The sequence below is a fragment of the Pithys albifrons genome, chromosome 13 (genome assembly GCF_047495875.1).
Source record: "Pithys albifrons albifrons isolate INPA30051 chromosome 13, PitAlb_v1, whole genome shotgun sequence".
Lineage (NCBI taxonomy): Eukaryota > Metazoa > Chordata > Aves > Passeriformes > Thamnophilidae > Pithys > Pithys albifrons.
This window is the reverse complement of record NC_092470.1, coordinates 7,308,444-7,520,560: the sequence shown is the minus strand read 5'-3', so window position 1 is coordinate 7,520,560 and position 212,117 is coordinate 7,308,444. Positions and strand designations below refer to the sequence as shown.

The 212,117-nt window shown below is 41.7% G+C and overlaps 5 protein-coding genes across 11 annotated transcripts; 4 read left to right on the top strand and 1 right to left on the bottom strand.

Annotated features, from left to right (window-relative positions):
- The first annotated feature begins 8,583 nt into the window (after positions 1 to 8,583).
- RNF111 (ring finger protein 111) lies at positions 8,584 to 50,481 on the top strand. Of its 6 annotated transcripts, none has more exons than XM_071568107.1 (14): positions 8,584 to 8,817; positions 18,607 to 19,502; positions 27,964 to 28,090; positions 29,708 to 29,865; positions 32,462 to 32,659; positions 33,494 to 33,813; positions 34,710 to 34,965; positions 36,158 to 36,509; positions 38,646 to 38,771; positions 39,423 to 39,549; positions 46,573 to 46,665; positions 47,594 to 47,689; positions 48,560 to 48,687; positions 49,199 to 50,481. In XM_071568107.1, exons 2-14 carry the CDS (start codon positions 18,626 to 18,628, stop codon positions 49,314 to 49,316), a joined length of 2,976 nt encoding a protein of 991 aa, XP_071424208.1. In that variant the 5' UTR covers positions 8,584 to 8,817; positions 18,607 to 18,625; the 3' UTR covers positions 49,317 to 50,481. The 6 variants fall into 6 exon arrangements, with proteins under 6 accessions (XP_071424208.1, XP_071424206.1, XP_071424204.1 ...); XM_071568105.1 differs by lacking the exon at positions 8,584 to 8,817 and adding an exon at positions 9,012 to 9,226 and having other exon boundaries at positions 34,713 to 34,965; positions 48,584 to 48,687; XM_071568103.1 differs by lacking the exon at positions 8,584 to 8,817 and adding an exon at positions 9,012 to 9,226 and having other exon boundaries at positions 34,713 to 34,965.
- Positions 50,482 to 52,738: 2,257 nt separating this feature from the next.
- CCNB2 (cyclin B2) lies at positions 52,739 to 57,545 on the top strand. Its single transcript, XM_071568045.1, has 9 exons — positions 52,739 to 52,869; positions 53,682 to 53,810; positions 53,887 to 54,012; positions 54,402 to 54,572; positions 54,687 to 54,845; positions 55,162 to 55,398; positions 56,237 to 56,377; positions 56,871 to 56,981; positions 57,277 to 57,545. The coding sequence occupies exons 1-9, from the start codon at positions 52,840 to 52,842 to the stop codon at positions 57,376 to 57,378; spliced, it is 1,206 nt and encodes a 401-aa protein (XP_071424146.1). The 5' UTR covers positions 52,739 to 52,839; the 3' UTR covers positions 57,379 to 57,545.
- Positions 57,546 to 58,970: 1,425 nt separating this feature from the next.
- MYO1E (myosin IE) lies at positions 58,971 to 136,855 on the bottom strand. Its single transcript, XM_071568044.1, has 28 exons — positions 136,774 to 136,855; positions 106,605 to 106,748; positions 103,845 to 103,934; positions 102,856 to 102,950; positions 96,547 to 96,634; positions 94,854 to 94,943; positions 93,938 to 94,069; positions 92,537 to 92,671; positions 91,269 to 91,401; positions 87,659 to 87,855; positions 86,613 to 86,693; positions 86,140 to 86,226; positions 84,812 to 84,898; positions 83,563 to 83,730; positions 82,738 to 82,823; positions 82,065 to 82,146; positions 81,173 to 81,279; positions 77,321 to 77,419; positions 73,488 to 73,632; positions 70,728 to 70,842; positions 69,928 to 70,097; positions 69,367 to 69,512; positions 68,215 to 68,361; positions 66,790 to 66,947; positions 65,914 to 66,006; positions 63,768 to 63,972; positions 60,549 to 60,718; positions 58,971 to 60,055 (listed from the first exon to the last, which is right to left on the bottom strand). The coding sequence occupies exons 1-28, from the start codon at positions 136,774 to 136,776 to the stop codon at positions 59,979 to 59,981; spliced, it is 3,330 nt and encodes a 1,109-aa protein (XP_071424145.1). The 5' UTR covers positions 136,777 to 136,855; the 3' UTR covers positions 58,971 to 59,978.
- A 6,593-nt stretch (positions 136,856 to 143,448) lies between these two features.
- On the top strand, positions 143,449 to 164,696 carry FAM81A (family with sequence similarity 81 member A). Of its 2 annotated transcripts, XM_071568657.1 has the most exons (10): positions 143,449 to 143,537; positions 145,413 to 145,800; positions 147,119 to 147,186; positions 148,388 to 148,661; positions 149,441 to 149,559; positions 155,520 to 155,649; positions 156,845 to 156,951; positions 158,086 to 158,221; positions 158,596 to 158,791; positions 159,152 to 164,696. In XM_071568657.1, exons 3-10 carry the CDS (start codon positions 147,140 to 147,142, stop codon positions 159,289 to 159,291), a joined length of 1,149 nt encoding a protein of 382 aa, XP_071424758.1. In that variant the 5' UTR covers positions 143,449 to 143,537; positions 145,413 to 145,800; positions 147,119 to 147,139; the 3' UTR covers positions 159,292 to 164,696. The 2 variants fall into 2 exon arrangements, with proteins under 2 accessions (XP_071424758.1, XP_071424759.1); XM_071568658.1 differs by lacking the exon at positions 145,413 to 145,800 and having other exon boundaries at positions 143,454 to 143,537.
- An 8,263-nt stretch (positions 164,697 to 172,959) lies between these two features.
- Positions 172,960 to 211,356, top strand: CHRNA7 (cholinergic receptor nicotinic alpha 7 subunit). The gene is made up of 10 exons (XM_071568707.1): positions 172,960 to 173,350; positions 174,493 to 174,632; positions 191,662 to 191,706; positions 195,996 to 196,105; positions 201,239 to 201,318; positions 202,512 to 202,679; positions 203,073 to 203,267; positions 204,498 to 204,584; positions 205,177 to 205,286; positions 207,307 to 211,356. Exons 1-10 carry the CDS (start codon positions 173,296 to 173,298, stop codon positions 207,823 to 207,825), a joined length of 1,509 nt encoding a protein of 502 aa, XP_071424808.1. The 5' UTR covers positions 172,960 to 173,295; the 3' UTR covers positions 207,826 to 211,356.
- The last annotated feature ends 761 nt before the right edge of the window (positions 211,357 to 212,117 follow it).

The window sequence follows — 212,117 nt, the reverse complement described above, 5'->3', positions numbered from 1 at the left end:
TTAAATTTAAAAATGCACTTGAAGTATTTAATACTTTGACTAGCTAGGTATCAGTTACCAAAGAGTAAAATCTGTGTATTTAGAAGTTAAACAAGCACAGAAGCCTTAAAACATACTTAGGTCTGATAATTGCATGTATGTTTTAGCTATACAATGCTGCTGTTGCACTTGGTACCAAGTTGTATATTTTATAAAAATAGAAATCTTACATAAGAATATATATTCTTGCTTATGCCATTGTCTGTGATAAAACATCAAATACAATAGGATTGACTTTGAGGTTAATAAATGAACTTTTGACTACAGAAACATTTTTGTGAGTATATAACATCTAAATAGTGCATGAAAAAGACCTAAATGTTTTTTATTTGCATATTGAGTTCAGCAGTGCAGCAAAGTTTAACTGTGGCTGTCCAAATGCACACAAACCCATCTGGTTGGGCTCCTGTATTGGTGAAGGCAAGTTTACTGTGTCCAGTTTCTGGAAAGGAGATGAGAGGGACACACACACAGCACTTGCACTGGTTTTTAGGGGCTGCTTGGCTTACCTAAACCTCAGTCAGTGCATGTTGGTTGATGACAGATGGGTATCAAATCAAAGCTTTGCACCTGACACTTCTCCCCAAACAAAAAGCAACCAGCAGAGCCAAAAGTGACCTTACTGTGGATTCTCAGTCATCCTCCTGCCTCAAGGCACAATAAACTATTATGAAAACGACCTCGATGTGTTTGCATAACCTGTTCTTAAAGCTTGAACAGATTCCACTCATTCCTCAGGCAGTCTGGTCTAGTCCTTAAATATCCTTTTCCAATGTCTGGATTAAATACCTTTTGCTGCAATTTAGCCCATTTATTCCAAGTGAATATGGACAGCGTTCCTTATATTTTTGCAGCACCCTTTTGCATAAACTAGCACCATTACCATTTTTTTGTTCAGTCTTTCTGTTTTGTGTTGTTGGGGTTATTTTATTAAAAACATGGATTATTTTTTTAACTAGTTCTGAAACACCTGCCCTTTTGTTGTTGCCCCCCTCCAGTTCCCATCCAATCTTTTCACAGCGCCCCAGAGTTCTCTGGTGCCAACTCTTCTGATCCCAGTAGGAGGGATTCCTTTTTCAGCCTCATGAACTTGTTGACATGTCCTGCCTCTGGTCTGCTCTGCCTGTTGATTTCTCTTCGGTGAGTTTGTTACAATTACTCTTTTCTGTGCAGTTGATTTCTTGCTAAGTGAAGAACTTTGTAGATGTTTATAGAATCATTATCCCCTCACAGTGATTCCAAACTCTACTCTTGACCTCCACCCTTCACAGTCCCTCCCAACCTGCTGTCACCTGCAGGGGTATGAGCACAGTCTATGAGCACCCAAAAATATTGCAATATAGAAGTGCATGAGGCGTTTTGTTTGATGTAAACATTCAGTTTGATAGGAAACCACCAATAGTGATCCTCTAAATACAACTGATAAGCAGCAGATTTATGGAGTTTCTGTCCAAAAAACATTTCCATGTCTTACAAAAATGTCAGTGAAACAGAGAAGCCTCTCTGAAGATCTGCAGTTTGTTTATGTCTGTGGAGCCATAAATGGAAATTGGGTTGGTTTGACAGACTGTCATGAACAAATCATGTCAGTTGTTGTCTATCACTTTGTTATTCCACAGGTATCTACAATTATTTAGAATTTGCCCAGGAATTTGAAACAGGTTGACTGGTTTCTCATTTAGTGTTTGTTTCATTGCTGTGTTTTAGCTTTTTTTAAGGAAAAACACTCCAGTAGTCTCTTGAAACATCTACTAGTTTTCAAAATAAACATTTTTGAATGGTCTGAAATTTGTGGAAGAGTTTGATTAGGAAAAGGTAATAGATTTTTAAAGAGAAGAAATGTTTTGCCCAGATATTAATATTTAAACAAGTCCAAACCTGGGCTCCTGTAAATTCTTTTTTGTCTGTCTTGTATGTGAAACACCTGCAAGTTGTGATGAATGTCCTTAAATTTTCCTGGTTTTCTCTGGCCTCTGTATGTTTGTGGGTTTGGGTTTTATCCCAGTTTCAACTTTGCTGGCCATTCTATTCCCAGCTTCACTCTGAAGCACAATGGAGGACCACACCCTTAACTTTTTCATCTTTTCAATGGTTTGTTGTATTCGGTGCCTGCATTTTTAAATTGGTTAAACCTGCAGTTTTAACGTGTTTGGGCTCTGTAGAAATGCAGGGATGCTCCGCAGCAGAATAAATGGGCCTTGCCTGTTGTTTTGTAAGGAAGCTGGGCTGGACCATTCAACTGGAATACACAGGCTGTCCCAGTTTTCTTTTCTTCACACAGCCACCCATTTATCCATATCCCCTTCTAAAAAGGAGAGATGTTGGTTTAAGGACAGGGGAGGACTTGAGGTGCTGCAAGGTCACCTCTGAATAAAGGTCCTGCAATTAAACAGGATCCTGTCTCGTGTGAGACATGTTGCTCTTCTGTGTCTTTTTGCCAGCAAAGCTCCATGTGAGTCTCTTCTCCCCGTACTGCTTGTTTAAAAACTGACTTTTGCTGTCTCTGCTTTCACTCTTTACTTAACAACTCCAACAAACTTTTGTTTGCTTCAGAAATGCAAGTCTCTACTACAGTATTTTGGATTATACTTTGAGCACTGACTCCATCAAAGGTTGTTATTGCAGCAATACATGATCCAATGACTCAGTTCCTTATTGAGTCTCCCTTTTTTAAACAGAGTGAGGTTGGACTGATGCTGGATTAAGTGAAATAGCAGGAAAAGTCCCTTTTTCTTTGAAAGACATGGACCCTTGTCCCAGTTCTCATGTTACACTGCCTGCTTAGTAGAACTTCAAACTTTGCTTTTATTAATTCCTGATATCAATTTGACTGTATTCGAGCCTCTGGCCATGTTTACATTTAAAAAATAGTAGCTGGTGTGTTATAGAATTTTAGCTGCACTATTTCTCTCTGCAGTCAAAGCAACAGTAAAAAACATTGCAGATGTTTTCAGTGAATAACTGATGATACACTTTGAGATTAAGTCAGTGATAATCTAATACACATCACTGCTACATGAAAAAGCTGCTTCTAGTCTGAATGTGTCGTTTTCTTTTTGATGTATTATTGATACACTGCATGATGAGCAGTCGCAAGAAGGTTGTAGAAATGAATTTCGCATCTCTAAATATCTCTCATAATTCTTCTACAGACCAGCAAGGAGACAAATATGAATCTAATTGTTAATCAAACACGAATATTTTCCTTTATTTTTCCACTGGAAGTGTATATGCATTCTAGGAAATGGCTGTTGAATTTCTTAGTGTAAAATCAGATCATTAAATGCAGGATGTTTTGTTTGTTTTAAACCTAATTGCTCTGAAAACAGGTGCTGATTCATCATTAAAACTCAAAAATATATTTGACCTTTTTATTGTACAAGCACTGAAAGAATAGAAAGGAATATCTCGTGATCTTTCTAGTATGAGGCTGGTGACGTATTTGTTTTTTTGGGAGAAAAGGACCCATTAAAAATAATGTCAACAAAGTAGCTATTTCCAAGTAATTATATATACCACACCTTCTTAATTATATGGCAATTTAAATACTTAAGCAGTCAGATTATCTCAGAAAGATATTTTGAGACCTTAGTAGGGATTTGCATAATTTCTGAAGCAATGTGTTGTGAAAGCAGTTTCCAACCTTACAGAGCCTTATCGGGCTGCACAGCTTAAAATCAAGGGAGTGCCTAGTGGGTCACTTCTGTATCTACATTCTACTCTAATGCAGGGTATTTTGTCCTTCCATATATCTTAAAAATATAAGTTACCTGAGTGGTATTTTGTTATTTTCCAGAGCTTTTGAAAGCTCTTAGTTCAATTACATTAGAAAATTTCCTGTATTTATCATCATAAAATGTGTAGCACTGACAACTGTCCAGTTTTATTTTTGACTCCACAAATGCATCAGTCTTTTCTTGTTTCCCACTATCAAATTTTTCATAATACAAATCTTTCAGCATTTTTTCTCTCTTCCCTTTTCTCTTTCTGCCATTTTCACTGGTAAGATCTTCATCTTAGTCTGACTGGAGCTGTGACTGTTTATCATCTGAGTATCAAGCCCACAATTTTTGTGATGTTCTTTTCTCTGTTATCCTCACAACACACCACCATGAGAGGCTTCACAGTTTATTAATATTACCAGTAATTGAAAATTGACTTAACACTTGCAAACATTTAGATCTATGCTGAAGGATGGTCCATTTGAAGTCTGCACAGCTCCCTGTGATGTCACGGATGGCCTGGTGAATATAAATGTGGCTGCAGCGACAGCTCCTCCAGCAGCAGTGGGTGTGACAGGAGATCCGCACTGCCCTGCATAGCCGGGAGTTTGGGAGGGGGCTGCTTTCCGTACTGTCCTGGACGTGCCAGGCCCGCGGTTCACAGAGCTCAGAGCAGACACCTCTTTGTGCCAGTGTGCAGTTTGCATCTTGGTCACATTCCCAGTGGGACTGTGCTCCACAGCCTGGTGTTTGCCTCTGGAAAAAGCTGTGCCTCACCTTCCTTGGTGACAAACAAACAGATGCAGCCCCCTGGCACAGAGCTGTGCCCCTGAGGGTGCCTGGGGATGAGGGGCTTGCCTGGAGTTTTGTCTTTTTGCCAAAAATGTAAAGTGCAATATCCTGCCAGCTGTTGTATTTTGATCTTAGATAAGAGAGTTTCCTCTTGATGTCTTCAGTTCTGCCAGGCCCTGGCGTGCACATAGAAATGGTTTTGTTCAGCTCTAGTGAGAAGAAGTTGAAGAGTTCAGTGTGAATTGATGGTGCCATGGCCTGAAAACCATCCTGAAATTTGCATTAGTGATTTAGAAGGGTTCGATTTTACCTTTGTGATTTTCTGTAGCTAAGAAGTGTGAGAAGGAGGATCTTTTTTGTCCAAGGAATCAATAAAATAGTCTCAAAACAACTGTCACTGCAAGATACTAAAATAATGGCAGAAATAACTGTATCAAAGGGCATAGATAGAAGTTGTGGTTTTTTCCAATTGTGAATAATTCTGGTATTGAATTGTTTTCTACATCACTTCTCTTTAAAACTTATGTTATAACCTATCAATGGACAAATTAATGTTTATCAAATGTTAATTTAAGGGTGAGCTTAGGGGTGAGCTGACCCCCAGGTTACTAGTTCACTGTCAGAAATAGGTATTTGGAAATCTTAACTAATAAAGATTCTAGGAATTCTGCCTGTATTTTATTTTACCCAAGTAGGAAAGGTCTACAGAATCATGTACAGTTAGAACACTTACAGATCATCTGGCCACTCTGGGAGAAGATCAAGACCATCTCTACTTACCCTGCACTGCTTTTTAATTTGTGAACTGAAAATTCTAGCCAGTCTAAAGCCTCTTGTTTTTTGTTTTTGAAATGGTCTTCTGTATGTTTTTCAGTTGGTGAGCAGAGAGTGACTCTGTACATTTTCTCTGCCAAGAACTACCTTTCTGTCATCTTTGGCATGAGTGTTCAAACCAATTATTACGTCAGCAGGTAAATACACGACTGGTTGGTGTGGGGTTTTATTGCTGTTTGTCTCTGATCAGCTTATACAGAATGCTCTTCTGTCTCATTTCTTAAAGTAATCCAGCCAAATTTCATGAGCTTGCTCTCATGTTATCCATGCTGTTTTCTTGAATGTTCTGTTGAGTTCATCTTCCCCAAATACACACTAAAAAAAAAGCTGCATAAAGTAGTTTTAAGACTTCAAGAATGTTTTTTTACAATAGCATTGGAACCTCTCTCTCTCTCTGTGAAAGTTTTTTAGACTAAAATATTTGTACAGACCTGTTCGCTTTTTAATGTCCACATCATGTTGGTCATTTACTTAATTACACACCTTATTGAAGTTCTCGTCCTACTGCCTTTTACTGGACAAATACCCAAAACTTTTAGTCGTTAATATTCAAGTCCACATTCCTTATATTTTATTTCATGTTTTTTTCACTTTGCTCCTATTAGTCCTCAGGGTCGAGTTCTTCCCATGTATCACCTTGATTATTTTTTTCCTAGCTGATTTTTATTACAGTATTTCAACTTTGGTCCCAGTGCTTAATAGAAAATATTAAAATTGCTTAAATCAAGCCACAGGTGACCTCCATTGAATATGGTGTGGCCTTCTTCCCTCTGCCTGTTGCTGTCTCCTCATTCTCCTCAGAAACCACCAGTTTCATTGGTTATTTCCTCTGTGCCCAGTGTCATTGTTTACTCAAACTGGCTGGATGTGACATGATTCGAAAATAAAAAAATTAAACCCCTCCCCAAACCTACCAAACACACACACAGAGTAGAAAAAAGTTGCAGGTTAATGCTGGATAACCTGTGGTTTTGTCTTTATTGCAAACTGAAAGGAAACCACATGAAGTCACCTGTGATCCTTTTCCCCCCTTTGCTCTATGTGGGTCTCACTTTTTCCTGTGTTCTCACTTCACACATAAAGCTGAATGTGTCTTTATTTTCATATCATTTATGTGGTGTAGCACCTCTTGTGCTTTGTGCTCTTTTGTACATATTTGGATATGCCTTTGCTTAGTAATGTTTTCCTGCCCCTAGATAGATGTCTTCTTTTGAGGCTGGCATGTACTGGAGTCTTTCCTTAAAGCCTTTTTTTCTCGTTTGAGAAATAATTTCCACATTGTTTCGTCCACTTTTGCTTTAAGGAAATTCCATTCAGAAACTCATGCAATTAATAGCATCAACATGCATTTTTTCCCAGTGACCACTTCTTTTGTAATGATGCATGAAGGTTGTTGAGCTCCTCCAAAACACGTAGGAACTCCTGTGCACTGATGACTCCACAGTGGCAGTGTATGCTCAGGAAGATCTTTAACTACTGTTCTGATCAGACTGTATTTTTCTGCTCCAAAGTCTTGTGTCTTTGTAGCTGTTGATCACTGGGAGCGCACACATCCCTTGTCTGTGCAGTGTTTTAAGCTGGACGTGTTCTGAATGTCTTCACCAACACTGGTGGAAGGTCATCTCTGGCACGGAGCTGTCATGGCCTTTCGGCAGCTGCAAAGTCAGCAAACACTCAGGGTTTCTGCTAAATGAGAGCCCTCTCAAAGCAGTGATGCTTCCAGTGGTGCCAGGCACGTGTGACACAGGTCCCTGTGCGGAGCAGTTCTTGCAGCGTGTGCGGGACATCGGCGGGGACACCAGAGGGGCAAAGGGTGCCCTGCGCGGGCTCCTGAGCGCATTGCTGCGGAAAAGGCAGATTCGGAGATGCCGTTTGTCGGCATTCCCCGCAGCTTCACCTCCCGCTGGCTCCGGGACAGGCGGTGAGACACCGTGAGAGCCCGCGGGCCGAGAAACCCCCAGGCTTTCGGACAGGGGGAGCGCAGGGAGCGGGAGCGGGGCGGCCTGGCCGGTTCAGGTGCTGCCTCCCTGCACGGGCAGGGCCACCTCGAGCCCCCGGCACAGGGCTGGGATATCGCCACTGAGGGAGACTCCACAGCCTTTGGGCAGCCTGTGCCAGGCTCGGCACTGCACAGGGAAGTTCTTCCCCACGTCCAGGTGGAACCTCCTGTGCGTGGTTCGTGCGCTGCTCCCGTCCCGCTGCGGGCCAGCAGAGCCCGGGCCGACCCGGTACGCGTTTATACCCGGCAGCGCCGGGGCGGCAGCAGCGGAGCCTCTGTCCTGAGCCCATCCCAGCCCAGCCCTGAGCCCATCCCATCCCAGCCCTGAGCCCATCCCAGCCCTGAGCCCATCCCGGCCCTGAGCCCATCCCATCCCGGCCCTGAGCCCATCCCGGCCCTGAGCCCATCCCAGCCCTGAGCCCATCCCATCCCGGCCCTGAGCCCATCCCATCCCAGCCCTGAGCCCATCCCGGCCCTCAGCCTAGCCCATCCCGGCCCTGAGCCCATCCCGGCCCTGAGGCTATCCCGGCCCTGAGCCCAGCCCAGCCCTGAGCCCATCCCAGCCCTGAGCCCAGCCCATCCCAGCCCTGAGCCCAGCCCAGCCCAGCCCTGAGCCCAGCCCAGCCCAGCCCTGAGCCCAGCCCAGCCCAGCCCAGCCCGGCCCTGAGCCCATCCCAGCCCTGAGCCCAGCCCAGCCCAGCCCTGAGCCCATCCCATCCCAGCCCTGAGCCCAGCCCAGCCCAGCCCTGAGCCCATCCCATCCCAGCCCTGAGCCCATCCCATCCCAGCCCTGAGCCCATCCCGGCCCTGAGCCCATCCCGCCTTGTTCGAGTCCCGGCCCGATTTCATCCCGGACCCATCTCATGTCGCTGTGATCCCAATCCCGTCCCGATCCGATCCCGTCCCCCTCTCATCCCGTCCCTGATCCTGTTCTGTCCTGATCCGATCCTATTCCGTGCCTATCCCATCCCGTCCTCATCCCATCCCGATCCCTGATCCCAGCCTGTCACTCATCCCATCCCATCCCGATCCCTGATCCCATCGTGATCCCATCCCATCCCCAATCCTGATCCCATCCCATCCCGATCCCTTATCCCATCTCATCCCATGACATTTTCTGCGTTGTCCCCTCCGCCCGGCAGGGGGCGCGGCGGGGGGCGGGGCTCGCGCGGGCGCGGCTGCGCTTTGCGGGCGGCTGTAAAGCAGCGCCGAGTGTCGCGCGGGGCTGCGCTGCGCTGGGAGCGGCGGGGGCTGCGCCAGCAGCGCGCGGGGCCCGCCCGGGGCAGCGCCGGCACCGGGGGCAGAGCGGGCACGGCGGGCACAGCTCCGGCACCGCCACCGCCGCCACCGCCGGGGCACCGCCACCGCCGCTCGGCCCTGCGCACCCCGCCGCCGCCGCCCGCCCCTTCCCCCGCGGCCTCGCTGTCTCAGGTACGGGGGGCGCAGGGCCCGCGGCCGGGCCGGGCCGGGCGGGGCTGCCCCTCAGCGGCGGCGGGGCCGGCGGGGCTCGGCGGGATGGGGCGGTTGGCGCAGGACGTGGGTTTGCCCTTTTTTGCAGCGCCTGCTGACGCACAAAGCGGAGCCTCCGTTGCGGCCGCCGCGGCGCTCGGGGGGTTTGTCGCGGCTCTGTCACGACTGTGCCCCTCGCGGAAATGAGGTTTGAGTTCAGTGCGTGGCAGGGCTTGTTATGACGTCATTTGTTTTGTTTGCGAAGTTGGTGTTCTCTTAAACCGTGTTTAAAAAAAAAAGCCCGTCCTTGTCAGGTGTTCGTGCCCGGCAGACAAGGGAGCCGCGCTCCCCCGGGAATGCGGGCCGGGAGCGCCGGGGCTGGAACGCTGCGGTGGGACGGGAAGGGGCCGGGGCCGCTGGGGCGGGCAGGGAAGGGGCTGGGGCGGGCAGGGAAGGGGATGGGCTGGGGTGGGCAGGGAAAGGGCTGGGGCCGCTGGGGCAGGCAGGGAAGGGGATGGGATGGGCGGGGAAGGGGATGGAACGGTGGGGTGGGCAGGGAAGGGGCCGGGGCCGCTGGGGCAGGCAGGGAAGGGGATGGGATGGGCAGGGAAGGGGATGGGCCGGGGCGGGCAGGGAAGGAGCTGGCGCTGCTTTAGGTGTCACTGTGGCGGTGGCGGGGGCTGAGCGGCGCATTCACGGCATTTTCGTGCTGTTTGAGTAAGCTCTTCCGCGGCTGGAAATGGTTTAGTTAAGTCATAAGCAAGGCCTGGTTGCTTTAGTAGATTAAATGAAATCTTTCATTCCTGATAGCCAAGTGCTATTCCAAAAGAGGACATGAGGTAAATATTTGCTGTAATAATCCCACTTCATTTGATTCTAATGACTTTGGAAACCAATATTTGACCAGAAATACAAGAATTGACTGCTCGTGGTGGAGACCAGGGTAGCAAATGACGTTTGTTGTTTTGGAATATCTGTATCATAAACTATTAAAGGAAAGCTGGGTTTTGAGGTGCAAAAGAAGGCCTTACATTTTCTTTGTTGTAACCAATAGAAATTCCCAAAGATAGATTAAATCTGGATACTTAGTAGCAGCATATTTGAGGAAACATTTATATTTAAATAGTGAGAATGCTTTGTCACTCTTAAAAAACAAAAATCAAAGCTCCTTATAGCTGACAGGTCTATAGTCCTTGCTGTCAAAGTTGTTTTCCAGCAATTTAAATGTTTTTGCTCCCACTTTTGTTAGATAAAGGGACTACCTTGGGGCAGGGAGGGGAACACAGAAAAACCCTGTTAGCCGAGGTGATTCTTGCCGATGTGCTTGGATTGATAAGGGAAGATGTGATCTTGGTCCATTTGATAGAGTGAACATCTGGTCACTCCTCTTGAGCAGAGTTCATTCACAGCATGAAATGACCTATGGAATGCATCAGATGGGAAAGGCTGGGAGTGGACATCTTGCATTTAATTTTAGTTGGGTAAAAGTGTTTAAGACTCCTGTTTCAGAACTCTTGAAGTCTTGTATATATAAAAATCTCTTTATTGGTGGTTGAAACCCTGGCAGCTACAGCTGTGGTTGTGTCTAATACTGGGAGCCCGGGGGTGAACAACAGCTCACAGTATTCATGCATATTTTGCATGTCCTTTCAGAATCTGGATGGGAACATTCTGACCTTTCAGAAATGTGTTTTTTGTGAAGCAGTGAATTTTGTGAAAGTGTATTAAGAATGTATCTTTACATGTCTGTGACTCGCACTTTATCTTTAAATTAATAACTTTGCTGACCTACATAACCAGACAGTTAGAGCAGTTGACTTTCAGTGGAGGTGGCTGTGCTGCAGTAATATTTAGGTGGCAGCAGTTGCTGCCTTTTTTCCCCAAGATGAAGAGTCTTTCATTTCAGTTACTTATATTTCCTCTAATGGTGAGAACATTCTGTTGAGAGGATAAAGGTAATAGTGTCCTTCTCCTTAGCTGGTGAACTGAGGCTTGGATGTCAAACAGTTGATGGGAAAAAAATTGAGGTGGGAGTGAGGATAGTCTGGGGAAGATTTAATTCACATATAAACAATGGGGATGGTACAGAGAGATGGGTTTGCCATAGGCAGAGGTTCTGTAAGGATTTCCCCACAGCTTTACTTATGTGCACTGTCCTTTCAGTGAGTTTTATCACCAGATAAAACCAGTGGTTTGGCTGTTTGCATGTCAGTGAGGTTGAGAGCAGATTTATGAATGTGTGTATTGAGTAATGTTGTGTGGGATACATGGACAGCACAGGGGTAGGAGAGTTACTCCCAGTCAGTCCCCCAAGGTTTGTCAGTGCGATCATGATCAGCGGCTTCCAAAGCTTAGAGTGCTCTTACAAGCACCACCAAATGTACCTGCAGCTGAAGTCTTTAACTTGTGAACTTCCTTCAGGCTTGGGTGTAATTAGTGTTTTTCTTGATAGGCTCCTGTCAGGCCTAACAGAAGACCCTGATGGAGTGGAGGGGAAGAAGAAAGGAAAATGTTTCTTTCACTAAAACAAAATTTTGCCAACAAGGTTATTTTGCTGTTTTATATAGCTCATGCTATTTGGAAAAGTAATTTCTATAAGTTAAAATTGTCTTCCTTAGTAAGTGTTTGCCAAATGAAATCTGAGGGCTGGTTCCTGGGTTTCCTAGCAAGAGGCCAGTAAAGGCTATTTGCTTCTGTAATTTTTTTTTTACCAATAAAGTGCAGTCCTAATAGTTGACTGCTGTTAGGTGAAATGTTCACTTATACCCACTGCCCCTTGGCTCTGCTGCACTGTCCTTCCCTCTGAAACTGGTAGATCTACTCAGTTTAGTATCTAAAAAAATCCCCTACTTGTCACTGGTTTCCTGAAGAACATAAAACTGTCCTAATGGTTCATTTCATAATTGTCACTTGCAAGGCTCTTATTAGCAGTTGTGGCAAAGGTCATGTCTTACTTTGCTGCTCAAAGCTCTATCAAGAAGTGTTTGCAAGATGATACTGCAGCAAAAACAGTTACACACACCTCAAAGGTCAGGGGAAATAAGAAATATTTCTTTTTAAGATTTTTTGGTGGCCATGTAACTTCCGTAGATGTTTCTGGAAGTAGAATTCCTAGTTAAGATCTTAACCTCCAATAAAAAATTGCATTTTGCCATTCTTTTATAAAGTTACAACTTTTTATTCCCAAGTTCATTGCTGTTATGTTTGTTTTGGAGTTGATTGAAGCCAAAACATTCCTGATTGCCAAATCATAATGCTCATGTCTTAAACCCATGATTTACGTAGTGTTAATGTGGCTGACTGAGTTTAAGCCTAGGATGGAGCAGAGAAATGTCTAGACTGAAGAATGTGCTTATGATCACTGTGTTTGTCAAATCCACCTGCTTGTGTCCATGTGCAAAGTCAGAGAGATGCCTTGCCCAGGTGGGATGTGCAGGCTGATGCTGGAGCGGTGCTGGGACTTCTGGGCGAGCTTTATGGCCTTGCAGGGGCTCAGTGTGCTGGGGGACAGTCCCTGCTGCTCGTGGGACTTTGTGCACAGGAACTCACCTGCTGCTCTGGGACTCTGTGCACAGGAACTCACCTGCTGCTCTGGGACTCTGTGCACAGGAACTCACCTGCTGCTCTGGGACTCTGTGCACAGGAACTCACCTGCTGCTCTGGGACTCTGTGCACAGGAACTCGCCTGCTGCTCGTGGGACTCTGTGCACAGGAACTCACCTGCTGCTCTGGGACTCTGTGCACAGGAACTCGCCTGCTGCTCTGGGACTCTGTGCACAGGAACTCACCTGCTGCTCGTGGGACTCTGCAGAGTTGCTCCTGGCCCCGCAGCTGATGGACCTGAGGTGCTTCCAGCTGCACACTCTCTGTGTGTTCCAGCTGGAGCCAGGCCTTAGATCTGTCCCATGGAAGAGCTCTTCTGTTTGTAGCTGTCCTGTGCTGGATTCTGTTAGAAAAAATGCGCAGACACTTTCAGGAGTCTCTCCCTAAGAGTAGAGGGGTGTTTACTCTTAGAGGCAAGAGGCAGTGTGGTGTGATGGAGCCTTTGTGTCCTGTAGGTGGCCTGACGTTTCTGTTGCAAGATAAGAATTGACTTATGTGTGAGGAAACAAACCTAGAAGGTCTCAGGAATTTCTTTTCAGGGATAAAATTAGGGGACTTTGCTGGTCCAGAGGGTGGATACTGTTCATTGCAATACTTGACAGTGCAGCCACTGTGATCTGACTTTGATGAGATGGCTTTGCAAAGGTTAGTGAGAGTAGCACTGTACTTAAAATAACGTAGTTTCACTTCAAGAGTAGACTTTCCAAGCCAGTGATGGTTCCCAGAATTGCCTGCAAGGAGTGGAAAAGCCTCCCAGCACTGCTGTGGCTCGTGAAGTGGCAGCACCTCTCTGCAAAGCACAAACCCTTCTGTCTGGGTGGATGTAATGGACTGTCTTTGGGAGTCTGGAAGCAAGACCTTGTTTGCAGAGCATGATCATGCAGTTAGTAATGAATACTGGGCATGTTGTTCTGCAATACTGTAGCTTCCTGTGGGGCAAAAGAGGAATATTCTGCTTAGGGAATTCTCAAATAATTTTGCCATTCAAAAGTTGGAGTCATCACTGTGGCCTTATTTAAACACAGAAAGGAAATGGAGCGTGGTTTGCAATGGTATTTCATATTGTCCTGTGAATAAAGATGTGTTTGCTACATAATGGAGTTTCTGATTGTTTTATGTGTTTCCTAAAATGCATAGATTTTAACTTTGCAGTTGCTTTATTTGCTGGCAAAGTTTAGAAGACCAATATATAGTATGCTAAAATTTAATGCTACAGACTTTTTGGTTGCTCGTAAAGGAATTAATTATTAATGATAAAATACTTTGCTCCATGTTGTAACTCAGATGTATTTTGATTTGATATATGGTCATAAACTTGCCTGCTGTAAAGATCTCAAACTTTGAGCTTGCCTTTTGACTGAGCAATTTCAATGGACTTCCCCACTTTGCATGAATTTTCTTGCACTGCCGTGTCTTGGCATGATTAATAACAATGGATTTAATTTGTGACATGAATGGATAAAAAAGTCAGGTGCACTTCATAGTTCTTAATAGTCATACATCTTAGAGGGGAACTAGAATAACTATTTATAGCTTTCAGGTACCTGTCTTAGCAGCCCTTCATTGAGTTGTAGTGGCTTAAAGAAGATACTTCCCCATTTTCCCTCTCACAGTCAATAGGCAGATGTTTTCATTAGGAAGGAGGAACACTAATGCTGATTGATCTTACTGCATCTTGCTGCTTTTTGGAAAAGCTTCTGAGGACTACTTTTGATTAGAGGTAGATTTTGTAGGATCTCCTGGATGTTTAACAGCAGATGATCTCATTCTTGTGACTATTTGCATAATATTTTTGTAGACCCCCTTTATACTTTGTCTTCTGTGTAAAAGAACATATTATGGGTATTTCTTATGTGTAACCACTGAAGATACTTAAAATGCATTGAAATCTAGTTAAATGGTAAGCTCTTCTTCCAGCTTGTGTCTCTTTTGGTGAAATTTTTTGTTTGAAGGTTTGCTATAGCATTTTTAAGTAGTGAAGGAATGGATTGTTTGTTATTGTTGATGGCTGTCATTCACTTCCAAACCATATTCCTGTCCAAGCTGTTGTGTAATGCTGTAGTTGGGAGTCAGCAGCTCTCCCTGAGCAAGCAATTCTTCAGGCTCTGTGCTGGTCAGGAAAAATGCAGAGTTCTGATTGCTAGGTCAAGTTACTGCAGACTTTTCCTGGTTGTAAGAATGAAAATACACAAAATGCTGGAATCTGTTAACTGGTTCTGGTGTGTCAAGGCTGCCTGTTGAAATAAAACTAAGCCAGTGACAGTGTTTCAGATGCACTGGTTTTTGCTGTGTGGTAATTTCAGTGTTGGCTTCTTGCAGTAGTTTGAGGTCTCTCAAAGTATAAATGTTGTTGCTCTAATTTTTTTGCTGTAACTTACATAATTATATCTGTATTCCAGCACAGTGCCCTCTGTGCTAAACTAAACAGAGCTTATACAAAGATAATCACAGCCAGAATGCAGAATTTTCATACTGACTGAGATTTCTCCACTAGAGCTTGACAATAGACTGGGGGCAGCACTCCAGTGAGTGGAACAGAGTCCGTTATAAAGCAGCCCCTGACTGAGGGAAAATGTTTCAGATTTTTGTTTTTTGAAAAAACTTCAGAATCAAATAGAATTGCCCCCTCAGTTTATCATGTTAAAAGGATGGGAAACTGTATAAGCTGGACATGTAATAATACACGATGGCAAGTTATGACTGTGTTCAAAGACAATAATCTTTCTGAATAAAGTATTTTTCCCCCCAAATTGAAATATATGGTGAATTTTCTAAAAACACTTGTGATGACATTCAGGATTATTGTGGGAGGGTCTGACTTGCTTTTGGACTGTGTGAAGATTGACTAGACTAAATGCTACATTTCTCTAAACAGTGGTGCATAAATAACAGCAAAAATACTGCCTTAAAGGTGACCTTGTGAGGATGAGAAAAAGGACCGTGTGCTGGTTGTTCTCTGTGTGCTTGCAAGAGGTTTGAATGCAGAATTCCTGTCCTTGTTAAAAATTTTATAAAATGGAAGTATCTTAATTTTTTTCAAAGAAAGATGGTCCCTGTGTGTGAGGGTTTGGACAAGCATGGGGAGCAGTGTGTGAGAGCTGGTGTTTCCCTCAGCAGCTGGCAGGGAGCAGAATCCCACAGCTCTGATAGTCTTTTTTGTTTGCTATGGAGACTCTTAAACTCTTCAGGTTTACTCCGAGTTTTTTTCCAATTTTGCACCTTCTTTTCTTCAGCCCTAAGGAGGAGGATACCCTTATATAGTGCATTCCACTACAGCATACTGATACAAAAACAGTTGTGCTTTGATGAAATGAAAGTAGGAACCTGTCCTGTTGTCTGTACTGACAGGAGAAGTTGAGTCCAGCTTACACACAGATGGCTTTTGACTGTGATGGAACACACACCTCTCTGCTGTAATGTCAACAGAGAACAGCAACACTTGCCTACTTTTCAGAGGATATGGGCCTTTAACAGTGACTGTTACAAGTGTTTGTAGGATTTCCACTGAGAACATTCAAATGGGTCTTTTCAGCTGTGGTTCTGGGATCCAAAAGATTTTTGATCTCCATGAAGATCCAGTGATCTTACAGCTTCTTCAGATGTTAATACTGCAGCATATGTACCTTTACAAAGTTTTTCAGATTACATCCCATGAAGCTGTAGATCAGTTGCTTATGGCTGTGAAGAGAGCACAGGCTGCCTGGCATGGTACATCAGTTTATACCCCCTTGCAAATCAGAATAAGTAATTCTGCAGGGTCTGTTAGGAACAGCTGGCTCACTCTGTTCCTTGAAGCGTGTTTGTGCAACAGTCTAAAAGACTGATATGAATCTCTTCTGTAGCCTCAATCTTGTATTAATTCATTCTATAGCGAAACAAACCAAAGCATTAAATATTAGCACTGGATGTAAGACTGCATTAACATTTTGAAGAATTTGGAGACTGGGGCAGAAGGTTATGGAGCTGAATTAGGCAGTCCTACTTAACCTGGCATAGATCATGGAATCACCATAGAATGGTTTGGGTTGGAAGAAGCCTTAAAAGTCATGTCATTCCAAGCCCCCTGCCGTGGGCAGGGACACCTCCCACTAGACCACGTGTCAAAGCCCCATCCAACTTGTCCTTAAACACTTCCAGGGATGGGGCATCCACAGCTTCTCTGGGCAACCCATGCCAGGGCCTCACCAGGAAAGAATTTCTTCCCTTTAACTAATCTAAGTCTACCCTCTTTTGGTGTGAAGCTGTTCCCCCTTGTCCTGTCACTCCATTGCTCTTGTCCAAAGTCCTTCTCCTGCTGTCTTGCCCCTTTACAGTCTCTGGGAGGTGCTGTAAGGTCTCCCTGGAGCCTTTTCTTCTCCAGACTGAACAGCCCCAACTCCCAGCCTGTCTCCATATCAGAGGGGCTCCAGCCCTCAGAGCGTCCTCAGGGCCCTCCTCTGGACTCGTTCCAGCAGCTCCACATCCTTGTGCTACCGGCCCCAGAGCTGGACACAGCGGTCCAGGGAGGGTAGAGAGGAAGAAGCCCCTCCCTCGACCTGCTGGCCGTGCTTTTTTAGGTGCAGCTCAGGATACAGTTGACTTTCTGGGCTAAGGACACACATTGCCAAGTCATGTTGTGCTTTTCACCCACCAACACCCCCCACGTCCTTCCCCTCAGGGCTGCTCTCACTCCGTGCTCTGCCCAGCCTGGATTTGTGCTTGGGATTGCCCTGGCCCAGGTGCAGGACCTTGCACTTGGCCTTGTTGAACTGTGTAAGGTTTGCACAGACACACCTGTCAGGGTCCTTCTGGGTGGCTGTTCTTGCTGATACCTCAGAGGTTTTTTATGACTCCATACAGATTCCAGCAGTGCTGCTTAAGGAGCCCCATTCCCCTTAAGGTTCTGTTGCACATGTTTTCTTAAGCAGCCTTTTGGTAGTTCAGCACCACTTGCTGTGAGCCAGGTGTAGCTGTTGGTGTGCTTATGTGATGAATTGAAGCCGATCTGGGTAGGAAATCTGTTTTTTTCACATCGATGAGCTCTTCATTCTGGTTCCAGTGAATACACATTCATTCTAGAAGAGCATGGAAGGTGTTTCTTAAAACAAGTGGTGAGGGGAAGGAGAAAAGAAGGGAACACTTAACTGCTTAAATACTACAGCTGTCAAACACCTACTACGGCCTTATTCAATTGAGGCATAAGAAGCTGATCTTAGTTACAGTAACAATGTTTCAGTCGTTATCACAGTGGGAACCAAATGCTTTCATCACTGTCTTTTGGGAATTTAAGCTGAAGGCAGAGGTGCCAGACAAAGCAGGATATATTACTGACGTTGCTGTTGTCTGTCTCTCAGTAGCCTTCCAATACAAAAGTTGTTCTAGTCTTTGAGGCTAATGTTGTATTGTTGTACATGGGCAGGTTTATGTTTTGGCAGAGGGGGAACCTGCCTGGTACTGACTGTTAAGGGAACATGACATGATGTGCTCAGTTTCTGTCACAGGATGGAGTCAAAAGTACATGGACTGAAAATACCTTTGTACACAATACTTTGTACACTGCACTGCTAATGTGTGGTGTTTTCTAAAGACACTCCAGGTAATAAATGGGTTTGTATTACTTTGCCCCAAAATAATAAAGGTTAAAAATCTCTCCTGTTTCATTCCTTTTCATGTCATGAAAGAACCATGAATTCTAATTAACTGATTTTTATAGCTCAGTTGTTACCATACACCACCATGTATTGTGTTGGAGTGCTGCAGGGCAAGATGTAGGCCTTCTTTAAACATGCTGGTTTGCATGTTTTTGCATAGCTATTGGAGCTATTTAACCACAACCTTCTTATAAGCAGTGGCCTGTGAAGCTCCCATGCTTAGGCATTGGCAAAGCAAATATCAAATGTTTTGTGGGTGACATATGTCAGTATTTGCTCTGTGAAAGTGATAATGTTTTCCTTATAATAACTATAACAACTTCCCTTCAATGCAAGTTAAGGAGTTCTGTCTTAATGAAAAATTACCTTGTCAAGCAGTATTCTTAATATTTTGAAACAGTTGTATTTCAGTTTCTGCTGTTCTGCTACTCCCACTGGGGGATCAGTTGTAGCAGTAAATGGGTTTTCTCTGATTTCAGTTTTGCTTTTGAAAAATCTAATGCTGCTTTTCTTGATGCTTATTTGTTTTATTTTCTAGGCCTTCCTTAAATCTTTCCATGTATAAATGGACTCCTGAATGTAATATAGTTTATACTCTAAAAGCGGATATGAAGAGTGAAGTTCCTTCTGATGCACCAAAGAGACAGGAGAGTCTGAAGGGGATCCTCTTGAACCCTGAGCCTATTGGGGAAGCCAAAAGCTTCACTGCAGAAGTTGAGATGATTGCCAGTAAAGTAGGGAATGAGTTCTCTCACTTATGTGGTGACTCCCAAAAGCAAAAGGACATGAATGGCAACCATACAGACCAAGAAAAAAGTATTGTGGTGCGAAAGAAGCGCAAGAGCCAGCAGGCTGGTCCTTCCTACACTCAAAACTGTCCTGAGAAAGAAAATAAAGGAATCTTAGGATTGAGGCAGCATCTAGAAACACAGAGTGAGGACAATGACTCGTCTTTTAGTGACTGTATCTCTTCGCCCTCATCTAGCTTACATTTCGGAGACTCTGACACAGTAACATCTGATGAAGAAAAAGAGGCTCCCGTAAGACACCCCCAGGCAGTGCTGAATCCTGCGAGCAGAACTCACAGCGCCAGGTCACAGAAGTGGCCTCGGACTGAGGCAGACTCTGTACCCGGGCTGTTAATGAAAAGGCCCTGTTTTCACAACAGCTCTTTAAGAAGGCTCCCATATAGGAAAAGAGTTGTGAAAACGGGTTCATCCCAGCGGACGCAGAACCAAAAGGAGCGCATTTTGCTGCAGAGGAAGAAGCGGGAGGTGCTGGCTCGCAGGAAGTACGCTCTGCTGCCCAGCTCCAGCAGCTCCAGCGAGAACGACCTCAGCACGGAGTCCTCCTCCAGCTCTTCCACTGAAGGGGAGGAAGACCTGTTTGTGTCACCTGGTGAAAACCATCAGAACAGCACAGCTGTTCCTTCAGGTAAAGCTAAATCCTGAGGTGGTTTTTATCAATTATCTTTAGTCATGTACAATAGTCTTTTTAATAAGTTCTTTGGAGCTGTTTTTGTAGAAGTTAATACTATAAATAAACTTCCTGGAAGTAACGTGAACATTACAGCATAAAGTCCTGATGGGAAAAGTACATTCAGAGCTTACAGTAGAATTACAGCAAATCTAAAATCTTTTATGTAAAAGTTAATGGTCTGAACAATGTACTGGAAGCTTGCTCAGTCTGATCAGTCACATGCTGCTGAGTTGATCCATTTGTTTTTAGCTGCTGAATTGTATTACAGATTTTAGCTATTACAGCTTTTGTAAATGATTCTGGTAATAACAATTCTGTCTGTTTTCAGAATATAGAAGTATCTGCTAGTACTTAACTGCATTTGACAATTTAGAAAAATATGAAGAAAAAAAAGTTCATTGTGGTAAGACCCTGAAACAGGGGGCAGTTGAAAGTAGCTTTAGTATTGGGATAATAAAAGTATTTTATACATACCAAATGTGCTTTACCAAAATAAACTCAATGTAATGATCTTGCAGTTGGTTTACACAGTTGTTTCTCTAGACTTGAACACGGTATCTGAATGCTTGAAGGAGCATTTTTGGGGGATGTTTTTGTTTTGGTTGTGTTTGTTGGTTTTCTTGTTCATTGACTTATTTTCTTGGGCTTGCTTTCATCTTCAATTTGCCAAGTGAAAGTAGTTGTGCATTCTGTTTATTTGTTTAGCTTTTCAGGGAGCATGGGGAAGCAGAAAGAACACAGCATGGTGTTAATCTGTGCAACCATGTGTTTTATATAGTAACAAATATGTTTTAAAAAGTGAAAGCATATCTCAGACTGTGCTGATCATTCCTTTCATGACTGAAAGTACAAGGACAGGTTTAAAACAAAAAAAGCTGTGAATGTTGATATTGGGGCAGGATTTATGCTTGAACAGAACCAGAGTACTGAGGTCTAGATTATTACTTGTGTTGGTCTTTAATGTGCTGTTTAAATAAAAGAAGCAAACTCTGTAGTGCAAAATTCTTACTTACGCAGTGCTAGGGCTGCATTTATAACTCTGAAGCAGAAGAATTATTGCACAGCCTTAATTATCTTCAGCATATTTGTGGAGATAGAAATTAATTTTTGAAGCCTAAAAAAGTTACATTTGACCTGCATGTTTAAGCACATTGAAGAATATGATTTGTAAATAAATGTGTGGGCATGTGCATACATTTCTATTAAAATACAATTTGGGAAACTCATGTTAACACCTCTGTTTCTAAGTTAATAGGTTCTTCTCATTTCCAGAGAGGGTGGAGTCTCATGTAACTGTAAAACAGTGTAGGCAAAATTAACAACTTTTTCCACACAGAGGTAGAGAAGTCCAATGGCTTAATTTTTATAGTACTTAAAAAGTACACTTTATATATGGAATTCTTTCTTTTCATGTCATGGATGAAAATCCATACAGTTAATTTTAGATTAAAATACTGACAGCAGTTGTGAGTGGAAGAAGAGCTGCCTTACAGAATGTGTGCTGTGGTGACTGTGCTTCAGCACTAACACTTGCAGTGAGCTGAAAAGCAGCTCTGGCTTGGAGTGTGTGAATCCTGTGGGTTTTTTCCTAGCAGAAATATGTATTGATGGAAAGTTTTGAGCATTTTATTTACATTGCAGTTATAATGGGAAGTTGAGCAGACATCCTGTGTGAAAGTGTCCTATTTTTAGCAAGATAAAAATGTGATTAACATTTTCTGTAGCTTTCAGCTGTTATATAAGGCATTTCTAGTTATTGAGTTAATTAGGACAGAAATGGGGCCGGCTGGAAAAATAGCTGTGCAGCTTCTCTGTGTAGTGAGCAAGGATGGGGGTGGTTCTGTAAGGGGAAGGAGTTGTATTGATAGTAGTGCTGCACTGGCTTGTTAATGTGGGGGAAAATATCCCTGCTCTGCACTGGCATCTGTGCATCTGCAGAAATTACAGAGTATCCTGAAGGACAAATAACATCTGCTAAGACTATGAGGCCTGTGGCATATATGTGAAAGTACTACAGACCAGACTTAGGAAAGGAAGAGAATAATAATCCAAAAAGAAAACACAATTTAAAAAGATATGGTAATCGAATTTTTTATGAGCAGGCTTCAAAGTGATGTGACTTGTAGCAACTGAATAGCAATTTTTATTCAGAATATTTCAGAAAATATGTCTTTGAATGTTGATGTTTATCTGAAGAGACAGTTCATTTACAGAACTAGTAAATTAATTAGTGTATACTGTTTTGGAAGATGTTTCTTCCTGATTGTAGGATTAAAGGAACAGATCTTTTTAATCACGGAAGTGTTTAGCAGTTTGGTTCTTGTAGTTAATAGAAGTAACTTGACTAATTTTGGAAAATCACATGAATGGAGCTGTGGAGAGGGGGATTGCTTTTTGTTTAACTAAACCTTTACCAGAAGGAAAACCCAAACAGCAATATATAGGATTTTTCCTCCTTTTCCATCAAAGCTTTAGCTGTTCTTTTGGTGAGACTTTGTGCTTTGGGAGTGTGAGAGTATTGAACCAGTATGTCCTGTCATCTGGGAGTGGATTATATTGTTCTACCAACTGTTTGCCATAAAAGGCAGTTGCCCTCATTAAACCCGGGCTGAGCAGCTGAAGCTCATTCAGGAGGCAGAGGAGACAGAAGGGCAGTGTAAAACCCACTGTGTAATGTAATGATACAGGTAGAGCTGAAGGTGCAGGTGCTGTCAGGTGTGTATGTTCTAATTGGAATGTTGGTCAGTGTTGAGCTTCAGCTACAAGGACAGCAAGAAGCAGCATTTTTACTGTGAAACAAATTTTGGTTCTGTGTTTTGTTATATAGTGCAGAAGCTTTTCTCTAACCCTGTACACACACTACAGAGAAAATTCTCTTTTGACTTTGCTTATAAAAGGTGGCAAAATTTCAACTTTTGCAGTAGTTGGATCTCTGTAATGTTGTAATGCTTCTACACGTGTATGATTTTCATCTCAGGGTCAGTGCTATTTGGAGCCAGTCTCTGGAGGGAAATGTAGCAAAAGCTAAAACTGGAACAAGTTTTTAGCCTTACATACTCTGATTTGGCAATAAAGCAGAACTCTGGAAAATGAGGAAGTGTTGTTTAAAAATCTGGGTAGAGTTTTGCGTTGTCATAAATTGTTCACCTAATAATGCCTAAAATTCCTTCAGGGTCTGACATGTTTTATATTTTTGAGCAAATAGTGCTAAACAGGCTTTCCTCTTCCCTTGAAATGTAATGCTGATGAGAAGCTGCTCCAGATTTTGTTCAAAGCTGCTTAGAATGATAAGACTGAGTTTATTCACAACTGTCCTCTTGATCCTCTGGTGTATTTGTTGTCTCTCTTATAAAAAATGTTGAATATAGACATTTGATATTTGACAAGCCAGAGGCTTGTGAAAATGTTAAGCATATACCACTTTATGTTCAGATTATTTTAACAGGTTTAAGATGAACAGGTATTAAGTGGAAATGAGCAGACTGTTGTTAAAGTTGATTATTTTTCAGTTCCTTAATCCCTCCTGAAAACTACAGCATGCAGTCCTTTCTCACAGTAACTGATGCAGCTCATAATTCCAAGCTGTTACCTCAATAGCATTAGTGGATAAGGAAGGGAATAAGTATCCTGTTTACTGTGCCACTTACTGGAGAGGGGTCTGGGAAGAGCTGAGCAGCAGTGAGGGAAGAAGCACCTGGCTCTGTGAGCAGTCAACATTAATCAGTGCTGCTCTTTCCATCTGCTGTGAGTCTGAGCTTTAAATAGCTCCAGGAATAAAAGTTAGTGTGGAAGGCACTTCAGCCCTTCCCCGTTGCTGCTGCAGCCTTCTGTGCCGAGCAGACACTGCTCCCAGAGCTGCCTTGCTGAGGCATTGCCCACAGGACCAGATTGATGTGCCTGGTTAAGAACAGGTGGTAGAGGTTGGAATCAGCATGTCTCGGGGTTGGCCAGAACCCCCTGGATTCTGGTTGTTCCCTGCCTTTTCCACCAGGGTGCAGCCTCCCAAGCAATTTGTGTGCTTGGAAAATTTCTCCCATCATGCCCAGCTATTGGAAAGTATATTCCAAGTAAGTCTCAGGTACAGAAAAATTGCCATCATCCAACCCTAACAGAACAGGCAGGTTCTTTTAGGAATCCTGGGCAGAATGTTGACAGCACTAAATCATAGTTACAATTAAACCTTTATTTTCTTAGCAGGATATTATGATTTTGAGTAGAATGGCACAGGATTTCTACAGGCAGATTTCAATTGTGCAATCTATAAATAGCATAACACAAAATTTCAACTACCACTTAAATTAGAATTTTGAATCACCTTCACCCTCTGCAGATCAGGTCAAATGTTACTGTGCTGTTTGCTTTATCAATATACTAACCATAATCTAGACTCAAAAACCATATAAAAGAACACAAGTCACTCACTCAGTCATCAGAGGAAGCAGATGAAGATGGAGGTGTCCCTTGCCCCCAGTGAGGGCTGGGGGGGTCGCAGTTCTGTTCCAGGTTCCCACTGGCATTTGCAGCTGCTGATTTTCCAGGCAGGGCTGTGTGTGCTCTGAGCCTTCCCTGTGCTGGGGCATCAACAGCACCTGCTTGGCCGAGTGCCTGGGCCCTCCAAGGCCAGTCAGGAAGGGAGGCATCGTCCTGGCACCCACGAATCTCCAGGCTCAGAGGGAGGGGAGGTGCCAATCTGTTTGGGTTGTCTGCTTGGTGCACAGGACCTTCAGAGCCTGAGAACGAGGGGATGTGACCAGAAACGTGACCAGCTCAGGCACAGGGTGGCTGCTCAGAAAGTGGTGTTAGTTATGCTGAGTGTGTTATCAGGTCATACCCAGTTCAAGAAGATTGAGAGTTAAAGATGGACACACTCATTTTATCCATTTCAAGCTGAAGTACTACCCAGTTAATTATCTTTAATTCACAGGCATGTAGAGGCACACAAGTACCAACAAGCTCAAAAAGGGATGTAACAAACTTAGTGACAGCTGTCCATGAGCAGTGACTGGGCAAGAAAGAGCAGTCTGGCATCTGTGGCATTGTGGTGGATGCTGTGTGCTTTGAGAGGTTTTAGGTAGAATTTGTAGCCTGAATTTTCTGCTCTGACTCCATAGTTTTACAGCTGGCAGAGAGAACTGGGCCTGAGCAGGCTCTTGGTCTGATCCAGTGAAAGCTTGGAACTCAAAATGTCATCCCTGTCAGTGCAACTTGGCCGCTTATTTTAAAGCTCTTCTGGTTTCACTTATGGCTTGATGACACTGTCTCATCTGGAATTGTGTATTCTAATGCTCTCATTACCTTACATGTGATATTCAAACTGGTGAAACTCCATGTTAATGGCAAAACAGATGTAACAATACCCTCCAGGAGTGACAACAATCAGTCAGACATAAATTTGGATACTACACCAGTGTTATTTATCTTCTTGGTGGGGTACCTGTGTTGATGATGAGTGATTAATCAATCTTGGGGTTATGCCATGATCTTTCAGAGTTAAGTAATAGTATAATTTTATATATCATATGTGTTACACTGCACAAAGTGTAGTCTCTTCCTTACAACTTCTGCATTAATAAGGTATTCGATTCTAACCTTGCTGGTCTGTCAGTGGCACCTGGCAGTTGCTGTTCTGAAGTCATCTTACAACTTTCTGGGGGAAAATACACTCATTTACTGATCTAAATGTTGGACTACAGAGTATTATATTATTATAGAAGTTACACTCTGCTTAATAAAGTAATCTGTCAGATTTACTGTCTTTGTGATGGCAGGCCTGGAGAAGGCTGTGTTTTTATTTTAATTTTGCACGTGTTCAGATTTGGATTCAAGCATGTGTAGTTTGTCCCCTCCCTGAGGGTGGCTGAGCAGGAGGTTTCCATCATAACACAGGCTTTTAAAAGAGAGGGAAAAAGCTTCTGTAAAGAAGTTACTGATTATTTCTGATTAATAGTTGCTTAATAACTGCTGCTGAAATGTCCAAATTGTTGGGATATGCAAAACTTGCAAACTGAAATTTGGTGTTTTGCATGCACTATAAAATACTATTTGTGCATGTGAGCAGAGGAAAAACACCCCAAATTTTGTGGAAACTGAAAAGTCCTCGCTGTAATTTTCAAGAAGTTTTTGTTTTTAACTAGTTCATTTATAAAATGTAGAGTCTTTCAGTGGTAGCCCAAGGGCTAATTTAGTCACAGCCAACTAGATTATAATTTGCTTGCTGTGTTCTGTGACTCAGAAGATGACAGAGAGGAACAGGGCATACCTGCAGGAGGATAGTTTTCTGCTTGTTTTGTAGCCATAGGTATTATTCTGAAAGCAGTACAAGGTACCTCTCTTACATCTCCATAACTGTTGTGCTGCCAACAATCCAGTGACTCTTCTCCTTGAAGGGAGATTACCTTCAAGGACTTTAGGATTAGGATAGTTAGCACTCATTATACAGATTTAGCTGGTCTCTTACAGGTTCAATCATTTAGATGATACATTGATGAGTAAGGTATTCATACTGTAAGATCAGTTTTGCTTTAAGTTCTTTACAGACAGAAGATGGCTGGTCAGTGACTAGTGAGTGCCAAAAGCAAAGAAGTAAATTGTACCTTCTTGTGGTGGACTGTAGAAAACAATTGAACAAATATTTGCATAGTTGAGAGGGTTTTTCTGTTTAATTGTGAAGAAAATTCCGTGGGATGAAAACCTCATCAGTTTGTGCTTTTTACTTGGGAAGGTGTTATTGAGAAGCATGAACTGTAGGAAACAGCATATAGTTGAATTATTTCTATGCTATCCTTGAAATGACTTACTGTTTTCCCAAAGATTTTCTTTGTTATTTTGGAAATCATAAAACCTGTTCATTCAGTAACAGTCCTGATAGTTTGTACAGTCTGACTCATGTAGTCTCTAAAATCACATCTTGACTAAAGATTTGCTTAAAAAAAATTAAGTAATTGAACTTTCAAACCTTGACAAAGGGGAGTATCTGAATAGTGTAGACACTCAGTTTAGATTTCCGTTTGGTTTTTGTGAGCTAAGATTGTGTCAGAATTTTGGTAGAGATGCACACTGGGTGAATTCAGTATAGATGCACATGGCATATGATTTTGTCCTCAAGGAGGACCTGTTTATTTTCTGAAGCACCAAAATCATATTTAAACCTAAATCTTCCCACTTTCGCCCCTGTCATAAGTTTCAATAAATACTGAGCCTGAGGAGATGTGGGCTCTGAGGAGTGCTGTGAAACTTGACTGTGGTTCAGAGAAGTGTGTGTTTGGAAGGTGGGAGAAGGACAGTTGTGTGTTTTCCTAACTGACTCCCCAGCTCTTGGCCAACTGGTTTTGTCTGGGAGCAGCCAAGATAGTTTTGTGTAAGGGAGCTGTTGCTTATTTGCCTGTGATAACCAGGATATTTACATTCTTCTGAACGTGTTGATGACTTTTAGCTGCTGCCTTTCACTTTGAGTGACCAGCCTTTCAGTATTTTCAATTTTTGAATGTGACTTTGTTTTTTAGACATTGCTGTATTTTACGTTTTCCCCAAAATTTTTGTGCAAGTTCTGATAATTTTGTTGCACACTACTGCACAAGTCTGGTGAGTACCAATGTTTGGAAGCATGGCCTTTCCATCTTCAGCCACCAGTCTTCCTGGGATAACATGACCAGAAACAAAGGCCATTGGAAAATAAGTAATGCAGTTTGGTTTTCTTCAAAATATAAAAATGTTGATACTGAGGGGGATGGATAATCTGCCCCACCTTGTCAAGGGGGAGAGCAGCTGGAAACAGTCAGTCCATACAGGTTCTAAGTATTGACTTGAATGAGACCAAAGTCTTCAAGCACTTTTCTGGAAGCAATTTACAAATAATAAAATGGTAGTTTGTGATTTCTAAGCTATACAGCTCATTTCTTTAGGAGTTCTTTTGGCTCAGTGAATCATCCATAGCTCAATTTAACTATTCCAGATTGCTCAGACTTGTCACTGTCACTGTTACAACAGTAGATAAGTGTTTCATGTGTCTGCCTGTTAGGCTGGAACTTTGAAAACTGAAAATGTTAAAAAGAGCTATTAGTGATAACAAACCACTCCTACTTTGCTAGTTTGAAAGTTTATTCTGTTTTTATATTAAATTACTGAATTTTGTTGGAGTTACAGGTAATAAAATTCACTGTAATTTCTTTCTGTACAATGTAATGCAATTTTGCATACCTGCCCCATACCCAGTCCTGTCTCCTTCCTTTTTTACTTCAGTATTTACAGCAGAATTGCTGCCTTTAATAATTAGGTCATGTATTTGACAGTTGCACCTAAAGCTTTGGCATGGAATTCTCTGCCTACATGTATATTTAGTCTAGGAAGAATAGTCTCTTAATACAACAGCTCCCGAGGGAGATGTATACAAACTTTCTGCTTCCTTTTTCCTCATCAGGAAGTATTGATGAAGATGTTGTGGTGATTGAAGCATCCTCCACTCCCCAGGTCACTGCTAATGAAGAAATAAATGTTACCTCAACAGATAGTGAAGTGGAGATTGTCACAGTTGGTGAGAACTACAGGTGAGATTTGCATCTCTCTGTATTAATACACTTCTGTTTGTCTCCAGCTTTGTCACAGTGCTCTGTCATGAAAAGCCCATGAGGAAATGTCACTGACATTCTAACCAGGAGGCACAGTAAAATCAGCAAAACAAAAGCCAAGTAACCACAAAAACCCCACAAGCAAAAAACCCCAGAGCACAGCTTTGCCAAAGCTTGACAATTGCATCTGATCTGGAGTTGCTGGGGTAGTTCAGTCAGTGTGACTGATGGGCAGAACTTGGGGAAGCAGAACTGCACAGTGAGATCCCAGAGATGGCAGGGGTAGCTCAGTTGACGGTTCAAGGATTGCCTGAGCAGTTCTCAGAGCATCCCACTCTTCTGAAGCTGCTGCTGTGCATGCTCTCCTGTCCTTCCATGCCTCTCTGGAAGTTTTGTTCCCTGTTTGTCAAATGTTACAGAATCTGTTAAAGTGGAATTCCTTGAAGAAGAAAACTTCAAACCTGTCTAAAGCCAGATAAGGTGCATTTAAAAAAAAACATCTTTGTGTCTTCCAGCATCAGTAAGAAGTGCTTTCTGCAGTGGCCTTAAAAGACTTGAAAAAATTAGTTCTTTCTTCCCCTACCTTCTGCAATGCTACAGCCAAAACAGTGGTAGCTCCATGGTGATTTGTGCCATGGGCTTTGTTTGTTTTTAGTTAAGTCATTCCCTTTTCTTCACATTTTCCTCTCCTAAATTTCTGAAGTCTGAGTACATTGTTTTTCCAAAGTGGAAAATAAGAGCCACTTAATTTGTGTAAATACTGGAGAGTCAAAAGTTTTTGAGAATGAAATAGTAAATATGAAAAAAAAATATTGTTCCCTTAACTAAAGACTGTATCCTACAAAGGGGATACATTTCCAAAGATCATTGTTTTGAGTGTTTGGGTTTATATGGCTAAATTGAAAAGACTGGGTGCTAAGTGTTACTATACAGAGATAAAACCATTCCTTTCCTTAGATATGGTTGCAGGGTTATGATTTCCTCTTCTCAAGCTGCATTTCATTTTAGTTTAAGTATCACATAAAGCTGTATTTGCTCTTCAAGGAGGGGGAGCAAAATAATATTAGCAAGAGAAGTCCAGAGATTTTGCACTTTTAGGATGTTCTGGAAATTTGAAAATATTATTCTGAAAATAATCTGTCACAAGTTAACATACAAAAGTACTTCCTCCTTACAAATTTTTGTTGTCTGTAGTTCTGTTGTTGTTTATAGAGCTTCTGTTTCAGACTGCTTAGGAATAGTGTGGGATTTGGAGATTCTTCATCTACTGTTAACAAAGTTAAAACAACATTGGATGTAATTGAGTCCTGACCATGGTTGTAGTGTTTCACAGTGAAATTTTTGCAAGTTACGTGTATGTGGAGCATGGTTTAAAGACCTTTAAACTCTGTGTTGGGTATTTTCTGTTACCTGCTAAAGCAAAGCAGTTGTACGTACATACCCAGTGAATATGGAGTCACGGGCTATTTCAGCGTGACAAAACACTTTTATAGTGATAAAACCCCCCCAACTTCAAACAGCTTCTTAAACGTGAGGAGAAAAGAATGAATAATGGCAGCCTGTAGGTCAATACTTATGGTGTCCCCCTTCCTTAAGGTCCCGTTCCGCCCTGGGACACTCGAGATCGCACTGGGGGCAGAGCTCGGGCTCAGCGCGGGCTCCGGAGCAGCGCGGCCGCAGCCGCGTCTCCACCGTCATCCAGCCCCTGCGGCAGAGCGCGGCCGAGGTCGTGGACCTCACCGTGGATGAGGATGGTGAGTCAGAAATCTCTTCCTTTGCCAGGGGCAGGGTGATCACTGTAAGGGCAGTGGAGCTAATTCCATCAGTTATAAGGCAGCATTCTATGAGAAGGTCTAATTCCCAAGCCTGAAAATCTTCCTGTGGCCTTCCTTTTAGAATGAGAAGTTTAGCCATTTCCAGTGGGTCTATTAGATCTAATTTTTCTTCCAAAGCTGCCTTGGGTGTGTGTCTGAGGGCTGACTCACCAGGCAGAAATTACAGAGCAGGTTGGAACTACTTCTTGAAAAATACGCACTTACTTCAATAGAGCACTATAAAAGGAAACTCTATCGTTGCCTATGCTTTGAAATAGTCACTATTCTTTCAGGCCTTGGAGTAAAAATAATTTAAAAAAGAAAAAGCCCAACCCTAAACTAGTAAAGTGTGTTATGTTTCTGAAGCTTTCCTAACATTAAAACCTGCTGGCACTTACTAAGTTTGATCCTGCTGAAAATCTTAAGAGCAACTTCCAGGTACATTCAAAAAGTTGAGAGAAGGGAAAACTGTAGCTCATGTACGTTTTTGCACGTTTATTTTTTTGTTGATGGTGATGGTTTGGGGGATTTCTTGGGTGCGTGTTACTGGTGATGTTTTAACAGAAGTCTTGTCCTGTTGAGGTTCTGTCCCTGAGTGCATTTCAGGCTCTGGTATTTTGCAATAACTTACTCTTCATGTTGTCTTGATTTGTGGAGTGGGTTGGAGAGCTGGAAAGGCCTGGGAACAGTTTTGATTGGTGGATGATTTTTAAGGGAGAGGATGGGTTGATTTACAGATTCTTTATGGATTTACTGTGAAACATCCCAACAGCTCTGTTGTTGAAGGAGTGTAGGCTACTATTGCTTTACTCTTAAAACTCAAAGAATTTGGTCTTAAATTATTTTCAAAAATATCATTCCTGGATGAACTTTTATTTCTTTAATGAGTGTATTTAAGACTGGTTGTTTCTACGGCCTCCTGGGGGAAATGCCTTTCTAAGGTGAGTCTTCCAGAATTTCAGGAATACAATTTTTGAGTTTAAGCATCAAATTTTACACGTGAATTAATGTAAAATAATAAAACTTCTCAATTAACACTGTTACAAGGAAGCTGTGCAGTTTATCACAACTTTACGGATTTCTTCAAAGGTACTTCGCTGGCTGCTTCCATGAGCATGAGGATCATATGTCCATCTGTCTTCCTGGATTAATGTCTGTGATGTGTGTTGAGAAATCGAGTTTCTCTTAGCTAGTAGTTTGAGATTGATTGATTGGTTTTGGTGGGGAGGAGCAGAACTGTCCATGTGGGTGATGGTGAACAGGCCCAGGCTGGCAGGGCAGCTGGGACTGGTGGAGCTGAGAATTTTGACTGCAGGAGTGTGCTCGGAAGCTGTTGACACTCAGACTTGAGCACTGTTGATCATTGTAGGCTATGCATGTCCTATATAGTTCCCGTTTTTCCTGAATTTAAACATTAATATAGTTATCCCAAAGTGTTTGCCTTTAAATAAAATTTGTATGTTGGAATGCCACATCGAAAACCAAAGGAATATAAATGTAGGTATAAGGTCATGTTTTTTTAATGTGATGAGTTGGAAGACTTGCAAGAGGGAAGATATATTTATTCCTTTGCTCGCTGAATTGCTTATACTCCTACTAGATATATAAAATCTTGAAAACTAGTCATATTTTATTTTGAGATTTTTGTATAAGAGAAGTATTTGAAGTTTTTTGATGCTTTTTTTTCTCTGATAACCATGCAGACGTTTTGACTAAAAAAACCTGAACTGCTTCTGATAATCTTCCCTTTTATGGTATCCTGTGTTCCTAGTCATGTCATTGCCTTGTCATTAATTAGAGAGAAATTTCAAACTTGCAGTCAAAGACTTTTTCAAAACTAAATTTGAGTTATGCCACCAAGTATAGTGTTAAATTTTAACCTCTTTACAATTACCCAGTAAAGGACAAGATTTATCAAGAGTTTTTATTTCCTAGAATAATACATAAAATGAACATGTTTGTACTTTAAAAGAAGTCACAATTACTGATAATCTGCTTATAAAGGTGTGTTGAGACTAGAAACCAAGTTTATCTTGCTAAAGGCTTTAGTATTATGCATCTAGAATGACTAAAGTTTGTGGAGTTGTACTGCTAATTTAGATGTTATGCTGGTTTTGGTGAGTGATATAAAAGATTCTCTGTTCTTTGTCAGCATTAAAAAGTTTCAAGGGGAATACTTAATCATAGAGTGGTTTGTCTGTGGATTTATGAAAGATTTCAGCAAGTGTTTTCATCATAAAGTAATTAAACCTTTCTAGTAGTTTTTCTATTCAGTAAATAAAATATGACTGTCAGATTTGGCTGAGAATAAAAATGAGAGAGAAAATAAGATAATTTTAATTTTCTTTGTGTACCCAAGTGAAACAGAATTATCTTTTGTGGTTCGTGCCTGTCAGGCTTTTGTGTTATGACTTTCTTAGCTTCTGGCAAGGCCAGAATTGAGAATATCTTGTAAAATAATTCAAAAGCAACAACAACAAAAAAACCCCAGTAACTTTTAAAGCATAAAAACATGAAAGCTTTTTTGTTTCTCTAGAACCAACAGTTGTGCCAACCACGTCAGCCCGAGTGGAGCCGCAGGTCGTGAGTTCCGCGTCCAGTCACAGTTCCAGCACCTCTACCTCAGAGCAGGCCTCTGATGCAGCTCCCACCGTCTCCACCAGCCAGCCCTCTGCAGCCCCAGAGACGACTCCCAGTCTGCCCAGTGGCAGCACTGCTGGTACTTTAGCTGGAGGTACAGAATAAGAACTTCCTGAGCTGTTGTGTTGCCTCCAAGTACAAGGAAGGTAGAGGAAGTTAATCAGCATTCTCTAGATTAAATGGCAGGACTGCAGCATCACAGTAGTAAGTTGAGAGGGCAGGAATCTCAGAAAGACCATTGAGTTCTCCGCAAAGGTAAAGGAAATTGTGCTGGAGCTTTCTGCTTTTGCCTGTTGGAATGATTTGGTTATATGTAATGAGTCACATCCTTGCTTTTTGAGGAGATGGAATGTAGTTCACTGGGAAGTAAATCTCCCATTGCTGTGTGTTAGAGATGCCTTTTTTAATGTGTTGTAAGGAAGTGAAGGCTTTATACAGATTCCTTGAACCTCCTGTAGATCCCTCCCGTGGGAGCACATTTATACAGACCTGTATGGATACAGACATATAACAGCTGTATATGCAGGTAGCACCCATAACATCAGACAAAAGGCTGCCCTGTGTGCAAGTGAGGTGAGGGACAAAAACCCTGAGTGCAGCAGAGGTGCACAGGACTTTGAGTTCTCTGAGGCTCACTAACCACAGGGGGAATCTGTCCTCCTTTCCTGCTGATAACATGCCTTAAGTTAGTGGGATAAAGCAAGTGTCAGTTCACATTCTCCAGTGAACAATTCAGTTTTGGTTCATTTGTCAGGCATAGCTAAGTGTTATTTTTTTGTATTTAGTGTGTTTTGGTTTAGTCTAGATCTGGTTTTCCGTTGGTTACGTATTTAATCATGAAATACTGACGGTTTTTTTATATTAAGGCACTGCTTTACAGTGATCAGCTTTACTAATTTCTTTCACTTCAATATTAATTTTCTTCAAGATGATGTAAGAAGAACTGCATCCAATACAACACTGGAAACTGGCCCTCCGGCCATGCCAAGGTTACCATCCTGCTGCCCTCAGCATTCTCCTTGTGGAGGACCCTCACAGACTCATCATGCACTGGGGCACCCCCATACCAGCTGCTTTCAGCAGCATGGCCACCACTTCCAGCACCACCACCATCACCACCACACCCCTCACCCGGCTGTGCCGCTGTCTCCGTCGTTCAGTGACTCCAGCTGTCCTGTGGAGAGGCCTCCCCCAGTGCCTGCCCCGTGCGGGGCAAGCAGCAGTTCTGGCACCACTTACCATGACCAGGCACGTGCAATTCTTGTGACTCTGTCACACCTGGGGACTTGGTCTTTCCAGCTGTTACAGATAGGAGAGGATAGAATAGGATGCTGAATTAGAAATAAATATCTTCCTCTGCATTGGGCAAGGGAGCTAAAGGGAGAAGTTAAGTCATAATATATGAATGCAAAAATGTGAAATTTTATAGAAAGATACAATTCTACAAGTAATCTTTGACAGCTGACCTCTTGAGGACTATAAAATGATAGTGACTGTTTAATCACACGTAAGTACCTTGATATAACTCTACCCATCGTAGCAGTTTTGCAAAGCAGATAATTGAGCTGCTATGAGAGAAGAAAAACACCATCCCGTGTTCTGTATATAAAAGGTATAAAAGAGTTGTGCCTCTAAAAGCATTGAGTTTTTAAAGGCTTTTTCAGTAATGAAAATTGAAGCTTTAAAACAGTACAGTGATAAAAAAGAACTGTGCAAACATAATTTACAATATGCAGAACTATCAATCTGATCCCTGTTTGAAGTGTAATACATCAGGCACAACTAAAATGCTAAAAGCAGGTTTTACATCCAAGTATTTCAGTGCACGTAGCTCCTGTGTACTTACTGATTTATCCATCAGTGTTTGTGGTGGGGTTTTTTTGTTTAATTGGGGGTTTTTGGTTGGTTGGTTTGGGGTTTTTTAACAGAATCGAGTGTAATGAATTTAGTCTCTTACCAGATGCAAGAACTTAGGCATAAAAAATGTTAACCATATTTAAAGAATGTTCCAGAGTCAAACCTTAAAACTGAAAAATTTGGATCCCAGTAACAGTAATTTTTATTTATTATAACATGATATTTGAGTGTGACTTTGTTTTCAATGTGTGAAGAATTGCTTGAACAAAGATGGTTTCTTTACGCAGCAGGCTTTGCCAGTAGACTTAAGCAGCAGCGGTATAAGAAGTCATGGAAGTGGTGCTTTCCATGGAACATCTGCTTTTGATCCCTGCTGTCCTGGTTCCTCATCCCGAACCACGATCTACGGGCACCAGGCTGGGGCTGGCCCGAGCCAGTCGATGGCCATAGACGGGTACGGATCGAGCATCGTGGCGCAGCCGCAGCCCCAACCTCCTCCTCAGGCATCGCTCTCCTCCTGCCGGCATTACATGCATTCTCCCTGTAAGTACTGACAGAAGAGCCTCCCTGACAACATGGGAAAACCCTTACTGTCTGCTTGCACTGATCTCAGAACTGGCCTAGCAACTAAGTGTATTGAAACAGTTAACCTTGTGCAGGGGATTTGAACAGGATCAAGGTAAAGTTAAAATATTTTCTTCTGAGTGACCATTACGACATTGAGACTTTGACTGTATTTATTATGTAAATATTTTTCATCTCCTTTGTATTCTAGCACTGGCTTTTATTGTCCTTGTTTGTTACCCTGTCCCATACCTCAGTGAGTTCAGCTTTAGCAAGCTCAGAAAGTCAATGCATTTGTTTGATTGTGATTTCTTCTTTTGGTTTTGTTTATGCAGAATAGTGAACTTGGAAAGGGGTGAGGATTGAACTTGTAAAAGTTAAACAACAAACAAGGAATAAAGTTGGGAGGGGATTCTCCCCCTCTACCTCTGCTCTTATGAGACTCCACCTGGAGTACCGTATCCAGGTTTGGGCTCCTCAGCACAAGGACATAGACTTGTAGCAAGTCTGGAGGAGAGCCATGAAGACTGTCAGAGGGCTGGAGCAGCTCTGCTATGAGGACAGGCTGAGAGAGTTGGAATTGTTCAGGCTAGGGAAGAAAAGGCGATGGGGTGACCTTAATGCAGCCTTTCAGTGTCTTAAGGGGCTCCAAGAGAGCTGGAGATGGACTTCTGACAAGGGCTTGTAGTGACAGGACAAAGGTGAATGGCTTCAAACTGAAAGAGAGTAGGGTTAGGTTGGATATATGAAAGAAATTCTTTCCTGTGAGAGTGGTGAGGGATTGGCACAGATTGCCCAGGGAAGCAGTTGATGTCCCATCCCTGGAAGTGTTCAAGGCCAGGCTGGACAGCCACGGCAGGAGTGTTGGAACTAGTTGATAAATTTAAGGTCCCTTCCAACACAAACCAAACCATTCTATGTATCTTTCTCAGTGTATGTCACACAGACTTTTATTTTTTGATTTATTTTCGCCAGTGCTGGCAAATGGCTGCAGAAAATGCAGGTTTTTTCTAGGGTATATCCTTATGTTTAAGAATTGTGTAACCATGTGTTCCCATGTTCAAACTGGTGCAATAATTCTGAAGCACCTGTGTGAAGATACTTCTTGAAATAAGTTTAAATCAAAACCTGCTACTGACCAAATTAAAAGCACATGATGTTTTCATTGCAGATGCTTCCTTGACCAGACCTCTTCACCATCAAGCTTCTGCATGTCCTCATTCTCATGGAAATCCTCCTCCACAGCCTCAACCTCCACCTCAAGTAGATTATGTTATCCCTCATCCAGTGCATCCCTTCCATCCTTCAATTTCCTCTCATGCATCTTCTCATCCTGTTCCACCTCCACCACCAACTCATCCTTTAGCCAGTGCAGCTGCTCCAATACCACAGCATCTTCCTGCAACACACCAGCCTATATCCCATCACATCCCTGCAACAGCCCCTACGGCACAGAGGCTACACCCTCATGAAGTGATCCAGAGGATGGAGGTCCAGAGAAGAAGGATGATGCAACACCCAACGTATGTCACAAATGTACTCAGAACAATATCTAAACATATAATTCGTTCCCCTCAGGTTTGTAAAATGATGTGAATCTCAAACTGTTAATTGCGTGGTTAGGAACTGTTAGTGTTAAACCATGGTAAGAAGGGTCTTTACCTGTCGTCACAGCCGCATGAGTGTTAAGAGTGAACCTGCTGCGTTACGTCTCCCAGTAGTGTCTCCAGGTAAGGCAGGGAAGACAAGGGGAGCTTCTGTGTCTCTTGCCCATTATGCATCCTGTAGGTAACAAGCAGGAATTCCTTTTCAAGCTTGACAGCCTAGAAAGTACATCATAAGCTCCATTCAAATGTGTTCTTGACAACATGTTTTGCCTTGTTGATGCTGTTGAAATTCTTTTTACCTAACTAATGCTGTAAAATAAAATGAACAGTTTATCATAAGAGACTTTACCAGGTTTAATTCTGATTAGATATCTGCATATCTTTACTATGCCTTTATGTCTTTAGAAGAGGAGTAGGACATCGATCACATTCTCATACAGATATGCAATGTTGGGATGTAGCTTTGGTGATATTAAGATATGCTACTGTTGTTGCTTAACTAGAGTCCTTACACAAGTATCAACAGATAGCAGATCAGTAGTAGCTTAGTGTTTAATCACAGAGTAACTGAAGTTACTTTAATTCTGGATATAACACATTTGAATATCCAAGAGAATTTCAAGAATGAGCTCTCTAGTTTTTGCTTCTAACTTTGTTATACAAATTTTGCTTGTAAGTAATCTAAAACTCATTTAGAAGTTAATGCTTGAAGAGAATTTTGCTTTAGCTGCAACTTTTGAGGCAGTTTCCAGGTTATTTATAAAAATGTCTATAGGCAGTAACTGCTCACAAATGGCACATGACAGACCAGGCAGTGACTGTGAAGGCAGCAAGATATTTAAGGAAAAATAATAGTGGCAACTATCTTACCAGATCTGGAAATCTTCCAGTCATTTGGGGCTTGGAACTGTGAAAATTGGCATTTCTTAGTGTAGTGAATTTCCTTTCTATGTATAGAAATTGTAGTCAGATGTTGATAGTAGGTTTTTTGTTAGTGACTTCAGGGAGAATGTCAGTCTTGGATCAGACAGTGCTCAGTGACATATGTCCTCTATAGTTCTGGTTTGGAATCGTATGGAATTGTTCTGCCCTTGGTCCTCCTTTTCCCCTCTAATCTTCATACAAATTACATGCAAAATCAATCTTGTAGGTGTCTTGGCCCAACCTCGTATAAATCAGGTTATACTCTGACAGCCAGAAACTTGTGTATATTTGCTGTTATTGAGCACAGACTTGAGACTGCCAACAGGCTTGTGGCTCCTTCAGTTCTGTGACCCAGAATCTCCACATGTTCCTAACACATTGTTTCCCTCTTCATTTCGACAAATAACCCAAGGGATGGTCAAGCTTGTTTCCCTTCTGTCTGACAGTGTAGGACTTTTCAGGATTGGAAATAGAGAACAGTTAGAGTCCTCTTCTCACTGTCATGGATCAGCTGTGCATGCAACAGCTGTAACTTCTTGGGGTCTTGGAATCAGCCATAAAATGTGCAGAAGGCAGCAGTGTGTGAGGATGCCCTGCATCTGTACAATGTATGGGCTTTCTGTTTGCTTTAAATCTGAGTACCCACTTTATATAGAAACTATGGGGTGGACAGTCTGGTAATGTTACATTTATAAATTATTTCTGTAATTTAAATATGTTTCTTTTAGATTAAGACTTTTTTAGGGAAAATGAGCCTAATGACATTGAAGTTTCATATAGCTGTGGAAGTTGTTTTGCTATGGGATTGGGATTTGGGGTTTTTTTAAATTGTGGCTTTTGTCCCTGCTGTGTGAGGTTTGGGTTAAACTTTGTCAGCCTTTCTGGAGTCATGTCTGCTGAGTGGAGAACAGATCCTTGCAGCTGAAGCTGCCTTTGGTTTTGCATATGAAATCTGTGCTACAGTTAGTTTCTAAGTTATATTTAAAGCTGAAATTAAAACACTGCATAGGGAGTTTCTTATTTTAAAGGCATTGCAGTAAATCAGTCTGTAACATTTTGGTTATGAGTGTTGCTGTCTTGGTAGTAACAAGAACGTGACAATAACTGTTGCTGGTTTATGTTGTTTAGACGTGCTCATGAGCGGCCTCCTCCGCATCCTCACAGAATGCATCCCAATTATGGGCATGGGCATCACATTCATGTGCCTCAGACTATGTCTTCCCATCCTCGCCAAGCTCCAGAGAGATCTGCCTGGTTAGTAATCAGACACTATTTTAGCTCTTTGGGACTGGGGACAGAAGACCATAATGTGCTGATAATGCTGGCTGTGATTTTAAAAAGTGCTGCATGCACCTATAGCTTAAAATTTGTAGATGTTGATGTGGCTTTGAAATAGTGCTTTGAGTACTCAATGTCTTAAATATATTTCTAGCATTTTCTAGAGGCTTGGATTTCAGTTATGAACTAGTATTATTCTTTCCCCTTTGTCTGAACTTATTCAAAATTGCATCAGGCCCACTTAGAAAGCATGCACTTGAGTTCAACAATATATTTATTATTTAAAAAAATATACTTTGGGCTATTAGGGAAGAGGTGCATGCTTAGCAGCTGCTGTTCCCACTGCACATGCTGCAGACAAGTCTCCACATAGATAGTATTCCTGGGCACTACAAATGTGGAGTCATCTCAACTGATTTTTCATAATAAATCTTCACATCTGATTTTAAAAGAACTGTTATTTAGGGTAGAATGTCTTTAGCAAAGTTTAAATAAGGTTAAAAAGAAAAATCCTTGCATAAACCTGTTGCTGTAGCTGTGCTGGGCTGTAGGCTGTCCAAAGCAATGGAATTGTATTTGGGGGCAAGATGTACCTTTCCTGTAATGCCTCTTTCCTTTGCGTGACAGGGAACTGGGAATTGAAGCTGGTGTGACTGCAGCTACCTACCCTCCAGGGCCTTTGCATCCCCACCTGGCCCACTACCACGCCCCTCCTCGACTTCATCACCTGCAAATAGGGGCTCTGCCTCTAATGGTAAGGACACAGCTTATAAAAAGTTAAAGTCAGTGCTCATTGTAATTGTTTGTCAGGAAAACTGGACATGTGTACACTGCTGCAAAGTGCTTCAGCTGAAGGAGAGAATACCTCGCTGTGTCTGTCTGTGTGTTTCAGCCAGCCTGGGAAGCTTGAACAGACTCACTGTGTGCTAAAACAGGATAGGACATCAGCATTTCTAACTTCAGCTCTTGTAAAACGAAACATACTGCAACTAAATTGTCACTTGCATTGCAATGCATTGACCCTCTGCATCTGATGTTTAAAGTTCAGGTTCTTCTTTATGTAGTTTTGGATTGTTAAAGGTACCAACTTTCCAACCAGTGCATGAGAATTAGTACTGATGGTTTTGTTTTAAGGTGTATATTTAGCACAACTAGAATTCCATCTAGAGATTTGATTGTTTTCAAATACTATTTGTTATTCATCAACATGAATTCATGTGATAAAGTATATGATTTTGTAGTATGAAGTGTTATAAGCAACAGGAAGTGTGAGGGTAAGCTAATCTCTTGTTATATGTAACACTTTAATGTAACACTTTAATCTACAGTAGAAGACCAAAACAAGCCAGCATATATTTTGTGTTGTTACAGAGTTAGTTTTGAGGGAAAGTTTGTAGGTTTATTTCAAGTTTTTCTAAGTTTTGTTTCCTGAAAATTCATAGAGACAAACTTTAGTTTAACAGAGTAAGTTTAGTGTTTCTGTGTGGTATTGTGTGGTGAACCAATAATATTTAATCCTCCTAAAGCTAGATAATCTAATCAAAATTGTGAGTTCATCTGTAAACAAACACTAAAATTATAATAAAAATACCCCTGCAAGTCTCATGTTTCCAAAATTCCTCAGTTAGTTGCCTGAATAGACATCTGGGGATTGACCTGTACATTTTCAACCAAACTGTAGTGTTTTCAATGTGGTCTTACATTGGTCATTCCTCACTCTGACTGACAAACATGATAATCCTTGAGTACTTCCCTGTTATGAGGGTTGGTAATTCACTGATGCCCATCTTGCATAGTTGCCACAGATTTTTCTAAAGCAGTCTGTAGAATTTGGTATTTTAATGCAGCCAACAAAGTTCTTACTGCATAACCTTATCTCCTGTGCATCATCAATCAAGTGAAGATTTTCTGCATTCTTCAGTTTGGTGTCTGGTTTTTCAGGTGGATGAAAACTGGTTTATCTCCTTGCATTTATTTCATGTGTTGTGCTAGAACAGGTAACATCAGTTGCTTTAGATTCCCAAAGACAAAGGGCCCTCCTAATACTTTAGGGAACTGCAACTGCATTAGGAGGCAGCAAGATAAATATGCCTGGTTTAGCTCATTTTCTGTCAAGGCTAATGAGTCAGCTTCAGGATTTACTTCCATTATTCCTGTGAAGTTTCTAGAAACTTCAGATGATCCTTTTATTACACTGTGATGAGAAACTTTTAATTGCATTTTAACTTCAATTGGGGTATTCCTAGAGCTAAAATGTTACATAAGCAAGTAGTTGGGATCCCACTGTTGTCTTTTTAGCAGTAGAACAGAAAAAAGCTGTGATAGGAAGTACTTCTGAAGGTTCTCTGATAAAATATTTTAGGGACCATTGCCCTTGAGCTCAGTAACTGCTGTTTCTAATTGGTAAAAGTGGCAGGTGAAATAAGATTCTTCAACTTGTACACACTGTACTGACTGTTTTATTGTGAACAGACTGCTGGAAGCAGCACTTCCTCCAGTGTTTGGGTCTGGCTTGAACCTTGCTGTGATCAGATGGAGTGTTATGACTTTGAAGTGTTGAGTCTCTGACTAGTTTTAAGTGTATTCAGACTACACACAGTAGAAGAGCACAGGCAGGTTACAGCACCCTAGAAGTTATATATACAAGTTCAAAGCATTACAAATGCCTTTTGATGATTCCACCCCTTCTATGGCAATAATGAAAGTCAAAATTTTCATTTGCATGTATGTGAGAGACAGTGGATATGTCAGCAGAATTGATTTTGAATAGAGAGCAGGTAATCAGTGGAGGTTTTCATCTAACAAAGTTAAACCAAAGTGCTATAAAAGGCATCAGATGAAGTGCAGCTGCCACCTCTTTGGTTTTTTCATTGTAACTGTAGGAACAGGGGCTGGAGGGCACAGGCTGCCCTGTGGGTGGAGTCCCTCTGCTCAGTGGCTGATGTTCTGAGGAGTGTGTTCTTCTTCCTCTAAGTGCAGAGAGTACTGAGTAGAAATTTCTTTGGCCCATTAGTAATGTCTGATGCAGATGTCATAAACTGCTGCTGTTCTTTTTTTGGGTTTTGGGGTTTTTTTTAAGTGAGGGTTGTCTTTTTCTAAGTAATGGCTGCAGTTGCTCACCTAGAAATTTGCTTAGTGTTGAGTCCACTTTCTAAAATGTCATCAAGCCCTGGTGGCACTGTGGATTTCTTCTGTGGAGTCTAAAAACCTTTGAACTATCACCAGACTGTAAAGGACATAATGATTAATTGGCCTTTAATGACATTACGACTCTGATATATCGGTCTCTGATTTTAATTGGGTGCAGATAACCTAATCCTCATCTAGTCAGTGCTGGAATGCAGATTGCAGTTTAATCCTCAGGGAGACAAAATGATAAAGGTATGTGGGGGAAGATAACCAGTGTTCAGCAGCTCTGACAGTCCAAATAGAGGGTTGGGGAAACAAATTTCCTTTTCTACTGGCTTGGGTGAAGGAACTTCTACCTGTTTAAATGTTGCTTCTGGAGGAGTCCTAGATTAAAAGCAGTTAGGAAGAGCTTGCTGCCCTCCTTGATTTAACACAATTACTTTGAGTGTGACTGTGGCTTAGAGTAGGTTGTGTTTCCACTGTTACTGTTTTAATGTTGTGTTTGTGCTGAGGAAAGATCTGTCAGATGAAGACCATTCTGGGCAAATATCCATTCTGCTACCTTGATCATTTCTAGGAAGACTCAAGTGAGGATCAATGCATGGCAAAACTAATGAACCATCAGACAAGAAGGACACAGGAGACAAAGGCTTTTTATCTCTCCCTCTGTTCCTCCCTGACGGCAGTATTTGTTGTTAGAGGCCACTTCAATTTCTGTTTACTGTGACTGCCTGTGGCTGCATTTTTGGCACTGTTGATGAAAGGCTTTTTGACTCTGAGTGCCCTGCACCAGTTACCACATCTGGGGGGACAGGATGGCAATTTCTCTAATTTAATAAGCTGACACGGATGTTGGTAGGAACATGACATTTTCATAATGAACTACATACGAGCCACAGTTCTGACTACCATAGGTACAGTTTTCAGATCATATTGTGGTTAGCAGTGGGATTTGCTGATGAGTGTTTTTTGTGGTGTTTTGTTGGAGGGGGTTTTGTGTTGTTTTTTTTTAGTTCTGTTTCTGTTTTATTAAATATCTCTTAAATAATGCGGACTATCCACATGCTTCTTAAATTGTTTCAGCTACCTGTAGTTAAGCAGAGAATTAGCATATGGGGTGTGCTGTTCCATTCTATTGACTCCAGCTTCTTCTGTTCTTTGAACAGTGTCCTGTTAAATGGGAATTTTAGGGGCATGGAGTGTTTTCCTCTGTAGGAGAGCCTTAGTGTTCTGTTCTTTACCTGCTGAATGATTCAGAGTGGGTGAGGTCATCTCTACACTTAGTTGTAAAAATCAGGAGGGGTTTGGCCATCCAGGCCAGTGGGGTCTCAGCTCAGTATGGTGGGTGTGTGCTGGTCAGATACTGGTGCTCAGAGGGCAAACATGCAGGTATTGCAGGTCTAAGAGATGCAGCTGTTCTGCACCAAAAAAGCAAAGAAACTTTCTGTAACAGATCTGAACACTTCAGGCTGTAATTTAATGTAGTAATAGTAGTTCAAGATGAAGTTTAGGTTACCCTTGATTAGCTGCATCAAATACAATTGCATTTTTCAAGAAAATGGACTTTTGTTGGACAGCTTCTACTTTTTTTTCTTACTATAAAGATGAATTACTGTTTTTTGTAGAATAAGGCTTTTGAAGAGCACTCAGTTTGTGTTCCCCTCAGACACAGGTACAGCTGGATTTTATCTGTGCAGCAGGGGTTGCTTGTTGCCTCACACAGTGTCTCTCTATGAAAATAGCAGTTTTTCCTTGTTTGAATTTGGCTTATTAAGACATTAATTGATTTGCTTTACTACTTTTTCAGATTTGATAGTAGTTGAGCACAAGCTTACTGTTGGAATTTGTTTTAATGTGAGTGAAGATCATACTTAATGTGATGAAATGTGGCATAGCAGGTTGGGATGGACAAGATAAATAGAACCAGCCAGTGGAAGAATCTCTGCCCTGACTGTTGCAGCTGAAAAGCAGAAAGATCCTGCAAAGGCAGAGGGTGTTTAAAGGAGGGTAGCAAGGAAGGAAACTTTCCCTGCAGTTTAGCTGTTCGAAACTGTCTCAGAACGTTTGTGTTGTAAACAGTTCAGACTTGGCCTTGAATTCTTTTAGTTGCTGCAAATTTTTGTGGTTAGGGAAGTGTCAATAGAAAGTGCAAAACCAGAAACAGATGATAATTGCTCTACAGGAAAAAGAGTTCTTGGCAAACTTGTACTGGAATTTGTAGGTGCAGAGTACATTGCTTTAAAGTATATATTTTAATTTGACTGTATCCAAAAGAACACATACAATCATACAGGCACTTCGTGCAGACTGGCATGACCTTCAACTGCTTGCATTCTTCATCAACTTTAAACCTTTCCTGTTTTTTTTTTATGTTCAATATGAGAACCTACTAAAAACAAACTTCCATTTGTGTGTGAAGCTGTTTTGAGAGAGCTGAAATCTTTTTGCATTTGAAGCTTGATAGTAATTTTCAAAGGGATTTTATTTTAGTAAGACTGTAGTTGGGCATTAGTGATAGTTCTCTCTTGCCCATCTTTTCTCCATCTTGTATCACAAATGTACTTGGTTAAAATCTTGCTGTATTAGCAGACTGCTTATTCCTCAGGTGTAAAAGAACTGGGTTTTTTTCTTAGAGATGTTTTTTCAACGTAGTGTTTTATTTGGCCAGGAATATAAACTGTGCTCACATGGTATTTTATAAAAGAGCCTGTGCAGAATGTGTGTTCAGGTACCTTTGCAGAGTCACATCTGTGACTTTGCAGCTCCTGTAAGGATGCAGGATCTGCACTAGCAGATGCCTTGTTTTCCAAAAGACTGTTTTCAAATCATGGTCAACACAAAAAACTCCAAGTGAAAATTACTTCTGAGAGTTGGGTTAGTTTTTGTCAGGAGTTTCCTTTCCTCTGAGTGGTAGGAACTGGTTCACAGTGTAATAACAGGCAATAGAAACTGCCAAATGATGCCAGAGAGGTCTGTGCCCAGTGAAAACCTGGGACAGTAAACATGTTCAGTGTGAAGGAGTGACCTAGTTCTTGAAATATGTTTTCTGTAATTGGAATTCCATGCTTAAATGCAGCATGAATCAGAAATCCCTGATTATCTGAGACAGATTCCCACAATGTAGTTTTTACCAATTAGCATATTTTAATCCACTCTCCCAAATTTCCTTTGTTACAGCCACAGTTTATACTGTCAAATAGTAAAACCCATGACACCAACAGATACTACTTATGTGAAATGTTTAGATATGCACATGAATATCATCTTCAGCTTTTATTACTCTGATTTGTTGTAACTTACAACTACTGTTGTGGCTGCATCTGTGGCTCCTGCTGGCACTATGTTATGGTCATTTAACAAGCACCATGTAAACTGCTTTAAAATAATCAGATTCTGCATTTCTTTTCTGGAAAAAAAATTATTTAGAGCAGAAAAATCTTTTCTATCCCTGTCAGCTTGTAGTTACGACACTGGATTTGAAAACTATGGAAAGGCAGCTTATTGGTCTGTTCTGTGATGTGAGTAGGTCTGTCTAGGCCTGTGCATTCATTCATTATATATGTTATATATATGTTGAGCTTCAAAGGGTCTGCTGGAAAGAAAAGCCACACGTGAATACCAGACTTCATTAATAATATCTGAGGTATCTGACTTGTTGACAGGCTCACAAGATGAATTTTGAGCTGTCGGGTGCAGCAGCAGAGACATTATCAGCTGATAGCACAGAAAGGAAGATAGAACTCAAGTCTTAATGTTATTTCCACATGCAGTGCACTCTCTGTGGGGTTAAGTAAACTGAGTCTTCTGATCATCTGCGTTTGGGGCTTTCTTCACCTGTTATTAGAGATTGCTGCTGGTGTGTTTCTGACAAAAACTTGATGCCATTATTCACCCATCTTGCTGGGGTACAAATGGAATGCAAAGTCCTGCTGTGAAGGTGGTCCCTGGGATGGTAACTGCCTTTCAGCCTTTCAGTATGGAAAGTGCTGGTGCTTGAGGGGCCTGTGGGATACAGCACTGGACACCAGTATTGTGTTCTCTGCTTATATCCCTTAATATGCAAAGAGGTCAGTGAATGCAGTGGATGCTTGAATATGGAGTGTGTGTAGAGTTACCTGTGACTTTAGATGTAAGTTTTGAGTGGTAATTTTTACCTGTCTCTCATTATGAAGTGTGTCTGAGGATGTTCTGTTGTTCTGGGTAAGATAAGAATGTTGGCTGTTTTTTCCAGACTGAGTATTAGCCTTGTTTCTTCTGTAGTACCAAAAATGTACATTTGAAAATCTATAGCAAGTCCTTTTCATAACTTCATTTGTAGCTGTTGGGTGTTCTGTTTACAAAAATAGCTAGATATTTAGGGTGGTTTATACAATATAGTTTGAGATTTTGAGAATTGAGTCCAAGCAGTATGTAATGCAGATGTGGAGAGATAATGGAAGATCTGGTCTCACTCCTGTTTTGATCCTGCTTAAGTGTAGAGGGCTCAGAGTGGTGTGTTGTGCTGTGGTTGGACCTGTATGCTCAGGCTGAGGAGTATAAATAATAAGTGATTCAATGAAAGCAAAAGGAACTTAAATCTTGTGAAGTGAACAGGAAAATACTGACACTGTTGTGAATAGGTTTAACTGAACGTCTGCTGTTTGAATAGGTACCAGACATGGCGGGCTACCCTCACATCCGTTACATTTCATCGGGATTGGATGGAACATCATTCAGAGGCCCTTTCAGGGGCAATTTTGAGGTTTGTAATAGAAAAAAACTAGATATATGTCAAAATATGTCATGAGGGAATATGGGGAGGGTTATATGGTAGAGCTAGTTTGATATATAGTTATAAAAGAATCATAAAGCAAATACCCTTTATTTGTGGAATGCCCTCACCATGATGAACTGGAACAAAAGCACATTGAGCAGGCAGAATCAGAGGTGCCCTGGACAGTGCAGGCTTAGGGGCTTATTAACTGACAGTACATCTTGCTCTGCCCACCACCCACTAGTAGGGCAGAGTATTCACATGATACGCTGGTAGAGGGTAGTGGTGTCTCAGTAACTGTGCCAGAATCCTCCTGGTGGGGTTGAAGCTTGGCAGCTTTAACAGTGCTGTCCTACTATGGAGTGCAGGAATTGAAATGGAGTGAAGAAAGCAAAACAGGAGAAAATAAAAGGTATCAGATGCAGAGAGTTAATGACCTAGTCCACTGAAAACCTCTTCAGTGACATCTCATGGTTCTAACAAACTCATTGCTGGAGAAAAATAAATCAGTCATTGGATTTCAATTTAAGCCACTTTTTTATTCTTCTAGCCTTAATGACTGTTAGAAAGCAAATATTTACATAGCGTATTTTAATTGCTTTTTCCTCATTAAACACAAAAATACATGTGAACATACTGATAACCATTCCTAGCTGACAAAAAAGTTCTAATTTTTTAGTAGTAAAATAATGTTTCCCTATAACTTAAAATACCAGGCAGTGTTGTGTGGGTTTTGCCTCAGAAGCCCTTCAGTTTTCCCACACAACATACTCTTTTTGTCTTTGCCTGTATTTGAGTAAGGTGGGAAATAAGAGCTTGTCATTCTAAAACTGGAAATGGGTTAGAATAAAATTAATATTTACTCAAGGCAGTTAAGTAACAGTTTTTACACTGTTTATTCCTTCATGATTTTTAGGAGCTGATTCACTTGGAAGAGCGATTAGGCAACGTTAATCGTGGAGCAACACAGGGAACTATAGAAAGATGCACATATCCACATAAGTACAAAAAGGTGAGGATTTCTCAAGCTGTGGCCTGTCTATAATAGTTCTTTCAACATGTAATAATGTTTATGGTTAGCTTAAATCTGCAGAAGTGTCAGCTTCAAGGAGTGCATGTTTTGTCTATGAGGTTTCAAGGACTGTAAGCAAAGCTTACAATGCCACTTCTTTCCCAAGGAAAACTTAAAATTTGTTCCTTAGATAAAGAGCTCCTGTAATGTGATAAACAAAAGTGGTTTGATATGATGAATTAACTTGTCCAGCTGTTACGAGTAGCCTTGTGAGCACTGAAATAACTACTGGTAATAGCAAAATTGTCAACAGACTTCAGTGGGAACTCATGAAGTAATTAAGTCTTTATTTTTTGCAGTAAATTGTTCCTGATGCTTACTTGCTTGGTATATATCAAATTAACCTTTACTCTGATCACATTACTGGGACACTGGAAGTTTTGAATATGACACATAATTTTGACAACTGAGATTCTTTCAATTGGAATGTAGTGTATGATAATATAGAATCCCATCCACATGGATATATAGTTTTTTTACACTTAATAGTTAGTGGCATAAGCTACTAGGTTTGAAAGGATTTTTTTTCCTTCTACATGAATGAAATCAAGAGATTGATACATAGACAATAAGTAAAAGGACTGATTGCAGCACATGAAATTAATACATTCACAGTCCTGCAGACCTTCACAGTTAGCACTAGTTAAGTCTGAAATGTCTAGGTTTTGTTCCAAGTGCTGATTCTTGATTCATTTTGGTTCACATACATTTGAATAAATATTACAAAATGTTTTCAAAGAATTACTTGTTGAATATGTATCAAAAACAGATTTTACTCAGTTTGTCAATAATGTCATCTCTACTAATAAGGTAACAACTGATTGGTTCTCACAGAGGAAACTGCACTGCAAACAAGATGGGGAGGAAGGAACAGAGGAAGACACAGAGGAAAAGTGTACCATCTGTTTGTCTATATTGGAGGAAGGTGAAGATGTAAGGTAAATAACACTGAGTATCAATCAGAATGTGATGTTAACTGTTCTGGCACAGTGCACTCAACCACTGTCTGTCACTGAACTGGTGAAATGGAACAAGTTGCAGTTGCAAACACACATTGTTCAGTCTGTATTGTCTTTAGGTGAAATGTAGGTTATTTTATTACAGTCTCTTAAAGTTGATTGCCTGTGTTACAACATGAGCCTAAGCTGATACCCTGAATTAATCAGGACTGTCACTTTTAGTTTTTCTGAACTAGTGCTACTTAAGCTATAACAGATTTAAATCAGTCTAATACAGCAGAAGCCAGTTGGTCCTTGACTTCATTGCCCATACCCATTTCTTCTTGAAACTACACAGAATGGAGGTTCAACTGGACAGGCTGTAAAACCTGGGGGAAAACAGGCACCTGCAGAAAGAACAGCCCTCAGCAGGAACCCCCTGTTGGGCTCTGTCCAGTGTGTGTTGATCTGGAAATGCTGCACTAACACTGGTGTTTCTCTGTTCTGACAGGCGCCTTCCTTGTATGCACCTTTTCCACCAAGTCTGTGTAGATCAGTGGTTGATCACCAACAAGAAGTGCCCCATTTGCAGAGTGGACATTGAGGCTCAGCTGCCTAGTGAAAGTTGACACTGCTTTCCAGAACTCTTGTCCTCCACTCGCTCCCTCTCATCCTTCCTGGTACTGCAGTCAACCAAAGATGGCATGACTTACCTGCGCAGATTTGGAAGCATTGAACCTTAGAGTGCTGGCTCTGCTACATGGTACAACTAATGCTAGACCTACAGTTTATGTAGAAGACAGTTGAGTTTCAGTGTATTTATAAATTTTTTTAATTTTTTTTTTTAGGTTTTACATTTTTTTCCTTTAAATTCATTACTGTATTTTTGCATGGTTCCTTGTATTGCATTTGTTTGCACATATTATGGGCTTTGTGACCCCAAACTTGCAGGCAAGATTAGCTGCTTTAGTAAGTAGAATTGTGTGGTCTCTTTTTTTGGTTTGTTTTATGTAGTATCAAGCTTTGAAAAAATGATTTTACTCATTACTAACCTCGAACTCCTTAATTTAATCGATCATATATTTTAGTTTAAATGTATAAAGATCATCTAGAAAAGGATAATATTATGTATTGAGACATTCCTTAATTAGGAAAAAATGGCTGCTGTATATTTACAATATCAGTTCTGAGTCAAATAACATCCTTAATACTGGGAACAGAATATGACCTATATTCAGTTTGACTGATACATATAGCATACTCATCACCAGAGTTTGTCTGATCAGATTTTTGTGTTTGTTTTTAAAATTTCAGCACAATGCAGATATATTTGAATGTCAATATTAAACATTTAGACTGCTGTTCAGATTGTATTTATCATTTTCTTCTATGTCTAGAAATTTGAATCCCTAACTTAAATATATGCTGCTGTGAAACAGCTCTAGTGAACACTAAATGTTGATTTCAGTTAGCTGGATTGTAGATACTTGCAGACTGAAAGAATTATTAGGGAAATGGAAAAAGAACTTAGAATCTCTTTGGTCTTCTGCTAACTTAAGTTGAAGTATCTGCGCACATTGAGGATTGTTTTTTGTTTTTTTCTTTTTGTTGTTGTTGCTGTTTGGGTTTTGTTGTTGGTTTGTGGTTTTTTTAATATAAAACCATTCAGTAAGGACTTAAAGCTGCAGGGTTTCTGTTTGGGTTTATATACATGCATTCATAGAATTTCTAAGGATTCCAGGCTTGTCTTGGGATTTTTATTAGATTTAAAGTTAATAAAGTTAGCTAAATCCACTTGTCTCTTGTTTTTATTTTTCATTAGTAAATTGAAAGCCTGTAAATTTCTGTAGAAACTGAGACATAAATTATGTGGTTACCTAGTTTTTGCCTTGATCATAGATTCCCTCTTTATAAATTCCCAACAGTCCATCACTGATTGAAATATTTTCTATAGTTAAGATTTGCTGCATAATATAGTATATAGAATTAAGTTATAATGTACTAACATTTTGCCTTTGGAGAAGGTTTTAATCCACATCAGGATTCAAGTTGCTCCTCAACATTCTTTGACAAATAATAGATTATAGTTTATTTAAATGTGCTCAACATTGCAAAATGCAAATGTGCAAAAACATTGAGACAATATTTCTGTCACTTTGGGAAAGGTGTTCCTTGGGGATCAGAGATAAACATGGCAATGAGCTTGCATTAAGCCACCTGCTTTGTAAGTGGATTGAATAATAAATACCTTCAGTTTCTCTTGTCTTTGTCTTTCATAATCAGATTGTGTACAATGGTTTACAGTAAATCTAGAAGATGAACTGTTATGTTTACACTAAAAAATGATCCATTTATAAATATTACCTTATCTAATTTGATGCCTGTTTCTGTCTGGTTAAAGCGGCTTCCTTTTTTTTTTCTTTTTTTTTTTTCTGGCAACAAACTTCACACCTCTGGCACTGAGGCTTTAAGTGGAAAGGAATTTTATTCCAGCATATGTGATAGGTGGACCTTTTCAAGCTGAACTGCGTTGCCAGAACTGACCTTAGAACCACTTTGCGCTTGGGGATAAGGGAGAGGCAGCCCAGGACTGGAGTGCTGCAAAACCTGCCCTGGTTTCTGCTAAAGCTGCTGGAACGGGGTGGCTGGAGGAGACTGAGGGACTCTGGAGCTGGAGCTGCATTGCTGAAAACGAGTACAAGGAACTGGAAGGACTGAACAGCCACTTTGTTTTCCAGTGACTGTTGGAAAGAAGGAAAGTTAATTGACCACTAATGCTTGAAGACTGATGACACTTCTAAAAGTTTCCAAGGAGGTACTTGAAAAACATGGGACAAAAAACACGGGGCCTCTGAAACAGTAGAGCCCCTGGGTATCTGATAGAATCTATTTTGGCTTTGTTACAGGATAAAGAAGCACAGGTTTGAGGAATTTTTTTATTTTATTTTTTAGGAAATATTTTATGGGTCTGATTTGAGTGCCTGGTACTAGAGGTATTTTAGTGTCCATGGTTTGGTTTGTTTTATAACAGCTACTGATACTGTCTTGCTTTTAAATGTGTGCATAACATTGTAATGTGATGTTGAACACTTTGTCAGGAATCACAGTGTTCTGATCTTAATGCTGTTGCAGGGGCTAAAAAAGCTGCAGCTTCTGTTCCAGAAGGTTGTGACTTAACTGTAATTTAAGAGGAGAAAGAGTAGGCTTTTCATTTTGAAAATTTCCACCACTTACTGTGCTTTATATGCTTAGATGCATTGCCTTAAGTTTTCTGCAGCATCTTTGAAGATAAGATTCTCAACAGTATGCATCAAATTACTTTTCATATAAAATTCCATTGTCAAAAGAACTCCTTTTGTATGCAATAAATAAAATGTTAGACTGGTATCATTCAAAATCTGTTTCCTATGCAAGTTATTTTTTTCCTTTGCCTTCTTTTGCTCTGAAACCTTGATGTGTAAACATTCCTTTGGGTGGGTACATGTATTAAGAATTTCAGGTACTGCCTCAGGAAACCCCAGCGAAGGGTCGACATTAAGCCACAGTTAATGATGCAGAAAAACAGCATCCTGTGGAGATTTGGAATTCGGTTCCAGTTTGGGGGCACTGCAGAATTGTAATCCGACTTTTAGGTCAGTTTGGGGAACTACTGTAGCGTTCCAAGTCTCTGAATCTCAGGAGTCGTTATTAAACTACCTATTGTGTATGCAATTTAAAGCTGTAACAGGTGTTTGGGTATTGTCTCTGCCGCTCCTGCGAGCCTTCCCTGTGCTGCCGCAGCGCCGGGTCCGGCCTGGCCGCCCGTACCCTCGGTGCGAAGCGCAGCTGCCCGCGGTACTTCCCGGCCCGTTCCCGGCCCGTTCTCGCTCCGGCGCTGCCGCTGCTTTGGGGGTGCCCCCCCTGTCCGGGCCCGGCTGGGGCCGCCCCCCCTGCAGCGCCGGAGCCGGAAGCGGCCTGGGCCGTTTCCTGCTTGGGCGGGGCCTGCGCGTGCGGCCAATCGCTCGCTTGCATCCTACGAAGTTGGCCAATGGGCGTGCGCGCGGGGGTTTAAAGGGAGCCGCGGGAGCGCGAGGCGGTGGTCGCCGGTTCGGCTGCGGAGGGAGCGGGTCGTGTCGGTGCGAGCGGTGACGGCTCCCACACGTTGTCTGTGCCATGGCGCTGCCGGCGGCGCGACGCGCCCCTGTGAGTGCTGCGGCGGGCAGGGGGCGAGGAAGGGGCCGGGCGGCGGCCGGCAAGGGGGTGAGAGGGGCCTCTGCTCTCAGGCCGCGGCCCCAGCGGGCTGGGAGAGCAGGGCCTGTGCCCTGAGTGAGGGGCTGTAGCCTAAGGGGAGGGAGTGGCGGCCCTTGGCGCTCTGTCCGGCCGGTCCCCGGGGCCGCGGCGGGGCCGTGAGGGGCACGCGGGGTGCGAGGCCCCCGCACTGGGCAGGCCCTGCCGCGGCCTTGGCCCCCGCGCCTCCCCAGCGGAGCGGGACGGGGACGCCAAAGCTGCGGAGCGGGGAACGCGTAGGGAGGGCCCACAGGCACCTTTTTTCCGCGGTGATTGTCGAAGGGTTTAAACTGAACTCCACGAGAAACCGGAACCCTGGTGGGTTTTTTTGCTGGGCACAGCAAAGGATATGTGTAGGGTCGCTTTTCAATTTATATGGCGTTTATTTAACAAAGAACTTGCATTATGCATCTTCTTGGGAGTACTGCTATAGAGACGAAGTAAGTACAAGAAAGGGTTAAGTAGCAGGTGAGCACTCTAACCTTAAAAACTTATTCGAAAGTATGAGATTGGGTGCGTTGCTCAAGTTTTACAACGCAGTTCAGAGAGTACAGTGCTGTGAAACAGAGAAGACTTGTTCGTCGGAACGTACGTAGGGAGTAAAAGCTGGTTGAGCAGTGGTGGCAGGCACGGAGGCAGACGCGTACAGCGGGTAAGTGTATAATGGAGTTAGCTATCGGGAGTTCGTGGCTTCTGACTCTTAAGCTTTTGCAATTTTGCCTTTTCAGGTCACTAGAAGGATGGAGAATGCCGTGTCTGACCTTAAAAGCAAAGCAAAAACTCAAGTTCCTGGCAAAAGGGCTGCTTTGGAGGAAATCGGAAATAAAGTTGCAACAAGAACAACACACATAACTAAGGTAAAGGAACATTTGAAATTTCTCTCTAGGGAAAAGTTGGCCCCCACTGTTGTAATAACAGCTGTTTTCAATACAGAGAACAGAATGCCCCAAAGCATCCATAAAACCTGTGAAAGGACCTAGCAAGATGACAAATGGAAGTGTCCTGCCTAAAGCTCCAGCTGCTGTGACTCAAGCAATCAAAGAAACTGATGTTCCAAAGGTAGGAAATGATGATTTCTGTTTTGATTTTTAATTTCATTTGCAACTTGAAGCTCTGACTTCAGAGTAGTTTGTCTGTAGCAGTATCTCGTTTCCCTGAGGTTTTGGTTTAATGCATGTTGTATTTAAAGGCTGATATTCTGAGTGGCAGAACAAGCTGTTGAAGTACTGGATGAAGTTTCTGCTTTAGCTGGCACTTACTAGAAGGTCTTTGGCTCTGCCTGTGTGGCATTTCGGTGAAAACTTGCTGTACTAACTACAGTACAAGCTTGGTTTCAATTCTGTTTAAAGGAATTGTATTAGTATTTGGAGAAATGTGGAAACAAAGAAACATTGAAACTTAAGCCATAGATACATAAGGTGTGTTCACAGCTGTGATCTGTTCCTTAGGCGCTGTCTCCTGTCCCTATGGATGTATCCATGCAAGAGGAGGATTTGTGCCAAGCCTTCTCTGACGTGTTACTCCACAATGTTGAAGACATTGATGCTGAGGACACGGACAATCCCCAGCTGTGTAGTGACTATGTCAAAGACATCTACCTGTATCTGAGAGAGCTTGAGGTACGATGTGCTGTGTCTGCACTGCTGCCTGCAGCATGTGTGTGTGGGGGGGGAATGGCTCCTGTAGCGTGGGGGGGCTCCCTGCTCACACAGCTCCCTCTGTCCCCCCCACAGCTCCAGCAGTCCATCCGCCCCCATTACATGGACGGGAAGACCATCAACGGGCGCATGAGAGCGATTCTGGTGGATTGGCTAATCCAGGTCCACTCGAGGTTCCAGCTCCTGCAGGAGACACTGTACATGTGTGTTGCGGTTATGGATCGCTTCTTACAAGTAAGATACATTTCTGTTCATGTTCGGATCAGAAGACCTAATCAATTACTGTGTTTTTAAATGAGTTTGGGATTTATCCTTCCTTTATAAACCTGACTCTACAAAATCTGCTCTTTGTGTAAGAGCTGTTACAGTGTAGCACCTTAGAGGCTGCTGCCCTCTGAGTCTGTCAATACAGACACTTTTGACTCATACTGGAAAATCTTATCTATGTTGTGAGAATGAGCACTGCCATACTGGTAAACTGATAAATTCAAATCTATTTATCTAGAGTTTGACATTTTGGGTCCTTATTTTTTAAATTCCTATGTTGCAGAATTATCCAGTACCTCGCAAGAAGCTTCAGCTGGTGGGTGTAACAGCAATGCTTGTAGCTTCAAAATATGAAGAGATAGTGTGTCCTGATGTAGCAGACTTTGTTTACATTACTGACAATGCCTACACCAGCCATGAAATAAGAGAAATGGAGATTATTATTCTTAAAGAATTAAACTTCGATTTGGGGCGGCCTCTTCCAGTTCACTTCTTAAGAAGAGCATCAAAAGCTGGGGAGGTGGGTACTTGTCCTCATTATCTAGCACTTTTCCTTACTTGTAAAGTCTGTCAGGATTGCTTCTGGCATTTTTATCATGTGATCTTACTTGCCTTCTGCTTAAATGCTGGATCAGGAAATACTCAGCTCTGAAACGCCACCGTGTGGAGTAACACGGCAATGTCGCCGTGGCAGCCACAGCAGCAGTTCATGCTCTTGTTTACTGGGGCCTGTGTTCACTCTTAGTGGCAGTAACTTCTAATGTTAAATTAAACATGCCTAGAGCAGGACCCTTGTTTTTAATCTTCTTAATCCTGGTGATCAGAGTACTTACTAGTGAAACACTGGCAATGTTGCAGTTCTTTGTAATCTGTTTGCAAATACCATGTTAAGAATCAAAAGATAAGCTTTCTCTTTGATTCAGCCCTTTTTTCCCCACCTCAGTAGTTACTCAGGTGAACTGTCCACACTTTGAAGTGGGCTTCAATTACCTCAACAGACCATGGGTAACTCGATTTAATAAGCTTCTCCTTAAGTCATTTTACACTTTTCCTCCCTTGGTGTGTGTTACAGAGGGAGCACTTGTATCCCTGCCTGAGCACTGCACTACTTGATACTGCAGTTCTCTGTTAAAACCCCTCACTTGACTGTGTCTAAATTCCAAATGGCTGTTAGTCTGGACTGATTGGGACTCCAGTCTCAATTTGGAGATGAATGCCTGTTAGGGAGAATAGTCCCTGAACTGTGTAAAGATTTTGCTGACCATTTTTGTTTTGTTACTGAATACAATAAACAATTCTGAATGATTAGGATAAAGTGAAGTGAAACTTTGTGGATTAACGAGCTCTTAATCTGGTAGGCCAATGCTAAGCAACATACTCTGGCAAAATACCTGATGGAGCTGACACTGGTAGACTATGACATGGTGCACCATCGTCCTTCAGAGATTGCAGCTGCTGCATTATGCTTGTCCCAAAAGATCCTGGGACATGACAAGTGGGTAAGTATTGTAATGAAACTTGTTGGTAGTTCTTTCTTCAGTCAATGGAATTGAACCATTAAATAATTCAGAAAATCGTGCTGAAGTTGGTAATAATGCTGATGCTCAAATGACAGTTGGACAGCCTGATGCCCAGTTGCAGTTTAAAGGTCACACTGTAAATAAAGGTAGATGTTCATAATTCTTGCAATATATGTAGCATAATGAAATCCTGGATCATGAATAGTGAATTGTAATTCAGCTTGTGGTTACTCCTAAAAAGCTGCTTCTTCTATTGTCTGTGCAGTGTAGAAATATGATTATTGAAATTGATGTGTCCAGACTTCTTCTGCACATCAGAAGTTACTCTGGATCTGTCATTTAAACTGACAGCTGCAGTTTCCAGCACTTGAGGCTTAGCCTGAAGCTAAGGGTGTTTGCTGCCTGAAGTGGCTGTGCCTTGAGCAGCAGTTCCTGCTTCACAAGTGTCAAGTTTCTCCCTGTTCTGCTGCAGGGCACAAAGCAGCAATATTACACTGGGTATACAGAAGACAGTCTTCTGATGACTATGAAACATATGGCCAAGAACGTGGTCAAAGTAAACGAGAAGTTAACAAAATACACTGTAAGTATCATGACTTAAATTCTGACTTTAATGTTTTAAAAATATCTTGGATGCATATTGTGGCTTCTTAGTTAAATATTTGGTATGTTATCTTAAAGCATATGCTATTCTGACAGGCCTGTGAGAGACTGTTACATTTTAGACAAACTGTGGTCTTGCTGCTTGGGAGCTGGTTCACTTCCAGCCCTGTTGGCTTGTTTTCCAGCCACTCAGGCTACTGGATCCAAAATTATCTGCCTGAACGTAGCTATGGTATGTATAAATCCTTTGTTACTCTGTTCCTCTACCTCTGCAGGCTGTAAAGAACAAGTATGCAAGCAGCAAACTACTGATGATCAGCACAATCCCTCAGCTGAGCAGTCAGATAATCAAAGACCTGGCTGCATCACTCCTCTGAAAACCCTGAGGGGTCTGCACTTTGTCTCATGTCCTGAGGTCAAACCACTGCTCTTTGTACATAGCATTCTCCAGCCGCACCCCACACTGCAGACTCGCCCGGAACGTGAAGTTTTAAACATATTTTGTAATGCAACTTTCTATAAAATAAAGCTCCTCTCTTTTAAATGCTGAGTGTGCCTCTCTAAGGTACTGCCTAGAGGTGTCTGCAATCTATTGTACAAGCAGGACATTTGACTGAGTAGGTGATTGATATAACTTGCAGTTGAATGGGAATTGTCCTCTGTGGTTGTTTCCAATGTGAATCTCCAGGCTTTATAACAGTGCATTGTATTTATTACCTTATTTCACTCTTCAGGTAAGAAATAGCAGACAATCTTTTTTTTATGTGCCGTAAAGAATACTGAATATGTACTTTCAGTGCCTTGTCCCAGAAAGTATAAATTCCCAAGGAATGTCTTTTTTCTTATTTTCTATTGTTTATTGCCTTCAAGTTAGGAGAAAGAAGTAGCCTAGCTTTAACATGTCTTAACCTTGTAAATCTTTGTGTTTAGGTCAACATCAGGCAGTAGTGTGTTATCTGTGTGCCTAACAAAGGGAGCTAAGGTAGGAAAATTCTCAGTCTCCTGTGATGCCAACCATGGTGCAGAGGTGCAGGTGTGGAACTGTAAGGATATGAGACCTTTTGAAACCAGCTTAGCTCTTAAAACTTACTTGCTCTACTTCTTGAAAAGAACTCCCCTAGCTTTTCATTGCCTGTTCACTTGTCCACATCTTCCCTCCCCCTGCTTCTCCAATTAACCTCTGTACCTGGGATGGGAGTCAAACCCACTGTAAATTGCTTATTCCTTCTCTGTGAACATTATAGTTTCTTTCTTTTTCTAATATAAATGTCAGTATCAAGCATTTAAGTAATGCAACTTTTTTGCCTCAATACCTTATTTGTCTATTTTTTGAACTAGTAATGTTAAATTACAGACCTTTTGATAGTCTCAAAGTTATACTGAACTCTGTGCCTCCCTTCCACCCCTAACCCTTCTATGATTCTTCAGCTTCTCCTCTTATGTGTGTCCTGGCTCTGAGGTGGGAGGCAGGAACCCAGTGCTACAGAAATGACCTAACCCTCAGTGCTTCCCTGTCACAAGGGTGTTGTAGCTCCTGCATTTTATCTTCTCTCCGATGGGATGCATTTACTGCACCTGGTCTTTGGAAAGCTTGATCCCTTGTGTGTATAGAATTCCAAGGTTCCTAGTTTCTAGCTCTCAGAAACAGCCTCTACAGTCTCTTGAAGGAGTTTGTGCCTAGGTCAGACTTAGGCAATGGTTTGGCAAGGAGGGAATTCAAGACTTTTAGCTCTATCTCAAAGCTCACACAGCTCATTAATACCAGCAGACACAGGGATTTTTTTAACTGCTGTTAACAAGTACAAACTGCAATGCACAGGACTTGAGGTGGGCACAGGGAAAAGGATCGGGTTTGGAGTGAATGAAGAGTGCTTTTGCTTTAGAAGTCAGTGCAGTAAAATCCAAAAGATGCTGTTGTGGAGGGATCAGGTTGTGGACCTGAGAACAAACTGCACAGTGAACAGACCTGTTGAGCAAACTGCTTCCTGTGTTTTATTTCATGGAGGTTCAGAAGGCAAAGCTTGAATTCTGCTAACTGCATGGTAAGCAACAGTCACTCTGGTGTGGGAGGCAATCAGACTTAAGCAGTAACACTTGTGCTTTTGCCATTTAAAAGGAGTAGTGCAGATCTGTAAGTACCTGGCATAAAAATTCTAGCAATATTCCTAAGAACAGTGGACTACTACATAATACATTCATACATATTTCTGTTATAGTCAGTTTTTATATACAGAATACAATTTCTTTCTATGCAGAACTGTACATTTATAGACACACTTCTTTGAACAGGTAAAACAATAAACATAAAACCAACATGGGCCAGCCATATTATAATATAAATCTTGAAGAAGGCAACATTGTTTAGCCTACAGTACTATGTGGTTTTCTGTTTTAACTTCTTACAGTGCCTGTTGGAGTCCCTAAACATATCAGCAAACACAAACTAGTTCCATTACATCTCTGTACAGAATTAAATAGACCATCACAGTAGTTTTTTTAGATGGTGGTAATAACCCAAATGAGCCTAAATCTTTTTGACATGTAGCAGCATACTTAACATGTTCCCCAGAATGATCTGCATTAGAGGAAATGTGCATTTAACATTATCTTCAGTAGATAATTAAAAAGGTTACTGATATTCAGCTGAAGGCACTTATTAAATACAGCCCTTTCAAAGTCCCTGGTCCCAGACTGAAAAGCACCTGTTTCAGGAAGATGGTAGGTTTGAGCATTCTTCACTTACCAGGTGTTTAAACCAGGTTTTAAATATAATAAATAATTGGTCAGTATGTCCATTGCTGTATGCTTTGAGACAAGATCACAGTCTGTGCTGTGGGTAACTCTTCCTGCTCATACACAACTTTACTGGGGAAAACACTGCTGAGAACAGCAAATCTTGGAAGAACAACGTCCCTGAAGGAAGGGAAAAGGTTTTCAACCACTGGTAACTTCATGCCATTTTTTCTGTGACAGTCTTTCATATCTTGGTGACATAATTGTTGGGAAACAGACCTTGTTTCCCTCGTAGTCTTCCCGTCCACCAGCCAGAAGGATCTGTAACAAAGGCAGCAAGGTAAGTACTCAGGCTCTGTAAGGCGTGTTATTACACTTCTTGGTGCAGCTTTGCAAAGCTGTGCCACAGAGTGGGAGCCTTCTTGGAATGAAGGGCATGTGTGATTTGGAGACCCTGAGCTTGCTAATCTCCTGGGCACAGCTCTTTGCTTGAGGTTGCTTTGGAGACACAGAGGTGGAATTGCTTAATTATTTGTGCTACAGCTGTGGTTTGGGCTGATTTCATCTAGATGAACTTTATCTGGTGTAATTACTCTCTGACTAAACTGACAGCTCTGCAATACCCAGTGGTTCGTATGTCATTGCTCTGTCTCTGACATGCCAGTTTGATTGGAGTGGAGGCTTCTCTGCTCCCTGAGAAATCTTTAAGCCTAACAAGAGAAGGTGACTGTGGGGTGGCTTGGAAAGACCTTGTCCTTATTTCTGGCATCTTCAAGATCAGTGCAACTGTAACAAAACCTTTACCCCCTTGTACCTTCTTTGATGATCTCGATCACGTCGTTGGCGTTGAAGCTGAGCTCGTCCGTGTCCTGAGCATCGTAGGCGTAGAGTGCCCTGCACTGAGGGACCTGGGGCTTGGGCTTGGGCTGTGGCTTGGGCCTCCCCCCGGCCGGGGGTGGGCGGCTCGTGGTCTGCCTGCGGACACTGCAGGGAAACAGTGCCTGTCAAAGCCTTGAGCCTCAGCTTTATCAACCCCCTGTCTGACTGAATTCACTTCAAATAATATCACATAACAAGAGAAAAAGGGTTTTCTTAAGTGTCACACAATTAAAAACAGCAATGAGAATTCCCTGGGAAAGGGACAGAGTTGCCATTTCTTTCCTACAGAAATAGACAGTAAGTACTTCCAAACAGCAGTTCAAGTGCAAAGCAGACATTTTAGTGCTCAGGCTGAAGTGTGAGCAAAGGTGCACATGCAGTTCATGCAGATCTTGGTATCTACACAGCTTAGGCTGTCTCTCCCCTTGCCCCAGCGTCACCAGGGATTTAGTGTTCAGTACCAAAAAACAAAGTTCTAGCTCACAGGCTTGCTACTTTACCATTCTTGTGACTAAGCTGTAACAGAGACTGCATCTCTTTTAAGTTGCCTCAGACTCCAGGGCCGTGTACAGACTGGTCCTATTACAGCCAACTCTGAAGCAGCAGGGGAGATGCTGCACAGTTACAGCTGTGACCACTCCAAAGATTAGGAAGGGGAAAGAGGGAAGGAATGCATTTTGCCAGCTCATCAGCTAATAAAAGGCTGGAAGAGAGAACAGGTATTAGACTCAGTATGTCAGTTTAATAGTAAATGTGCTGAATGACTAAAAATGTTGTAATGAGGTGGAGGAGAATGAACTGTGATCATGTCATGTGATGCCACGAGAACACAGTTACTTACCTGAAGGCTGAGGCTTAATTTTTGTCAACACACCTCTGTCTAGTTCTACCTTTGTGTGGTGAACTGCACCAGAAAATAACCTTTGAAGTGCAGGTTATAAACTGAGAACTGAAATGCTCTTATATCTACAAGGGGAGAGATCTTCTGTTCTTTAGCATGTATTGACTTTTCCTGGAATAGGATATGTTGTGAAACCTGGACCTATGTATGGAAATTAAGGAATTCAGCACAAGTCTTGGAAACGCAGCTCAGCTTTTGTGCAACCATAGTAGAACAAGACCAGGTTAAGAGATGTGTTGGAATGTGAAGGTCTAAGGCATTACTTGGCCAGGCCCTTTTTAGATGTTCCTTTCCCTTACCCAGGAAAACCCATGTGGATACTTCACTTGCCTAGGGCTGTGGCTCACTGGGAAAGAAAAGACCCACAACCAAAAGAGCAAAATAAACAACACTTGCTCCTCAATTTCCTCCTCCCTCCTCCCCTCAGAACTGTAAACTAAGTGCTCTTTTATCTTAGGGCTTCCTCTAGACAAGCTTGACTTCCATGAAATCCATCCAGAGGGGAGTGATGGATGCCTCTTCCCTACTAGTTCTGGTTGCAGTTACTGTGGCTGTTTGCTGGGGGCTTTTCTACGCTCTGAGTATACACAGTCATTGGTGAAAACTAGGGCAGTCACGATCTTGTTCTATCACTGTGTTTTATTGTTTGCTCTTTTCCTTCCCCTGGACTACACTGACCATAGTTCTGAGTAACAGAAGCTTTAATACATCCTAATCATCCTTGTAAACTTCTGGGACTGAAACAGGAACAGCATCAGGAACTGAGGGATGGGATGCAAGTGATCTTTTTAATCCAAGCTGACAGTTGCTATCATCATGTACTTGGTGGTGCTCCATTTTACAGTAACACCTGTGTTGTCAAGCACAGTTGCTGACAGAAATCAGCAGAAATCAGTATGGTTTATGAGCTTTGGTTGTTGTATGAACTGTAGTCTCGAGACAAAATAGAAGTCTAATATTAAGTAAAACTGCTTTAACAAAAGAAGGTGACATGCAATGAGAAAACTTCACCAGTTAAAGGTGTGGAAGTTATTGCAAGATAGAGATGTGTGTCAAAGTGTTAGCATGTGTTGACAGTTTTGAAATTACTAAAATAACTAGCAATGGCCACTTGTTTCTCAGTTCTTTCTTATTTGAAGATTAATCTTAAACAGCAAAATACTCTAAATGTGCTTGAAATACCTTATGGCTTAACACTTGGTGCCCCGTGGGGAAAAATTACTGCTCTTAGTACAACTGAAAAGGCCTCTGTATATCTAATTCTGCTCAAGGGCTCTTTGTGTTTAGGAACCAGAAAGCCTCTACTTAGGAACCCTGTGCACTTTTGGTACTCAAAATCTATCCATTGTGCACACTTAGGTATTATTTGATTTCTGTGAGGTCTCTAATGCTCACTAGAAGCAACACTGTAATATTCTACATCAGCCAGTTGGATCACACAGGAGAAAGAATGCTTAGGCCAACAGGAGAATTCATTGCAGGAAAAATCCAAATTTCCTTTTTTTTTCCCCTCAGTGTTATTTGGACAAAGATGTAAGAATGACGGCTTGGTCAACATACATAGGGCTTTTCTACCCAACAAGGAGATATTTATCATGTGTTTACTTGAAGAGCTGTGGAGTACAGACTTGTGTCTGCACTAACCATTACTCTGCAAAGTTGTCACATTACACCTTATCACAGTGGAGTTTTATTCTATCTGCCAATGTAACTTCCCTTGTTGATTTAATCTGCACTGGGACAACCTGCTGTTACTAATTGTAATTTAGCTGAGACTAGGTTGTATCAGAATTAAATCACACAAGAGGAGGTCATCAGCAAACTGCTTCTTCTAAACCAGATCATTTCTTTTTTTCTATTTTTTTGTGGAACTGCTGAATTGGCAGCAGTCTTGGACAATTAAGTGACACTCAGATTCCCACTGTAGTAAAGCTCCACTAATGTTCTACAAGAAAGAGGAATAAGGGCTGAGTTAAAGTAGAAACTGGCAGGTCACTGGAAAATTTAAAGGCCTTAAGAATTTTAACACTGAAATTTAAGATATTAAACTAGGCCTGCTTCATCTTTATTGCTAAAGGTCCATGATGGAACATGAGTTTTGGAATCCTAAGGAAGATGATGATACCTTTGAGTACAGCTCAATAGCACAACCTGGTCATCTCTGTACACAGTGTATCAATCACCAACAGCTTGTATGTGAAGCTATTTCCTAAAAATGGACATCTTTTTATCAGATTCAATGGAAAATCTTACCCAGCTGCTCCTTGGTCAGGTACTTTCAGGAAATCCAGGCTCTCTGGTTGCTGTGAGATCCTGCCTGCCCCTCCTGACGTTTGCCGCGGTAGCGCCGGTCGGGTCATACTGGTGTACAGGTTTTTCTGACTGGGCCACTGATTTCCTGGGACATGAGGGTGGGCTGTGGACTGGGGGGGATTTATTACTCCATTTTGCTGCTGACCTAGAATAAAATAAAGTGTGAGGCACATCCAGTCAGACTGCAGTTCAGGTAACGCTCTCCTCATGTGGATGGCTCAGCTCTCACCTTCAGCTGTCAGAGCCTCACCTACCAAGGAACCTGAAAAAAGATCATGTTGAAATGTTGATTTATACCCAGTTCCTGGTCTGCTGACCATCTGTTTTGGGTTCACAACTTCATGGACTTGTGCTCAAGTTCAAGTCCTGTGCCTTGAATGTTACAAGCAACTAAGGATTTGCTCTGAGCCAAATCCAAATGCCAGTGAACGTGGTACCACCAACACCTCTCTAAACACTGCATAACCTTTTATCCACATAAGGGTTAATCCCAAAATTGCCAGAATTGCTGGGAGTGCTTTTTCTTGTGAAGTTCAAACTCAGTTGGCCCCACATTTGGGGAATTTGACTGTTTTTATTAAATTGCTATAAATAATTGTCTATTTTAATAAACAAGAGGGGGGGTTGTTTGCGTTTTTTAGCTCATTTTGTTTAAAAAAACCCCCCACCTCGGTGCTTCTTTGATAGTTGAAAAGGAGTTCAAATTTTCTAGGTGGTGACATGGGTAAATGCCTTTAAATAAATAATTATACTTTTAACTTCAATTTAGAGCAAACCCACTCATGTCTAAGCTACTTGCAGGATCAGGGCCTAAGGAGCTCAGGTCTGCATGTTTCACATTCCTGAAGCTCCTACTGAATAAAATGGGAGCAAGGCTTATATTCTAAATCTCTTTAGTTCTGTGGGTGACCCTGTCCTTTTCCCACGTGATTATGCCTGTTAAAAATTAGCAGAATGAAAAGCTGTGCAGGGAGGAGAATTCACAATCACGACACTGGGACAAACCTTACTGCATTTAACACTGGTCTTTGCTTCTGATACTCTCTTGATACCGTGGCAGAGCTCAAGCAGCCATAAACAAACTTCACTTAGCAATCCAAGCCAGTATGGCACATACACTATGGTTACATAAATGAAGGATTGGGTTATTCTGAACACAGATATAAGTGTGTTCAGTTACTGCACCACTGATTTCAAAGCTGGTGTGAAAACAGCAGAATGTATTTCAGATGCTCAGGGATGGTGTCCCCCAGTGTTACTACTCACTAGCTCTGCTGCCAGGTCAGCTCCCTACAGTAACAGCCCACTTCACTACAAGCGGTTCTTGCAGATTACACAGTCCTGAGTTTGACTTATCCAGCTGTGAGGACCTGGAATTGTCTAAGTTAACCTGGTGACTGATAACTAGTCACACCCCCAACTTCCACCATTGGCATTGTGCTTCTCAACAAACAGCAGCTGAATCAGAGAGAACCCTTTGTTAAAAAAAAGTACTCTGGGAGTGCAAGTGAAAAAAAAAACCTTGGGAAATGTTGGGTCAATGGAATATTGTTCTCTCCTCTGAGTTCACAGGCAAAATTAATCATATCTGCCGAGGGCAGAAGTGAAACACCCTGATGACATCAACCCCACGCTGTGTGCTGGCACAGCTGATCTGCCTCAGCACACATCAGAGCTGGTTACATGTTTAACAGGGCAGGACAATGAGACAGAAATTGCATTCTGTGGTTTATTGGCACTGAGAGCAGTTTCACTGCAAAGCATTGCCTGTGGCTTGGGAAGCACACAGCTCCCACCCTTGGAAGTGAAAAAGGCTACAAGGTTAGTTATAGATTAGGTGTCTTATACTGTGATTGAACAAGTCAGCATCAACAACAACCAGGACACCTCTGGGGGAATACCAGTGTGATTGTCTGCAGACTCCAACAATACATTTCATAAAACACCTACAAATTTTTCCAGTCAAGATCTTTAAAAGAGTAATTTTCCTGTGATTTTTTTGAAAAGGTAAAAATTACCAAATAACAAGAGTAAAGCAAAAGTCCCATTGTGGAATTTTGTTTTGCCCCAGGCTAAGAGGACTTACCAGGGGGAGGAGGTGCAGCTCTCATAGGATAAGTCTGATTCTGAGACCTGTTGGAATACCCTCTGCTTTGGGTAAGGCTCCGTCTCGTAGGACCTAAAAGAAACCAGCAACATTCTGTTACCCTTTTCCAATTACATTAATGAAGTAAGTCCTTGTGGCTGCCAGACCCTTACTCTGGGATCAGAAAGAACTGATCTTCAGAATAAGGAATCTGAGTCTTACAGCGTTGGCCAGGCTGTTCTAAGGCCTGAGGTGCAACAGGGATGACTTTGGCATATTCTCCCTTCCGTGATCCAGTTCAACCACAGGATATGAAGCAAAGCTGTCTCACAACTCCAGTAAACAAGGCTTTATGAACTTGTTCACAAACCATGGGGAAGTGGCACAGCAGTACTTTTGACTATGCTGTTTCTGAACAGCAACTGGTATGAGAGAAATGGGGGGCACAAAACCAAGAGGCTGCTGTATTTGCAGCTCAGCTTTTGAGATGTACAGATATTGCCTTTCTTCACATCACCGCCTGTCCTGATGCAGACCTTCCATCAGCAAGTGTGCAGGAACTGCAGGAGTTCAGAGCAGAGAGAAACTGCCCCAGAATGCCTGGCTAACTGTGCCCATTGTCCTGTGTCACATGGTTAAATGCCCTCATTTCTTCTGTTGCAGGGAAAGGAATTTCAGCCATTTCAGAAACCACTGGTATACAGTGAATGTAACAAAATTCCAGCACAACCACAGAGCACAAAGGAATTTTGCTCTATCATCAGGATCTTCTTTTAAGTGTTACAGAGAAATAATAAAGAACATGATGAGGCTAGAGCCAAGCAAGGGTAGAAAGAGTCCACCATTCTCTAATTTCTGGAGGCAATTGCTACTCACGGGAGTTCTTTGGCAGCCCTGGTCCAATGCTGATCTGCAGCACTTTATTGCTTGGCTTGAGAAGGGCCACATCTCCCTGGCCCTGCAGAAACTGCACCTGTCGAGAGCCAGCACTGCTCCAGGGCCCCCAGCTCTCCTTCTTCAGCTTCACTTCAAGTCTAACAGAAGCAAGGGAACACACAATGAAGAACAAGCATGTCTGTGTCAAATCAAGACAGTATCACTTGGCAGCAGGTAACTTAGAAATACAAAAATGCAAAGCTTAAGACTGAGAATCTGTTCCCCAAATAACTTAGTTGACAGAAACCACCTAACTAAAATCTTTTTATTCATGTTTGTTTTTTTTTTTTAAATATTCTTCTTAATTGATGTCTTAACTTTCCTGGTAGAGCTACTCAGAGGAGGTTTCAGATGCCCAAGAGAGGACAGAGAGCTTTGAAGAGAAATGTGCCCACAAACATCACTGCCCCTGCAGCAGACTCTGCTGGAGCAGCTGGAGTGCTCCATTCCTAAACATCCTCCTGCATATACTGTGAGATGTACATATACATTAGACATATACATGTGTACACTGGCATGTGTGCTTTGGGACAGGCCTTGTGCATACTCCCCAGAGTGAATGTTTCTGCATAAATACACTTCAAACTTTTCAATTTACATTTCTTCCACATAGACACAGACACACACATATATATATTCTTTCCCAGCATGTCCATACTATCCATGTGCCGTGAACTGTACTCAGATATGAGATTGAAAAGATTATGGTTTGGTTTTGGGCAAGACCCCAGAAGTATGATATATGACATCTCACAAGAACAAAAACACTACTGCTGGTCCTGCTTTGGATTCCCAGTGTACAGCAAGATATGCTACAATAACATTCCACACTTCAATTGTCCCTCTGCACCATTTCCAAATGAGAATAATGACCTCCAGCCGCCTTTTATAATTCTTCCACTTTTTTGAAGACAATAAAATAAACATACAAATCCAAGCCCTGTTGTTGCTGATGTATTTAATGGGTAGAAGTATCAACAAAAGCACGTGGTTGCTGGGATAATTTCCAGGATGTCCTTACAGCTAAAATGTACATTAGACACTCGGTAGGTTCTCAGGCTTGTTTCTACAAAAATGTTCCAATATAATTTACTTAGTGAGCGTTTTTTAGAATTATTCTTTCATCCTGCAGTGCTCTGCACCCATAACCAACTTCAGAATTTCAGACTGTTATAACCCTAACCTCTTCTGACAAGGCAGCCACAAAGTGTGGTGTCCCTGCAGATACAGATTTTTACACTGTGCCTCGTATTTTAGAATAAAGCACAGTGTCAGGAGCTCCACCAGCAGCACTCCCTCCTTTGCTCTGGCAGCAAGAACAAGGATTTACCCCTCAAAGCCCATTGAAAAAAGCCATTAACTCACGTATTGCTAAATTTCAGAGGTAGTTTTCTTTGTGTTTTCTCTTCGTATCGTTTAGACAAGAGGCTTAAAAACTCAGTTTTGAAGACTGATTCGAGCAAACTGTCATATTCCTGCTCATGCAGAATGAAAATGTCATCCTGCATGGTGCTGCAAAGAGAGCAGAGCACACACCAGTCAGTTCCAAATGTCATCAGCAGATACAGCCAAGCATTATAAAGACATTTGAGTACTCATGGTTAAGTTTTAAAAACATAATGAAGTCCAAGCAGCATTAATTACACAGCCTTGCCTTCTGAGAACAGGTGTTTTTTTTTCCAGGACTTGATAAAGGAATACTTGAAATAATCCCTTTTGAGAGACAGGAATACTACTTAGTCATTTTACAATAATTGCTATTAGCAGAAAACCATGTGCTATTACAGTTGTAATTGCTTCAGTACTGGCAAATCTCGTGATTAGTGATAAACTGGAAACTTCAAGGCTACCAAAGTAAGACTGAAACCCAAAGCAAGCAAATCCAGAATAAAAGCTTTCAACTCTCAGCTGGCTTTAGCCTGGATTGATTTCACACACGTTGGGTTCCACTGTCACCTTTGGACCTTTCAAATCCTGTTGAATTTAGAATTAACATTCATTACAAGTTTTCAGCACTTTTTCTAACTGTGACAGTTATTGAGATCATAATTATAAAGCTCAGTTATTTATCGTTCCCAAGAACATTTCCATGAGTGTGGGTTGTCATTGTCATTACCCTGAACCAATTCCAAGTTGAACATTTGCTTTTGAAATTGTTATGTAGTGTTAATTGCATTTAATACATGTCAATAGTGTTGATTCTGCCTTTGTTGTGTGTAGGTGTATTGATACAAGCTTACATTAGTAGATTGTGCTTGGTTTCTTGAGAGATATTGTTTAGATATCAGTTCAACAATCCAGTTATCCTCTCTCACCTTCCATTTAAAATATATTTTGTATTGATGGAGTTTAAATTTATTACTACATTAAAAATAGTACAAACAGGAATTGAACCTTATAAAACTTTGAAGGCTGCAATACAGAATAGAGCTAAATGTTATTGCAATTATTTCCTTCCAGTGCAGACATTTGAGAGTCACTTCTCTGTCCATGGGAAGACACGGTGAAGGTGCTGACCTTAAAGAAACAGAAAGGATCCTCTCCATTTCCATCCTTCTCTTCAAGACCTCCTTCACTTGGCCTTTCTCCGGGCCCTGCTTCACCTTCTCCCGCCCGATCAGGTAAATGCACTTGGGGGTGAGCACAAGGTCTCTCTTCACACTCTGAAACACAACGTGGTTTGAAAATGCAGCTGTGCAGAGACCCCTGCACTGACATCGTGGTGCTGTTCCAAAGGTACATCAGTTCTATGATTTGGGGCAACACTTAGTCATTTGAGGGGAAAAAAGTACTGCTGGGGTTAATCCTACCAGAGTGCACAGGACAGGGAAGCAGCTTTGCTGCCCATTTCCTAACTAAAGCAGCTTCTTTTCTGCCCAGGAAGTCCCCTGCAGCCTTCACCCTGTGACAACAGCAATGTTCTGAGCTTCCCGATGAGTCTTTAACCAAAGACACTTCTTTCAGCCTGGTGTCCTGCTGGTGTGACCCTAACCTGGTGGAGTATCTGTTTCAGGATGGTGCAGACAACTCCAGCTCCCAGCAGAACTCAGCCTTAGTGGATGCTTCTCTCAAACCCACCTTAAACCTCCTGTCGTACTTAGTCACAGTGTCTGCAAAGTCGATTTTCTCCCGTTTGCCCACGAACTGGCGCAGCTCCGGGTGCTCCTCCATGCCTATGTAATCTCCCACAAAATTCCTGTTGAGGCTGTTCCGTCTTCTCTCCTTCTTGTTCAGCAACAGATCTGATGCTTAAATACCAAAAATAAACATCAATTAATAGTGTTTACTAAATTTCCTAAACTCACGATCCAAAGAGCTGCTTCATGCAGAACTTTTGTCTATGATATGGAAAAACCAGTGAAGCACTGCTACTAATCCATTATATAGGGTGATCATTAAATCCATTCCCAATGAAATACACTGATGGCAAGCTCAGCACTTCTGGAACTAAGGAATTCCTCACTCACTGCTGGAAATTTAAGATTAACTCTTCCAAACCCAGAATGTTCCTTCACACAACTCAGGTCACACACACAACTAAGCAATACAGTCCCTGGACTGAACTGTATCATCTACAGACCATCCCCGTCCTGCATAACTGTGGGAAGCATTTTCTTTCTCGCTTCCCCTGGAGCATCTCTGATCTGTCCTACTCACTCTGGCTTTGACAGCAGAACACTGGGGAGTCCCTGAAATCCATGTGTGCAGAGGAGTCAACCTCATCAGTGGTTGGCATCCAACAACTTACAGAGGTTCCTAAACAGTTGCTTGCACTGCAATTTTTTGCCTACAGAGAGGGAGAGATTTCCCTCCTCCTTTGTGGCCCTCCCTCTGTTCCTGGCCCCACCATGCAATGCCCACCAACAGTTGTGACCTACCTTCTTCTCTCATCTGCACGTATCTCTTCCTGGCCGCGTATTTCCTCCAGGCCTTCTGGATGGCCCTGGCATACCCATCATACTTCCTCTCCCGCATCTCCTCCAAGAGAAACAGCTGTACAGAGAGACAGGAGGGTGGGTCAAACATTTTACAGGCAAAGTTCAAGGAAAAGCTACATTTTACTCTCCACAACTCCCCAGTGTATTTCACTTTGGATCCAAGCTGGTGCCTCCAGCAGAAGTGTGGGAGCTGAGACTGGAATGTTAAGGTAATGTTTTCTGAAGAAATCTCTGATGCTTCAGTGCTTGTGGCTCTTACCAGTCTACCCATTAAGCTCCATACCCCACGAGGAAGGAAGAGGAGTATTGATTCTCCCTGAAATGTTCTATTGGGGCACCTCAAGTTTCTCCACTGGCCACTCATCCAGCCTCCATCTACACGTTGTCCAAAATTCCTGTTTCTCTAGTCAGAATGTCACCATGTCTGTGAGGATTGTGCAATGTGTAACAGAACACTTTGTGTTCACAGGCAACTTTCTTCCCTGACTGAATTTCACACTCTCGTGTCCACTGGCTCCATTCTCTCTCACCAGTGAAGTTTGTCAGCTGGCTGCAGGAATTACAACTGTGACCTTGTATTTGAGAAGCATGAATAATAAGATTTTTGGGTCTAAAATATCAGAAATCAAGATACAATACTGTTTTATCAAAACAGAAATGGAAGGTGCATCCCCTTTGAGAATTTCCCAGGTCCCACAAAAACATAAATTTAATGTAATAAATGTAAATTTAATAGATAAAAATAACTTCATAATTATTGTATGAAACAGAATATTTCACTATAGCCTTTTCCATACTTTGGTTAAATGTTTTTTGTGTCATCAGAAGCATTTGGCTAAATTACAGCACTCAATCAGTCCACATGACTGTTGCTTATGACCTCCCTCTACTGTGGGGTAAATATTCGTAAGAACTTTTCTTCCAGCTTTCAAAAGAGACTAAATTAGTAACAACAGGTATTAGAAGCAGCAAACCCGGGCTTTAAGATTCTTTTTTTCTTTGCTGCTCTAAACCATGCAAATCTAGCAAGATACTGTTGTTCATATTGATGTTACAAAGGAAACTCAATCTGGTGCAAACCATTTCCGCACAACTCGCTCGCTCTTGTACAGAGTTATTTATTCAGGTGTGTGATGAAAATGTAAATAATGAAGCCTCCTTTCTGCCACCCACAAAACCTTATTTCACAGCTGGCAATTCTCCATCTACAGCAAACTTATTTAAAAAAAAAAATCTCTTCAGGAACACAGGCACTGGGTAGGGTTTCAGACCCAGCCACGAGTGCTCCTGATGCAGTAACAGCCTCAGCTCCAGCAGGGCCATGGCCAAGCCCTCATGAAATTCAGGTTACAATAACAATATTGATGTTGTCTCCCATGAACACTCACCATTTATTTCCCTAACAATAATGCTAATTGCAAAATCTCAATGCAAAATAATCTATCACCTGCAGCTGAGGGTCACCATTAAGGAAGTTCAACTCAATCACTGAGCTAAAATATGGTTCTTAAGCTATAAAAATACTGCATAAACTCTTTCCTAAAATATGTATTGTAAAGCCTTCCCTTGCACTCCCAAGCAAATCAAATATTTTTCATCTGATTAACCACAACAGGTGCTCTTATTGGTGGTAGAAAGAAAAGGTTTGATTTATCATCTAAAAGATTATTTTTCTCAAAAGCAATATAACCCTAGCCAACACTTGAGTAATATAAGGTGAAAGATGATTGTCTTTCTTAATAAAAGATATAAATCAAGTTTTAGAATATTCAGCTCATAAAAAAAATTTTCAATTTAAAATAAAAAAGGCCCAGACTCTTTATAGTACTTGTTTTAAAACAGATTTTATGGCATTTTAAAAAATTTAAGAAAACATGCAGTAATTGAAGGGATTAATTTAAATTAAAATCAAACACAACCCAAAAAATTATCCTATTTCCAGTCTCTACCTCATGTTGTCATGTTAACCTGCAGAACTGCCCTCCAGTAAAACTCACAGACACACCATTAAATGGCACAGACCTGCAACCAGGGCTCAGTATTACAAAAATGCATTGGGATGGGAGCAGGCATCCACTGGAAAACAATTCCTTCCTCTTGAAAACAGCCTATAGGATTTGATGTTGGGGTACAGAGTATTAACCTTGGGGACACTTCAGAGTGAAGGGGAATTGGATCCATCAATCCCATGGGAGCACCTGCCACTACTAAACAGAAGAGAGACACCAGGAAACTATTTCATTTTCTTTGAAAAAAAACTGGATTAAGACCCACTCCTTTTGTGAAGATGAAGCTGCTGAAAAACTGTGCTCTTACAAAGGGCATTTCAGGAAAGAAAGATAGTTCCTTGCATGATTTATTACATAAAACTGAAACCAAAAATACTTAAAAATTTTGGATTTGTTTATCCATAAGCAGTGTAATTCCAGAATGCAGCCATCACACCAAAACTATTTTGGTTTCTTGTTGTTAGAGTTTGTCTTCCAAACTGAGATTGTGTCAAAATGGTGCAGTGGCCCCATGTGGTGCTGTAGAAGTGTCTCAAATCCCTGTACAGTGTCACTGGCAGACCTGCCCAGCTTCTCCTACAACTCTCATGGCTTCTCCCACCTCAGCAGAAACCACACTCAGTTTCTGGGTGGGCAGGACTTTAATTTCAGCAAAACAGTTACTCAAAGAACCATGTTGTGCCACACTTACAGACTCGGGAGCTTTGATGAAGACTTTGGATTTCCCAAGCTGGTATTGGTCAGGATCCATGTTGACTGACTGAAGCAGGTGGAGGACTCCTTGTTTCTCCTCTCCTTTCCAGGAAGGCCAGGTTGCTTTGGTCAGAATGGCATACCTTAACCATCAAGGAGAAGAGATTAAAGCCTGGCACCACACAGGAGCAGAACAGCACTGACTCTTGGTCAGCATCACCCAAGGACTCAGAGCATGGTGTGTGCCAAATGCAGAGTGTTAGGATGTTTCCTGTTTAGTGAGGCCAAACAACTGCAGTGAGAAGGACAACAGTGCCCTGGGGCCTCCCATTTCCAGATGTTAAGTTACTATTTGGTAAGTGCAGCAGTTCACTGCAAGAAAGTTCTGCTGAGATCTGATGAAGTGCAGGGTGAGGTCATTCACCAGCAATCATGTATGGTCCTGATCTGAGTACCTACATCCTTAGTATTCCAGAGCCATTCCCAAGCACATGGCTGATTTCTCACTCAAGCCCTCTCTCTCTGTCTTATTCTTGCAAAGGTCTTTTCTGTTTCTAAGCAAGTGACCATCTCCTGTGCTCCCAACCCACCAGTTCAACAGCTGGTCTGCACTTAGCAAGGAGCCACTCTTGGCTCTACCCCAGAAAGCCTCTGGCTTGGCCTCTGAGGCAGGAGGGAGGCAACAGGGATGTTGGTGCCACTCAAGGGAATGCTGGGAACTGACCACACAAAGGGCTAGGGAAGAAGTAAGGAAGTGCTAAAATAATATGGATTTGAGAGAAAGCAGCAGTCGCCTTCTCTCTCATGGTATTCTCTATAAGCAGGTGCCAGGCTGCAGCCCCTTTTAAACTGGCCACTTTTTCAGGCTTAACTTGGGGTTTTGGAACTGCCAGGCTGGAGTTACAAAGCTGTCTTGTCCCACTGCCCCCCAAGGGAGCACTGATGGGCTTTGGCTGCCTCAGTGTGTCTGTGCATAAGGAACTTCTTTAGCAGAGGCTATTTACACTCCTTTGACAGCAAGACTGGAAAACAGCTAAACATGTGACCAATTTCTCCCCGAAATCTTTTATGCTCTTTGCTCTTGACAGTTTCTTTTTAATGCTTTAAGTGTACTTAAGTTATAGAAAGTAAGTCATGCTTATTAGTAAAACTATTGAACAAAGAAAAAAGTGATAAAGGATGGAGTTTAGTTTGTTGTGATTTCCAAGTTCTTAAGGTGATTTAGGCAGCTCATAATAAAATGTTCTCAAAAAGCACACAGGAATTATTGGAAAATAGATTAAAGGAATGTTGATTGCTCATTCTTATAATATCTAAAATGGTATCCAGCCAGGAAGCAGAAACAGTGCCATGCAACTTTAGTAACAATAGCATGAAAAGAAAGATAGCAAACAGTTTAAAAGAAATGTATTACAAACCCCAAACACCTTTGAATAGAGGGCACATGAAAACAGAATGATAACTTATGAATAATTCAGTAGGATTTGAAACACTGATGTCCTCATGTTTAAATCTATCAGTTAACAAATGCTCAGGTACTATGCTTGATGGTGTAATGAATTATCTCTTACACATCCTGTATTTACAGCAGTTTATTATACACAATCTATGTTTACATGTGTATGTGCACTTACATATTTATGTAACTTATCAGTATTACGGGGTAAGAGATGCAACCCAGGACAAGCTGCAAGTAGAAGTCAGTCCCAGCTCATTCATTTAACAGCCTATTTTGCAGGTTCATCACGTACCACCCACAGTATCGCTCTATAGGTGGGTCTAAGCAAGTCTGAAGGTAAAGAGCTGGGGTTAATGAAGGTGTTTGAAACTGCCACCTTCCACACAAGAGAATGTGATGTGACAGTTCAGCATGTTACAAATTCTCTCCGACATCTCCTGAGCTCAAAAGGAAGGCAGAGGGAAAAACATGACTTTAGACCTTTTAATATAAGTAAAGGTCTTTGGTCCAAACCAACAGATTTGAAATTCTCTTTATTCATCAAATTAACTGCATACATTTTACTGCTGCAGCAAGTCTACAGGGCAGAAGACATGGATTATTCTATAAGAGGCACCAGTTAAACATTTCACAATTTGATAACCTGACCATTCCATCACTGTTCACTGCAGGTTAGTGATGGCCCTTCAGTATCCCTGTGCACTCCTCTCATGAAACCCACCACGTATCTCGCTTTTTCAAGCTTATGTAATTTATCTTACAGTTTATTTCAGCACAAGTACTAAATGGATTCTTAAAATGCTCCTGAAAGAATTTCAAACCCTGACTGCCCCCCAAAAACTATCTATTACAAACTGACAGTAAGCAGTTAGGTGTTATGTCTAAACAGGGGAGCAAGGAGCTCAGCTTGCAGATGGGTTATGCTTTGGAACACACAGGCCTTTTCAGAGACTGTGGCTTTTTGCATGCAAATGTAAATTTGGTACATAAAAGTCTATTCAGCCCAGAATCTCCACTTCTCTGGAGCTGCCAAGGAACGCCCAGTGAAAACAAGTGCCCAAGTGTGCATTTCCTGGCCATCCCCAGCCCCTGCCCTGGGACTCCCACTGACTCAGGGGGTCACAGCAGAGCTTGTTCTGGTGCTGGGGATGGAAACGGAGCAGGGAGGGTTCTACTCATAACACAACATTAAATTGAACACAGCTAATTAATTTGAAACAAATGCATTAATTCCGTGAAGAATGGTTTCAGTTGGCTGTGGATTCAGGAGCACTTTGTAACTAGACCTGCACAGCCCTCCCAATCAGTGTTCAGCAACTGTGGGGGCTGGATTTTAATACACATTGTAAATCTGCTAGTCTGTCTCAGCAACAGCCTGTGTTAAGTAACACTGCCTGAAGCATAATCATGTTTATACATCTGGGCTTGAAGATCGTGAAGAAAAAGGAATTTAAAATTGTTCCATAATGAAAAATTGAGTCCATACCTGAAGAGATTTTAGGTCTGGCTATTACTACAGCATTTGAATATTCTTTGTATTATCATGAAGTATTATTAATGCCTTTGTTCTGTGCTGTCTGATTATACTCCGCTCCTTGCAATAATTGTTTGGGTTTTTGTTTTCAATTCTCAAATGCAAAGCAAAGACTTCCAACAAGAGCTGATTTGTCACATAATGCCTCTTTGGGCATTTATTAGCTGTATGTCTCAAGTTTCTAAAAACCAGAAGCTGAATGTTGTATAAATCTTGAAACTGCTCCTGTTTAAGAGGATTTCATGAGCTAGTGGAGGTTGTTAATCATCTTAACAGCTGGTCCTAAGGCACTGACTAAAGGCTTGGTCTTACAGAGCTCTGACTTCTTTCATTCCCTCAGTGAGCAGCTGCAGTGGTTTGAGTTGTACCCATTCCTGGCTGCTGGAACACCAGCAGAAGGATAATGAGCAATTTAAGATGAAGTTACTCTTTACACTGCAATGGCTGAATGGCAGGCATGGATTTCCTTACCCATCTTCTGTCTGTTGTTGGGAAAGCTAGAGCAGGAACATTTTAAACACAGGACACAGCAGCTTGGCACTCAGATTTCAGGCACTGCAGCAGTTCCCTGAACCCTTTCTAACTCTGAGGAACTCCCTCATAGGGCTACAAAAAGAACTGAGGCCTTGGGCAAGTTTATGGAAAAAATGAACGTACTTTCAAAAACACAAAGCCAGACTTCAAAACACTTTCAAATCTCTGTGTAATCCAGATCAGAGAGCAAAAGGGAGAAAAGGGTAAGTGGGAAATGAGAAGCTTTCAAAACTTGCAGCCTCTTGGTTCCCTCCTCATCATAAAAATAAGTGTACTGTAGTACTTGTGCATGAGTATGACCCACCTCTGCAGAAACTTCTTGAAAACCCTCCTGTAGGCATAGCCAGCTCTTCTTACTCGAATGTTTTCTTTCAGACCCAAGTATTCCACTTGATGTTTTACTCTGTGGACAAAAAACAGTGCAGGGTTTACAATCCATTTCATATCAGCCTGTTTGTGGACTGAGGCACTCTTAGAAGTCTAAATCATCTTTCAAGACTACTGATTGCTGAAATCCCTGCACAAGTCCATGAATCTATTCTTGCACATTCCCATGCACACTGCATGCTTGGAAACACACTCAAGGCAGGCAGACTGCAGGGCTGAAATGTATGCAGCAGGTTTACCTCAGCATTTTTTCCTAGTTTAACTTCCCATCTCCAAAGTAATTCATGTCTAAATTTCTAAGCTAATATTATTACCCATAAAAGGGCAAGTAACTATTACACAGGTGGTATCCAAGGGACTGGGAAATTGGTTTATGTTCTTTTATCGTAGGTTTGACCTGTGCTTTATAGAGCTCAAACAACAAGTAGCACACAGCAGCATTTTTTTGGCTGTTCTGGACAAAGGACCAAATCCAATGACAAGGAAAAAGCCCCAAAAACTTTCACTACACAAAGAATCAGAAGAAAGGTAGGTCAGTCTGTTGATGAAAACCTACAATTCCTCCTAATTCTACCAGGCTGAACAGGAAAGATTTGAGGGGAGGCACAGAACTGGCTGAAGCTTGTCCATGGCACACTTTAATTACAAACAATGAGCTGGTTCCAGTCCCACAGAAAGTGTTGATGGCTGTGAAGGGACTCTGCTGCTCATGTGGGCTGAAAAATCATCATCCCACACCATCAGAGCTCCCTCTCATGCAACACTTTCAATGAGGTTCTAAAAGGGAACAAATATGTCCCCATGAATCTCAACACAGAAAAGCAGCAAAGAGAAAAGCTTCCTTTTGTCATTTTTCATCTTTCTAGACCTGTGGTACATTATTTTTTATGTTCCTTCTTACATATCCTGCCAGTCTACTACTAAATGCTTGGAAATTCGATTTGAAGAATTCCAGTTGCTGCTTCCCTTTGCACTTCCTTGATCTTCCCATCTAAGTCACGTGGCTGAAAGAAGCAAGGTCAGTTTTTAACTCTGTTGCTGTTCTTTTATAGGGTAAAGTATAGAAGTTTTAGCTTTCAGCATAAAACAGAACAGTTGTTAAGATTTTAGTCCTGTAAGTTTAACAAACAGTATATAAAAGAGCATTTCCTTACATATAATTGAAAAAAAAAGTGATTCTGTAAGAAGCCAGTAATTTTGTTTTCTTACTATTTCTCTGGCTTTACAAAAGATTTTGCAAATGCTGAAACACTCTCAGTTCATTCAGAGTTATTTCTCTAGCTATTTTGAAATATTAAATTTCAATATGAAAGGTACTGCCCATTGAATTCTTTTGTTGGGACATTTTTTTCACATGACTCACAGCATGAAGGGAAAAATCTTCTGAAATGACTCGCTACAAATGACAAAATCCCTTCAGTTATTTCTTTTTTTTAAAGAACACTTCTGAGAGGTGTTTTACTAAATGATAAGTGATGCTGCTCCTTTAGCTTACAATAAAGAACACTAAACATTTTAATCTTGGTGTGTCCAAGGAATAAAGTGTATTTTGTACCCACTCCAAGAATTCTGGTACAGTAGAAAGTTGGTGGACAAAATACATTTTCCTGTTTATAGCTTTCCCTCCTGTTCACATCTGGAATAATGCACTGGAGCAACAGTGCTACTCCCATTTTCTTACTGTCCTGCCAGTTCCAGTGTCCAGCACCAGAGAATTTGAGACATTTTTCTGTTTTTTCCTTTCCTTTCTGAGAAAAGACACACTGAAAATCTCCCTCCAGGCAGCAACCTCAGGCAGGTCAGGGTCTGGGAATTCAGCTAATGCAGCAGTTTTGAATGCAAGTTCAAGTGGCTGTGCCAGGACCTGAACAAAAACACATTTCAAGAACACCCCAATTTCTGGAATAACTAAAGTATTATACAAGGTTTAGATATTACACAAGGCCTATGTTTCAGTGCTAAATATTTTAAAGTTATTCAACAGCAGCAGAAAGCTGGAGTTCCATGGCTTCTGTGAGCATGAAGTGAGACAGGCTTTGTGAAAGGCTTTTTCCTTTCTCAGTAACATTTTCACGGTCTGGTAACCTGCTACTAATAAGCAAATTGCCACTCCCATCACATTGGCTATGGCAGCATGTTATGAAGCAGCATTACATGGTCACAGCAGAAAACAAAAAGAAAACAACCCCAAACTTAAACCAATCGTTCAGCAAAATAATACATAAACTCAGTTATGTTTTGTATTTCCCTCAACACAAAACTTTTTCACAGTAAAATAGAGAAAAAAACAATTGAAGCTTAAGTTTGAAATGTCATATGCATATAAAAGTCTTTTGCCCAGACCTGTCCCTCTTTGCCACAGTGAAGGGCCAGGACAGAAGATGGGCAGTGTGAGGATTTTGAAACAGGGAGGAAGAATTACCATTAGAAGCAGCACTTCCACTTGTGTCCGAGTCTGACAGTACACAATCCTTTGCATTTCCCTTGGCAAATACAGCAGCTACTGACAACATACCATCCTCACTATGGGAAAACAAGAAGAAACCTTGCCCATTTTTGCTCCAAAAGGGGTTTCCTGGAAGCTGCCCTTTTCTCAGGACTAGGATTTTATTTGTTTGTTTCATGGTTTCCCAGCAACACCTTCCACAATAACAGGCCTGTCTCCAGATACCTAAATGATTGATTTTAAAAGCCCCTCAACTTGCAGTTAGAAGTTTTATAAACACTTTTCCCAGGATCACTTACTTTAGTCCCCAGTGTCAGTGGAAAATTATGTGTTGCACAGGAGGATTTTCAGGGGTGGAAAAGCTGGAGAAAGAGGGTCTACATTTACTGCCAAGCCCTCAGTGACACTTTGAAGTGCAGACCCAATGGGTTCTGTAAGTGCTCTCCATGTACATGTGACTGTGCCAGTCTGCATGCCAAAGGGCAGGGAGGGAGCTCTGCTGTGGGGGTCTCCAGAATGCTTTTAATCAGGCCTTGCAAGATGTTTCACTGTGATGGAAATAACCACTTGCTTTATCAGCAATTTTACCAACACCAAAAGTATTTGGGTACAGAGCAATAAATGTTATCTACATTAGGCCCTCATGTAGAAAACACACCCTACTGAGCAGCCACCTCAGTGCAGAACAGAGCAGCATCTTTTTACAGATAGGAGGAAGATGTTCTAGGCACCAAAAAGATGCCTTAAAACAGACGTGATAAACCAAACTGACAATTTAGACATCTGCTTAATATCTACATAAACACCTGATCCAATATTCCAGTGAATTCTTGTAAAGAGTTGGCTAATCAAACGTCAAAAAGTAAAACAGGAACCTTCTACATTTTTGGTTATAGGCACTTTCTGGTAAATCTGATACATAAAAGCAAATACAGAAGTCCTACTGGATTTTTAGCTTCTCAGCAGAGGCTGTTTTTAAATTTAAAAAGTTGGCAAAAGTTAGAAGTGATGCATAATGCATTTGGTGTGCAAATTCTAGATGGCAAACCGAGTCCTTAATATACTGATTTTGTTACTCATGCAAATGTTGACTACTCATTACTGACAGGAGAAAAGCTAAGAACTGCACACACTAACTGCTGATTAAGGCCAAGTAACCACCCCTTATCTTCAAAGTTTAGGAGGGCTCATGCCTGATTTAATTTCTGATGGTTTTAGAGAACCTAGTTGTGTTTGTAGGCTGTGTGATTAGAAATTCTGAAGTTTTGTGGCTCCTTTTGCCCCTCAGTGCTGGCTCTCCTCCCACACTCTGCTCACCCATACCTGCTCTCCTCCCAGTCCCGAGACTTCTTGGTCTCATTGGGTTTGATGCAGCGGATGTAATGGGGGGTGCACTTCATCAGGGTGCCCACGAGGTCGTTGGCTTGTTTCTGTGAAGCAGAAGGAAAACAACAGGATCTGAGCTGACCAGGCTAAATCCTGAGAGAATTCTAAAATTATAACCATCTGCTGATGATTCCATTGACTAGATCCAGCTCACTCAGGTCTTTCTCCAGAACAACCAAAGTGGGATAAAATGCACCTCATGAAAAGCTTATCAGTAAATAGAAGGCACCACTGTCTCCAGCTATGGGATACATATTTAAACTACTATATAAAAATACGGACTGACAAGGAATGCATCAAGCAAACCTGACTGTCAGGGTGAAATATGAGCAAAGAGGTTGATAAATTATTGATTTCCAAAGGACTGTGTAATCTAACTGTGTACTTAAACAATCAGTCTCCAAAGAGACACTGTGCCTTCTAACACTTGCTGCCTTATTCCAGGCACACTGTGGTCAGCAGAAAGGCTTCTGTTACTTCAGTGGGCGTTGGGCTGCATTTCTGCACTGCAAAGAGACCAGTTATCTGTAGTTAATTGTGGGAAGAGTGGCTGAGTGAAGGGCTCATTCATTATGCACATGCAAGTGCCATCAAAAATGTTTGGAAAACTCCCTGCTGTGGAAGGCAGCTGAGCACAACATTTACTGCCCAGCAATGCTGGGCTGCCCACAGTGCCAACAGCTCAACCAGGGCACCACTCTGCCATCAAGGTACCCTCCTCATGCCCGTCTCGACAGCAAAAACCAGAAAATACTTTTATTTATGTATTTAGGTATTCATTCACAAACACACAACCATACACACACACACACTGCAAAACTAGACATACTTTGATTTTGCTGCCTGCCGTGGTGGGACGGCCTTTCTTGTCCACTTGAAGATTTTCAGGAAACAGAGCCTTTATAAAAGGCCTAGGAAAGAATTTATAAAATAAGGTTGGCATAGAAAGACAAGTCAATGCAGGCATGTCAAGGAATATGCTGTAAAGTTGAGCAGAATATAATGAGCTATTTCTATTAATCTGGAGTTATATCAAATCTGTTTTAAGATTAGCATTTTCTATGAGCTTCCACTCCCCAGAGAGATCCCTTACTATTTTAGTGAGCATTGGAAGACATGATACCAGACTTGTAGAAAACTTGAAGAAATACACACTTCTTTAAAAGTAATCATCAATTAATTAATATACATAACAAAAAACTTGTTACTTTTTTGTCAAACAGTGCCTGCTCTGAGAGAATGCCAAAGCACTGAAGACCTTGTCTGAGGCCAAATCAAATGGCTGCCATTACACCATCTGATTCTGACACTGCAGTGCCTCACGGTGGAGAATTTGCAGAAAAGGAAGGTCATCATAATGCAAGTTATGCTGTTCTACTGCAGCGACTTATTTCCACTTTTATACAAATGAGCTCACAAGTTGCAAAGTAGAGAAGTCAGGCCCTCTGCATCCATGTGGACTAAGAGTCCATCCCAGCTTGAAGCAAGTTTTGCTTACGTACAAATCACTGCTCTGCATGAGTTCAATCAAGTCCATGAAAAGAACATCCCGATTTCTCTCGCAGAATCCATCCATATCATAAGATACCTGGGCCAAGGTGGAAATTGATTGATTGTGGTAAGTTGAGAACCCAATAATTAAAGAAAATTTAAATTCTGTCCTCATCAGTAGCTATTCTGAACTTTTTGGTTAGCCTGGTGAAACCTAAATACTACAATGAGCACAATTACTAAACTCTTTCACAACAAACATAAAGGAGTTTCATGTTTATATTTAAATTCAGTTTCAATTCAAATTTAGAAAGACTTATGGAGCCAGTGAATGGAATATGACACAAGTGAATTTAATATGAATTTTACTGAAGAAGACTTTTTGCATAGGAAGGGTTTAGTGTTATTAACTATAACTGCAGGAAAACATGACTAGGCTGAGAAATAAACCCCAAGAAGACAGAACTGTACATTATATTCTCAGTTTTATTGGCATATAATCCCCTAAGTGTAACTGTTATATCTGGATTCTTTAAATTTACTGCTACTATAATAAAGATTACAATTAATAAAAGTCACAAGGAACTTATTTATTACATTTAATATTAAGTTGTGGTTAATAAGTTTGACAGCAGCAAGGCCCAGACTCCTTTCTCCTCAGCAAGGGACACACCTTGGGGTGTGTTTGTCCTGAGCTCCCCACACTATGAAAGGACAGTTTCCTGAGATAATCTGCCTATTTTAAACCCTCTGTGGGGCTCCTCTTTTCCTTTCATTACTGTTCTTTTTCTTTACAGACACGCAACAGAGAATTCAGTGATGATTTTCCATATTACCTTTCCAGCATAATGATGAATGATGAATCCCTGGTTCCAGCTGTTGAAATGTTCATGAGTCCCAATCTGCATCTGGAGCTTCTGGAGCAGCGTTTGGTCAGCGCCCTCTCCCACCGCGTGCATCGTGGCACACACGTCATCCAGAATGCTCATAATGCCTGGGGGGTTCTGAGACGTTGGACAACAGTGGCAACAACAGCAGCAAAAGTGAGGGGAAAAAAATACGATGCAAATTTTTCCCCCTCCAAACAGAAAACTATCTTTGCTACAAAAACACCAGAGCAGAGTCAGGAGAATTTCCCTCTCATCAGCAGAGATTGATTTTTACACAAACACGCAAATTGTTTAGGAAGAGATGCCACTTCCTGTAATGACAGTGACACTGGGATATGATGGGGAAAACAATGATTACTGCTGGAAAAAACCAAAACAAAAACATCAAAATGCTCAACACTAAAGGGTTTTTTTCTCATTCCACCAAAAAATAAAAAAAGGTCTGAGGAAAGTATTTGAACTCACATGCTGCAGTCTGATAAACTTAGAGATAAATATCTGACATTGTAATAGAAATCTTATCTTCTTCCTAGTTATCCTGATACAGACGGAAAATGGGCAAAATCTGATGTGCATTTAGGCACAACTCACTACATAAATATATTTGAATGACTGGTCTGGTCTACATGAGCATAATGAACTGGATGAAAAACAACCTACTTCTGTCCTAAAGGACAACTCAACACTTGTTGTCACCCCAAACCAGAACAAGACTTGAAACTGCAGAATATTCTGCAGAGCAAGGACACAAAATTTGTTTTATCTACAATGCCTTTCCTTCACCTGTTTCTGTTTGATGTGCAACAGTACCTCAAAGGAAGGTGGTGTTGCAGCTTCCCCAAATTGAAATACAGCTCCCAGGGACAGAAAAAGCACCATCTGATGTACAGTATATCAGTAAGTTCATGATAAATTTAGGTGGATAAAATCTTATTTTCCATCATTGTATTTTTTAGTCACACATCAATCATGCTATGGTGTAGTTCTCTTTTTGGAAGGTATCTCAGATGACATAAATCTTACAGATCTTATAAGACATCTTATGTAAGATTTATATATAGACATAGTATGATTCAGTAACTGAACAACAGCATTTGCATTTTTCCTATGAACCTTCTTGACAGCAAAGCAGTTGCCTAAATACTTTAGAGAAAAAAAATCTTGTTTTTTTCACCTGTTTGTTCTAAATACTTACCACTTTGTTCTCTATAAGGTCACACACTATTTTGTTGTTAAAGTATTCTATTGGTGTCCATCTAATTCCTTCTTGCACATATTCTTCCTGTTAAAGTAGAAAGAAAGATGCAAACATTCCTTTGCACTGCAGATGTAGCACTAGATTTACAACACACTCCACAGACACAAACTCTGCACTACTCATGTTCAGGGAAACTTGCCAAACGTGTGACTGGGTGGAGGTGGGAGGAATGACCCTAATGATGGTTAAATCCAGCTCTCTGCTGCCTAAAAGATGAATCGGAATCCTACTCTTCTCCCCACACATTCCTTTGTCATTCACAGCCCTTCAGCGGTTACTGACAAGAGCAGGAATATTTCAACAGTGCATTTATTGTCAAAGCACTCTGCAAATAGTAACCAAGAGACTTTTACAGTATCTTGACAGTGCACCTAAGCCTCCACATCCTGATCTATTTTCAACATTGAGGCTGTGACAGGCACGCTGAGGATCAGACCCCCAAAACAACACATTTAGAAACGCACGTGGAACGGAGACACATCTCCACTTCTTTCTGTGTGCAATCCCTGTCACTACAGAGACATCTAGAGAAGTGTGGGGCAAGAACTCCTACTAAAATGTGATTAAACTGAGCCAGTCAGCTGCACAGACATGAGTTCAGCTGCACACTGTGCAGGTCAGTCTGCTGCAATGACTGGGAACTTCCATACAAAGGCAGTTGTACACTTGCATTCCTGAAAACCCTGTCCAAGAGCTGGTGCCAGTCCTGAGCTCACCACAGTGCCCCTGTCTCAGCTGCATTCTGTCTGCCCTCCCAGGCAGAAGCTCATCCTCATGTAAAGATTTTGCAGTAGGGCTGTGAGCAGAGAACTGCAAATACTTTCCTAAGTATTTTTGCATTTGTCTCTAATCTGTTTCATTCATACGTATATTTAAAAAAATAAAAAAAGGTGTGGAGGAAATGAAGAAAAGCATTCCCAGTTAAGTGTGTGTCATGTTCAAGGAAAGCACAGGGATGGAGCCAAGCTGCAGTTTTCCATCTCTGTCAGTGAGTCAGACTCTGCAGCAAGCCTGGGCAGTCATATGACTGCATCAGCACCCCATGTGGTGGACTCACTTTGTACCACTCTGCCACAGAACAAATGTCTGCAGCTGATGTGGTTCATAGTTTTATAGTCAGCCAACAACAAAGGTTGGGATTTTTTCCTTTGTCTTGCTTAACAAGGCAGATTTTACTGTTAACAGATGATGAAACCTCAATTTTTCCACCAGTTGCAAAAGTAATAGCTCATTTATGAATTCAAAGACAGTAAATGTCTGGTTACCTGCTCTGCCTTCAGTGTAAGTTCAATAAAAATCTGCTGCAGTTTTTCGTTAACAAAGTTGATGCAGAACTGTTCAAAACCATTTTTCTGTAGAAAAGGAAACAATTTTAAAATTAGTCTCCTGCCTTATACACAATAACTTTTAGTTCTTACATTGGCAATAAGCTTCAAAGAAACACTGTCACTGATAGATGGGTTGCTGACTTTATAGACATTTTGTGGAATCTCAGATCTTTCTTTTAAGATCAATGACCTACTTTCTTTGAAGTTTCTTCAATACTTCATGTTTATTAAGTGAGACATTACCAGTGAGATCGCAATGTCCAGGAAGCTGAGTTGGGATTTTTTTGCCTTTATTTTGGCCACAGAATCTGGTTTTACTTTTATTCTGGTTTGGACTTTTTCCTCTCTAACTTATAAAAAAACTCTCCTAGGTCAGATACACTCAAACACCACATATTGCATTGCCTTACCTGGAATATTTCAAAGCCATAAATATCAAGGACACCAATGTTATATTCTTCATGGTCCTTCTCCATAGCCTTATTAATAGACTGATAAAACAGAAAGAAAATGTAAAAGAAGTGTATTTATATATTTAAAAGATATTTATCTTCTTGAATACATATATGAAAACACTGGGTTTCTTTAAAAATAACATAGTTGAATTGAATACAAATATATATAATAAATCATTTTGCTTTCACTTTTTAATAAAGTGTTACTAACAGCTAGGAAATGAACAGTAAACTGTCCTCTTTTCCAGGTCAGTGAGCCTTTGGATCTACTAATTGTAAAAGTCTTTCCCCTTCAGTGTAACCAGCTCAGCTGAAGAAAAGGAGCCAAGAAAAAAAAGAACAGCCTTCAGTCTGATACTTGACGCATTTTGCAGATGGTACTTCTGACTCTTTGCACCTTATTCTGAGTTCCCGTTTGCGGTGTCAGTGCTGGTACAGGCACAGAGCGGGAGCCCACAGGGCTGCCATGGGGAAGGAAAGCTCTGAGACCTTGGCAGAGCCACCACAGAGGACATCTCTGCTTCATCCAGCCAGATGTGGCCAGAGGCACAGCCCTGCCCCTTCAGCCCAGCCCAGGGGCTCATTCCAAGCAGGAGAGCACTTCAGCATGGAGAAGAGAATTTGGCCATTGGCTCAACTGCCACATCTGGATGCTGAAGGGGCTCTTTGCAGGAGAGTGGGATAAGAGAGCAGGGCGCCATAATCCACTAATTCTGCTCAGCTACATGGGAGAAAGCAAGATTCCAAGAAGTCTGGATGCTGCCAGGGAGGAGATGCCAGAGCATGCTGTGGCACAGCCATGGCGGGAGGCTGAAGGTACAGCTCACTGTCAGTGCCCTGGGTCTGGTCCTGCAGCTGTGCTCCCACTGCAGTGAGCAGGTTTGGCCAAAGAAACACACTGGGCCAAAGAAATGCCAGACCAGAAAAGCTCTGCAAGGGACATTCCTGCCCTACTTGTACTTGTTTTGGTACTTCAGTAGAACGAAGCAAAGCCAACTTACATCCACCAGGTAATCAAACAGCCGGGAGTGGAGGGCCTTGGCCAAGGCATCCCTGGTGTAACAGGCTTGTTCCACGTTGAGGGTCACATTGATGGACTCAGACTTGCCCCCCCACCTGCTGTCCATCTGTCTGCTGGTCAGTTTGTCCTTTAGGCGGTCCTGGTTAATTCCCAGCAGAAAAGCAGGGAAAGCCAAAACTGCAAGAAAGATCAGGGTTGCAGGATTATGGTTTACAGACTAAACACAAAACAAAGGGAAAAAAAATAGCTGTATCTTTAGTGAAAATAAAACCCATGGGAAATGCAGCTTAAAAAGAAAAGGAGGAGGGATTTTAGGTCTTCAGAATTTCCCCTGTGCTCCTCAAGGACATTTTCAGCTCTTTACTTACATGGATTTCAATTAAGATAAAGCACCTTGAAGTAAAATACTCAGCTATTTCTGTACCTTCAGTCCTTCAAACATGTAAGCTGCCTTAGGTCATAGTTTTGAACTATGTGGTTCAAATAAATCACTCTGGGAGGAGATGGAAATAAAATATAGAGTTCACACATTAAATAAAATTGACAACATTGAAAGTTCTTTGTAAAAACATGAAATATTTAAAATAAAAGAAAAAAGAGACTATCTGCTTCCTAATATTCCCTTTCTTCTTACAAGTTAGGGCATTGCAAAAGCTTTTCAACTGCCTTGCCATTTACTTGGTTTTATTTTTTTATTCCCTTATTCTGGAAGTACTTTGCAAATTCTGTTTTTCCTTGTTTAAAAGTAAAGCAGAGAAATCCCTCTGTGCAATAAAAGCAGCCATAAGCCCAGTATTCTCTGCACTCACAGCACATGTGCAGATGTGAGCTGCAGGTGCCACACACCTGAAGGCGTGGAAAAAGAGAAACACCTTGAGAGCATCTGGAAATGGCCCCCAAGGGCAGCTCCTGGAGCTGGTGTTGCACCTCCACTAAGCCACATAATCCTCTAACAGTGTTTCCTCCATGTTCCACTGGTTTCAGATCTACTTTACTGGGGTGAGGAGGGTGTAAAATAATCACTAAGGCAGTGCTTTACACATCTGTATGTCACAGCATGAATGCACTAAACCCTTGAGCACACTAATCCAAAGTTATTTTTAAAATTGAAAACAACCACCAGTTCTCTGAAATCTGATTTATTACCATGAGCAAACTGATTAATTTACTCTGGGGTACTAGGAACCACACAAATAACCAAAGTTGTGTCACTGGCAACACCTCTGGTAATTCACTGGGAACTCAGATGGAAGAGCACATGAAAAGGTCAATCATCATATGCTTTAAAATGGAAAAGAATGTAGGTAATTACAGACCAAATATGCTCACATATACTGTAAAGATGCCAGGAAAAGTGCTTAGCCAACACTACTGGTAAGAATTTCTGCAGACAGTCTAATGGTAAGAACCACCATGCATAGCTCAGAAACTTCCTCCAGAGTGCTAATGATTTACTGTACGGGAAGAGTAGGTGGCCAGGACTTGATATAACTTCACATTCCTAAAATGCCCGATTACTTTTCCTAGTTAGGGACCATTAAGTTACAGTCTGGAAATTATTATAAAGCAAGATATGCATGTAATTTCAAAAATGATCCTCCCAGAGTAATCAGCAGTATTCAGTGGAATAATTTTAAGTACATGCTGTGAAGAAAAGCTGAAAAGACTTCATGGGTTTTCAGACAGTGTAAAACAACACTTTCTATTCAATGCAAATGGAAAGAGGGATGGTTTAAATTCTTTTCTGCATCCAGGAGAGAAGTGGTAGTATTTGCCAGGATTTGTAACACTGAACATCTAGATAAATATTCAACTATTAATAAAATCAAGAACTGTAACAGCAATCGTTGGTAGTTTTAAAGACTGATTTGCCTAAATGTATGTCAGGAATGGTCTGCATAGATCTGATTCTGACTCAGGGTAAAGGACTAGAGCTTTTCGTGTCCTGAAGAATGGTCTTTGCATGTTTTTATGCAATTGGCTGTATAACAACAAGAACACTATTAACCAAATGAAAATTTGTATTGTTTCAGACTTATACAAAGCATGCCTGACCAGTCGTCTTCCACTGTGTTTTCTCTTCTCTGGCTATCCAGGCTATAAGTGCTGTACTATTGAGCTGGCTAGGACAAACAGTAAGCTGGGAGGATTAATGGAGAAATGAGCCCAACTTTCATTTTCCTTATACAGAAACTTTACTAGACATTGCTATTTCTCCTCTGGCTTCTTTATGTTTATGTATAAATTCTATATTCATTCTACTTCTAATTTTTTTCTATGTATTAATTATACACAACTTCTGTATTTATATCCCAGTGAGCAGTAGAAACATGGTGGACATGGCTCATCACAGAAATACATTCACCTTTAATGATTTATTTTCAACCCACATCTTTGCCATTTATTATTTTCATGCAACATACTCTATCTTGTCTGGCTATTAAATGCCTTTATTTCATTGAAACATTTAATATTGTGATTTAAATGGAAACACAGTACCTCAATTGGAATCATAAAACATATTTAAAACTCCTGTACTTTTCTTTGGATGTATACAATGCTACAAAATGTTCTTCTTTAGGTTTACTAAATTGCTCAGTTTGAGAGAATAGTAAAATTAAAACCGTAATATTTATTTCCAAATTTCTTAAAACAAATAGCTGGAGAGTACTAATACAGTTACTTGAGTGTGAAGTTGACTGCACAAGATACTTTATTCCTAACTAACCTACCTAAACCCAAACAAATGCAATTTTCCTAGACATAAGACCCATTCTGAACTAAGAGTTAAGAGAACAGAGAGGTATGTATAGGCTACTGTATATGTTGTACTTATCCATTCTGTCCTAAAACTATCAAGGCAGCACAAATCAACATTAGATAGTAGGTATAAATCATGACAAAAGTGTTTAAAATGCTTAAAACCATTACTCTTCCAACACCTTGCTGCTGTTGGCTGTGCTGACACAGAACAGCACCACGTGGTGAGGGATGCAAGGACAGTGCACTGTGGAAAAGGAAGTTGTAAAGAAATAGCAGCTGTAGCTACTAATAAGGTCTTGGTTGAGAAGTCTGAGACAGGAAACAGAACTACAGTATGTAAATTCTGCAGTTCAGTCCAGTTCTGGATTTCTGTGCTCAAGGCACACGTCTTTGTGTGTTTGTAGGCCTGGCACCAACTACATCCTGAGGCCAGGGATACCCAAAAGCAGCTGGTACCAGCCTGCACAGGGCAGTGAGGCCACACCAGAAACCAGGGCTTTTAGAATGTGTCCTGATGCACTGGAAGAACCCGAGTTCAGGTCTGACTGGAAGTGTTTCTTACAATGTCTATTATTTCATACTTGAAGGTCTGAGGAGGATTTCTTAAATTCAGAATGCAAAGTCTCACTCCTCTTAAGTCAGTGGCATTTTACAAGACACAAGAGGGGCCTCAGCACCGTTGGCTTTGGAGGAGACTCTGACCTGGCAGGTTGTACTGGGAGAGGGGCCTCACTGTGTCTGGACCAGCAGCTGTGGTTGCAGCTCCCCCTGTGCCATCTGGGCCTCAGCCCATTGCTGCTCCTGGAGCAGCTCCCAGGGGTACTTACACTCCTCACTCTCCACCGCTGCATAGTTGCCAACTTCCTTGAAGCTGATGTTTCCCAAATGCAGAATTCCTGCCACTATCTGCAGTACCAAATTCTGTTCCTCTCCAAAGATCCCAATCACACTCATTGCATGCTGGGAAGGAAAACAAACAAACAAAAAAATGGAATAAAAGACTCCCATCTTAGAAATAATTTTAAAATTCTGATGCTAAAAGTTGGAGTTGTCCAAAGCAGCCCAAATTCCTAAGGCAATCAAATTTCATTACAGCCAGCACTGAAGCTTCAAAAGATACCAGATGTGCTACTTAAGCATTTTTTGTTTGGTTTTTTTTTTTAATTAAATACAGAAGCACCTACACCGTTTAGAAGATGTACTAATAAAATCAATTCTGGAAAAAATAAAGGTACTAAGAAATAATCATGTGCTCTTAATTGTCACACTTAAAACAGCTTCATTGCAAAATGGAAACAATGATCCTAAGAGATAATGATTTTATTCCTTCTACACAGACAGTTTATCCACTGAGACTAAGAACTGAGAAGCTGTGCTGAATGACCCTAAAAAGCAGCCCAGTGTCTGGCTGAGGCTCTGAATCTCAGCCACAACACTGGGTTTGGAGCTCAGAGTACATGGTAACCTCCAGAATGTCTCCTCAACTGAGTCTTTTTCTAAAATACCAGATGAACTAGAGTACAACAGTAACAATTTTTTGGGGGGCCTTCAAATCTGTTACATATATAAATGTGTTACTATACTTATTTTAAATAGTAAACTACTAATAACAGGAGACAAGTAAGTTGACAGGTCACACAATGAATTGGAACAGCACTGAATAAAGATCCCTGACCTGTTTTCACAGTCCCTTTCTCCAGCCTTTCAGCCACACTTGTAAATAAGCATGGAAGGTCAGTCAGCACCAAGAATTCAGCTAAAACAGGGCACTCTTTCATCATTTTCTTCTAATAGAAGCCCCTCACTGTGTTTGCATTTCCACATTCTTCATACTGCAGATTATCTGCACCAAATTAGATTCCATGAAATTTGCACCCTTCTGAAAAAGAACAAACTGAAAACCAAACTGCCTTTCTAGAAAAACTGTCTGTCTTCAGGGTAACACACCTCCTCCTCAGGGCAGAATGCAATTAGAATAAGTTAGATCTGCATTAATTTCTCATTCCCACACTAATACATCAATGTCTTTGCTGCAGATGGACAGAGAAATGAACACACACTCCTCCCTATACAAATCATACAGTACGGAACTCACCAGTGTTTCCTGGAAATCTGATTTGTCATTGATGTCATCGACTTTGTAGGACCCAGAGAGATTCAGATAGTAATAGTAGTCCATGCTGGTAATGCCAAGAAAGCTCTTCTGTTCTGAGGAGGCTCCTTCAATCAGCTGCAGAATAAAAACCCCCAAATTAGGGATCATACAATGATTTCAGCAGAGGTGAGGCAGGTCAGAAACAGGTGACTGAGCCTGAAACCACTGGGAGAGGCATGGCTTGTGCTGTGCCAGGGATGGATCCTTCCTATGCTTTGGTCATCGTTTAATCCAAAAGCCCAGATTCTCAATCCCATGCCCATAAGTGGTTTAGTTCTAACTTCCACATCTAGTAAAAAGCAAAAATATGACTGACTTGAATGCCTTCCATTATCTTTACCTCAAAAAGAAACAGCAAAGTGGGTTTTCCAATCTACAGTGCATTATCTAAGTCCATAATGTGCTTTCCACTCCCACTGCAAGGCAGGCAGAGTTGAAAGCATTCTAAGGCAGCATTACCTGTGACTCCCACTGTGAGGACACACCCTTTGTGCTCCTCAGAACTATGGAAAGGCCACACAGTTGTGCACAGACAGGGCTGCAACAGGAAGGAATGAACTAACCTCAAAACAGAACTGTTAAAACCCTGTGGTCTTTTACCTCCTGTGTCATAAAGCCTGTCCAAGCCACAGAAAAATCAGCAGGACAGAGCAAATTGTTCATATACCTCAGAAGAGGAGAACAGAGCTCCTGGAGCAATTCCAGTTCCAACTCAGCTTTCCATCCTGGCAATGGCACTTCAGCTCATGTGAATCTGCTCACAGACTCTCAGAGTGCCCTGTCCTTACCCCAGACCCATGAAGTTTCACCAACAGCACTGCAGCAGGTAAGGACTGTGCATGTCAAGACCCAGTGAAGGCCAGCAAAGCCCGAGGATGCTTGGAGGGTTCAACAAACAGTACTGTCCTAAATATCCCAAAAACTTAACTGAGAATCAAATCTCTCTCACACAGGAAGTATAGGCCAGGACACACATACATTATACATACACACACATATATAAACTGGCCTCTCCCTATATATAGAGGCCAGTTTAAAAAGAAATCTGCCACAAAGTTCTCATTTTCTATTATATTCTACTAGACTTTTCCATATGGAAGTGCACAATGAATTCTCAAGCAAGGCCTGTGAAGTGCTGAAGTGCTTTTGTTCTGGAGCTGAAAGGCAGCCAGGAAGGTCTATGGGAAGGGGTGTCCCAACATGCCAGGAGCTTCCCAGCAGTGCCAGATTCCCTTTGGGAGTGTGCACTCAGGCCTATCACTGATGGAGAATGAATTGTCAATCAAAAGGAAAAACAGGTCCTACTTTAAATAATTCAGAAAGGATCTATACACTTCTGACCTGGTAAAAGATGTGAAAACTCCTCTCTCCAGGATTCCTCATTACGACTCGAGATTTTTCCAGCAGGAAGTTGGAGATTTTCCCTCCGTCTGGCTCTCCACCTGGGCTAAACTGTATTTCAAAGTATTTCCCCTGCAATAAATAATTACAGCTGTTAAATTATTAGTCAGAGTAAATTTGCAATCATGCATCTCTACTATATCCCAAGCAAGGCTACTGGGATATTTCATCTTTATGGATGCAGTGGCACAGCTGCCTCAAGGTACAACTTCAGCTTAGACTCATAAACCACCACAGATCTTTCTTCCTGCATTTGCACAGCTCCAGACTGGGGACAATTTATCACTTGCTAATGCAAATATAGAGAGGAGGTCAGTGGCCTCTTTTCACTGCTGAGACTGTTGCTTAGTGGAAAGGAAACCACAAGGCTCACCTGTACAGCAGGTCAATTTAACAGATTTACAACCAACAGCAAAGTGTGCTCAGCTTGGCAGAAAGGTGAAGCCACGATCTCTTGCTCTCAGGGAGACATTAATTGCATCAACACTCATGTAAACTCAGGAACACATCTCAGATTCTTAAAGACTCTGTGTAACTTCTTGAAATGGAACCCACAATATGTCATCTATTGAGCAGTCATTTCACAGTATTATCTGGACTATTTCACAATGACAGACTGAGGTAACCCCTGCCCACTGCCCACATGGATCAGGAAAGCAGACTTGGTATTTTATAAATAGTGGCCAGGATGTACTGAAAAAAACAGAGGAAAAAGATGAAACAGAATCCTCTTGACATATACTTTGTATTTTACTTGGATTTACCTCCCTTGTAGCCAAATTATATTATACTACTGAATACTGTAACAGCACAGAAGTTGGAAGAACAAAGTAACCTCTGAGGTTGAGGGACTTACAAATCTGCTGGAGTTGTTGTTCCGAACCGTCTTGGCATTCCCAAAGGCCTCCAGTAAAGGGTTGGACTGTAGAATAATATCTTTAACATGCTAAGGTTTTAGGAAACAAGAGAAATACAAATTCAGAAATAGACATTTTTAAAGTTCTCACAGATTTTCTAAAAAAAACCCCATGACATCTAAATTATATATTAAAAAGGCAAGAAATTCTGCATCTGTAAAAATTCTCTTGATCAGACAAGGAGTAGAACTTAATCCATTTTTTTTCTTTTTTTCCAGAGCTGGTTTCTATTTTCTGAGGAAAGTCCTACAAAATTGAACATAATGCCTGAGACTAAAGAGTGGTTCTTCTGTTTGTTGTTCTGCCAAGCAACACAGCAAATAAATTGATCTGTTTCTTCCATCATCTTCATTTGAACCACTTCCTTCTTACACAAGATTTTAAATCTTTTTTGGGGGGGGGGGTGTCTAGAACTACAGCCAGTGAAGTCAGAGCAGCAAGAAATTTAGGAATCTGCAAGGGCTTCTGCAATCTGTTTTGATAGCAACGATGCTGCTATCCAGCTGCTTTAGAAAGCAATATCATGTGTTACTAGTGTGTCTTTATCTGATCCTGGGAGCTGAGACTATGGAGAAGATATCAGCTTTGGAGAAACACCCAGTGCATGCTGGGTTGTAAAAGAAGATGGAATTTTATTTCAAAAGAAATGCTCGAGGCAACTTCATCAACTCTTACTCTGTCAATTACTAAGAAGTATTTTTTAGTTTTATGCAAAAAGCTGGAATCCTTTAAATAAAACAAAATATTTACTTATAAAGAATGATTTTATTTATTCCAAAAATAACATAATGTATACTTTATCTGGATCATTCTCTTGGTTATTGAATTTTTCTTTGCAATGTTCCCAGTATTGCTGTTGTACAAAACTAAGCAGAAAGAACACACTCAACATCAGAGACTGCAAATCAAAAATCACAGTAAGCACTCAAGAAGAGTGGACTGGTTAAAGCTGCCACTCCCTACCACTGCCTGTCAGTCAAGGGATGGCATTGTAATGTCATTAAGGGTATTTTTAGGGTTAATTCACTCCATTAGGTTTAGCCCATAGGTGTTGATAGGCAGAGCAGACACCAATAGCATGGTTATTAACCAAAGCACTATTGTTTGTTTCAGCTCTAATTTTGCCTAGATAACCTCATAAAAAAGATGTTCTTGCTGTGGCTCTTTGATGTACACACACCAATGAGAGACCCAAAGGAAGTAATAAAGCCCCCAAAAGCCGGTTCAGTTTTCCATACAATGCTGACACAGGAGGAAAAAAGCCACACATCTATTAAATGGGGATTGATTGTTCTTCTTGATCTGGTTAAGAGCAATAATTAAAGTACTTTTTATCTCAACTAAAAAAAAAAAAAGAGTTTGCAGGTGTAATTCAGTATGAGAGCTCCAGCACACTCAGCAGGGCTGCCTCTGGGTCTGTGGCTCTCCCAGCCCAGCCCAGCAGGGCACAGCACTGGTCACTGCAGGGTCTCTGCTTTGGGGGCTGGGATGTAATACCTGCTGCTCACCCACAAGTTCCCAAGCTCATGTGCCTCTTATCTGCCAGTGTCTGCCCAAACAGCCTTTGTCATTCCCCCTCTGAAGCCAATCTTCAGGCTGTGCTTATGCTTCAGTATTACTGTCTGAACTCACCTGTACTTTAGGGCCACCTCCTGAAATTTTGGAGATATAACTCATGATATATTTAGCTGCTACAGTCTTCCCAGCACCACTTTCCCCACTACAGAAAAAGAAACACGAAAATACTCATGTTAGTTTCTAAGTAACTCTAGAATGGAGTAATTTGAGGTTCATTTTGCCCACTCAAGGCTACAGACACCATATTTACACTGGGGAAACTGGTAATATAGAGACTGTGATACAGTGTTGGATCATGGTACTTGTGTTTGTGTTTGTACATCATCCTCATGGACACCACAATCTCTGTGGGACTCCAAAGTCAGAAAACCACATAAAGTACGAAACATCTACTTAAACCAAGAGAATGTGTATGTTAAGAACCCAATTCCCATGCAAATTCAGTGGGATTTCAGACCTTAACACAGAAACTAATTTGAAACCCCAAGCTGTGAGTGCCATGCCAGATACCCACTTCATTGTAGGAGTCTTTTGTTTTCGGTGTTCCTGAATGAAATAATGAGGTATTATTAATCACATCCTGAATGACGGAAGAACTACCTTCCTGTTCCTATGCCTCTTGACACAGGGTACAAGAAGTCTTAATATTCCACAGTAGGTTTCACAATTCCTTCCTTCCTTTATAATATTTCACTTCAATGGTGAATAATGTTTACAACATCAGTAGCTTTCCCTTCTTGCCATCAGAAAGCGTCTCAGGAGGGAAGGAGGACTGGCCTGCCAGACAACCCAACCTCACACTTTACTTCATCCCTTAAAGCTGCTTTCATGTCAACAGAACTCCTCCAGACTCACAGAAATCCTGGTTCAAGTCAGCTTTGACCTTAATGGATGTACCATGACCTGCATAATTATACCAATACAAAAACACCCCAACACACGGATGTTGGTTCAATGTCATAAAAACAGCTGAAAATAGTTTTCCCTTGTGTGAAAATCTGTGCTGTCTTTAAGTCCCTGAATAATTTCAGTGAATGTTGTTGACTCTTCCATCCTGCGCCTACTTGTTCCTGGATGTGGATCAAATGCACATCTTTTCCTGCATGAATTTTAGCAATGTCTGCCAGGGAAACATCAGCATGTCCTGCACAGGAAAAGGACTTGTCGAGAATGAACAGCTCAGAGCTCCTTATCAACATGAATAATAGAGACATTTCCAAAGGTTTAATTCTGAAAAAACTCCCCAAACTGCCAAGCTGAAAGTATCATTTCACATCTTTAAAGCTTCCAAATAGTCCAGAAATACTGAGAGGCTTTTTTAAATTCTTTTCCCAGAAATGTTTTCATGCTTTTGTCTTCTCCTGACAGCAGTTTTACAGAGCAAACAGAAAACTTGAAAAAGTTGAAAAAGTACCTCTTGATCATCCACCTGTGAATATTATTATTCTTCAAGTCACCTTTTCCCCACACCACCAAGAACAAAGTCTGTATTATTCATATCTATTACATTTACAGGGACAGAGATTGCTGAATGGCAAACTGTTTTTAGAAGTTCAAATCAGCAATGCTTCAATAATTAAAACAACATTTCTCCAAAATTTGTTCATTCTGCTGTAAAACCAGACAAACCAACCGAAACCGAATCACACTCTGAGCTTACAAATGCAGTTTCCAACAGAAAGCAGAAGGAGATCTGGTGCCAAACACTGCATGAATTTGATCAGGTGTTATTTAACACACAGTAAAAACATTATGCTTTTCTGTAAGATTTTCTTTGATGCATCAATTATCCTCCTATTTCGAACAACTTTGAACAACTGTCCTTGTTGAAATTATGTGTGGCTTAAATTTCTCACCCCACAGTGTCTGCCACAGAATGTAACTCCATTTTATTGTCTCTGCTTTTGAGATAAGTGGGCTCTTCTATTACATTAATTTGGCTGAAAGTTCTGTCTTCCAGAGTTTGTATTAGATTTATGCCTGCATACACTGTTTTTCAGTTTTATGCTTTATTGATCAAAGACCAGCAAATTGCTCCAATTAAACTGGAATAAAACAAGATGATACATTATTTATGAACCAAAGTAGCTTTATCTGATGGGATGGTATCCTGCCCCCAGTAAAGCTCAGGTACTCATTTTTCATACATATCTTACTGCTCTGCTGCAACTAAAACTATTTTAAGAAAATGTTAAGAATCATTTTCTAGCTTGGCAGTTTTAAGTATGTTGGAAGGACAAAGGTTTTGAAAGGCTGAAAAGATTCTCACAATGGCTTGAAGTGCATTGTGGTATTGACAGTTTTCTCACAGACTTTTCTTGCTAAAAGTAAATGCATCATCTAGTCTAGATCTTTAACAAAAAAGAGGTTTTGAAAGACACATTGATTCTTTCACCATTATTTGCCACTTCAGAAAAATGACAATTTGTTCCACAAAGTCAAGTAATGTGTAGCGAAAATCAGAGTAAGACTACAAATGCAGAGGGAAATTTTTTGCTCCTTGTTTCCTTCCCAGAGCAAATTCAATCAGTGATCAGAGAAGTAGGATCCAATCCATAGCAGAATTCTTCTCCCTAAAATTGATTTTCTGGGTGACATTTCATACAGTATCTCTGGCTGCAGAACAACACAAGGGATGCTTATCTACATCACCAAGACAATGTAGAAATTTCAGACCAAATATTTATAAAGACCTCTTGGTCTTGGCCAGTAAAGAACATGAGATGTAAAATACTCTGATGTGTTTGGATAAGCTTTTTAGTTTGTTTACATAGAAAATTCACTTTCTCTATGTTCAGAGAAGCCTCAGCAGCATTAACTACAGTGAAATATTTTTTACTTCGGAATCAGAGCTTTTACCTGACTTTCCTCACTGTGTTAGGACTTCTGTTTCTACCACCTCCTCATTAAAATTCAACCATATTTCCAGTTAGATTTAGAACAATCAGTCATTTGAGTCTTCTGGAAAGCTCAGATACAGAAGCTGGCTAGAAATGTCATTAGATTTTGAACTCAACAGACTTAAGCCAGACATGAGCTGTCCACTACAAACAGCTGGGGTGGTAAATGGCCTTTTCATTAATGTATATTTGTATTATTTCAGATGTATTGCCTTTCCAGGTGTGCAGTCATCATGCATTGCTTTCCTGTCCTCAAAGGCTGCCACACAAATGGAAAATGTAAACCAGAATTACAAACAAGAGAAAGTGTTTTAAAGCAATGGCAACATGTCCTGGCAGAGGTCACAGAGTCCCAGTGAAAATAAAGTTCTCAGCTTTACAGAAAGGTAAAACCTTAAGAACACTCTGAAGAAACACATGAATTACTACAGAATAGAAAAATACTAATCAGAACCTCCACTCTCTTAATTAAAGGACAGTGATAGTCCAGAAGGAATTAAAAGCCACAATAGACAGTCCTTTGTAATTAAAATCTTGCCTGGACAACTCCTTGTTGACAGTCTGGAAGGGCTGCCATGTCACATGGAGAAGGAATGCCAACAGTCTGTTGGACAAGACACCCATCAGCTTAGTCCAAGAAGGGCTTACATCAAATACCACGTCTCAGTGACACACAAACTGAATGAGAAATCCAAGTCCACTGTAACTGCTATGAGAGAACTTCCTCTGGAACTGTGCCCAGTGCAAACCAAAGCAGGGAAGGCTGGTGGGCACCACTCCATCCTTCCCCCTGGGCTCAGCCTGCACCTGCCCCGAGCCAGGAGCACCCCCAGAACCACCTCCCTGCTGGCTGAACAGCCACCAGAGCAGCCCCAGCCCCTCAGCCCTGATCTCAGGTGTGCATGGGATTTTCTCAACACACACATGCTGAAATTATCCTCAGCCAATGAAAAACACTTTCCTGGTCCTAGAAAGGCTGTTTGGTAACAGTTTTTCTTTTAAAATTAGTATTATCGTATGAAAAGAGATTATTTTTGGTTGCTACCTACTCAGCCTTTCAGAAAACTGTATTTGGATCTGTTTTGCCAGTTCATTCACTGACTTTTTGAAGAGGATGAGTTTTTCCTATCAGTGTCTAAATGCACTATTTAGATTTAACATCCTGGCAAAAGGTGTTCTGACCACAGCAGGGACCTTCCTTCCCTGGCCTGGAAACACAAGTCTGGTCTGAGGAATGCAGGTCTGCTCCTAGGCCCAGGGGTGGGTGCCACAACAGCCCAACCACAGGGCAGGAAGGCCCAGGATTGCACCAAGCCCTTCCCACCATCCTGCTGTCCCCATTCCTGGGGCTCCTCATGCACCATAAGCCAGATGTCCCTTCTCATCTGACTGCAGATAGGGCCAGTCTACACTTTATTTCTTCTCTCTTTGCAAGCCTTTTTTTAGTGGAGAAATCTGCCATCTTGAGGGGCAAAAAGGAGGAAAAACCTGGGCACTCGATTGTGTTTCTCCTTCTGTCCCACCAGGGATTTGCAGTGAAATCACTCCAAATTCAGATTAGTTATGAAGCAGAGAAGAAAACAGCACCTCCTAATACCCATATTGTTACCATCACTCATCCTCCCCAGGACCAATTCTTACAGCAAAAGCTGTATTTCACTGAAAGTTCATTTGGAACTGCTCAGGCTCAGCAGGTTTCTGTGGACTGACTGTATCTCCATTTTTTGAGAATCACCAGTGTAGGGGAAGAAATGGTACTCAAGAGCTGCAGGATTTTGGGAGCTTCCAGTCTGCCAGCAACTTCAGTGCCACTGGTTTGTGCAATAAACTAATAAAGCAAACCAATTCCAAACTTCAAGAAACCTCATCCTTAAGGCAGCCTTAGTACGTAGAAATAGTGATACATTAAATCATAAAATGCAGGATGTATCTAAACAGTTTAAATCGAATGCAGTCCAAAGTATTAAAATATGAACTAAGCAAAATCAATTTTGTGAACAGCTGAGTTAATTGATTTCATAAAAATTATTTCCAAGTGTCCTAAAAGATCAAATACCATCATGAAAACTACCTATATGTCTAGTCTGAAGTTTTTAGTGTCTGTAATAAGAATAATCAAAGGAAAAATAAATGTGTATAAAGGAAAAAAACCCTCTCTCAGATGTCCCTGGCAAATATGACTTTTCTTGTTTCAGATTTGCAGTAGATTTCAATAAACTCCTGCAGATCTTTAATAGGCTGTGCCCACACTGAGAGAAATTACCCTCTGCACATACAAAATGCACATTCCAAAGAGCACATCACACATCATTCAAGCACAACAATATTCACATGAAATTAAAACTGAAGTCTGTACCTCAGATCTGCATCTTGGCTCTCTGAAAATGTGACTCTCTGCACTCATGGCACTTTGGGGCACCAGATCAAAAAATTGGATTTTTAATCACAATTCACTTCAGTTCAAAGGCTTTCACTAAAAATTTAGCTTTCTGTGAAACACAGCAGGCTCTGGGATGTAGCTTTGTAGAAAAAGCAAAATAAATTCCAATTTTACCCATTGATTCCACGTGACCAGTAAAGTTCAGCACAGCAACAGTCTTCCAAAGACAAGGACTGAGCTCAGGGAACAATTCAGGCACAGGAGTGACAGGAAGAAGAGCTCTTTCTGTCTCACAAGGCACTGTGCTGTCTCCAGGGGCCCTGGTGGGAACACAGCTCAGTGCAGCAAACTGTTCCCACCTGGTCTACACCACGTGTAAAATCCCTGCACAGCCCCTGAGATGCATCTCCTGCTTTGGAAACCAACCCTGTGGGCCAAGTGCAGCCCCAGGGGCAGCCCAGGGAACTCTGCCCCTCCGGTGGCAGAGGGAACTCAGAAGAGCACACTGCACCAGCTCAGGCATCCTGCAGTTCTTGCTCTCCACACATTTTACCTGTAAAATCCACAGATGAGAACAAAGCACAACCCTGGTCCCAAAATTCACTTTGATTGTCACTTAAATAATGCCTGTCATCAAAAAAGTTGAGTAATAATTCTACAGCGAATTCTCTCAGCTTAATAATTAAAATAGATTAATAGTGAAGACAAAACTAATTTTCCAGTATCTCCCTTCTCCTTTGTTCTCTGACTGAAGGCAAGCAAAATTCCAAAAGGAACAAAAGCCCACGGTAAATGCAGTCCATGTGGGATTGTTGGACTGAACAGTATCTGTGGCTGCTGCAGTTGTTAATCCATTTGGCATTGGACAGGAATGGAAGTAAGAGATTTCTTGTGGTTAAGCTATCATCAGGATTTTACTGGAAAACAAAATGAAAGGTCAGAAAGCACTTGGCTACCCTAGAAAATCCCAAAACATGAACATGGATATGGAAGACTTTTAGTGAGATAATAAACTTTTCTGCTCTTTGAAATTAAAACACCAAAAGAAGATGATAAAATGTTTCTTACACATCATCTTCTTACCTAATGATGACACACTGATTTTCTCTGTCAATAATCATGTTTCTGTACATGCTGTCTGCAAGAGCATAAATATGTGGTGGGTTTTCATACTGTGCCTAGAAGGAAAAAGAGAACGATTTTTCAACAAAGCATTAAAACAATGCAGAAAGAGGAAAACAAATTTCTATTTAAATTGGAAGAATTATTTTCCTGAAAAAACAATTCTGAATCCCACTTTGTACTGAATTTTTTTGTTCATTAAATAAAAACAAACCAGAATCTCTGGGCTTTGTTAGTGATCCTTCTCTCATCCATAATTTTCTTCTAAACTTTTTTGTAAACACGCTCTTCTAAAAATGGTCTGTGCTGGAAACATATTACTTGTCCAAGAGAAATTCCCATCATTTAAGCCTATTCCCCCAGTAATCCCATGGTGACAATACTCTGCCTAAACCAGCACTCAGAGCCTGGTCTGGGTGTCCTGTTTGCAGCCCATTCAAACCAGTTTCCCCCATCCATGGACAAGCCCAATTCAAGCAGAGCAGGAAACTGAATCTGAAGTCTTTAATGTTCTTGTGCTGCCTCACTCTTCAAGCTGTAGTTTCAAAAGTGGCATCTAATTTTGGCATCTCCAGTTTTTTATTCTTCTTGTCCAGTTTGAGAGTTGCCATGTCACAGTCTCCAAATCCACTAATGTATGTTTTATACCCTGCACCACTTTAGGCTTATGGCAGCTTAAAAACTGCCTTTGCAGGAGCAGGGACATGTCAAGGAGATACCTGATATAGATTAGAGCTAATCAATACAAGTATTTTCTTGAAATACTAATGTTATGATCCAGGGAGCTCAATTTGGAGACCCAGTATATGGCCATGGATACCTGCCAAGCCCTCCCAGGCCAGTACAATGCTATCAAAGCACACAAACAAATGCTTCTAAGTGTTAAATCACGTACAGTAATATTTCCAAGCCCCAGAATGTTGCACTACATTTTAAGCTGCTTTACTTACTGCTCCTTGGTACATTTCAATTTCCTTTTCCCCAAAATATGGCATTTGCTTGAAAGGATTCACGGAGATTAAAACAGAGCCAATATATGTCTGCAGTCAGAAGTTAAGGTAACTTACTTTCATAAAGTATTATCTTATTACTAGTGACAAATACCTTTTCCACCTATTACAGAATACAGCACAGCTTCAAATAATAGTAAAAAAACCCACAGTTTATAACAATTGCTAATAAAAATTAAATTAGCAGGCTTGCAAGAATATAAACCTATAATTCAATGGCATATTTTCATATTATCAAAATATTTATTTTAGGACAACCTAAGTAGAGAAACATGTATTGAAGGCCCAAACACAACACATCTTGAACAAAAAGACAGAAAGGAAATGGCATATTTAAACTGTTCTACTCCTTTGTAACTGAGGAGGTTGCCTCGTCAGGATTAGAAAATATTAGTTTGACCTTTGCAGAATTCAGTGCAGTGACACATTGTGATCTCACAGAGACAGTGCTGAGCAAGCAGAGTCGATGGAAATGGTCACTGCTGAGCTAACTCAGACAATTACTCACTGCCTGTACTGGTGGGGGAGCTCAGGGAATTTGGGAATTCAGTGTGTGCTGTTATTTTATGAGCATAACTCCTGGAAGCCCCCAGGAGTCCTCCCCTGCAGGCTGCCCCATTCAAGGACACTCAGACTCAAACCACTGTTAGCATTTTTGCAACCTTCTGCCTACAGTATTTCCCCACCCTGCACTCAGCTGCAGGTCCCTGCATTTACAAAACACCTGAGACATTTTTGAGAGGCAACTGATGGTGCTGCACAGGCACATAAAGCAGTGCCAGGATCATTTTCCCTGAGCTGGGAGTTAGCAGTGCACCCACCCCAAAATGCACTGTAGCTTTCATTTAACATTCTGGAACTGTTCACAGACAACCTTGCTATCCAAGCTTTCTGTACAAAAGTAGGAAAATGAACACATTTCTGCTGCTGAATTGTCCTGTGTAAGAGTCTATTATTGTGGTGCCACAGCACAAAAGGTAACGTGCTAGAGAAGAAGCATAACTCAATGAACATCATTTCTGTAATATTAATTTGCAATGTTTTCCTCACGCACTTTAAATTTAATTCAAAAAAGCCTGACAACATCTGGGTCTCGAATGTAGTAAATCAATTCCTCATTGTGCCAGCACAAACACCCAAAGTGACGGTTTTCTGTTGGTAAACAATACCAGCATTTTCTGGGGGGATTCGGTCATCTCTGTGTAATGCAGCACTGAGAAATGTTCATTCATGGGTGGACACAAACAACTGAAATATTCAAGAGATGATAATCCTTTTAGAATGAAAAGCCTTTGCAGAACTGCAAAAGGAGTCTTTCTCCGTATATGAGGGACAACTCTGATCCCTCAATGTGAACAGATGTCTTCTTGGAAAATATTCCTGCTTCAGTGGGAGATCACCTCCATGTTAATCTCACTATTTTCTCAAGGAAAAAAGCATAAAAGCATTTCTTCAGCACAGAGAACTGGCACCTTTGTGACTGTGCTGCATGGAAGAGGCAGCATTCCATGGGGACCAAAGCACTCGTGTTACCAATAGGAAGAATTCTGCAGCTTGTCCCAGTACTACAGTTTGGCACGTACTGTGCAACTTCATCATGTTCCTGCAAGGCAAATCTAACAATAGTGTGGTACTTTATTGAAGAGAGGATCCAAACCCATGTCCACACACATGGAAACCTCTGCAGTTTGGGATGGAAATGCCACCACAACTGCCACATTCATTTTCTCTACCAGTCCTTGCTAAATTGAGCTGCTATGTAGCTCTTGATCATTTGAATATATAGAAACAGTCAAGAGATGTTATGTTTCCTTCCCTTTCTGCCAACAAATGGTAAACTCTTCAGGGAAACCATTCTCCAGACACAACTAGTAAGGACCAAAACCTGGCCAGAGCAGCAGAAGTAACAGTATAACTTTCTAGTACATAATCATTGAGGAGTATTTACCAAATTCATTCCTGCAGCTCATGTTACATTGTGAAAACTAAAAATGAAACAGGGACTCATCTTAACGAACTGGTTTCACAGGAATTTTTATTTTGTTAAAAAGGCAAACCTGGGATGCTGGAGTCTGTTTTGCTTGTTAGGTTATATGTTCAGGTATTTAAATCTTTCACATTTTCTTTAATCAGAGAGAAAAATTCAGGTGAGAACACTGAAGATTTATGGGTATTGACATGTTCACCTGTTTCCATCAGCAATATTAACAGTATTCACAGATTCACAGTATTAACAATTCCAGAATAAGTTGTAAATGGGGTTATGTCATAGAAGAAATGCTATTTTGAAAGCATTAGAATTTTGGAGGTATAAAAGATAACATGGTATCAAGAAATGTATATACATCTTAATTAAACCTCTTAATTCTTGCTCTTAGAAGCAGCATTACTGCAGTAGGCTTCAGGGGTCATGTGAATATATAAATATATATAATATACATAAATATATGCAGGCACAGGCCTGTTTTCAACATCAAATTTCAAATATCAGAAAGAATACATTAAAACAATTTTAGTGATCTTATTTTCAACCCTCATAATCAGCTCAGTTTACAAAGCATTTTGTGTTATCTCAGGTGAACTGTCACATCAGATGTTCAGCATCTTGGAGTAATCTGCTTAAATCGAATACATACATATCATTAATGTCACATTAGCTCAGCAAGTCCACAGGGCCCCACCAAAACCACCAAAGGATACAAAAATATAATCATCCATGTATCGTTTCTTTAGGTTCTCCACTATGGAATCCTCGGTGATTTTGGAAAGCAGAACCATGTCATCCACTCCACTCTGCTTGACATTGTGGCTCTGCCAGTGGTACCTGTAGTGTCCTTTGCTGCCCTGCAGGGAAGCACAAGAAGCATCACAAAGGTTACTACAGTTCTCATCAGCATTAAGTAACTGAAAGCCATTAGTCAAATTCCAAATTCCCAAATATTTTTCTTTCATTGAATTCTGTTCCTTGATCTGGCCATGCCATAAAAGCATATATAAATGATGTCAGCTGGCTTGCCCATGAACTGCTAAAGAACTGCACTGCCCTCCAAACCCAAAAGGTAATGCCATGGGGGGGGTTGGGACTGTCTGCACACAGAATGGATTTCAGATGGCAGACGTGTTTAAATCCAGCCAGAAAAAGCCCAATTATTCCAACTGAGATGCAGTTATTGAAAGCTAAGGATGCAAAAAATTACACTCCTACAGTGCAACTATTAGCAGTGAGGATAATTACCACCATCAGCACAGTGAATTCTGCTCCCTTTACAGTCTCTCAAGTCAAAGCTGCACACGTGGTGTTACTCAGAGGGAAGGAAGCTGCAGTGAGTGCTCAGGGATGTTCTGCCAACGCTGTGCTCTAGCCTGTCTGCTGAGTGGCTCCCCAGCCCCTCCACTCTATTACTCACTCTGTTAACTCACATCTACAGAGAGATTCTCTCCCCACATGCAGGGACTACTATTTCAGGCTGTTACTGAAAACTTGTGACATTTTGTGCTGTACCACTTGAAATCAAAATCTGTTTTTTTCCAGCTGATTCAAACAGTAGTTTGGTTATATGGATACACCTACAAACACATTTAAATCCAGTCGACATGAAGGCTATTAATTCAGCTGTAAATCTGCTCTCCAAACCCAAACCTCTTTTCTGTAGCCTGGCAGACAATGCTAATGGAGGTCTGATCTCTTCCCTTTTTCTACTTTGATTTTTGTTTACGCAATACTGAAATTAGCGATGCTGGCATTAGCACATCTTGCACTGAGAAGCTCTGCAGTTTGCTGCCAAGGCAGAGGTGGCCAGAAAACACCAGTTCTGTGAATTCCCCTCATTCTTTAATACCACAATTTCGAACAATGTGATTTAGCTGCATTGCTCTGGTGTCCATCATACAGGATCAAGTCATGTTCACCAGAACATAAGCAAATATTAGAAAGTATTTTGCAGACTAAAATAATGCATGATTTTACAGATTAAATAACTCAGGCCTAAAGGCAGTCAGCAATAGGACAAGGGGACACAGGCTCAAGCTCTGCCAGGGGAAATTTAAGTTGGATATCAGAAAAAAAATTCTTTGCAGAGAGAGTGCTCAGGCATTGGAATGGGCTGCCCAGAGAGGGGGTGGATTCCCCATCCCTGGAGGTTTTTAAACTGAGATTGGTCGTGGCACTGAGTGCCATGATCTGGTAAAGGGACTGGAGCTGGACCAAGGGTTGGACTTGATGATCTTGGAGGTCTTTTCCAACCCAATCGATTCTGTGATTCTGTGATTCATCTCAGCCTGACTGACATAAAAAACAACAACCAACTGGATTTTTATCTCAAGTTAATTTAACTTGCACTAAACCCACACCCATTTTATTCCTGCAGCCAGCACAGAACCTGTAGGCTTTGTGTGTGTTTCTGCTACATCTCCAGCCATTGCTACCCTGCTGCAGCTCCACCACCACACCAATGAACAACAGCTGCAAACTTGAATCAAACCATGCTTTTAAATATAGTACAGCAGGTAAACACGTCCAAAATCACACAATCTCGACGATTTTCTTCAACATCCACCACTTTGCATGAGCTTCAATAAAATAATAACCTTAAACTAGCCTAGTTCGTGTGAACCTTGTCAATTTTATATCTGCACAATGGAAGCTGTGATTTGGAAGCCCTGAGAAAATTAAGGAGTCAATTAAGATTTCGGCCATTGTTATAAAACATGTGACTGAAAATATTAGTTGAAGGTCAGGTTTTTGGAGAAAACAGAAGTTCAACAGAGACACACAATTTCCTTCAGTGCACTCATCAGCCACTTGTGACCCTGCACTTGGAAAAAGGAACTGGCATAAATGCACAGAATCAAAATTAATATGGATAATTACATTGTTCACAAAGCTATACAGAATGTGGTTTAGTATCAGATAACAGATACAGAAAATGTGTAAGAAACGAGACTGGGGAAACAATCAAGTTTCCCATAGGAAGCTGCAGAATCAGACCCAGTGAGCTCAACAAGAAGAGGACAAAGGTTGCAAAGCCACGGGATACATGGAAAATGTGCACACTGTCTGCAGAACAGCAGCTCTACACAAGCCAGAGGCTGCTGTTGACTGTGATTAATCCACACACACGACTGGGCCAAAGGGCTCTCTCCCAAAGTGCTGTGAGCCAGCACAGAAGCAGGAGGGGCAGTGCCAGGGCTGCCCAGCTGCCCTGACAGCTCTTCCCTGCTCTAATGTGCAGCAGCAACCAAATATGAGTGCTGTGGGATCACAGGCACATGGCAAACCAGGCAGATTTGAGAAAAAGGCAGCAGCCTAAAAATCCAGGAAAACAATAGCAGGGAAGACACCTGAGAGTGGTGGCACCAAGTAGTTCATGTTAATATTGTAACACAATTTAAAGGGCAGTTTCTATCAGTAGTTTGGAATTACCCTTTTCCCCTCAAAACATGCAGATATATAAAGAACCAGCAAATCATCAGCAGATTATTGTCAGACTTCTCCCTAGGATCTAGTAATAAGCTCAAGTTTTAGTGGGGCCTAACCAGCCGTGGTTAAGTTTTGCTCTCTCATTCTCCAGAAGCCAACACCAGTGGCATGGCCACCTGCAACGGGCACCACCACCTCCTTGGGCTGGGCACCAGAACAGGGAGAGCTGTTTCCACAGGACACCACCCACTCCCAAGTTCTTGCTCTTCCAAGCATGAGTGATGATTATAGAGCCTAACCTGAATTTATCAACTTCAGTCACTTTCAACTGGTACTACAACCACATCCAGCTAACAGCTAACTGGTTTTTATGTAGTTTGGGAATAAAAATAAGATCTTCTTAACATCAATCATCAAAGAAACCTCCACATTGTAACAGCTATAAAAGCAACTCTTCACCTTTCTCCAGGCTACATATTTGATAAAGATCAAAGATGTATACTCAAAAATTACAATGCTTTTCAATTGTCCACAATGTAAACATTAATGATTTCCTCTTGTTGCATATTTCTTAAGAATTTAAGCTATATTTTAACGAGAGCTTTCTACCAACCAGGTAAAAATGCAGCACTCTAATCTGGAGACAATTTACACCTGGGCTAATTACCTGGTATCCACCTTAACTTGAACCTGCTCAGCAGGGAGCACTCAGACTACTTCTCTCAGCTAACTGCCCTCTGCAGCCCATCACACAACAGTCTTCCCTCCACCCCTCTCCATAGGGATCCTCCAGGATCTCCAGGTCTCCTGGACTCCTCAGCTCCCTCTTCCGAAAATGCCAGTTCTCACCAGGCACTTCAGAGCCAGGAGAACAAAGACTGGCAGAGATGCCCCACAGCCAGTGCTGTCACAAGCCCCAGGGAGGACCTTGTGACTCCAACACAGCTCCCCTGGGAGCTTGGTCAGACCAGGCAAACAGAGCTGGGGGTCCAGCTCTGGGCCAAGCTGTGCAGGTCAGATGTCAGCAAACACCAACTTGGCTTCTCTTAGGTTTTCTCAGCGAAAAACATGATCTAATTGTACAATAAATAAGCAAATAAGTCTTTGTGTCAGCACTAACACAATGCCTAAGCAGCTGGAAAAAGATGAGCTTGGCAGATTAGGAAAAATACAAAAAAAAAAAAAGAAAACAACCAAAACACAACATAAAACCCAACCCCAAAACAGAAACACATCTCAACAGGCTGCTAAAAGCCACAGAAGTGGAAACACAAGTGCTGAACAACCTGGCTGCCAGGCCTCCCTCAGGCTCTTCTTGAGCTTCCAACCCAGCACCTGACGTTGCCCAGGGAGTGGAGGCTGCACTGGCAAAGCTGGAATTAAAGGCGTGTACCACACTGCTGTCAGCTGTTATTATTCATTTGGTTGCTGTTTTAGGCTCAAAATCAGATGTGCTTTGCACTGACAAGAATAATATTTCTGAGTCACGAGCCGACCCCGTGAGCTCGGAGCCTGCTGTTCCTGAGCCGTGTGCTCCAGAACACCATTCCCATTCCCACTGGCTGCACCAATGGTGCTCCAGAACACCATTCCCATTCCCACCTGGCTGCACCAATGGTGCTCCAGAACACCATTCCCATTCCCACCTGGCTGCACCAATGGTGCTCCAGAACACCATTCCCATTCCCACTGGCTGCACCAATGGTGCTCCAGAACACCATTCCCATTCCCACCTGGCTGCACCAATGGTGCTCCAGAACACCATTCCCATTCCCACCTGGCTGCACCAATGGTGCTCCAGAGCACCATTCCCCATTCCCACCAGGCAACAGGGTCCTCTCTACCTGGCATCAAAACAATCTTCAGCTTCAAAACAAGACTCTAAGGAACCTAAAAAACTGATTCTACCCTCACTTTGTACATTTCCCTTAACACTCATTAGGACATTAAGACAATTGCTACATTAATGCCAAGAGGGGAGATGTAAAATAAATTCTACGTACTAAATCCTGTCTATACTTTCTGTACTGCTTTTGGTACTGGCAGTACAACATGGTTAAAGCATATCATTGTTTTGTCTGAAATAATAAATATTGGTAAGACATTTATTTACAGGATTTTTTTTGCTGCTCTCCACCTTGTATTACAGTATCTTATTTTTGCCTTATTGTTGTTTGTATACTTTTACATTATCCTAAGCCACACGTATTTGATGTGGCTATAAAAAGATTGAGTCATGCAGTGTCACAACAGGGTTTTCTTTCAACTGGAAAAAAAAAAGCAAATATTTTTGTATTTCAAGCCATTTAAAAATAGTGCGACTAAAAATAAAGCCCTAAAAACAAGGGATCACAAGAGACTGTGTATTCTGGCCCTGAGAAAGAACCTTGTTTCTCTTTCTCCATCAGAACTCTGGCTAACCTACAACCTACATGCCATCAATAACCATCTTCATGCCCACAAAGGGAAGCCTTGTCACTCTGAATCTCTGACAGCTTCTTTCAGTAGCAAGCATCCCTCTCCCACCCCGTGCAGGAGGGATTCTCAGCCTCCACGGGGGAGTGAGAGTGTCAAATGATCACAAGCATGACTTTTTCTTTCCCTTTTTAGCTAAAGGCAGTTCTATTGCACAAAATCCTTGTAGTTTTGGAGCACATATGTGACTACTCTGATCAGTATTGTGAATACAATGCTAAATGAGACACACACATCATCTTAACCAAAGATGTCACCGAACTGAAAAGCTGCACACCAGTGCCTTTATTACACACATCAAGTGCTTCTGCCAACACAGGCCCATCACAAGGCCCATCAATACATCATCTGTAGCAGTTTTTCCAGCTAAGAAGAAAATAAAACCACAACTTTTTGCAATTATATCATCCATGAAAATTTGCAAACTTTTATAATGCACTTGGAGGAGTCTTTCACCTGTTTTCATAAAGTGAAAGGCTTTGCTGTTCTCAGTAGAGACTTGAAAAAATAATTATTTTGGTCTGAGACTGGGTTAAACAAAACAGAAGAGCTGTAGTGGACAAACGTATTTCAAAATAGCTCTTATGTTGGAAAAAAATGGAGATATTTGCTACAATGATGTGACCATATTTCAGAAAGGAAATTAAAGGAAGACAGCAGAAGTAGAGAGATGGACAAAGATAAAAGACCATTTATTTAAATTTAACATGAGGGAAACATTAAGGGAGGCAAAAAGCAGTGCTTAAAGATTTGAGGAAATAGCAAAGCAAAAATATTGAATACCTAGCAGCAGGATAGACATCTTATACAGAGAACTAAAAATACCAAAAATGTATTAAGGAATGGAAACTACTACAAAGTTAACATCCCAAAACACACAGCTAGGGAAATGAAATACTGAGAAAAAGCTTTCTGGGGGGAAAGGCCATCAGTTCTCACTGCTTGCTTGTGGATAGGGGTGGATTCAGCCCAGCGTGACTTGAAGAGCTGATCCCAGAGCTGGTCACAGACTGGGGGAGATCGCATTGCTCCTGCTCCCAGCAGCAGGGCCGGGCCCCAGGGCAGCTCCCCACCATCCCTTCCTGCTCTGGGGCCAGGGAACGGCCACGGCCCCACCTCCTGCGCCAGCACTGCCAGGGCTGGGATGAGGAGACAGGACAGAAAGCAGAGCTGCTCACTGCAATGGCAAAGGCCGGCTCAGAACACAACCCAAGCTGCGGGACCCAAGGTGTGCAGGGCATGGCCATGATGAACTGAGAGCAGCATTCTTGTAACACAAATACAAGGACATCACCAAAACAAGAGTTACTGCACTGTTGGACTGTGAGGCTCAGGGAGTGCATCGGTATTAACTTTCTCTAAAAGTTTTGAAAGGTTATTTTTAAAAAGGTATAGCTACTTGACAGACCAAAACAAGAGCGGGACTGAGCCCAAGAGCAGGTCATGGTAACGTGCCTAAGCTTTTGACACAATTTACAGAGATGTGGGCAGCAGGAAGTAGTTAATGAACTGTAAATTCAGATTTGCTTATCCCACAGCTTTCTGGGTGATGGTGTCCTGATGTTTCAAAAACTAATTTTCCTGAGGAAATGCAATACTGTTAACTACTTAATATGGTTGACTCGCTCTTAGACCTATTAACTGCCTCACTTGAATTACTGAGCAGTCTCCAGAGCTGTTCCAAGTTTGACTTGTTCCTTGTGGCATGACCAGCAAGATTTCCTGTGACTGGTGGATCCTGGATAGGCCTTTCAATAGTGACATTTAGTCAATGCATGTGTGTGTACATATCACACACCCCTCCTATTCCCATCCTTGCACTGAGCAGCATTCATGCACACACTAACTCTTCATCTATAAATGTGCACTTTGCATCTGTATATACTTACCATGCAATTTAAAGAAATGCAAGAGAAATATTACAACAAACAGTTTCATTTTGGCTCCATCAGTCCTTCATGTAAAATAATGATTTTATATCTGTCCCTCTTCTCCATTAAAAACAGGTTTCAAAGGGGTTTAATCAATCCTACATCTTACATGTAGTGTTATTATGGTCTTGAAGGGAAAAATGTAGTTTGAAAACTCAATCAGTAAGTTCAGATAAAATGCCACTCCTATAGCATCAGACTGGAAATATTTTTCCTTGATCATCCCGAAACTAAATAAGAAACTGAAGTCAACTGGGAGCTTCCCATCTGCTTTCCAGAGGGAGGAACCTGAGAGCAGCGTGACTCAGAGCTCTGTGCCTGGGACCAGCCAGAAGGCGCGTTCTGGTGCTCTGCTATAGCCCTGCCAGCGGAAAGTTTCAGAGAAAGTAAAACCAGTGGCATTACAAAAACACCATCCCAGCCGTGTCCTGGGCTAGCTGATGGCAGTACTCACTTGCTGCCCCACCTCCCAGCTTTTGGAATCTCAGGTTTTAGCACCAAACCATGTTCCTGGGCCACAATCACCCCAAGGAATTCCTTTCTGCTCAGTCACTGCCCTTTGTAGGGCTGCAGCTGTTCCTTCCCCCTTCTACTGATCCTTTTGTTTCATGGTAAAATGAAGATACTTGTTTCCTGATCAGACTGATACTGCTGAAACATTAACCTGAGAGTTTAAGGCCAAAGTCTGTCCCCAGCAGCAGTCCTGGATGACAACTCTGTGACAGAGAGATTGGAAAACGCCCTTTCTGTGCAGCCTGAGTAGTCCTGGAGCCTCCAAGGAGAATTCAGGATGGCTGTTCGCAGCAGCAGACTAAAGGCAGGTGGATTCTGCAGGTCAAATCATCTGGCAAAAGCAGTTTAAAGGCTGGTTAGCCCAGGCTCTTCATGGATGTCCTCCCTGAATCACACCACTCTGTTTCCAGAAACAGAGCAGGGTGATACAACACCAAGAAAAGAAAAATAATTATTTTAGCCTTATTCTAGCTGGAGGTCTTGCTTCTTTTTATCTACGCAGAACACAAAATTAGGAGCATGGCAGTATTTCTGAATTACTCAGTATTTAAATTGTTAAGTCAAAAAGACAACACTGACGGATGAAAGGATAAAATGATACATTTTCACAAGTATTAAAAGGTGTAGAAATCAATATAGAATTTGTAGAACTTCCAGGGAATAAAACTGCCCCTGTTAAAACACCATTTAGGCAGCACTCCACTGTAACTGAAGAGTATCAGTTACAGCAAATACTCTCTGTCTGCATCTACCAAATCAATCTCCAATTATGTCACCGGCACTCACAAATGACTGAAAGTATCCCATTCCCAACAACAAATGTCTACATAATCAATTCAGTGTTCAATTATAATCAGGGAACAGCTGGTATTTTTAGTTACACTTCTCAATAAATTACTGACCAACTGCAGTTTTATTGAGTGTATTTATCCTTACCAATTGCTCATGCGCTGTAACAATACAACAGGTTGGGCAGATTACACACCTTGTTTTAATACTGCTTTTAACCAAGAATATCAAACAAGATGTTTTTACACTAACAGCTTCATCCAGTTGAGTAAAAATATGTAGCAATTCCACAACAATTTCAAGATTGATTTCTAAAAATAAACCCATTGGTTAAATCATCCTCCTCAACTACATATTAATTTAAAATAATTTGGAAAAGCTACAGCAGGGTCTCTTTTTGTTTTGGTTTTTTTTTTCCTTTTAGGTATAAAGACAGCCATTTTCTGAACTTATTTACCAACCAGAGGGACTATAAATCTCTTTAAGTGGAGATTGTCATGTAGTCACATGCCTGTGGCCGTTCAGGCTAGAGAAAAACACTTTATTGCAACAGGCATGATGAAACTGCAAAAGCTGCAACACAGCAGATAACTGTGGCCAAGACTGGGTTTTCAACAGCATGTACCAAAACGCACCTTTGTGCTGACACCACAAAACTTATTAGTCCAGTGAACTGCTCCAAGTTATAACATTTCACTGTCCTGATACCAAAAATAATAAATGCAGTCAACTGCTCATTTCTGAGCCCAAGCACTGGGTCATTGGTTTAAAGTTCACCAATTTCTGAGATATTTGCTTTGATCTTCCCAACTGGGTCCTGCCCTCCTGTATGCATAGTTTCAACTGGGTAAGTGGGGCAATATAAGACAATCTCTGCTCTGGGTGGTGCCTGTGATAAAAAGCTTGTTTACCAAAGACCTGGTTGCAGAATTCCTAAATACACTGGTTGGTTTACACAGGATTTTCCCAATTAGGTGGCTTCAAGAATATCTAGTTTTCATATTGGATTAAAGAGTTGCATAATCTTGGACTGTGACCAGATGTAGAGCTCTGGGGACTCTGTGCACAAGTCACTGTCCTGAGGGGAACACCTGGACAAGGAGGGCTCCAGGAACCCAGAGCTGTGGCACAGGGAGGTGGGATGGGCAGTGAAGAGCTGAAAAGTTCTTCTTGCTCACTCAGGAGTGCCCCACACACACCAATATACCCAGTGCCCACGGGAGCTGCCAACTCCTCTCACTGGTGACAGCAGCTGGTTTGGGGGATCCGGAGGAACTCCACGCTGGGGGAGGTTCTGATGCAAAGATTGCTTTCTGTGTTTATTTTAATTTCACAGAGTGCTGAGTAAAGAGTAAAAGCTCCAGGACTGCTCAGGCCTGGTGTTTGCTGCAGCAGCAGTGCCCAGAGCAGCAGGGAGGGCTCAGGGAGCGGAGCTCATGCACCTACAGCGGAGCCGGCGCCTGGGAGGGAACAAACACACCTGGGTGGGAACGGAACGCGCGTGTGGCTCAGCCCCAGTCCTGCTTATTAGCTTTGGTGTTTTGATACTTGTGCCACTGTGGGAGACAGACTATTTGATATGTTGATTAAACCTTTAATTTAACTCTTTGAAAGAATCCAACCTTAGTATTTATTTCAGTGTACACAGATATAAATGTTTCCTTGATTAATCATTACATAAATACAAACAAGAATTTCTTCAAGCATGCCAGCTGGGGAATTAGTTACATATCTTTCCAATGGACTAAACACACAAGTTTACATCAACTCCCCAAAGGGTGCTATTAATCAAAAACCAACAGGGAACAAAATCCTGGGAGAAGCATCAGGCCCAACAAGCCTCACACACTGTGCAAAAGATTCAACCAGATACTAATGCAGGTTCTCAGCTGTACATTCACCTCTGCCAGGAGGCAACTTCATGCACAGCTTCAGTCATCCTTCATCAAGGCTTCATTTTTGCTTTAACCAATAATTACACTAAGCAGGTCCCATTTTTCTGAATAACCCATCCTGCTCAAGATTTCATACAGTTGTCGTATCTTCTTCCTCTCAGATCCCATACTTCTTATTATTAACTCTAATTGGTATTAAGCTTTTACCATGGCTCTGTAGACTTTTATATTTCCATGATAATTTATAAGTCACCCAACAAAATAAAACTACAAATTAATATACATGATCAGCCCTAAAGTAGCTCACTGCATTCTGCCAATGAAGTTGAAATCACAAAAAGATGGAAGCATAGAAATGAACTGGAAATACAAAGTTCATTCCACTCTAGAGGAACACCATGGCTATTCACTGAATATGTAAGAGAAGTGTTTGCCCAACATTTTTAGCACAACCCCCAACAGCCAGGAGACTGGGCCTCCATGGGGATTATCTGGGCTGCACCAGTGCATGTGTAAGATCCCCACACCCCAGTACTTCTATTAATTGTGGGCCAAAGTTCACTTAACAGGTAAAGTGATAGTTCCTATAAGTCTACAAAAGACAGATTTTAGCACAGAAACGGCTATTTCCCCTCAACTTTTTTTAGTATTAGACAGTTAAATGTCAATATCTAGCATTCAGATTATTAGTGAAGAAAGGTAACTGGGGCATCAACCACCTTCACAGCTGTAGGTTTCACCAGATGTGTGGATAAGCACATTATTTGCACACTACCATTCTTCATGCACATGCCAGGAGCAGCTGATACTATCAGGCCATGGTCTAGATTCAGTCCCCCAGATGCTGCATTGGCATAATCATGCTTTGAGCAGATGCCAGCCAAGGAAGCTTTGTTTCACAAAACCTGTAACTTTACCCCCGACTTTGCAGAATTATGCAAAAGACCAAATTTCAATGTCTGTTAGACTTTGTAATGCAGTAACAGCATCATAAATATACATAGGTTTCAAACTATTTCTGTTAGAGAGGGAACCACGTGAAAAGCTAAGCATCGGCTTTCAGAAAAAACTGCAGCAGACCACTGCAGATAAACACCCTAATTTTATTTAAAAGAATCTCTGTAGTGGTACAGTGCGATGCTGCATTTTATTTCCCTTTAATTTTCCATTTCTGTATCTTAAGCAAAATGCTAAACTTCATAATGAAAACCCAGGACAGGGGGAATTGAGAAGAGCAACTTAAGTCTCAGATACTGAACTGTGGCTGCAGACTTTGGCTTGCAGGATTTTGACACAAACACACCCTAAACCTAAATGCTCATGATAAACCTTGCATTCAGCTTCTGGGCTCATTTAAATTCCAACCTCTGAGTCAAACCCACACAAACTGAAAAAAATATACATATAAACTAATATCAGCTGAATTACTTTTCATCTGGTTCAGACAAGACAGCTGTTCAGGGAATACTGTTTCATTCCCTCCACCTTGAACAACCTGGACACACCCTGATGCTCAGGTTATCAAAATCCTTCCACTGGTGGCTACTGCAATTCCTTGCACTGTTGAAGCCCCAAGAGGCAGCTTCACCTTTTCTTACTCTCCACGCTACAGGCAAGATTTGTGTTTCTTTAAAAACAAAGTTCTGGCTCAAAAACCAACTTGCACTTAAGTCTGTTTCTCTAAGCTTACCTGTCAGCTTGCTAAACAACACTCTCCTTATGACCCCATCAGGACCACAGGAGCAGCTCAAACTCCTTCAAGCATGCCATAAATGCTGCCTTTGACTGCATCTTGCTGAAAGAAATAGAACTTGAAGCAGTGTGCTCAAACTGTGAGCCCAGTGCAATGCCTGTAGCTGTGCCTGTGGGCAGTCCCAGGTCAGCAGAGTGTGCCCTCAGCTGGGCACCATCACTGGGAGTGAGCACGTGGATGGGCAGAGATACCCATGAACAGGTACCCACTGCAGTCCGACTTCACCTTATTCCCAGTTACTCTGCACAGGATTGTCATCAACTTTGACAAATCCTTCCAATATAGTTCCCTTCCACACCGTTTTTTTTGCCTTCCTCACACCTGACCCAGAAACACTGAGGCACCCATAAGTCAGGATAAGAACCAGAAGGGAAAGAAAAGTGTTGGGACCATTCCAGGAGTGATACCAAAAACCAACTGCTCGTCACTTTCCACAGGCCTCCCCAGTGCTGACTAAGGGCTCAACGTGCTGTATTAGCATTTGGGTAATCCTAAACCTGCAGGTGCATTTCCAGGGCTTTCACTGCTGTTGCTGGGACAGGCAAAGAGCTTTATTCCTTTTTCAAGTTGTCCAAGATCAATTGCTTATTCTGCCACTACACAACTGCCTGGTTTCATCCCAGTCCTTATTCCTGACCCCTGATGTCTGAGGCAGTGGCTCTCCAGAGCTCAGGGGGCCTGAGAATGGCCCACAACAGGCAACTCCCAGTCCTGACTCTCCTTTGGGCAGCCCTCACACTGCAGTGCTGAGGCTCAGCAATCAGTCTTTACATAAACACAGCTAAGATTTTGCCAAGATCATTGTGTCTAAATGTTGTTATTAACCAGAGGATAATTCTGAATAAAGCAATGTGGTAAAGTATTTTTAACAAGTTGCTTGAGGCTCTTTGGGGCCATAAACAGTGTGTAAACAAAGTTTAGAATGAATTATTCAACATCTAAAATATTGAAACTCATTGAGGCTTTCAAAACCAAAATTCTTCTAATGATGAACAACACAATTAAAAAAGAACAAAGAAACATGAAACATCCAGGTATCTGTAATAACTTGCCAGTTTTATTTACACCTAGTTAAGTTTTGTTGAAAAGAAATCATTCTCCCCTTGCTTCTGCAAAAAGTATCTAGGCCACCTATGAGTGTTTGTCCCCTCAGGACTGCATGGAAAGACAATGCTGAGGTAGCCTATCCATTTTTAAATATGTTGTCCTTTTTCCAATTAAAAAAAAAGGACACAATCTACACATCCCAAGTTTTCCTCCTTGTCTGCACATTTCAGATGACTAACTGAAATCCTGTATTACAGATTCCACCTAATCTGTCACACTGAAATGGTCAGTTTGTTTCGCTCCTTATAGAGATGGATCTTCAAATATCCTCCAAGGTAACTTCTCACAAAGACAAACTTTAAAAGAGTATCAACAAAAGGAAGTCCAATAAGACCAAATTCGACAAGACCAGAGTAATTCATTACACAAACAGATGTTAATTAAGGAAAATCTTGGGGATTTTTCTTTAGATTTTTCTAAAATAAAAAGGAACTGACCATTAGGAACTGTTACTTAGTAAAATTTGTAAATTGTTTACAAGCAACACAAAATGCCCCTCCTGCAGGATCTGTTGCATTTAAATGCAGAAATGTGTAACCCAGCCTGTGTGCACGGGAATGCTTTGTGGAGTTAGGCTTTTAATACGTAGATGAATACCTTGGCTTTATAGTTTCCTATTAAACTTTTATATGCGGTGACATAAGACCTCATTCTAAAATTTCAGATGTCTATTGATTTCACTTCTATTTAATTTAGTGAAAGACTGTTTGGTTTTAAAACATAACATTTCCTCATATTAGTGAAGCATTTGAAGGACCTGCAGAGCAGGAGTGAGGTGAGGCAAAAGAACACAGTTCACCCCATGCCACCTCCTACTCCTTCAGTGCTCCTGGGCACAGCACCTGTGCCCACCAAGGCTGGGTGGGACACCCACCCCACCGAGGTCACCGCAGGGCACATGCTGTCCTGTCTGTAAGATCTAAATGATAAGCTGGAAAGGAGAATGAAGGCACAAGGCATGGAGTGCTTTAGCCCGTTCAGTAAATGAGGTGTGATTTGAAGCTCTACGGTTAGCCATTTAGCAACATAGGTTTGGATGTCACACTCCTGCTCTCAAAAATCTCTGCTGATGCCATAGAATCATAGGATATCCTGACTTGGAAGAGATCCACACAAGTCCAGCTCCCAGCCCTACACAGGACAGCCCCAAGAATCCCATCATGTTCCTAAAAGTATCATCCAAATACTCCTTGAGCTCTGGCAGCCTTGGTGCTGTGCCCAGTGCCCTGGGGAGCCTGTCCAGTGCCCGATCAAACCTTTTCTTAATATCCAACCTAAACCTTCCTTGGCACAACTCCAGGCCATTCCCTGGGTCCTGTCCCTGGCCCCCACAGAGCAGAGATCAGTGCCAGCTCTTCCCAAGGAAGTTGTACCTGCAAAGGCCATGAGGTCTCGCCTCAGTCTCCTCTTCTCCAGCTGAACACACCAAGTGCCCTCAGCAGCTCTTCACACACTTCCCCTCCAGGCCCTTCATCATCTTTATTGCTCTCCTTTGGACACTCTCTAATGGCTTCATGTCTTTCTGATACTGCAGTGCCCCAAACTGCCCCAATATTGCAGGTGAGGCCACCCCAGTGCAGAGCAGGACAATCCCCTCCCTCGCCCGGCTGGAGTTGCTGTGCCTGATGCCCCCCAGGACAGGGATGTCCCTCCTGGCTGCCAGGGCACGGCTGGCTCACATTCAACTGGCCATCAACTAGGACCCCCAGGGCCCTTTCCTGGCACTGCTTTCCAGTCTCATTCCCCAGTCTGTCCACACATCCAGAGTAATTTCTATCTCAAATAAACCTGAGCACATAACTGAGAAAAGTCTGTTTTCTACAAGGCTCCCTGTGAACATGCACAGTTCTGTGTATCATCTAGTGCAGCAATAGTGAAAAAATACACCACACATCAGGGATGTGATCTTCAACCATCCCAGCCCTCTGCCTGTGCCTTTTTCTCCTACAAAATGTTCATCTGAACAACCATATGGAAAACTATGTTATGCAGCTACACGTCTCATCCAGTAAATGAAAGCATCTCTCAAAATCTGTAGATTAAAGAATCGGACAATTAGATATGCAGATGTGCTTCTGCATGCTCCTTGTGCAACGCCTGACTGCCAGATTCAGTTTGTTCCCACTGACACACAGTTAGAAAGAGCCTGCAGCTATCCTGTTTGCAGTTTGCTCCTGTCAAATCTCAATGTTCAGCAAGGGTTGATTTGCACAGCACTTGCTTGAGAGAGCATCAGGTAAAGCCCAAATCTCTAAAGAGAGCAAGACTAGTAATTTAGTCATGGATGAGTCAGTAATTGCCCACCGGTTCAGCAGAAGGGCTATCAAAAGGGATAAAACTTTGCAAATAAAGCGTCAAAGAGATCTTGGCTATTCGTCGTGAATAAAGATGCTCTGGAACATTTCTCAAGTAAGGGTTGAGCCCAGTTCTAAAGAAGCTGTATTGCTTCTAGACAGTGTTGACAGCAGGTTCAAAAAACACTCTGCATTTCCAATCATCCAGTAATGGTGAGCATGATAGACACACACTGGTGGGCTGTGGTATACAGGTAATATCTAACACCAGCTATTCCAGCCATTCCTACCAGAAGTCTGTCCTCAGTGCTATTTTGCCCATTTAGGGCTAATGCACTAATTGTATGTATGTTTTATGGCACTTCTTAAAATTCTACAACGCTCCACAGCAGTAACTGTAAGGAGTACAGGGAAGATAAAAAATAAATTTTAATCTGAAGTCACATGTCACATACAGGCATTTAAGCAACAACATGACCTACATAACCAGGTTCATGAACTACAAATGTACAAATAACATCTGTACATCCACTTTGAACTCCACAACCTTATTGCAAAGTACAATACAGAGCTTCATTGCAGGTTTCCCTTCAGCATGTCCTGCCATGGAAATCTGCACTTTAAAAAGGATCAGAAAAACGATCCAATGTTTACACACACTGTTGACTAAGCAAGGCTAAGCCTGTTCAGAACTACTAGGAAAATCATAACAGATACCATATCACACAGTGTTATGGATAGCATTTAAGGGGTAAACCCCCAGAATCACCCTGTTACAAAGTGGAACATGCCCTTTGGGAGATGCAGCTGAAGACAGAGGACCTCTGTAAAGCCTTACTGAAAGTTAAAGGTGTAGAAGGACCAGGAATACAACTGCAGAAGGTGAGAGGTAAGACCAGAGTCAGACCTAGTATTTCAGAGTGGTGTGGCTGATCAATGGGAAGCAGGACAAGCACAGGTTTCCTATACAAGGTTAGAATCAGAGATGATGTTATGCTGAACCAATTCCATCAGCAATACTGAAGGCATATACACTGACAGCAAGAGTACTACTAAGGCAGAGCTGAAGGAGCAGAGCTTCACACTGAAAACAGAAGCAGCTTGCCTGGATCAGAGGAGGCTCCCACCATCTTGCCATCCCAGACCATTCCACTATTCCCTCTTAGATATATTTCCCTTGTTCCTGTTTGAGAAAGCAGGATCTGTCACTCAGCCTGCTGTGGCCCACGTCACACTTCCATCACAGGGGCACAATGCACTTTGCATGTATCATCTGTCAAAACCAGCAGAGGATTCCTGCCCTCTCACACACTGTAGATAATTCAGGCTCCTAGGAGAGCTCCACGACAGAGCCCATGGCAGGTGTTAGCAATGTGCCCCTTAAATATATTCCCCAGGACATCCTTATTAAAAGAGCACCAGAACAAAACAACATCCTCAGAGTGATCCCAAAGGCTCTGCATAGCTTTGGTACTTCAGGGAGGTTCTCACACACTGCCACACTAGAGACTGGAGGACAGGAATAGCAGCAAATGGACAGAACAACAAAAAGTACTCCCCCCACCTGCCAGGTTTAACACTTCCACTGTCCTGACCTGCCCTGACTTAAAACACCACCTTTAAAAAAAATTAGGTAGTTTTAGTTCTTGAATAAATTCCCAAGTCTTCAAAAATACCAAGAATGAAAAAATAAGTGCCTAGACATCTCAATGAGGTATCATGCCAAAAAAAGTAAGCAGATTCATTTAAATCCCATTCAAACTCCCCTCAAGAGTTTCAGTTGGTCAAGTATAATAGCAAAACAAGCCCTAAAAAGACACAATTAGCTACAGAATGCAGCTTCATTGTTCACTGTATCCTGTTACCAGCTTGTACATAATTTTTGCTACTAAATTGGTGCTTCTTTGTTTTGGCAATCAGATGATATTAACTTCCCCTTTGTTTTTTCTTTTCCTGTTTGTACACCTGCACTCTCAATGAGCAAACAGCAATAGGATTAGTATTTTATAGTTAACCTACAACTCCACACCTGTAGAGAGCAGAATGACAAAATACTTGTAAAGCCCTGGGGGGGGGGCAGGAGGGGACAAGACCCAAAAAACAACCAACCAAAAAAAAACCAACACTACAACAATCCTGACTTCTAACTTGGAGATCTGACTGTAGTCACCAGGTAAAATCATTTTGAAATAAAAATGGATATTCTTCCAGTATCATGTCTGCTACAGTTGTAGGATTGATTCATGGCCACAGCTGCCTCACAACAGGTACTCAACATCACAGTCACTGACTCTCCACCTCTGTGTTCTGGAGTGCTGATCAGGAAGAAATCCCCAGAGTCTTTAGTGCTTCTAAAACTGTAGGAAGTTACTACTCGCATTTTTGGTGGAAGTCTCTTTCCCCCCACACAAAGCTATGAGATATTTACCCATTCCTGAGTATCAGAGACCCAGTAGAAACCACAATAGGTGGGTTACAATCCAACAGTTCCCTTTGCTTTGTCCCTCCCAGTCCCAGGCTGAGGTGCAGCCACACTGGGCACAAAGAAAACCCCTGTACAGTGGCAGGGTGAGACTCTGAGTGCTCCATTTCCAACGTATTCTGGTCTCACAACAGACCCACGTATGGGACAAGCCAAGTGAAATAGTTCTCTAATGGCCTGAGGTGCAAAAACGTCTCAGCCTGATGTATCATTAGGAAATTATCTGAACAAAAGAAAACCTGATTTCAGTAGGTGAACACTCTCGAAGTGTGTCACACTAAAGAGCTGTTCATGACTAATTCATTAATTGTGGTAACAACATGCTTCCCCATTACATTCAAACTACCACCTTCAGAACACCCTCAGTGACGGCACAAGGTTTCTGGAGTACCTGCCTATACATTAAGGGTACAGGCTGTCCTGTCAGTGCAGCCCAAACATCCTTACTTCAGCACTTGTCATCTTTCACACCATTAAGACTATTTCCAGAATAAACAGTTCTCAAATTCCTCTTCCCAAAAGAAACACTCAGGACTGGGGGGGGGGGGGGGGAAGTTATTAAAGTCTACAAACTTATCCTATGGCACTGAAACAGGGATTTAAAATTGTGCATTGTATTCTGCTCTTCTGGGTGGATTTCAAACATTCCTTTCTTATCCAGAACTGGAAGTTTTTAGTTCTGTCAAGACTGTATCCATAATAGCTTAATTTTAGGCAGTCTGACACATGCAGCTGCACTTATTTAGTCTAAGTACACACTGCAGTACTTTAAAAGAAAAGGTCAAGCTCAGGACTTCTAAACTAAAGATCAAAATCTGCGGTCAGTAGTTTGTCTTTTTACTGGTGAGGTGCACGGGAGCAGGCAGGGCAGCTATCCCAGCAGGAAGGAGGGACTACATTCCTAGTGACTGCAATGCTTTTCTGAAATACACAGTATTTATAACTGTATATATTGGCTTAATTAGTCACCATTTAACAAAGCAGATTTAGGGCTTGGGGTTCCCTTCTCACCCCCAAATCTGCACTGGAATACAGAAGACACAAGCCCTTACAAGTAGAGGTCTCAGGAAAAAAAACATGGAGCGAGTTAGGAGGTGTAGCTGAGTTAATGTTTTAAATATTCCTTCCTTTTCCACTATGAACAGTTAAAGACCAAGCGTTCATTTCACTCAATCTACTTCATAGCCTCCCCTAATTCCAACTCTTTTTATAATTTAAAATACACCAATATTAATGTCAGCACCAATGGAAGCTCTACCAGAGAACAAGGACTTGTAACTATGTAAATACAAGCTTTTAGTATTATGAACGTTCAGGCCTGTTTATCTGAATGCACCCCCTTGGTGCCACTGAACTTGGTGCCAACATCACTCTAATTCCATGTGCAAAACTGCACTGTGCACAGCTGCAAAGAAAAAGGGCCCAATGTGACTGCCAAGCTTAAGCCATGGTTGGAGGTGGGTTCCATTGTCCAGAAACAGTGTTTTGGCCCTCTCCTTTAGTGAGGGATGTTCATTTTGTCTAGAACAACACCAAATATGGGAATAAGTAGCCCCGGCTTTTCTGTTTCCTTTCAAGTGTTCCTAGAACGAACCAATAATAAAAACAAAGTAAATGACAGGAAGAAACCACTGCTGGTCATGAACTTATTCTGTATATTGAGATCAGGTCTCTGTGGACTGGGTGTGCTGGTATTTCAGGCATTAAGGGCCCTGGAAGCAGAATTCCTATTTACCACTAGACAAGCTTTAGCAAATAGTACTCATGGGAACGGCATTAAGACTTCTGGAGCAGTCAGCTGGGTCACTGACACTAAGAACTGGCAAACTAAGTACTCCTGTCAGTGTTAAAACTGTCAGTTAGCAATAATACTATCTACGTGAAATAATTAATTCATTCTCTGTGTGCTAGTGAAGTTCAACCACTTTGTAGACCACAAGAGGCTCACATGTTTCATTACATACTCCTGAGACTGAGGTCAAGGTCAGTGGAGACTGTAGTGAGTTCTGTAAAGAACTGGGTGTTTGAAGGCAGCTTCAAGCTAGAACAGATTACTCTCCATTATTGTATACACTTTTTTAAACCGCAACAGAACCCACTTCAGTTGTATTAAAATATAGGTTTTGTTAACCACATATTATGTATGCTGGTTTGTTATTTAAAGCCAGTATCAAACTGGGCAAATTCTTATTTTCTTCAGTACATTGGATCTAGTCCTTTTTTGCCATGCAGATATACACTACACAGTGCTGTGAGATGAGTGACAGTTACAGGCAGATATTTAAGTTGCTTTGAGTAACTGCTTTAGTTGCCAGAAACAGGTACTCAACATTATCTCGAGTTTCACATACTTGGGCACTGTCAAGTCCTCTTTGAAGTGCAGGTACACTTCTGATCTGACTTGCTCTCCTCAAGACCTATTCCTGTCTTCTTTCTCATCTGAAAATGGGTCCTGCCTGGAATTCTGTAGTTGCAACTCAATGCTGAGACAATAAACAAGTAAAGTACAGCAAAACAGCAAAAGCAGTGGCCTCTCCTACAATGAAGTCATTCTCCCCACTCCCAACTCTGCTTTAAATGGAGCTCAAGTTTTTGACCATTTGAGGCCAAACCTCAAATTGGACCTCCACAGACACACACAGTGTCATAACAGGATCTCCATATGTTACAAAACATCTGACTTTTTTCCCCACGTCAAGCATGGGGAAAACAAATAGAATAGTCTGTAGAAGTCAGCACAAGTTTAAGGGCAAAGTCTACCTGCTGGCAATCTATTCCTGTAACCACCTAGGATCCCCAACAGCATGGGCTTTGGATCCTTCCAGGGCTCTGGAATGCTGTTCCTGCAGGGACTTTGCCCTCAGCCATTGGTAAGTACTGAACGTGGAACACACACCCCAAGGGACCTGCTGAGTCCCATCACTCAGCTGGAAGGCAAACACAAGCTCTCTGTGCCAGTGCCACCCCTTCCTGGTGCAAATGTGGGCTCCAGACAACTCCAACAGGAACTCCCAGCTGTCCGAGGAAAAAGCAGGAGGAGGAGCTTTGCAGGGCAGTCACCGCAGAGCAAGGAATGGCTGACAGCTTGGGTACAGCTCAGGATGGATTTATGCATTTTGAGCTCTTTTGCCACAGATTTCCCATAGGTTTATGCTGCTCCCCTCCAATAAATAGGTTTATTCCCCCTCCACCAGGGCCAGTGAATTCCAAAAAGGCACCTTACTCCAGACTACTCAAGTCTTGCAGGTTACACAAAAACGAGCCAGGATCCCCTCAAAAACTGGAAACATCCAAATTGCCCAACTCTGAGAAGCTATTTTTGCTTTTCCACTGCAAAACCAAAATGTTTTACATAGGAATCTTTGGTTTGCTGAATCCAGCAATTACTAACCAATATAGCAGTGGCCAGTGTATACTTCAATTTGAGGGGAAGCACTGAAAAAGGCTTTGGAGAGTACCAACAACACAGCATCAAGTTGTGGAAACGTGACTATGCATAAGGCACAGTTTTTAAGGGGAGAAAAACTTCAGAAAACTAGAGAACTAGCTGAAGTAATTCTGTTCTTAGAGGAACTACTATGTTTTAATTGGTGAAGTAAAATATTTGTTTTCCTTGATTGAGGCAATTCAGGAACTAATCTGGTTTCATGCAGCAGCAGGATAGTACATGTGGTATAGAAGCTGTATGTAACAGAATCATGCTTTGGAACACATCAGTTTTCATAGTACCCAAATTTTTAATTCAAACTGTGGTAGGAAAGATATCAGAAGTTTCCTGACAGGAGTAGTGTGTCATTCTAACTTGCTTTCATAAAAACTGTACTATCAGGAATCAACAAAAAGACATAGACTGTGATACAAAGGTCTAATATAACAATGGATTCCTATGACTAATTTGTTTTCCTAGATGATTGCATCCTATCACTAATTCCTTCAAAAACATGATCTATATTTAGATAGCAGAAATAATTACACAAAATTCATGTTTCATAGGCCTTACAAGGAAATACTGTAGCATTTGTTACTAAGTCAGGCTATGCAGACAGCGAGTACCTCTGTGCTCTGAAAGCATGAATGGGTGGGTGGTTTTGTAGCTTTATATACTTTCTGGAATGAATCTCAACAAATTTTAAATTCCCCATTTAATTTAAGTATATCTTTAGAATAAGGATGACTTTTCCATTACTATTATAAATACTTTTGTACATTTCCCTTTCTTTAGATAGGTACTGAATACAGTTGGGAACCAATACAGGAAAACAAATACTTTTGTGACTGATCAACAGACAAATCAGATATTTCTCAAACACTGAAAGAAAAAAACAAATACTCAAAAGCATGCATTTGCTTTTGAGTCCCCAGAAATGGCCTTTAAGATTAGGTTTAGCAGAAGTACTCCTTCAATATGTCTTAAGAGCACTGCTCCACCTAGCAAGTGAAGTATTTTCCAGCCCCTATCCCAAAACATCTGCCATAGGATAGTCCAAACCCCAGGTCATCAGGAGGTGTATATGCTGGTATGTGCCAGAAGAACCACAACAGCTAAGATGTTTAAAACACCGAGGTAAGCTTTTGTACTCAGAATCTTCCTACTAACTCCCCAGAGCAGGAGCACTTTTATACCAAATGAGTCCTCAGAGTGTACAATGGTCACAACCTCAAGGACTCCAAACATGTTGGCAGCATTTCTTAAAAGGAATTCCAATACACTTTGTATCCGTGCACTTCTCTATGAAGTTGGGAATAACACAGGGTTAAAAGTTATTGCAAAAGCAAATTTGGAAGCTCTTAGGCATTTGTGCAGACTTGTATCCTTCAAGGCAGTAAAAAAAACAAAACAAAACAAGATGAGACAAGCTCTTGACTACCGCTTGGCACTGCAAATACATTACTGACAAGAGGTCCCAGCTTCCATCTTTTTGTGTTTCTGCTATTAGCAACATCCAACTCAAAGCACAGGAAAAGACATCAATCACTGGAAAAGATAACAGCACTGGTAAGCTGCCTAGAATTTAAAGCCTCACAAATACTGTGGAATGTCAGACTGAAAGCAGAAGACTGTCCTAGGTGCAAGATCAAACATCAGACAGCATATTTCATAAGACACGAGCAAGAAAGACTTTAAATCTTTCTGTGTGTTGAAAACATTTCCTTTGTTTTATTAAGTGTATCAGGCTGCACTGTTCAGTCTTGAGTATGACTTCAACACTTAAATTAGACGAGGCTGACCAAGAAGTGGTTACGAACTCAGGCTCAGCTGATGACAGTGATTCAGTGAGTGGTTCTGAGCTGGCAAGGAAAAAAAGCCCCACATTTCCTGTACAAGGACAAGTGCAGCGAGTCACTATGAGACTGCCAGTCCTGTTTGAAGGATGCCAACAAAACCCTCTCATTTAGGCTTCAGATTGCTGAATAAAGCATGAAAATAGCTTCTAGAAGCACATGCCTTTGCATAAACCATTTACGTCCCCTTTTTTGATGAAGGAGGCTAAAGAAAGACATCTCTCATCACTCCACCCCAAGGCCATTGTACTGTTCCCCTGACAGCCAGAAGTGGCTTTCACCAGACATTTCTGGCAGATGAAAAATCACCCAGATCACAGGACAGAGGCCAGACCTACTCTGTAGTCCTTTTGACACTTCCAGAACAGTGTTGATGGTAAAGCTCAAGACCTGCTAATGTCTGGCTTTAACTTTCAAGTTCACATTCAGTTGTTGAATTTAGCAAGTAGCCTTAGTAGATAATTCTTCACACTTACAAGCACCTTGTAAGCAGGCTTCCCAATAAGCAGCACTTCTGATAACTCTGACTCATTATCCAATTCCCAGCACTGCTTTCCTTGTCAGCTCTTACATCAGCTTTATTCAAAAAAGCATTTTCAGTTTCAATTAGAAAAATTTCAATCCAGAATGTTTTTTGAGAGATAAACTTTACAGTTTATGAATCCAATTCACAAGTTATTTTAATATCAGTTAAATGCCACTATGTCCTTGGAAAAAGAGCCTTGACCATACCCCTCTTCATAGGCTACCTACATCAAATAATCGTGGGGTTAGATGCACCTGCTGCTGCACATGATGCCACCAAACCCCAAAGCCATTTACACATTATATGAAGCATATTTAATAGATTAGGCAGAAAACACCTGTCAGGTTCAGTGTGTGGGAAAGCTTTAGGCTAAAGACACCTTTTCCTACCACAGCAATGACTTAAGCAGAGAGAAGGGATCCCATGCACTGCCAGGGCTTGACTACACACCTGGTCTCCTCAGGGGGTTCACACTTTTCAAGAGGCGAGGGAGGAAAGCAGTAGGTGGAGGACAGGAAAGCTAGAAAATGAGGATGAGTCAGGAGAGGAGCGACAGCCGGACTTCCTGGGCAGGACAGTAATTGGCATCTCAAGAACGTGAGGGAAGGGAGCAGGAGATGGGAAAGGCTGAACTGAGCCAGGAAGGTCTGAGTGAAACAGCTGCTCACACCCAGGCTCCCCCAGGAGGCTGAGGCTGCGCAAGAGCCCAAGGAGGAGCTGAGGTGAAGGTCTGAACAACTCCCCAGAGTGAGACAGCTCTCGGTTCTGATCTTAGGGAGAAAAGTCTTGTTTACTTTCTGCCACATGCCTCAGATGTTTACAAATACTTTTACACCCGTGTAGTAGAAATAATAAAAGCCAAACAACACACTATCGCTGAGAGTCCTTTGGCTACAGCATTTTCAAAAGTTAGCAGGCACCCCATACCCCTGGAATACTTCTCACCCACAAGCAGGAAAAAAAGACACTTTCATCAGTTAACAGGAGTGCCAGTGGTGTCCTAGTGACCAGCACCAACCAGAAAAGCTTGACAGACAACAGGTAGTGAGGAAGTGAGTGACCTTCAACAGGTAAGAATATGGGCGACAGAACCTATATATGATTTGCCCTTTATACCGAGGCAAACCTTTGTTGCTCATATTCAAGGTGGGAGTATAACTAAAGTGGCTTCATTCAACGAGTTAACAACAGTGCAAGCTGGCCCTTTTTTACCAAAGCCTGTGCCTGGTGACTTCTGTGCTTGCAGAGGAACTGTTTTCCAAATCCTTATTTTTGTACCACACACACACAGACTCCTCCCAGTTCCAAAACCTGCTTCAACTTTACTGCTTCCAGTCCTGCACTATTAACTCCCAAAACAAAACCCTTTTCAATTAGGTGCAAACTCCCTTTCTAACACAGCTCTTAATGCTTTCCAATAGCCACACACCTAGATCTAGGATGCAGCTTCCTAAAAAAGCAGACTGAAGTATTGCATTACAAGAGTGGTTTAGGAAACTGAAAAGGAAAGCAGACGACTTTGTCATTTATGAGCCGTTTATTGTGACAACACCCAGAACCAAAGGGTAAGTAAAAGCCGGACAACTTGCAGGCGAACCCCAGACTGGACTCAGCAGCAGAGCTACATCGACCTGTGTCAGAACTGTTCAGAAAGTTCAGAACTCCAGAAAGTTCACTCCCAGGAGCAGCCAGGGGCCCTGGCAAAGGAAGGGTAAGAGCTAAGAGACCTGGAGGAAAGATCACCTCTGGTGTTTTTGCTCCCATCCTCATCGGATGCAGCAACTAAGTTAGATTTTACTAAAATGAAGGATTCCTCTGTAGCTGTGAAGATGTTTATTTACATGTTCTCCAGCGATACATAAGTAATATATACATGCATACTACATTAGAAGACAAAGCCAAACACGGGCATTTCAGAGTCCTTATCCTGAAATTAAGAACAGAAAAACTTTTATTCTTTAATATAACTTGCATAGAGAAATGCATGACCTTTTAGATCGGTGTCACTTTTAGACTAACTCCTTCAACTGAGAAGAGAATATACTGGTATTTGTGAAGCAAAATTAATTTAAATTACTGCAAGAAGAGCTAATAAGACTCCTCTAAAGCAATATGCGACTTAAGATACGAACATTGCTAAGATTTTACTGAGAACTCAGAAAAAGTTTGACATTCCATGTGCTCGCTATCACAAAGGATCTAAACCCCTTGTTTTAACGTCCCCCATTCTGCATATGCAGCAATGCATAAGAACAAAGCAGTGAGACAGGCACAAGTAACCCCTTAAAGATAAAAAAAAGTGGCTGCAAATGGTTTAGTTAAACTAATAGCAGTGTCACCCCATTTCCTTCACAACTAGTTAAGTACAGAGGGTGGGAAAAAAGCATTTCCGGAAGGCAAGAGATTATGAGGAAAATGCTTAAGATGTACAGACATACACAATCACCTATCAGTTTTCAGCTGCAAAAGCTGCATTTGAGGAACATCCTGCATACACGAGTGTCTTCTGAAAAAGTGCTCTAACATACACAATATATCCATAAATCATGGACCTCAAATTTAGAGGTCTAAATTAGACAGAAACAAAGAAGAGCATGCAGACAATCCAAGCCTAAACAAAACACATCAAGTATGAATCACCACCTTTACTACTGAACATGCTACTGTGTTTTATTATATTTTATATATCAGCCACAGAAACACACCATGGAGCTGGGAGATTTTTCCATGAACACACCTCTCGACATAACGCAAAGCACATGCTGTTACTCTCCCCAGTATTCCACACTTGGCAGAAAGCAAGGTTGGAGCTCAGGCTGCTGTCTGCAGCACCAGACAGAAAAGCACCCTTCAGACAGAGAGGCATCACTGTCTTGCTTCTGACTTCCTTGCCCCCCCAAAAAAGACTTAAGACAGTATAAGGTCCCAGTTCACAGCACACATCAGCTATTTTAGGACTGAATCCTAAAGGCCAGCAAGGTCTCTCAGGCTCATCCAGTCTTTCTTTTCTGCAGACTTTCATAGGCACTACATGTAATCAACACATCCCCAGCATCTAGCTGGACTGGGCTATAAATATCTGCCCTCTACTGATGTCAAGCTATGCTAAACTGCTATAAAAAAAGTTCCTTTTTAAAAATCAACTTTCCATCTTTGTTGAAGAGGTGGAAACAGGAAGATACCAAGTATGCCCAGACAAAATGCACACATGACTGCAACATTACAGAAAATTGCTTAGCACTGAAATGCTGGTTAAAGGCAACAGAGAAACGCTTTGGTTTTTTAATGTAAGTAAATTAGATAGCCCCATCTTGCTCAACAATTTGTGAGTTAATCCATATACTGATGATCCTGCTTTCTCTTGGAACCTTTCTTGCACACTCTGCCCAACAAAATGGAACAAAACTTCAGAATAACAGAGATTATGCAAAAGCAGGCAAAGTTGATCACTGATGGATTGTTTTTGTGCTTAGTTGGTTTTGTGGCTTGCTTTTTTTTACATAGACATAGCAGCAGTTTATGCCTTAGAAAATATTGTATTTGCTGACTGACATTCTATGTTTTCTCCTTAAGAGAGTCAAAGCCAGCTGACAGTACTCAGGGGAACTATCTTTCCCTGAGGACTACAGAGCTATTTCAAATCAAAGGTCCAAGATCACATTGTCACATTAACGTGACAAGATCATTTCTGTGACATGGTACAGATTCTCTGCCCAATTCCAGACCCTCCAATGCATCTCCATGACCTACCCCATTACACGATGAAGGTTCAAGCTCACGTATTAGCAGCAGAAGTTGCATAAAGTTCAGCTGACCTTATGTTTTACTTTGAGCAAGTTTCAGCTCAGCTGTGCCAAGAGGTTTCCCAAGTATTATGGATAGAGCCCTTCACTGGAGTGGGACTACTTGACACATAATATCAATTTTTGAAGTCTTACAAGTTGCAGCTTAGCTGTTAGAGGCTGATAGGAGTTTTGAATTTTAAGCATGGAACACAAAGTTAACAAAATAGATGCATTTCAAGAGGAAAATTTCAACAGTTGCCAGATGTTCCTTAGAAATGTCAGCATTAATGCAGTTTCACCCCACTGTTGCTCATTCCCACCCTGTATTGCCACGTACAGCCATGAAACAGCTCACTCATCCCATGTCTGCTGATCTACTCCTGAATCCACAGTTCACTCAATATAGATATTAATCTGATTAAAAATAAACCAGCAAAAACCAGCACACGTATTGCTAAGTCGCACAGAGGCTCAGTCCTGCCAGCTGCCCCGAGTGGGGCAGTGCACCATGGCAGGGACCAGAGGAGGCACATTTACTCCACAGACACCTTGATATGCTCTGCTCTACCAGACTGAGAAAAGCAGACAGCAATTCATTCCAGTGGCAACTCAGCACCCTGCACTGGGCACCCTATCAGAGCAGGAAAAGGTCACTCTAAGGTCTACAGAGAAGATATGCCAGAAAAAGACTTAATTTAGAGAACACAAAACACTCATAACATTCTGCTTCTTTTCCCTTTCAGACATCAAAATTGTTAAGACAATAATAAGGGGAATAATGTGAGGGTTTTTTATACAGCACAGAGAATGAGTATAAAGTTTCAGGATATTAGTAGTGTGATTCATGTTCATCAGCAGCCATTGTACATCCTGCCAGGCAATCCTTCTGCCAGCTAAGTTACAAAATACTACCTTCCAAACAATTGTTTCGGCAGAATTATTTGAAAAAGCAGTGCTTTTAAAAACGATCTTTTCCAGTTTTGTTTTATTCATTACTTATTGACAATCTAAAAACGCAGTTCACATTAGCTTGAGATTTCCCAGTGGAAGACTTCAGTATCAAACTAAAAGCTGGAGGGTAACTGTCTCAACACTTGCCTAAAAAAGGTATCTTGTTAAAGAAACTAGTTCTCTTATTTTGATAAAGCAAAACTCACAGCCTATATTACCAACTCATTATACGCATTGACAAGAACTGTACTTTGATTCAAACCTTTCATTAAAAAGGAATCAATGGAGCAGATTAACCGGCTGGTCTCAGGGTATTACTGGTAACAGGCAGACATCTCTGAAGCACCTGCACCAAGGCCTTCCACCCCACCCAACATGTCAGCAGTCCACACAATGTCACAATCTCTCCCAGAGACTCCACAAGTGCCACAGGTGTCTGTGACCCAGCCAGTACCAAGAAGGAAAAGTTATGGCTGAAGAGTCAATATGAATCACCTGGCAAAACAATCAAGTCCCAGGGGACACATGTACCTATCTTACTCATAGTTCCTCACCAAATGCAGGTTTGTAAGAGCTGGTGGTAGCACCATCCCTGACCTCTACAGACATTTCAGCTTCCTAACTTTTGCAAGGCTTTATTTAAGGCAAAGACTTCTGCTCCACACAGGTGTAACCAGGCACAACTGTACTTGCCTCAGGAAGACAAAGCACAGGCAGTGGCAGTAAGAGAAACATCCCTGAAAAGGTATTGGAGGTGAAGCTCTGAATACACAAGGACTAGGTTGGTCAGCCTTTAAAATTTAACTTTAGTTAAGCTTTAGTGAGAATATTGCAGAAGTTTTACAAGCATCTTAACTCTTAGATCTTTAGGATTCTGAACTTAAATAAATTACTTATTTTCAAGTTCCAGATTTTAGCCTGGTTTATTGCCACATAGGATTTTTCACTACTTACTCTAGGTTCTTGCATAACAGGTAGGCATAATCGTTACGTGGATTACTTCAGGAGGAAAGCTATCATCAGTCATCAGGAGGCAATTACTAAGGACAAACTAGGTTTACCTGCCGAACCTCAGTGTTCCCCCAGTCTGACACTGATGTGTTTCGCTGATATCCCATCCCCTCGTCCCCCCGGCAGCGGCGGTGCCGGAATTCCTGGGATATTCCGGGAGCCGCATCTGCTGCACACCTGCGTGTCCCCGCGGGGGCCGAGGGGCCGCGGTGCCAGCGGTACCGGGCACGGGGGGCCCTGGCAGCTCGGGGCGGGTCTGCCCGCACAGACCCCTCCGGGCGCTCCCGGTGACCCGGAGAGGCGTCACCTGTTGTTCCACCACCCCGTCCCGCAGGATTCCTGCTGCTCTGGGACACCAACATCCGAACCCTCCTTCTCTCCCAGCGGCGGGAGAGGGCGGGACCCCGGCTCGCGCTTCGCAGGCGGCGCCGGCCCTGCCCGCGCCCAGCGGCGGGACGGGCGGGCTCGGGACGCGGCCGAGGGCACCGACCCGGCTCCGGGGGCCAGTGCCCGGCCCGGCCCCGCTGCCCGGCGCGGCTACACAAGCTCTCCCCGGCCGGGAGCGGGGCACGGGGCGCTACCGTGGCCCCTTCCCGGCCCCGCCGGGGACACGACCCGCCGCCCCCTCCCCGGCCCCGCCGCGCCCCGCGCTCACCATCGCGGCTCCCTCGGCGCTGCGCTGCCCGCGGCACTGCCCAGACACGCCGGCGCCCCGGGACGGACGGGCGGACGGACAGACGGGCGGGCGGGAGGAGGGGAGGGAGCAGGAAGCGGCTCCGCCCTCCGCGCGCGCAGCTCCAGCCACGGCGGGGCGGGAGCGGCATCGGGACGGGAATGGGAGCGGGAGCCGGGGCTGCCCCGCGCGGGCGGTGTGTCCATAAATGGAGAACTCGCCGCGCCGCAGCCGGGACGTCATTCCCGCAGGGAATCCCGGCGCGTGCGGCCCTCGACCCCCGGCCCGGCGCCGTGGAGCGGCCGCTCCTCCTGAAGCATCCCCGTCTGGGGCGGGCAGTGCTGCGCCGGGTGCAGCACCTTAGAGTCGATGATCCCTGACGATCAATGATTGTGAGAGTTGGGCTCTGTGATCCCTATGGGTCCTTCCAGCTCCAGCACTCCGTGTCTGCTTTAAGCGAACAGCACCGGCCGTGCCCCTCCGCGGGAGCCCTGCGGGCTCTGCTCTCAGCCCACGGACCCGCAGAACCAGGCGCTGCTAATCCGTGGAAACATCGGACAGTACGAAGCATCTTGTCACCGAGTGGATGCTGAAATAAGTCCCACGGACACCTCTCAGGCACAAAACAACCCAAGTGCCTGCAGGCAGCCGGGATCTCCTCCACGTTGCTCGAAGCGTTGTGACCAGGACACGACCTGTACAACTTCAGGGACTGCCCTTTCTTAGGGATCAAACCAGTAAACCCACCCACAGCTGGGGACTGGAGTCAGGTCAACAAACGCTTGAAGCCCTGCTGTTGGCTCTAATAGATTTCTAACGCCACTTCTAAGCCAGAATAGAAATAAAATGGAAACAACATATTGTAACAATCACAACAGCCAGACCACGAGTCATATGTTGATACTTCTTCCAAACCACCTTCAAAAGCGCTCCCAAGAAGTACAGTTCCTGGCTCTCATCAATAGATGGGACTGAGATTTAGCTTATTTCCGATTAAAAAGAAGTGCAGTTACTGGAAAAAAATAGGTAATAGGTTACACAGAATATATGTATTCAATTTTCATTGCTTGTTTTTATAAACAAAATAAAGACTTGCTTCCATGCTAATTTAGAGATCAGGCATAAGTGGATTCACTTCTGAGTTTTTAGAGGAAAGTTCTGCTCTGGCTGCTCCGAGGCAGGTGCTGGTTCTCCAGCCAGATCTGCCAGTGTAGAGGAAGCACAGTGCCAGTGAGCCCAGGCACATGGCTTTGTCCTCAGAGACCTGGCTGCAGGATGGCTTTGATGGTTTGCAGACATTAAACATGGCTGGGCAAGTGTTACAAACTCAAACCACTCTGACATACACAATACAGAAATGGGACTAAACTTCAACAGTTTATCTGGCCCCCTCAGACTTTGGTGGTTTGGATGAAACACAACAGCCCTTTGGGCACGTTTCATCCTTGCTTCTGAAGAATAAAGAAAACACTCCCTGAGCTCAGCTGGGTTTACACTCTATGGTTACTGGTCATGTGAATCTTGGTATTTCCATAGTGGTTTGCTTGGATGTTAGCTGACATTGGTATGAGAGGTAGGAAATACTTTCATTGAGAAAATAGCTGGGTGGTAAATATGAGCTACAATAGCTATTAAAGCAAAAATACATCTGATAGTGCTAAAAGTGCACAGAACTTAACAGGAGATGAGTTTCACACTTTAATTCTCAACAGAAGGTGAGTAACAGCAGTTTCACGGAAATAGGACAAAAATAATTTGCCTATTATTTCATTTGAACATTAGAACATTACATAAAATTATGAGACATTGATAAAAAGCAGTGAAAGAAACCCTGCAAGAATTCACAGAGTTTATGTATGTTGGGCTGACAAAAGAGAGAATCAATATAGGGTTTTTAGGTTTTTATATTTGTATTTGCTTTGGATGTGGGTGTTTCTAATGTATAGGTTAATTTTCTTAAGACACGTATATTTATATGTATGTGTTTTTACATACATACAAACATCTTTATAATTACTTACAAGAAAACAGAAACAAGGTTGTGGAAGAGCAGTTAAACAGTGCATTCACACTGGCAGGCTAACAGAGAAACTGTCCCAGGTTCATTGCAATTTGTGTGTGCTACTGGATCCATCTACTCTAGATGGACTAGAGGATGACTTTCAACAAAATTCCTAGAGCTGAAGGAATCAGTGCTCTGCATCTGCATGAACCTTTGCTAACCACTGTGTATACCAAGCACAGTCTCATTCACAATGAACTCTTTTCATGCTTTTAAACATTCTGCTTATTTTAATGATAAACACCTAATTCCCAAGCTGACTATATGAAGTGAATGATACTTATTCAACATCCCTGCTCAGAAGCAGGGGAAGGCATTTCCCTTAGAATGTCAGTGGTGGTGTGCCTGGTCTGCATGCCTGGGTGCTCCAGCCATGAATGTACAAGTCACATCTGAGAAAGGCACAACCTTTTCATATTGAGGAGCTCCAGTAGAGCAGAGGACCCTCTGTACTTTTAAATGATGCACAAATCTTAGAAAAGGTGACATTCCTGTCATAACATTCATATGGACAGGCCAGCTTTCAAAGGCCTAACTTGAACAGATTTGAGAAAAATTCCCTGCGTTAAGACCTTGCATGAGTTGTTTCAGCACGTATATTGTCTGAGAGGATGTTTGGTTAGTAACACCTACCAGCTCATGCACACAAGTGCTACATCAAGGATTATTTTCAGCATGTTTTCTAGCTGTGAGCATTTGCATCATTTGATCCTCCTGATACTGATCACTAGTGCTAAGCTTCAGGTAAATACTTAAGGACCAAGCTTCACTTCAGTGCCTGCAAAGCTGGCTCAGCATTTTGGACTTTCAGAGACTGGTACAGGCTCAGCACTGATGGGAGTGACTCCAGCCCCTGCCATCCCCTGATTTGGAGCCCGCTCTGAACTGGGCAGTACCACAAGAGAGAAGTTGTTGCCTCCATAGCAGATCTGGTGACTCACACGTGCCTTCCCACCTACCCACTGCCTGAGTGCCAGCACCAAACAGGAACCAGGCTCATGCTAAAGTGTAAAAACACTAAACTGCCTGAAAAAAGCACAGGGTCTTTTCCCTCTGGAAAAGCCACAGAATATAACTTTCCCTTGCCCTCCATTCTCAAAACATAATTGTGGCTTCAGAAAGAAATGACTCTTACGAGAAGTCAGTGAATCTGGAAAAGATTAGAAATTTTAATGAAAGAACTGCTCTAACTGCTTTCTAATCAGTTAAAACTGACAAAAAATAATAAAAAAAGAAGGCACTAGGGCTTTTCTCTTACTTAGAGACTATAAATAGAGTAAGTTTTATAAGCCACTTATTTGTTTTCTGTTGACCAGAATAATTTAATTAATAATTAATGTCTGAAAGCCATTAAAATAAGGCTTAATACCCTTAACAAGACATCATACTTTTAGTTAGAAAACCACACAGTCTGGTAGTTCTTAAAAAGAAGAAGGATTTGTGTAATAGAAAACCACATTATATTAGGTTGAGGGAACTTTAAATATTCAATGTATTTTTTCCTGTATCTGCCTTCCAAAGAATAAACAGACACTTTTCAATTGTAATATTTTCCTAACTCTGCCTTCAGTTACACTTGGAACATGTAGAATTCTACTTCCAGGAAATAAATGGTGTCAGCAATTTCTTCTTGTGAAATGTAGGGAGAAGCAAAATGACATCTATAAAACAAAGGCAGAATTTTATGACTTAAAATGTGATGAAATCACTTCAAAGATTAGGACAGGTTTCCATGTTGGAAAACAGTGTAATTGTTGTAGCTGTCTCTCACTCCCTTTCCTGTGCCTATCAAAATTTCTTCTTCCCTCTCTTTTGTTGGCCTCAAATGAGAGAAGCATATCTGTTCAGAAAACACACCTTTAACGTGTTCAACATGTCCATCTAAAATACCACTAGAGAAAAAAGTACAGTAACAAAGTCAACAGCCCTTTTTTCTCCGCTGTTTGGTTTGGGTTTCTCTGAGGAAAAATAGTGTGTGGCTCTTTCACTGTGGATCTGATTAAGAGATGCCTCAGATGTGAGCGATAGTTAGAATTCATGGAGTTGAATTTTTCTCCAACTGCAAACCAAAACATATGAATAATGCTGTTATTTGCAAGGCTGGTATAAATCTGGAAGAAGTCCACAAGGGCTTGGTAACCGAGGAGTTCTGCCTCCTGCGTTCCCATGACTGAATTCAGTTAAGCTATGTAGGTTCCCAACAAAAAAATTACAAGAATTACATTTTTTTTCCTCAAAGGAAGATTTTTTGAAACATTACACAAGCTTTTAAGATCAAAACTTTATGTTATGTTGGGCAACCTGATCTAACATCAACATTAGTCCTGCTTTGAGCAGGGAGTTGGACCATATTCTCTCTGAGATCCTTTCCAGACTAAATTACTTCATTTTTGTAATTCTGTGATTCTTTAAAATGGGGCTCCATTCATGAGTGAGACATTTGAAGACTCCAGAATAAATCCATGTTATTGTTGATGTTGTGTCTTGATAAAAAAAAAAGTGATTGTGATATGAATTTTCCTTTAAGGAAATAAATGTACATGTTCACTATGAATTACACTGAAGATGTAACGACATAAAATACAACAGTCTAGTACTGCTTTAGTGAGAAATATCCAGAATGTGATATAAGTAAAAAAATTAATGATTGCTGATAACACAACATGAAAAGAGCATCAGCATGAATCAAACCAAAGACCATTCACCTCAAATCCTGTGTTGACCAGTGGTGTTTGGGATGCCTTGGGAAGAGCATAAGAACAAACAAGAATTTAGATGTCACTTCCCCATCTCTCAGTCACCCTCTGTTGCTGGAGAAGGGCTGGAGGGAGAAAGCCGACTGAGAGCTACCATGGGGGTACCTTTTAAGGTTATTTTCGAGACTGCAGTAGGAGGTACAAATGTTGTGGTTTTAAATTAAAATAACCTCAGTAGATTTGCTTTAACTAACAATTTGCTTCCAAGCCCTACTCTGCAGACATACACACTCAAGAAAACACAGAGTATCTGAGCAGTCCTTTGGCAAGAAAAATCACTAGACAGGTGCACAAAAACTACACAAGGGCATGAGGTTAGTCTGGATTTGCCAGGTCAGGGAATACTGCTGTGTACATCAGCAAGTTCAGCAGGGTCAGATGGTCAGGGGCTGGATCCCTGGGGAGAGGCTGGGGATGCAGGGCTTGCTCAGCGTGATGAAAGCAGACTCTGGGGGACCAAACAGGAGCCCCCAGTACCTATGGGGAAGCCATCAAGATGGCAAAGTCAGACTTCATAGTGACACATGGTAGGAAGACTACACCATACATACAAACAAGAGAGGTTCAGACTAGGTGTAAAGAGAATGTTCTTCCTCCAGCAGCCAAACAAGCATGGGAACAGGCTGTCCAGAGAAGCTGGTGAGTCTGCATCCTTGGAGGTTTTCAAGAGCAAGTTGGGTAAAACCCTGGACGACCGCATTTGGCTGCATCAATGACTTTGTTTGGAGCAGGAAGTTGCCCAAACATCCTCCTGGAGTCCCTTCTAAGCTGAATTATCCCACAATTCTATGACTCTCAGTTCATAATTTTCAAAGTACCTATGGCATATTTTCTTTCTGCCTTGATCTTTTGATGTGGGAATTACTTTAAAATAAACAGGTTAATCAGAGTGTGGATTCAGACCCCACCTTGCTTTTTACAATAACACGTGCACGGTATAACCCTTTTATCCTTTGCATCTACCAGATCCCCAGTCCTGCAATGTTTTTTCTATACAACAGTATGGGATGTGGGATGGATTTTAATTAAAATCGGAGACAATCTGCTATTTCAGAGTGAAGTGGTGCAGGTTGTCTCGGATTTCACTTAGCCTTTGTTTACGCAAGGTGATTTGTACCTGAGGAAATCCAAGGAATGACACAAGCCAGGAACAAAAGTGAAGGCAGACACACCCTCAGTGGACTTTGTTTTTCTAGTAATACTTTCTCTTAGCTCACACGCCTCTGCTGTGCAAGCAGACAGATCTCATTTGCTATGATATAGGAAGTTTTACTGAAGCTGCACGTTAGGTCTTGTTTGAAAACGTAACCTGGAGATCTTACAAACAGGACTAATATTTGCCATTGATTTCAACAGTCTTGTATTCTGACAGGATTTGATACGCGCTCTGGAAAAACCCATGCCTTTAGTCATACTCTCGGCTCCTTTGCACCCCCCGAAACTCGGAGTCAGCGCCGTTTGCCCCCGCCGAACTTCCCGTCGGGGCCCGGCGCTTGCTGCGCGGGATGGGCGGGCACGGGCCCCGCTCTGTGCCCACCGCTCGCCCTCGAGCCGCGGGGAGCGCCGCTGTGTGCGGAGTCCTTCCCCTCCTCCCGCCTTCCCCGGGTCGGGCACTGCCGTGGAAAAGCTGCGGGGAGGAGGCGATGCCAAGGGCTCCCTCCCGCCCGCCCCGGGCGCCAGCGCGTTCCCATGGCGACGGCGTCCTGGCAACCGCTCCCGCTCCCGCAGCCCGGCCTGCGACGGCCGCCCCGCTCCCGGCGCTCCCATCCGCTCCCATCCCAGCGCTCCGCTGCGCGCAGCCGGGCGGCAGGGCGGGCGGGCGGACCGAGCCCCGGCGGTGGCAGCGCGCTCGGGAGCGGAGCGGGCTCGGCCGGCGGCGGGATGCGCGGGAGCGGCGGGCAGCGCTGCCCTGCCCCGAGCCAGCACCGGTGAGTGAGCGCAGAGCCCGCCCCGGCTCTGTCCCTCTGTGTTGCATGGCCGTACAGTGGTGTGTGACCCGTGGTGTCCTGTCGGCTGTCGCACGCCCCTTGTCCCTGCAGCCATCACCGCGCCCGCCGATGACCCCCGCGCGGCGGGGCTGGGGCGGCCGGCGGAGCCGAGCCGCGGGCAGGGCAGGGCAGGGCAGGGCAGGGCGCTCGGCTCGGGGCTGCAGCGCGATTCCCCCGCTCACATCCCTTGGCACGGGCACCCACCGGGGCCGATCGCACCCATTTCCCCGGAGGGCGCTTGGCCGGGCCCGGAGCCGCGGGGCCCCTCCCGCACCCCATCGCTCTCCGCTCCGAGTTCAGAGGGGCCGGCGGGGCCAGCTTTCCCCGCCGCTGCCGGCTTTGGACCCGTCTTTTTGCTGAGCTGCAGCACAGGGACTTTCTCTCTTACTCCGAAGCGTTGCCCCAGAGCACTTCAGAGTAACACCGGGAAGCTGCCGGGGTGGTGTCACACGCTCCCTGCACAGCAACCAAAGTGGCTTCTATTTTAAGAAGAAAAGAGTGATTAAAGTGTTTGCCTAGGCAGGTATTTCGGTCTGCTTTGATTCCCGTGTGACTTGTGGCAAGTCACATAGCCCGCCCCGTGCCGCACTTCCCTACCAGCAACAAAAGGAAATTACATTTTCAGGCATAATAATGCTTTCCTACCCCGCAGGCATATTGTGAGAATGAATGTGAAAAATACTCCGAGGTGCACAGACATTACAAGTATTAGACGTAGGTTATCATGGAAGATGGGAAACGGAACGTTACAGATGTGATTATCCTTCTAAGCATGAAGAACCTGCAGAAAATAAACATGCAAGGCAGTCTGAGGAGTGGGGAAGGGATGTCACAAATAGCAAGGAGTGAACTGTGCATGACTAAAAGTGTTTCTTCATCGTGTCCCGTGGATGATTTTTTCCCCCAAGCTTTTACACATTTGATGTCAGTGACTTAAAGAAACAATAAGGAAGTAATCCATATCTGTATGGAAAACCTGCCTTATGTGTCAAGTGAACAGTTATTTTTGGCAATCAGGCGTATCATTTACAACTGGGAAAAATCTTTTTTCTCATCCATGTGACAAGTATATTTGGAATATTCAGTAACTTAAATCAGTCAACCCAAATTTACTGGGTTAATATATCATGCCTTAAATTGCTATAGCAGTATCAAGTAGGAGACATCATTAAAAAAAAATTTACAGCTGTAGCCAGTATTTCAGCTGGTATTTAACTTGATCCCAATTTACTGCCACTAAAATTGGAGCCATGTGAAATTACACACCTCTGAATCTAGGCATCAGAACATCTTATGTTTTCTTTTATATTTACTATTCTAGGTTGGTATTACACACATTCTCAAAAAGAAGGAATTTGTCATTAGTTCTGACACCTGTTTGTAACAGTTTATTGCAAATATCTCCAAATTGCAGGAAAGTTTTCTACAACTGCTGAACAAGATCTCAAGCATGTCCTTTCTGGCTATTGAATCAGATCAAGAAATTGGATAACTGAAGATGAGATATTTCACTGTGTACTGAGTGAAGTGCTTAAGTGAGCAATAACAAATGAATGAGGAGTTAATCTGGTTTCATGTGCACAATTCCTCCAGATACTCACATTTAGCTGCCTGCCTAGTGGTAGTCTGGCAGAAAAAGTTAAAACTTCAAGCAAACCTGTGCTTATTCTGCTGCAAAGATTTCTTTCCAACTGATAATAAATAGATAGCAAAGCCTGTAAGATTAAACCACTGTTTGGCTGTTTTTTATAAGGTGTATTTCACTAAGACACTGCTACTCTACAGACTTACATTATTTGTCCTTTGTTTTTCTAGGTAGCATCCAGTGCTTTGGTGCTGTGGCAAATATAGCTCTTCTTAAATTAGTGGGGTAATCCCTGTGTTTCCAGTTAAACTGTGTTTAAATGCTTCACTGCATCAAGACCATTAAAATGTGTTAAGGCCCAGAGGTCTAGGAGTACATGATCTCAGGTGTCTGGTGGTGTAACCTGGAGTAACCTGGTGGTGCAGCCAGGAGGGACATCTTGCAGAGTGGTGGCATTGTCTGAAAATCCAACAACTGGGAATCGATGGTGTGAGGACCACATTGGAGAACTGAACATTCAGTGTCTGTGCAGTATTTTGAACCAGAAGTCATCACAATGATACCCAGCTTATTTACCCAGCTTTTTACTTACAGTCATGTAAGAACTTAAACAAGCAGGTAGGTATCGTTCTCTCTCTTCCATAGGGGGAAACTGAGTCATTAGACATGGAAGTAACTTGTTCAAAGTGGAGTGCATCAGAGACTGAAAAAGGAATTAAATCCAGACTTTCTGAATTCCTGACTAGTGTCATTGCTGCTCAGCAACCCAGCTTCTCTTCAAACTATTTTTTTTAATTTGTAGTTTCCGAAGCACTGTGCTATAAATAGAATGCACACACTGTGACAATGTTTGCTCTCTGCTTTCAGGCAGTGCTTTCATACATTTCTAAGGCACAAACATGGTTTGCATTTTGAGATCTTGGAGGGCAGCCCTATTGCTTCTTCACAATTGAGATTTGGCTATTTTGTGTCTCTTTCTGTTTGTACAGCATAATGCACAGGATTTCATCAGCAATTGCAAAATTCTTTTCATACATCAGTACTTTTCATACATCAGTCTTCAGTGAGGATTTGAGATTCTCAAGTTCACGCTCAGGCCGTGCTCATTCTCTCTATACTTAAAAATGTTCATTTGTTTTATATATGGTAGAATAGTTGGATTTGATTGAGGCTAACCTTTATTTTCAGTCAGCAGACAAAGCTGCTGAGCCAGGTACTGGTCTCACAGTAGGATATTCAAGTATCTTTCTGAAGCTCTTGAACAGACCTACTCAGCTGCAACGTCTGTCACAGTCTGGCTGGCTGTGTCTAAAAATTAAAGCCATAATCTCTATTCTTACCACAGAAGAATTTACTTACAACAGAAAGTGTGGTCATTTAGATTTGAACACAGATTAATAAAAGACGAAGTTTTGCTAAACTGTGCAGATGTCACACATTTTATTTAGGTTTCTGACTGCCAGTGATCCTACCTGAAGAACACCTTACCCCTAATAACCTGCTGTAATGAAACACTTGTATTTGATTCTCCAGTCAATATTTTCTTAAGTTGTATGATAATCCTGTAGATCTTACTTTATTATTCATTGATTAATTATGTCTCAGACCAGTGGGCAGACTGGGGACAAGAAGTTTGTTTACCTCTGTGCTGCCAAACCGGTTCTGTAGGTCAACAGCAGATTGCAGTTTCAAGGCTGTCACCTTTGCCTTTTCAAGAGTATCGTTTTCACTATAAAAAGCTTTTTAGTAATTTTTAGTCTTTTTTTTAAATTGATTTTTATTTACATTTATTGCATTAGCTATATTTGAGTGCTAAGATCACAGATGTCAGCATAAGCTAGAACTTTACTTAGCGGTGCACTTAAAGGAAAAACATTAAGTCATTTCAGTACCAGATATAAACTATTCAATAATTCAATGTGTACTTTTTCAACAGACATAAATTATTGACCAGAAAATGGCCCACCGAAGCACCATCTTCCCAACTCTTGCCCCTTCTGAAAGGTACAGTTTGGAATATAAAAATTAAAATCTTCATATTGCAGAGTATTATATGTCTCTTAATTCCCTATATATAGTAATGTTATGACTTGGGACTTAGTATGCAAAGCAAAGTGAAATACTGTAGACATTCAAATCATGGCCCAAATCACAATTCCTAACTCAGCTTTTACTTAACCATTTCCCAAAGAAATTAAATACCTTAAACTATAACTGAGTAGCAGTCCAAAATTACTATACTTTAACCAGTCTTCTGATGGCATGGAATGAGTGTGAAAACTCAGAGCCAAAAGTGACCTTTGTTATGAATCCTCAGACATCTCTAACAATGTCACATGCTGAAACTGAACTGCTAATTTGGCTTATTAACAGGAAAGAACATGAGAATACACAGTAAATAACAGAGTTCCAAGAAAAAGGTCTCTTTTGAAGTGGGGTTGAACTTAAATCTTCCACTCATGCTTCTGAAAATTTTCATTATTCTTTACAGAATATAGTGGCAGGAAAAGATTGCATGCATTAGCAGCCTAATTATTTTACTTTCAGCACCCATGACCTCCATTGCATTCCATGAAAGCTTTGCAGTGTACTCCTGAAAAATCTAGACAAATATTCAAGGTACACAAATGTAAGGTATTTGGGGGGAAAACTTGACTTCTAAGAATATGAGAAGCTTGTCATAATTTTGATCTGTCTATATCCACATATGCTCTCATCCAGTTCATGGAGGAGCAAACTTCTGTACGTATTACAGGGTAGCTATAGAGACTGAAAAAAAGGAATTGCCACCAGCTACTCCTTTTTAATCTCAGTCTGTTTACATTTAATTTGCAATACCTACTTTCTACAATTATGGCTTTGATTAAACCTGAAAACTGCAGAGACAAATAACATTACTTTTTAAACTCAATAAAGGGGTTTGAATTTGGAGTCTTAATGAAATTCTAGTTCTGAATTGTGACTACTTTTATTATGCTAATGTCCTTCTCCTATGATCCTATGCTTTTGTAAAGTATAAAAGAGAGTCTGACCTGCCTTTGTGTGAGACACACGCAGTAGCCAACACTTATTTGTAGCAGTGTGAGTATTTTGGGGTGTCTCCCCAGCACTGCCAGCACTCACATGGTATCACACTGTCTCCAGTGGAAAGCCATGGCAGAGTTTTGAGTGGGAACTCAACAATATCTTGGCTATTCTTCTGCAGACGGGTCCGGAACATCCCCTTGCACAGCCAGGCACTGACGGCGGTGCCGCTGGCCTCCGCCAGCCTGGTGGATCAGCTGGAGGACAGAATCCTGAGCCATGAGAAAACCACAGCGGCCCTCGTGGAACACGCTTTTCGCATCAAGGAGGACATTGTGTCCACCCTGCACAGAATGCAGAACAAAGGAGGGGGGGACAGGCTAGCCAGGCAGCTCCTGGAGGAGCACATCCGCAACATCACGGCCATCGTGAGGCAGCTCAACCGCGACATCGAGGTACGCTCGGGGTGCTCGGCAGTGCCAGCGCCTTCACAGCCACTCACTCCTGCTAATTTCCCACCAAAGTTTACCACAGGATAAGCAAAGGGCAGACAAGGTCTGAAGATCCTGTAAGCTTATAAATTGTTTTTACAACTTGAAAAAGTGTTTGCAAATTACATAATTCTTTCAGGGGCTATGAAAATAGCACAGGATATTAGCATATAAACACAGAAGCCTTTGTGGTTCTACTATGCTTGCTTTCAAAGGCTGCCCTGGAAAACCTTGAAAAAATGAATTAATGCGACACTAATACCCAGCTCAAGTTCAGTCCAAAGGCTGTGCTGTATAAACACAAGGAAATGCCTTAGCTGTGTAATAAACTTTCTTCCCCTTCCGACTCACTGACGACACCACGTAACCAAGCCCAAGTGCTCATTTTTATGACCTAATGGCATGCAGATCCATGACTTCACGTCTGACCCCTGCTGCAGTGAGCCACAGGGGTGTGGGGGGGAAAACAAAAGCATAAAAACCAATATTGAAGTCTCCATTTCACTGTCAAGTTATGCTTCATGCATATTATGGTATTTATATGCAGACTGGACACTAATAATAAGAATTAATACAATGGCTTAAAGGTATCTGGTTTAGTACATTACAAGACAAAGCTTTTAATGAAGTACTAATAAAATGGTATCTGAGGATGCTGAACTACTGAAAAATAATGAGTGACAATTTAAGTGTACATTAAATGTGACATACTGAGCTTTTATTTGCATATGAATGCTTTGTAGATGCTGCAGGAACAGATACGTGTCAGAGACAATCTCAGCTATGGAACAAATTCTACCCTGAAGAGCCTGGAAATGCGGCAGCTTTCTGGCTTGGGAGACCTTCGGGGAAGGGTTGCAAGGTAAAAGTAACATGGAACTGTATTTTGGGGGCTAGCTAATGTTGCTTTAATCTTGAAGTATTAATGTTAATGATAATAGGCTGAATTCAACTTTGGCAAAATTCCCAGGGTAATTTGGCTCTGTGTTTTCAAGGAAATGAATAATAATCCTTGGCATTCCAGTATTACATATTAAACTTAACAATATCACCCTTAATTCCTGAAATTCCTGAAATTAGTTCTAAATAAATTACTTCAAATTCCTTTGGCAAATTTGGATTTGGTTCAGCTTTTAAGAAGTCCTGTGGTTAGACTCATGTCTCTTCAAAACACACTAATTAGCACAATTATAAAGGCGGCACAGAACAATCTGCACTTGTGAAGAACAAAATAGTTGCACTTTTTTGCATGTATTTTAGAAGTAAAAATCTGCACATTCAGTTGTTGATTAGCCATATAAAAACCACATAACCCACAGAAGGAACAGAAAGCTATACAATAACAGAGGGTTTACAGCCTGTCTGATACTCAAGGTTACAATTGTGCAGCCACACAGACTTCATTGAGCCATCAAAGACACATTTCAAACCTCACTATAACAACATTGGCTTAAGTGTCTGAAGTTGAACACAAAAGACAGGGGATATGTAGAGCTACAGGGAAAGGACTTAGTCTGGCCTAAAGTAGCTTGGCTAATGACCTGGATGCAGCTGTACTTGCCCTGAATTTGACCTGCTGTCTATATTGTACAGGTAATTTTTCTTTCTTTCAACAGATTTAGTGATAACCTTCACAAGCCCACAGAAATAATCTGGGAGGGATAGTCTTCAACTGAAGTTTTCTCATAAGTTATTCAATTGTCTGAAGCTTCCACTGTAACATTCATAGCCCATTTTATAAGGAATACTTTGGAAAGGTCTTAAAAATAATTAAAAATCAGTAAGTTATGCACTATCCTTTAGCAAACATGTATGAACTAGTTTATTTTGTCAAATCAGAAAACTGATTGAAAAAGAGAGACACACACACACACACACACATGTGTATCTTACTGAGAACCCCCTGAAAAATTGACATGCTTAAATCTTCCCGCTTCTTGAGATAAAAAGTCCACTTGAAATCATACTACATCTTGAGAGGGGTCCATACTTGGAGCAACCCTTTACTGACATCTTAAGAAGCAAAATATACTGCCTTTGCCTTCAATAACAGAACTCAAGAGCAGAAACACGTGCTGGCCTGGGCATCACAACAGGGCCCTTGCCTGCCCCGAGCGCTCGGAATGGGAGAGGTGGGGAACTGGCACAGTCTGTGCCAGGCTTTCTTCCTTTATTTACTTATGGCACCACCCTTGTTCTGTGCCTGGGTTGCAATTTGTCTGATAATTATATGAGATCAAACCCATCTGCCTTATGTCAGACTGTGCAAGGACTGCAGGCTATTTGAATTCATTCCTGTAAGAGAATCATTTATTGTCTTTTAACTGGTACCTTCTATTCTCCTCTCTATGCTTCTATTCAGTGTGCTCTCTACAAAGAAAATTTCCCTAAATGAGGAAGAAAAAAAAAATCTTCCCTTTATGAGAAATCAAGTTAAAGCAGGGTTCCATGAGAGAAAGCTATTTGCCTTTATTTACAGATACATTCTACTTTGCAAATTAGTGTTCCTGTGAATAATGATTATAGCACCAGCTGGAGATTCTGGTCAAGACAGTGATTTGTTGTGCTGTTGGTACAACACAGAAACTTTCCCTGGGATAAACACTTTCTGATTACTCTAGCCAATGTTCCTTATATAAAATAAACTTTACTCACCTAATGTAATTTTACTTTTACATCTAGCCCTGTCAGCTTTCAGATGAGTTCAGAGTGAAACTTTAGAAACACGATCAAGTTCCTGTGGGTCACCAACTCTCTGCATCACCTTTCAGCTGCAGTCGAGGTGTGGCTCTGGCTCACAGAGCTGCGAGTCCAGCACATTCTGTGTGACTCAAGTGAATCCCAAAGTCTGAACCCTTTGGCCATGCAGTAATTTTAGTGCCAGTCTTATGATTCTGGCCAAATTTCAGTCCCAGTAATTACATGAACACTAAGCATCCTATTCAACTTCAATATTGGAGAGAGTGGTGTTTATTTCCTAACACCAACTGTTCTGTAACTTGTCAATATATCATCAAACAACTGTCTCGTTATTTCTTTAGGGTTGCTGCTTTTCACAATGAGAACAGGGGATCCTTACATGCACATGCAGTCCTGAAGCACAGCTCCAAACCACGGTCCCCACAGCTCTGGAGGGGTGAGATTCAGACACACCTCACTCACATCACAAAATCAACTAATATTTCCATCAGAAGATAACAGAAAACACACCTGGGCCATTTCTCAGTAACCCAGCTTATTGATGAAATTTATAAAGTATTATCACAGTGTTCACCATGAATGATTCCTAAGAATCATCATTATTGACTTCAAGAAAAAATACAACCTCTATTAAATTCACTGACACATTCAATAGAAAATTAGAGATATCAACAGATCCATTTCTCCAGCCTCCTGTCCCTGATATTGTCAATTTTATATAACACAGATTTAACAAATATTTTTCTGGTGATACAAGATCACAAAATTACCTAGCAATGCCTTATCATTTATTTAGACAATTACTTGTATACTATGAACATTTGTCTGGAAAGTTTCAATACAGCAGCCTGGCTGGAACAACAGCATTAGCTGCCTCTAGAAGCTTCCTGATAGCTGAAACATGCAGAGAAACGGCAACTGTGCGTGTTCAAACTGGGCCTACTTTGCATAGAGAGATGGTTTTTTTATACACATTATAGAACTGATTCATTTCAGCCAACCTGGACTCATTACATGTAGGCAGAGTTTCCTGCACGGCACAGAAGATGAGTCTGAGGCGTCTGGGATGCACCACATTCATGAACTCCCTGAGTGCAGTAAATCTGCAGTGCCCTGGCTCGTGCTGGGCAGGAGCTGAGCACGGGGGGTTGCTCTGGGCACCTGGGCACCATCTGCCAGCTCAGCTGGCCCTGCCCAGCGGATGCCCTGGACAGGTCAACTTGCCTTTCACCCTTTGTTCTTCTCTACTTGTTTTTCACTGCAACACCAGCATTTTAATTGAAACCTCTCCTGTTCTAATAAAACAGGACCATTAAAATCTCTCTGCTTACTATTACAATTTATGTATAGAGCATCCAGTTGCAGAGTATTGCACAGCTCTCAGCTTTATCCAGGTTCCAGTGGTAGTACTGAGTGGAGCAACTACTGGTTTTGGATTTCTTAGAGGTCAAAGACAACAAAAGTACTTTCCATTGTGCCAGAAAAATAACTACTACTTTTGCTTACTACAACTTGGAAGGCAGTTATTTGATAATTTAACTGTTTGTATTAAACTTTACTGTTTTCTAGAATTCTACTATATTCTGAAACTAAGGGTAACGTTTAGCAGTATGAAACCTCTCCATTTGTTCTTCATTTACTAATCTCACCTAAATACACAGCTTGCAATCAAAACTTTCAGAAATTGTTCCCCAAAACTGAAACAGTAGCAAAATGAAAACATTCTGGTGCACCTTTGGTCCAAATGTCAACAGTGCATGTGTGCAACTGTATATGAAAAACTGCCCTGGATTGTTTACATGGACAGCTTCTGTATTTCAGAAAATTATTTAGTGTGCACTTCTTGGTAAAAAATTGTTTCATACTCAGCTTTTACATTTTTAAAGTAGTATCCATCCTAGAAATCTTAATCTATTTCTCGTGTCTTTCCTTGTGCTTTTAAGGTGACCAAACCTTGAATCTGATTTTCAACTTCTGTCTTTATACCCATAGCCCACTGCCCACACCTGAAGAGACAGTCAAATTAAATTAAATACAATTTTCAGAAACAGTTATGTCTATTTTAATAGGAATTCTATTGTCAAGATTCAAAGGAAAACTTTCAGAACTGTGGGGAATTCAGTGGGGATTGTAGTTGTGTCTTTTTTTCTCCTCTCTCTCTCTCTTTTTTTTTCTTGAACAGGGAAAAATGCCAAGCTATAATGTTCCCTTGTGTTTAGATTGTTGATTATCTTCCAACCCATCATGCAGTAGAAACCTGAATCAAAAGTGTTAGAAAGCCCATGCTTTTCCATATGTTCATCTTATTATTGCCTCCCCTCCCATTTGAAAGCCAGGGGAAGTTATTTAACAGTCTTAACTTTTTAATTCAAAATGTATATTCACATTACCAGTACCAGAATCTCATTCTTTGACGCTGAACACTAAAATTTTCTTCCAGGTCAAAACTAGTCAGATATTTGTGAGTGTGTACAACAGCTACAGAAATAAAAACATAATAATCTGATCAATACATACCAGGCTGACACTAAATTAACATAGTCAGAATTTTAGTGTTTCAGTTACCATGGAACTATATGAACGCTTTGACCACGTAACTGAATTCCATGATGAAGAGAGATGCTCTGTGATTAAACCCCAAACACTTATTTGCCTTAAACCCAATTACAGATGCTTGCTCTTTACATTTGCCTTTTATATTTTCTGCCATGCCTCAGAGAAACAAAACGAACCATTTTTGGTGACTAGATGCAAGATGATTTCATTCCTCTGATTCCCTCTGATCATAACAACATGGAGAGATTTGGCTTTTCTTCCCTTTCTGAAGAAACTGCCTGAGTGTGAGACCCACAAGGAGAATTCACTGCTGTGTAAACCTCAGCTGGTCTTCTCACAGAGATTACTAATGGGTCTCACAATGCTCAACTGCTACCCTATAAATTGATTTCCACAAGTTTTGTAATATCTATGTGCTATTTTGCATGACTGATTATTTTCTTATTGGAATTGTACCGTAATAATAAGCAGCTGTTCCGTTTGCCATTTTACCTGGGCCTTTCCCTTCATGTCTGATGATAATGGTAGTTACTGTAACCGAGGTGATGAAAATGCCTGTTGAAATGAAAGTCTTCAAACTGAAATGTGACTAAAAGGAGCATAAAGTATGTCATTGGTTTAGGTAATGACTTAACATGCCTCAGCTTGTTCCATTTTACTGCCTTTTTCCTCCTCAGATTGTAACTGCTGTCTGTTCCCCATCAGTTTTCTAGATCAAATTTGGTATCATTGCTGATTACATATTTCCCTCAGCAAAAAACCGTACATGAGTCATACTTCACAGAGGTCTTACTCCTGAAATCACAGTACCTACAGTTTTACAGCTCAGTTAATGCTTTTATTGTATTACTGTAGATGAAATCCACCTGGACAAATTATTTTTGAAATCTGGTAGAAAATGCACATATTTTATAGCACATTTAGACTGAAAATGTTACAGCATCAAGAAATGTTCCAAGGTGAAGAAAAGAAAGAATAATTATTAGGTTCCAGGCCTTTATTTCATGGTCTTTTCTGAGATCAAATTGCCACTGCTTTCAATGACAATTTATTTATATACCTAAATAAGGGCTAGGAACTGTAAAATTTGCCCCACTTTGTTTACTACACATATTAATTGTATACGACTATTTCACAAATAAAAATTCAAAGCTACAATAGTGACAAAATGGTCCTCAATCATTTAGGCTTTTCATCACGTAGGAGAAATCAGACACACCTTATCAGGTGTCATCTGGAGTATGAGAAGAATAGAAGGTGATTAAATTCTGCATCTTTGCCTTTCTGCTGTGATCTCCCTGAGTGCCAACACATCCTGCCCACATTAGGGCAGTGTCCAGCAGACAGGAGGTGTGTATCACACTGCTGCACCTCGAGGCCCTTTGGGGAGCAGTTTGCTGAATACTATGAGATACATTCTTACAGTCTCATAAGTCATTGTTTCCTTAGACTGCCAGCAATTTCACAGAAATGAACAGTAAACAGTATAAAATGGAAAACTGAAGAAGCCTGGACCTCCTACTCTATTCAGCGGTTGCTATTTTTTTTTTTAATCTGTTCAAACAGGTGTGATGCTGGGTTAGCCAGGCTGTCTGCAGAGCATAAAATTACATATGAAAGACTTCAGAGCCTAAGTAAAGACCAACACACCTCTAAGCTGATCCTAGAATCTAAAATCAAAGAGGCAGAAATACAGGTATGGTATTTAGACCAAAGCAATCCAGGTACAGGTAAGCGTTACAGTCCAATTCCCACAGACACTGTTACTGTTAGTTATTATCCTGGGAGGTCACAGATTTACAAATGGAGAGGTGTATCTTCTCACAGGCCTTAATACCATCAATATTGGTACCTACCTGCCTTACTCTATAGGTCTAACTGAAAAAGGCCCTCAATTCCTGCCTTCAGCCTGCTGTGTAGAGGGGCCTACTGTGTAAAGGCATCTGAAAGGACTCCAGGAACGACCAAAAGTCAGTGATTACTGGCCTGAAAGGGCTCCTGAGCCTGGGATGTGAACACGGCACAGATGCTCCACAAAACTACAACAGTACAAGCATCAGTGTCTCTCCCTGTATGTTTTGGCCTTCCCAGGTTGATTCTCTATCTGTTTGAACACAAACCTACAAACCAAAACTGGGTCTGGGTTCTGTGAATCCATTAATCTGTCTATCAGATTTCTCTTCCACTGGGTTTGAGAATGGAAGTGAGCACTAGATACAAGCAGAGACTTGTGACATTAAGGCAAAGGATTCTTCATATCTCCATCTCAAGGCCTTCCCATTTTCTTGATCAACAAAAGTATTTTACATCTTCATTTTGCGGTAGGTAAATGGTTAAAATCCACTTTCCCCTTCTCAGAAGACTCAATGTAGTACCTTAGCATGTCAGGAACATGTTGTCATGTATCTTGTAAACCAGAACAGGATGTTTTGTGAAAGAAGGATGTTTTGGAGAGAACTATTTTCTTCTCATAATGCCCTATCCCCAGTTCAACCCAGCACTTCTGTCACTGCAGTAGCCATTCCACACCGAGTGATGGAGCATCCCCTCAGTGTTGGTGGAGTACTTTGTTTGCTGTGTTTGTGTGGCAACATGGAGATGTATGGACTGTGCAAATCCAGCTGTCTCAAGGGGGGAGCGGGCAGATGCTTTTGAGGCAAAACTATTCCAATTATATAAGGCAAAAAAATTATGGTTTTTGAAATGTTGATATTTTCATGTTGAGAGACGTTGTATTTTCCAAGATAAAATAAATACGCAAATGCAATAATTTTTGAAATGTTAACAGAAGAGACCTCTCTTTAAGACTTCCTCTACTGTTATGAAAAAGTCACAAATGAAACTGCTATGAAATGCTGCTGAAAAATAGTGAATTCTGAATTTTGTTTCAGATTTCTCACCTGTTGAGCAGAGTAGAGCAATCGATAATGCAGCAAGAAACGAAGCTGAAGATTGCCTACAAAGAGAGCAACCAACAGCTGCAACTGCTGGACACCAAGTAAGTACCAGGAAGCTTTGCTGCTGCCTGGGGAGGCAGGGCCTCACTTTTTCAAGTCTGCCCGTTGCAATCTTCAGGTCTACAAAAGCATGAACCTCTTTGAAGATGTGTTTGCTCCACACACATCACAAGAGCACAATGGTCTGTCAAGTGGGACTTGCTTTCACTAAGGGTTGTGCCCCTAATGTGGTTAGGCAATTCTGAAGAGCTCATTAAGTCCCTACAGTTAAGTATTTGGGCAGAACTTGTATTAAAGGACACAACTAAGGATTTTTGGAAGAGTGGCCTGGTGCCTTGCTTTGTCTTCTGCAAGAATTGTGCCAAACATTCACTCTGGAGGTGGCTGTGCAGAGCAGGGTAGAAGGTTCAACTCAAGCAGGAAGCAAAGCACAGCATTCCCAAAGTGTTATTGCTTGAAATTGGCTTCCAACAGGAATATAACTGAAATACTTAAATTATTAATGATAAGCTACTGTGCTACTACCAGACATTATATGAGAAAATTATATTAATTCAGATATTAACTCCTCTCCAGGCATTTCTCTCAGTGGCAATTCTGGTATAAACCATCCACACCCTTTTTCCTTACTGCTTATTGCCATCCTCATGCAATCCCATCAGTTACACAGTGAAACTACTTGCAAACCAGATGAGAGAATAGATCCAGATTTCAAATATTCACTGGAGAAAAGAACTGGCACAATTGGTTGGTGTAAAGTTGAAGTGGGTACAGGCAGTGTAAGTGAGGCTACATGAACCAGCATTGCCAGCAAAATAACTTGTTACCAAATCTTTGTTCACATTTCAGACCCCTGGACACCAAGGTTATAATCTGAAGGGATGATCATACTCTGTTTTCAATACCACAATGAATTTTCATCTGCTAGGCTTCAACATTTGTGATGTGTTTTGTATCAATAACTGCTACTTTATTGTGCTCTTTCACCTTTATTTTCTAAAACAACGTTACCTTATCCAGTTTAGTAGCCTTACAATTCAAAGACTCTCCTCAGTGCGGTGAGAAGAGTAAATTAAATTGCCATTATGTTATTTTATGAACACGTTCATAAAAAAGTCACTGCTGAATGACCAGTTCTGCACTTTTCTATCTGCCAATTTCTGTTGTGCTCTTAGATTAAAAGATGCTATTGAGGAACTCAGCAGCCAGATTTTATCTGCACGCAGCTGGTTGGAACAGGAACATGAAAAGATTGAGAAAGAGCTTGTGCAAAAAGTTGAACAACTCTCACTGACTTTTAAGGAAAACACTGTAAGTTTCATTCAAATCCCCTATAGTACTACTCAGGAAATATTCAAAAAGCTTTATTAATAACTAAGATGATATAATCGAGCTACTATTTGAGTGAGATTTTCAAACTGCCTCAGTATTTGCATGAGCCTCTTCACTGAGGTAAAGTTTAACATTCCCACAACCTGAGAAATTTTAAATAAATCTCATCACTGCTAAATAGATCAGTATTTTAGCCTACAGTAATCAAGTAGGCTAAAATAATTTTATAAAAAAGTATATCTCCTTCCACCTTCGAATAAAAGACAATTAATTAATATCTAGTTCATTTTTTGAAAGACCACTGTTATTTCATATGCAGAGCAAATAATTCAAATTCTTTTTCCTGGCTCCAGGAAATGAGTGAGAGAGCTATTGAGATGAAATTCAACCAAATGGCAGAGAAAATTGAGAAAATAGAAGAAATGCAGAAGATAACCATGGACACACATGAAGCGAAACAGACTGAAGAAAGGATAAATATTCGCATTGGCAAACTTCAAAATGAGATAAATGAAGATATAAAAGAAATGAGAGCTGAAGTTAATGCTGGTAGGACCACAGTGATCAAGTTCTTTATTCTGATTATAATAATACGCAAAATGTGTTTGTGCCTCAGTAGTTGAAATACTTTTGGGGCAGATCTAAGGGCTACAGCTGTGACATTAGGAAGGGTTTTCACAAAGTGTGCCATTCACAGCCCTGAGGGGTGACACCTGCTGGCTTGGCAGTGCCCTCCCCAGCTGGGGACAGGGGCACATACCATCAGCACAGTTACATCCTCTTTTCCTTCAGAACTCTTGCTGGTGCTGGTGCAAAGCAGAGTGTTGGGGTGGGAGGCACATTCTGACAGTGACTGTGTGATGCTCTTGCTCTTGGCCAGGAACTAATGCCATTCTCACCTGCAATTAGGATTTGCAGCCATCTATGAGAGCATTGGGTCTCTACGGCAAGTTCTGGAAGCAAAAATGAAGTTGGACAGAGATGAACTCCAGAAGCAGATCCACCAAATGAAGCAGGAGGTTCCAAGATGGGGAGAGGCTGGACCATGACTGCAAGATTTTGTCTGGGAGATTAATGTTTACCTGGCTCAATAGGCAGACTACAGTCTTGTTCCAGTCTGTATCCCAAATTAACTGCATGTACCAATGACATGCTGCTGTTGCACAGGTCCGTGTGTTGACTCAAAGCAGTAAATGCAAGCTCTTCATGGATACCCACCAACCCCTTGGGAATTTCCCCCTTGGGCTGAGGTCCTGGTTTGCCACTGCACTACTCTAGTTGCTGTCAGGAGACTGAGCACTGTGTGAAACTGGAGTAATATATTGGTGAAGCTGGCACCTAATTTGCTAAAGGCATTCCAGTTCTGCAGGCTTGGTCAGGCAGCTCTAAGCTTTTATATATAAGCACCTGCACCCACCTCGCCCCCCCTTTTCTTAAAAAAGAAAGGCAAGTTGATATAATTTGCTTAATATGAATTTAGCAAGGTTCTCCATCTTGATACAAATTGCTTCATTCAAATCAATGGACATTTTTAGGGTGACTTTCTCTACTATTGATTTCCTGGGGAGGTAGAATTGGCACTAAACAAAGCAATGTTCAAAACCTGGATACCATCAGAAAATGTTTGTTCAGTTTGGCAAATATCCCCTCTGTTTGAAAACTAATAGTGTTATATAATGTAGTTGTAGACTAAGATGATTCATGAACAATATAAAAAACTTAAATCACGTGGTCTTAACTATTGTAATCTTCTAAAATTAATAACCTTGAGACAAGGTAAAAGATGTACATAGAGTGTTTTCTAAGTGGGCATGTGTTCCTGTGACTTCCTTCATTATATTGATAAAAACTTAGAAAGGTTTGAAAACAAAAGAGAAGGTGACAGTCTAACCTAGTCTGGAGGATGTAATGCAAAATAAAACAGTTTATGATTTCCTTAGGAATTTTCATTGAAGTAAAAAAAGATTCATCATATTTAAGTAGGCTTAAATGATTTAGCAGATTCAAATTGCTAATTGCATTCACATTATTTCCAGATAATAATTTCCAGTCACAGAATGGATTACATAATGAAAATCAGCACCCATGGGACATATTAATCTAGATAGGAAAAATATATATGTTGAATTTACTTCCTCATTAAGAGCATGATATATTGTGCCTCATGTTTGCACGTCATGCAGGATTAAACTCTCACAAAGAATAAAAGACCTCATTCAGTATCCTATTAATTTGTGCTATTAGCAGCAATTCACATACAAAAATACTAATTTCTTAATTCACATAATTTAGATTACTGTTAATATAAATAAATTAATAGGATATCTCTACACTATCCTTGACGGATCTTCCTTTCAGCTAATATTGTAAAGACTATTCTTAGCTGGAAAATCAGTGGCAAATTTCTCATCCCTCCCCTGGAAGATGGTTTGGCCCACAGAGTCACCATACTGCAAACAATCAAAGAATAAACCCCTCCTCTGAAAATGTACACTCATTAACTTCAGTAAGACAGTATGGTGTGTAAAAATGAAGCAAATGCTTACATCTTTACAGGATTAACACCTAATTTTATATTTGCTTCCTATACAATTGAAAGTAATTGATAATCTCAAAGATACGTGAAGCTTTTGTAGCTCTGGCTTGCAATGTTCTGTGATACAAAGCAGGAATGACAGAGGCAGCTTTGTTATCCTCCATGTGCAATGTATTTACAACGGCAGCTCAGGGGAAAGGCCAGTTCCCTAAAGAGAAACAATGAAATGCTTGCAGATATTTCGTAAGAATTGTCTTAAAAATTGATTCTTACTTCCTGTATGTATATTCATCTCTTCTTAAATATTTAGCCACGTGCAGTGGAAAAGCTATCACTGGTATTTTATTAAAAAGAAAAAAAGAAAATAACAAAGAAAGAGACAGAACAAAAACCAAATTATTTTTTTGTTCTGTAACTGGAAGTCTGTACCTGAGGGAATCAGGTATGATATGAAGAGCACACAAGCAATCAGAGAAACAATTTATACAGGAGTTTAATAAAATGTTTCTCTTGTAAAGATCTTGTGTGATTGATCCAGATATAAAACAACACATGAAACTCTATCCAATTTTACTTTGGCTGTTTTAAAAATGCTTTTCCCTAAATCTCAGCTAAAGCAAATTACTAAAAGCCCAAATAAAATAATATTGAAGTGCAACCTCCTGTCAAGCTGTGTCATCAAACTGTAAAGTGCTCATGGAGGGAGGCACAGGTCAGTGATGTCTTGTCTGCACAGGCTGTCAGGGAGTGCTCACATGTGAGAAGTGAGTTCTTCAAGAGACACTCAGAGTCCTTGTATCTTCATTCTAACCCTCTGGGGCAGAGTCCTCTCCTCAGCAAGGCTCAGGGACAGCCCTGTGGCCAGGAGGGCACTGCGGCCTCCCAAATTGGTTCAGAGCCCTGACCTGCGAAGAGCCTGTAAAGCCAAGCACAAGAAAACAGCTGTGCTTGGAAGTGGAGCTGCCCCTTCTTTTTCTTTCCATGCTGTTCTCCAGTGGGATTCCTGTGTGCCAGTCCTTCAGGGACACCAAGGGCTCTTCATGGTGGCAGTAATGGGGTTTCCTTGCTCAACACGAGCACTGGTGCTGTGAGTCATTGTGGGCACCAAACACAGGTCTGTCCAGCCCACCAAAGGAAAAGGTAGTGAGAGGGGACAGTGTTTTTCTGTATAGGATACAAGCAAACAGAATGGGTCTTGGGAAACTATACTGGATGTGCACAAAATACTATTTAAAACACAAGGTTCACTGACACAACCATAAACTCACTGAAGGAAGGACTGGGAGGAGCCTTGCCATGTCACCTACTACATCTCTCCACTTTGAAATAGGTCCAACTCTACCTAAAATATTTGCCATAGGCATTTGTGTAATTTGCTTACAATAAACTTTCAAGAATAAACCATTGACTAATGCAGTCTATTCCACTGCTTAAAGAACTGCTCTGTCACCAAACACCTAAACTGAACAGAGTCTTGGGAGGACAAGTCATAATGGGTTTAAATTTCAGGCACAGAAGGCACAACCCCTAACTTGTTACATTCTTCCCTGCATGTCCATTAACTTCTTAAGGTAATCTGTGTATAACAGAATATTCAAATGAAGTTTCACAGGGATATTTGCCCAATATTTCTTAACTTTTTTCTCCTTCCTACATTCATAAAACCCCCATCAAACCAACAACACCTACCCCAAAAACCTACCACACAAACCCCCCAAAATGGCCAAAAGCAGGCCACTTCCTCTGATGAAGCTGTAAAATCTTTCTTTTGTCAGCTATTTTGCATGCATGAGGCTTAAATCACTTGCAGTGTGCAGACCATAGTATTCAGCCAGCTGTGTTGCCTGAGAGGCATAGTGAGTGTCAAAGGTTAAACTCATTGAAAAATGTTTAACTGGGGTACATGCCTTTTACGTCAGCATGAGATAACAGAGTAGAACTGCAGTACTGTGCAGGGAGGGACTTACCTGGAATCAGAATTATGACAGTAATTACAGAGCAATTGTGCTATTTGGCTCATTAAGGAAACCAAAGGAATGGTGCAAGTCAGAAGTCAAAAGGATGATCTCAACTTCCACATGTGTTTGTTTGTGTAGTACAGTTTTGTACTGTGGAGACCTTTCTATTGTAGCTATCTCTGTCATGACATTCTGGTACAGGTCAGTGGACAGTCTCCATGTTAGAGAAAAACACTATGGAAGTCAATGAACAGCACTATGTTCCTGTAATGTCAATTTATATCGAAATGTAGTATTTTCTTCTTTTCTCAGTTTGTGTTTCCTGCTCCCCCTTCTCAAGCACCTGGCCAGCTGGGGCACAGGGTGTTCTCTGTACCTCAGAATTAAAGTGCTCGTTAGACACGTATTGCTGTAAAGGAAATGTATAACGAGAGACAAAAGACAAACTGATGAAGCCTTGTGGCAGGGTTTCCTCCTGTGACACTCCCCACGCTGTAAGGAGTTTGGAGACGAATTTGAAAGAAAACAAGGAAATTCAGTGCAAAGCCTGTACTGAATTTGCCACGGGGTGTCACTGTTGCTCTTGGCAAGGGAAGGACGATGCTCAGTGTACCTGTGTGATCCACAGATGCTGCAACACCACTGAGATGGGGCTGGAAGTCTTTAACAATATTAAGCACTTTGACAAAAGAAAAATAAAAGAATATTCTAACGGCATCACTCTGTAAAATCTCAATAAAGGCAGATGATTAATTTAGTAAAATACTCTAAGGGTGATTGTGATGCTCCTTTAGACAATGCACAAGGAATGCTCTGTAAGGACCAAAGCTCTCTGCTACCTTTTCTGTCGGCAGAGCTTTGGCCAACACAAACACCCAAACCCAGAAAAAAATTTGGAGGTTGTTCTTCTAAAGCATTAGATCTTAAATTAAGTAAAGCTCAAAGAGCAATGTGCAGCATTTCACACTGATCATCCCAGGAGCTGTTGCAGAAGAGGTTCCTTACCCAGCACTGCTTCCCCCCTCCAAGACTGACCTTGGCTGAAAGATCACAGTTATCTGAACTATTACCACCAGATGAAGCTCTGGGCCTCACATAAAAAGCTGCTTTCAATCCATGCAAAGATTATGTCAATAAATAGTACAGTGCAATAGCCTCAAACATTGGAAAATATGTGGGAGAGCCATGACTGGTGCAGGCCTAGAGCAGTGAAAAAATGCTCTGAACTCAGCAGAGCATCAGGGATCAAGTTTAAGAAGAAAACTGAAGTAGTAATTGCCATAAAACAAAGAGCCCAAACTGGTTGAGAGGGTGAACAAGAAATGCTGTGAGAGAGGAGAAAGGAAACTTGCTACTTGGAGAATGACAGGAATTAAAATAAAGCACACCGTGCACTGCTGCACATACTCCAAACAGTTACTGTCATTAAACCCGACTTCAGCTTCTGCTAAGGCTTATTTTCTAACACCACTGCACTGAACAGGCTTCCCTTTCACATGATTGAAGTTGAGGTAGACTGTAAATGAAGACAAATTTCTCTGACTGTGCTGTCTCACTCTCGTGTTACATTTCCTGATGGTATCAGGACTGCGAGGAAGGCATCCACCCTGCTCGGTGGCCTTTGTGATCTTGCTATCTCCTTTAAGAATAACTTAAAAGGATCAATAATTGCATATTAGAATACATATGCCTTCATATTATAACACCGAATTTCCATGTTGTGCCATGCTCTTTTTTCTTCACTGGCTTTGAGAATTGTCATTTCAGTACATTGCAAGTATCTTATTATATAAATCATGAAATTCAAGAGAGGTGTAATGACTCAAAGTAGAGCTTTTAAAATGCAAATAAACTGAAAACAACAAAAGTTAAAACATATTTTATGCTACTGCCATGCTTTGAAAAGATAAATGCCAGCCTGTTTACTACTATAAATAATAAACCTTGTTCACTTTACAAAGATCTTACGGGGATTGATCACTTTGTATCTTTCACAAGCTGAAACATGTGAAGTGCTGTGACCCAATTCCACATATGCTTCCCTTTGTGAGATTAATCTCCCTCAAATGCATGTGGCAGCTCACAGCATAAACTGCTTGCTTTCCTCTTTGCATGCATAATGGTTTATGGTGCAGAACAAAAGGGACTGCTGGTCTCTGGCATGGTCTCCTGGTATCTTAGAATCATAGAACCATTTAGGATGGGAAAGATCTTTCATTAATAGCAAAATCTCAATCACTACTCAACATTTTGGATTTCCAGTTATCATGGACTAATGTGACAAAAAAATGAACAGTATAGCACTCTTTTTATTTTAGTCATGTATCTGCATTATCCAGAGTGAGGGGAGATAAGGAAAATCCAACACTGACATGGTGGGACAGAGTACAGTGGTGGGACACTGAGTCTCCTGATAGATTTTGGGCTAGTTTAGGGCCATTATTTATAACTCTGTTCCTTTATTTCAGTAAACTGCCTGGTGGTAAATTAGTTGCTTACTTTTATTAGGTGATCCAGGCTGTGGTAACTTCCACACAATGTCCAATTCGAAAAAATCGTGAGGCAAAAGTAAGAAGGGAATTGAGTATTATTCTGTCCCTGAGGCCCCGCTGCCACCTGATGTCCCCACTAATATCCTTGTCAGGCAAAGGTGGGCAAGCTGCACGTCTGCAAGCACTGACAGCTCTGGAAAGGATTTCAGCAGGCAGGGAGCACCAAGGAAAGTCACAGGGATTATTTCACTAAGTCAAAATATTATGCCTTATGGACAGCACGTGTTAAAACAAATCCATTACAAGGGCAAAGCCAGAGACTGAGTTAAGGTGAGTCTCCTTGTGGTCTGCTGGGGATAGGCTGGGACTGCCTGACACAAATGGGCAGGAATTCCACATGGCAAACCCCACATGAGGGAAAAAAGCCCTCCTCCCCCTGCAGTCCTACAGCTTAGTTCCCAATACAGCATGCTAAAGTAGGGGAAACTCCATAAATAAGGCAGCTGTCTGCCACACAAATCCAAGCCCAAGCAGAGACCGAAGAACCTCATACATTTTATGGTGGCTGTGAAGCTCTTCCTGCTTGTCATTGGCCCTGGAAAGAGTCCTCATGGAGGTGATAGGAGAACAACTGAGGATCTGAGACAAGATTTAAACAATAGGAACAGGAATGGAGTCATCTGTACTACAACAAGATAATCATCTGTGTTTGTATCCGCCAAGGGCAATGGGATATTATGGTATTAAGAACAGAACAATGAGATTTTCACTAAGAAGATATTTTAATCATCATTCAGAAGTAGAAGAATAAATAAATAAAATGCCCAGTGATGCTCATTTGAGAGCATTTTGCTTCATGAACAGTCAGAGAAACAAGGAAAGGCCTGGAGGAACAGCAGCAGAGGGTCTGGCTCTCAGGGTCTTTTTAACCCAAGCTGTGTGTCATGACTGATTGAAAATGATAAACAACCTCAGCTGTTATTTATGCTCTTGCTCACAGAAGCATGTAGTAGTTACCACTGAAATGTCTACACATATTTATATGAGGCATCTACAGTACATCTCAGATTTTGCATCTAAACCAATTTGCAGCCTTGTACATGCAGAACCTGATTTTCACAGGAGTACAAGACACATTTTGAATGCTTGGCTCAGGTGGGTGTGTTAGATTGACCCTGAGATCAGCTCGGTGCTAGTAGTGCCAGGGTCATGGCTTTGATCTCCATACAGGCCATTCACTTTAGAGTTGGACTTGATGATCCTTGTGGGTATCAATCAAACACACAGATACCTTTCTGGGAGTGTGGTTTCAATTATGCAATTAGCCAACAACCCCATAGTCCCAGAGCAGTTTGTACTCATGCTAAGGTTTCTTGTGACAATCTACCACCCAAGTCCCTGTCTGTGAATGAAGTAAAAAAAAAAAAAAAAAATCTGTCATGAGAGATGTTAATGGAGTTGGTGCAAGAGAGAAAGAGAAAGTATAAACAACGAGTAATGCAATGGTCTAGTTCTTGTAAACAGTGGCCAATTTGAACTCCCATTTTGGCACTGAGAGAAAACCATTGCAAAATGGTTCAAACCATGTTCCAAACAATAAGGGGTTTTCTATGTTTTTTTCCTTTGCTCAAGGCAATTAATGAATTATATTAATGGAGTCTGGTTACCCCTTATCTTTGATTCACCTACTACTCAACCTGATTATTTCAAATTGCCAGAAGCTGAAGGACTCTTTGTAAACATGTTCTTGCTGCACTCTAGTTATGTGTAAGCACATCAATATAGTTTTGTTGCATGATAAAATAATTATCAGTATCTCTGTTAGACAGGGATTTATAACAATTCAAGTTAGAGAAAATTGCATATCATTGATTTTTGTCATCTCTTAAGACTACACAGCAAAGCTATGACACAGCAAGTAGTAACAGTCATTCCTAGTTCCCACTTACCCATGTTAACTATCCTTAAACACCAAACTTTCAATTAAACTTTGGCAGTAAGTAAATGCTATTTATACAAAGCTTCCAGCTTGACTGCTTATAAAAGGGTATGTGGGAAGCAATGTGAAATACCAACTGATACTTAATATTTAAATTGCTGCTCATTTACACTTAAGGCAAGTTTCATTGCTGCTCTTTGCAGAGTTTCAAAGTTCAGAGGTCAGTGATTGACTTTAAGAACTTTCATAAATAGCACTATTTTGTAAAGAAAAAAAGAAAACCAACTCACGACGAGGGAATCTTCCTTCTCCCAGGGAATAAGAGTTGGTTTTAAAGGCAGTAACAAGAAGACATTCCAGATATGTTGGCCTAAATGGTAGGCAAATTTTAAGTCAGGTCTTTATTTTTAACATGTCTTTTAACTTATAATTAGTTGTTAGTACAATCAGTGGTCTAAAATTCCTCCTGAAAAACAAATGCTTAAGGAAATACCTGAAAGCTTATCCAAGCTTGAAAAATCCTTCTACCTAATTAAAATCACTGAAAAAACCAGACAGTTCCTTCCTCTTTCTATGTCCCCATTCTCCCTTTTTTCATACTCTCTGTCACAATAAAGAGAAATTTTAGAAAAAAATTGTCCATAATAAATGTATGAACTATTTGTGGTCTTTTATATCTAGTTCAAGAAAAATACACTGAAAGCAGTTTCCATTCACTCAGGACTAACAAAAACCCTTTTGATGTTCCGGGAAAACAGAGAAGTTTTATTTTGAGAGCTAACTATGACTAAAATCAAAGGCAGGTTTATTACTGGAGAAGTCTTTCCTCTTTGCATGTGTCTATTGTGGTTGCTGACACCCAGCTCACTCATAAAATGGTATTTCAGAAATGGGACCATTAGTCAGCCTTTTACTCTGCCAGTTCTTCAGTGCTGAGATGTATCACACCTGGCTGAAGGCTGTATTTTGTGTATGATACTTAAATGTGTGATTACAGGCCATTCACTCCCAGGAGTGCACCGGCCCCACTCTGGGGACCAGCCCAGCTCTGTGGCTGTGCCAGTCCAGGGCTGGGCATAGGGCTGTGTCCCTGCACTGCCAACAGCTGGAGTGCAGCTGTGCCCCCGATGGGTGCTGCTGACACCCAGCACACCCACCTACAGTCCTGGCCTGGCAGCTGCTGGCACGAGCTGGTCTTTGAGACCAGGAACAAGCAGGGAAAAGTCCCACCTTCTTAGTCACAAGCAGTAACATTACAAGTCCAGCTGGAAGAGGGATCCATCCTCCCACACACTTGGCCATTCCACAAGCTCAGGAGCCAGCAGGCACTGCCTGCTGCTCACATTTGCCACGTTTGGGAAGCAGAGCATAGGCTGCTCTACTCGGTGCTGCTCATGCAGAAAAACATGGCCTGCATTCCTGAACAGGCAAAACCACAGCCCACCTTCTCCAGTGCTCCAGACACACAGCACTGGAGTCTGTATTACTGTGTCTATGGGATCCAGAGAAAACTGATCACATCTAATGTTTTGAATTATTTGTAGTGAATTTTCCAATAAAACCTGTATTTAAAACAGTTGTAGTTCCTCCTCTGGGAGGTCCACAGCTCTTCATCAGTGAAACAACCTGGTAGCTGCTTTGAGAGTTCTTTTGGGTCCAGTTAAGGAATCTCATTTTGAAAAATCTTTTGGTTTCTAAAGGAGCCACACCCTCTAAATATGCTGTATTCTGACACCAAAAATTATTCGTTTTTTTCTCATTCTCTAATGCTCCCATTTGCAACACTTTCCATGAAGGACTGTCACCAGCTGGTCAAAGACAGCATTTTTCACTGAGCCACGACTGGCTGCCACTCTACGGTGCCCAGAGCAATGAATTCCTCCTTTCCCATCTCCAGTGACTCACCGTGGCATCTGCCCCTTTGTAGCCTCCCGCTGCTGTCAGTGCACGGTGCCAGAGAAAGGACAGGGGCTCATTTAAAACAGAAGATGATACATGATATTTGTTGCTGCACATGCTTGAAAAACATCAACTTCACCTTCACCAGTGACGAGTTAAAATAAATCATACAAGGACGGGGCTGATTCACTTTAGGAGTGACAGAGGAACTGGGAAGGGATATTAGGGAATGCTGGTTTTATGCAAGGTAAGAAATGGAGTTGCAAATTTGCAATCCATGCACGCCAAGACAAAATGCAGAGACCTAAAAAAATGAAAAATTCTTTCTCCCCATAGCCATATTAAAAATGTATGTATTTGATGAACTGAAGCTCAACCATTAGGATTCTAAAGGCTGAAATTCAGTGTTTTCTAGCACATGAGTGCACCCTGACTCCTTTTCCTTTTAGAAATCTTGTCTGTAGAAATCTGGCTTTGCAAGACTGATTTGTCCTCTCTCTCCTTCCTCAACTATAATCCCAAAATTTAAACACATTTGCTCTCACTTTTTAAACAATATTTTGTCTTTGAAAGGGTTTAAGCTTTGCTTTGTGGTCAACAGCCTTACTGGAATGGTTTTTACAGACAAAATGACCATTTTTTGGTAGAATTCATGTTAGTTATTTAAATTGCAGCAGATGGTAATTTTTTCAGCAAAGAAAAATTTCTACTTTGTTGTTTTAGGACAAGATAAATAAGGTTGATCTTCAGACACTTATAGATGAGGATCTGTTAAAGCTGTAGGCCTAAAATGCAGACTTCCTGTCAACTTTATTTAGCTCCTGTGAACTCCAAATTACGTAGCTATTTAAAATTAACCAGGGTGAAGAAAAGCTGTTTTGTCAACTTTATGTTGTTCACAATCATCCAAAAAGAAGACAAAGTTACTCTGAAATGTGAATTATATGGCAGTGAGAAATGAAAGCCAAGTCCTGGAATTACAAGATGATTCTCAAGGACCTGACAGAGGCTGAAATGAGAGGAATGATAATTCCTTATACAGAAATCAAAGTGTAAACATGCCCCTCTATTTAACTCCTCTGGTTCATCTGCCATGACTGAGTGAGCTTGGACAGTGACAGTGACATCCTTGGGACTAGAACCTGCAGCCCTCGGTACTGCCAGGAGGTCTCCCATCCAAGTACTAACCAGGCCTGACCCTGCTGAGCTCCCGAGATCTGACAGGATCGGGTGTCAGGGAGGCTTTCAACTGCCTATAAGGATGGATTTATTTCTTTGCTTACCAGATAGAGGAACAGCAGACAGAATGCTGGTATTAGCTGCATCCTATCAGCACACACAGTTTCTTCTGCCTGACCTTGATACATGATTTATGATGCCTAATGTTATGTCCTTGAGCACGCTGGTTATTCACAGAGACACACACACTGGCCATCTCTAATTATGTCTGAGGTACATGAGAAACAAACTGGCATTAGAGGTTTGTTTTTATTCTGGCAAACACCCAGCTGTGGGAGGTGTGCTGGGAGACCCACAGAAGTTTCTACAGCCTATAACTGTAAAATGAACTTACATTCCTCACTGTCTCTAAGAGGTTCTCATCTAGAGAGGGGAAATTGCTGCCTCCAAACCACCTGGCTGGATGGCATACAACGGAAAGAAGAACTAAAGCTCAGAGACGAGTGCGTCTTGCCTCTAGTGGGCACTGGAGGCAAAGAAAAGAGCCTCTGCTGGCCACAGACTGTATGGCTTGATCGTAAATTGTGAACACTGGATTCTACAAAGATAACTTGTGTCATAAATGAAGGCTTTTGGAGGACTTCAGTATAGCGTTTGTCAATCTTTCTTTGCTAGTTTCTAGACAAGCAACCCATATAAATATTTGTGAAGTTCCCTTTTATTAGCCAGGACGACTACAGAAAGGAGCTATGATCTCTTCCTGCCATTTGTGTGCATTCACACCAGAATCTCTGAGTAAAAAGGTAAAATTTTAGTAGGAATGCACCTGACTGAACACAGTTTAATCAACGAGCTGGGGTGCTGACTGCTATTAAAAGAAAAGAATTTCTGAAGTGCCTATAAAATTCAATTTGCTAACACCAACAGCAAATGAGTCTGCCAGAACCAAAAATAAATCACATTTTATCAAAGAAATAACTACAAATTATTCTTTCTGTGCTTGTAACTACTGGAATTTGGGGTTTCAGCACCATCTCCTGACGGGTTTTGCCCTCTGAGTCCCATAACAGAGCCCTGAAGACCTTGAGCTGCGCACACCTCTACAGTGTCTTCAGCACTGAGGGAGAGGGGTTGTCAGCAAAGCAACGTGTAGAGCGAAAAAATGAGCCAACAGTAGAGGTCAGCCATGAACTGCAGATTTCTTGCCTGAACAATTCATGCTGTTTACTGTACACCCGAAAATGTCTGGAGCACCTGTGCCAAAACAGCAGTGGGTAACAGGAGTAGGAGGAAAGAAAATTAGTTTCCTTTCCAAAATGAGACAAGGCAAAAATCCAGGTACAAGAGCACAGCCGTGGGAAGGCTGAAGTACAAATGAATAATAACACTTGTTTCTTCTGCAAATAACATGGAGCTCCCCTAGCAACTTGCTCCTATCTGCTATCTGGTCCAAAAAGGTCAAGATCTCATGGAAAAAAATACCCATTACAAAAAAAAATTATCAGCTGTGACTTGGCTTTTGGAGAGTTATCTTTGCCACTTGCTGGTTTCCCCTTGTTTTACCCCTTGGTAAAGTTTATTGGCACGTTGGCTCATTTGAGAAGGGGAATATGTCAGTCCTGCTGTAGGTTACAGCTGAACACATGATGCACCAATGGGCTACTTGGGTTGCCCCCAGTTTTAATCTAGCTTTGTGCTCAACATTTAAAAATACTTAAACAATAGCTACACAAATGAGGTAGGTCAGTGCTTAAACCAAAACAGATAACCTGGATTTTTAAAGCTGAGAATTAGCATGGACTAATAAACTACTGTTTGACAGTTATTTGAAAAACAAGCATTTAGTTACCCCTTACAAATGAGGACACACTTCAATACCATTCATCCTTAAGTGCAGCTGCCGTGGACGTTCATTTAATGCAGCAACTGGATTTGAAGGACAGGCATTTGGACTGAAAGGACCCATGCATGGTCTCAAAAATGTGCTTAGAGTTGCAAATGGGAACCAGACAATCAACAAAATGCCTTGAATTTTCTAGGCCAGCTTTCCAACTGTGATGCATTATACCCACACCACGCAGGAACTCAGGCATCATTTTTTCTATCATGTGCTTGTCAAGCAGTAAACACAATGCCCCATGGCTATGGCTGTTTTCCCCATATCTAGACAAACCATCCAGCACCTGAGCCCCAAGCCCAGCATCTACTGGGGATTTAATAGCCCCATGTGCAACATCATTTTAGCCATCACCCTTCTCCCCTAAATGTGACCTAAGCCAAGGTCCTGGCTGAGACCAGCACTGATGGGACTGGCCCTGCTCTGGGTGCCCACCCCGGCTGCCTTCCCCTCGTCCCCGGCAGAGCTCACCCCGCCCGGGGCACTCTGCTGCCCTGTGGGGTAATAATCCATGCCTTCCGTAGCAGCAGCTGCCCGGTGGCGAAGGAGAATGACCGAGCACTTGTGCCGAAGAGGGCAGGGGAGCTGGAGCGCAGCTCTGTGGCCCTGGGGTCCCTGATGCCCCTTGGCTTTCGGGCCAGCGGGGGCAGGTTGTGCTCCCCTCCCCTCCCAGGCTCCCGCGGCTCGGCCGGGACCCCGCTGCGAGCGCCCGTGCCCGGCGGGGCTCGGGGCGGGGGGCAGCGGGTGCGGCTGCCCGGCAGGGGAGGGGGCCGGCCCCGCTCTCGGCTCTATAACGCCGGGGCCCCCTCGCCCACCGCTCCGCTCCGGCTGCCGCAGCCTGCGAGCCGCCCCGCTCCCTCCCCTCCGGCCGGGGCCGCTCGAGGATTAGGGGCGGGAGGCAGGGAGGGAGCTCCAGCAGGCGGGAGGCAGGCGCGGAGGCGGGTCCTGAGCATCCCCCGAGCATCCCCTCAGCATCCCTGCGCTCCGCTCCGCCCGGGCCGCCGGCGCCGTAGGGCGAGCTCCGCTGCGGGCGCAGGAAGGGACTGAGCTGCCGGCGGTGCCCGCGGCTCCCGGCGGGCCGGATCCGCCGCGGGAGAAGCTGCGGCTGCTGTTGCTGTGTCCGTCCATCCCTCGCGGCGCCGGCGCTCCCGGGATGGGCCTCCCGGAGCTGGCGCTGTGGCTGCTGGCGGCGGCGGGGCTGGTGCGCGGTGAGTGCGGGAGCGCCGGCCCCGGGGCAGCGCCGGGAGCCGCGGCCGGGCGGGCGGACGGCACGGACAGCAGGGGCAGCAGGGACGGCTCGGACAGCAGGGACAGCTGCCCTGGTCCGCCCCAGCACGGCGGGTCTCCGGCCCCGGCCGTCCCCTCCAGCACCGCCGCGGCGGGGCTGGTCCCCGGCCCCGGCCGCGCTGGGGGATTGCCAGAGCTGGGACCTGCCGGGAAGGGACATGGGAGATGGGCAAAGCGAGGGGGATGCGGGAGCGAACTCCGTCAAGGGATTTAAATGTGGCCGCTCCAGGGCAGAGGCTGCGGCTCTTTGTGGGGGGAGTTCAGGACTAGAAAACTGGGAAGAGGGAAGTCAGTCTGGAGTGGGGCAAGGAGGGCTCTTATCCAGAGGATCTGTTCCTAACCTGCCCTAGATTTCATTTCATTCAAAAACTGCCTCTGTCCCTGGTCTACTCTGCTCCATCCATGTGGATCTGCTCCCGCTCCCTCCATAGGAAAACCGGCAAAATAAGATTGGATTTGACGTGCAGAAAGGACAGAAAGGACAGAAATCCCTGAATATTATGATGTATATTAATGTAGCGCTTATCATCTCTGCCAGGAACCCCGTCCCTCGCTCCATTCATAGCCGCATGAACAGAGAACAAAGTGGAGAGTACTTGCCCCAAGGAGCTCTCAGTCTGGAGCAGCCTGGGAGCGGGTTCAGTTTAACCTGTGGCCATTTTTCTCCCATTGTCTCGCTGATGCCCTGTGCTATATCTCTGTTCTGCTGTTCTGCTTTGAGCTGTGCCAGGACAGGTGTCAAGTCACAGGTAGTGTGTTTCCTCTCCATCACTTCTTGTTGCTGGACCAAAGGGTATGTTGAGGAAGCATAATTAGTATTGAAGATTTATCACTCCTGGCCAATCAATAAATGACTAGACAGGCAATCCCCCTTACAGGCTGGGATGAACAGAGTGATACATTTGGGTTTTGTTGTAGTTGTTAATGAACTACACGAAATACAGTGACAATTTTCTGGCAATGCAGCAGGTGTGATAATAGATGTCTGATATTTGATAGCAGTCAAAAATCACATGTCTCAGCTTTTTCCTAATTATTGATCTATTTATTTCTGTGCCCAAAGAGTCCCTGCAAGGAGAGTTCCAAAGGAAGCTTTACAAGGAGCTGCTGAAAAATTACAACCCTCTGGAGCGACCAGTTGCAAATGATTCCCAGCCACTCACAGTCTATTTCACCCTCAGCCTCATGCAGATCATGGATGTGGTAAGTGTGTAACCTTCTAGGAAAGTGTTTCTTTCAAAGGGTGGCTTTTTCCTTCCTAGAGTAGAGATTTGTCACAGCAAGGGAAGATATAAGATATTAAAAAGCACAAATAATTTAAGACGCATTGCCAAATTTTGATTGCCTTTTTAAAGAACTAAACTGAAAAGTAAAGTTTACCTCTTTCTTAGATCTCTTGTCAGAGATTCCCAACCTTCTTAGTAATACAAAAATACTTCAAGGGAAGCTCAAAATGCATACTTAGTTTTTTGAATCCTCAACTGTACTTAGACTCAGCAAGCAGTGTAGACTGGGAGGGATATGCAAAACCAAAGCTCTTGATTTCGGGTGGTGACTTAAATGCTTCTTATTTTTGAAGATGGAGAGGGGAGGAAATCCTGAGCAAAATTCAAATTATATTGTTTCTTGTAGTATTTGGATAAGATTGCTACATTTTATGTGCTTAAATAGCTGCTCTATTTGCAACCACAGTTGCTTGGTACCTCAATACATATTTCTGTGCTGTGCTTGTAAATGCACTGTAGGATCTGTTGGGTTCAAATAGGAGTAATTTAAGCATTACTCTGTCACAGCAGCACAGAGATGAAACTCAACATATGAGTGGGTTTACAGTACTTGTTTTTAGTGAATTCAACTAGCTGTGATTAACTAATGAAGTTAAATACTTAAAACTGTAGTTAGCCTCAAAATGCCATTATCTTTCTCTTAGATGTTTAAAGTTCAAGGCACAAGAAAATTAAAAAAAAAAAGACAGGATTAATCATGACAAATGCCTTACTATCTGCTCCCTTGCATGCTACCAGTTGCTAAAATCCAGACCCTGTTTATTTAGTATCTGTTAGTCAGCAGACACAGAGAACTCTGCATGTTTAAGTGCTCATAGTTTCTATTCACATTTTTGAAAGTTTTAAAAAACACCCTTCCCAGCCATGGACTTTGTTTACAGGACCTTCTTCTGTAGCTCCCTGTAGGGAAGTGACCCCTCCTGCAGTATGTGCCTTCCCACAGCTGCTGCAGGAACTTTTGCTTTGGTGTTGGGCAGCACAGTTGCCTTCAAAGGATTTTTGTACTGCTGAAGTTTCCCCCCCAGCTTTCACAATCTGCAATTCTGGTGTCATTCTGTGCAGACAGATTAAGTCTGACTGCTAAGCTAATGTGTTTTTGAATATTAACTACCCCAGGAAAGATTTCTTGTATGGCCAAACCCTCCTGGTGATGACACAGCTTACAGAAGCCTTCTTTAGGTCATCAGAAATGTTTCTGGAGCAGAATAGGCTGAATGCCAACAAGGTGTTTTTTCTATATAAATTCCATCTGCACTATCCATTTGCTTATCTGTCAGTTCGTAGTGGGTCTCTCTCTTCCCCACATGTATGAACAGTTGGCTGTTGCAGACACAAATGACCAAAGGCCAGCAGGCAGTCAACATTGCAGTGTTAATTTCTTTTGGAGTTGTCAAATTTAATTAAAACCCATGTAAAACAAAGGGAAAATACCCAAAGATCACCAGCCAATCTGGATGTAGTCAGTGACTGCCTTGGCTAATATGATTCAAAATGTACCTTTCAAAAAGCCCTTCATAACCAGTAAGAAACCACAGTTTTTGTACTGGCCATTTAGTTACAGCTCATTCTGCTTGCCATAAAACTCACTGTATTTCTTTCTCAGAGGTCTGGGATTGACAGGCAAAGAAAGAAACCAACCATGAAGTAAATTAAGCCTCACACTATAAAACAAATGAGTTTTCTTCATTGTCAACATGAAGCAAATGCTGTGGGAATGACAGCTACTTGCAATAACAATTACTGGTTTAACAAGCTAGAAACAAAACATGTCACCATCACACTTTCCTGTAGTTTATATATTCCCTTTAATGGCTTCTCAGCTGATAGCAGCTGAGTCTAATTGGGAGTTAGACCTATCCAGAGCTGATCCATCAAATCCCTGCCAGAGCCAGCCTGGATCCTGGCTGCTGCTATTCCTTACTTGGAGTCTCTTCCAGTCCACTCTGGGTTTGGTGACAGGGAAGGGAAGACAGTATATGAAATCTTTTCTAAATACAGTGGATGTTTCCTGTCTTACATTTTTAGTTTAACACCTCCTTTTAAAGCCAGACCTTATTTCTATCCCCTGCTGGCAGATATGTCTTTACTGGTATTGCACATTAATATGCCTGGTAGTGTCAGGACTACATGATGAGTGATCTGTAAGTGCCAATTGCCCCAACTTAGTGTAGTTCACTGGAAAACAGAGTTAATGGATTGTCTGATGAGACTGCAAGCTGGCATGGTAAATTATACAAAGTGTTTCTAAATGGGGAGGAAGGACAGTGGCAGCATGAGAAAAATGCAGTTTGAGGACAGAAGAGTGAAGATGAGAGCTCAGAAACTAAGGCAATGCTTAGAGGGGGAGTGGGAATGCATGGTAGGCCTGAGATACACAAAGGAATTTTGAAGAAAGGTGGAATTTAGGTGGAAGAGGATGGATGGCAAAAATGAAAATAAAGAAATTTGAAAGGGTGGACTTAAAAAAAGCTTCTGTGCCAAGTTAACAAGAACTTTCCAAAGAGAGATCCGAAGTGTCTTTCAGTTTGCTTTTTTTTCCTATATTCCTGTCCTGGTCTCAGCTGGGATAGATGTAATTTTCTTAGTAGCTGGTACAGTGCTGTATTTTGGATTTCAGAATGAGAATAATGTTGATAACACACTGATATTTTTGTTGGTGCTAAGCAGTTTACAAGAAGTCAAGGACTTTTCAGCTTCTCACAGCACCCTGCCAGCTGGGAGGGGACACAGCTGGGACAGATGTCCCCAGCTGACCCAAGGGATATTCCAGACTATTTGGGATCATCCTGAGTGTATAACTAGAGAGAAAGCTGGCTGGGGGGCTGCTGCTTGGGAACTGGCTGGGCACTGATCAGTGGGTGGTGAATTATTGCATCATGCATCACTTGTTTTGTGTAATCTAATTCTTTTATCATTATTCTTTTTCTGTCCTATTAAACTGTCTTTATCTAACCCATGAATTTTACAGCAATCAGCTGTGTGGTGTTTAGCTACCTGCCAGGTTAAACCATGACAATCCCTTAACAGAAAAATCAAGTCCTCTTAAACCTTTGCAAACAATCTTGCAAATTAATCATCCTGAAGTGAAAAAAAAAAGTGTAGGCAGCCAACTGGCCAAAAGTGCTCTTTAAGGATATTTGTGTTCTTATAATATCATAAAATGGATTAAGAAGTTTTTTCACTTTTTATAGTTATTTGTTTCAGTTTTCTTGAAATGAGAAATGCCAAGCAATTTGATGAAATAAATGAAAAATAACATACTTCCTCTCTGATTTGCTGAAATCTCGTTTCAAGACTCCTTGTAGGAATGAAATGTATATTGCACTAATAACCTGACAAGAAACATCTCTCTGGATCGCAACCAGAATGTTTGGAAGTATCTGATTTAAGAAGACTAAATAAAATTGAAGAATAAGCACAGAAGGAAAATGTGAGGAGACCAATACTAAGGTGTACCTTAGTGGAAGGGGAGAGAGAGGATTAATGTGTGTTCAAAGCTGCTCAAGGTCACAGCCTCAGTGCAATGTCAACAAAAATAAGGAATAAGATGTAGAGAAGCTATTAATTTTTCTTTACATCATGGAAACTTCTCAGCCTGCCTCTGCCTGTCTGGTATTTCAGAGCTGGCATGGAGTATCCACCTAATTTATGCTTTGGAAAAACTTGCAGAAACAGATTCTTGAAATACACTGATATAACTTCCACTCTGGAAAAAAATTACAGCCACCACATTTTTAAACACTATATGGAGGTGAATATCTCCTAACATTCTTATTTGCTCTTGTAACATCCATCCCAGTTACAGCATCGGAGCAGAATATTCGGCCCTTGCCTACTGGGTTAGAGGGAGTGCTGGGAATAGGCACAGCAGGGCTGTTCCTGCTCTGCTGCATCTCCTACAGGACAGAAAAGGGCATGGAAAAACAAATATAGGGATGAGGAGGGTACAAATTTTGTGCATACCCTGAAGTTTCTATAACAGCATCTACTGTAAGTTAAGACAATTAAGAAAAATGTATCTGAGGGCATTCCCTCCCCAGAAGTCAGAAGATGAAACCTTAGAAATTGGTGTAAAATGGTCACACATTTACACTGCAAATCACTGCTTAGAGACATAAACAGGGAGACCTGGAACACATTGAGGTGCACAGTGATATTCCAAACCCCATTTTTACTGCTAAATGAGTAGGGAAAACATCTACAATCTTATTTCAGTTTGCAAAGGGCCTGCAGAGATCACTCCCCACTCAGGGGGTTACTCAGGGCTGTGTCCAGTCAAGTAGTGGCCACCTCCCCAGCGAGAGTCTCCACAGCCTCCCTGGCCAACCTGTTTCAGTATTCACTGCCATCATGGGAGATTTGGTTTCCCAACATCTAAGCATAACTTCCCATCTTCCAGCTTGGGGACAGCACTAAAAAACACTTCTGGAAAAATGAGACACCTTTCCTTCTTCAGTAAAATTGGGTACAGGACAAAAAGATTTCTTGACCATTTGCAACACTTTAATAGTGCTTTTCTGAGTAACATTCTTAGCAGAAAGCTGGAGAATAAGATCTTGGTAAACCTACACAGCAGAACTCAGAGTAGTGCTTCACCGTCAAAATGCAAGATTTAGTTATGTTTGAAATTCCCCAGGAAACTACACTCACTATTTTACTCTTATTTAATCTGGAAGATAGAATAACTAATGTTGTTAATTAATTTGCAGATGACATAAGTTTGGGAGGCTTTCAGAGAATACAGGTGGCAAAACTAGAATTTCACACTGTCTTGTAAAAGTAGAGTTAAAAGTCTGGTTTGACCCAATTTTTGCATGTTTTTTTTCACAGCCTAATTTATGTGAAATTTAGAGTATTATGGTTTAAGAAATGTTTGTATGCACTGGAAATAATCCATCCGCTGGAGGCTTTGGTTTTATTGAAGGAGTTTAATTTGGTGCCTGAGTGTTTTCTGAACTGGAACCAAAGGCAGGTCAGTACTGCCTCTGTATGAGGGGAGATATTTGTATTATTTTTATAACTCCATCAACTGTAATTACAGTTACAGTCCAGACTCTCCCTGTACTAGATGATGTGTAAACACAGCTGAAAAGATCATCTCTGTTCCAAAACATTTACAAACTAACTATAGTTTGATAGACTAGTTTGTGGGTTTTTTTTAACATCAGAGTCATTCATGTCATAACTGTTGACAATTATGAGGAAGTGTTAACCAAAACTTTAGCATAAAAATGCTCAAGTTAAGACTAGAAGAATTATTGCACTGGCTTTTTGATATTAATTTTCATTAATAAATCTCTTAGATTTTTCTAAGGAGTTTTAGCAACTTTACTCTGCAACTGTGAAATGTGACTGGTTTCTGAGGCTTCCTGATTTGAATCTAGAATTGTTTCCAGCATTCTGTGTGGCACTTTAGGCACCATTTTGGGGGTGTCCTAAGTTGATCTTGATAGTCTGCCACTGAAACTCCCTTGGGTGATCTCCCTGATTCCTGAGCTCGCTCCTGCCCCTTGGATTGTGCCAGTGCCTCTCTGACAGAGCAGTTACCTGCACCCATTCCTGGAGGCTTCATTTTTCTATATGGCCTGAACTTCCTTTGGATTTAGACAGGGTTAAACTGCTCACAAAATACCTGTGGTAGTTCTTCACTTAAAATTTTATATATTTAGCAAAAACCCAGGCGAGTTTTATCTCTGAGTCAAGTTCCAAAAATGGAGAGTGCTGGGTTAGTACTGTGTTACCTTGTGACCTTCAGCAAGACTTATGGTGACAAACATTTTGGTGGGTGTGACTGTGACCATTTTGGTCTACTCTGATCATAATTCACTTTTACCAGCTGAAGAATCAACATTTAATAATTTACTTAAGAAAGTTGAATTTAGCTACTGATCTACATGAATATTCAAGTTTCTTCCTTATGTTGCATAACACCACTTAGTCAGGAATCTTTGATGGTTCCTCCAGACATTTGCTAGCTAATTGAATCATTTACTACACAACAGTTTTCACTTATTTTCCAGTTTCTCCTGTTTCTCTGGTTTTTTAATTTCTAGTTAGGAGCAAGAAAAGTGCTGAATAGTTGTTTGTATGTAGTGAGCAGCAGCAGAACCTCAGGAGAAATCCTGTTCCTTTAGGCTGTTCCACTCACTTGTGCAGACCAAAGGAAAAATGAAAGCACACAAACTTTTCTACCTTTATCTGAAGTTTGTCAAGGTTTGCTTATCCTACATTGCCCTTGGTTACTTGTATGACTTAGTTTTATATATTCAAGGGCTTTTGTCCTTGTTTCCTTTTACACAGTGAAATGATACAGCTGATTTCAATAACACACACAATGCTCACCAAAGCCTCTGCATAAGGATTTGCAGCTCAGTATTTGCCATCCAATGCCCCAGACCCACTGGGCAAGACAGTAATGTGGAAAATCTTGAAAATTTGAAAAGAAAATGATGCTGTTGTTCAAAGAAGCACAACAGCTTCTGTAAAGAAATAGACTATAAAACAAACAACTCCCACACCAAAAAAAGGAAGAAAAAACAAAAAAGAAATTTAATTCTGGAAAAACAAATAAAACAACCAAATGAAGAGGCTCATTGAGAAATGGTGCTAACAAAGTTCCTAAGCTGTTTATCAAAATTCAGCAGCCTCTTTGCAAACAATGGCTGTGGCAGAAGCGCATCAAATCTGCATTATTCTTTTAATTTTAGTATTCATTTGTGTACATTAGCAAACCTCTCTCCAAGCTTTACTTTCTTCTCAATGTACTGCTCTATTTTTATTCCCACCATGCTAAAGGGAGAACCTGTTTGCACTTTCCTCTTGCAGCCACTTCCATTCTACCATAATTTATTCCTGAGGGTGTAGAAAACTGGAAAGGTGCTCGGATGTGCTTTCTGATATTTTTAGGTGGTTCAATATAGTGAAAGTTACTGGATTATAACAGAAAACAGAGCATTATACTTTCCCATGGAATATGAAGAACAGATCTTTTCAAACAACAATATTCTGATAATTGTTCTACTTAAACAAGCAGACACCACCACTCCCTACCCTACTGTGGTGAGATATTGATACACCAAGAGAAGTTGCAACCTTATTTCTGTGACATTTGTCTATTTTTCCTGTGTTTCTAAATACCTTCTGGGTTTTTTTGACTATTCTTCCAGCATCTTTCTTTTGCCTAGTCTGCTCAAACAGTGTTAGATATGGAAAGATATTTTAAACACAGGAGGATGTGTAGGATGGAATGGGAAGCAATGAATGTACACTAATTAAAGGCAGTTTGCAACAAGGAAAAAAGGACTGACTAAAGGCTATAAAAAAACCCATCGTGATAACAGTTAACTTGAGGACATGAGAGATGTTCATTGTATGTGACAATCAGAACTTCTGTTCTGCTTTCTGGTTCCACTGAAGACATCTTTGGAACCTTTTTGGGCTTTTCCGAGTTGTTTGTTTTAATATAAGTAAAGCAAAGCAGTTTCTCAAACATTTTTCTCATTTTGTGATATAAACAATCAGCACAAATCATAAAAGCTCAGTTCTCTAGCTACATTTGTATGGATGCCCCATTAACTTAAACAGTGAACAGACATCTACTGGTATGTCACTCGTGATGGAAAAGGCTGCAGCCTCACTGTGGAAAGGGTGGTTAAGGTCCAAGGAAACAGTTGGGACAGATTGTTGCAGAGCCCTGGGACCACAAATACTTTATACAAGATCTCTTACTAGAACAGCAGAATTTGCAAAGTTATGTCACATCTAGTAATTATTAGTAGTCCTCAGTAATCAGCTAATAAAACAATATTACAGCCCAAGACAATTTCTGGGAGTTGGGTCTGGCTGGGTAATACTTGTTCTTACAGAAAGCTTTTCATTCACAGAACTTTGGGACTGAAATGAATGTACTCCCTGTAATACTCAGAATTGTTCCTCTTTTTAAAAAGACTGTGATATTCAAGTACAAGACAATACATGGTGTCACTATGAATACACAAGTTCATCTCCTTGCTTTTGGCCAACATAGATCAGCTTGTGGCAATCTGGTGATTTGCTTGGTGTTTGAAAGCCCCATATTTTTCTTGTCCTCCAGTGGTGAAGCTGCACTGCTCTGCCCTGGCTGAGCTTCTGGCTCCGTAAAGCACAAGCATTAGATGAGCATTTGCAGAGCTGCTTGCCTGAAAAGTGCTTGCCCTGTCCTGGAGCAGCTCTGTCAGCACAGCCTGGGTGCTTTGAGAGCTCACACAGACCAATTCTGTGCCTCAGCAAAGCACACGCTGTCAAAAGTTTTCAGTAATTTACAAAAATTTACAAAAAAAAAAATTACAAAACTGCTGACAGCAGTTGAACAAAGTATTGTCGATGGATTGGAAGCAAACAATTCTCTATCTCTGAACAGCATATTAACATAGAAGCATTCAAATGTTAATTACTTCAAATTGAGATGATACAGATGTAAATTCCTCAGTTTCTCCTGAACTCCTCACCCTATTTGCCTGAATAGACTACTAAACAATCCAACTGTTCCCAATCTAAATATATCTGCGAGTTACAAAAAAAGAAAAGAAAGGACAAAAAAGATCTCACAATGGGTTGGCAGCAGGGAGCGCGTTTGTACAAGCGCTTACATAGAAAAAGAAATCTTTTAAAGTTCACTTATAATTTTAATTACTTAATTTATTTTACTGCATTAACCAATTTAGTTTTAGTTTTCAATTTATTCAAAATTAAAAGAATTATTTCCCAAGAATAACCAGAAGCAGCCTGAAGTAAATGTCTACAGATTTAACCTTCAGTTATTCTTGCATTTTCAGGTCTGTTATCTAAAACTAGAACTTGCTATGTCAAAAGCAAGGGCTGGTAACCCTGCCTTCTACTACAGCTTTCTGAGAAGTGCTAAGAGCATGGCATGAGGCCACATTGCTGCTCACTGGCAGCAAGATAAGAATATGATGTTCATCCAGTTCATCTCTCCAATAGCATCTGGTAGTGATGTGAAGCCACATTTGCATGGCTTAGAATCCCATCTCCACTTTCCTTAGATGGTCCTCATAATGGAGTAGCCTGGGGGAAGAGCAGCAATAACCATGTGCAGAGCTGGTGGAGCCATGCACATGTTTAATTATACAGCACTACTGCTTTGAATTTTATTGGCTTGTTTTCTGTGTTCAGTCCTGAGTGTCAGTGTTTTTCTGTGCTTGGCATCCCCTTAATTACTCTCAGTAACTGCACAGTTGTGTCAGTCTGGTCTTTGAGAGGAAGGAAGGAGAGCTTTTACCCACCTTCACCAAAGCTACAAATGCAAGAACGAAGACAGAAAAGGTAATGAGCACGGGAAGGTCTGACTGAGCTCAGGAATGCAAATGAGCACTTTTGTGGATTTTGGTGTGCTCACTCCACCTCTGTCCCCACCAGAGAGAAATGTCCTTTTCACAGAGGAGAGTTTGCTCTTTTGTGTTGCAGTAAACAGCAGCCTGAAGGACTGTGTTGGTGTTCTGACATTTCAGTGCTGATGCTTGTTGCATTTGTGAAGAAACAGGAACACAGTTGATCTCAATCAGTGTATTCCTCTCAGCTAAGCTCATAGTTTGTCATTACCTTTGCAAATTATTCTTTACAAGCATTAAAGAGGGGACTGTATGGATTGTTAGAGAAAGCTGAAAATTAAGACCCTGTAAAAGAGGACTAGAATTTCTGTAACGGTGATTCATCTTCTCTTCTTGAATTGTTAAAGTGTCTTATCATTACTTCTATGTCGTGAGTTGCAGAGACCTCCAGCAGGATAAGCAATGTATTTTGCACTCTACCCTTTTCCAGGAAGTTTTTTAATTGTCTGTGCTGTATCCTAGATTGAGCAGAGACCCCAAGATATCGAGGATGATCGATTATGTTATCACAGGAATTTTGGAGCAACATCTTCTTGCCTAATTTGCCTACAGTTGGAAAGATGGAGATAGGATATAGTGTAGTTAGAGAGAGTGTCTGGGATGAGTAATGGCCCTTTGCTGCCTGGCCCTCTGAAGCTGCCTTTAATTATTCCTGTGATTGCCCCAGAAGGTGCCTCTGTGGCTCTGGTGCTCCCTAAAGGTTTCAGCATGTGAGCTGATGCTACTTCATGGACATCATGCTCTGGCCAGGTGTGGAAATTTTTGTTGCTGCTATTCACCAAAAAGAGGACAGATGAACGGCAGCAGCTGGGGCTGGGGCTGTGTGCTCTGATCACACACAGGGAGAGGAAGGGACAGCTTTGCTCAGCTCCTTTTCCCATAACTTTCTCTGCTCTCCTTGAAGAAATCACCCACTGCCCTTCCACATCAGTTTGCTAAACATACACGCTGTAATAGAATTTTGGATGAACTTTAAACCTTTTGAGGAGAAGGGCTTAATAGAAAGTAAAATATAAATTAAAATTCATTAACAAGAATAAAACTAGAGTCACATCCTTTGATATTGTGCTGTCCTGGCATTACTGGTGCATTTGACTGCAACAAACTGTCCTTTCAACTTGTACATTTTTCAGCTACCTCCAGGCAAATAAATCAAGTTCAAAGGCGCTGATTCCCTCTGGTTTTAGCACTAAGGAGTGGGGCTATGGGTGCTTTATTATTCACTCTGAGCCTGTGGAATGGCTGGGAATTCCCAGATTCCAGCACTTGTTCCGAGCTGGGATGCCTGTTTGTGTCAGACTGGCAGTGATAATCAGCACCTAGAGCCAGTATTTAACACTAATTCAGGGTTCAGGCCCTGTAGAATACAATGGAATCAAGAATTATTTGTAAACAAAGCAGCTGAACACAGTAATTACTTTGCATGCTTGTGATAAGTGTAACTGCCCTTTAAGCTTTATTCTATTTAACAACTGACCTGAGTGAAACCTACAGTGAATTATGGGAATTCATGAAGTAACTTGAAAAATGCAACCTCCCAGTCTGGCTCTTCAACAAGTACTTTTTTCACACAAGATGTGCTGCAATGTGTCATTAGTTATGCTGTGCTCTGCCCATTTCATACCCCTCATCCCTGCTTGTCTTTGCAAAGATGAATGTCTTCATATCTAAATACAATCTCGTGTTAACAATGATGTACTGGGAGGGGGGGAGCAAAACGGCTGCTGTTACAATTATGTCCCTATGGTAACAAGAATGGTACATCATATCTATAATCTCTGCTTCTTTTCTGTGAAACTTGGTAAAAATACACCTCAAGCCCCTGCCAGGACAAAGCCCTGGTGCTGTCAGTGGCCAGCACAGCTCTCAGACCTGTCAGGGTGGATGTGCAACACAGAGACTCTCCCTCATTCTGAGAAGGCTCCTCACACAGCAGCTCTGCCCAGAGTTCAGCTTCCATTGCTCTTTCTGCAGCATCAGATTTGTGTCCATCTGGGGACACCTGCCTGTGTTTTGAGCAAAGTCTGCCTTTCTTTTAAAGCAAGATAAAGTAATGGGGAGAAAGCAAATGCTGCTTGCAAAAGTACATAAGATTAGTTGGTGTGGAGAAACTGCTGCCCTTTCTCACACTTGCAAAATAGAACACACATAGTACAATTAAAAACCAAAACAAAACACCAAAAAAGGCAAACTAAACAACCCCCCTCAGAATTTCACCTGAATTAAGTGAAGCAAAGCAATCAGACTCCTTATCTCATTCAAATCTTTTTCCTTATACTAATCCTCTACACTGCCTTTTTCTTCATCCTTATATTGTTTGAGAAGCCCATTTCATGTTGACAACTCTTGGTGTAGCTTTTTATGCCTATGCAAGCCACCAAAATTCTTAATTCCATTCAAATTTACCTTGCCTTTTAGCAATGTAGGTGGTGCCATAAGCTTTGGAATAATGAACATGTGCCCCCACCAAGGCATTCTCCAAGATCTAGGTTTGCTGGTGCTACAGCATGACTAGAGCTAATCCTTGGCAAGCAGCTCCTCTTTGTCCTTGGAGAAGCACCAGGCTGGATTTTTTAAACTGATTTTTATCCTCACCCCAAAGCCATCAAAATTCAGTTTTGCCTGCACCTCTAAGAAGCCTTGAGCCACTTTGAATAGAAGGGTTCGGCATCAGCCTTGGCACACGAGGAGGGAAGAACTGTTGCCTTAGTGTTATGGAGCCTGGGAGGTCACTGTGGTGTGTCAGACAGGCTGCAGGTGGGTGAGGCTGGGCCACACTCTGCTCTGGCCTCCTGGGGGTTGGCACAGGGTGCTGGTGTGCACCTGCACCATGGGCAGGAAGGCACAAGTCCTTTCACTCATCTCCATAAGTTTTGAGGATCTCACATTCGCCTTGCCATTCTGGCTGCCTGAAGCATGGCCATGGCACCAGTGTGTTGGCACCTGGCTGTTCCATGAGTGCTGAACTCACCCTCCAGCCCCTCCTCTCAGTAAGAATTCAGCCTTTTCACTTGATAGAGTTCAGTGAGCTCAGTAAATGACCCTGAAGGAAGGAAAAGGAAGAAAACCCCAAGCTGTGCGAAGCAAAAATTAAACATAACAGGGTTTTAAATGGTGAGGGAGAAAATGTCATTAGGCACAGGTAATTTGGCATTGTGGATCAAATGGTGTTGAGAATGTTTAATGAGCTAGTGCTGAGACAATAAGAGCCAATGAACTGACTAACCTGCTGGTTTCAGTAGGATGACATTCAAGCAAACAAAAGTGAAAATCTGTAATGGGAGTGTCTTACATGTCTCTCACTGGCTGCCAGGCTATTTTTAACTTCAGACTAGTTATTAGCTTCAGTCTTGCTAGAGGGTACCAATCACGAGTTCAGCATCATGCTGTAACAAGTGAGATCTTAAAATGTTTTTACAAAGCCTTTTAATAAGGTTCAGAGTAATTGAAGGCCGATTCAAAGAGCCATTACTTTTTCTGTAATTTAGGTGAGTTTCAACCATGTTAAAATAAAGAATCTGGATTCAAAGTGCAAGAATTACAGTGAATAGATTTTAGTCAGGACATCACTTTATGCAGGTCTTCTGGGAAGCACGAGTTTCTTGCTAGGTTCTGCACATCTCTGCCTGCCAGTCTGAAGGCATACAGGCTTATCTTACTTATTTTTTCCCCTTGCTTTTTGCCGCGTGGCTTTTCCAGTGTGGATATGACACCTGCTGACATCCTTTTGAAAGTCAACAGATGATATTCCTCACAAAGTTTGTAATGCCCAGGCTAATACCCTTCACAAAGTATTGTCAAATTTCCATCACTTCTTTTATATATTCTGATGAACACAGGGTAAGGAATGGTGAATTTGAGACTCTGGTAACTGTGTTTCCAAAGGTGATCAGGCTGAGGGACCACTTAAATTGAAAAGACAGACAAAAACAGAGGTGGGAACTGGAAGAATGGAGGCAGTGCAATTCCCTTCTAAAAATTGCAGAAATGATTACATCTATCTTCAAAAATGAATGAAGGACCATTCGAGACTTCCTGAAGTCAGCTGCTTTCCCTTTGCCATCTGTCCTTACAGATGATAACCACAGTTAGGAATCAAGTAGCCCAAGGCTGCCTCATACCCACCTCCCACTGTGCCAAGAAACCCCTCTCCATTAGCTGTGCTGCTTGGCCAGTACCATCTGAACAGCAAGGAACCCACAGCAGCTGGTATGGGGGAAAACCCACCCCAATCCAAACAATATGATACAGTTTCTGTTCTCATTTTCTGATTGATTTCCCCAACATCTCAGATTATATTATAAAGTCCTTTTTTTTTTGCTCCTTTATAGCAGAAGGGGTTTGTAACAAGAGCAACCTTGCTTTTGTTTTAAAAAAGTGTTCTGTGTTTACAAAATAAAGTGACAAAACCTGGTGAAATATTGTGAAGCATTTTGAGCCCACCCATCATTCTGTGGGGAGGTACTGCACGACTCTAATGAGAAGAGGGTTAATGTTGTTTGCTGTAAAGCTTTTAAAAGTGTCCAAAAAGCTCTCCTAAGCAGAGAGAAACCCTGCAGGATGTCTCTTGCCCCACCTTTCACCAGCTTCACTTGGGACCACTGAGAGGGACAAACCCTCTAAAATTGGAATCTTTCCTCTAGTGATGGGTGAGTCAATACAAGAATGACTAAAATATTGGAAGCTGTTTGCTCCAGAAAACACTATTAAAAAATCCAAAACACTACTATAAACCAACTCTCAGCATGCAGTAAAGGTTTTATAGGTGAGGAGCAATGGTGGCATTCAAACACTGATGGAACCTTAAATACAGTACTCCAAGTGGGAGCTGTTTAGTTCATACATACTCTTTCAGGCTCTAAATGCTTAAAATGAAAACAGCGTGGGCCATCTTTGCTTGGGGCTTGCCTTCACTGCACACGTTATGTTTGAGTCAGTGCTCTCAGGATCTCCTCCCTGAGGGAGGTGGAGTGAAAGCTCACACTTCAGGGTAACTCATGCGTTTCTGAGCATGTCTGCAGGGTCTCCTGCAGGCAAACTTGTGCCAGCTCTGCCCTGTGCCCTCCCAGCTGCCTGGCAGTGTCAGGCAGCGGAATCATTGTGCCAGCAGCACAGCTGGTTCAAAAGGCTGCTGTCCCCCCCAGCTGTGGTGGTTTGCCTGCCCAGTGCTGGCTCTGGCTCTGTGATGTGCGCTGGCTGAGTGTACAGCTCTGTCCTGGTACTCCTGAAATAGCCCATGGGATTGTGCTGTGGGCTCAGGGCTCGCACCAGCTCCCCACGGCCTGTCATTAGCTCAAGCATCAGCAATGTTCCAGCTTTAGTACAACTGTTTCCTGATACTGAAAAGGGACTTCTTAAAACATCACTAATTTAAGGCTGAGGCCATTGATGTGTAGAAAGAGGTCGCACTGGGAATAAAATGTGAGTTTAACTCAGAATTTAACCATGCAGGAGGACATGCCATTCAGCTAATAGTCCTGAAACAAGCTTCCCACAACATAATGGATTCTGAATTGCTCTGCATTTCTGGCTGGCCAGTCATGCCTATGCAAAGCCACACAACTGCTGTCTGCCCTGCAGAGAAGCCACCCAGCAGTCAGTGTTGCTCTGGGGTTTGTTCAGGTGCAGTACCTGGGACATGGCAATACAGGAACCTGCCATGTTCACCTGGTACAGCACACAGAGCTTTGAGAAAAGGCTGTCAAATGTTTGATGCCAACTTATCATTGGTGGTATTTACATCTGATTAAAATTAGCTGTGATGAATAGAAGCAAATGTAGGTTTTACATGTCCTTACTGTGCAACACTTGTTGACAGATTTCAGTTCATGGTGATGTTAATGATCTCTTAAGGATTTTTTCTTCAGTCATGAATTAAAGATCCTGTGCAAACTAGTTCTGCTGTGCTCTAACACTATAAGCAGGTTGTTGAAAGAGGCTTCAAATTAATGTTTATATGGCTGGAGAGTAACAGCTACTATTGCAAATTAATTACTGCTTTGCCTGACATCTTCAGCAATGTCTTCAGCATGCAAATTCAATCCAGCTTAATAATGGATTTCTGAAATCAAATGGTTAGAGACCTGTTTCCCCAGGATGCCATTTGAGTGAGCTGTTCACTTGAGGTAGTTTTGAAAAGGGTTCATGGAGGTGATGAAGCAGAAACCAGAGAGGAAAGATGCTGAATCACTTGCAGTGGTCTGTACTAATTTATAGTGTTTATTTTACTTCTCCTTTTAAAACAAGATAAGAAAGTGCATTTGAGGGCAGACTTTATTCATACACATTACTGGTCTTTATCTAAAACCTTTTTACTTGTTTGTATGCTGTGCATTTAGTTGTGAGAACACACAGCCTAGCAACACCGCCATACATTTACTGATGCTGCTCTTCAAAAGGCTTCACTTGCTTTAAAAATGCCTTGTCCCTTGCAGGGTGTTGGATTTTACATGCTATGTAACTTTCTGTTGTGTTGGTCTAAAATGGCTTCAATTAAAGGTCTCTCAAGGCATCTCTTCAGTTACAAGTTCACAAGACAACAGCAAAAGAGGAAAAATTTTGACCTTTAGTAAAGTGTATTATCCAAAAAATGAAGGGGTTTATGGTATGAAATGTGATTAAACATTTTTTTGGTAATTTTGGGGCACTTAGGAACAACATTTAAGTTCAAGAGTGATGGACCTAAATCTGAAGGTCTAGACATATGAACAGCCCTGGCAGTTGCTGTTGTACCGGTGGCTGAACTGTGACCCTTTCTGAGACTGTAAATAAAGCTTTGAGTGGTGTTACTGGGATTGTGCATTCAGATTGGAGAATGAGTAACACTGAGTGTGTACAGTGTATTCCATCAGCTTCACACAACCCAGGGGGACACTGAGATGGTACCTCCACGCAAAAAGGTCACAAATATTTCCCTGTGTCTGAGAAGGGAAGAATTAAACTCTTTAATTAACTTCAGCATTAAGATGCTTATTGTGTCACCTGAGCTCACATCAAATAGTCACAGGAAGCAAGGGGAAAGTCCTTCAAACTGGAACTGCTGCAGGCAGAATAACAATATTCTGACAGTTTCCTGGTAAAGCTGATGCAACACTCTTTGTATAGTCCACTGACAGCAGTGGTGCTTCTGGTGCTCAGTATGGCCTCAACCCACATCAGCTGAGCTTAGTCACACTTTGTTCACTGTTTTCTCTCCTACCTGCTTATGTGTGATGTATGAGATTAATTAGTGAGAGAGCTGCTCCGAGCAAAGGTGAAACAGGCAACCCCTACTGTGATCTGTCTTGCCTTTGGAGATTCTTTATTAAAAAAGGAGCCCCAGGGAAGAGTCTGGCAGAAGGAAACAGTTTGACTGACAGTGCTAATATGAAATAACATTAAAAAGTACCTGTGGAAACCTTTGTTGCAATGAGTGAGAGGCAGTGATCCCCTTTGCTTTGAAAGGTACCTCAGCACAATTGGCTATTTCATAATAATCAAATAAATTTACTGGAATTGTTTTATCTGTATGGTGCTAAGCTGTGGTTTTATTTTTCTTCTTCCTCTCCTCCCTCCACTCAGGATGAAAAGAATCAAGTATTAACAACAAACATCTGGCTACAAATGGTAAGTTTTGAAACAAAGGATGTTTTTTTTCCCACCTTTGATGTTTGAGTTTAATCTGGTGAGAGGTTTGAATTTTAGAAAACTCTCAAAGCTTTTGTTCTGTATCTTGCTACACAGTGGACAAAGCCGAACAGAATGGCAAACTGTAAGGCTGAGCTTTAGGTCTTGATGTTTCAGGTGTTCTGAAAACTTTAAAGGATTTGAGTTACTTCCTCTAAATAAGTTACAAACTCATTGTAGTAGATTTAACCACACTAAAGTCTTGATAATTATCAGCTAATGGTCACCCGAGAGTCCCAGGCAAAGCAATGCAGGTGCAAGTGCCTTTCACTAATTCCAACAAATCCATTGTATTGTGGTAAAACATTTCATTTTGCAAGAGGGGAATACGTGCAAGAAATGCATTTTATATGCAATAGGTGTTCTGAGTAGCACTCTGAAAATTATCAGCTGACTCAGGATGGGGAAAAATCGTTCCCAAGGGTTCATTATCTCCCAAGAGCTGCTGCCACTGCCCTAATGAATGTCTGTGCCATCCTACCTGCTTAGCTGATTGTCTCCCTAGGAAACTGCAAGGGGATTTTAATTAAACTGGCCATGCTATTCCCACATTTTTCCAAATGTTGTATAAACATAGGTCATCATCTGAAATTAACTGAACATGAGAGGTTTCCTATGTAACTTCTTCTTACATGACTAAAATGGGACCTGCAACTTCAGTTCCCTAATGTTCAGCTGGGAACAGTGTTTGTTCTCCTGCTTTCCCAACTTGTTTTGCCCACACAGGGTGTTCATTTTTCAAACAGTAGCTTTATTTTACCTTTTGTTACAATTCTTAGTTGCTATAAGTCGTCCCAGAATTTCAAATGCTCTCTTCCTCCTTACCCATAACTATTGCTACCACCTCTACCAGCCAGGATGAGAATTTGCCATTAGTTGAATTCCCATCTCTTTACAGAACATGAACTGTTTGGTTAAAGTAAAGGTTTACAGAAGATTTTTATTATTCCAGACAATCTCATTCCTTCTGTGGAAACTTTACACTTTCAGTTTCTTTAACCAGCTCAAAGAGTTTAAGTGTATTACTTTTTCTTTTATTGTACCATTTTATATAGGGCACCTCTCTTGTACTGTGGTTGGCCTTAGGAAACAAATGAAAGACTATCCTGGTGACTTATAAAGGATAGCATGGCTATTCCATTTATTCGCAAAGAAAATCTGACATGGAAGAAGAATTCAACTCGTGGTTTTTTACAGGCCTATTGTACAGTAAGATTTAAACTGTCAAATATAATATGCTTTTGGCTTTAGCTACAATGACTGTAGTTGTTATGATTTCTTACCAAGAAAACAGGCAACAATTCATACTCATAAAACTATAATTTATTTTCTTTCTCTTTTATCCCACAGCATCCTTATCTTTTTTGAGATTGTTTTTTCCCCTTAAGGAAATTCTTGATTATTTTATACATTCTGTATTTCTTTTGATTTATTTATCATAGCACATCCTGAATATGGAGCATGTTAGGACTGCAATAAGTGGATCACTTGGTTACTGTAAAAAATATAGTCATTCTTCATGGCCTGTGTAAACATTACAAAAAATGTGTTTGCATATTACCCATCTATTAATGGTATACTGGACAGATCCAAAGCATATTTAAGATAAACGGATGTCATTTCATTATTCTAAATGCTCTGAAATAGGTTTTCCCCTGAATTTCCCTCTCTGCTCCATTTCTTGATAAATATGTGTGAATAATCAGCAATGTATCTTCAATGCATTTTATGTAATCATCACCAAAATACTTCAGTACAAAAAATAACCTGGGAGAAAGGGGACTATGAACTAGTGTTTATATATCCTGATCACTATCTCCATGACAAACTGTTCAGCACCAAAACCTTAAACTCAGTTCAAGTACCAGGGGGAGCCTTACCTAACCCCACAGACTGACACTGGCCCAAACACCCTGAGCTGAGAGCTGTTTTAACCCACATTAAAGCTGCCTCAGCTACAGCAGTTCTGAAGTTAAAACAGCTCATGTCCAGCTGGGTGGGTAAACACTTTGTACACAAGGCTAAACAGAGCAACAGTATAATCAATCTGCTTAACATTAATATAGACTTTAATATGAGGTTTTCTATTGCCCTTGGACTGTCCTTACATCACTCAGCACCAGCCTGCCCTATAGCATATTGGCCATGGGAAGTCCTGGTGTGAGCTGGAATGTGAAATGATGGGATATGCTGATATCCATTATCACCATATTCAGCTGGCAGTGGATATAGAGCCCTCCCCCAGCCTGCCAGCCCTGCCACTGTGACCCCAAGGAACCTGTTCTGCCACCTCCCCAAACCAAGTCACCTGAAGCCAAGGACAGCCCCCTCCTTTATAAGCCTCAAACCCACACAATGTCCTTGCTTACAGTAGTGAAAAACAGATGCACCACAGTGGTCTGAGTACTTCTACATTACACAGAGGTGAAGTGGTAAACAATGCAGTGACATTTGTCTATAGGGACGTTCATGTGAAACAATTTACTGTAACAATGCATGCAAAATTTATGAAAAAAATGAGAAGCAGTTGATAAACCTATAGAATATGGGTATAGATGAGTGTGAGCAACACACATACTTTAATTGGAGAACTGTGAATGAAGTAAGCAGGGGAAACAACTATGAACAGAGCCAAAAAGGTGTTCTGATTGAAGGTGTCTGTAAAAAACTATTATATGTAAAGCAAAAGGAAAAAGCAACGCACGACTCGGATCATTCATCAGGGTGACAAGGCACTATGAATTCCTTGTAAAAACTGAATGAGATAAATATAGATGCACAGACCAAGAATTGTTATAGTAAAAACCTCACAAAAGATGTGTGATGAATGCTATTAGATGTGTTGAATTCATCAAAACAGTAATTTACGCTGTTCTAAAGGTACAAGAATGAATTTGAGTACCTGCAGCATGAGGTTAACTGGGGACTTACTTGGTGTGTCAAACCCAAATTTGCCTGTGACAGTAATGCAAGGAAGTGTATAGAGCAGTTTGATGTGAGTACCCCGGGAGGATGACCCCTAACGTTACCCACAACAGCCACTGGCAATTCCTCCTGACCTTAATGTCTGTCAAATATTTTGACAAGGGCCACTAGACTGAAGGGGTAAGTATTGCACATGTAAAATTTACATTTAAAAGACTAACATTTGGCATTGCAACAGCTTGGTAAATCCAGGTAAGTTTTCACTGTAAGCTACATAGGCCTACAGTTCATGTTAACAACATAATATGAAGAGAGAGAAAAGTACAATATAATGAAGCATGGATATTATAAGAAAAAATAAACTTTGTGGAACAAAATGAACTTTATTCCTTATACCTTTGGTGCACAACAGTAACCACCTTAGGATCCTGAGAAGTCATTTGCTTAGTGAGGAGCGAAGTACAATCTCAGTTTTGGGAGAATCCAGCAGCTCATGTTGGAGTTTCCCTGGAGTGCAGGAGATGAGCAGCTGGGCTGGAGCTGCCAAGGAGTTCAGCTGCTGCACTCTGGGGCTGTGCTGCTGTTCAGGGCTCTGCACCACCATATGTTCCAGTGCCAGTGTCTGGGATTTAGGAGTGCTCAGCACAGATCAAAGCCCTGTTGGTAGGACTGTGACAGCCTGCCTAGAGCAGCAGCCAGGACTGGGCTGGAAGGAGCACAGGCAGCCCCAGGGTGGCTGTCTCAGGTGCAGTCAGTGCCAGCCAGGAAGGAATGAAGCTTGTGGAGCACCTGCCCCAGAGGCTGCCTGATGTCAGGCCACAGGAGCTGCTAAAACCTTCTATGCCAGCATAAACCTGCCATCACAGCTGTTCTCCTTGTCAGCAGGGCCTCTTGGCTGCTCTGCCTCAGGCCTATTACCAAGGTACTACAACCTGAGGATTTCCAACAACAGAAAACAAAATAGTCTACAAAGATAAACGTAATGGAAGTTACTGTAGAAATTACAAAAGCAGTTCAATCCCAAGCTGGCACCTGAGGCAGCACGAACAATGAAAGACAAGCACCCCAAATCTTGTACAGGCTGTTACATGCACTGCAGTGGAGATAGAAAATGAGATTTTTCTGTGTTCCATTGAGCTCTGGATGGCCTAATTCCCCCTTTTGAAACATTTCACTGCCTGCAGCTAAACAATATCTCTTTACCAAGAGATAAACCACCTCTTGTTTTAGTCTATCCAATCCCTAGAGGACTACAGTAAAGCAGTGGATGAGATGACCTAACTTCCTTTTTGTGTATGGCTTAGTACTGGACAGATCATTATCTGCAGTGGAATGTGTCTGAGTATCCAGGAGTGAAGAACGTCCGTTTCCCCGATGGACTGATTTGGAAGCCTGATATTCTTCTCTATAACAGGTAGACACCTTTATTTATTTTTTTAATAACTAACAACATTGTCGCTATCACCAATTCTAGTTAGTTGGCTTTTGTGAGATTATAAGAAAAGCTGAGTTTTCTGGCTGTGTTTAGTAGCACAAGTAGTGATAATTTTCTCTAAAGTTGTTTGGTCTCAGTGTTTACTGGTGAATTGAATCTGACATTTGCTTGCTTGTCTAGTTTTAGTTTGGGTTTCACTGTGGACAGGACAGGTAAAAGCCAGTAAGGACCTCTGCATTCTCCCATGTCCAGTTTTGGTGTCATTCTTTCTTCCTGCTACAAAAATAGCTGGGGTATTTGCTGTTTGCCTCTTCAGACTGTTCTCAGTTGGGCCTATTTCAGGGACACACAGATTGCCATCCATCCACTGCAGAACCTTTGGCTGACATTGAGATATTCTTTGGCTGCACCACTATATGGTAGTTCCCACTGTAGAATTTATTAAGGTTAAAAGGATAAAGCACTGAGAGTTGCCTGCTCTTCAACAATGTGCCTGTTTCAGCAGTGGTTGGGGACTCTGTTCTTCTCCCCAGGTGCTGGAGAGGACTTACATCTGCTCTGTACATGTTGCAGTGGCTCTTCTGTTATAACCAGGGTGTATTGTTGGGTTTTTGCCTGTGCAGGTGACATGAAACTTTTGTCTTCCTGATGGCATCTTTATCTCTGTTTCTCTGCCACATGCCCGCTAAGAACACACCCTGCTGTGCTTCTCAACATGATTCCTTGTTCCCACTTCAGGAGCTGCTTTTTGTTGCAACAAAAGCTGGAGAACAGCTGTACCCAACGTGTCAGCTGCAGTTCCGCTCCCTTTTGATGCCACTTTTCTGAGCCCTGTCACTGCCACAGGTGCAGTTGAGCTGTAATAATGTGGTAAGAGCCCCCAGGGGCAGCATTTGGCAGCCCCCTGAGCTCTCCTCTCCAGGGCCTGCATGCCTGCTGTGCCCCCAGAGCTGCAGTGCTTCTCTCACAGGCACAAACACCACTAAGAATTTGAGGTGATCCCCAGCAGAGTTCACCATACTCAGTTTAACTGCCTGGCAAATTTACTACTTGGCTCTGTTTTAAGCGTGGCTCTGAGTGCTTCAGTTGTCCAAAAACCAGCCTAAACAAACCTTTCAAATGTTCTGCACACAACGTGGAGCAGCCTGATACCTGGGACAGGTATTTTTTTGCAACATTAATCTTGTTTGATGTATTTTTCAATGCAAATTTGTTTTCTTGAGCAGTTCTCCTCACCTAACTTGATTCCATAAATGACAGTGTTCCTGGGAGAATCTGACAAATCAGGCCTTCATTTCCATTCTCCTCCTGAATAATACAGTGCTTGCCATAAAATTGGTACTCTACAACAGCAGTTTAGAGGTTCCCAAAAGAATGAGTTATGACAATATTCTGCCTCACATAAACCACATATTGAGGGAGACATTCAGTGTGTCTGAGGATTTAGGCTACAGTTTTTAAGTGAGTATATCCAAAATGAAAGAGTAATATTTTAGAAATTAGTAATATTAATATATACACACTAACTGTAGCTGAAGCACTTTATGGAATGAGAAGGGTAACAATACCCTGAGAAACTGAAAACACAGTTTTTCTGTTAATATAGATTTCAAATCTTTGGATTGTTAACTGTGGCACAGTCATGAAGTAATTATTCTGCAGTGTTGCTATTTCCAATTCATATTTAATCCAAAAATCTTATTCAGAGTTTAGTCAGAGAGCAAAGCTATTTAAAACAAATCCTTACTCCTGTTTGAAATTATGTGGTGAATATTACAATGTTCTCTTATGGTGACATGCCAGTTTGAGATAGATGCTTTTAATTTCTGTATGCTTCACTAGGGACACGCATGTGCAGTTCCAAAGAAACTAATGAACTATAAATTCACTTTCCACTTCAACGAATGTTTCACTATGTCTTGAGTCCTTACACATCCTGCTGCAGCCCAGGACAGAGAAATTGTGGCAGCTGTATTCAATTTTACAACCAGTCTATTGTGAAGAGAGCAGGGCCAGTTCGTCTGTAATTTTTCTGAGGGAAGAAAATCTTGGCCTGTGTACAAATTCCAGGATTGACAATGTTAATGTCATGTATGTCTTCTTCCACTTTTTACTAGACTTATTAAAAGTTATCATTTCTGGTGGGATTATTTTCCAAATGGCCACACAGTGCTCAGTACTTCATGGAATAACAAAAATTCTGGTAGTTATGTCTCATTTAAACAGCTTCATTTCTCCAGTTTTATAAACCTGAGATTCTCCAGATAGGTCCCAGTGGGATTCTCTCTGCTAGGTACAGCTTTGTCATCTCAATGTGCTGCAATGAATATCTGCCTTCAAGTTGTTATACCCTGAAGGAGAAATGTAGTAGAAATGGTTTTCTATCATTACATTGCAGTGCAAAGTCTCACCAAGCAAAGGCTGAGCCACTCAGTGCATTCCCAATTGAAGCAGTGCACTTCAAAAAGCCATCACAAGCACCACACAGAAAGACACATATGCTCTTTTTCAGAAAAAAGAATTTCGTATTTGAGTTTGGGCACCACTGGATGTTCTTTTAAGAACGGTAAAGTCATGTGGCAATGAAAATGAGGTTCCTTGATCACTTGTGTTTTTTCAAAAATTTTATCTTTGCCAATTAGCAGAAAGAGCAGCAAGGCCTTAGAAGCAGTGCATAACTGCCTTCTGCTCCAGAGGAAGAGGGGACTCTAGTCTGGGAGCCATTCACTTCCACTTCACAAATAATTTGCACAGCATGGATATTTTTACATCCTAAATTTGACTATATGTTTGAATTCCATCATGCAGTCCTTCTTAATTTCAAGTCAAAGCAATTACTTGTCTAATAAAGAACGTTTTTGAAGGACTTTCAGGCTGGTTTCCTAAGGAAAAGGGAATTAGGCACACGTGTGTGAATGTGTTGTGATCTTGCTACCCCTTTCTCCAACATCCTCTGAATCCATTCCTGCCAGATTTGGCAGAGCAACTGGAGAGATCTTTGCAGTACCAGTGTCTTATAAAAATCACAAAAGCAAGCAGCCAGAATGTGGAGAGAAAACAATCAGAGCTCCAGCTGGAAGGGAAACTACAACACAAAGCCAGAGAGTCCAGTCATGGGCTGGGAGGCTCAAGGAGTGCCCCACACCAGTTCAGCTGCCTTAGACCTGTGCTGCCTTTCCCCCTCAGTGTGCTGCAATCCAGTCAGGATATATACACAATATTTAGACTTTTGTGCTTGCCTTCAAAGTTCAAATTAAATAGTTGCCAATGTTCTCTGCACTTCTGAGATTTCTGCTCACCACAGGAAAAAGTGCAACGCCAGGTGGGCAAGTAATTATTTGGATTTAGCTTTTTCTTGTCTGCATATTTCACAGACCAGTGTGGATATTTTTTAAAATCTATTTTCTTCAAATGGATAAGGGGAAAATGAAATGCAAATTAAAAATGTCTAAAATAACAATTGCTTTAGTTTAGTTTCTGAGATATAAAATTTGCATCAGAATAGATGAAATATTAAAGGCCTCCTTTTAAAAAAGAATGTATCAATAAGGGCTTTCCTGCTGGGAAAACCCTCCACCTTTTAATGTACTTTGTTTTCTACTAGAATGACAAATATTTCACTTTATCTCCGTCTCAAGTTTTTAGTGTATTTTTCCAGTGATGTCTTAGAAGGTGATTAGAAAATTATGAATTACTAAAGCAAAGAGACCTCAGAGACTTGTCATGTCCAAATCAAAGTAGAGCCACCCGGGATTTTAGACCAAGGGAAGCCCAGGCTGCTGCAAGAAGCCAGACCCTGCAGGTTGTGTGACCTCTTCTGCCCTGCCCAGCACAGCTGGCACTGAATTTGCCTTGTGTGCCAACCCACCCCCCAAGGAGGCTGCTTGGAACCTACAAGCAGCACAACAAAGAACAGTAGCCTTTGTCTCACTTTGCTTGTTCCCTGCACAAATGAAAACCTGAGAAAGGAGCCTCAGTCTGCAATCAGGGCCAGCAGCCACCAGATGTGAACTCAACACAGCAGTTCCTGAAACAGTTTTGAGATGCCATTCACTGCCATACCACTCGTGAGACCATTCACTGCTGTACCTTCCCTGTGCAGTCTGTGCAATTCAATGCATCTGTGCAATTTAATTCAAGTACTATTTCAGTAACTCTGACAGGTCCTGAGCTTTAAGGAACATACAGAGCAGAATTTCCAATGCCTTACTGCAAACCCCTGCAGCAGTGAATGGGAGCTGTGAAATAGGGCATGATACTATAATGTCCATTGCAGTGCTAAGTAATTTAAACATCTCTATGAGAGGTGTCTAGAGGTAAGTCAGCAAACTTACTAAGCTTTTCATAAGAAAGAGCCTTTATTTCATCATCTAAAAATTTGAAAATAAGTTGTTTCCCATATAGAAGTTCTTAGTTAATGCCTAATAAATCCCTGGGACAGTGCTGGAGGTAGTTGAGATATTCCTTGGTGGTAACTGCCAATTCTTAATTCGAGGCATTATCCAAGTAACATTATGGTTCTTTTCCAGAGACTTGTAAGAACAGCAGACCAGGGTGGTCCTGGCCAGCACCATTACACTGACACCTCTAATAGGACTTTTTTTCTTTTTTTTCTGCACCCAGTTTGTGGGTTCTCAGGTACATAATGAAGGCTGGAGCTGCATTAAAGGGTTGTATGTATGACATTTTGTAATAATGTTCACCCATGCAAAGAGAGGGGAACACAGACACTGCAGTGTCCGTTTCCTCAGTGGTCATTAGCTGCTGTTAACCTGGACAGCAAGAGGACAGAGTTCCCTGGGCAGTTGCTTGAGAAGTTTTTAAAAACTGCTTCCTCTCCAAATGGAACTCAATAGAGCCAAGGCACTGTAATGGTTCTTGTGGGCCAGGTGAGCTGCAGGGATGAGGTGGCTCACCTTCCCTTGGGCTTGGCAACCAGGAACAAACCCAGTTCAGGCCACTTACTCTGAGGCCACAAAAACTAGTGGCAGCAAAAAAGCTGTCAAGTTTTGGGGGTGAAGTAGTCCTTTTACAAAGAACAGATTAATCTCAGATCTTCTTCAGCCTGTCAAAGAGTGTATAACCCATTTTGTTTCCTCCTCTCTCTTCTAGTGCTGATGAAAGATTTGATGCTACTTTTCACACTAATGTTTTAGTCAATTCTTCAGGACATTGCCAGTACCTGCCACCAGGTAGGCTCTTTGCATGTCATACATTTTGATAACTCAGACTTCTTATGTATAGTATGGTTTCAAATTTGACATCAATTCTCTGATATTTCATTTATTTGACAAGCACCCTCTGATAGATTTAAGCCTGGATGCATTATGAGTTACATGGTTAACACCTTTGCATGAAAACCACCATACAATACAGGTTTTATTACAATTATGTAAATTATTCTGTCATAATGCACAGTTTGATATGTTTGGAAGCATTAAAAAAGGTAAAAAAATAAAAGTCTTTAATATAAAAAGGCAGTTTTAATAAAGCTATGGTAAAGTCTCAATAAAAAGTTATTTAGTTGATTTACTGTTTCTTTCATTAGTATGTTAACTTTACAGTAAGTTACTTAGTAATATATTGTATGTATTTCTATTTGAAATGATTCACTGGATGCTTCATCAATGCAATTTTTAGTCTGAAAGAAAAGTAGCCTGGGTTTTATATTAATTTGATGAGTGACTGACTCTCTGGATGTACAGCAATGGAGTACTGTTTCTGTTCCCCAACTCAATTAGCAAAATTATCAGAATTAACTCTTCCTAGAATCTGAATTTTGCAAACTACAGCAGTGGAGCCAAGTACTTTCCAGACAAATTAGTTTTTCCACCTCAGGTCCCCAAAGGATTTCAGGGGTTTGCCTGTCGCTCTTTTGATTTAAGATGTTCCATTTGGTGGAGGTTTTCCAATTCAACTCTGAAAGCTGCTAAAGGACAGCAGGGCCTGACTCAACAGGCAAAAAATAAGAGGCCAGCTCTCCTGAGTAAATCAAGATCATATAAATATAATAATACAGCAAATAATATTTCATGATTTCTTACTTTAGTCAGTAAAGAAAATAGAAACAGGTTACTTATTCTGCTCCTTTCTTTCTGAAATACAGTATCTGGAAATCTGAGCTCTTATATAAATATTTTCCCACTCTGTGCCAAAATGAAAAATTGATAAAGAAATAGTTTGCAAGATCAATACACACTAATGGTACAGTTCTTTCCCTTTTCTATGACTGACTTTTGGTCTTTAGCATCAAGACATGACTCAGATTAAGCATTACAAGTGAAAAACGAGGTGCAGTGTGGAACAAGTTCAGGCTACAAAATGTACATGCAATTATGTGGAAGAAGCACTTAAATGATGTGTTCTTGTTTAAAATCCCATCCAGGCATCTTTAAAAGCTCTTGCTACATTGACGTGCGCTGGTTTCCCTTTGACGTTCAGAAGTGCAACCTGAAGTTCGGATCCTGGACCTACGGGGGCTGGTCCTTGGACTTACAAATGCAGGAGGCAGATATATCTGGCTACATTTCCAATGGGGAGTGGGATTTAGTAGGTAAGCTCTTCACTTATTATTCACACTGTGAACTTGCAGCCCCGTCCCCACTGCTGAAATGGATGGAATAACCATCGGGAAATGAAGACAGAAATTAAAGTAATAAATGACCTGACTAGTGGCAATTGAATCTCTGAGAGCAGATGTGAGATGCAAATCAACATAAAAAAGTACATGACAAATTTGCTGCTTGAGTTTTTTAACTACCTTTTTTCTGATTTTCCTTCATGCCCTGAGAAAAAATTACTTCATTGGCAATTAAGCTGAAAGAAGTCATATTACCTGTAGCAAAACTTAGAAAGCTACTTTTATCCTTTTAAAAAAATAATCACTACAAAATACACTGTTTATTCACACTAATTTCTGGTTTTCTTCCTCTTTCCTCCTACACAGGAGTTCCTGGGAAGAGGACTGAGAGCTTTTATGAATGTTGCAAGGAGCCCTACCCAGATGTAACATTCACAGTAACCATGAGACGCAGGACTCTTTATTATGGCCTCAATCTTCTTATTCCTTGTGTACTGATATCAGCACTGGCTTTGTTAGTTTTTCTGCTTCCAGCAGACTCAGGAGAAAAGATCTCACTAGGTAAATTATTAATAGGAGACTGTAAATATGACTAAACCAAAAGAAGTTGTCCTTTTAAATTTTTTTTTCAACAGTCTTAGTAAGCAGGAGGAATAGTCTCTGTGTCCTGTTCTGGCTCATGAGCTGTTTTTACTGTTTGGTGGTGAACCAACAGAAGTATAAACAATTCCTGACTACCTTCCTTAAGCAGCAGGGTTTCAGTTTTGGACATTTATTTGCTGAAGAAAAATCTCACATTTATTAAGTAAAGCTTAAGTTTACAAATATGCATTTGAACACTTTAACACAGAACTCTCCCTTAATATTTCCTTTTAATACTGAGTTATATGAAGAGCCTGTGGTGCCTTCTCAGAAATATTGATTCTAACTGCTCCTATTTTCCTTGTTACAGTGAATTTTAACTGAAGTATTGGTTTGTGAAACAAACCTGATTTTGAGTGTTTGATCTTTAAGATGGAGGATAAATATGTAAAGAACTCATTTCCCCTGTATAGAAATTCAACTGCATTGGCTCCTATTAAGTAATTGTAGGTGTTTAAAGGTAGAAACAAAATTGTCATTTCTCCAGAATATGGTTTAACTGAGTAGTAGCCTCCCAAATCCAGTAGTCCCTCCCCATATTTTAAGATTAATTCTTTGTTCCCGATTGACAATGACTCCTTATTGTTCAAGACTAGTCCTGAGGAAAGTTAAGCCTTGTTCCAGAAAGATGGGAACTCATCACTGAGCAACAGAAGTCAAACTCCAAAAATCTTTGAAGACCACTTGGGCATAGCCCTCTGCAGACCCCGACAGCTGATATAAAAAGATATCAAAGCCTGTCCAAGACAGCAAATTGCTTTACAGGAAATAAACGCATTACACCACCTATAGCTTCCATGACAATTAATCAAGTGCCTCATGCTCAAATCACAGCATTTTTCTAAAGCAAACATGGGGCAAAAATTGCTTTGATTTACCTCAGCTAATTAGTAAATGGTCATAAAAGTTGAACAGTCACAAGAATCTAAAAATATCCATGTCTGTGCAGGCAGTGGTACAGCTTGGGCAGCACTGCTGCCCTGAGGGTGGGGCAGTACAGGGAGGACAGGACAGGAGCACCACTGACGTGCTGCTGCAGGGGTATGGTGGGATTGCATCTTGCAAAGAGCCCTCCTGCAGATTCATTTTGTTTCTGTGCTGTAATTACAAGTTACTCATCTAATTTCCTGCCTCATGTTTATCTTTCAGGTATCACAGTTTTATTGTCTCTCACTGTCTTCATGCTGCTTGTGGCTGAAATTATGCCAGCAACCTCTGACTCTGTGCCCTTAATCGGTAAGTGTTTATTCACTTGGGGTTTTCTTGTCAAACAGAGTGCAGTGACTTTGTCCAAAGGCCAGCAGTGAGGCAAATCACCACCTGGACACTGGACAACTGCAGCTGAATTAGAAAAATGTTGCCAGAGCTCTGATAGTGCTCTCTCTCCTCTGAAGGAAGTAGAGAACCTTCGTGTATTTGGCAAGATTATAAGGAAGTCAACTTACCATGGAAGAAGTTATAATTTTGACAGAATTTGCCAGACTATGCTCTGTATTCCTAATTCCAAATAAAGCTAAATATGACAAAACCTTCCCCTTGTAATTGTTCAAGCAAAAAGGGGAACTTTCCAAAAGAAGTATTAGCCAGTCTGTAAAATGCTGGTGAAAGAGAAATAGAAGACAACTTTTTTCAGGTTGCTTAAAAGAGGCAAGTTCTCAGTTTCACAAAAACAATTGGTAATAACAACTGTTCATCTTTATGCTGTTGAGAAGTTTTTCAAAAATACCTGAAGTAGCATGTGCATCACTAAACCCCATCTATGCATGTACCCCTTATAAAAGCTGTACCAGCCAAAGTATGTTGTTGTCATCATCTGTTTATTTTGCAGCTCAGTATTTCGCCAGCACCATGATTATTGTTGGTCTTTCAGTGGTTGTCACTGTAATTGTCCTCCAATACCACCATCATGATCCAGATGGCGGAAAAATGCCTAAATGGGTAAGGTTTGATTTTCCTTCCTTGTCCATTTCATGAAGGGCAGGGATGTGACAGAGTAGCTATTGGCCTATGATCACTTCCTACTGTTAAAATCATACAAATCCATCCTTTCTTTTTGTTTGAAAAAGTAGTTTCACCAGAAATGGGATGGCCAAGAATGTTTTGTGCGGTTGGTTTCTTAGAGAACGTGTGTGCAAGACAGAGAATGAATGTAACTCCACTTGCTTCTAACATCTTCCCAAACAGCTCTAAGCACCTCAGGATTTTGCTAAAACTCCATGTAAAGGAAGGTGATTTTCAAATTAGCTCCAGAAGTCAGAAGTGAAACAGGTGGAAGAAAAGAGTAAGGTGCTGATGGAGATGGTGAATGCATGAACACACTGCCCTGAAGGAGCAGCTGCTGCATGTTTAGTTGCTGTCCATACCCAAACATCCATATCCTAAAAGGCATTTGTTAAAGGTGGCTGTTAATGTGGAAGTGAAAGTTGCTCTGAAAATCCTGACCTTTGTATCTCTGTTCAAGAACATCTGTGAAGTGCAAAGAATAATTAAAGTATATTTGTAAGCACATAAGAGTTTCTTTACAATGTACTTCTCTGAGGGATTGTTTCTACAGAGAACATTGTGCTCATATTGGATTACTCCTCACTGCTGAGCACCATCAGCCAACTGCCTCCTCTTCTGGCTGCTCACAGCAGCATCAGGCACTTCTGAAGATGGAAAAACCTTTCTCCTTTTTTTTCTCTAGAACAATGAGTTGTTATTATCCTCACTGGCTAGAAAGAATGTGCACACAGCAGTGCCCTGAGGGCAAGAGATAATGAGATATTCCTTGGCCTATTCTGGGGTAGTGACTTTAAAATAAATTTCAATGAACAGAATAAAAGATATATCTCTTTAGACGTGTGTTTGATGACTGAAAGGGGACAAATGTTTAGTACTGAGCTAAAAGTCCTCAGAAAACAGATTACTTGAGGTTGAGGAGTGAGCTGTAGGGTTGAGCAGCTGAAGACTAACAAACATTATTTAGATATTGGTGGATTTCAGATCAGGCCCTCAGTTAACAAATAATATCCTTCTTGGTGAAGCTTGACAGCGTAAAGAGAGTAACAGGGCAAGATCTGTCCCTGGTTAGGATGTTTGTCTGGATATATAATCTACTCTGAGAGGTTATCCACAGTCAGAATAAATGAACCAAATCTAATTATAGTGTAAGATTTGCATATTATATGAGACAATAATATTTCATTAGTGCTCTGGAAAAGAAATGCTGGAATGAGTTCCTAAAATCTGATTGAAATAAATTACAGAAGCTTTTATCTGAACTGGAACAGTCTCTGGCTTGCCTGCACTTTCTGTAAGGCTGGATTTAAGCAATGTGGAAAGCAATAAAATCATATATACTGATTAAGTCTGAAAAGTAGTTCTTGAAATCAAAGTAATTTTGCCATCTTTTCTCCATATTATATTGAGATCTGTTTTCTAAAATGTGCAACCAACTGTCACGGATGAAACATGAGAACACAGTCAAACCATACAAAGCTTGGTGGTCCAGTCCAGTATAGAATCTGTTTTAGCAGCCCCTTCCAAAAAGTAATTGCATAGGAATTTAATATTAGAGCACAAATATGAGTAAAAGAATAATAAAGTTACTGACTACAATCCAAAGTAGTGCTATTAAGACTATTAAAAAGTAACCCTTCTATAGTGAGTGTTTTGTTTTGTTTAACCCATGGTTTCTTGTAAAAAAATTAACACCGTAGAGACTCCCATCAGAGGAAGGGGGAGTCCGAGTACTGGTAGTCAGCCTAAGGCAATCAACAGCACTGCTACAATAATCAGACAACCTCAGTGATTGGGGCATTAATCAGCAGGAAAACTCTGGCGCCCTTTTCTAGAACTCCTGTGCAGAGTGGGCAAAGACTGGGGATTAAACAGTCCCCCAGGCTGCACGGACACCAAAGCACCCAAAGACAGTGGCTGTGTCAAGAGGTGCTTACTGTCCAAAATTTCCTTTCAGACAAGGATCATCCTTCTGAACTGGTGTGCCTGGTTTCTGCGGATGAAGAGGCCGGGGGAGGAGAAGGTGCGCCCCGCGTGCCAGCACAAGCAGCGCCGCTGCAGCCTGTCCAGCGTGGAGATGAACACGCTCAGCGCGCAGCAGAACAGCAACGGCAACATGCTCTACATCGGCTTCCGCGGGCTGGAGGGCGTGCACTGCACCCCCACCACCGACTCGGGCGTCATCTGCGGCAGGATGACCTGCTCACCCACGGACGAGGAGAACCTGCTGCACAGCGGCCACCCCTCTGAGGGTGACGCAGATTTGGCCAAGATTTTGGAAGAGGTCAGATACATCGCCAACCGGTTCAGGGACCAGGATGAGGAGGAGGCCATTTGCAACGAATGGAAGTTCGCAGCCTCTGTGGTGGATCGGCTCTGCCTGATGGCTTTTTCAGTCTTCACAATCATTTGTACAATTGGTATTTTAATGTCAGCACCAAACTTTGTAGAGGCTGTGTCTAAAGATTTTGCTTAACTCCTGACTAAAACCTGCTTCTTTGAATGGTATGTAGCAAATAAGAATGTGGGGTTTTCTGATTGCTTGTTTTTAATGAGTGCACTGCTTCTCACTGTTCACTTTCTTTTGCCCCCCTGTCTGGTCCTGAGTTTCTTTTGGGAGAGTGGCACCACTTTGGAAGGGAAGCCAAGGATTCCTCTCTGGGCTGCCTGTGCACAGCTTCTCTGAGCATTCTTTGTCAAAAATACAAAGTGGTTGCAAGCCCCTTCAGAACCACAGGGCATTGCGCCACCACCTCTCAGACATTTTGGAACTGCCTATTCCAAAATAAGAGGTGGGAAATGTCATTTCTTTCAGACTTTGTTCTAAAAGATAACATGTTCCATCTTAACTATTTGAATGAATGATCATAAACACTGAGGTTTAGGAGAGGATTAAATCCCAAAGGATGCTCTAACAGCAGAGAGAAAAGGGAGAAAGAGTTTTCTTTTTGGTTACTGCTCCTACATGTAGCTCTCCAGCTCACTCACAACCAGTCAGCCTGTAACTCCCTCCATGCACTTTGAATGGAGCATAAATGACTTTCAGAATTCTGAATCAGAAACCTGAAAGTTAATAGGACACACCATATGACTTGTCCTTCTGTATCTTTCTGGATTTGACCTAGAAATTTGGCCTGAATTCTTAACCAGGCTTCATAGTCATTTTTGCAGTGTTTACTACTACTTTCTTCTCACCAGAAAGGCATTCTTTCAACTGATGACCTTTTTAACTATCAAAAAGAAAAATGATTGATTTGTGATGCCTTTATCACCACCTGTTTAAAAAAACCCCAACAACCCCCACACTTGTCTCTCTACTGTAAACCACATTCCCGTGTGGAAAAAAGTAACTCAGTGTTTTGTACAGTACAGGCTTAAGCATAAATGAGGAATCTAAAGCAAAAAGAAGTCATTAAATCCTGAGATCGAAGTTTTAATTTAAAAATTAAATGTTTGATCTGTTGTGTGCTTAGCCTTTTATAGAACCTCTTCTGTTGGGTCACCATAACATTGTCTTTACAAGAAAACTGTACCTTTTCTGCTCAGTTTATCATCAGATGAGTACTAACAAATAATAAAGCTTTTCAGGTCTGATATAAACTGTGAACTGTATAAATATATATTTGTATATAGATAGCATATACATCCAAGGAAAGGTTAAGACAAATATAAATTCTAAATCTAGACAGACTTTTGCAAAGGCAAAACTAATAGTTCATGACATTTTGTTATTTATGATTCTGAAATTCTCTTGTCAAAATATGCTTAGTTTTGATGTGATTTTGATGTTTACTGAAAAAGGCTGACCTGAGAATCCCAGGACCTGAAAGTTTGTGTGTACAAAATAGCTGAGAATTAGCCCCTTGCTGGCACACCAGTATTGCTAACCAGTGATATGTGGTAAAAGATGAGGGAGCATTACTTTAGCACTGGCTGCTTGCTTTATCCTACAAATCCCAATTTTTTGGCTGAGGTCTTCAGAGACACAAAGGGAGGCCTGTTGCACTATGTTTTTACTGAGTGTAAACTCAAGGCCTCAGTTCATTTTCTAAACTGGTTTAAAATAAAGTGACTGAAATGCCTATTCTCTCTAGGTAACAATTTCCTTTCCAGAGTCCCCTGAAAGCAGGAGAATCAAATTTCATGTAAACCAAGCCGAGAGTCCCCACAGATACAGCCCATCACCTGAGGGAACACCTTGTGCAAACACCTTCATGTCTGAGAGAGGGCAGGAGGAGTGAGAGGAAGGCAGGATATTTCTCAGAGTTTATGAATTCTGTCCTCCTGAAGGTGCATTCAAACCTTACACTCCAAAGACACGAGCAAAACATTCAAACCCTCCTTGAAAGCTCATCCTGAAACCATGTTTCAGAATTAACTATGAAGAAGTTACGTTTTCAGGAACAAGTATTAAGAATAAGCCATATAGTAATTCCTGCAAGTAGTTTCTAGTTTGTAGCTTTCATATGAATGGGAAACCAGGAGTCCGAAACCTGAGATGTGAGTTTTGTTCCTTTGTCCATTTTGTGAACTCTACATACCATGTGGCATGTACAATGTTCCTAGGCTGGGATTCCTGGTGTAAATGTTGGTTTACATTGGTATCTTTCTTGCTACAAGTATCTCTAAGGAGCTATGTAGAGTGTTCCATTTAGTATTTGTAAAGTTTTGGGATCCTCTGGGAGAATAATTTTCCAAGGAGAAATGAAGACTTTTGAGGACTGTCTTACACAGCGGGACAGGACTATTGGAATCATAATACACGATGCATGTAATATAGGAAGCATGAGAGTCCCTCTCTTTCCACCTGAACCCATTTACAGTGTTTGTAGAAATCATCTGGCTAAATACAGGAGGATGGAGAAAGCAGGTTACGATTCAACAGTGAACTAAAAACAAGACTGGTGCTTGGCCTTTAGTGAAGTGCAGCCAAAGTGTGTAGCCCTGAGTTTGTGCCCTGCCAGCAAAGAGCAGGGGTGGGACAGAGGAGCTGTGGGACCCCAGCCTGGTGCCCACCCCACTGCCCTCAGCCCTGGCACCATTAATGGCACTGACCACGGGGACAAGAGGATCCTCCTTTTACCTCTGCTAACACAACCTGTCAACATTTGGTAATAAGTTTATTCTACATTTTAAATACATTAGTGACAACTCCTCTGTTATGTTCTTTGGCACCTCTGAGTTCAATTTCCCTGTAACTGAGCTGAGCAAAATGGGTATGTTTCTTGTCAAACTGTGTGTGTCTTAAAATATATTTGTGTATGCTAAACAATATTTTGATCTAAATGCTGTGAAAAAATATTTATTTACAATTCCGGGCATAGAGATGGAAATTAAATACTGTGTACAGGATGTGTGTATAATATTAAAGACTACATTTTTGTGGTAAGGATCTGTTATAATCCTAAGAGTCCAGAGAGAGGATAAGCAAGTGGTTCCCCACAACTAAGCTATGACTTGCCTGACAAATCCAAAAGCTCACTCTAGAGCTCAGCTGTCATGTACAATACAATGTGTGAACAATGTATATTACTTTTTCTGGTTTTATATTGAATTGTATTGAATATTTAAAAGAATTTTTAATATTTTAAAAATTTTATTTAAGCGTTAATGCCAAAAGAGTTCCAAACATAAAATTTAAAAAGGTTAGTTTTAAATACAGATAAATTATTTAAACAGTATTTAAAATATTAAATTATTTTATATAGGAATTGATAATACTATGTAAGACTTTTTTTAAAGGTTTCTTTAAATTCTCTTTACATTCTCTAGCTGCAGGATGCAGTCTCAGTTCACCTGTGACAATTCAACTCTTCACCTTCTTTAACAAGAAAAGAAGGTAAACCAAAGTCCCAGATTTTCTTTCCTTTTGTTATACTATTTTCTACATTTAGAAACATTGCATAAAGGGCATTAGAAAGAGATGTTACATCTGTCAGATACTGACTGTTATATGAGAAATTCAACACCTTTTCAGTCCAGTTCAAATAAAAGATTTAGATCAAGAGACTTTTGATTCTTTCTCATTTTGCTAAGAGGGAAACAGACTCAAGTGGTAGGAACATGAATATCCATAAAAGGAAGAAAAATGTCTTTGGATATATCAATCTGAGATGACAAAGTTTTCTGCTAATTAAAACCACATTCAGATCCTCCCAACAAACCAGTCCCACACCAAACACACATTACTCCAGTCTTACATAAGTGATCAAAGTTAACTGAGTAGAACTGAAATACCATGGAAATTTTGGCCTGGCCTCAATGCCTGTATTAATTTACTTTTGGAAGTGTAACACAGAGGAGAGGAATGAGAGAGAAAAAACAAATCCATACCAGCTGAATAAATTGTTGCTTTTGCAAGCTGCAGAGTTTGTTTGTTGGCTACTGATGCAAAAATATCCAATCAGCAGAATACCCCAACCCTCAGATGAAAAACCACCTCAGGGCAGTTTTTTGCAGAGATGAGCTGTACTGCCCACCTGCTGAGGCAGCTTCCCAACTTCCCAGCATAAGCATGTGGCAGAGGTAAAAAATCAAGGGTAGCTGAACCCAAGACTTTATTCTCCTCACACTTGCCCAAGCCTGTGAGGAGCAGCTGATGCAGACCAGTTTGGTCCCAGCCAGCACACCCAGTCCTACAGGCACGAGGCTGCTCCTGGATGCAGCCTGTCTGTGGGTCAGAGCTGCCACGGGGCACACTGGCAGAAGTTCAGGTGAGGCTTGTGCTGCTCTCTCTGCCAACATGCCCTGCCCTCTCTCCATGTCACG

What these genes read in the sequence shown, in the direction of transcription:
- CHRNA7 (XM_071568707.1), top strand. Translation starts at nt 173,296, where the DNA reads ATGGGCCTCCCGGAGCTGGCGCTGTGGCTGCTGGCGGCGGCGGGGCTG. An exon ending in TCATGCAGATCATGGATGTG is followed by an intron (nt 174,633 to 191,661) that starts GTAAGTGTGTAA and finishes CCCTCCACTCAG; the next exon opens with GATGAAAAGAATCAAGTATT. An exon ending in AGGAGAAAAGATCTCACTAG is followed by an intron (nt 203,268 to 204,497) that starts GTAAATTATTAA and finishes TTTATCTTTCAG; the next exon opens with GTATCACAGTTTTATTGTCT.
- RNF111 (XM_071568102.1), top strand. Translation starts at nt 9,192, where the DNA reads ATGCGGGCCGGGAGCGCCGGGGCTGGAACGCTGCG. An exon ending in GCCGGGGCTGGAACGCTGCG is followed by an intron (nt 9,227 to 18,606) that starts GTGGGACGGGAA and finishes TTTATTTTCTAG; the next exon opens with GCCTTCCTTAAATCTTTCCA. An exon ending in ACAGTTGGTGAGAACTACAG is followed by an intron (nt 28,091 to 29,707) that starts GTGAGATTTGCA and finishes CCCTTCCTTAAG; the next exon opens with GTCCCGTTCCGCCCTGGGAC.
- MYO1E (XM_071568044.1), bottom strand. An exon ending in ACATGGATGATTATATTTTT is followed by an intron (nt 103,935 to 106,604) that starts GTATCCTTTGGT and finishes TTCTGACTGCAG; the next exon opens with ACATATATTGGCTCTGTTTT. An exon ending in TTCATCATTATGCTGGAAAG is followed by an intron (nt 82,824 to 83,562) that starts GTAATATGGAAA and finishes ACCTTGGCCCAG; the next exon opens with GTATCTTATGATATGGATGG.
- CCNB2 (XM_071568045.1), top strand. Translation starts at nt 52,840, where the DNA reads ATGGCGCTGCCGGCGGCGCGACGCGCCCCT. An exon ending in TTATGGATCGCTTCTTACAA is followed by an intron (nt 54,846 to 55,161) that starts GTAAGATACATT and finishes CCTATGTTGCAG; the next exon opens with AATTATCCAGTACCTCGCAA. An exon ending in GAGCATCAAAAGCTGGGGAG is followed by an intron (nt 55,399 to 56,236) that starts GTGGGTACTTGT and finishes TTAATCTGGTAG; the next exon opens with GCCAATGCTAAGCAACATAC.
- FAM81A (XM_071568657.1), top strand. Translation starts at nt 147,140, where the DNA reads ATGGCCCACCGAAGCACCATCTTCCCAACTCTTGCCCCTTCTGAAAG. An exon ending in AGCTCAACCGCGACATCGAG is followed by an intron (nt 148,662 to 149,440) that starts GTACGCTCGGGG and finishes AATGCTTTGTAG; the next exon opens with ATGCTGCAGGAACAGATACG. An exon ending in TCAAAGAGGCAGAAATACAG is followed by an intron (nt 155,650 to 156,844) that starts GTATGGTATTTA and finishes ATTTTGTTTCAG; the next exon opens with ATTTCTCACCTGTTGAGCAG.